Source organism: Lycorma delicatula, chromosome 7, assembly GCF_047948215.1.
Source record: "Lycorma delicatula isolate Av1 chromosome 7, ASM4794821v1, whole genome shotgun sequence".
In the NCBI taxonomy this organism is placed as follows: Eukaryota; Metazoa; Arthropoda; class Insecta; order Hemiptera; family Fulgoridae; genus Lycorma; species Lycorma delicatula.
In genome coordinates this window covers 147,229,039-147,484,166 of record NC_134461.1, presented here as the reverse complement: position 1 = coordinate 147,484,166, position 255,128 = coordinate 147,229,039, and the positions used below count along the sequence as shown (strand labels likewise).

Here is a 255,128-nt window from a genome sequence, read left to right as displayed (position 1 = left end):
ATTGTTTCATATTATATTGGCATTCAAATTCATATTGGATGTAGTAAAGACAGGGAGAGCGCAACATTAAGTGTAGAATTTGATACAAAAATGGGAATGTATGTTCACATAGGTTCATATTATATATGCTTTCAAACTCATATTGGAGGTACTAAACACAGTGAAAGGGCATATTAAGTGCAGAATTTGATGCTGATAGGTGAATGTAATTTGTCATTATTTTTATTATATACGCTTTCAAATTCATATTGGAAGTACTAAACAGAGTGAGAGTGCAATATTAATTGCAGAATCTGATACTGCTACGTGAATGTATATTGTCATTGGTTTTTATTATATAGGCTTTCAAATTCATATTGGATGTACTAAACACAGTGAGAGGGCAACGTTAAGCGCAGAATATGATACTGAAAGGGGAATGTATGTTCGCATAGGTTTATATTATATATCCTTTCAAATTCATATTAGATGAACTAAATTCAAACAATAACTGCTGAAGTTGATACTGTTACGTTTATTTATGTTGGCATTGGTTCATATATATATATATGTACAGGCTTTCCAATTTATATTGGATGAAGTTATAATTCATATTAGATTATGTAAACACAGGGAGAGGGCAATATTAAGTGCGGCAATTGATACACATAGTTGAATGTATGTTGTCATTGGTTCATATTATATTGGCATTCAAATTCATATTGGATGTAGTAAAGACAGGGAGAGCGCATCATTCAGTGTAGAATTTGATACAAAAAGGGGAATGTATGTTCGCAAAGGTTCATATTATATATGCTTTCAAATTCATATTGGATATACTAAACTCACTCAGAGCGCTACAATAAGTGCAGTTTTTGATACTGCTACGTGAATGTATGTTGGCATTGGTTTATATTATATAGGCTTTCAAATTCATATTGGATGTACTAAACACAGTGAAATGGCGATATTAAGTGCAGCATTTGATGCTGATAGGTGAATGAATTTTGGCAATGGTTCATATTATATAGGTTTTGAAATTTATATTGGATGTACTAAATTCACTCAGACGGCTACATTAAGTGCAGTATTTATTACTGCTATGTGAATGTATGTTGGCATTGTTTTATAATATATAGGCTTTCAAATTCATATTGGATGTACTAAACACAGTGAAAGGGCAATATTAATTGCAGAATTCGATACTAATAAGTGAATGTATGTGTTCATTGGTTCATAATATATAGGCTTTCAAATTCATAATGCATATAGTAAAAACAGCTTGACGACAACATTATGTAAAAACTTGATACTGATATGTGAATGTATGTTGTCATTAATTCATAATATATAGGCTTTCAAATTCATATTGAATGTACTAAACACGGTGAGAGGGCAACATTAAGTGCAGAATTTGATACTGAAAGGGGAATGTATGTTCGCATAGGTTCATATTATATATCTTTTCAAATTCATATTAGATGAAATAAATACAAACAATAAGTGATGAATTTGATACTGTTACGTGAATTTATGTTGGCATTGGTTCATATATATATATATAAATATAGGCTTTTTAATTTATATTGGATGTTGTTGTTAACACAATGAAAAGGCCAAATTAAGTCCAGAATTTCATACTGATAGGTAAATGTATGTGGCCATGGTTTCATATTCTAGAGGCATTCCAATTCATATTAGATGTACTAAACACAGTGAAAGGGCATATTAAGTGCAGAATTTGATGCTGATAGGTGAATGTATTTTGTCATTAATTTATATTATATAGGCTTTCAAATTCATATTGGAAGTACTAAACAGAGTGAGAGGGCAATATTAATTGCAGAATCTGATACTGCTACGTGAATGTATATTGTCATTGGTTTTTATTATATAGGCTTTCAAATTCATATTGGATGTACTAAACACAGTGAGAGGGCAACGTTAAGCGCAGAATATGATACTGAAAGGGGAATGTAAGTTCGCATAGGTTAATATTATATATCCTTTCAAATTCATATTAGATGAACTAAATTCAAACAATAACTGCTGAAGTTGATACTGTTACGTTTATTTATGTTGGCATTGGTTCATATATATATATATATGTACAGGCTTTCCAATTTATATTGGATGAAGGTATAATTCATATTAGATTATGTAAACACAGGGAGAGGGCAACATTAGGTGCGGCATTTGATACACATAGTTGAATGTATGTTGTCAATGGTTCATATTATATTGGCATTCAAATTCATACTGGATGTAGTATAGACAGGGAGAGCGCAACATTCAGTGTAGAATTTGATACAAAAAGGGGAATGTATGTTCGCAAAGGTTCATATTATATATGCTTTCAAATTCATATTGGATGTACTAAACACAGTGAAAGGTCATATTAGTGCAGAATTTGATGCTGATAGGTGAATGTATTTTGGCATTGGTTTATATTATATAGGCTTACAAATTCATATTGGATGTACTAAACACAGTGAAATGGCGATATTAAGTGCAGCATTTGATGCTGATAGGTGAATGTATTTTGGTAATGGTTCATATTATATAGGTTTTGAAATTTATATTGGATGTACTAAATTCACTCAGACGGCTACATTAAGTGCAGTATTTGTTACTGCTATGTGAATGTATGTTGGGATTGGTTTATATTATATAGGCTTTCAAATTAATATTGGATGTACTAAACACAGTGAAAGGGCATTATAAAGTGAATGATTTGATACTGATAGGTGAATGTATTTTGTCATTGGTTCGTAATTTTTAGGCTTTCAAAATCATATTGAATGTAGTAAACACAATGAGAGAGGAAAAATAAGTGAAGAATTTTATACTGCTATGCGAATGTATGTTGTCATTGGTTCATAATATCTAAGCTTTCAAATTCATATTGAATGTTGTAAACAGAGTGTGAGAGCAAAAAAGTGCTGAATTTGATACTCATAAGTGAATGTATGTTATCATTGTTTCATATTATATTGGCATTCAAATTCATATTGGATGTAGTAAAGACAGGGAGAGCGCAACATTAAGTGTAGAATTTGATTCAAAAATGGGAATGTATGTTCGCATAGGTTCATATTATATATGCTTTCAAATTCATATTGGATGTACTAAAAACAGTGAAAGGGCATAATAAGTGCAGAATTTGATGCTGATAGGTGAATGTATGTTGGGATTGGTTTATATTATATAGGCTTTCGAATTAATATTGGATGTACTAAACACAGTGAAAGGGCATTATAAAGTGAAAAATTTGAAACTGATAGGTGAATGTATTTTGTCATTGGTTCTTAATATTTAGGCTTTCAAATTAATATTGAATGTAGTAAACACAATGAAAGAGCAAAAATAAGTGAAGAATTTTATACTGCTATGTGAATGTATGTTGTCATTGGTTCATAATATATAGGCTTTCAAATTCATATTGAATGTTGTGAACATAGCGTGAGAGCAAAAAAAGTTCTGAATTTGATACTCATAAGTGAATGTATGTTGTCATTGTTTCATATTATATTGGCATTCAAATTCATATTGGATGTAGTAAAGACAGGGAGAGCGCAACATTAAGTGTAGAATTTGATACAAAAATAGGAATGTATGTTCACATAGGTTCATATTATATATGCTTTCAAATTCATATTGGATGTACTAAACACAGTGAAAGGGCATATTAAGTGCAGAATTTGATGCTGATAGGTGAATGTATTTTGTCATTAATTTATATTATATAGGCTTTCAAATTCATATTGGAAGTACTAAACACAGTGAGAGGACAATATTAATTGCAGAATCTGATACTGCTACGTGAATGTATATTGTCATTGGTTTTTATTATATAGGCTTTCAAATTCATATTGGATGTACTAAACACAGTGAGAGGGCAACGTTAAGCGCCGAATATGATACTGAAAGGGGAATGTATGTTCGCATAGGTTAATATTATATATCCTTTCAAATTCATATTAGATGAACTAAATTCAAACAATAACTGCTGAAGTTGATACTGTTACGTTTATTTATGTTGGCATTGGTTCATATATATATATATATGTACAGGCTTTCCAATTTATATTGGATGAAGTTATAATTCATATTAGATTATGTAAACACAGGGAGAGGGCAACATTAAGTGCGGCAATTGATACACATAGTTGAATGTATGTTGTCATTGGTTCATATTATATTGGCATTCAAATTCATATTAAATGTAGTAAAGACACGGAGAGCGCATCATTCAGTGTAGAATTTGATACAAAAAGGGGAATGTATGTTCGCAAAGGTTCATATTATATATGCTTTCAAATTCATATTGGATGTACTAAACACAGTGAAAGGTCATATTAGTGCAGAATTTGATGCTGATAGGTGAATGTATTTTGGCATTGGTAATATAATATAGGCTTTCAAATTCATATTGGATATACTAAACTCACTCAGAGCGCTACAATAAGTGCAGTATTTGATACTGCTACGTGAATGTATGTTGGCCTTGTTTTATATTATATAGGCTTTCAAATTCATATTGGATGTACTAAACACAGTGAAATGGCAATATTAAGTGCAGCATTTGATGCTGATAGATGAATGTGTTTTGGCAATGGTTCATATTATATAGGTTTTTAAAATTTATATTGGATGTACTAAATTAACTCAGACGGCTACATTAAGTGCAGTATTTGTTACTGCTATGTGAATGTATGTTGGGATTGGTTTGTATTATATAGGCTTTCAAATTAATATTGGATGTACTAAACACAGTGAAAGGGCATTATAAAGTGAATGATTTGATACTGATAGGTGAATGTATTTTGTCATTGGTTCGTAATTTTTAGGCTTTCAAATTCATATTGAATGTAGTAAACACAATGAGAGAGGAAAAATAAGTGAAGAATTTTATACTGCTATGTGAATGTATGTTGTCATTGGTTCATAATATGTAAGCTTTCAAATTCATATTGAATGTTGTAAACACAGTGTGAGAGCAAAAAAGTGCTGAATTTGATACTCATAAGTGAATGTATGTTGTCATTGGTTCATATTATAATGGCTTTATAATTCATATTAGATTATGTATACACAGGGTGAGGGCAACATTAAGTGCGGCAATTGATACACATAGTTGAATGTATGTTGTCATTGGTTCATATTATAATGGCTTTGTAATTCATATTAGATTATGTATACACAGGGTGAGGGCAACATTAAGTGCGGCAAATGATGCACATAGTTGAATGTATGTTGTCATTGGTTCATATTATATTGGCATTCAAATTCATATTAGATGTAGTAAAAACAGTGAAAAGGCATAATAAGTGCAGAATTTGATGCTGATAGGTGAATGTATTTTGGGATTGGTTCATATTATATAGGTTTTCAAATTCATATTGGATGTACTAAACACAGTGAGAGGGCAACATAAAGCGCAGAATTTGATACTGAAAGGGAAATGTATGTTCGCATAGATTAATATTATATATCCTTTAAAATTCGTATTAGATGAACTAAATTCAAACAATAAGTGCCGAATTTGATACTGTTACGTGAATTTATGTTGGCATTGTTTCATATATATATATATATATATACAGGCTTTCCAATTTATATTGGATGAAGTTGTTAACACAATGAAAAGGCCAAATTAAGTCCAGAATTTGATACAGACAGGAAAATGTATGTTGCCATTGTTTCATATTCTAGAGGCATTACAATTCATAGTGGATGTAGTAAACAGAGTCAGACGGCTTCATTAAGTGCAGTATTTGATACTGCTAGATGAATGTATGTTGGCATTGGTTCATATTATATATGCTTTCAAATTCATATTGGATGTACTAAAAACAGGGAAAAGGCATAATAAGTGCAGAATATATGCTGATAGGTGAATGTATTTTGGGATTGGTTCATATTATATAGGTTTTCAAATTCATGTTGGATGTACTAAACTCACTCAGAGAGCTACAATAAGTGCAGTATTTGATACTGCTACGTGAATGTATGTTTGCATTGGTTTATATTTGACAGGTGTTCAAATTCATATTGGATGTACTAAAAACAGTAAAAGGGCAAAATTAATTGCTGAATTTGATACTGATAGGTGAATGTATGTGTTCATTGGGTCATAATATTAGGCATCCAAATTCATAATGCATGTAAGAAAAACAGCTAGAGGACAACATTAGGTAAAAAATTTGATACTGATAAGTGAATGTATGTTGTCATTAATTCATAATATATAGGCTTTCAAATTAATATTGAATGTAGTAACACACAGTGAGAGGGTACCTTTAGGCGCAAAATTTGATAATGATAGGTAAATATATGTTGGTAATTGTTCATATTATATGGGCTTTCAATTTTGTATTCGATGAAGTAAACACAGTTAGAGGGCTACATTAAGAGCAGTATTTAATACTAATAGGTGAATGTATGTTGGCATTGGTTTATATTTGACAGGCGTTCAAATTCATATTGGATATACTAAACTCACTCAGAAAGCTATTATAAGTGCAGTATTTGATACTTCTACGTGAATGTATGTTGGCATTGGTTTATATTATATAGGCTTTCAAATTTCATATTGGAAGTACAAAACACAGTGAAAGGGCAATATTAATTGCAGAATCTGAAACTGATAAATGAATGTATGTGTTCATTGGTTCGTAATATATAGGAATTCAAAATCATAATGCATGTAGTAAAAACAGCTTGAGGACAACATTAAGTAAAAAACTTGATACTGATAGGTGAATGTATGTTGTCAATTATTCATAATATATAGGCTTTCAAATTCATATTGAATGTAGTAAACACAACGAGAGAGCAAAAATAAGTGAAGAATTTGATCTTGCTAGGTGAAAGTATGTTGGCATTGGTTCGTATTATATTAGCATTCAAATTTTTATTGGATGTAGTAAACGCAGTCAGTAGGCTACATTAGGTGCAGTATTTGATACTGCTAGGCGAATGTATGATGGAATTGGTCTATATTATACATGCTTTCACATTCATATTGGATGTACTAAACACAGCGAAATGGCAATATTAAGTGTAGAATTTGATGATGATAATGGAATGTATTTTGGCAATGGTTCATATTATATAGGTTTTGAAATTTATATTGGATGTACTAAATTCAATCAGAGGGCTACATTAAGTGCAGTATTTGTTACTGCTATGTGAATGTATGTTGGGATTGGTTTATATTATATAGGCTTTCAAATTAATATTGGATATACTAAACACAGTGAAAGCGCATTATAAAGTGAAGGATTTGATACTGATAAGTGAATGTATTTTTTCATTGGTTCGTAATATTTAGGCTTTCAAATTCATATTGAAAGTAGTAAACACAGTGTAAAGGCAAGAAGTGCTGAATTTGATAATCATAAGTGAACATATGTTGTCATTAGTTCATATAATATAGGCTTTCAAATTTATATTCGATGAAGTAAACACAGTGAGAGGGCAACATTAAGAGGGGAATTTCATACTGAAAGGGGAATGTATGTTCGCATAGGTTCATATTATATATCCTTTCAAATTTATATTAGATGAACAAAATACAAACAATAAGTGCAGTATTGGATACTGCTACTTGAATGTATATTGTCATTGGTTTATATTATATAGGCTTTCAAGTTCATATTGGATGTACTAAACACAGTGAGGGCAACATTAAGCGCAGAATTTGATACAAAAAGAGGAATATATGTTCGCATAGGTTCATATTATATATGTTTCAAATTAAGATAGGATGTACTAAACACAGTGAAAGGGCAATATTAATTGCAGAATTCGATACTAATAGGTGAATGTAAGTTCGCATAGGTTAATATTATATATCCTTTCAAATTCATATTAGATGAATTAAATTCAAACAATAAGTGCTGAATTTGATACTGTTACGTGAATTTATGTTGGCATTGGTTCATATATATATATACAGGCTTTCCAATTCATATTGGATGAAGTTATTATTCATATTAGATTATGTAAACACAGGGAGAGGGCAACATTAAGTGCGGCAATTGATACACATAGTTGAATGTATGTTGTCATTGGTTCATATTATATTGGCATTCAAATTCATATTGGATGTAGTAAAGACAGGGAGAGCGCAATATTCAGTGTAGAATTTGATACAAAAAGGGGAATGTATGTTCGCATAGGTTTATATTATATATGCTTTCAAATTCATATTGGATGTACTAAACACAGTGAAATGGCAATTTTAAGTGCCGCATTTGATGCTGATAGGTGAATGTATTTTGGCAATGGTTCATTACATTGCAACATTAAGCGCAGAATTTGATACAAATAGAGGAATATATGTTCGCATAGGTTCATATTATATATGTTTCAAATTTATATAGGATGTACTAAACTCACTCAGAGGGCTACAATAAGTGCAGTATTTGATACTGCTATGTCAATGTATGTTGGCATTGTTTTATAATATATAGGCTTTCAAATTCATATTGGATGTACTAAACACAGTGAAAGGGCAATATTAATTGCAGAATTCGATACTAATATGTGAATGTATGTGGTCATTGGTTCATAATATATAGGCTTTCAAATTCATAATGCATATAGTAAAAACAGCTTGACGACAACATTATGTAAAAACTTGATACTGATATGTGAATGTATGTTGTCATTAATTCATAATATATAGGCTTTCAAATTCATATTGAATGTACTAAACACGGTGAGAGGGCAACATTAAGTGCAGAATTTGATACTGAAAGGGGAATGTATGTTCGCATAGGTTCATATTATATATCTTTTCAAATTCATATTAGATGAAATAAATAGAAACAATAAGTGATGAATTTGATACTGTTACGTGAATTTATGTTGGCATTGGTTCATATATATATATAAATATAGGCTTTTTAATTTATATTGGATGTTGTTGTTAACACAATGAAAAGGCCAAATTAAGTCCAGAATTTCATACTGATAGGTAAATGTATGTTGCCATGGTTTCATATTCTAGAGGCATTCCAATTCATATTAGATGTACTAAACACAGTGAAAGGGCATATTAAATGCAGAATTTGATGCTGATAGGTGAATGTATTTTGTCATTAATTTATATTATATAGGCTTTCAAATTCATATTGGAAGTACTAAACAGAGTGAGAGGGCAATATTAATTGCAGAATCTGATACTGCTACGTGAATGTATATTGCCATTGGTTTTTATTATATAGGCTTTCAAATTCATATTGGATGTACTAAACACAGTGAGAGGGCAACGTTAAGCGCAGAATATGATACTGAAAGGGGAATGTATGTTCGCATAGGTTAATATTATATATCCTTTCAAATTCATATTAGATGAACTAAATTCAAACAATAACTGCTGAAGTTGATACTGTTACGTTTATTTATGTTGTCATTGGTTCATATATATATATATGTACAGGCTTTCCAATTTATATTGGATGAAGGTATAATTCATATTAGATTATGTAAACACAGTGTGAGAGCAAAAAAAGTGCTGAATTTGATACTCATAAGTGAATGTATGTTATCATTGTTTCATATTATATTGGCATTCAAATTCATATTGGATGTAGTAAAGACAGGGAGAGCGCAACATTAAGTGTAGAATTTGATTAAAAAATGGGAATGTATGTTCGCATAGGTTCATATTATATATGCTTTCAAATTCATATTGGATGTACTAAAAACAGTGAAAGGGCATAATAAGTGCAGAATTTGATGCTGATAGGTGAATGTATTTTGGGATTGGTTTATATTATATAGGTTTTCAAAATCATATTGAATGTACTAAATACAGTGAGGGCAACATTAAGAGCAGAATTTGATACATAAAGAGGAACATATGTTCGCATAGGTTCATATTATATTTGTTTCAAATTAATATAGGATGTACTAAACACAGTGCAAGGGCATATTAAGTGCAGTATTTGATGCTGATAGGTGAATGTATGTTGGGATTGGTTTATATTATATAGGCTTTCGAATTAATATTGGATGTACTAAACACAGTGAAAGGGCATTATAAAGTGAAAGATTTGAAACTGATAGGTGAATGTATTTTGTCATTGGTTCGTAATATTTAGGCTTTCAAATTAATATTGAATGTAGTAAACACAATGAAAGAGCAAAAATAAGTGAAGAATTTTATACTGCTATGTGAATGTATGTTGTCATTGGTTCATAATATATAGGCTTTCAAATTCATATTGAATGTTGTGAACATAGTGTGAGAGCAAAAAAAGTGCTGAATTTGATACTCATAAGTGAATGTATGTTGTCATTGTTTCATATTATATTGGCATTAAAATTCATATTGGATGTAGTAAAGACAGGGAGAGCGCAACATTAAGTGTAGAATTTGATACAAAAATGGGAATGTATGTTCACATAGGTTCATATTATATATGCTTTCAAATTCATATTGGATGTACTAAACACAGTGAAAGGGCATATTAAGTGCAGAATTTGATGCTGATAGGTGAATGTATTTTGTCATTAATTTATATTATATAGGCTTTCAAATTCATATTGGAAGTACTAAACACAGTGAGAGGGCAATATTAATTGCAGAATCTGATACTGCTACGTGAATGTATATTGTCATTGGTTTTTATTATATAGGCTTTCAAATTCATATTGGATGTACTAAACACAGTGAGAGGGCAACGTTAAGCGCAGAATATGATACTGAAAGGGGAATGTATGTTCGCATAGGTTAATATTATATATCCTTTCAAATTCATATTAGATGAACTAAATTCAAACAATAACTGCTGAAGTTGATACTGTTACGTTTATTTATGTTGGCATTGGTTCATATATATATATATGTACAGGCTTTCCAATTTATATTGGATGAAGTTATAATTCATATTAGATTATGTAAACACAGGGAGAGGGCAACATTAAGTGCGGCAATTGATACACATAGTTGAATGTATGTTGTCATTGGTTCATATTATATTGGCATTCAAATTCGTATTGGATGTAGTAAAGACACAGAGAGCGCATCATTCAGTGTAGAATTTGATACAAAAAGGATAATGTATGTTCGCAAAGGTTCATATTATATATGCTTTCAAATTCATATTGGATGTACTAAACACAGTGAAAGGTCATATTAGTGCAGAATTTGATGCTGATAGGTGAATGTATTTTGGCATTGGTAATATAATATAGGCTTTCAAATTCATATTGGATATACTAAACTCACTCAGAGCGCTACAATAAGTGCAGTATTTGATACTGCTACGTGAATGTATGATGGCATTGGTTTATATTATATAGGCTTTCAAATTCATATTGGATGTACTAAACACAGTGAAATGGCAATATTAAGTGCAGCATTTGATGCTGATAGGTGAATGTATTTTGGCAATGGTTCATATTATATAGGTTTTGAAATTTATATTGGATGTACTAAATTCACTCAGACGGCTACATTAAGTGCAGTATTTGTTACTGCTATGTAAATGTATGTTGGGATTGGTTTATATTATATAGGCTTTCAAATTAATATTGGATGTACTAAACACAGTGAAAGGGCATTATAAAGTGAAAGATTTGATACTGATAGGTGAATGTATTTTGTCATTGGTTCGTAATATATAGGCTTTCAAATTCATATTGAATGTTGTAAACACAGTGTGAGAGCAGAAAAAGTGCTGAATTTGATGCTCATAAGTGAATGTATGTTGTCATTGTTTCATATTATATTGGCATTCAAATTCATATTGGATGTAGTAAAGACAGGGAGAGCGCAACATTAAGTGTAGAATTTGATACAAAAATGGGAATGTATGTTCGCATAGGTTCATATTATATATGCTTTCAAATTCATATTGGATGTATTAAAAACAGTGAAAGGGTATAATAAGTGCAGAATTTGATGCTGATAGGTGAATGTATATTGGGATTGGTTCATATTATATATGTTTTCAAATTCATATTGGATGTAGTAAAGACAGGGAGAGCGAAACATTCAATGTATAAATTGATACAAAAAGGGGAATGTATGTTCGCAAAGGTTCATATTATATATGCTTTCAAATTCATATTGAATGTAGTAAACACAATGAGAGAGGAAAAATAAGTGAAGAATTTGATACTCAGAAGTGAATGTATGTTGTCATTGTTTCATATTATATTGGCATTCAAATTCATATTGGTTACAGTAAAGACAGGGAAAGCGCAACATTAAGTTTAGAATATGATACAAAAATGGGAATGTATGTTCGCATAGGTTCATATTATATATGCTTTCAAATTCATATTGGATGTACTAAAAACAGTGAAAGGGCATAATAAGTGCAGAATTTGATGCTGATAGGTGAATGTATATTGGGATTGGTTCATATTATATATGTTTTCAAATTCATATTGGATGTAGTAAACACAATGAGAGAGGAAAAAAAAGTGAAGAATTTTATACTGCTATGTGAATGTATGTTGCCATTGGTTCATAATATATAGGCTTTCAAATTCATATTGAATTTTGTAAACACAGTGTGAGAGCAAAAAAAGTGCTGAATTTGATTTCATAAGTGAATGTATGTTGTCATTGTTTCATATTATATTGGCATTCAAATTCATATTGAATGTAGTAAAGACAGGGAGAGCGCAACATTAAGTGAATGTTGCGCTCTCCCTGTTAAGCTGTTAAGGTGAATGTATTTTGGGATTGGTTCATATTATATAGGTTTTCAAATTCATATTGGATGTACTAAACACAGTGAGAGGGCAACATAAAGCGCAGAATTTGATACTGAAAGGGGAATGTATGTTCGCATAGGTTAATATTATATATCCTTTCAAATTCATACTAGATTAACTAAATTCAAACAATAAGTGCCGAATTTGATATTGTTACGTGAATTTATGTTGGCATTGGGTCATATATATATATATATACAGGCTTTCCAATTTATATTGGATGAAGTTGCTAACACAATGAAAAGGCAAAATTAAGTCAAGAATTATACAGATAGGAAAATGTATGTTGCCATTGTTTCATATTCTAGAGGCATTCCAATTCATAGTGGATGTAGTAAACACAGTCAGACGGCTTCATTAAGTGCAGTATTTGATACTGCTAGATGAATGTATGTTGGCATTGGTTTATATTTGACAGGCGTTCAAATTCATATTGGATGTACTAAACACAGTAAAAGGGCAAAATTAATTGCAGAATTTGATACTGATAGGTGAATGTATGTGTTCATTGGGTCATAATATTAGGCATCCAAAATCATAATGCATGAAAGAAAAACAGCTAGAGGACAACATTAGGTAAAAAATTTGATACTGATAAGTGAATGTTTGTTGTCATTAATTCATAATATATAGGCTTTCAAATTAATATTGAATGTAGTAACACATAGTTAGAGGGTACCTTTAGGTGCAAAATTTGATAATGATAGGTAAATATATGTTGGTAATTGTTCATATTATATAGGCTTTCAATTATATATTCGATGAAGTAAACACAGTTAGCGGGCTACATTAAGAGCAGTATTTAATACTAATAGGTGAATGTATTTTGACATAGGTTCATGTTTTATAGGCTTTGAAATTCATGATGCATGTAGTAAAAACAGCTTGAGGACAACATTAGGTAAAAAATTTGATACTGATAAGTGAATGTATGTTGTCAATTATTCACAATATATAGGCTTTCAAATTCATGTTGAAAGTAGTAAACACAGTGTAAAGGCAAAAATTGCTGAATTTGGTAATCATAAGTGAACGTATGTTGTCATTAGTTCATATAATATAGGGTTTCAAATTTATATTCGATGAAGTAAACACAGTGAGAGGGCAACAATAAGCACAGAATTTCATACTCAAAGGGGAATGTATGTTCGCATAGGTTCATATTATATATCCATTCAAATTTATATTAGATGAACAAAATACAAACAATAAGTGCAGTATTGGATACTGCTACTTGAATGTATATTGTCATTGGTTTATATTATATAGGCTTTCAAGTTCATATTGGATGTACTGAACACAGTTAGAGGGCAACATTAAGCACAAAATTTGATACTGAAAGGGGAATGTATGTTCGCATAGGTTAAAATTATATATCTTTTCAAATTCATATTAGATGAAATAAATACAAACAATAAGTGATGAATTTGATACTGTTACGTGAATTTATGTTGGCATTGGTTCATATATATATATATATAAATATAGGCTTTTTAATTTATATTGGATGTTGTTGTTAACACAATAAAAAGGCCAAATTAAGTCCAGAATTTGATACTCATAGGTAAATGTATGTTGCCATGGTTTCATATTCTAGAGGCATTCCAATTCATATTGGATGTAGTAAACACAGTCAGAGGGCTACATTAGGTGCAGTCTTTGATACTGATAGGTAAATGTATGTTTTCATTTTTTCATATTATACAGGCTTTCAAATTCAAACTGGATGTAATAAACACACTATAAGACCAAAAAAAAAGAAAAAATTAAGATTTGAATTTGATACTTATAGGTGAAATTATATTGGCATTGTTTCATATTATATAGGCTTTCAAATTCATATTGGGTGTACTAAACTCATTAAGATGCAACATTAAGTGCAGTATTTGATACTGCTAGATGAATGTATGTTGGCATTGGTTTACATTACATATGGTTTTAAATTCATTTTGGATGTAGTAAACACAATGAGAGAGCAAAAATAAGTGAAGAATTTTATACTGCTATGTGAATGTATGTTGTCATTGGTTCTTAATATATACGCTTTCAAATTCATATTGAATGTTGGAAACACAGAGTGAGAGCAAAAAAAGTGCTGAATTTGATACTCAAATGTGAATGTGTGTTGTCATTGGTTCATATTATAATGGCTTTATAATTCATATTAGATTATGTAAACACAGGGAGAGGGCAACATAAAGTGCGGCAATTGATACACATAGTTGAATGTATGTTGTCATTGGTTCATATTATAATGGCGTTCAAATTCATATTGGATGTAGTAAAGACAGGGAGAGCGCAACATTCAGTGTAGAATTTGATACAAAAAGGGGAATGTATGTTCGCATAGGTTCATATTATATATGCTTTCAAATTCATATTGGATGTATTAAAAACAGTGAAAAGGCATAATAAGTGCAGAATTTGATGCTGATAGGTGAATGTATTTTGGGATTGGTTCATATTACATAGGTTTTCAAATTCATATTGGATGTACTAAACACAGTGAGAGGGCAACATAAAGCGCAGAATTTGATACTGAAAGGGGAATGTATGTTCGCATAGGTTAATATTATATATCCTTTCAAATTCATACTAGATTAACTAAATTCAAACAATAAGTGCCGAATTTGATATTGTTACGTGAATTTATGTTGGCATTGGGTCATATATATATATATATATATATATATACAGGCTTTCCAATTTATATTGGATGAAGTTGCTAACACAATGAAAAGGCAAAATTAAGTCAAGAATTATACAGATAGGAAAATGTATGTTGCCATTGTTTCATATTCTAGAGGCATTCCAATTCATAGTGGATGTAGTAAACACAGTCAGACGGCTTCATTAAGTGCAGTATTTGATACTGCTAGATGAATGTATGTTGGCATTGGTTTATATTTGACAGGCGTTCAAATTCATATTGGATGTACTAAACACAGTAAAAGGGCAAAATTAATTGCAGAATTTGATACTGATAGGTGAATGTATGTGTTCATTGGGTCATAATATTAGGCATCCAAAATCATAATGCATGAAAGAAAAACAGCTAGAGGACAACATTAGGTAAAAAATTTGATACTGATAAGTGAATGTTTGTTGTCATTAATTCATAATATATAGGCTTTCAAATTAATATTGAATGTAGTAACACATAGTTAGAGGGTACCTTTAGGTGCAAAATTTGATAATGATAGGTAAATATATGTTGGTAATTGTTCATATTATATAGGCTTTCAATTATATATTCGATGAAGTAAACACAGTTAGCGGGCTACATTAAGAGCAGTATTTAATACTAATAGGTGAATGTATTTTGACATAGGTTCATGTTTTATAGGCTTTGAAATTCATGATGCATGTAGTAAAAACAGCTTGAGGACAACATTAGGTAAAAAATTTGATACTGATAAGTGAATGTATGTTGTCAATTATTCACAATATATAGGCTTTCAAATTCATGTTGAAAGTAGTAAACACAGTGTAAAGGCAAAAATTGCTGAATTTGGTAATCATAAGTGAACGTATGTTGTCATTAGTTCATATAATATAGGGTTTCAAATTTATATTCGATGAAGTAAACACAGTGAGAGGGCAACAATAAGCACAGAATTTCATACTCAAAGGGGAATGTATGTTCGCATAGGTTCATATTATATATCCATTCAAATTTATATTAGATGAACAAAATACAAACAATAAGTGCAGTATTGGATACTGCTACTTGAATGTATATTGTCATTGGTTTATATTATATAGGCTTTCAAGTTCATATTGGATGTACTGAACACAGTTAGAGGGCAACATTAAGCACAAAATTTGATACTGAAAGGGGAATGTATGTTCGCATAGGTTAATATTGTATATCTTTTCAAATTCATATTAGATGAAATAAATACAAACAATAAGTGATGAATTTGATACTGTTACGTGAATTTATGTTGGCATTGGTTCATATAGATATATAAATATAGGCTTTTTAATTTATATTGGCTGTTGTTGTTAACACAATGAAAAGGGCAAATTAAGTCCAGAATTTGATACTGATAGGTAAATGTATGTTGCCATGGTTTCATATTCTAGAGGCATTCCAATTCATATTGGTTGTAGTAAACACAGTCGGAGGGCTACATTAAGTGCAGTCTTTGATACTGATAGGTAAATGTATGTTTTCATTTTTTCATATTATACAGGCTTTCAAATTCAAACTGGATGTAATAAACACACTATAAGACCAACATTAAGATATGAATTTGATACTTATAGGTGAAATTATATTGGCATTGTTTCATATTATATAGGCTTTCAAATTCATATTGGGTGTACTAAACTCATTAAGATGCTACATTAAGTGCAGTATTTGATACTGCTAGATGAATGTATGTTGGCATTGGTTTACTTTACATATGGTTTTAAATTCATTTTGGATGTAGTAAACACAATGAGAGAGCAAAAATAAGTGAAGAATTTTATACTGCTCTGTGAATGTATGTTGTGATTGGTTCATAATATATACGCTTTCAAATTCATATTGAATGTTCTAAACACAGAGTGAGAGCAAAAAAAGTGCTGAATTTGATACTCAAAGGTGAATGTGTGTTGTCATTGGTTCATATTATAATGGCTTTATAATTCATATTAGATTATGTAAACACAGGGAGAGGGCAACATAAAGTGCGGCAATTGATACACATAGTTGAATGTATGTTGTCATTGGTTCATATTATATTGGCGTTCAAATTCATATTGGATGTAGTAAAGACAGGGAGAGCGCAACATTCAGTGTAGAATTTGATACAAAAAGGGGAATGTATGTTCGCATAGGTTCATATTATATATGCTTTCAAATTCATATTGTATGTACTAAAAACAGTGAAAAGGCATAATAAGTGCAGAATTTGATGCAGTTAGGTGAATGTATTTTGGGATTGCTTCATATTACATAGGTTTTCAAATTCATATTGGATGTACTAAACACAGTGAAAGGGCAATATTAATTGCAGAATCTGATACTGCTACGTGAATGTATATTGTGAATTGTTTTTATTATATAGGCTTTCAAATTCATATGAGATGTACTAAACCCAGTGAGAGGGCAACATAAAGCGCAGAATTTGATACTGAAACGGAAATGTATGTTCATATACTTTAATATTATATATATTCTTTCAAATTCATATTAGATGAACTAAATTCAAACAATAAGTGTCGAATTTGATACTGTTACGTGCATTTACGTTGGCATTGGTTCATATATATATATATATATATATACAGGCTTTCCAATTTATATTGGATGAAGTTGTTAACACAATGAAAAGGCCAAATTAAGTCCAGAATTTGATACAGATAGGGAAATGTATGTTGCCATTGTTTCATATACTAGAGGCATTCCAATTCATAGTGGATGTAGTAAACACAGTCAGACGGCTTCATTAAGTGCAGTATTTGATACTGCTAGATGAATGTATGTTGGCATTGATTTATATTTGACAGGCGTTCAAATTCATATTGGATGTACTAAACACAGTAAAAGGGCAAAATTAATTGCAGAATTTGATACTGATAGGTGAATGTATGTGTTCATTGGGTCATAATATTAGGCATCCAAATTCATAATGCATGTAAGAAAAACAGCTAGAGGACAACATTAGGTAAAAAATTTGATACTGGTAAGTGAATGTATGTTGTCATTAATTCATAATATATAGGCTTTCAACTTAATATTGAATGTAGTAACACACAGTGAGAGGGTACCTTTAGGTGCAAAAAGTGATAATGATAAGTAAATATATGTTGGTAATTGTTCATATTATATGGGCATTCAATTTTGTATTCGATGAAGTAAACACAGTTAGAGGGCTACATTAAGAGCAGTATTTAATACTAATAGGTGAATGTATTTTGACATATGTTCATGTTTTATAGGCTTTCAAATTCATAATGCATGTAGTAAAAACTGCTTGGGGACAACATTAGGTAAAAAATTTGATACTGATAAGTGAATGTATGTTGTCAATTATTCACAATATATAGGCTTTCAAATTCATGTTGAAAGTAGTAAACACAGTGTAAAGGCAAAAATTGCTGAATTTGTTAATCATAAGTGAACGTATGTTGTCATTAGTTCATATAATATAGGATTTCAAATTTATATTCGATGAAGTAAACACAGTGAGAGGGCAACAATAAGCGCAGAATTTCATACTGAAAGGGGAATGTATGTTCGCATAGGTTCATATTATATATCCTTTCAAATTATAATTAGATGAACAAAATACAAACAATAAGTGCAGTATTGGATACTGCTACTTGAATGTATATTGTCATTGGTTTATATTATATAGGCTTTCAAGTTCATATTGGATGTACTGAACACAGTAAGAGGGCAACATTAAGCACAAAATTTGATACTGAAAGGGGAATGTATGTTCGCATAGGTTAATATTGTATATCTTTTCAAATTCATATTAGATGAAATAAATACAAACAATAAGTGATGAATTTGATACTGTTACGTGAATTTATGTTGGCATTGGTTCATATATATATATATAAATATAGGCTTTTTAATTTATATTGGCTGTTGTTGTTAACACAATGAAAAGGGCAAATTAAGTCCAGAATTTGATACTGATAGGTAAATGTATGTTGCCATGGTTTCATATTCTAGAGGCATACCAATTCATATTGGTTGTAGTAAACACAGTCAGAGGGCTACATTAAGTGCAGTCTTTGATACTGATAGGTAAATGTATGTTTTCATTTTTTCATATTATACAGGCTTTCAAATTCAAACTGGATGTGATAAACACACTATAAGACCAACATTAAGATATGAATTTGATACTTATAGGTGAAATTATATTGGCATTGTTTCATATTATATAGGCTTTCAAATTCATATTGGGTGTACTAAACTCATTAAGATGCTACATTAAGTGCAGTATTTGATACTGCTAGATGAATGTATGTTGGCATTGGTTTACTTTACATATGGTTTTAAATTCATTTTGGATGTAGTAAACACAATGAGAGAGCAAAAATAAGTGAAGAATTTTATACTGCTATGTGAATGTATGTTGTGATTGGTTCATAATATATACGCTTTCAAATTCATATTGAATGTTGTAAACACAGAGTGAGAGCAAAAAAAGTGCTGAATTTGATACTCAAAGGTGAATGTGTGTTGTCATTGGTTCATATTATAATGGCTTTATAATTCATATTAGATTATGTAAACACAGGGAGAGGGCAACATAAAGTGCTGCAATTGATACACATAGTTGAATGTATGTTGTCATTGGTTCATATTATATTGGCGTTCAAATTCATATTGGATGTAGTAAAGACAGGGAGAGCGCAACATTCAGTGTAGAATTTGATACAAAAAGGGGAATGTATGTTCGCATAGGTTCATATTATATATGCTTTCAAATTCATATTGGATGTACTAAACACAGTGAAAGGGCATATTTAGTGCAGAATTTGATGCTGATAGGTGAATTTATTTTGGCATTGGTTCATAAAATATAGGAATTTAAAATCATAATGCATGTAGTAAAAACAGCTTGAGGACAACTTTAGGTAAAAAATTTGATACTGATATGTGAATGTATGTTGTCATTAATTCATAATAAATAGGCTTTCCAATTTATATTGGATGAAGTTGTTAACACAATGAAAAGGCCAAATTAAGTCCAGAATTTGGTACTGAAAGGAAAATGTATGTTGCCATTGTTTCATATTCTAGAGGCATTCCAATTCATAGTGGATGTAGTAAACACAGTCAGACGGCTTCATTAAGTGCAGTATTTGATACTGCTAGATGAATGTATGTTGGCATTGGTTTATATTTGATAGGCGTTCAAATTCATATTGGATGTACTAAACACAGTAAAAGGGCAAAATTAATTGCAGAATTTGATACTGATAGGTGAATGTATGTGGTCAATGGGTCATAATATTAGGCTTTCAAATTCATAATGCATGTAAGAAAAACAGCTAGAGGACAACATTAGGTAAAAAATTTGATACTGATAAGTTTATGTATGTTGTCATTAATTCATAATATATAGGCTTTTAAATTAATATTGAATGTAGTAACACACAGTGAGAGGGTACCTTTAGGTGCAAAATTTGATAATGATAGGTAAATATATGTTGGTAATTGTTCATATTATATGGGCTTTCAATTTTATATTCGATGAAGTAAACACAGTTAGAGGGCTACCTTAAGAGTAGTATTTAATACAAATAGTTGAATGTATGTTGACATAGGTTCATGTTATATAGGCTTTCAAATTCATATTGAATGTTGTAAACACAGTGTGAGAGCAAAAAAAGTGCTGAATTTGATAGTTGTAAGTGAATGTATGTTGTCATTGGTTCATATTATAATGGCTTTAATATTCATATTAAATGATGTAAACACAGGGAGAGTGCAACATAAAGTGAAGCAATTGATACACACAGTTGAATGTATGTTGTCATTGGTTCATATTATATTCGTATACACATTCATATTGGATGTAGTAAAAACAGGGAGAGCGCAACATTAAGTGTAGAATTTGATACAATAAGGGGAATGTATGTTCGCAAAGGTTCATATTATATATGCTTTCAAATTAATATTGGATGTACTAAACACAGTGAAAGGGCAATATTAATTGCAGAATTTGATACTGATAGGTGAATGTTAGTGTTCATTGGTTCATAATATATAGGCTTTGAAATTCATAATGCATGTAGTAAAAACAGCTTGAGGACAACATTAGGTAAAGAGCGCAACATTAAGTGTAGAATTTGATACAATAAGGGGAATGTATGTTCGCAAATGTTCATATTATATATGCTTTCAAATTAATATTGGATGTACTAAACACAGTGAAAGGGCAATATTAATTGCAGAATTTGATACTGATAGGTGAATGTTAGTGTTCATTGGTTCATAATATATAGGCTTTGAAATTCATAATGCATGTAGTAAAAACAGCTTGAGGACAACATTAGGTAAAGAGCGCAACATTAAGTGTAGAATTTGATACAATAAGGGGAATGTATGTTCGCAAATGTTCATATTATATATGCTTTCAAATTAATATTGGATGTACTAAACACAGTGAAAGGGCAATATTAATTGCAGAATTTGATACTGATAGGTGAATGTTAGTGTTCATTGGTTCATAATATATAGGCTTTGAAATTCATAATGCATGTAGTAAAAACAGCTTGAGGACAACATTAGGTAAAGAGCGCAACATTAAGTGTAGAATTTGATACAATAAGGGGAATGTATGTTCGCAAATGTTCATATTATATATGCTTTCAAATTAATATTGGATGTACTAAACACAGTGAAAGGGCAATATTAATTGCAGAATTTGATACTGATAGGTGAATGTTAGTGTTCATTGGTTCATAATATATAGGCTTTGAAATTCATAATGCATGTAGTAAAAACAGCTTGAGGACAACATTAGGTAAAGAGCGCAACATTAAGTGTAGAATTTGATACAATAAGGGGAATGTATGTTCGCAAATGTTCATATTATATATGCTTTCAAATTAATATTGGATGTACTAAACACAGTGAAAGGGCAATATTAATTGCAGAATTTGATACTGATAGGTGAATGTTAGTGTTCATTGGTTCATAATATATAGGCTTTGAAATTCATAGTGCATGTAATTAAAACAGCTTGAGGACAACATTAGGTAAAAAATTTGATACTGATAGGTGAATGTATGTTGTCATTAAATCATAATATATAGGCTTTCAAATTCATATTGAATGTAGTAAACACATTGTAAGGGCAAAAAGTGCTAAATTTGATAATCATAAGTAAATGTATGTTTTCATTAGTTCATACTATATAGTCTTTCAAATTTATAATGGATGTAATACACACTTTGAGAGGGTATCATTAGGTCTAAAATTTGATAATGATAGGTAAATGTATGTTGGTAATTGTTCATATTATATAGGCTTTCAAATTTATATTCTACGAAGTAAACACAGTGAGAGGGCAACATTAAGCGCAGAATTTGATACTGAAAGGGTAATGTATGTTCGCATAGGTTCGTATTATATATCCTTTCAAATTCATATTAGATGAACTAAATACAAACAACAAATGATGAATTTGATACTGTACGTTAATTTATGTTGGCATTGGTTCATATATATATATATATACAGGCTTTCCAATTTATATTGGATGTTGTTGTTAACACAATGAAAAGGCCAAATTAAGTCCAGAATGATACTGATAGGTAAATATATGTTGCCATTGTTTCATATTCTAGAGGCATTCCAATTCATATTGGATGTAGTAAACACAGTCAGACAGCTACATTAAGTGCAGTATTTGATACTGATAGGTAAATGTATGTTGTCATTTTTTCATATTATACAGGCTTTCAAATTCAAATTGGATGTAGTAAACACACTAAAATGCCAACATTAAGATTTGAATTTGATACTTATAGGGGAATTTATGTTGGCATTGATTCGTATTATATATATAGGCTTTCAAATTCATATTGAATACAGTAAACACAACGAGAGAGCAAAAAGAAGTGAAGAATTTGATCTTGTTAAGTGAAAGTATGTTGGCATTGGTTCGTATTATTCAAATTTTTATTGGATGCAGTAAACGCAGTCAGAAGGCTACATTAGGTGCAGTATTTGATACTGCTAGGTGAATGTATTTTTGCATTGTTTAATATTATATAGGCTTTAAAATTCTTATTGGGTGTACTAAACTCATTAAGAGGGCTACATTAAGTGCAGTACTTGATACTGCTAGGTGAATGTATGTTGGCATTGGTTTATTTTACATATGGTTTCTAATTCATATTGGATGTCGTAAACACAGTGTAAGGGCAAAAATGTGCTGAATTTCATACTCTTGAGTGATGTATGTTGTCATTGGTTTATATTATAACGGCTTTAAATGTCATATTGGATGAAGTAAACATAAAGAGAGGGCAGCATTAAGTGCAGAATTTGATACTCATATGTGAATGTATGTTGTCATTGGTTCATATTAAAATGCCAGTTCTTTCATTTAATTAACCCATTTATATCTTTAGCCTGTAACAATTTGTTTTAAATATTGTAAATCTTGCCTACTTGAATAATATGAATTCAATCATTTGACTGGTTTCATGCAGCTTTACAAGATTCTCTTACTAATGGCAATTCTTTCATTTATTTAAGCCATTTATATCTTTAGCCTGTAACAATTTGTTTTAAATATTCTAAAACTTGCCTACTTGAATAATATGAATTCAATCATTTGACTGGTTTCATGCAGCTTTACAAGATTCTCTTACTAATGCCAGTTATTTCATTTAATTAACCCATATATATCTTTAGCCTGTAACAATTTGTTTTAAATATTCTAAAACTTGCCTACTTGAATAATATGAATTCAATCATTTGACTGGTTTCATGCAGCTTTACAAGATTCTCTTTCTAGTGCCAGTTCTTTCATTTAATTAACCCATTTATATCTTTACCCTGTAACATTTTTTTTTAAATATTCTAAAACTTGCCTACTTGAATAATATGAATTCAATCATTTGACTCGTTTCATGCAGCTTTACAAGATTCTCTTTCTAGTGCCAGTTCTTTCATTTAATTAACCCATTTATATCTTTACCCTGTAACAATTTGTTTTAAATATTCTAAAACTTGCCTACTTGAATAATATGAATTCAATCATTTGACTGGTTTCATGCAGCTTTACAAGATTCTCTTTCTAGTGCCAGTTCTTTTGTTTAATTATTCCATTTATATCTTTACCCTGTAACAATTTGTTTTAAATATTCTAAAACTTGCCTACTTGAATAATATGAATTCAATCATTTGACTGGTTTAATGCAGCTCTACAAGTTTCTTCTTCGACTAAATAACGAGTCAATACAATGCTAAACTCATACCGTTCAGAATGTGTTATACATAACAACGAAATTCAAACCTACATCCAGCAACCCACTATAAACATCAAACCTTAAAGACCGCACTCAGCAAGACAGTGCCACACCTCATGGCTCTCCAAACCATGCCCTTAATAGCGCATTCACCCCTCCCCCTGTTGACAGCGGCTCCGGCACTCGATTTCAACAATCACTGCTTTTGAATTAACTGAGGCTTGTTGCCAAAACACCTATCCCTGGCCAATCAAATGTCTCGGTCGAAATCTTAGGCACCAGGGATCCTACTCCATTTAAACACCTTCAACTGATCTACGTAATGAGAGGAAACCAGCCACTATCAACCATTTTCCATGGATCTTCCAATTAACTCGGAGATCCAAAAGGGAGTTCATTCTCCCAAGTTCTCACGTTCAGCCTCATACTGGTGACAGACATGGAGGATATGGTCCACTGTGTCATTATCCCCACAATCTGGGCATAACGTTTTTATCTGTTTAGCCTCCAGGAATCAGTGTCAGGTATTACTTCAGAGGATGATATGTATGAGTGTAAATGAATTGTAGTCTTGTACATTTTCAGTTCGACCATTCCTGAGATTAACCATTCCTGTGGTTAATTGAAACCCAACCACCAAAGAACACCGGTATCCACGATCTAGTATTAAAATCCATGTACAAATAACTGACTTTACTAGGACTTGAACGCTGGAACTCTCGACTTCCAAATCAGCTGATTTTGGAAGACGCGTTAACCACTAGACCAACCCGGTGGGTTTTGGGCATAAACCTAAATCTACTAAATGTAACCTAGCCAATCTCTCACGAAAAGCACCTGTAATAGAAGAGTAATAATACTAATAATAGTAATACTACTAGTAATAGTAATACTGTAATGGAATAGTCTGCATTTTCCCTACTACATATATACATACATTTGCTGCAGTCCAATTTAATCTGTTGTCTAATTTTTTATTTAATATTTCTATAGACCTAAAATTGCAATTTTCTTTTTACTATGATTTTTTTCTTAATGTTGTAATTTATTGTTTTTTAACAATAAATTGTTGAAAAGTCTCCTGAACTCCTACATTTATAACTCAGTTCAGTCACTTTTATTGTATAGTTAAAAATTTAAGATAGGAAATATAGGAAACTTTTTTTATAGGAAATTTTGACAGTAACCATTTACCTAACTTTTAGTGTCCTTTCTGAATGATATCAGCATTAATATTAAAAGTAAAAACATAAAAAATTGAACACATTAATGACTTCAAGGACTGCATCAGCTCACGGTAAAAAAAATATGCTAAAATTTGGGTGTATAGATATGGAGCCAATTTGTTTTACAAAAATAAAAACATCAAAGGAAAATGCTATTCTTTTTTACAAACAGATATGAAAAGGTTTCTGTTAATACTATTTTTTTTTTAAATACTGATAGTTTATAAACTATAATTCAGCTCATTTTTAGTAATTTAAAAAAAAAAAACAGCTTTTTTGATAGCTATAAAAACAAACTGCTTTTACTCAAACTCAGATGTAGACTTCCCATTAGTCTTAATACATGCCCTTCATACACAGTTACATAGAAAAGAAATTTATCTCAAGTAAAAGAAAGAGAGAGAAACAGTATGAAATTTCAACCAATCATAGAATAGTAGCACTTTCTTAAATAAAATTAAATTTGGTAATGTTCTTTTATAAGAGAAAATTTTTTAAAAAGATTTTTAAAACAAAATTCATACTCCAAAAGTAACTATAATTTATTAAAATAAATATAGATTTAATTTTTTTTTTTTTAAGGTTATTTGATATTTGTCCTCTATCGTTACTTAATGGAATTTCCACCATTAACAAAACAAAACAAATAAATGGTAGTTCAACAATTAAAATGCCCATCTAGTTTTAAATTTTTTTACCAATTTATTTTATAAACAGATTTTTCACTTTTTTAAAATCTATTTAAATAACTACTCAGCAAATAAGTTGAACAATCTTCAATCTTTTACCCCTTCCAGAATAATTTTTCTAAAGATTAACATGTTCTAAGCATAATTTACTCAACTGTATTATATATGAGGTCTGTTCAGAAAATAACCGAACTTGATTTTTTTAATCTTTATTATTAATTTTACAGATTACTGGTCCTATTCCCCTTCAAAATACCCCCTTCCCTATTCATACACTTTTCCAAGCAGTCCTGGATAGCTTCATTTCAAATGGTCTTTAAGTTCGTGACAAATTTGTTTTAATGTCATCAATACTCTCAAAACAGCATCCTAACATCATCATTAGTTTAATTTCGGAAATAAGAAAAAAATCCCAAGGAGCTAGGTCTGGGAAGTAAGGAGGCTGATGGAGGACAGTCATCTGATTTTTGGCACAAATATGACGAATTGACAAAGCTGAGTGTGCGGGTGGATTGTCATGGTAAAGGAACCATGAGTTGTCTTGTCACAACTCTGATCTCTTTTTGCAGATTTTTTCACGTAACTTTGGTAAAACACCTTAAATAGTGTGTGGGGTTCACTGTTTCACCTTGAATTCAAAATGCACAATTCCATTAAAAGCGAAAAACAGAGAGAGAATCACTTTGACATTTGATCGAGACTACATGCTTTGTCGGGGCATGGAGATACTTTGCCAATCCATTGTAATGACTGAACTTTTATCTCAATGTCATAGCCATAAACCCAGCTTTAGTCTCACATTATAATCCTTTGCATGGCTTTTTCATTGTCACTGGCCTGTTCAATAAGTTGCCAACAAATGTCCACTCTATGTTCTTTCTGCTGTTCAGTCTATCAAACGAGAAACAAACTTTACTGCAACTCCATGCATGTTCAATTTTTTAGTCAAAATGTCATGGCATGACCCAACAGAGCTACTAACCTCTTCTCCAAGTACTCTGACATTCAATCAGTGATTTGCATGCACCAGATTGATTTTCTGAACACGGGTGACCATCAATTAAAGTCTAAGGCCTTCCTGGTCGAGGGTCATCTGCAATTAACTGACAACCACTTTTAAATCATGAAAATTATTTGTAACATTGTGTACGACCCAGAGCATCATCAACGTAAGCTTGTTTCAAAGTTGAAACATTACTATGAAAGTTTTCCCCAGTTTTCACACAAAATTTTACACTGTATCGTTGCTCCTGAAAATTGCACATTACAAAAGTCACTACTAACACTTAAAACATGTTGCACTCAAATAACAATAACACGAAAACTAAACAAGATATAAACAATCCAACAAGTAGTTACAAAGGAGGTTATGCAGAACACAATCCTGCCAACCATATGGCACTAAATATCTCTGTTGGTACGTAATTAATAATGTTTGGTTATTTTCTTAACAGACCCCATAATGTTAAATAAATGAATAATTTCAGCAACATTAAAAAATAATCTACATTAAGAAATAAAACATCAAGCCTTGAGGAAATGCAAACTATATCCTTTATAACCTGATGGTTTCATAATACCTTAAATGTTGATGAGTAGCAGGAGCATGGAATTTGAAAGGTGTAGTAAGGTAAAATACCAATGACCAAAGCTATGTTTAATGAACTAGAATCAATAGATCATGAAAATGATAAGGTAGATAGATCATAAAATGATAAGGAAAATGTAAGGTCTTTATACAAAAAGTTAAATTCATAAAACAATAGTATGTATTCTTTCAATATAATTTTGTTTCCTTTATTTATTTTTTCAATTTTTCTAGAGATAATCTCAATAAGATAACAATGTGTTGATTTACAGAAAATTAGCAATAGGAGAATAAAAATTAAGATATAAAAAAATAAGTTTTAGGCACTGACAATCTGGAATTGCAAAGAAAAGGATTTTTAATTTTTGGGTCTCCCTTACTCCAAGGTAAAATTAATGTTTAAAAAATAGCTCCAAAGTGGCAATACTACATTTTTTAAACATTGTTAAAAAATACTGAAAAAATAAAACAATTTTTTTTATTAAGACTATTTATTTTTATTTTTTCAAGTTTCTTTTTATCAAAGTCATTATTATTATTATCAAGTCAATTTTTATTTATTATTCAAGTCTCTTCGAAGAGACTGTTCAGGCCTTCGGTCCTCCCAGTACTTTTTCAAATGTTCCAATGTCCTTGCACTTTCTGGTATTGAAAAAGTTTTGTTGTGAGGTTTTTCTTGTGATTGTTAAGTGTTTTTGTTCTTGATTTTCTTGTTTAATTTTATCTTATCTGTGGTGTCTTCCAGTGTAAGGCTAATTTCCTTCAGACCTCTCCTATTTCTCTGATCCATCTGCATCCTGTTTTGATGTTTTTCAACTCAAGATTGTACTGTACTGACTGTTTCAGAAGTTTTGAATCTTGCATGTTCATGATGTGTCTAAAGAATCCTACTCTCCTCGTATGCATGGTATCAGCAATGAGTCTAACTCTTTGTACACAACTTTGCTGAACATGATCAATCTTTGGATCAAGATGGACATGCCCATATTTCCAGTACTTTTTGTTGATGCAGGTCAATTCTTATTTTCTGGACTCTGTCAGTCTTTGAGTGTTTGTTCAGGTGGAAGAGTTTTAATACTGTATATGAGGCTTCCGGTTTCATAACTGTGTTGTAGTCTTATTTTTGCGTTTATGGATAAACATTTTTTATTGTAAGTGTATCAGGTTAATTTTTGTGCTTTAACTACTTTGTTTGTTCTTGTCTAGATTGAGGTTTTTTTCATTTAGGTTGTTTGTTATTATTTCTCTAAGGTATTTAAATTGGGTTACTTTTTTGACTTTATTATTTATGCATTATAATATATAATTAAAAAATTGACAAGTTCAGGAATATGAATGAAATGAAGTAATGTATTCGATTTAGAATCTACCAACTTTGGATGACAATTTTTTAACATTGCTTTGATTACTTTAATATATTTTTCTTTACTAGTGCTTTTTAATCTCAAGTGATAGCATATTTCCACATTGTATTTGCCAAAAAACTCAGACAATATTATTTCTTTGAGAATATCTAGGAAACATTTATAAATATCTAAAATTAGTTGTTTCTTTACTAAATCCTTAAGATCAAGTTTAAGTAAAAAGATAAGATCAACATGCAAAGTAAGTAATTCATGTAAAAATTCAGTATATTCTTCATCAGTCTCTATAACCTCTTCTATACAACATAAAAGTTCAATTATAATTTCTACACATTTTATATTTTTTATAGTATAGAAAAGCATTTTACTTTCACAAAGATATGCCAAATATTTACGAACACACTCCATTATCTAATAGTAAAACCTTAATTTCCTCACACCCTCTTTGTAAAAATGCATGGCATAAAGCTGTACAACCATGATTATCAGTAGCATCTATATAGGCACCATTTTCAATTAATGTAGATATAATTTCTGTTTTAATACTTTTTCACCGTATAATATAGCATACATTATTGGCGTTAAACCTTTGCTATCACAAATATTTACATCAGCACCTTTCTGAATTAGAAAACTCACACAATGTGATGTTACAATTAACATCTTTTAATAAATATAATAAAAGTATATTATCATATTTGTTTATGTTCACTCCATTATCAATAAGTATTTGTATTATTTCTTTAAACATATGAGAACGAATAGCATAATTTAAAGGTGTCAATCCAATATTATCGATTACATTAACATCAGCTCCATGTTCTATGAGTTTAATAATGACATCGATATCACACTCATATTTTATAGCATAAATTAGAGGTGAATACCCTTTGTTATCAAGTGCTTTCACGTCGCCTCCATTATGTATGATACTAAAAATAATATTTTTATTCATTTTTAATTTTATTGCAAGCATTAAAAATGTTTCACCATATACATCTTTCACATTAATATTATTTCCATTTTGAATAATTTTGGCCATGAATTTATCATCACTTTTCTTTGCAACCTCTATACCGAACCAAAACTGATTGTAACTACCACTTATTTTACTAATATCAGCTCCTTTACTAATAAGTAAATTAATTACTTCTTGATCATTACAATAGATAACAGCATAATATAAACTTGTTCTGCCATATATATCCATTGCATTTACATTGGCTTCAGCATTAATCAATCTTCCGATATTCTCATTATTGTTATTTTTAATAGCATACATTAAAGGAGTAACTCCACCAGAATCACATTTATTGATGTCTGCACCTAAATTTATCAATTTATTTATTATTTCCACTTTGTAATTTTTATTTATCGCATGTAATAATGGTGTTAATCCATGTCCATCAACGGCATTAACATCTGCACCGTTATCAATAAGTGCTGATATAATTTCCTTATCTCTATTAAGCTTTAAAGCTATTATTAATGGTTTAGTACAATCATTTTCATCGGCGATAAAGTTTAAAATTTCATCATGGTATTTCATTTCATTAACATCTGCACCATTATGAATGATTTCTAAAATACAATCAGCACAACAATTATTATTCAGTGCCAAATATAGAAGACGATTACATATTTCATTCATTCTAAAAGTAGTGATTTCATTATTATAATTAAGCATATTCAAAAACTGTTTAATTCTACTTGGTTTAGATACTACTACATTAGTTAAGACAGTATCACTTAATGTGTATGGCAAGATAATGTGTATGGCTAGTCTTCTCTTTGTAAGTTCTAACCACAAATCTTCATCTGCATTTAATGGTAATTTCATTAAAGGTTCTTCCATGGCATTATTTTTGGCATTTATATTTGCACCTGAATCTATCAACAATCTAATAACTGCGATATCATCACCACTACAAAAATAACTTATTGCTAAATGTAATATTGAATTTCCTTTATGGTCACATATTTCATTAACATTTGCACCCATTTCTAATATTTATTTTATGAAATTTACATTTCTCTTACTCTTTATAGATTGTAATAATGGTGAAACATGTCTTTCATCTCTATCGTTAATAATTCCACCTCTGTCAATCAATCGTCGTCTTATCATTTTGATATCCATACCAAGCCTTATAGCAGCAGTAATAATTGATGGTAAATTATTGGTTATATCAAAAATATTTTTAACATCAAAATAATCCAATAAAATAATCAACATTTCTTTACTTTTTGTCTTATAAAATAAATAATATAATTTAAAATTTGTCATTATCCTTTTGATTTCATCCGTGTTCCTTTCCAATATTTCAACAACTTTATCGACATCATCATCAACAATTCCTTCAACAATATTATCGTAACACATCTTTATGTTATGTTTTGGAGGACCTTGAAATATCTTTAATGTTCTTTTAGACACTTTTGAAACTTCATTACTTCTATCTCAAAACTTTATTACTATCTGAAAAATGAAATAAAAAATATTTTTAATTAAAATTTATTCTATGTATGATTTAATACTAACATGTATGATTTAATACATAATACTGTGGAACATATCGATGACTTCAGTGAAATTTAGCACATTATTCAATCCTGTGCAAGGTTTCTCAATCTTTTTATCTCAGCAAGTGCTTTTTTATTGGAGGGAGTCAGGGGCTTCAAACTGGCGATGGGTGAGGTCCTTGGCGAGGTCCACTTGTCTATTAAACGGGTGGAGGAAACTGTGAAGAAACCAGTCTCCATCGCCAATGTAATTGTCGCTCCTGGTCCTAAGCTGGTTAATCCCCTGCTGTCAGACCAGACACTGGCCATCAAAATTAAGGGGGCCGCCATTAATAAAGTCCTGTATAACCTGGTCAGAGGGCTTCGACAGAGCTAACCCTAAAGAAGGTCCTGACCTTTAGTGGGAAAGGTTCCAGATTTCCCAGGTCACTAACAAAAGGGAATGGCATAATTCTGGTGGCATAATGAGCAGCAGACAGCATGGCTGCTAAAGGCTGATGTTCTCAAAAAGAACGGGTTGAAGGTTCAGTTACTGGCCGAGCAAAGACCAATTTAAGTTGATACGATAAATTTTATATTTATGATAGCCATATATGTAGTACAGATAGGGTGCGCCTATCCAATTTAGTTTAATATATGACAAATGAACAGCCGGACACAAAAAGCTACTGGTGGATTTACTAAGCGTATACCGTTCACACTACTAAGTTAGATTTAGGAACTAATAGGATATTGGTTAATTAAACTGTTTGAGGCACAGAAGCGCTTCGTGGTACGGACATCCAGTCTTATGCTTTAGGGCATTTGTTGCCCTGCTTTGTTGTCGCTGATGGTGGCATGGGAGGGGGGCAGTAGAAGGCCCACAGAAAATTGGGGTTGTTCAGGCAGTCTAGGAAGGTGATAGCTGATTAAAAAAAAGACAAAAATTGTTTTCCGGATATTTCAAACTATAATTAAATATTTACTACAATAGTTCAAAAATTAAAGGGACACCTATATTTCTAATGAAAAAAAAAAAATTAAAGCTTGAGAATATTTCAAAAACCATCAAATTAGAAAAAAAAACCAGTGAGAAGAAAAGATTTTCTTCGTATTTTATCGAACACATTGGGAAATTAAATTTTCTCAGTAAACTGTAATAAAATCATTTAAATCGTTTATCATATTTCCCGATCTAAGTAACGTATTGATACAAATAAATATGTTAATTAAAGCGTTCTGATCTAATTATATAAATAAAATTGTAATTTTTTTGAAAATCAATTTTATTAAAAATACTTCAAAATATTATTAAATATGCTTTTTAATTGCTCTCATTTAAAATGTAAGCTTAACTCAGAAATAGGATATACCATGTTTAAAAACAATAATTGAGATGCTCTCTAAAAACAATAATTATTAAGATGCTCTCTTAAAAACCGCAATTGCAATTATTATTTTTAACAGATGGCAATATCAAAAATTTTGGGGGCGCTAGGAAATGTTTGATTCTCAATGTAAAGCAGTAAGCGAAAAAGTTTGACTATCAATGCTTTGGGGCGACCGAATGAGGTGGTGGCAGGAGAAATGCCAATATACCAACTTTTATTTACCTCGGAGACCACCATTGTATGGCTTCAGAGGATGAGATGAATGATGACAAGCAATATGTGAAAATGCCATGCCCAACCAGGATTCAAACCCAGGACCTCCGGATGAATACCAACTTAAGTTTATATAAGATCACTGTAAAATAACATATACTTAGTAAAAATGAATTTCAAACTGCTGAAGTAAAATTTTCAGCATTCTGGCTTTTGGATTAACCTGTCTCGGTTCGATCCCCTTTATAATCTAACATTTTACATTTTTAATTTTCCTCGTAATATAAATGTCATCACGTATGAGGTCGTAATTTAAAAAGAATTACGGCATGTTTAGTATAATCAACTTATGAAGCATGGCCAAGTTACTCAATGCAACTAACAAACGCTGTGCGAGGCTTTATAAAAATTTTCTCTTTAACCACAAAATTCTCACAACACTCATGATAATTTAATCAGCTATTCGTGCACATCTATATAAGTGCAGTGCAACATTAAACTTCATCCACTCATACATTTGATGAGACCATACCCTGCGCAACAGTTTAATGACAATGACACATTTAATTACTGTCAAAAGAGTTTTTGAAAATGTTTTTTCAATACTGACCCAAAAATCCAGAATATAAAACTGCTTGGATTTCAATCACAAAATGTGAACAATATAGTTTTGGCAATTTATGTTATATATAATTTTATACAAAGTACATCGAAATTATGGTCTAATTCCAAAAATTTACTAATAAAAACAATGACACCATATACAAAAGTAACTAAAAACTTTTCCGTTACTGAGAAGAAATACATCCAAGATGTTTATCGTTTAAGAAAAAATATTATAAGTAATAAAATAAATAACCTCAACATAAACCATGAATATAAAAACAAATTATAAAATAAAAAATTGATATGTTTACATAGTTAATTTTAATAATTTAAATACGAATACATGAAATGATGTTAACAGAAATACATTAAATAACAGATAAAATCTATAAGAATCCTGTATACAAAATGCTGACATCAAAGTTGTTATACTTTTCTGGCATTGGTTATTTATTTCTATACATCATAGTGGAAAAATTGTAAATTTTTTTTTTAAATTCATAAGAAACTGTTTTTAAACTTAATTTGCACCCAAAATATAATGTATTATTTTTTTGGATCCATTCCAGTACTACTAATCTTAGGAAGACACAAAAAATTTGATTAAAAGAATGTCATTTTTCCAAATTTTGGGAAAGGTGAGAATTTTGGGAAAAATTAAAAAAAAAAAACATTTTATATATGCATGTACTGAGCTTAATATAAATTAGTTACGTTGGCAAAATTTTGAGAAAATTAAACCCCAACAACCCTACTCCTGCCGATTTGACCCCGAAATGTTAAAAACAAATATGCCCAGTATACATATGTCTCTATGCCAAATTTCATCAAAATCAATTTATCTATTTAAAAGTTATTAAGCTTCAAACACGCCAATGTACGTACATAGATACGTCATTGATACCTAGTTTTTTGTTTTTTTTTAAGGTCTGTAGTGATGAATCGTCAAGAAATGCAACTTTTAATGCTGACCTCTTAAAAACCCATACCCCATTTTTTGAGCGATTACCATATTTTCATTCTTGCAGCATAGCTCTTCTGGAGCTCTGATGCAAGGAAAACAAAAATTGATGTATTATATTAATATTATTTAATTAAAAACAATATTATTTATTTAAATACAAATACAATAATATTTTGGTGTTGCATTAAATGTAGAACAAAGATACAACAACATAATTCACAATTCAGCAGAAACCTACGGTTACTTGATTCAGTTGCCTTACAATTTACAACACTTACGTTTAAATTGCCAACTAAATATTTCTTCCTATAATTTTAATAATTATTAAAATATCAATGAATAAATTTTGAGAAAAAAAATTAGCCAAGATACACTATAAGTTCATGAAAACTATATTCATTTAACATGACGATTTTTGTAACTTAAGTATACTTGTTAATTTTGTGAAATTACACCACAAAATGTACTTATATAGAACTTAATAATTAAACATCTTTATAATTACTACTCAGTGGTAGTAATTCATAAAGATGAAAAAAATATAGTCAGTTAACAAGTAACCCAGGAAAGATATAATGATTACAGAATTTTTATTTATTTATTTACTACAGAAAATTTCATGTCTACCAATAAAAAATTAGCAGAAATGAAATTGTAATAAACACATGTTGGAACTATTAAATACGTTGAACCATTACAATTAAGAAGTAATCAAAGAAAATGAGAAGATATATAACAAATAACTTAATAATACTGCAGAAATTTAGACAGACAAAACAAACCTTTAATTATATGAGCCTCAACCTAAACACAGCTACATCAAGAAAGCAGTTTCTTCATCACCCAGTCCTCAGAAATCAAAACCAATAAAATAAATCTACAATACAGGCGTCACTCGTAACATAATAGAATAATTATATAATATCAATACAATAATGAAGCAAGCAATAAATTAACAATATTGTCTTTCGTACAAATATTTAGAAATACAATAAATATGTCATAATTAAGAAAAATATGTTCACATATATGATCAGAATGTTCAACACTACGACAATTATTCTTATCAGCTTCATATTTCTTAGGATCATATGATTTAATAATCCTATTTGTTATAAGTAATCTCTACAAAGCTATTAACTTACTTAAATGTCTTTTACTTAAATCTATCTTATAGTTATTTATTTTCATAATAATTATATCATAATAAATTGGAAATAGTTGTTCAATTTGTTCATCATTGTAAATACAAAAATTATCAGATTCTGATATTAGATTCATCTCATATTCAGATAATTTACAACAAAATTTAAAAAAACAATAAATTATCTACAATGTTTATAGATTGCATCTTATGTAATTAAACATTACAATCATTAATAAATTCAGTATAGTTTAATTTCACTTGAGTGTATCTATCTAACTCTTCAGAAAGAACTAAAATAAAAGTAAATGTTTTATAAATGGTCTTACTGCAGCTTGAAAAAAGCCGTAACTGTATTGCAATTGATTACACGTTAATATTCCATACTTATTTCTTGCAGTAACATCAACATTAGCATATATAATTAAAATATTAACTTTGTCTTGTGAAGAACCGAAATGAAATGGTGTATTCAGATGAGAATCTGCCAATTCAGCATAACAATGTTTTTCTAAAAACTGCATTGTACAATTTAACAATTCTTTTGTAATTTACATGTTACATAAATTTTATTCTATTGACATCATCTAAATCACTATAAAATAATTTTTCAACATAAATCTCCAGAGCTTTATTAAAAATATTGAAAATCAGTGGCTTATCTTTCTTTACCAAATCCTTATGATAAGAAAAAAAGGCAAGTTCAACATTAAAAGTATATAATTTACATAAAAACTATGTATGATCATCATCATCATTCTCATTAATATCTTCTTTACAGTATAAAAGTTCAATTACAATTACACACAATTATCACAATTACACCTGTAATATAATTTTGAGCGTAAATTAAACGGGTCTCACTTTCACCAAGATTTGCCAAATATTTACAAACACTTGCTCCAAGTGCTAATAGTAAAATAAGAATTTCCTCATTTTCATAATTTTTATGAAAAAATGCATGGTATAACGCTTTACAACCACCTTTACCAGTAGCATCTATATGCGCGCCACTTTCAATTAACATAGATATGTCTGTTTTAATACTTTTTTCACCGTATAATATAGCATACATTATTGACGTTAAAACTTTATTATCATAAATATTTACATCAGCACCTTTCTGAATCACAAAGCTCGCATGTACTTTATTATAATTAACATTTTTTAATATATACAATAAAAATGTATTATTTTAATTATGTGTGAATATAAATTAATTATAAATATCAAATTTCCATAGTAGTTTCTGTGCTAGGTGTTGAAAGCGATATAAAGTAAATAAAATAAACAAAATTTTACCTATACTATTACATAAAGAGGAAGAAGGTTTTTGTTTGTTCAGGATAAACAAAAAAACTAGTAACTAATCCTTCCATCTCACCAAGTACTGTTTTTATCATGTGGGTTAGTAAGGACTTTACATGGATCTAAATCACTCAAAGGTAAATAACCTAAGCTTCTGACTTGACGTAAAACAATATAAACTTGTCCTTCTGCAAATTTGTGTACCATTACAGCTAAACTTAAAATTAGGTATCATATGTGAATCTACATCTCCCTATCTTTTGGTTGATTGTAACGTTGTACTTCCTGGTATAATAGGTACACAACCACCTTCATCTTTCATTTTTGCAACTAGTTCTGTCATTGAATTTTATTAACACAGCTTTCGGTAACTTAAAAATTGGTCCCTTCATACGGCAGGACATTTGAATTTCTTCACAATTCCCATATTGTTGTTAACTAAACCATCAGAACTCAATGTATTATGCTGTAACATAACTCTTAAACCCTCTGTCGATTGCAGATTAAGCAACAGGCCACCACAATAACATTCCCAGGGGAGCTTTCCCGATGTTGCAGGTTATAAAAAGTGCTTTAATTAGGCACAAAAAATTATAAAATTATTTTTAAAAAAAACTCAACCGACATCAAAATGGACTAAAATGAATAAATAATATTGTTCAAATACTTAATTCCTTAGACACTTTTTTGAATCTGTGCCAAAATACATATCATACTTAAGTGATTCTTGAATGGACTTGGAGATTGCATAACGGCTTATAAAAAGATTTAATAATCACAACAAAAAGCCGCTATAAATGAATTAAAGAGAGCCCAGAAACGTATGATAAACCCACCGGGTTGGTCTAGTGGTGAACGCATCTTCCCAAATCAGCTGATTTGGAAGTCGAGAGTTCCACTGTTCAAGTCCTAGTAGAGCCAGCTATTTTTACACGGACTTGAATACTAGATCGTGGATACCTGTGTTCTTTGTTGGTAGGGTTTCAATTAACCACACATCTCAGGTATGGTCGAACTGAGAATGTACAAGACTACACTTCATTCATACATATCATGGTATCACCAAAAAAGATGATGAAGATGTTGTTGATACAATTAAAAAAGTGGGAGACGTAATTGGTTTCCAAATTACGGATGAGATGATTGATGCTTGTCACAGATTGCCAGAGAAAAATAATATGTCCGACGGAATAATTGTCAAGTTCGTCAGAAGGAGGGATAAAGAAAATTTCATGAATAAGAAACGAGATAAAAAATTTATCACTACATTAAACATGAGATTTACAACTGATACTCCTGTGTACATAAATGAGTCGCTCTGTCCACCAAGGAGACGGCTATATGCGCTCGCTCGGCAGGCAAAAAAGTTTAAAGGTTACAAGTACATCTGGCTACGAGATGGGAAAATACTTATGCGGAAGAATGAAAAAGACAAAGTTGTGCAGATTCGGAATGAAGAGGACTTAAACAAATTACCATAAGCACACTTATTTATGTTAAAATAAATTTTTATTTCTAATGATCTCTACCAATTTTAATAAATTAATGAACTGTGAATTTAAAATTATGCACCAAAACATTAGTAGTCTAAGAAAGAACTTTGATGAATTATTAGTTAATTTATCTAAATTTAAAAACATGACGGATTTAATTGTTTTATCGGAAATTTGAATAATGTCAAATTTTCTTTATCTCTGTCTGCATCTGATGCAATTATTATTGACCTAGTGCACAATGGTATTGAATATACAATACTTGCGCTATATAGGTTACATAGTAAGGATAAGAGGCACTTCATAAATGAATTTAATGATGTGCTGTCTAAAATTAATTCTAATAACTGCATAATAATCTGCGACTTTAACTTAAAGTTACTTTCCGAATCCCACTTAATAGATGAATAAAAAACTGTTTATAACTGCCATGGATTTGAATCATTAGTCAATGAACCCACACGACTTACAAGTGGAACATGCATTGATCACTTATTGTCAAGAATAGAAAATAAAAATAATTATGAAATAGTTTCAACTGTGAGTCATTTGCAGATAACAGATCATAGTATTATAGGCGTCGGGATATCGCATATTTGTAATGTGACGCATTCCAATATTATTAAAAATGATATGAATGCTATTAAAACTGATTATCATAAATTCATTTCCCTTATCGCTAAAGTAGACTGGCGTGATGTTTATATACATAACGATGCGTCAGCAGCTTTTGATATTTTCATAAGAAAATTTACTGAAATTATAAACGAATCTCAAACTTAGTCATACAGGGTAAGAAATTCAAAAAATTAAAACCATGGATAACAGATAAACTGTGTGAAATGATATCAATACGCAATTCATTATACAAAAAAACAATAGCGCACCCTAATAACGTACATTTAATTAAACATTATAAAACATATAGGAATAAACTTAAAATTAAGATTACATCGGCTAAACAAAATTACTATGATAACATGTTTGACAGATGTAAAGGAAATTCTAAGAACAAGTGGGAAGTAATTAATTCCTTAACCGGTCAAAAAAGAAATGATAAAAGTTATTGAACTAAATAATGGAAATAATAAAAATATCTTTGAACCACTTCAAGTAGCTAACATATTTAACGATTATTTCATAAATGTTGTAAGTGACTTACGTACAATTAAATGAAAGTTGTAATGATCTGGCAAATATAAAATGTGAAGTGTCATCAATGTTTGTTGAGCCTGTCCTTAATGCTGAGATTGAAAATATTATCAAAATCTCAAAAACAATAAATCCCCTGGTATCGATAGAATAAGCTCAAAAATTGTTAAATTAGCGGTAGATCATATATCACATGTCTTAACCTTTCTTGTAAATATAAGCCTCCAATCTGGAAAATTCCCGGACGCTTTAAAAAAAGCAGTAGTAATACCTGTCTTTAAAAAAGGAGATAAAAACTCTGTTACTCAATATAGACCAATATCTCTACTCTCTATCTTCTCTAAAATCTATGAGAAATGTATGAAGAACAGATTAATATCGTACCTCAATAAAACTTCTTTTTTTAATAAAAACCAATATGGATTTATGGCTGAGAGCAATACTGAAAAGGTGCTCTTAAATTTTACTACCAAAGTATTTCAGGGCATAAACGATAAGAAATGTGTGAGCGGTCTATTTTTAGACATAACAAAAGCTTTTGATTGTGCAGACCACAATGTCCTTTTACGCATTCTGTGGATGAATGGTATTAGAGGTGTTTCATTTGATTGGTTTGAGAGCTATCTGTTTTTTTTTTGTCTTCAGTCATTTGACTGGTTTGATGCAGCTCTCCAAGATTCCCTATCTAGTGCTAGTCGTTTCATTTCAGTATACCCTCTACATCCTACATCCCCAACAATTTGTTTTACATACTCCAAACGTGGCCTGCCTACACAATTTTTCCCTTCTACCTGTCCTTCCAATATTAAAGCGACTATTCCAGGATGCCTTAGTATGTGGCCTATAAGTCTGTCTCTTCTTTTAACTATATTTTTCCAAATGCTTCTTTCTTCATCTATTTGCCGCAATACCTCTTTATTTGTCACTTTATCCACCCATCTGATTTTTAACATTCTCCTATAGCACCGCATTTCAAAAGCTTCTAATCTTTTCTTCTCAGATACTCCGATTGTCCAAGTTTCACTTCCATATAAAGCGACACTCCAAACATACACTTTCAAAAATCCTTTCCTGACATTTAAATTAATTTTTGATGTAAACAAATTATATTTCTTACTGAAGGCTCATTTAGCTTGTGCTATTCGGCATTTTATATCGCTCCTGCTTCGTCCATCTTTAGTAATTTTACTTCCCAAATAACAAAATTCTTCTACCTCCATAATCTTTTCTCCTCCTATTTTCACCTGTTGATCAGAGCTATCTGATCAACAGGAAACAATGCGTGAGAATAAAAGGGTGTTTAAGTAATTTTGCTAGGGTACAATATGGGATCCCACAAGGATCCGTATGGGAGCCATACTATTCATAATATATGTAAATAGTGTCTGTTCGGCACCGCTTAAAGGTAATGTATATGCGTTTGCAGATGATACTGCCTTGTGTTATGTCCGCAACACCTGGATTGAAGTGGCTGAGGAGATGCAATCAGATTTAGACGCACTGCGGTTATGCTTATCAAATCATTATATGATCTTGAGCATTGAAAAAACTTTGTATATCAACTTTTGCTTAAAGGGGAAAATAAAATTGCCGCTTACAGTAAAATATAAATGTAAAAAACGTGTGATAAATAAATCCGACTGTTTAGAATGTAGAGATCGAACTATGTTATATTTGTAAATACTTGGGCATTGTGTTAGCGGTCTAACCTGGAAGAATCATATTGCGCTATTAAAGCAAAAACTTTTAAGCTATCTTAGGATATTTTATTTTTTAAACAAACTATTCCCAAAAATAACCACGAGAAAACTTTATTTTGCTATTGCACATAGTCGACTAGACTATGGCATCAGCTGTTGGGGAGGAACTTACGTTACAAATTTAAATTCCATAATCAAAATCCAAAAAAGATTCGTTAGAATGATAAATAAAAAAAGAAATACGGATCATTCTTTGCCAATATTTAGGGAATTGTCTATATTACCGCTACGTTATTTATATGTTTATAAAGTAATGAAAATTATCTTTATCAGAAGCGGTCATAGAAATAGTATGATAACCAAATACGAAATTAGAAGTAAAAGGAATGTATATGTCCCCAGAGCAAATAAAACGAGTTATATGAAGTTCTTTTCAAGTACTGCTCCTAGATTGTATAACATACTTCCTAATCATATAAAGACCAGTAGGAACCTAAACACTTTCTTAAAGCTACTAAGACGATGGCTTATTAATATTGAAGATGATGAAAGTATGTTCCATGTAATTACATGATTTATGATTACATATATAATTAATTATAATGGTTTATACTATTGGTCTTAACACAGTAATAGATTTTTTACATATGTAACGTAACGAGTAGCACTGGATGAAAGGTTTATTAGTAAACATAAATATTTGGCGACGATTGATCTTCTCTATACTTAACTGCAGAAAAGATAAGTTTCCACCAGAGTAAATCATGAATTGAACCAAAACTAATCCTCCTGTATAAGATAAACTGTTTACTTTTCCCCTTACTCAAACTAAAAAGATTTTTTTGAGTAATAATTTTCTTACCTGGCAACAGGTAAAAACACCCACTTCTGTCACTTTTTCAGTGAGCTGTAGCAATCTTTATTTACATCATACAGAGGGTCAAGAAAGGCTTTTTGGAAAGAGTAAAGATCGAACTTCATCTTAGTGTACTCAAAATTTATTTTGTTTCATAACTAAATTTGTAATGTTTACTTAATTTACATTTACAACATTTTGCTTTTTCAACCAACCATCATTTTCAAATAGATTACAAATCTTTTTAAAAAAAAATTTGTTACACTTCATGTAATATGGTAGTATAATTACTACTGTAAACCACACACAGATTCTAGGTCAAAACTGTTATTTATTTAAAAGTTCTTTACGGTATCAAATGGGTTTAAGGAAAGACTTGCTGTTACGATTACAAATGTAATCGTAACAGCAAGTCTTTCCTGATGACATAATTTGGTATGACTTCATAACATTTGGTGCTACATTTACAATTTGTTTTTTTGATGTCTGAAGGTAAAACATTAAATATCATTTCTTATTAAGTTTCATTAATTAAAAGAAGCTAGAGCTCATGTTTTCTTCTGGTCTATTATTAATCATAAGTATCTAAGTATAAAGAAAGGATGTAAAATATTAATCGAAAATGGATTTGCAGGTTTGTTTTTGTTACGCTACAGATCTTAGAAATCCTACTGATGCTCTTATTGGACCTTGTCCTCTTTAGAGGAAGTTCATACCTTGTTCTCTTTAGAGAAAAAGATCCACTAAAGTCAAGGTATGAATTTCCCCTACATCAAATATAACAGTATACTCCTTAGTAAAAAATTTTTACACCTTATATTACTAGCGTCTATCGGTTCACATTTGTTATACAAAGTAATGGAATCGTGATAAGGGGTGGTGATACACCAAGTTAGGTAATTTGTTTTGATTTTCATTTTTTTGGAATTTTTCGTAATTCAAGTATAAATTTTCAGCTACAGACTAAATTATTGTTTTGGGATCATTTTAGTAATTTTTGTCCTCCGAAAGATTATCTCACCTGAGAATTTCCATGCCAATGTATTTTAATAAGCATTATCACTGAATAATTAACAACACTTCTATAATTTTTTTATATTGGCGCTCAGAGCGATATTTTGTTTTTAAGGTTAATTACAAAAAAGGGTTCTGAAAATCCATATATATATTTTAAAAACAACATTTAGGTGGCCCCGGAAGAAACCCACTGAGTTGGTCATGTGGTGAACTCATCGTAAATCAGCTGATTTTGAAGTTGAAGGTTCCAAGGTTCAAATTCTAGTAAAGGCAGTTACTTTTACACGGATTTGCATACTAGATTGTGGATACCAGTGTTCTTTGGTGGTTGGGTTTCAATTAACCACACATCTCAGGAACCAACCAAAGACTGTACAAAACTACACTTCATTTACAATCATACATATCATCCATAATCATTCTCTGAAGTAATAGGTTACGGTGGTTTCAGAGGCTAAACCGAAAAAGAGAGAGTGGTCCAGGAAGAGATAAAGAAAAAATAATTAATAATAACAAAGTGCTAGTTTAGATTTAAATTTAGAAGATGACATTTCTCGGTTATGTCAAATTTAAAGAGTGTAGGTATAATTTCCGTAAGTGATACTAATATTAGTACCTTGTCTAAAAATTATTTGCCAACACTGAAGAATTTCAAATACAAAATATTACTATTAACAAATTAATTAATTTATTTTCAACTATAACATGAATACATACACACAAAAGACAAGTAATAAAAATACAATCAATTGTATAAAATATAAAGCACTTAGGTAATTAATTTAGCACGCACTGATATTTAATCATATTAATATGTAAATAAATTAATATCTTGATAAAGATATTACTATAGTTGCATATGAAAATATATTACCTACAAAGAAACGAAGTAATTATAATTAGAAACACATTAAAAAAAAATAATAACCTCTTACACACACCCCAGTTTTCTTCAGTTATTTTTTTCTCTCACATGCACACCTAAGCACACACTATTGTCACCAACCAGGTATGAATATAAATATATTAAGATCATATTAAAATTAGCAAATCTTACATTTAGATTAAATCACCACTGAATACACAGTGCTTCCACCTCATCGATTGTCAAGCACAAAATCCATTCCTTTAAGTTAAATTTAAACTGATTCATGTTACAAGTACTTCTTACATTACCAGGAAGGCAATTAAAAACTTAGGTGTTACAAAAAGAAAATTATTTTAAACAACATACAGTAAAGCCTTGGAACAGTAATATTTCATGTAAAAATCTGCCTAGTTTTATAATAGCTTTCACCCTTAGTTATCCCCACCCTGGAATTATCACTTCCATTGTCAAAGATTAGAAGCATCTTATAAAAAAAGAGATCTAATGGAACATTTTCTAAAAAAAGAAAAACAGGGAAAGAATGTTCTATTCGCACCACACATTACCTGTAAAATAAATTTCTGCAAAATTATAATCAGATGAAGATCACTGAGATAGGTTGACCCCCAGCAATCCAATCCATGATTTAATTTCGAATGAATGAGAAGCAAAGTAAATATGACGAAAAACATTTACTGGAAAAAATTTATAACATTTTTTAATGCTACAAAAATTTCTCTCTTCAAACTCTGTATATGCAAATTCTTTGATAATTTGTCATCTATCATCCACCCCAATAATTTAATAAAATTTACCTTTGATATGACTGAACTGTCACACTGAGATCAAATATGAGCACAATCAACATTATGGTATATTAATGGAGCTAATAACCTGGAAACAGACAATAAAGAAAAATTTAGATATTTGGTTTTTAATGCATTCCAGATTAGTCTGACCTGCCAAGATCCTTAGACAAATGTACTAGAGCAATATCATCTCCAAAAGAAATATAACTTATCCACAAATTATTTTAATTGCTTTTTATAGCAATTTTGAATAAACTGATTTATGAACAGATCCTGATTTATGAACTGGAATAATTTTTGCCAATTTCAGAGCAGAAGGAAATTTTTTACACAAAACAGAAGACAAAGAGGTCACTGAATATAATTTACTTAGAAAAGATCTTATCAATACCTAAATATTTACCTGGTTTTAGAGACATTAAACTCGTGTGTGTGTGTATATATATATATATATATATATATACATACATTTACTAAGCTTATAATAATTTATAGGATTTAAGTGAAGTGGGAGAATTAAACTAATTATGATAATTCTGCATCATTCTTTCATTCACGTATCAGTGCTACTGATAACCTCATTAGATATTCCACTAAAGATTCATTAAAAATGTTAATAGTGTCACCTTCTAACACAAATCAACATTACTTTTTACACTAGTTTAATAGTAGAAATACCCATACAATGATTCTCTACCGATTCTTGATAAGTAATTTCCTCAAATTTTTAAAATAAAGTTTATTATCATCTATAATCCACACAAGGTAGGAAACTATATCTCAGCTCTTTAGAAATATAATTAATAAAATAAAAATATCAGCAAAGAAAAATTTGTTGATGGTAGGGATGTAGTAACATAGAGAATCTATGATTATTATGAAAGTAGATTTACCTTGTAGGAAAATAAAAAAAAACTGCAGGAAATTTTTTGAAATATTGAGTATTCCTGGCTTACAAAACTACAGAGAAAGAGAAAATAATATAACAAAGAATATAGAATCAAAGTCGAGCACACCATCCTTAGATAAAAGGGGAGATGGTAACAGATATAACTACATTTCAAGTGAAGCCATTAACAGTTCATAGTCACACTTATAATCTTCCCAAAGCATCTCCCTCACTACAGTAGGCTTTACACCACAACTGAGTGTGTTTAGAAAGTGATATAAAAAGATTATATTTTTTTTTTATATGTACTTTAAGTTTGCTACAGGAAAATTTCCAATTTTTTCAGAAGATAAAATACAGAGAAACGTTAAAAAATGGTATAATAATATCGTTTGAAGTTTTTTTTTTTTTATGATTAAGATTTGTGATTCTAAATGAAAATAGAAAATGGCACAAACAAATCTTCAAAAAAAAGACAAAAAATTTCAGCTTTGGATATAGTTTCAATTAATTCAAAAATTCTGAGTACTGTGAGTTAGTAAACGATGCTTCAGTACAAGTAATTTATTTGAATTTACAGCAGACTTTGCCAAAATTTATATACCCATTAGCTTTTGATTTATACAAATTATTGAGCTGCAATAATCGTAGAAGGCATAAATATGGTTTCTTACCTTCATAAACAGTTTGACTTTAAAATTATTATATGAATTACATTAACCAAACAATCTGAACATTTTCTTCCTAAGTGTTCTTTGGAATTAATGCAAAAATTAAAAGAGCACCTGAGTTTTGGTCCGAAAGGAAGTACTGTTTCTAGGAGAGGTGGTACACAAAGTTTGGAAATTTTTATTTTCATTTTTTGCATTTTCCACTTATCTGAAGTATAAATTTTTAGAAAAAACCTACTTATATATTTGGGATCATATTTGGTGATACTTTTGTCCTCCAAAAGATTTTCATTATTTTCTGGCATAATTACAAGAATTATTATTGCAGCTTCAAGTAAGCAGTGACATTGAATATCAATTTCTTTTGAGTTGATAATTCGTGTTATTTTGTTTTTATGGTTAACTAAAAAAATTTTTGTGACAATCCAAATACATATTTTAAAAACATGTAGGTGATCCAGGAAGAGGTAAAAAAAAACCAAGTAAGTGTTCATATTTAACTAAGTGCTAGTTTAGACTAAGTTCAAACGGTGACATTTCTAGGTTATATCAAACTTCAAGCAATGCAAGTACAACTACAGTAATTAGTTTCTTGAAAAAAAAATTATTTGCAGAAACTGAAGTGTATAAAGTAAATGTTTGTTTTGTTTATAGAATGCGATGCATCAGAAAATGTCATGATGCTGGATAGGTTTTCTGTAAAAAATGATCTTTCAAAACCTCCCACCAAATTTAATAACCTTACTTGTGATAAAACAAAATTCTGTGCTGAAATGTGAAGGAAGAAATCATTTCAGGAGGCTGTAAAGGGAAATGGTAACTGTACAGATAGATATAGCTGTGGCATTAGATAGAACTTGGCAAAAAAGGAGCCACAAGAATTTGAATTGTGTCGTTTCATCTACTAATGTTGACACTGGAAAGGTTATAGATGTTGAAATACTGCCAGCAGTGTGAAAATTTAAAAAATTATAATGAAAAACTGGAAAAACATAAAGAAAGCAGTACTTCTAGGATGAAACTATCTGGAGTTAGCAGAGTCTATGTTTCAGAGCTATCTGGAAGTTGCCAGTGCAGTGGCCACATTTGATAATAAACTGTGAATAATAATGTTAGATATACAAAATACCTGGGTAATGGTGATAACAAAGCCTTTACTTAGGTAATCAAAAGAAAGCTGTATGTGATGATGTTCCCAATGAAAAAATGGAGTACTTTAGGTGCATACAAAAGCAAATGGGATCACGTTTGGGACAGTTGCATAAAGATAAACAAAAGGGAAATAAAAGATAAAGTTGATGATAGAAAGTTCTGGTGCTGGAAGGTTGACTATTAAGGAAAAAACTAGCTTACAGAATGATTATGGTTTTGGTATTTGATGAAAATCAGAAAATTTAGAAAATATGAGAAGACAAGTTTGCACAATATTTTTACATAAATAATTTTTACAAAAATCAAAAGACCGCAGAGTTCTTTTATGGAAATGTTTACATGGCAACACCCAAAATCCCAATGTGTCATTCAACAGTGTTATCTGAAACAGACTTCCCAAAACCATTTTCATTGGACTCGACCCATTCAAAGTAGTAGTATATGATGCTGTCATTTTAATGATGGCTGCTTAGGAAGAATAGTTGTATTAACCAGCTAGGAATTCAACCCAATCATAAAGTAAATATTTTCAAATTTAACACAAGAATAAGAAAAGGTGATATTTCATGCAGTAAAATAAAAATGTAGTATCATGAAAATAAAAAAAAGAAGATGATGAAGATGACCCCAATGACTCAGTATATGGGCCTGGCTTATTTTAAAGTACATAATTTTTATTAAGTGTTTTCCGGAGATTTTTATTTTTTTTAATACTTAGGTACGCTTTTCTCAAAAACTACTAAGAGGAAGATGATAAAATTTCTGTCACAACTTTATTAGAACATTTTAAATGTGCTGACTACTTTCTAGTTGTTCTAACAACAAAAAGTTTTTCAATATTTTTTATGGCAAAAACAAAAAATTGGGTAAATAAAAAATTTTTTTTTTTTGTCTTCAGTCATTTGACTGGTTTGATGCAGCTCTCCAAGATTCCCTATCTAGTGCTAGTCGTTTCATTTCAGTATACCTTCTACATCCTACATCCCTAACAATTTGTTTTACATATTCCAAACGTGGCCTGTCTACATAATATTTTCCTTCTACCTGTCCTTCCAATATTAAAGCGACTATTCCAGGATGCCTTAGTATTGGCCTAAAGTCTGTCTCTTCTTTTAACTATATTTTTCCAAATGCTTCTTTCTTCATCTATTTGCCGCAATACCTCTTTATTTGTCACTTTATCCACCCATCTGATTTTTAACATTCTCCTATAGCACCGCATTTCAAAAGCTTCTAATCTTTTCTTCTCAGGTACTCTGATCATCCAAGTTTCACTTCCATATAAAGCGATGCTCCAAAGATGTACTTTTAAAAATCTTTTCCTGACATTTAAATTAATTTTTGATGTAAACAAATTATATTTCTTACTGAAGGCTCGTTTAGCTTGTGCTATTCAGCATTTTATATCGCTCCTGCTTCGTCCATCTTTAGTAATTCTACTTCCCAAATAACAAAATTCTTCTACCTCCATAATCTTTTCTCCTCCTATTTTCACATTCAGCGGTCCATCTTTGTTATTTCTACTACATTTCATTACTTTTGTTTTGTTCTTGTTTATTTTCATGCGATAGTTCTTGCGTAGGACTTCATCTATGCCGTTCATTGTTTCTTCTAAATCCTTTTTACTCTCGGCTAAAATTACTATATCATCAGCAAATCGTAGCATCTTTATCTTTTCACCTTGTACTGTTACTCCGAATCTAAATTGTTCTTTAACATCATTAACTGCTAGTTCCATGTAAAGATTAAAAAGTAACGGTGATAGGGAACATCCTTGTCGGACTCCCTTTCTTATGTTCTTCAATTGTTACTGTTGCTGTTTGGTTCCTGTACATGTTAGCAATCGTTCTTCTATCTCTGTATTTGAACCCTAATTTTTTTAAAATGCTGCACACTTTATTCCAGTCTACGTTATCAAATGCCTTTTCTAGGTCTATAAATGCCAAGTATGTTGGTTTGTTTTTCTTTACTATTCCTTCTACTATTAATCTAGGCCTAAAATTGCTTCCCTTGTCCCTATACTTTTCCTGAAACCAAACTGGTCTTCTCCTAACACTTCCTCCACTCTCCTCTCAATTCTTCTGTATAGAATTCTCGTTAAGATTTTTGATGCATGACTAGTTAAACTAATTGTTCTGTATTCTTCACATTTATCTGCTTTCTTTGGTATCATTACTATAACACTTTTTTTGAAGTCTGACGGAAATTCCCCTTTTTCATAAATATTACACACCAGTTTGTATAATCTATCAATCGCTTCCTCACCTGCACTGCACAGTAATTCTACAGGTATTCCGTCTATTCCAGGAGCCTTTCTGCCATTTAAAAAATTAACAAATTTTTGCTTAAAGTATCCAAATATAATAGCCAGTGAATAGAGAGAGTTATGCTAAATAACTTGGTTTATGAATCAAAAAAACTATCTTAAATACTTTTTGAGAAAAGTGTACTTAAAAGTTTGCAAGATTACATTAGCGATATAGCCTGTACCACCTCCTCTTAAATGAATTAAAATGGTTTCAACTCTATTGTTGGTTTGATCTCAGATCAAAAATAATCGCATTTGTTGTCATTTTATGAAATTGTAAATATTGCAATAAAATCAATAAATATTTTAAATTTACGCAAATTATTAACATGATGGAAATTAATAAGTTAGGCTTTTTTTTTGAGAAAATTATTTTTTTTTGTGAATGTAAGTAGTAGTAGTAGTAGTATAAAGTGTCTTAGTAGCCTGTTTAAAACTGGAAACTGCATCTAAAGCCTGATGATTCTGTAAAACCTCTCAGGGAGTAGCAGCCTAGAAACTGAAGGTTGTAAAGAAAGAAGTAAGATAAATTCCAATGGCTGAAACCACATTTAATAAACCAATTTCTCCTATCACCAAAGTTAAATAATATTAATTCTATATATATATATATATATTATTTATATTTCATTGGATGCTGGTGGAATTTTATTATTCATAACAACAATTGACTTTTTTAATAGTTAGAGCAATTAATAAAACTAACAAAAAAAATCTTTCAGCTTTTTGGGTGGTCCTTTACTGCACTAGTCTAAAGTTAATTCAGAATCTGTCACTTTTCTCAAGTCTTCTGTTCAGAATTATTTATTTTTTTTTTGTTTATTTAAGTTAAATTGGGTATTATCCACAAAAAAAAATGTATAACAAAAATTATAGTAAGTAGTACATATTATATAAAATTTCTTCTTCTTCTCCTTTTTCCTTCTACCCCTATGAGATCCATGCCTCACTGCTATATAGAAAAACACTCCAAACAAATATCTCCATCAGTTGCTTTCTTAATTTTTTGTTTATACTGTATTATATTATAAAACTGCAATCTATATATATAAAACAACATGTGAATTATTCATAATAAACGACCAGCAAAAGCTACTGAAGATAAATTGATAAAAATTTGTAAACACATTTTTCTTATGGAGTAAGTACACACTAAAAAAGAAATTTTGAGTTTAAGGGTTAAAATGGAGCAACAATGAAATTTACTTCTTTTGAATTTTTCAGTAGCAAATTAAAAAATCTACCTGAATTTTTAGTGTGTGTAATCTTCATGTGAATATCTAAAAAACAATTTCTAGATGTTTTGAAATTCCAAGTTTAAAAAGTTAAAAAGGATTTTGAATTTTTTTTTAAATTCAGCTATTTTTTTAATTTCTTGGTAACAAATGAAGATATCAGATTTTTGGTGTGTAAATCTTATGTGAATGAAAAACCAATTTCAAAATTTTTCCAAATTTGACCCTCAAAGAGTTCAAAGATTCTTAACAATCATTGTAAATTTTCCTATTTCCGACTATACTAAACAACATATTCAGCAGTTTTGGTCTTGCAAAAACTTAACAGATAATATCTAAAAACCACTTTCTGGTTTTTTTTTATTTTGAGTTTTTAAGGGGTATGGCGGCTCAACCAACACAGCCATTGCCACTGTTAACCATATGACAAAACTGCTGCGCATCTGTTTCCAGTTACTTGACTAAAAAGCATTAAAGAAAATAAAAACAAGGTACATTCACCTCCTAATATAGCTGGTTTTCCATACAAAGGGCAGGTAAAATGTATTTTGTCCGCGGTTTGTCCGGTTTTCTACGTTACCCGCAAACACCACTACGAGGTGACCATCCCTCATTTCTGATATATATTTTTTTAGTCAAGTAAGTGGAGCCAGGTGTAGCCAATCGTGTCGAACAGTAATACGTATTTGTAAGCCCAAGTCTACTAAATATGTTGTTTAGTATGGTCGGAAATAGGAAATATTTGCAATCATTGTTAACAGCAAAAGAGGAACCACACACGATGTTGGGTATAAAATGTAAATGGGAAAAATAGATTAGCACAAGAACTGTCAGGAGGAGGAAGACTGCTGTAAACCAATTTTAGGATTGATTACTATAAGAAAAAGAAGACATTTTATATATGTACTACTATTTTACAGCGTCTCTATTATTTTTTTAAATTTTATTCATAGGATGTTATCCTGTTGCTTGAGCAGAAGACTGAAAGAGTGAGATAAGATTTTGAATTAACTTTTAGACAAGTGGCCATCCAAAGGCTAAAAGATATTTTTGTTGTTATATAAATTGCTTTAGTCATTGAAAAAGTCAGCCATCATAATGAATAATAAAACTTCAACAGCAATAAAATTGAATTCAAGGTAATTTAACTTTGGTAATCTATAGGAGGAACTGGTTTATTAAACGTGGTTTCAGCCAGTGGCATTTTACCTTACTTCTTTGTTTATAACCTTAAGTTTATAGGCCGCTACTATTTTCTGTACATAGTTATCACTCACATGTAGTCATCTACTATGAAACCAGTTTTTGCAGACTTGTTAAAGAACTCAATCGTGGTATCTAGGCAGCTAATCAGTATATGAGCTTCACTGGTTTTAAAGAAACGGGTAGTCAGTCAACCAATAGAACTCTACTGGAATCAAATATAGACAAAGTATTCGAAAGAAATTCTTTAAAATATTTATGGATAAATGAAACATATAATTCAGTATGTAGGTTGTAGTAAATATGTTGAGGTTAAAATTTAACACAAAAGCAAAGTGGAATGGGGAATAGCATCAAACCAGTCACGTGACTGATGAGTCAAATCAAAAGGTATATTTGAGATATGGTATGCGTGAAACATTTTTCTGCAAGTAAACCCAAAGAAAAATATTCAGGGGAAGTAACTCTGGTGATCTAGATCACCAGAAAAAAATCATGAAAATAATATTTTCCTCCAATAAAAAAATGAAACATTTTAATGTTTCTTGCTGCAACTAGCAGTCAAACTCATTTTCTATCATTGCTTTGAACCAAATTACAATCTACTGACTACATTTACCTTTAAGGGGAGGTTCGAAACCCACATCCCATCCTTCCCCATGTTAATATTTGACCCATTTTCTCAGTCATCTTTAAACTTATAAACTTTACATTTTTTTTACGCATAATTTTTAACTTTTTACAACGTTTAACACAGTCGTTTTCTGATTCATTATTTTTTACGTTAGAAAAATATTTTTATACAGGATGATTCAAAGAGACGGGAAATTTTGAAAGTTGTGTTGGTAGCCATGGGCGATTGGTACCACTTGATAAGTAGCGCCAGCCTCTCTAACCTAACCTGCCATTTAGTTGTCATGGATCCTTGGAGTGGTGCACAACGTGCATTTGCTATAAAAGCGTTTTACAAAAACAATGACAGTATGGAGGGAGCGCGTAGAGAATTTCATCATCATTTTAACACAGTCGTGCCGTCCCAGATGCAATTAAAACACTGATATCTAATTTTGAGGAAACCAGTTTGGCAATGAAAAAGAAACCTCCAGGCCATGAGCAAACCGTCCATACACTACAGAACGTTCAAGCTTTACAAGATGCTGTCACACAAAGTCCACATCGGTCAATCTGTCGTCTCTCAGCATCTTTACAATTGCATAGTTCAAGTGTTCGAAGAATGTTAGCGAAGAACTTGCAATACCATCCGTACAAGTTGCAGATCATCCAGGAACTGAAACCGAACGATGCAGTTGTGCGACCACGATTCTGTAATGAAACGCTTCAGAAGATAAACGATAACGAAGATTTTGTTCACGAACTGTGGATGTCAGACAAAGCACATTTCCACCATCAGTGGATTTGTTAACAAGCAAAATTTCAGATACCGGGCACAAGAAAATCCTATGCAGCTACACCAGCATCCGTTGCACAGCTAGAAAGCGACCGTGTGGTGTGCTATGTCATCTTACGGTGTTATAGGCCCTTATTTTTTTGAGGATGACAACAGTCTTGTGATTACAGTGACGTCGGCTCGTTATGTAGCCGTGCTTGAAACCTTTGTTGTGGAACAACAAAAGAGATTTCCACCAATTCTTAACACAGCCTGGTTTCAACAAGACGGAACGTCACATACTGCACGAATATCGATGGCAGCTGTACGCCGATTGTTTGGACAACATGTCATTTCATGAAACTGTGACATTAGATGGCCTTCCAGCTCGCCAGATCTCTCAGCTTGCGATTACTTTTTGTGGGGTCGCCTTAAAAGCAAAGCATTCCACAGTAGACCTGCTACAACGGAAGAACTGAAGGCAAAGACCCGAGAAGCAATTGCAGAAATTCCAGTCGAGATGTTACGTCAAACCATGAACAATTTAACGAAGAGACTTCGTGAGTGTTTACGTAGAAGAGGAGGTCACTTGGAAGATGTCATCTTTAAAAAATAAACTAAAATGTATGTATCCTAAAATGGCAACATTTGTACAATTGCATGAAATAACATTCATCTTCTAAAAAAATTTTCATTAATGTTATTTAATTTTTTTAATTTCCCGTTTCTTTGAATCACCTGTATTACACAATGTTTTTCGGTCATTGAAAAAAATTATTTTTTTTTTTTAAATTAACTTCTTTTAAAACAAACTAACAATCCTGTGTGTCTATCTGTGTACTTTACAGCCAAAAACACCTGGTAAAAATTTCAACTCAATAACCTTACTGGTTACTTATATCATTTATGTGTAAAAATATGGTTTTGAGAAATCTGCGATTAAAAAATACATTAACATAACGCAAGTTAAATTCACCTTATACATGGATGCTAACCAAACTTTTACATTCAAATGTTATATTATTTATAAAGACAGAGTTTATACTTGAAAAATTAAAGTTTACTTTCAATTAAAGAAAAATGTCCCGACTTAACAAAGAAATATTTTTGAACTAAAAAATTGTGAAAAAATTTGACAAAGTGCTACCAGTAAGAGGTTTAAAAAAACACATTTGATGTAGATGAAAATGGAAAAAATGTCAAAAAACAGATAACTGATGAGGTTACAAATTTAATTAATTCGAGGCGAATAGACATTGATACTCTTCCATTAGATGAAAATCGTACAGCCTCAGACACAACAAATCCTAACAATTGTCAAGAAAAATTATGTAAAGTGCAAACAAAAATGACCCCTGGAACAACTGGAATATTTTTAAATATTCCGGTGACAATATTTGGAAATGTCACACCTAAATAGACTGAAGATTCTTTGGAATTTTGGGAATTGCAAAAAATTTATTATTACCTGAATTATACGAGATAAATTTAAAATACTCCTGTATACCTGCAATATCAGTGCCCTCAGAAAGGGTGTTTTTTCTAAGGCTGGACAGTTAACCAATTTATGTAGGAATAGAATATCTTCAAAAAAAACCTGGACACAATATTATTTTTCATGGGATTTTAAATTGATTTATCTTTTATAACCTTTTTTTCCTGTTATTAAGTTAATAACTTTTAAATTTACAAAGAAAAATTAAGACCTCAATTTAAGTGTATTTTTGTGAATAAAAGTAATTAAAATATTAAATAGACCACAAGCTATTTAAAACATTGTTATGAATGACAATTGAAAGTGATGGAGAACATTCTTATTTTGTTTAATTTTTACTTGATTTAATCGTCTTTATTTATCAGATTTTCTGAATAAACCTTAATTAATAATTATTTTTGTAGTTAAGAATACAGCAGTGCAGATCAAATTTTTCCCTTTTTAATTAAAAAATATATCAATATATAGTTCTGGTATTTTATTTAATATATTTTGTGTAATTAATAAAAGTGATAAAGTGGAATGATTATAGTGTGGGGATCTGTTAATTCCTAAGACCTGGAATTGATAAAATAAGAGTTCACGGTGAGTATGAATTTAAATATGGATAAATGTTTTTCTTAATTAATAGTAGGAGTGGTGATATAGCATAGTGGACGATGTAGTGATGACATCAGAAAATAAATATATGTCTTGTTGCTGGAATTAGTAATTGTGTATTAAAATATTTACTTCAGCGAAGGTAAAAAGTAGTAGTTGAGATTCTCTCATCATTCATATTAGTGGTTACTATTCAGCCTATTCATCTACCAAATCCATGCAAGAGACAAATTAAAAGGTGTGAAATTCACTCATCATTCATAACATTAGTAGTATTCACCTACATTAGTAGTAGTATTCCAAGCGAGAACATCATTGGAATGATGCAGTTGGTAATTTGAGATATTTCAATAATTGAACTGTTACTACTTTTTCATTTATAAGATCCATCACTAGCCACTATATGCATTGCAGCAGGCACACAGAAGTTGATTTCAACTGCTTGTTGATGGGGTAAGGTTTGACTTTAACCAACTGTAACCAGCTCCACTGATGTGATAGCAATTAAGTATTTTTCAGTAAAGGTATATTTGTTATAAACAGAATTTAAAATATTTTTCCAAAAAATTGGGAAATTACTGCATCGGTAAACAAATTTTCCCTAAAACCATCCTGAAAGTTTGTTAATAGTTGCTTTTCAAAGATTTTTTTAAAAATCTTCTAAATACTTTAAAAAATACAGACAATAACAAAATAACCTGTTTTATTTTCAAATCCACTTTAAAATTTGATAACTGCCCACATACATTATCATAATATAACCTTTTTTAGCAGTACGAATAACATTAGCATTTTGCATAGTAGAAGTTTCTTAGTGTAAAAATAAATTTTACAATCCCTTTACTAATCCATACATTGTTCTTTTGGAGATTTTGTGAAAAAAAAACACATGTCACAATTACAATTATTCAGAAGAGGAAGTATAACAAAATATATGTATTTAGCCATCATAAAAAAAAATCCTTTTTTTGTGTATATGGACTAACACACAAACACCCATTTTGTTGTTATACCATTGTCTAGAATCAGGACTATACTAAGTCCAAAAATTATCTCCTATTTTTAAACTTATATTTCTTAAATGTTTTTAACATTACATTCATGTTTTTGATATCAAACTTTTTCATGTGATTTCTCAATTATTTCTTTTAACTTTTGAGTAGACTTAGGCTACTTCTGCACTTAAACATTTGTTGTAGAACTATCCCAAGAAAACTTAGGTTAGTTCTACACCAATAAACTTTTGAAATCTGAATTATTACACTTCCTTTTGCTTCTTGGTATACTTTATGTATTACTTTCTTCCTGCTACTATAACATTTGGTGTATTTACATTACTGCAATCTTCTATTATTTAAAAATTATAAAATATTTCTTTAAAAAACACTATAGAATTATTAATAATAAAATTATAATACTATACAACAAACTACCTCACTTTTTTAATTCTTTGACCCAAATTGGGTGGAAGAAAAAAAACACAAAAATTATAAGAAACAATTTTTATTACTAACAATACCAATACATAGCACGTAATTTTTTACTGTATTAATATGTGTTTACTAACATAACAAAAATAAAATGGAAACTTGCTTCGTAAAAACTGAAACTAAAAATACAAAAAAATTTAAAAGTTTAAAAAAAATACAGAACACAAAATATAAAACATAAAGAATTACAAAAATACATTGCACTAAATGATCAGAAGAATTTTTTAATTTCTACAGTTAGTTTTGTAATTTCTTACCAATAATTCTAATCACATAATATGTGAAACATTCACATTACAACATTAAAAAAACTTGAGGATTACAATGATATTCAATAAAAAACATTGGAAAATAAAAGCAAACATACATAGGGAAATAAAATTATAGAAACATTATTGTAAGAAGCTTTACTTCACCTTGGTTTTTAGACATCTTCCACATTGTTACAATGTTTCAAATTTTGATAGTAATGATTGTTGCCATTGGTATTATCATGATTTTGCAAACAGCTTTTAGATCCTTACATTTTTTGGTACTAATTGGTAAACAGGTTTGATGGAGGAGAACCTGCAATTTTCAATGAGCTAACCCCTCCAATTTTTTTCTTGTTTCAGACTCAATATTAATTTCCTTGAAATTGCTTTCATTATATTTATATTTAAAAAATACAGTCTTTGGGTTTTGTGACTGAATCATAAGTACTTTTATTTTCTGCCACTTTACTGTATCTCCAATCTGTTGGATATCTCAGTTCTCAGTATCCAAAAGTCATATAACTATTCCATTTCAGTTACATGATAGAGATTTTCTACACGCCATTCTTGCTTACCATTGATCTACAACATAAATGGATACATTTTTTGATACACGCTCAATATGCTACTGTGACACTGTCCCCCTCATTTTGTGTATGCCCCTTTTCAAGAAAACAATGTGCTATTTCGATGCCATGATTAACAGCCAAATACAGGAACATAATTGCAATGTTTCTGTTCAAATTTTGCGTTCGGATCTCTGGGTGGGGACAACTAAGGAAGGGGTCACCAGAAAATTACAATATAACATTCTACGAGTTGGAGTGTGGAATGTTAGAAGTCTAAAAAAGGTTGGTAGGTTAGAAAATTTAAATAGGGAAATGGATAGGACAAATGTAGATGTAGTAGGAATTAGTGAGGTGAGGTGGGAAGAGGAAAACGACTTCAGGTCATGTGATTTTACAATAATTAACTCAGCTCAAATAATGGGCAGGCAGGAGTAAGTTTTGTAATGAACAAGAAGACAGGGAAGAGAGTAGAGTATTTCAAAATGTAAAGCGATAGAATCACTGTAATAAGGATAAACTCGAAACCTTAACCAACAAGGATTGTCTATATGCCTACACGTGCCCATGATGATGATGAGGAAGAGTGTGTATACGAAGTAATTGACGAAACAATTAAAAACATAAAAGGGGATGAAAATTTAATAATAGTTGGAGATTGGAATGCAAGCATTGGAAAAGGCAAGGACGGAAAGATAGTGGGTGAATACGGGCTGGGTAAAAGGAATGAAAGAGGGGACCAACTTATAGAGTTTTGCACGAACTATACTTTAGTAATTGCCACCACCCAGTTTAAAAATCATAATAGAAGAATATACAGATGAAAAAAGCCAGGCGATACTGCAAGGTATAAGATATATTATATCTTGGTTAAACAAAGATTTAGAATTCAACTTGTTGACTGCAAAACTTACCCTGGAGCAGATATTGTTAGCAACCATAACTTAAGTGATAATGAAATGTAGATTTAAAAACCTGTCAGATGAATCGGTGGAATTTAGAGACGCTTGAGGAAGAGGAGGTAAAGAAGATTTTCAAGGAGGACATCACAAGAGGTCTGAGTAAAAAAGATAAAGTAGAAAATATAGAAGAAGAATGGAAGAATGTTGTAAAGGAAATTTTTAAATCAGCAGAAGCGAACTTAGGCGGAACAAAGAGAACTGGTAGAAAACCCTGAATTTCAGACAATATATTGCAGCTGATGGATGAATGTATAAAATACAAGAATGCTAGTGATGAAGAAAGTAAAAGGAACTATAGACAATTAAGAAATATTATAAACAGGAAATGAAAACTAGCGAAAGAAGACAGGATTAAAGAAAAGTGTTCAGAAGTGGAAAGAGAAATGAACATTGGTAAAATAGTTGGAGCATACAAGAAAGTTAAGGAAAATTTTGGGGTACATAAATTAAAATTTAATAATGTGTTAAACAAAGATGGTACACCAATTTATAAAACGAAAGGCAAAGTCGATAGGTAGGTGGAATATATTTAAGAGTTATATGGAGAAAATGAATAAGAAAATGCTGTTATAGAGGAAGAGGATGAAGTCAAAGAGGATGAAAGGGGAGAAACAATACTGAGATCTGAATTTAAGAGAGCACTAGAAGATTTGAATGGCGGAAAGGCTCCTGGAAAATAGATGGAATACCTGTAGAATTACTGCACAGTACACGTGAGGAAGCGATTGATAGATTATACAAACTGGTGTGTAATATTTATGAAAAAGGCTAAGTTCCATCAAACTTCAAAAAGAGTGTTATAGTCATGATACCAAAGAAAGCAGGAGTAGATAAATGTGAAGAATACAAAACAATTAGCTTAACTAACTATGCATCAAAAATCTTAACTAGAATTCTGTATAGTAGATTAATAGTAGAAGGAAGATTAAAGAAAACCAAACCAACATACTTGGCATTTATAGACCTAGAAAAGGCATTCGATAACATAGACTGGAATAAAATATTCAACATATTAAAAAAATTAGGTTCAAATACAGAGATAGAAGAACGATTGCTAAAATTTTCAGGAACCAAACAGCAAAAGTAATAATTGAAGAAGATAAGAAAGAAGCCATAATAAGAAAGGGAGTCTGACAAGGATGTTCCCTATCCCCCGTTACTTTTTAATCTTTATATAGAACTAGCAGTTAGTGATGTTAAAGAACAATTTAGATTCGGAGTAACAGTACAAGCTGAAAAGATAAAGATGCTACGATTTGCTAATGATATAGTAATTCTAGTCGAGAGTAAAAACAATTTAGAAGAAACAATGAACGGGATGGATGAAGTCCTACGCAAGAACTACTGCATTAAAATAAACAAGAACAAGACGAAAGTAATGAAATGTAGTAGACATAATAAAGATGGACCTCTGAATGTGAAAATAGGAAGAGAAAAGATTATAGAGGTAGAAGAATTTTGTTAATTGGGAAGTAGAATTACTAAAGATGGACGAAGCAGGAGCTATATAAAATGCTGACTAGCACAGGTGAAACAAGCCTTCAGTCAGAAATATAATTTGTTTACATCAAAAATTAATTTAAATGTCAGGAAAAGATTTTTAAAAGTACATCTTTGGAGCATCGCTTTATATGGAAGTAAACTTGGATGATTAGAGTACCTGAGAAGAAAAGATTAGAAGCTTTTGAATGTGGTGCTATAGGAGAATGTTAAAAAATCAGATGGGTGGATAAAGTGACAAATGAAGAGGTGAAATTATTAATTTCATTGGGGTATTTATATCCACATTTGTTTCATCCCTGCTTGGTGTTATTTCCAAAGATGAGATATTGAAAGTTGTATCACCACAGCACAGTGGTTGCTCATCATCATCATCATCGTTATTACAGACAATTTTATTTGAAACAAAATGAACAATGAATTAGAAAAGACAATGTAACTGGAACTCTCCATTCTCATGTCTCCAACACTTTTCATGAATACTCATAACATTTTTTTCTGTGTTTATTCTCTACAATATCAACAATATGAGCTAGTGCTCACACAAGCATACCTATGTAATGACATGTTCCGTTATGTAAAGATATTATATCAATATCTTACTTCTATTAAAGCTCACATGACAACTCAATTGATGGTTATTCAAACTGTACAAATACAGAGATGCTAGAGAAGTAAAGGCAGCCCATGCATTTTCTTTTATGCAAAGAAAATGCATATTGATATTTTTGAAAAGAGAAAAATATCATTATTGCTGAGTAGACAGCAACAAAGCTCTAAATGTAGAGGCAGATGGCAGTAGTTGGTAGTGCCCAATCAGAATGCTGAAAGAGCTAGAAATTAGACTGGATATTACCCCACCGGTTGGCTGTTATATCATAAAAGTAGTAGGCAATGATCAGTTAGTCACTTTCATGCCGTGGATAATTTACAAACTTAACTAAAAGGTGTAAATCTTTTCAAATGAATTCTATTTTGTATTATAGTTATTTATATAAATACTCTATTTAAAATTTTTTAAATGTATTCAGTTTGGAGCCAAAGGTGCTGAAAAGAGCAGGACTCACCATCAACAGAAAAATTTTGAAATTATCATTGGAACTGAGATAATGATTGAAATAAGTGAAAGAAAGTAATGTCATGGTGACTGAATTAGTTTTTACCTGAATTTGCAGTTCCATTGACGTCTACAACTTGGCATTCTGTTGCTACGTTATTTGAAGCCAAACATTGTTCAATAAGTCTTTCATCACCCATATCATAAAAAGTTACACTTTATACACCATCCCCAAAATGTTTTTTTGTAGTATAATCTGTAATAAAATCAACCATGTTAGTAACTTCTTAGAAAGCCGGTAAAATTTTATAATAATGAAGATTTTAAATGTGTTTTTCATAAGAAAGAATTTTTTTGTATGTAAGCTAAGGCCAACAACCAAAAGACGCTACTAAACACAAAAAAAAATAATTAAAACAAAACTAAATGTACATAAATATTTAAGAGCAGTGGAAGCTTTAGATGATTTAAAAATATAAAATTTAGTCACAGGCCAATTATTACAATAAAGGTAAATAACACAGTCATGACATATACAAAGAGCAGTAAATACTAACTCACTCACATCAAGCCATGCGGACAGTCTAGAAATATCATTAAAAAAATCCATTAATATTTTAAAACAGTTAAAGTAGGCTTACCCAAATATGAATTACAAGAGATTGGTGGTACTTACTTGGGGAAGTAAATTTCCAGATGGTTGAATTTTATTTTCTTTATTGAAATCATCATGCTTTTCCAATCAAAAATGTCATTATCAGTTGTTTTCTACTAATTTGCATTACCTTCTTTATCTGCTTTTAGAGCACCTGAAAATTTTATTAAACAGATCTGAAATAAAGGTACTCTAAAGCTAAACTGCTATTAAAGGTTATTAACTAATATAGAAGTTATATAGTCCACCTAATTAGCTGAAATTACCAGGCAGAAAAAAATATAACACCAATAATTTTAAAAAAAGTACAATGAACAATTCAATACAACAAAAAGAATAGAACTGGACAGTGTTGATTCAAAGTCACATATTCAAAACTGTTATCATAAAAACAAATAAATTAGGTTATGCAACAAAAAATGGTTTTTAAACTTAAATCGAAATTAAAAGGCCCCGTAGCATACGTTAAGATTAATTCAAATAATTAAAATGAAGTTTGAACCATTAAAAAACTCAATTCAGTTAAAATAGTTATAGTTACAAACCAGAAAAAGTTTATCTGTATAGGAAATAAAGAAAAGTATACAGATTCATGAATGAATTAACTAACTATTCAACAAAATTAATAAACATTTTATGAAATAAAACTTCATAAAAGAATCATAAATATTAATGCAAAACATAAAAAAAGTTAACCTACAACTTAAGCAAATAAATGCGAAAAACGTAATTTGAAATAAATATGAATACTTTTATAGTTTTTCAACATGCTCTACCATTATTCTTCATCTATTCATTTTGAATTAATTGTTGAAAACTACCAAAACAATAAAATGAAAACAAGTATTTCACTAATAAAATACGAGTGAAGATACCACTACTGATTTTAATGTTACCACTGTTATTTTATTCAATGTAGGATGGCAATTAAGATTTAGCATACAGTTTATTATATTATGTTTATTATAACCTATAATTTGATATGAAGCACTACAAAAAAAATGTAGTTTAGTGAATTGTAATTAACACTGATAGACGAAAAAACATATTTTTTAATGTTTCTCACCATCTCGAATTGAATTTTTGCGTACATTACAGATCTGTAAATAAAATTTTTCTATCATCCTTAGTTTTAAATAAAATACGGTTAAAAAAAAATTAGGTAAAATATAGTTAAAATCTCAACAATTAATAAATTTTGTTTGGCCATACCTACGTTAGAATGATTACACCGATGTTTTTTTTTTTATAAATAGCCTCAAGCATATCCCGAATTAATGTCCAACAGTAAACGATAACCGTGTTCGTCACCTACGTCGTCCGGGAAAGAATCCAGATGCGAGTAAAAGACATATTACATACTATAGCAATGTATGAAGTAAGAATATCGTGGTAATAGTCGAATTTTGATTGCCAAGAAAAGTTTTGCAAACGTCTTTAAGTGAAGCCCAAGCTGCGCTTTCTACATTATTTAACATTGAGTTAAATATATCATCCAACTATGTATATATACCAACTCTCCTATTTATGGACCAACAAATATTCCTTTAATTTTTCCTTCATTTACATCCGAGAATTTCTGCATAATGTACAAAAATCTGGGACTATCCTTCTTCATTGCTTTTCATTAGACCTAGCTTGATATGGAGTGAGGGTAAAAATATTTTTTTTTGGGTTCAACCAAGGGCTCATGAATAATATTTTTCCCATTTGGAGTTAAGTTGTATCATTTCTTCCACTCTTTGGTAAAGACCCTATTGATAAAGATTTATGCCATGCATTTTTTAAAAAAAGACTTATGATGAGGAAATTGAGTTTTTACTATTTGGTGATGGTGCAAGTATTCATAAATATTTAGGAATTCTTGTGGGAACACCTTTAATTTATGCTATAAATCATAGTACGAGTGTTGAAATTGTATTAACCTTTTATGTTATAACAAAGATATTGAGAAGAGTGAATACCATGTTTTATTTTTTCTAGAGTATTTCATTTTCATGTCATACTTACCTTTTTGCTTATCTTTGATCATAAGAATGTAGTAAAGATAGAGAAGTCACTGATTTCCAATATTTTTACTTGTATTCTGGAGATGTATATTGAAAAAAATTATTTTGTAGCAGCTCAGATATAAACGATTTGGATGATGTCCATCAAAAAATATTGATGTACATTTCAGATGAGAAGAAAACAGTTAAATTGATAAAAGCAGTTTTAGAAAATTGTTATGTAAAATTGGAAGATTCTGAGTGGAATACACTTAATCATTTCGCTGTTTATTCAGAACTTATCAATGTGTTAATTATATATGTAGGTAATGCTGATGTTACTGCAAGAAATAATAGTTGAGAACTAACATGTGAAAAAGTGTTAAAAAATAGTGCCCCTTTTTTAGTGCATATATTCCATTTATGAAACATTTACATTTAGTTCTTCCTGAAGAGTTAGATAGATACACTCAAGTAAAATTGGGTTATACTGATTTTATTAATGATTGTAATGTTGAATTAAATGAGATTCAATCTATAAATGTGGTAGATAATTTTTTTTTTTTAATTTTGTTGTAAATTATTTGAATATGAGATGAAACTAAAATCAGAATCAGATAATATTTTGTATTTACAGTAATGAGCGAATTAAACAATTATTTCCAAGTTATTATGATATCATAATGAAAATAAAGAAATGTAAGATCTATTTAAGTAAAAATCATTTAATAAACGCTTTATAGAGATTAATTAATTATTTATAGAGATTAATTTCCAATATTTTTATTTGTATTCTGGAGATGTATAATTTCAAATAGAATTATTAATTCACTTGATCCTAAGAAATATTGAAACCGGTTTAAATAATTGTTGCAACGTTCTGAAAAGTTATATGAATGTAATTTTCTTAATTGTGACATATCAGTATTTCTAAATATTTGTATGAAAAACAAATTGTTAATTTATTGCTTGTATCATTATAATTTTGATACAAAACAATTATTCCATTATGAATACAATTTGAGTAATGCCTTATATTATAGAATTATTTTTTTGGTTTTGATTCATGATTTGGTTTTGAATACTACTGTATTGATGTAAAGTCTCATACAACTAATAGTTTATCTAACTTTATGCAATATTAATAAATTATTTGTTAAATATCTTCTCGTTTTCTTTGGAATTATTAATTGTAATGGATTCAACAGTTTCAATGTATTTATATTACATTTTAATATTATAATTACATTTCTGGTAATTATTTATCAGTAGACATTAAACAGTCTGTAGTAAGTAAATAAAAAAATAATTCTTTAATCATTATATCTTTCCTCTATTACCTTTTAATGTTCCTGTGTTACTCTTTTTAACTTTTTCCTGCATTACTTTTTTTATGTTAACTCTCAATAACTACATTTTGTGATGTAATTTCTTATAGTAAGTAAATTACTCTTCATTTCTTTAATTTTTTCACTTTCTTCAGTAATGTTTATTAATTAGTAATAAATAGGACAGAAATTTAGAGATGTTGGGTATATACATATAAATTTCATTAAATATTATCTTTTATCTTTTCTCAAGACATTAATTCTTATTGCCAAAATTCAAATGTCATTAAAAGAAGTAAAATGGAGAGCGATAGTTGTTTTCATGAATATTTTTATATATTTGGATGTCCTGAATCAGTCCCTTAAGTTGGGCCTACATCTCCTTGTACATCTGGGGAACCCTTCTGGATAATGATTTTGTGATTTCATGTAGCTAGAGGGATATTTCAATTTACATACAACAGTTAAAATATTTTATTAAAATATGATTATTAATTATTATTTTTCTTTTATAACATTTTTTTAAAAAATGTACTCTTTTTGTTGCTGGGTGTAACACTTGCAACCTTCAGTTCAGAAGATACATTTAAAAATTTCATAAATTATTAGTTTAAATTTTTTTTTAAATTAGAAAGATATTTTGTATATATATATAAAATATCGGATTTCGGTGGAAAATGGGCCGATATAGAGTTTAACATAGATTCAAAACAGTCTCTTTATTAATTTTAACAAATGGTTATTGATATTTATTTATTTTATAAATATAATTTAACCAAACTTAACCTACGCTCGCTTCGCTTGCTAACCTTGACTAATTAGGAGTGTTTTGATTATTTAAATAATAAATAATTGCAATAATTACTGAATTTATTAAATAAATATTCAAAAAGTTACGGTGTTAATTAGTCAAGGTTAGCAAGCATAGGTTAAGTTTGGTTATATTTGTAAAATGGTATATTTATAAAATAAATAAACATAAATAACCATTTATTAAAATTAATACAGAGACTGTTCATTTTCCACCGAAATCCGATTGACTACTTTGTTTTTAAATAAAGCTGTAGCTGCGGTGGCGTTAATACATAAGTACCTATATTTTTTTTATGCTTTTCAGTCAAGTTACCAGAGGCAGGTTCATGTCCAGTCGTGTTGCATATGCACTAAGAATGTAAAGTACTTGTGTTGGTTGAGCCATTAAAAGACAAAGAGATCTTTTATGTAGAAAATGCAGTCTTAGTACTCCAAGCATTTTCTGAATTTATCTAACCCAACTATATGGCCATATTCAAATTGAATTTCATCAAAGAACATAATCGGTTATGCAAGTCATTAAAATTGCATCTAATTTGATATGGCGAGTTCTATGTTCTTTGCAAGTATAAAAAAAATGTGTTCATAAAAAATTTCAGCTTAATCAGTTGAGTAGTTTTTATGTGAAAGATTAACAGAACCCAATAGACACTACTAGATTTGCATACGTATATCCGATAAAAATTAATTTAGGAATACAGATTCATAAATTTTTTCACAATGTGATTTATTTACAGTTGCCTATAAATATAGATTTTTAAGTATGGTGTTCTTGTCATGCTGTACACTCGTCCAGTTTTTGAATTTAATTTTCTTTTATTCAGACATTTTTACTATTAATTACAAAAAAATAACAAATCTGCATCCCGTTCAGCATATTTATAAGTATGAACAAGAAATGATTTTCAATAGTAACATCTGAAGTGCGATATATTTTGTAGTAATTTTTTACATTTAGCATATTTACTGTAACATTAATTTGTTAACCTTATAATTTTTTTTATATTTAATATTTATGATTTATTTTATCTTATACTGACATAATATATATTATGTTGCGATCAAATTTAAGATTATATATTTATTTACTTTTAAAATTCACTCTTAAACAAAAAGCATCTTTTGTTTACTTCCCAGCAACCGTACAGTTTTTATTTACTTATGTGCATGGTATCATTGTTTTTTTTAGTTCTTGGAACTTGCTCGTAATTTTAGTGTAATTTTTTATAAAACTATATACAGAGGAATACAAAAGTAGGTATATAGAAGGTATGAAGGTTTGTCTTGGTAAAGGCAGTTACTTTTATACAGATTTGAATACTAGATCATGAGATACCAGTGTTCTTTGGTGGTTGGGTTTTATTTATCCATACATATCAGGGATGGTTGAACTGAGGCTGTACAAGACTACACTTTATTTATACTCATACATATCATCCTCTGAAGTATTACCTGAACGGTAGGTAATTCCTGGAGATTAAACAGGAAAAAGAAAAAAGGTATGAAGGTTTAATTATGAAAACAATACCTTTATGAAGTCACAGTAAGGATGACATAGAAACTGTAATTAAATCAATTAATGCAATTAAGTGCAATCTCTTAAGTATTCAAATTGCCGCCCTTCAGCATTTACACATTCCTGTAGTCTAGTTTCTACACTCAAGCAAACTTTGACACAGAAGTCGTTACTGTTATTAATTTCTTGACAATAATATCTTATAATTTCTTGAAAATAATATCACCTCAAAAGAAAAAGTCCTTTGCCGTAAGGTCTGGTGAAAGGCAATGGGGGTTATCTGTTGAGTGATAGTCATAGTTATGCCAACAAATTTTTTGAATGATGACATCACCTTGTCTTTCTCCATTTAAAAGTGTCTTGCAGAATTTTAAACTGCAATCTGGCTTATCCTCTGTTAATCCATGAAGTAATCTTGGCCGATACATTTGCAAACTTAAACATTTCATTAGATGAACTAGAGATCTATAGGAAATATTTAACTAAGCAGAAGCTTTCTTTTTGGTTTTATTTGGGCTTCGAGTAAATGCTTGAGCAAGTAACATTTCATTTTCTGGCCACTCTTTGGCATATTACTGATGGACCCAGTTTTATCAAATTTATCACACGTCTGTAAATTGATAGTCTACTAGTAGGTGTATAGAATTCTTCTGCCCATTTCTGTTGAGCTTGTTCAGTATTCTCTGTCTTCCAGTATTGTTTGATTATTCACTGATATTGGTCGTTGCTTACATTACTAGCCATGATTTAAGCAGTGATGTTTTGAAAAAAAAGAAAACAGTAACAGAACAAAAGAATAGAACAATAACAGATGTATATTAATATTATAGTGCAGTAGTTCATAATAATTGTATACCTACTTTTGCACCTCTCTGTATAACATAAATTGCCAAAACTATATTGCCCCCATTTTTTGATTTTGATTAAAATTGGTGGTTATATGTTCTGAATTGAGTAAGTATTGCAAAAACATCTTCAACGACTCTTCTGACAATAATTAAATGTTCGGTTGACACTGTCATTAAACTGTTGACAAGGGTACATTCTCATCAAATATATGAGTGGATCATCTTTAATACTGTACTGTGTATATACAGATTTGCCCGAATAGTTGATTAAATTATCACGGGTAATGTGAATGTACACCCATTCCAGTGGTGTAATACGTTGATAGTGGTAATAGTATACACTAAGTAATTGCCAGATAAATAAACTATGAATAATTTACACTTCCTTTATTTACTTTTAAAATTACATTGAATTAGTTAATACATTAAATCATCATAGTTTCATACTGAAGTTAATAAAAAATATATGTTGTAGCTAGAACAGATGTAAAATTAGTATCTGACATATTTATGGATTCTAAATCTAAGCATTGTTGAGAATAAATCCTGTTTGACAACAGGCCAAACTAATAGTGTATCATTAAGAGATAAACCATTATAGGTTTTAGCTGAACTATCGAAGACAACTCGCATTTTAGTAGTTAGATTTGTGGGCTTAAATATTGGGTGGTAAGGTAAGTAATATATGTCCGATTCATTAGTTAATAAAGCGTCAGAATTAAGTAATAAAATATGACCTAATCTTAAGTATTCTTGGATGAAGGTGTTATATTCTGATTTAAGATTAGAATTGTTGCATAATCTTCGTTCCAGATATAAGAACCTATTTTTAATGTTAATGAAGAAATCACCTATCTGGAGTTTATCAGACTTATGTGGTAATGAGGCAATAAATCTGCCTTGATTGTTCCTAGTGGTATGAAGTTGGAAGTGTGTTTCGTATGTAGAAGTTTCATTAACTGAAACATCAAAATCAAGTATAGTTGAATGATCTAAGTTATTATTGCTTGTAAAAAGGGATGTACCAGCATTCTTATGTTTAAATTTAGTAGGAAGACAACCGCTAAGAATATATCCAAACTTAGTCTCTTGAATAATAGGATATCTTGAATCTCGAATAAGTTTACGAGGTAAAATAAGATTTAAATAATATCGGGCCCCGATTAAAATATTAATATTATTTGATATTTAAAATTTGGGATCCACAAAGAATAGATTTTGAGGTAGATTAAGATGAGAAGTTTCAAATGTTAAGTAATGGAAGGTTATTAGTTATGTCGAGCAAAACAGCACAATGCACTTTGAATGAAAAGTTTTTGTATTGTGAATGCAATGTAAGTACTACACTATAATCAGATGTGACTAATGAATTATTTATACCTGAAATAGGAAAATATTTATTGAGTATATATGTGCAAAAGTTAAATTAACTGCCCGAGTCTGAGAACGACCAAAATCATAATCTACATTACATACTGCAGTAGACAAAATTAATTTTTGTTTAATTGTGTACAATAGTCATTATTACTAAATTTACCATTACTTAATTTAAAATCAGTTTTATCAGTATGAACAAATGAACAAACCCTCTTACCCTTTATATAACATTATAGATAAAACCTTATTTGATTTTATTTACTTTATTTCCACAGCACTTTCAACATCTAGCATTAAAACTGCTATGGAAAGAGTTGATCGTCTTTACATACATATAAATCGTTAGAATTTTCCTGAATTGCTACAATTGTTCAATTTTTACATACCTGGTTGTTTAATAGGTAATAATTGTTATTTTTACTTGCCCAGGAATGTAATTTAGAGCTCAGATATTAGTCTTTAATCATACTTTTATAATCAACATTGCGATTAGTTACGAGTATAATTTATATTCTATTGATTTAATTTCGACAAATATTTTGCGATGTGAATGATTTATTTTGTACTGTTAACCTGACATTATTTATTTTATTGTTATAGTTTAAATGTATCAGTGGAGTTATTCACATTTATTTGGAAAAAAATTGATTTAAGTATTTCATTCACAATTTTTAATTTTAGATCATATGCAGAATAAATTTAAATTAAAAATATTTTTAATTTCATTTTTCAGATTTAAAAATCAGATAAAATCAAATCAGTAGGAAGATGTTCTAAAGTTTTCAAAAGTATATTAAAGATGTTTCAAAGTCCTTCAAAACATAACATAAAGATGTGTTATGATAATATAGTTGAAGGAATTAATAATAATGATGTTGATAAGGTTGTTGAAGTATTGGAAAGGAATACGAATGAAATCAAAAGGGTAATGACAAATTTTAAATTATATTATTTATTTTATAAGACAAAAAGTAAAGAAATGTTGATAATTTTATTGGATTATTTTGATTTTGACATTACCAATAATTTACCATCAATTATTACTGCTGCTATAATGCATGGCATGGATATCAAAATAATACGCCGATTGATTGATAGAGGTGGAAGTATTAACGATATAGATGTAAGAGGTGTTTCGCCATTATTTCAATCTATAAAGAGTAAAAGAAATGTAAATTTTGTAAAAGAGATATTAGAAATGGGTGCTAATATTAATGAAATATGTTACGATGGTAATTCAATATTAGATGCAGCAGTTAGTAACTTTTGCAGTGGTGACGATATCGAAGTTATTAAATTGTTGATGGTAAAAGCTGCTAGGAACTTATATTGTGAATTTCCTTTAAGGACATTACCATTGAATGTAGATGAAGATTTGTGGTTAGAACTTGTAAAGGGAAGACTACATATTTCTCGATACACAATAAATACTACATTACATGATACCTTTTTAACTAATGTAGTATCTAAAACAAGTAGAATTAAACAGTTTATAGATGTACTAAATTATAATCAATTCGAAATAGATACAATGAATAAAATATGTAATCGACTTCTATATGTGGCGCTGAATAATAATTGTTGTGCTGATTGTATTACAGAAATCATTAATAATGGCGCAAACATTAATGAAATGAAATGAAATACCTTAACTTTGTAGTAAATGATAAAGCATTATTAATAGCTTTAAAGCTTAATAGAGATAAGGAAATTATATTAGCACTTCTTGATAATGGTGCAGATGTTATTGTGATTGATGAATTTGAATGGACACCATTATCATATGCGATAAAAATAAAATTATACAGTTGAAATAATCAATAAATTAATAAATTTAGGTGCAGACGTCAATAAGTGTAATTATAATGGAGTTACTCCTTTAATGTATGCTATTAAAAATAAAAATAGTAACAATATCGCTAGATTGATTAATGCAGGAGCCGATGTAAATGCAGTGGATATAAATGGCAGAACAAGTTTTTGTTATGCTGTTATCTATTGTAATGATCAAGATGTAGTTAATTTACTTATTAATAAAGGAGCTGATAGTAAAACAAGTAATGTTTTTGATCGGATTTGGTTCCGCATAGAAGTTGTGAAGAAGAGTGATGATAAATTTATGGCTAAACTTATTAGTTATACTAAACATATTAGTTATAGAAACAAGGATAAAATAATAAGAGATGTATATGGTCAAACATTTTTAATGTATGCAATAAAATTAAATATGAATAAAAACATTATTTTTAATGCCATACATAATGTAGACAATGTGAATGCAACTGATAACAAAGGAAATTCAGCTCTAATTTATGCTATAAAGTATAAATGTGATATCGATATCATTATTAAACTCATAGAACATGGAGCTGATATTAACGTAATCGGTAATAATGGATTGACACCTTTAAAACATGCTGTTCATTCTCGTATGTTTAAAGAAATGATACAAATACTTATTGATAATGGTGTGAACATAAACACACATAATGAAAATAATAATACACTTTTATTATATATATAAAAAAATGTTAATTATAATAAAGAGCATGTGAGTTTTGTGATTCAGAAAGGTGCTGATGTAAATATTTGTGATAACAAAGTTTTAACGCCAATAATGTATGCTATATTATACGGTAAAAAACATATTACATTAGAAATTATATCTACATTAATTCAAAGTGGCGCACATATAGATGCTATTGATAAAGATGGTCGTACAGCTTTATGCTATGCACTTTCTAAAAAAGGCTTTTATGATGAGGAAATTGCAGTGTTACTGTTAGATAATGAAGCTAGTGTTCATAACTATTTGGCAAATCTTTCTGAAAAAAAAAACCTTTACTTTATACTCTAGGTAGTATCGCTCATGTAAAAATTATAATTGAACTTTTACATTGTAAAGAAGATATTAATGAGAATGCTGGAGATGATACATTTTTATCTAAATTATTTTGTTATAATTTCCAACTTGCTTTTTTGCTTACCATGGATCATAAACATTTAATAAAGAAAGATAAGAAATTAATTTCCAATATTTTTACAGCATCTCCGGATATTTATTTTGAAAAAAATATTATTTTGTAGTGATTTAGATATAAATGATTTGGATGAATCCCTTCGAATGGAATTGATGTATGTTCCGATGTATGTTCCATATCAAAAAAGATTAATTAAACTTATCAAAGCAGTGTTAGAAAAATGTTATCCAAAATTTTCATATTCTGAGTTGAGTAAACTACTTAACTTTGCTTTTTTACCAGACATTATCAATGTGTTAATTATATACGGTAATGCTGATGTTACTGCAAGAAACACATATGGAGAAATAATATGTCACAACAAATTATTACAAAACACAACCTTTAATCGTAATATAATACAGTTAATAATACAGTTTGTAAAATATTTACTTTTAATTCTTCCTGAAGAGTTGGATAGATACTCTCAAGTAAAATTAGATTATACTGATTTTATTAATCATTGTAATGTTGAATTAAATAAGATGGAATCTGTAAATGTAGTAGATAATTTATCATTTTTTAAATTTTGTTGTAGATTATCAGTATATGAGATGAATCTAATATCAGAATCTGATAATTTTTGTGTTTACAATGATGAGGAAATTAAACAACTGTTTCCAATTTATTATGATATTATTATTATGAAAATAAAAAAATTACAGATTGATTTAAGTAAAAGACAGTTAATAAATACTTTAGAGAGATTAATTATAACCAACAGAATCATTAAATCATATGACCCCAAGAATAATTGTTGTAATGTTGAACATTCTGATCACTTATGCAAATGTGTTTTTCTTAATTATGACATAATATATTTTATTTCTAAATATTTGTATGACATAGATGTTGTTAATTTATTGCTTGCTTCATTATAGTTTTGATTTGAAATAATTATTCTATTACATTATGAGTGATAAAATGTTGTAATAAATAATAAAAAAACAATATATCAGTAGTACTATTCTTTCTCTTCCACGTTTCATAATTTTCTGGAGTGATGTATAAAAATAACAACAACAACTGTGAATATTACTCACTTTATGTCAATGTTACAACATGTCTTCTCGAAAGTGTGTGAATAACAGCAATGTTTTTTGTTATATTTGTGGACAATTTATATTGAAATCTCAGAGTAGGTCTATGACTTCATTAATTTAAAAAAGCTTATAAACTTTTGGTTGCTCAGTTGGAGAACAAGATGAACCATGGGCTCCACATAGTTGTTCAACTTACGCAACTGACCTTAGAGCTTGGGTTACTGGAAAAAGAAGTTCAATACCTTTTGCTGTGCCTACGGAAATGAAACCAATGATCATATTTCAGACTTACTTTTGTCTCATAGGTTGCTGATCATACATCCAATACAAAACATTTATCACATATCCCAGTATACTATCAGCTTCCCAAGACCTGTATGACATGATGAAACCTTACCTATTCTGAAAAGGCCAACAGAAGATAATCTTACAAGTGAAGGATCGGGTATTTAAAAATGGACAAAGTTAGTGAAAATGCTGAGGACAACTTGCCACCCACCTAATTTCTCAGATGGAAATGAAAGAAAGCAGAGCTTCTAGCTTCTAGACTACAGGAATGGTATCGATTGCAGGAAAATGTCAAAACATCTATTTATCACAATCGTGAAAAAACATTTACTACCTTTCATTTCTTCAAAGGTTAATATGGCCTTTTCCACAGATATTGATGGAATTTTGAAATCTGAGGTGCGAACATAAACCAGAACAATGGCGATTATTTATAGATGCTTCCAAAGTAAGTTTGAAATAAGATGAAGTTTGAATCTAGATGTTTTTGAGACTGAAGATTTTTTCCACGCAGGATGTGCTCTTTTTGAATCCTTGATATTCTTCTATTAGGACTGCTTGTTCATCGACTCTGTAATAGCGTTATGGAGGATTTTGTAGGTTACACGGAGAAGTGATATTCCTCTATAGTTGTTGGTGTCCGTTAAGATTTCCTTTCTTGAGCAGTGGGTGAATGAGCACACATCTCCAGTCATTTGGTATCTTCTCCGCCTTCCATAACTCCTTGCAGATCTGATGTATAGTTTTTACTCCATATTTTAACATTTCTGCCATGACCGTCTTCTCCTGTATATCTTACTCTACTAAAGGGCATTTGTAGGTGTGTGTGTGTCCATCCCCCCTTAGTTTAGCACTGAAATGTACCAATCACTACCGGAAAATCCCGATTCGTTGGTATCAATTTTTAGAGTTAAATATCTAATTTAACTTTTCTTATATGAATTTTCATCATTAAAAAAAAAAAAATATTTTTACACAAGAGGTAATCAATTTTGGACATCTAATAATCCCATTCTGAGATGGTGCCCGCCAGGCCTTAGCTGTGGACTCTGCAGCTAGTTAATTACTAAATTCTAATTCTTATATAACTCATTGAAATAAAATAATTAAAAAATTTCTCAACAATAAAAAAAAAATCAAATAAAAATTGATTAATTTTTATGCTACAGAATAAAAATTGATTAATTTTTATGCTACAGAAACGTTGTAATATGATAATTACATGTACAACTGCTTTTGTCACTGAAATGAATAGGTACCTCCCCTCCAATCCTGTTATTATGCCAAAAACATAATACAAACAAGTTAGTCTCACGACTCCTTGCCTAGGACATCTTGGCTCGCCCGCACGCAAGAGAGCAGGGAAGTCGAGGTGCTTCCGATGTTGGCACGAAGGACCCTGATGGTTTGAGTAGACAACGTTTTGAGGGGAAGAGTATGTGAAATGCATGCCTGGAACCTAGTACGTTAAGGCCGGGAAGGGCAGCTCTCCTGTGAGGGGCATCTCAGCTATCCAGAAGCGGAAGTCGGGTTGTTCCTATGATCCAGGGTAAACTCCCGATGGGGGGGCAGCAAGTCAGGGTAGGTCAATCTGCTACCACGACACTCCGGAGCGATCGAGGTAATGCTTTATGGCTGTATCGGGTTGCTCTGGGAGTGTTTAAAAAAAGGAAGAAAAAAAGTTAGTCTCACGAAGACGGGTGAGGATTTTTCTTTTTATTTTTTCAACTTTTTTATTTTTTTTCATTTTCATTCACATTTCTATGTATACACCAACACAGGGTCGTGAGACGGGGGAGTATTGTACAAAACCTAAATTATTTCTTATTCACTAGATACAATAAATAGCTGAACGAAAAAAAATTATTTATTCAAATAGTTTTATTTATTATTTTAAACAGTTACTCATGAAAAAAATATATTTAAAGTATGAATGCATTTACGAATAGAGTAGTGTAATGTGTATTACAAGCACCTTCCTCTCACAGCCAAGCTCGTATTTTCATCTGGTGCACTATACAAGTAACTATAGTAGTAGAATTTAAAAAAAATAGATAATTGATGAAATCTGACGAACCTGAATACCTATTATGAAGGATACGATACCTACGCTTGTAATATTCCACTAGGCTTTGTATAAATATCAAAGATCATTTTAAATAAAATTTACAAGATTTGACTGACTGATAGATTTGGATGGCATTTCTCCTGCCACCACCCCATTTGGTTGCCATAAAACATAAGACAGAATATCTGTGCCACAAATGGCTACTGGACCTGTTGTCCTAACCGAACCTACAGCCCTTAATCTTTCCGAGCAATCCTCCTAAGCTTGCACATCACAGAGACTGCGTCCACCGCTACTTGCCAAATGTGGTTGCTAAACAGCAACTTCTCATCAAACAAAACAACTAGGCACTTGTGAACTTAACTCAGCTGATTACACAGCCTCTAGATTTAATGTTGGGGTTACAACTGTACGATAATTCGTCTGCACCCTTGAGAAGCACATACTCACATAGGGACAGAAATCCTTAAATGTTGCATGTCCATCCACCCCTCTGCGGCAATTGACAAATCCGCCTGCGCTCAATCTTCTAACTGCTGCCGTGAGTTACCATGAACTAATACAAGACAGTCATCAGCGAATGCCTGGGCCATGACCCCTTCTGGGAATGTCAATCCCAGAAATCCGTCAAAGACCAGGTTCCACAGCAAGGGACTGAGAACGAGAAACCCTGCGAGCTTCCACTGGTGACGGACTATTACACAGCCAGGTGCACATCTCTAAACAGAGCCATACGGTTAGACAAACAATCATGCACTACAGCGTGCTACAAGAACATTGCGGCATTCCAACTCATAGAGGACAGAACTCAAACACAATGAAGGAAATGCTGCCTCTATGTGTATAAAAATTTCCGAAACATATTTACTCTCCAGGGTGACAACTGTCCTCGAAAGCTTCCCCCAATTCAGGCGTCACCATACGCCATATTATGCACGATCTTCGCCTGAGTTATGTCATGCGACCTGCATTGCTTGCAGGTATTTTATCTCAAATTGTTATTAAATAGTAAATAATAAATACATGTCATTTTCTTAAATTTGCAAACAACATTTTTTTATCATGGAAATTTAATAAAAAGAAAGAACTTAGTGAAGTCTTCCTTAATAATTTATAAATCTTTAGAGATGATAAATATTTCTGAAAATAAAAATTAGGTGATAAATTCCTGTATTTAAAAGCAACCATCAAATTTTTACTAAGCTAATTATTAAAAAGAATTTTTGTAATTTTAACTTAAATATTATATGTCTAATACATTAACAACGATGTTTTTTTTCACTTTACTTAATCCATTAACTTTAAGAAATAACTATTTTTATTAATCTAGTCTATGAATTGCAAGAATAAACAGAAAAAATATAATTTTTTTATCAATAATAACTGTGAAAAAAAAACCAAGAAAAACTTGGTACATACAAACAACTGCCTCTTTCATGAAGTACTGTAACAGATCAACAGCAAGAATTAGCTCGAACTGAGAATGTACAAGACTACAGTTCATTTACACTCATACATATCATCCTCATTTCATCCTCTGAAGAATTATCTAAACGGTAGTTACCGGAGGCTAAACAGGAAAAAGAAAAAAAGCAAGAATTAGCTCAAAATGTAACAGAGCAAAACTTCATACAATTACACAAAATGAAGATGTTTACTTCTCAATTGCTTTAGATGAAAGCACTAATAAAACTGACTCTGCGCAAGTTTTATGTTTTATTCGAGCGACAACTAAAGATTTTCAGTATTACAAAGAACTTCTTGCGCTGGGTACACTAACTGGAAGAACTAGCAGATTAGACATTTTTGAAAACTTAAGAGAAATATGTCACCAATTACAATTAAATGTCAGTAATTTAGCCAATGTCTGCACCGATGGCGCACTTTCCATGAGAGGTAAAAAGGAAGGATTCGTTGCTTTATTAAAACAAGAAGACTTAAACTTGAAAAAATTGATTTCATTTCATTGCATTTTGCACCAGCAAAATCCACCATTTTGCAAGAGGCTCAGGATAGAACTATTGTGATTGTCAACTATATTCGCGTAAATGCAATGTTTATCGTGAATTTCGGCAGATGTAGACTTTAGACAAGGAAACATACATACAGTATTAATCTACCGTACTACTGCAAGGTTCGCTGGCTATCAACAAGGCAGGTTTTGATAAGTTTTAATTTTACGATGAATTTTAAACTTTTATCAAGAACAAGAAGAACTGTGATTATCAGATGAAGCATTGAAACATTGCATTTTTGTCTGATATCAAGAAAGAAGCCATAATAATAAAGGGAGTCCAACAAGGATGTTCCCTATCACCATACTTTTTAAACTTTACATAGATCTAGCAGTTAATGATGTTAAAAACAGATTTAAATCCAGAGTAACAGTGCAAGGTGAAAAGATAAAGATGCTACGATTTCCTGATGATAGTAATTCTTACAGAGAGAAAAAAAAAATTGAGAAGAAACAATGAATGGCATGGATGAAGTCCTGCGCAAGAACTACTGCATGAAAACAAAAAAAATTAACATTTTTCAAAACATTGCTCTCTCCCTCATGTAAATCTGCACAACAATTCCCGGCGTGCAAATTTCAGAATGGTTAACAATGTCGTCAAAGCACATGATTTATGCACATTTTGAAAATTCATAACTTTGTTCAGAATCAAATTTTGAAGTGTTTACTGTAGCTTGTTCTTAAATAGATGTATATATATATATATATTAAGTGGAAAAATTAGATTTTTGTCCCAAGCCTGCCACCACAGATAAGCTAAAACTATCAAAAGATTTAAGTTTAAATTTTTTTAAAATAATAAAAAAAGAAAGAAAAGGTTATCAGTTCTTACTCAAGGTATGATAAGTATGGTAGCTTACGTAATAATAATAAAAAAATAAACTTGATATTTCAACCCTTCATTGCAAATTTAAACTGTAAAAGGGAATTTGTTATTATTATCTGATATCAAATTGTATTGGTCATTTTTACTTATTAGACTTATTAAGGGTTTCAATGTAAAGGACCAAAATTAAAGGGAGAATTTGATGAAAAAGAAATGTTTATGTTCCAATGTTTTATTAAAGTTTACGTTAATGTCTGCAAAGCCAAAAATGAGTACATGCTGTTAAAAACAAACATGGCCAGTCACAAGCAGGCTGGGATAAGAATAGAAAAAGACCTTTTTGATTGCCATATATTAGGCAATCAACTTACAAAAAAAAATAAAATAAAAAAAGATGAAGCAACCAAAAATAATAATATTCAATTGGTTGAATGACTTCATATGGATTGATTCATCATTCTAATTTGTCTTAACAGTATTTCTGACTGAAAATACTACTTACTTTCGCATCATCTGATACACTGATTATAATGGAAAACTAACAGAACTCATTTTTATAGTTACAATATCCTGAAACAGTAATATTTCTACAAAGTCAATAATAACAAAACTTCTTGCTTTATAAAAAAAAAAGAAGATATTGATATAACAATCTTTTTTATTGACTTAATATATTTTTTAGTAACATTTAAAAAGTACGCTTGTTTTTTTTTCTCAGTTGACTCCCTATCCTTAAAGTCTGGTCTGCATTAAGAAGCTTTGCTTCAAAAAATTATTTTTGGTATAAACTAGCAGTGAAACAACAAGCTTAAATCAATTTACATAATAATATATCTAAATTGTTATTTTACTCTATTATTATATGTTATAACAAGCTGTTTTACAATACTGAAAGGATATCAAAACTATTTATCCTTTAATGAATGAGTCACAATTTTATAAATTAATGCTGTGTTAATTTTACAACCATGAAATTGTTGTAAAGTGGTAATTTTGTTTTTTGAAGAGAAAAAAATTATAAATTACCTCATATGTTAAAAAGTAAACTTGATGCAAATGTAAAAAAAAACTCAATATATCATTAAATAACTCAGTATCTCTGAATATAATTTCCCTGATTCTTTTGGCATATTTTCTTATGATATTTGACAATATCAAAAACAAAGAAGATACTTATAAATTATAAATAATAAACAAACTTATTTTAAAGTAAATAAATATGTTTAGCAAATAAAATTTTTCATGGTTAATAATATTCTAAGAGGGGGACTGGATCAGGAGATCACAGAAGACAACTATAAATAAAGCTATAATAAATCAATACTAAAAATTGTCAAAGAAATCTTTAGTGAAATGTTTTTGGATAAGTATAATTTATATACCAAACAAAAATTATCTGTTAAATAATACACAATGTTCAGTAATTAAATAAGAAAATTCAAATACATAAAAACATTGGAACCCATACAAGAGTTGAAGGAAATCTTAAACGGAAAATAAAAGCAACCTTGCAAAAAAAACTATTAGGTTTCAGATATTAGCCTACAAAATTTAACAATTTACTTAAACTGCATTATTACCAATAATAATACCGTATCCCAGTTTAAGTATGAACAGTTACACAATTGAGGAACATTTGAACAACTTTAATCATTTAATAATTCATTAAAAAGAAAATTTTTACAATTAATTTCATTTACTGAAATGTAAAAATATATTAAAAAACCTATTTAATATAAAAATTATACATTAATTTAAGCCATTCAATTTTGGATTGATCATCAAAGATTAGTGTTATAAACAAGATTAGTGTTATAAACAAGATTTGTTTTGTAATTATAGAATAAATTATTCGGTACTTACATATTAACGCCACCGCAGCTACAGCTTTATTTAAAATTGAGTATTTATTTTTTTGAGTCTCTATTAATTAACCTATTTAGTCTCTATTTTTAACCACTATTATTGTTATTATTGCAATAATTACTGAATTTATTAAATAAATACTCAAAAAATTACGGTGTTAATTAGTCAAGGTTAGTGACCAAAGCGAGCATAGGTTAAGTTTGGTTAAATTATATTTATAAAATAAATAAATAGACTGTTTTGGATCTATGTTAAACTCTATATCAGCCTATTTTCCACCAAAATCCGGTTGACTACTTTGTTTTTAAATAAAGCTGTAGCTGTGGTGGCGTTAATACGTAAGTACCAATTACTTTTACTCCAGACAGAGAATTTACTACTTTACATTGCAATGGCAAATTGAGTTTGACATTAAATCTGTTTAATGACTAATACTTGTTTTACAAAATTATTTTATTCATATTTTTCAAAGTTATTTTGTGATAATAAATGCAATATGAATGTACAAGCTACAAGGACAAGGACACATACTCGTAGAAATGATACTGCTCTAAGTAGTTACTACAAATAACTTACACCAATGTAAATTAAGATCAGAAAGTATTACAGGGAATAAAATATGTAATAAGGAGAAGATGTACTGAACATAACATTATTAAGATACAAAAATATAAATTTCAAATGCTAACAAGCAGGCTAAAATATACAAGGCTGTTACTAAAGTTCTTCTGTGATCATGCAAAATGAATATGCATGTATGAACCATGATTCATATATGAAGAACGTCTAGGAAACAAAAGTAACTGAGGAATGGTCGACCTGAGACTACACTTAATTTACATTCATACATATCATCCTATGAAGTAATACCTTACAGTGGTTCTGGAGGCTAAACAGAAAAAAGAGGACCTGTATCCTAACCCAGCGGGTTGGTCTAGTGGTGAACTCGTCATCGCAAATCAACTGATTTTGAAGTCGAGATTTCTAAGGTTAAAATCCTAGTAAAGGCAGTTACTTTTTTACAGATTTGAACACTAGATTGTGGATACCGATGTTCTCTGGTTGTTGGGTTTCAATTAACCACATGTCCTGAGACTGTACAAGACTACACTTCATTTACATTCATACATATCATCCTCATTCATCCTATGAAATAATACCTTACGGTGGTTCCGAAGGCTAAACAGAAAATGAAATGCCCTGTATCCTGGGGCTTTATGAGTGTTTTAAAAAAATTCTACTTTAATTTTGTGATGGGTGAATGATAAGCGTGTTTAGAAAGACAACAAAATGGAGTTTATTTCAATATATTATATGAATTGCTTATTTTACCTACTTAAAAAATTATGATTTATATAGTTTTTAGAACATCATAATTTTTTAACAAAAAAGATTGTGATACTATTGTTTTTAATGTAATTTGGTGTGGTAAATTTTGAAACAGACAGGTATACACAAAGCTACTGTACATTCAGAACACCACCAAGTAGTTTCCTTTCTTCTAGCTTTCCCTGAGGTTGCCTTGTTTTTTCAGAACAGACTTTATAGACCTTTGTGAACTGTGCTTTTTTTTTCAGTTTGGGGTATTTTCTAAGGAAAATGACGACCTGTAAGTCTTTGTTTTTACTGCTGTTGGGTGTGGTTTCCTGTGCAAGAACTTCTGCCTTTTATCCTAAATCGATATAATAAATTTTTCTACATGACATTTATGTTGTGAATCCAGTATAAAATAAAGGCATTGGCTTGAGATAAATAAATGTAAAAATAATTTTTTTCAATTTCATTTGCTTACATTTGAATGGATAGTATGAAATAATCTGGTCATTACTATCCACCCCAGTTTTAATTTTATTATAATTGATAATTAGATCTGGTTTTTTGTTTTTGAAATAAAAAGCTAACATATCCCCTTTAGAGCACACATAACTTTAGTCAATGTGAATGGCTTATCCATCTATAGTGTCTTGTCATTTGACACACAGGAGATTATTTCGTCTAATTTAAACAGGCTAGTTTCTTTTTTACTACATCTATTTTTGGCAGCTCTTTCAGGCAGGACATCCAGCTTTAGTCTGTCGCTGCCACAAAAAAAAATCGAAAACAGCTGGTGACCTGTAAAACTGGTCTGTGAATATTGTATGTCCCTTGTAAAGATAATCATTAAGAATCTTTGGAAATGATCAATCATGGAATTTAATTTTACCCGTGTAAATTTCATATTAAAGTACATATGCGGTTGACGAATCACAAACAATAAATAATTTTGTACAATAAACATGAAATCTTATTCTGCCTCAAAATCCACATACCCTTCATAAACTGTCAAATTTTCTCTGAGAAAAACATGCTGGATACTCAAGAGACCAAATAGTTCAAAAAAGGGCTTGGTTCATAGTCCGTATCTTCACAAAAATAGGATTCAAATAACATTTCACAAATTAGATCCAATGTTTTGGGAACGTGAACATCAATATTTGGCCAGAAAACTATATAACAAGGCACTAAAATATACACCAATAATTATTTTTACTTACGAAAAAATTACACACAAAAAAGATAACTACAACCACTTCACTACTGTACAAACCTCAAGCACGATAACCGTTAGTTGTTAAAATCGATATTTTCAAAAATATCCGGTAGAATGCGGAATAAAGCAAACGAATAATTCCAAATGAACTAAAGAACGACCGTTGAAGGGTAACAACAAATGTACTGTATGAAATCTAACAAAATTAAATATGAATGCCCGTGGATTTCATGGGCTCCGGTCACTTTGAAAATATCGATAGCTCATGAAATCCACGGGCTTAGGAATCAAAATCAGAAAAAATTCTGACAGGACTTGAATTCGGGACAATGGCCCAGTAATTTAATTTTATTATTGGTATTTAATTAGCGACCATCACGATAGTTATGTGCAACAAGTTAACTGTTTAAATGTGATTGGCGTCATAACTTTTCATGGCAGAATTTTCACAAGCAAAGATAAACTGAATGGTATACAGTGTAACGGTCAACATTCAACTTAGTAATCGGAAGATCGCTGGTTCAATTGATAGTTGTCAAGTCATTATTCACCTTTCTTTCTTTTTCTGTTGAGCCTCCAGAATAATACCGTAAGGTATTATTTCGGAAGATGAAAGAGGATTATACTTATGATCGTAAATAAAGTTTAGTCTTGTACAGTCACAGGTCGAACATCCCTGACATATGGTTAGTAATTTTTGGCAGAATTCATGTTTTAACAGAAATATACTTACTACAAAGAGAGAACACCACATGTTAGTCTTGTATATGATTGATATCACCTTACAAAGAGCGCACAGATTCATCTTCTGAGACTGAACAGCTATTGAGGTAATTTATAGTTTTATCACAAAACTGTAACCTCTCTCCACAGAACTCTTAACCTCAAGCTTAAACCCTAACCTCTCCACAAAATGAATTATTATAACCATAACTCGCAAAACTGATTGTTAATTGACTAGAATATTATCTCAGTTCCAGCTTTGACCTTGCATGGGTCACCACTATCCAAACTTGTTAATCAGTCATTTAGAGAGATAGTGTATTTTCCTGATCCTAAGCATATCTAAAATGGTTTAATATGAAAAGAATTTAAGGTGACCAAGTTAACTGCTCAGAATTTCAATCAGATTCTTTTGAAATTGCTATTTTACGAAAATACTCTTCTGAATCCAATAGCATCCGTCAAACAAACTAATTTATGTATTATGCTTAGAAGATTCCTCTAAATTGCATATGTTCATTTATCTAGAGAGAGATTCAAAGTACTTAAGGCAAAATATTGCACAAAGCAATAAGGAGGTGCTGTTATCGTATAATTTCATTCCCCTGTTACTAATATTCCAAAACTTTGAGTTGTGGAAATATAAGTTGACAAATATCAGATGAATTTGACTCATAACAATAGCTAATCGTAAATGAGAGTCAAATTCATCTGATATTTCAGTGTAGACAAAACCCAACACACTCCAAAAAATCTTCTTGACAGTGTTCTGGGATTCCAAACACATTTATGTGTCTGACTACCTGAAAGCTGTAAATTCTGTGTGATACATTAGTATGTTGAAGCGCCTTATTAAAAGACATGAGTGGTTGTGTGCGAGTGGTGAAAGTGAACTATCATAGAACTGATAATTCTATAAAAAGATGATGCTCAGCCAAGTATGAGGTTTACAATGGCTGCTGAGATATTTGTGGTTGAAAACTTGAACAAATTCCTCATCCTCCATACTTGCTGGATTCAGCACCCTGTAATTTTCACTTCTTTCTGTAATAAAAGAGGGATATTATGATTGTTTCACCATGTATGATGAACTGAAGAACATAGCGACATCATGGCTCAAGAAAAGACCACCAGCATTCTTTATTGATTTAATGAGAAAACTTGTTTACCTTTAGGAAAAATGAGTAGATGAAAATTGTAACTAGGTAACTCTACATGGAAAAGTAAATGTACTTTTATGCCAAGCCATAGCCCCTTATTTTTCTCTTTTTTACATGTAAAAAAATATATTATTATAATTAATTAATTTCAATTATTTCATTAAATAATTGAATAAAATTTGTTAAAATGTAACACTAACTAGTAACATAGTAGTGTTAAAAATGCTACTTGACTGATAAGATGAGTCAATAATAATGAAGAAATAATAATAATAATAATGAGTCAATAATATGAAGAAATATGTGTATTGTCAACTGAAACAAAGACCTGCAAGAGATTCAAGACCTAGCACAATTCAACAAATACATTTTATGAAAAAATCTGCAACCCAATGAGATATAAAAAATGACATCTCATTGGGTTGCAGATTTTAAAACAATTTTTTTTGGAATTTAACAATTTTGACAGGATTCTTTAAGATCATCAAAACCTAGAACAGGAATTTTTGAAGAGAGACTTCCTATCCTGTCTGGAAGTTGTCAAAATAAATAATATAGATTATATATATATATAAATAATTTATTTCAAGCAATTTTAACTGTTTTAACTAACATTACTCTACACAGTTAACTTGCACAATTTTACTTTGTTTTCCCATGAAATTGAAATCTAGTGTTCTGCCTGGCAGCAAGTTTCTTATACCGCTGCTGCTCAATCAATTCCTGTCCCAAGCCTTCTCTTTTACCCCTTAGTACTTTTTTACAACAATGTTTGCTTCATCCTTCTTCCTTTCTCCTTCTGCTGACTCCTATGTTGCGGTTGTCAAGATTCTACTTCCTGTAACCACATGCACTGTCCTAAACAGATTCTTTTCTTTTGTGTACTCTTGCTCCATTAATCCTTTTGATTATTTCCTCATTCCTCACTATATCCATACATGTTACGTTTTCCATATCCACATTTCAAAAGACAATCCAGTCCCCCTTCTTTCCCTCTTATCGTCCAAACTAGACTTCTATAATTGGTGTAACATAATGACAGCTCGAATTTAAAAAAAACACTGGTTAAAGAAAATGGTATACAATAAAGTAGAAAAATGATCAAAATTGTAGTTCTGGCCTTTATAGTGAGTGGAGTCATACGTAATTTATAATTTTGTGTTTAAAAGTAGTGCATTAATTGGTTGCTTTACACTATCTGCCCTAGTTTCTTATGATTTTGTTTCACATGAAGCATCTGAAGTATAGCCAGGCACAGTCATTGTAGTTTTCTCTGAAAGTTATATTGTCCATTGTACATAATTGTGTAGTAAAAATAATTGAGCTGCTTGTGCATGGCTGATAGCCAAATATACTTCAAAATGAAGAGCAAAACCTCTTCAGTTAAAACATAGGTTATTCTTGAGAATAACTATTGTCAGTTTTCATATTAATCTTTCACTTGATAATATATACAAATTATTATATAATTCAGTTCTTAAATTTTCAAGTAAAATAAGAAAATTAGAAAATAAAAATTTAAAGTAATTGTTTTAAAAATTTCAATTAATAAAATGTTATAAAAGTTTGCAGCACCTTTCAGTGGATGTACCTGTAAATAATATCTACACATATGAAATTCAACAGTATAAAATGAGAAACTGAAAGGGATACCACAGAGGAAACTTTATGTTGCTTTTACCACATCAACCAATTGAAGTAATATTACACCTGATTAATTTGATTTACTTTTTAATGACATGTTGACACTTCCTATATGACGTGACAAAAAAAACCAACATGTCAACTATAAGATGAAATTGTTGATTTTATGTTTTAGGAAAGTGAATTGTTACAAGTGAAAGAGGAGCAACTCTGTAATGGTTATGATAATTATAATGAAGTGACAGATCCTCTTATGATTGAAGGGAGTGAGTTAATTAAATCTGAAGATCAAAATTAAAAAGAAGTGGTAAGTTTTATCGTGCAATTATTTTATAATGAAAGTGTATTTATCGGAGTAGTTATATGAAACACTTTAAATATGCACTTACTGTTGATTCTTTAATTTGACTTCATTTTAAAAAGTTGAACTTAGAAGTTGAAGCATTACACTTCTGATACTTTACCAGATTGATTGATTGAGATTGCCACATTGGCCAAAAAGATAATGCTATTTTACTACAATAATGCACCTGTACACATATCTTGGATTGTAAAAGAGCTGCAAAAATTGATTGTAAAAATCACTTCTCAGAATTAAATTTATGATAAATGTGAATTTTTTTTTATTTGTTTATCAGTGAATTAAATATTTTTACACTTGTACTGGGTAAAACATCATTTTTCATTACCTGTAACTAAAAAATAATACATTAGTGGTAGTTACTACCACTAATGTATTATTTTTTAATGTAGTAACTAACAAAATATAAAGAATAAGTATAAAGTATAAATAAAATATATTGAAAAATTATATAGTGATATTGTTAGTGGTGGTAAAACATTTATGAATTATCTTGTACAACCTGAAAGTCTACATTTGCTGAGACATTAGAAGTGAAAATCAAAATTCGTGATTTAGAAAACTGTTAACAAAACTGCTACACATTTCATACAATTAAACAAAATAGTTTGCTAATAATTGAAACAATACAAATAATTAAAATTTCAGAAGGAGAATAAATAATGGATCAAAAGTTTTATGTATCAAAAAATTACATATTTAGGTGAAATAATTACCATTGATGTATCATTCTCTATAAAAAAAGGATGGTCCGTGGGTTTGTTTCTCGTGTGTGCTCACATTTTTATTTTACCCGCTATTGGCACAGAGCAGACCAATGGCCAGGCTCTCTCTCAGCCGACTCTCCTGCTACAAGCGGTCCATTATCAATTAATTTACAGAATATTTAATTTAATTTCTTCGCATAGATTTTTAGTTTATTTGTATTTTTGTTTACTTTTATTAATAAAAGAACGGGTATTTGTTTAACGTATTGTTTATTAATGTGCGCATCCGGCCAGCACATCACATGGTCCACTGTACGCCAATAGCAGCAGCTGGACTGGCAACTAAGACAAACACAAAAGACTAAATGAACAAGATTCATCACTAAGCGAACTCCCTGTTATCAACATGGCTAGCGTTAAACATTATATTTCTCTTAAAAAAACTATTAAATTCTATACCTACTCGCTCCTTAAGCCTATTTTAAATATAAAAAACCATAATGCTCAGAAATATATTCTTTACACACATTCTTAAAATATTTTTGTAATACTTATTCTCACAAGCATGAGGAAATGAACGCATCAAGGGTCCAGGGAGCAACAGTTGGGCAAACAACCCTGTCCTGCTAGTTAGAAAAAGAAGAAAGTGGCTTATCAATTTACAATTCACAATGAAGAATTCCTATCCAAAAACACAAAATTAAGGCACTATAAAATTGTAGTTTCACTACAAGTGTTTTACAGTGCAGAAGACCTATACAGGGTCTTATGAAAAAGTAAAAAAAGAATTTAAAAATATTAATCCACCACCCAAAACTCAGACATAATATTTAAATAAAATCCATTTAATACCATGTAATACAATAAATTAAACTAAAAAGAGAATAAAATGAAAATTTAAATTTACTAAAATGGAATTATGGTTTGTGATTGTAAGGCGTATAGAGAAGTTACAATAAGAGATGTGATCAAAAAGTAATGAGAATTTTTGTTTTTTGGAAAGAATTATTATCCCCAATTTAGTTATAAATTTTATTGCAATACAAATAGGAAACTTACATGTACATCATTTTTCGACATAGTCCCCTTGCATTTCAACGCACTTGGTCCATTGCAGAAGCTTTCTGATGCCCTTATAAAAGAAAGTTTTCGGTTGAGCTGCAAGCCAGGAATGCACCGCTTCTTCAGTTTTGTCAAGAGGTAAATTGACAGCCCCTTAATGCCTCTGAGTGTGGACTAAACAAGTGGTAGTCATAAGGGGCAAGGATCAGAACTGTACGGAGGATGAGCCAGTACTTCAAAGTTGAGTTTCAGCAGTGTGGGGAACAGTATGTGGACGGACATTGTCATGCAACAACACAACACCTTTCAACAGCAGTCCTCTGTGTTTGCTTCGAATTGCAGGCTTCAGCTTGGCAGTAAGCATCTCACTGTAACGTGCACTGTATTGTTTATGTTCCAGCACTGGGCCTTGTGAATCCCAGAAATCCATAAGCATCAGTTTCCTGCAGGCAGTTGAATCTTGAACTTTTTTTGCAGGGCGAATTTGATTTTTTCCATTCCATACTCTGCCGTTTACTCTTCAGCTCATAATGATAGATCCGTGTTTTGTCACCAGTGATGATTCTGTCTAAGAAGATGTCCCCCGTTCATTAACATAGCAATCCAGATGTTTTTGGCAGATGAAAAAGCGCATTTGTTTATGCAACTGTGCGAGTTGTTTTGGGACCCATCTTGCACAGACTTTATGAAACCCAAGTCTGTTGTGGATGATTTCATAGGCAGAACAAATTCGTCTCTTCGAATTTCAGCCTCATAAACCTTCAGACTACAAAAAACAGATCACTGAAGGTTAACAGCAGGGAAGCGAAAATGGAACTAACCTAGCAGCATCAAACCTGCACAGACAAACCACGCATGCATCAACGCAACACAACAGTACTACCAACACAAACAAAAAACTAAATTGCAGATAATTTATCAACATATTCATATTAACTACATCAAGCACCGCAAAATTCATTGTAAATTGTATGAAGATGATACGCATGAAGATGATACGCATGAAGATGATAGTGCATCACAGTATCTTCCACACACACACACACACACACAAAGTTCATTTGCATAAGTTATCTTCTAAAAATCAATGTTGTTTAGCAACTAAAATTTTTTTATGCAAGATGTAGTTTTCATGCAAAAAAATTGAATTTGCTGATAGGGCGATAATTATTGATATCAATGTTACCTTTTTTAAATAACAGGCATATATAGCAAAATTTTTCAAACACTAGGAAAAGTATTTAAAGAATACTTTAACTAAGAGCTTAGTTAAAATCTGTACTAAAAAGGCAGAGCATTTCTTCACCAAAGAGGATGAAGAATATATTCTGGGTCCATCAAAGAATTATCAAGTTCTACAATATCAGCATACTCATTTTCAAAAAGCATACTCATTTTGTTAAAGTATAATTTATTACTAAGAGTACTTACATGCACTTTCTTCTGAAATAATTCTTTATAATAAGTAGTTTTATGTTGTTTACGAAAGTTTCTTATGAATGTTATCTTTTTTTTTTTTAAGTTTGTATTTTGACTGACTAATAATGACATTTATGTAATTTAAAACCATTTTTTTTTTTGCATGGAAAGTATTTTATTAAACATGTAGAAATATTTGTGCAATATTCAGATTTTCTGTCAGACATGTATATAACATATTTACGCAGTTATCTAATTTTACTTACACATAAAATATTTCTATAATTATACATTTAACTTGATGTATTTGTAGAATTTCACAATATTAAAAAATATGACGCTCAAAGCCTTGACTTCACAGAACACTTTGCCATTACAGCAAAGGATTACATCAAGAGGATGAATGAGGATGATATGGTATGTGTGTAAATGAAGTAGTCTTGTACAGTCTCAGGTAGACACATTTCTGAAATATGTGGTTAAAAGAAATCCAACCACCAAAGAACACCGGTATCAGCGATCTAATATTCAAATCCGTATAAAAGTAGAACTGCCTTTACTAGGATTTGAACCTTACAACTGATTTGCAAAAAAACATGTTTACCACTAGATCAACCCATTGGGTTAACAACTAGCGTTATCTATCATTGCAGAATACTACTGAAGAAAAAACTATATAAAACAGAATATTATGAGAGATAACCAGACAAAAAGTTTATGTTGGAAACATCAAAGACTGGTAAGGGATTAAGTGATAATTAAGACTGGTAAGGTAAATGATAATTATCACGATAAATGTCAGTAAGATTGGAAAAAACAACCAGGAAAATTACCACAAATTATTTGATTGTAAAAGATTACAATTTATAAAATAATCAGTAAGGTGAGTAACAGCATTTTTAACATTTAAATTTGGATAATATATATTTAACAAGAAAAGTTTTAGAGGTTTTTCTACATAAAACCATCCACATTGAAGTCTCCTAATTATGAAAATAATAATTTAACTGTGGCAGCACTGTCAATGTATGTGATAATTGAAACAGAGATACAATTTATTCTTATGTTGTAAATTATTCAAAGAATTATAAACATATTTACTTTGTAGCAATACTTTTTTTGTTTTATTATTACAGCAAGTAGATTTAGTACAACTGAAACAGAAAAGAGAGGGATGTTATTAATGGTGATATTGAAGAAGACCCTTTAAAAATTGAAAAGACAGGTTTAATTAAATCAGAAAGTTTAAAAGTTGAAAATGAAGGGGTAAGGGCATTAGATTTTGCATACAGTGGAACACCAATTACCCAGATGGACCTTTTCCAGGCCAAATCTGGATAATTGGAAAGGATAATTTAAGAAATGGCTATTATATATACTGTACATATTCTAATATTTAATTGGTAACACAGTAAGTAAAAAAAATGTATATGAAAAAGTATTACAGTAAAATTAAAATTAAATTTTGAATACATGTGCAATGTAAACAAAAAACAGTAACAGTATAAAAAAATTCAGAATGTAGAAATTAGCTTTATTAGTTTTTTTTTTTTTGTCTTCAGTGATTTGACTGTTTATAATATTAATATTTTCCTTCTACCTGACCCTCTAATATTAAAAACGACTATTCCAGGATGCCTTAATTTGTGGCCTATAAGTCTTGTCTCTTCTTTTAACTATATTTTTTCATATGCTTCTTTCTTCATCGATTTTCCGCAACACCTCTTCATTTGTTACTTTATCGACCCATCTGATTTTTAGCATTCTTCTATAGCACAACATTTCAAAAGCTTCTAATAAAAGCTTTCATATAAAGCGACACTCCAAAAATATACTTTCAAAAATCTTTTCCTAACATTTAAATTAATTTTTGATGTAAATAAATTATATTTCTGACTGAAATCTCATTTCACCTGTGCTATTTGGCATTTTATATCGCTCCTGCTTCATCCATCTTTAGTAATTCTACTTCCCAAATAACAAAATTTGTCTACCTCCATAATCTTTTCTCTTCCTCTTTTCACATTCAGTGGTCCATCTTCATTATTTCTACTGCAATTCATTACTTTTGTTTTGTTCTTGTTTATTTTCATGCGGTAGTTCTTGTGTAGGACTTCATCCATGCCATTCATTGTTCTATCATATATATACTATATAATCAGCAAATCGTAGCATCTTTTTCTTTTCACCTTGTACTGTTACTCCGGATCTAAATTGTTCTATAACTGCTAGTTCTATGTAAAGATTAAAAAGTAACAGGGATAGGGAACATCCTTGTCAGACTCCTATTACGGCTTCTTTATTATGTTCTTCAATTATTACTGTTGCTGTTGGTTCCTGTAAATGTTAACAATCGTTAAAATGCTGAACATTTTATTCCAGTGTACGTTATTGAATGCCTTTTCTAGATCTATAAATGCAAAGTATGTTGGTTTGTTTTTATTATCTTCCTTCTACTGAAGGAAGATTATCTGAAGCCTAAAATTGCTTCTCTTGTCCCTATACTTTTTCTGAAACCAAATTGGTGTTCTAACACTTCTTCCACTCTCCTCTCAGTTAAGCTAATTGTTCTATAATTCTTAACATTTATCTGCTCTTTCTTTCTTTGGTAACATGACTATAACATTGTTTTTGAAGTCCTATATTACTGATCCTATTTTCAGTTCAAAACATGAAACAAGCATGATTCACTTCTGTTACCAACTGATAAAAAAAAGGAAGAATCATCGATGGAAGCGAAATCTTAAACATCAGGCATCAGGCATCAGGCATCAGGCATCAGTATTCACTGGAACTCATTTGTCATTAGAAGACACTTCTATAAAGGACAATGACCAACACAGTCAGTGTGTCTTTATAACCATCTCAGCTCATATGCATAGTTTTTGTTATGTCTGTTTGGGTTTGTTAGCTACTTTAAACAAGGGTCTTATTTTGTTTTAGAGAGGTTTAAAAACAGTCAGCATTGAAATTTACCTATCAGTGGACCAAATTTACATGAGAAAGTCAAGTACTTTGCAAGACAGTTAGTTCAATTGCATCGATTTCAAAACTAGAGTTGGTTGGCTTAATAAGTTTAGATAGGCATGGAATAATTTTTAAAAATGTTCATAGTGCCAGTGTAAAAGAAGTTTGTAATACATGGATAAACAGTACGCTAAAAGAAATTATGAGTACATACAACAAATCTGACATTTTTAACGCTGATGAAACTGAACTGTTTTACAAATATTTAGACAAAACTTAACTTTTAAAGGTGATAAATTCCAAAGTGGAAATTGAAGTAAAGACCACATCACAGTTCTTTTAGGTGCAAATACGGTGGGGACAGAAAAGTTGAAACCTCTGGTAAATTGAATAATGTTTCGCTAATGTTAAATCTTATCTATTCAGTATGAAGCCAATAGAAAAGCATGGGTTTACTAGTGAAATCTTTGAAAAATGGGTCTTTGAGAAACAGAAAGATGTTCTATTTCTTGTCAACTGCCCAGCACATCCAAAATCATTGCCAATAAAATGCATAGTCTTATTATATAATAACTTTTTCCTGAGTCAAATTTTTTTATTCCTTGAATATTCAAGTTACAGCAAATATGTTTCTTGTTAAATATTGTTAAGAAATCCAGTAAAATAAAAATTGATAGAAAAAATCTATTTGAATAGTATTTAATTTTTTCAATTAATGTGCTAGTTTTTTTTTTTTTAATTCCCTAGTCCGAATTAGTAGTCCAGTTGTTGGAGATCTGGAAAATTGGCACCCCACTGGATTATCTTATTACTTGATTTGTGAATTTTGGGTTTTTAAGTTCATTTAACTTGTGTTCAGTCATAAAAAAATTGTTTTTAATTCTGTTTTTAAGTTCATTTAACTTGTGTTCAGTCATAAAAAAAAATTGTTTTCAATTCTGTTTAATTAATACCAACTTATTAAGCTGTGTGTGAATGATAAATGGTCAATATGGTTGGGTAAAAGTGCTGTTTTGAAAGTTAAGCGATGACTGAAATGTGTGTAATTTTAACCTCTTTTACATTTTAATAATCTCTGGTTGATTTGTTGTTAATTGCATTGGGTTTCATATTTGAATATTATTAGGTAAGCAATTAGGTAAAAGAGACCCAATACAGAGTAAACACATTTTTGACATAAAATTTTATTATAAAATTTAATTCTGTATTTACATTAGAAAAATTTAATATATTACTAAAGATATTTGAAGTAATTGTACTAGGAGCCACCTGACGCAAAGTGTTTTCAGTTACTTTAGTTTTTTATTGTGAATGTTCGTTTTCACTTATTGATAGTGTTGGACCTTAATTAATCCTTCAAATAACCTAAGAAAGAAATTGCAACCAGACAAATCTGGGAAACACTTACTGTCCGCTGGCAACAGTAAAAGCTGAAAGAATGTGTGCTAATGAGTTGGAGTTGTTTATGTGCAACACATTGTTTCTTCATCTCGATGGAAGAAGACTTTTTTCCTCACAATCTGTTAATAAGGTATAGAATTGTTTGAAAATTGTACAGAACACTTTTATATTGACGGTACAGTAAAAAAAAATGCCCTTCTATACAGAAACATCAGGAGTTTCATTCATTCACTAACCTTGATAAATGAAATCATGCCTCAATCTGACAAAAAATATATTGTTGGGTCTATCTGTCCATTGACAATGTTTTTGAGAAGCTGATCCACATTAAGATATTTCAATTTGTTCTCATATATTGTTGCACGATAAGGTTTCAAATATAAATTGTGAAGAATCTTAAGGCAAAATAAATGTTTTAAATTGCTTTATTGTGTCACTATTATATAAATTTTTTGGTCTGACAAATCCTTTTTCAAATATTGGCTATGACCTCTGGAGTAATTAAAGAAGGCCATTTATTTCATTGTGCAATTTGAAATGGGATTCCATAATTGAGAATGTGTTCCATTTAATGTCTTCCTAGAAAGAATTCAACAGTAATTTGCTTCCAAAATAATAACTTATTCTTACTCAAGAAACAAAACTTATTGCACTGAAGCATGAATAGTTTTACAACTGACAGCAGTAGATTAGTCATCATAACATACACAACCAATAACGGTGCTAACTGGAGTACAAGCTCTTAATTCGGTTTTTAAGTTTCTTACTGTATGTATGTAAGTATATATATTAGCACTTTTGAAATGCGCTTCATCAGTTTGTATACACAGTTCAATTGGGGGATATATCCTGTTGTTTTAGCCTATGTTGTAAGAGATTACAATGACTGCTTTCCTTAATGGAGGGCATTATGTTTTGGGTACCTTTAGCACAAACATTCTGTACATAAATAAAATTTTATGTTAAAATGTGTGGGTTTGTAGATCTGATCAAATGAATATAGAAGTAAAATATATTCACCAGTTATAAATTTGCTAAATGATTTGATAAAAATCCAGGGTGCGTACAGTGATGTTACAATAGAAACTTTAGTTGAAAATATAAGTAGTGAAAACAAGTTACCTATGCAAAAAGGAAAAAAATTGGTTTGTCAATATTGTAATAAAAGATTCAGCTGTAATTATTTAAAGAGACATATTTTAACTTTTATGCTAAAGAGAAGAAAAAAAATTGTCAAAAGTCTCTTATTCATGATGATGATATAAAACGCACCTTATTACCCATAACAAGAAAATTATGTTTAAGTTTTCTCAAGAGACATTGAATAATAAATTCCATTTAAAGAGACATCTTAATATACATACAAAAGAGAAAAATTATATTTGCAACTTTTGTCATAAGTCATGTCATAGTAAATACCAATTAAAGAGACATCTTAATTTTCATACAAAAGAGAAATTTGTAACTTTTGTCAAAACCCATTTTACATTACAGTTTAAAGATACATCTTAATAATATTCATAGAACAGAGAAAAACCTTTTTTGCAACTTTTGTCCAAAGTCTTTCAGTGAGATATATAATTTAAAATTGCATTTAAATATTCATACAAAAGAGGAAAATTATGTTTGCAACTTCTGTCAAATGTCATTTAATCACAAATACAATTTAAAGAGACATATTATTAATATTCATACAAAAGTTACAAATTATATTTGTAACTTTTATCAAAAGTCATTTTATCAAAAATACTATTTAAAAACGCATAATGTTCATTTAAAAGAGGAAAATTATGTTTGCATTTAAATATTCATACTAAACAAGAAAAATTAGATTTTTAATTTTTGAAAGACTTTTAATAGTCTTTAATTTAAAATTGCATGCTAATTAACACAGTTTGTATTAATTTATTTTGATAAATTTATTTTGATAAATTTATTTTTGTTTTATTTATTTTTATGAATGTAACTTTTATGAAAGTATAAATTGTGAGAAAATGTAAAAAATTATTAATTTTTTTACCAGACAAGGTAATTTTTACCAGAAGAGATATAAACACAGGCGAACTCATGTATGTACATACATTTGGAAATTTCTATTACTTTTTTGGTATATGAAGGGCATCTTGAAATGTCAACATATGCAAAAACAGTAATACTCAGATTTTTACAGTAAAAATTGTTAATATTGAATTAATTGTTGAAATGGAGATTGTTTTACTTGGTTCGGCAAGTAATCATTTATGTAGACATAGCATTTATTCTATTTCTTTTGTATTATTGTACAGAGTGATAATACTATTCAACATACTTTTATATTAGTATATCGATAAGCAATCAAAAGGTTTTTTGATTTAAATGTCAACTCCCATGTGTACTACATATTGTATACACTAAACTTGGGATTGTAACTAATCTGGTTGGGATTGTAACTAATCTGGTTGGATTGTATAAAATAATGTCAAGTTATAGAAGGCAGTTGAATGTTTTGATTGTTGTTAGATAACACAGACATGTAGGTGGTAAGATAAAAATGGATAATAAAATTAGTGAATGGTTAGAAATGAAGTGAACTGTGTGACATGAGTGATGAGTCAGAAGGAGAGGAATCTAATGAACAGAGTGATTTATTTGGCAGTGATGCAACAGATGAAGATCCAGATTTGCAAGTAGACTTTGAAGAAGGCAATTCTTCAGATTCTAATGATGAATTGTCATTTAAAAATGCAAAATAAAAAAAAGGTCACACAAAAGGTAAAAATAGAAAAAGCAGTACACTTACTGCTTACAATCAACATCAATTCCTAATAATCCAAATACTCTTAGGCCTAATGATTTTTCAAAAAGCCCTAGTTCAATTAAAATGGCAATGATGATGATGATGATGATGATGATGATTTTGGTCTACCTAGGGCAGCAAATAGCCCTATTCCTGAAAGTATTTTTTGGTATATGTATGTGGATGGGTTTGAACAAAAAAATCCTATAAGAAACTATTTTAGTACAAATCCTCTTTAAAAAAGGAATTTCATGTGGACTCTAGAACAGGTTTAAAAGTCTCCTAAAATTATTACACTTTTCTGATAGCTAAGAATGTCCTCCAGAGGATAGATTGTATAAAATAAACCCACTAGTTAAGTCTTTTGAATATTAGATTTCAGAAGGCTGTGGATACACCAAAGTGTATCCACAAAGTGTATCCACAAAGTGTATCGACGAGGCTGTTTCTTTTCGAGGACATTAAAATTTAAGCAGTACTTGCCAGGGAAATGACAAATGTGGATTAAAGCTTTTAAGCTGTATTTAGAAGGCATTTATGATGGTAAAGATTGTTATTTGTTCCTGCAGGGTAACAGACACCACTGCAACTCAAGTTGTCCTGAGATTAATTAATCCTCTTAAACCAAGGTTGAATTCTACGTGTAAATAACTTTACACAAGCATACATTTAGCCAGTGACCTAAAAAAAAAAAAGGTTCCCTTGTTGGGTCACTAAGAAGAAATAAACTCAACAGCAAGGAAATTGTAGAGAAGATTACAAAGGGGAGAAATGACAGTTGTACAAAAGTTATTGCTGGGAAGTGGGTGAATAAGAAAGAGGTTTTGTTTCTGACAACTGTCAGCCACAAGTGGGAAAAGAGAAAAGAGGTCATGAATTAAACTATCTACAATACGAACTGAAATCTTTTACAGATGTATCTGATCAAAAATGTGCTTACTTATAGTTCCTGCATGAGAAAATCTGTAAAAACTCACTATGCATATCACAGAAATTGCCATTTACTAAAAAGTTAATGGCGAACTGCCTAATGAAATTCAAGAAATAAAGCGATCCTATTGATGAACATACTAACAATCAAGTTGTACATAGTATAAAATATACCTAGAATCAGTTTGTATTTAGTTAGTATAAATAATTTTATCAAATTATATGTGTACCACATAGTACACACGATCCTAGTATATTTTCATCCAATTTTATTATTATGAACCACTGTACCGGAAATGAGTACACGTTCAAAAAAGCACTAAAATAATTAAAAAGAGAGGTAAAATATTATGAGAAGTAATACAGTCAATTTCTATCTGCTACTAAACTCACTGTATCACAGAAATTGCCATTAACTAAAAAGTTAATAGCGAAATGTTTAATGAAATTGAAGAAAAAGCGATCCTATTGATGAACATAGTTTGTATTTAGTTAATTATTACAGTATAAATAATTTTATCAAATTATATATGAATTATAATATTTGTGTACCACATAGTACACACGATCAAAGTATATTTTCATCCAATTTTATTATTATGAACCACATGTACCGGAAATGAGTACACGTTCAAAAAAGCACTAAAATAATTAAAGAGAGGTAAAATATTATGAGAAGAAATACAGTCAATTTCTATCTGCTACTAAACTCACTGTATATCACAGAAATTGCCATTAACTAAAAAGTTAATAGCGAAATGTGTAATGAAATTAAAGAAAAAGCGATCCTATTGATGAACATAGTTTGTATTTAGTTAATTATTACAGTATAAATAATTTTATCAAATTATATATGAATTATAATATTTGTGTACCACATAGTACACACGATCCAAGTATATTTTCATCCCATTTTATTATTATGAACCACATGTACCGGAAATGAGTACACGCTCAAAAAAAGCACTAAAATAATTAAAAACAGAGGTAAAATATTATGAGAAGATATGGCCTTGTCTGTTGGGTTAAGTCCTGTGAAAACGACCTGGGAGCTGAGCTAACAACATGTTATACGTAAATATGTTATACGTAAATATGTCATACGTAGTTCTAATCAAGAAACGTGCTTGTTCTAATTGAAAGGCTGTGGTGAATATTATAACTTGTTTAATACAAATATGTGACAAAACAAGTGAATAATAAAAAATTCTATAAATTCCAAATTATAATTAATAAAAAAATCTATTCGTTGTAACATGAATGTAATTCTCAATCAGAGTTTCACAACCAATAACTTAAATTGTCTGCTTTTATTAAAAATATTTTATAGTGATGGATCAAGTTTTGTCACATGTGCTACTTAGCTCAATGACATTACATTTTTTTTATAAATCATTAACACTGGGCATGGGATTCCTTAATCAGAGATAATGGGGTTAGGATTTTCATTTTTGTCCTTTGTTTTTTGCTGTTTACACGTATATTAGGAAACTTACTTTTTTCTAACGTACAGCTGAGATTCCTGACTAGTTTTAATGGGAATTCGTTTTCCACTTAATTACAAAAAAATTAAATCTTTAAAAAAACAGGTACCATGTTTTTAATTTCTTTGATGCACGCTTGCGCAGAGTTCAAGCAGACAAAAATAGTTATGCTTACCGTGCTCATCCATCCTTCAGGCATTCAAATTTTAAGTCATTCTAAACACCTATTAATTTATCTTCGTTCTTGTACGTTGGAATTCAGTGACCGGTAATTTCTGTAATCTTTTCTGCACTTTTATAGAAACTACAATGGAACTTGTAAAGTTTCCTTCTGGTTCCAATTCGAGAACTGTAGATAAATGGGGACTTCCACAATATCGTAACAAATCAATTATAAATATCCTCTGTGCGATAATATTATTGTTTATCGAATTTTATTCCTGTCTTTTTTTTATGATTTTATCTGTTTTACATAATTCTGGTGAAGAATTTTCAGAAATAAGTATAAGTTAAACGTACGACACATTATCTCACAAGTGAATGAATTTAAATGACTAATGATTTTAAATTATTTTAAAAGCGATAGATACTATTTTTTTTTAAATTAATATTATAATTTTTTAAAAATAGTGTCATCATAATACTAAAGTCCATGATTTCACAATTTTTTCCTTATCTTATTTAACAGAACGAACAAAACTTTAAGCTCTTGACTCTGACGTTAATAAAAAGAACATAAATAAAGGGTTTAATGCGACGTATTCAAAAAATTAATATTTTTCCATCAGTAAATGCCTAACTGAAGAATAAATCTGAAAAAATTAAACAATACCATATCGGTACATCGCATGACTCTCTCCGAAAACATTTATTTGCCAATAAAAGGCTGAACCCAATTATAATTATATAATTTTTTTTAAATTCTAATCTGTTAACTTTTTTCATCTAGACCTCATTCCACGCCTGATGGATTCAAACCCAGAACCTGCCAAAAGGAAACCGCTGTGGCTTAGAGGTCCACATAAATAACATATCTAATGATATTGTCAGAATATTAGATATAAATGTTGACATTTATTAACTGCACGTGACATTCTAAGTTGAATTAAAGGCTGTTGAAATTCTGTTTTATTTTATATTAATGAGCTGACTAAATTAAGAAAAATTTTTTAAGTACAGTAAAAAAATTAAAAATAGAAAAAATAAAAGGTCTTAATTCGTTCGTTAGAAATACAACAAACAAAAATAAAATCTATAATATCGCTGCGTCATTTCTGTTAAATATTTATTGCCTTGTATTAAAAATTTAACGTGCATCTGAAGCTTTTTTTTTTAACTGAAAGTATTATAATACTCACCCCGTTTGGGAGTCGAGCAAATCTTGACCAAAAACTCAAACTGGGAATCTTATTACCAGTTAAATGGTTACGCTCTTATGAAAAGTCACAACTTTTCTTTCTCATAAAAAAATCTGATGTGGACACCACACGACTTCCTTTTACATACACTTTTCATTAATAACTTATTGTTTATAGTAAAAATATTTTTACAAACAAAAGTTAATAATTATTAATAGATCAATAAATTTAAGTTAAAAAAAAAAATGTATGTATATGAAGTTTGATTCGAACAGACATGCACATGGTTACAAAATCGACACGTTCTCACTTAGCGATATGAAACGAAACTAATATAAAATGCTGATACGGACAGTACAAAAAGTGATGCACAATGTGATGTCCACAACAATGCAATCGTGCAACTGTCCATTTTATTAAAGAATTGGAGGATCGTATCTCACTTTCAAATGATATAAGTTTATAAAAATGATATAAGTGCAGCAAAACATGTGTACATGTAACATGTAATTTAAATGAAGTGCAGCAAAAGATGTGTACATGTAATTTAAATGAAGTGCAGCAAAAGATGTTCCTTAAGGAGACATTTTAAAAAAATGATCTCAATTTTTAAAATTTGTAAATAATCTGCGAAAAAATCTTCCCAGAGTTTCTAATTCTAAAAACAAATTTTTGTCAGAAGGATGTTTTTGCATATCAGTACGTGAGTATATTGGCCTGTGTTTGGTCCGATATCTCGGGACCTCGTGGGCAGATTATATTTAAACTCTGTAGATAGGAACTACCTTCAATTGGGAAGAATATATTAAATTTTTGCAGTAATTTGAAAAAAGGGATAAGGTATTTTGGCTGAAATAAAATTTCAAATCTTTATTGAGGGAAAATATGTCTTTTACAAAACTAAAAAAAAATATAAAATATTAAATAAGGTAAATAAAAATATTTGGGGAAGAGGAATGAATCCGCAAAAAATGGTTTTATTAAAAGAAAATATTTATATTCGTATAAAGTCTTGCCCATCAAACTCCAACGGTCTCTAGTAAAAGAAAACAATTTTTTTGAATTTTCTTTTAAATTTAAATCCATGTCCGTAAGATTTTGATCGCATTTAAAAATTAAACACCTTAGTTTTTTAATAGTCCTTGCTGTTTAGCAAGTTTTTTTTAATTTTCACCCCTTTCCCAGAAAATTACAACTTTATTTAGAATTATGGCTGTATGTTTGTATTTTTTAAACAATTTTAAGTTTCTTTATAATATCAGCATTTAGAGATTTTCTTAAAAATTAATTTTACCCGAATCCCCTTTCCCTTTGATTATGGGAGCCCCAAAAATTAAACAAATCTATTCGTATTTGAAGAACACAAAACAGTAGTCTCAAGTTCTCTCCAAGTGTAGAAAATTTTTTTTTGTATTTACTTATTTTAGAAATAGGTATTCATAAAAAGTCTGATGTAGACACCACATGATTTAATTGTACGCCTATTAAATTATATATATAATTTTATTTCATTAATAAAATATTTTTTTATTATTGAATTATTTATCGTAAAAATATGTTACAATCTGAGGTTAATAATTATTAATAAATCAATGTATTTAAATTAAAAAATAAAGTTAAAAAAAGCGAGGAGATGAAGTATGATTCGAACCGATGTGCCTTCCCCTTGTAAGATCAAAATATTTCATTAATTAAAATTTTTTTTTAGTTGTAACTCGAACCAATGAAATATATGATTGAAAATCATAAGCGGTAAATCATTAAGTCCTAAGTCCAAATTGTTAAGTCAATTTCAATCAAAAAGGGAGATTTCACAACTAGATGTTACAACAGTCCTAAACCCAAAATTTCAACATACTCCCGAACGGGGAGTCCATAATATTTAAAGTAAAAAAATTCAGATGCGTTAATTAAACTTTAAATCGAAGGATATTACACTTAACTAGGTATTTAACAAAAATGATTCAGCGACAATGTTAGTTTTTCCTTATTTCAATGAGCTCATTTAAAAAAAAAAAAAATTGAATTTCAACAAAGTTTAATGCAACATAGAATGTCACATTCAGTTAATAAATAATTATCAATCTTATCTTAAGATTTATTTCTTACAATATATTTCTGGTAATGTCACTAGAAATTTGATATTTATGTGGACATCTAGGTCATAGTGGCTTCTTTCTGGAAGGTTCTGGGTTTGAATCCTAGTTAGACATGGAATGAGTTAATGATTATTTTAAAATATACTATAACTTTTCATTTAGTGATTAATATATTATAAAACTCAGAGATTTAGATGACAAAAAGGCTGATACCCGATTACAATTATATAATGTTAAATCTCTGAGTTTTATAAAATATTAATCACTAAATGAAAAGTTATAGTATATTTTAAAATGATTTAAAAAATTGTAATCGGGTATCAGCCTTTTTGTCATCTGTGGAAATAAAATTTTTCAGGGAGACATGTGATATACAGTTACGGTAGTATCTATAAATTTTTTTGAGATTTATTCTTCAGTAGGCATTTACAGACTAAAATATTTGTTAATATTTTAGAAATTAGAAAGGAATTACAGGATGCCTTTAAAGGCATTTTGCAAATTAGGAACATAAAGGACAGTAGGAAAGGTCTTGCCGTACCGGATGACAGTCATTTCAGAATCTGTCGTTAGTAAAAGGCTGGAGGTCAAGGTCCATCAGAAATATAAAAAGAGGCCTGGAATCTGTTTAGGATGAGGCATCAACCTCACTCCCAAATGTGCATCAGAGCAAAGACAGAAGGGTATGTTTTTGGATTATTAAATTTGTAAATCTGCTTCTTGATTTTGAATTTTAATCAAAGTAATTCAGGAGAACCGAGTAAATTGAATTGTAGGACAAAACTGTCGTCGTTGCAGTCAGCACTTGTTTTGTTGGTGTGAGGATAGTAATTTTTGGCGTTTTAAGACAATCAAAAATGATTTGTGTGCGTGTATAGTCTAATTGAAATAAGATAGGTTTTTTACAAAAATTCTCTAAAATTCCCTTCGGTGTTAGGAAAGGCGCAGACCTAATATATCCCCTTTAATAAAAAAATATTATGTCTGGAAATTAATTTATGACCAAATTTGTTTTATGTACGAATAACTCAGAATAAGAATTTAATTGGCATCAATGAAATATTAATGTGTATTAATAATGTGTTATTCGTACATAATAGTACAAATTTTTTTCTTCCCTTACTGAAAAAAATAAATACCGGTGCAAAAAAAAGTTCAGTCTGTAAATTACTATTCAAAAAAATTTTATTATTTTCAACTACACTGACAATTCTGATGATGTAATTTGTTTATAAAATATTTTAATAAAGGTAAAAGCAAAAAAAAAAAATTCATTTTGAAATTAGTTCCTTCTTTTTATTTTAAATTCAAACATATATTTTAATGAGATTGTTTATTGAAGATTACTAAGTTACGTCAGGAGGGATTCATTAGATTGATTAAACAACTGTAATACCATTGACCCCAATCAGAAACACAGAAAAGTAATTAACTTTTTCAATTCTTATAACAAAGTTGTTTGGATTAGATACGTCATGAGGGAGTCGCTTGAGTCTATAACAAGTAGTAAACAACTCTATATGATTGACCAATCAGAAACACAGAATAGCAATTCTGTTTTTGAATCTATTAACGTCATACACATAGTCGAAATCATTTACCTGTGAGCATCTCGTTTGTGTGGTAACTTTGAACTACAGTCTAGAAAGGAAAACCACCAAATTTAGGACATTATTTAAAGTGAGGGAACATTTATTGTATACAACATAGATATTTTTTTTAATATATCCGTTTTAAATTAAACATTTCTTACTTAATTTACAGTTTAATGAAAATTAAAATTTAACGCGATTTTTTAAGCACATTACTACAATTTATATGATTTTTTTTAATTTAAATCTACTGTAGATAAATAATAATCTTCTATTTTACAAAATTTGTTTTAATCAAAAAAAGAGGTGGGTGATGATTTTTGGTATGGATTACATCAATATGACTAAATATAAAAATATGACTATTTTTTATAAAATTAATTACAGATGAATTTTATGTATAAATTGAAATAAATTTTATTCTGGAAAAAAGTAAAAGACGAATATTTTCAATAACTTTATAGGAATTGCCCGATTTTTATATTACATCTAGATGCATTATTTGTATAAATAGTAATTGTAATTTATATGTATTGAATACATGTTTTTTCTTGCGCTTCACTAACTTTAAATGGTCTACTGAGTACAAATACCTTAGTACAATGAATATCTAGCAGGAACTATCGATTTTTATTGTTTGATGTATCAAATACTTTATTATTGCTGAAACAGGAATATTTTTTTAGAAACTGTATTAAAAGAACTTATTTTGAATTAGGAATGTGCAGTTGTATATCATAATATATATATCACACTTATTCTTTTATAGTTAGTATACTTTTCAGATTATAATTGTGTTATCTCTGCAGTACAACAATCTGAATCTCAACAATTTTCATTATCTACATTGTTGAATTTCTTATTTCTGTAATTCTTTAGAAAATAAAAGCCAATTATCACTTAAAAATTTATTTTTGTTTCCTATATTTCTAAATTTTTCCTGGATATCAGTTGCAGTTAACTGCATCATTCATTTCTGGGTCTCTCGATTGCAATCTAATTTATATGAAGTAATTTCTTAAAAAAATGATATTTAACAACAAAATTAAATCTAAAATGTCCCTTTGATTATCTACATATAAACAAATTTAAGGATACAACACATACATCTATAAATCAATTTTTGACACCATCAAACTGTATTTGAATGTATATTAGTTTTCTGCCTTGAAACATCAAGGAACTATTACAGTATATCAGTCAGTAATCAGTTTACTTTATTTAAAAGGCCCATCACTAATACAGTTAACGTCTACGGTAATGTTAAATCTAAAAATACACTACATTAACCCGTTTATATGAGAGCAAACTATAGATATAAACCCCCTGATTTTAGTCTTCTAGGGTATATGCCCTATACACTAGGGCCACTATCAGCAGGCCACTATCTTGCCTGCTGGTTATTTTCCCAAATCTTGTAAAACTGAAATCGAGCACATTCTCTTTTATTGTATGAGATTACCTGTCACCTGCTATTAATCATTCTGCACCTCCCACCTCAAATACATAATTTTAAATGTAATTGTATTTCATATCGTTGTTGAAAAAGGACCTCTTTATGGATTACTGTATATAATATACTATATTATAATACAATTTAATTTTTTTCTATAATCCTGCAGATAAAAGATAACTTCAATATTACTTTCTATTATTTAATACCCCGTTTTCACCTGGATTGTTAATGATCATAATTTGATTCAATTTGCTATTCATCAGCAACTTGTAATTTATAAAATTTTTAAATGGAAATTTTATAAATTACAAGTTAATATCATTTACATCAAACATACTTTTCATTATCTTTGTTTCAATAATATAATTTATAGAGCTTGTTTTGTTTTAATTCCTACCAAGATCGGCCATATTATACTGTGAAAATGCATTTTAAGAGAATCTTAAAAGGGGTAATAATTAAGAGGTCTGGATAGTAATGCATGCATTGCAGAGAAGTGAATGTCTCTGCAGAGTGAGTCATGGAATGGTGGCCTCCAGGAACAAGGTTGTATGAAACCCTAGGCCCTGGAAAGCAGTGCACTGCCGATGTGGTCTGTTTTTATCGTCGGTACTCATGGGACATTAAGACCACTTTCAAAATCACATTATTTATCGTGGTTGGCAATCCACCTAATAAAAAAAAACCCCACCAATTCTGATGGAGATCAGAGTCGATCCAAAGAGGCAGTACAGAAGAAAACAACCAGTGGTGAGCAAGAACGTGACGCTTTGGAACACCAAACGATAGAAAAGACCGCCATGGAAGTACAGGTGGCGTCACAAACGGGCAATAACATCGTTCCCCGAATTGGAAAGCAAGACCGGTAAGAGTATGGGTACACCTCCACCGACCGGGGAGTCAACCCCCGCCTCTGACTCGAGCCAAGAAACGCAAAGGCAACGCCACTCCATTGAAGCAGACACCACTGACCAAGTAGACAGACAAAATGATGGAACAATAGAATAACAATAGAAACAATAACATAACAATAAATTTTGTTTGAAATAATATTGACTGGGTTTTTAAAATTACCCTTTTTTATAAATTATTTAAATTTTGTTGATTTCATTGAAAATTAATCATTTAAGAAATTAAAAACATAATTTAAAATATAGTGGCAATTTCTTGATTAAATGTAGTTTCTAAATATGGTTCACATAGTATATAATATATATTTATTTTCAAATATATATATATATTTTTTTTTTTTTTTACTTTGATAGCTTATATAAAGTAATAAATATTTCTTAATTTTTTTTTTTTGGGCACATCTACAGTTAACATTTTGTTTTTGTTAATTTGAAATATTTTAAATTTTGAATACCCCTAGTCAGCATTCAGCCACCTGCTTCAAAGGAGAATCATGCTTGCATGTTAGTTTAATTTCAAACCAGGGTCAGCTGATTTTAGAGGTGCCATAATAAATTCTCAGTTTATTTACTAATTCTTTTATTAAAAAAATTAACTTACAGCAACATTTACCTTTTTCTGTGGTAAAATCCTAAGTAGAAGGATTTTTTCTAGCTTAACAGTAATCCAAATTACTTCAAAATTTAATCATTTTTATATGTAATATATTTGCCTTGCATATTACAAAGGCATGAACTGATCTTTTACATATTTATAAAAATAAGGCATGTATCTTTTACATATTTTGAAATTGTGGGGGAAATAAGTTATTGGTGTAAATAAAATCAAGATCAAAGTGAAATTAGCATTATCTTCCTCACTACAAAAATATACAAACTATATGAGACTTTGAAATAATACAGATTACCAGATTATATTCAACATATCAACTTTTCACTTCATGCTAATCCTATATCTTCAGAGTACCAGATCGACCAATTCTTTCAGCTGCTCGATGGATTAGTCGTGGTGATAGCCAAAGCTGTGTAGCCAAATGGTAAAATATTAAGGTACTACTAATTCTTTACTACATTATATAATTTCTTGATAATACTAGTATTTATTAAGACTCCATCCATTTATGCAATGTTTAGCTTCAGTTAGAGCAACCAAGTAATGGAGCTGCTCATTCTGTGGCTTCAACCAGCCATTATCACTTACCTTGTACCAGGGGCCAGGGTCAAGGCATTAGACCTCCCTGGCTAGTCTAGTGGTTAACTCGTCATTGCAAATCAAATGATTTCAAAGTCGAGAGTTCTGAATACTAGAGTTGAATATATACTATATTTGAATACTAGATTGTGGATATCGGTGTTCTTTCATGGTAGTTTCAATTAACCACACATTTCAGGAATGGTTGACCTGAGACTGAATAAAACTGCACTTAATTTGCATTCATACATATCATCCTCTGAAGTAATCTCTGAAGTAACGGTGGATCCAGAGGCTAAACAGAAAAAAGAGAGGGTTAGGCATTAGTGATACTGCAGTTACTTTTATTTCTAAATTTTTTAAAAAATTTTAGGTAGATCGATATTAAATCTCATATGGAACACAGAAATTTTGTGTGGCAAATATAATATAATACAATATAATAAACATCAGTATAGAGAATTAACTTAATAGTGTTACATATCAAGAAATGCCAGTATCTGGTCAATGCCTAATTTGTCTCCGATAAATATTTTATTTAAAATATAAACCACCAAAACACAGTAATTAGATAAGTTAAACTTACCAAATTAATTTCCACTGACTTGTTTTTCACAGTATTCTTCATCTTCAGTCTGTATTAAATTCTATTCTTATTATATTAAAAATTCTTTTTTTAATGATTTCTCTTTTATCATAAATTATGTTATGTATTGTGAAATTTTAAATGATATTGAACATAAATGTATCTAAAAAAAAAAAAGAATATAAATCAGTTAAAAAGAATGAATTATAATTTAATAGAAACTGAACTGCAAGATCTAATTACTATGTTTAGGTGATTTATATTTCGCATAATGTTAAATTTATATAATTTACACACACACACACACACACACACACACACACACACACACACACACACACACACACACACACACACACACACACACACACACACACACACACACACACACACACACACACACAGAGAGAGAGAGAGAGAGAGAGAGAGAGAGAGAGAGAGAGAGAGAGAGAGAGAGAGAGAGAGAGAGAGAGAGAGAGAGAGAGAGAGAGAGAGAGAGAGAGAGAGAGACACAGACACAGACACACCCACCCACCCACCCACACCCACACCACACAAAATAAAGACTTATCCCACAATTTATTCATAAATATTATCTTCATTTTCAACAAATTAGATTGGAGAGGAAATGGTAATAAGCGAGTTTTTAATTTAATTATTACAATAGATAAAATGTGCAATACAATAAGTAAAGACCATTAAAAAATTAATGTAGAAAAGTGGTAACATCAATGTACTTGAGTGTCCAGAAGTTCTTAGGGAGGGGAAGACAGTTAACTAAAAAATTCCATATTTTTTTTTTAAGTTAAGAGAAAACATTTAAAAGGATTAGGAAAACTTGGGATTAACTCATCGCTTCTTGATTCTACAAATCTTTGTTTATAATATTTAAAGGCTAAGCTCTATATCATAGCTTATGAATGTAATTAAATTACATTCAGCGATTAATTTGGATAACATCAAAAGTTCCAGGTTAATTTCAAATCTTATAGAGCATTTTGAATCATTAATTCACTTTCAGGCATGATTTTTAATTGCAACTTACCTGTAAATTATGGTAGTAAATTTTGTTATCCACTAAAAATTTCTGTACCTGCATCTGCAAGTAGTTTCTGCCTTAACTTAGTTTTAAAATTATAATTTAATAAATGTCATTTGAACAGTTTAGCTTAAAAATATAATTTTAATACAACATATGAGATGAAGTGGTATTTTTTTTTTTGTCTTCAGTCATTTGACTGGTTTGATGCAGCTCTCCAAGATTCCCTATCTAGTGCTAGTCGTTTCATTTCAGTATGAAGAGGTAATAACGATTTGAAAATTAATGTAATCATCACAGTTTATTTATTGACTAGTAAAAAAAATTCTATTTTAAATCAAACTTTTTTGGCATTGTGTAATGTTGTTCAGGAGAGGTACAGTGGTGGAAAAGTTTGTTTTCAAACCATAATTTCTAAAAAAAAACAACCAAACTCGCCTTCCAGCTGCTGTAGATATAGCCTACACCATTGACAATCTGTCACTTCTGAGATTTATTGTACTTTTAAATCTCAAAATTTGTCTCAGATCATTCTGTTATCATATAGCATTACTTTGTTCTTAGTAGCATATTAAATTTTCATTTTACCTTCAAATATAGTTTGTGATAAAGAAAAGAAAAACAAAAAAGATGGGAACATAGTGGGTTGTAATTTTTAAAATATTCTTACTATAAATTTGTTATGTAAATTACAATACTATCTCGCAAGCAATAATTCCATTTTACACTTATTTTAATTTTCACTGTGGTATTCTATCTCTTTTTAGCTTAATTTATTGTTAAATTTACTACAAAATGAAGCTGTATTTCCAGTTTCATAAAATGTGACAAGTATATCAAATACCTCAAAAACCTAAAAGATACCTCAAAAACTTACTAATGAGAAATAAATTTTTAATATAATATAAAAGAACGAGTTAATATAGATACAACGGTTGATGGTAATAAATGTACTTTTATTGTGTTTTACATATACTGAATTGGTTCTTAAAGTATGTCCTGTATTACCTACCCAAATGCTACTTTAACAAAGCAAGATGTGCATTACAACGTACTTAAAATATCATAATTAAAAGAAAGTGTATACTTAAGTTGCTATGTTTATTCTTGATAGATATTGTGCAGTGTATTAACGAGACAGCTTAACAGCAGTTGTACTATTATATTGATAAGGTAATTTAATTTTTATTTCCATTAGCAAACATAACAAGACACAGCCATTTCCCAGTATTTTAAATTCTTTAAGATAAAAAAAAAATTCATTTTCAATTTTGTGCATTATTTGTAAAACATTTAACTGATAAAAAACTTAGTATCAGTATCAGTATCAGGAGAAACTTTCTTTTCAATTCATACCTCACAAATTGTGAACAAGAGTAGAAATTTTATCATTTGACAAGAAAACACATGTAAAGTTAGGTCCTCGCTTCAAGACTTAGAATGTGGAGGGCCTCAGGGAAACATTTTTACTTTGTTTATTAATCATCTACCTCAAAATCCAGAGCCGTTCATTACTACTTTTTTCACACATGATCTATCTATTACATGTATCTATTTCTAAAGATAATTAAAATGAAATTAAAAATTGCACAATTGCAGCTTTAAAAAATTTTCACTGGATAGATTGTAATAATTTAACCTAAAATATATATATAAAACAGTCACATTGTGCTTCTTGGGTAGACATAACTTTGCGGATGCATACCCAGAATTCCCATTATCCCTTATTGATAGTACTTTTGTTGTCCGCAAAGCAAAACACCTTTGGGTTTTAAAACTGATAAAAATTGAAGGTGATAAAATTGATTTTGTTTGTAACAAAATGAAGTAAAGTGTTTTACTCTGAATCATCGTAATAAAACACTAAAATTGAAATAAATATTAAATATTTATTATGCTTAAATTTTCTCGTATTAGGTGTAATAACGTTTTCTTGGGCTTCTTAAAAAAATAAGCTATTAACATTAAAAAAAACAAAAAAAAAACTGTATAATCAGTTTATTTTACTATTAATAGATTTGGTTTTACAGAAACAATATTGTTCTGTTGAATTAAAATAAAGACAAATATATTATTTATCTGCTACCAGTTCAACATGAACAGATATGAGTATGCTCAAAATAATTTTCAGTCGCTATTTCATAATTGTTAATTATTTTGTAGGAACATTTTACAATTATTGTATTTACCTTAACATCGTTTAATGTGTTTGATTAAATAATTAATATGAACTTAAATTAAAACACATCCATTACTTTTTAAAATTTTATAATTTGTTCAAAAACACATCTATTTTTGAAGTAGTAAGTTAGGTTAAATAGTTTGTTATAATATAAAAATCAACCTTACCAAAAACATATGCCTAGCGCTTTGGGTCATTTGACCATTCTCAGGAGAGATTTTTTTGTAATTTAAAACATTAAAATTAAAAACATAAATAAAAAATTATTAAATAATAACCTACCAACAGGACGTCATAAAATTAAGTAAAATGACCTTGCTAATTATTAAATAGAAAATCATCTTCAAATTTGTTATGTTCCTTTATTAATTTATTGTTAAAACAATATATATAACATTTTTCAAGATTTCTGGTTTTATAAAAATCGTTGGATAAATCTAATATTTAAATAAAATTATCCGGGCTGTAATTACATTTATTTCACAAAATGTGTTCAGCATAATTGGATATATCGTACTAGCCTTCCTTTATGCTATACATATGTTCTTTAGCTTTAATACAAAGACGTTTAGTCATAACAATATATTCTAGACGACGTTTTACACTACAGCCACCTAGTCTATCTAAGATATTTATTTATTTAATTGGATTTATTATTTTAGTAAAATCGCAATGTTTATAAAATTTATATATTTTGGAAAATTTAACTTAAAAAGTAATAGAACTTTAAATACATTTATTTTTGTTATTTTTATTTGATATAGAGATTATACCAACCGATTTGGTCTAGTGGTAAACGCGCGTCTTGAACAAATCAGCTGATCCGCGAGTTCCAACGTTCAAATCCTAGTAACGGATTTGAATATTGGATCGCCGATACCAGTGTTCTTTGGTGGTTGGATTTCAATTAACCACACATCCCAGGAATGGTCGACCTTAGACTGAACAAGTCTACACTCATACATATAATCTTAGAAGTAATACCTGACACACACATACTTATATTGCACAACAGACTTATTAAATAATTTTTTCATTCACGGAGCAATTAAACTGGATTAATATAAAAAACAAAAATTACTGAAATTTTAATAAACTTCTTAGAAGCGATTGAAATTTATTAAAAAAAAATAATAATAAATAAGCCGGAATTCGGTAATAATAATATTTTTGTTAAACATAAAAGTAATAAAACACAAAAACTTGATAGTTAATACATAAAAATTCAAGTAACATTTTCGTTAATAAATAAAAAAAAAAAACAATTTTTTTTTTTTTTTAATATAAAAAATATACCTCAAATATTTTATAAGAAATTAGTTGTCTTTTTTTTGGTGTCGACTATCACCCTCTAAACTCTCCCCCGACCTAAAATATCTTGTGAAGACCGGTACTACCAGAAAGTGGTCATTAAGGAAAACAGCAGAGCCCTCAGATATGGACAGAATACGTACATATGGGCTCTCCTCTCTCTTTACTTTTATACTCTGGAACCACCGAAAGGTATTACTTTAGAGGATGAAATAGGATGGTATGTATGTAAATGAAGTGTAGTCTTGTACAGTCTCAGGTTGACCGTTCCTGAGATGAGTGATTAATTGAAACCCAACCACCAAAGAACACCAGTATCCACGAAAGATCGTGGATACAAGATACGGATTTGAATACAAGAGTTTTCAAATCCGTATAACAGCATCTGCCTTTACTAGATTTGAACCTTAGAACTCTCGACTTCAAAATCAGCTGATTTTCGATGACGAGTTAACAACTAGACCAGCCTGGTGGGTACCACTAGAATACCTCTCTCTCTTTTTCTGTTTAGCCTCCGAACATGGTTTAACCAAACCTAACTGATGCACATGCACACCCACCACTCTAGCAGGCTGGCCACCATCCTATTCCCCAGGCCCCTTACACAAACTGATGCTCCTCACTAACTATGAAATTGCATTATGTTATTCGTGTCTAGCGCCACATGCCTCACCATGGATTCGTCATTTGACGCACACGAAGATCACGTGCTTGACATCATCAAGGGCTCACAATAAGAACACAAATCGTACTCGCTCCACTCCCTTGTGTGCAGGTAAAACCTGAAGCAGCCATGACTCAACAAGAACTGGGTAAGGAAGTGGTCTACCTCACAGCTGTTTCACACTGGTGTCAGATGACATTAGGCAGTTTATTTTTTAAATCGCTGTAAACATATTTTAGAATGTGGTAAAAATAAATAACCACTGATATAAATTTTTTTTAATGCAAGTAGATATCTATAATTTGTTTGTTCAGAAAAATGTATAAATGAGGTGAATGAAGGTTTGCAAATGTCTTGATAGAGAAAAGTTCAACAGCAAAAGTTAAAAAATAATTACTTCATACTTTTCTTAGGATTTACTTCTTAAAAATCTTGAATTTTAAAAAAGGTCAGTAGGATGTTAATGAGAAATATGGTTTAAAAGGCTAGTTGTATGAACATTTGGATGATTGAGTTTTGATTAATGAATTGAGATTTCTTCTGTAACTGTAACTATGTGGAGAGTCATGTGCATTGTTATTTGTAATGGACCAAAGTAAATCTGTGAGCTGTGAGAAACTTTGGACTGAAAACATAATGTAATTATATTGAATTTTGTTAATGTTCCCAGTAACTGGCTGCCTTAAGTCCAGATTGGATTATGGCTTTGTAAATAACTAACTTGTTCAGAGATACTCTTGAATTTCAATTTACAATCCAGTACAATTGACGAAATTTAGTATTCAGTTATTCTCATTTTTCCAAAATTGGGCCTTTTGTCAAGGTGAATACCAAAGTATTTTGTAAAATTTGATTGTGGTATCTGAATGTAATCGAGTATAATAAATTGACATTTATTCAGAGAGTGAAACTAACATGTGTACTTTTATTTTCATTAGATTTGCACAATTTCCACCATGTTGTTTAACTTTACTTGAAAGTGCTGTTACATGTGTCTGGTGATGTGTAAATACTTTTACACAGTACAAGCAAAGTACATTAGTAAAAGCTGCTATTGTATTGTTGGGAGAAAAGACTTATTGGAACTGTATGTAGAATACACTTCCTTGAGCAATACCTCTATTTATTGAAAATAGTGGAGACGATTCAGTCTGAAATTAACCTTGAAATATCTATTACTTAAAAAAGAACTGAAGATGTTAAAATACTGATAGGTAGAGGCTGATTAATTTTTAAAAGGCCATTTTAGATTAATGTGTGCCACATTAATCTATAGGCTTGGCAGATATCAAGAAAACCCGGTAGAGCAGACTTTTTTTGTTTAAAGCTTTCTGAATATTAGAAAAAAATTATGAATCTGTACAAAGGTACTATGATCTGTTTGATAGCCAAACTGGTAGTCAGATATTAGTTTGTTTTGTTGTAAAAAGGTTTTAATCTTCTATGTAGAAGATTACACGTAACATGCTAATCGAAAGTACAGGTAGCATGCTAATCGGCTGATATGTCATAAAAAATTTAGTTTTGAATTAAAAATCTTTTTAGATGGACTTAAAATTATTTAATATATATTCTTGGAATTAACCCTCACCATGACATAACAATACTTATTGTTGACACTTCCTATTTCTTTTAAGTAGCCAAGATATTTTCTGATTGTGTTTGGTCTTACACCTTATTCCAATCTGTATAAAGGGTTGAGAGCATTTTTTTTTCTTTTTTGCCATTTCTGGATTAGGATAGACAGATTACCTGCAGAATTACTGCCCACTGCAGGTGAGAAAGTGATAGACAGATTATACAAACTGGTGCATAATATTTACGAAAAAAGGGAAATTCCATCAGACTTCATAAATAGTGTAATTGTCATGATACAAAGAAAGCAGCAGTAGATAAATGTGAAAAATACAGAACAATTAGCATTTACGGGAACCAAACTGCCAATAGTAACTGCAAACAGTAATAGTCGAAGAGCATAAGTAAGAAACAGTAATAAAAAAAGTGAGTCAGACAAGGATGTTCCCTTGTTACATTTTAATCTTTACATAGAACTAGCAGTTAATAATGGTAAAGAACAGTTTAGATCCAGAGTAACAGTGCATGATGAAAATATAAAGATGCTATGATTTGCAGACAATATAGTAATTCTAGACGAGAGTAAAAAATATTTAGAAGAAACAATAAGTGGCATGTATGAATTCCTATGCAAGAACTACCGCATGAAAATAAACAAATTAAAGTAATGAAATCTAGTAGAAAGTAATATGTATTTAGTGGCAAAACAAATGTCACCATTTCCTTTGGTTTAGAATCGATAGAGACAAATAGTAGTTGAGTAGTGTGTCTCTTCAGGGAATATCCATTGCCATCAACCTGAACCATGTAGTGAAGTTTTCCAGAAAAGAATTTACTAGCAGAATTCATGGAACTTGGGATTGCAGTAGTATCAGAATTTTATTATGAATTGAAGGAATTTAGACAAATCAAATGGTGCAGACTGCTCTCTATGGCTATTATTCTTCTGAATGAAAACGCATAACTTTACACTATAGGCCACTCAAAGGCTTTAGTTGTTTGTTCAAGTTGGAGATTTTTATTGTTACTCCCATAGTTTGGACTCTGCTTGAATACCATCTCTTTATTAAGATAAAGATCTGTCTGTTAATTGGTATAATGAAACTAACAAGGGGTTCAGGGATGGATGGGTGGTGGATTTCTAAAAAAAAAAATATTTAAACATTGTTTTTTTTTTACCAGAATTCATGTACATACCGTATTTGATTGGACTTTTCATGATAGGTTTAGATTTTTACTAAAGTGAAACTTGCCAGTTTTTATCCATGTGTCCTAACATTGCATACAAACAGCTGAACAATGTTTTGTAATCAAGAATTAACTTAAACCTGATTGAAGTTTAGATGTTTATTTTAAAATATGAGGAACCGCAGCTATTTTGATAATTTTTTTTATTTCTACTTAGGAAGAAATTGTACTTTGAAAAAAAAATCATTTATACAGGGTCCGGCATATAAACCTGACGATTTTTGAGGGATAATAATTAAACTGTGTTTCGTACTATTAAAACATTTAATATATCAAATTAAAGATCAATTTTTGCAATTTATAGTGAATAACTTACATAGATTTTTTTTATTTGAATATTATGTCGTCCAAATGTTTTCCATTACTCCTTACACACTCACATAACCTCATTCTAAAATTTGCCATTGTTCACTTAATCATCACTTTAGGAACCGCTTCAATTTCTCGTTGAATGGCCTCCTTGAGTTCTGCAATTGACTGTGGTCGACTACTGAAGACTTTATGTTTGAGATACCCCCATAGAAAAAAATCACAAACAGCCAGATCAGGTGAACGTGCTGGCCAAGTAATGCCGCCAAATCGGGAAATCAAATGTCCAGAAAAGGTTTCTCGCAGAACATCCATTGCGATTCTCGCCGTATGGGCGGTGGCACCATCCTGTTGAAACCAAATTTCATGTCCTTAAAAATCATTCGGTTTTGGTCGCAGAAATTCATTCAACATGTTTACGTATCGATGAGATGTTACTGTTACTCTGCGATTTAACTCCTCAAAAAAGAATTATGCCGAACTTTGAAACCGCACACCACACAGTAAAATATTGACTGTGAAGTGGTTTTTCAAGAATTTGCCGTGGATTATGCAAAGCACAATAACGGTAATTTTGTTTATTCACAAATCCTGACAGATGAAAATGCGCCTCGTCAGTTAAAAGAATAATGGCATCCAGGTGGGCATTTTCAAGGATGACCTAGCAAGCTGCTTTGCGAGACGCCCAATCATTTGCATTAAGTTGCTGCACTAACGTCTTATATGGATGGAATTTCAGATCGGCATGAAGAATTCATCGTACACTTCGATCAGAAATGGCTAGCGCAGCAGCATGTCCCGCTACTGAACGTCGTAGAGACTGTGGAGAACAGCTAACCTTACAGCGTTAATGTTTTCAGGCGTACTCACAGTCCGTTTTCATCCTGTCGGTTTCATTTTTAAAGCAGACGATGTGTACCTAAAATTCTTCACCCACAACAATATCGTATTCCTACTAGGAACAAACGCGTGTCGATTTAAATTGAAATGTCTGTGAAATAAACGCTGTATTACAATAACCGAGTCGTTATTTTTAAAATAGGCTTCAATCACAAACGCTCGTCGTTCACCCGACCACGACATATTGGCTACTGAAATAGCATGATTAGACCTGTCGATGAACAACACTCCCGTCTTCTCATTGACAGTAGTGCCAACATAACAATTACTACAAAATTGTCAGACTTACATGCCAGGACACTGTATATGTCATTTGCCATAAACAAAAGATTGAATGCGACAAGAAAAAAGCATTTCACGACAGGTTTAATAAGGAAAGTGAATGAAGGCTGAAGTGATTATCCATTGTCTTCTATGCAGAGTAGACCAAGCCTACCAAAACGCAGGAAATCTTTCACTTCTATAAGCAACCTTCATTCTGTTCACCATTGGGACTGGTCCTGTATGAAAATCATTATTTTTAATGAAGAAGAAAGCAATTGTACCTCCTACCTCTATTGTGCTTTACATGCATCACTCAGCATTGTGATAGTGACAAATTATGTAATTCTACAACTTAAGATACAATTTCTGCTAAGTTACAGAATATGAATCACAAAACATACTTCACAGTTGGGAACAGTAACATCATGTGATTCATACACTACTCTTTTACCAGCATTAAATCGAATAAACTGAAAGAACATGTCAATATAGATTATAGATAGCTGATTGGTGACAGTGCAACTTTGCTTCTAATTTTATATTTAAATAATTTCCTCAGCTTTACCATACGATTATGTTAGATCAAGTAATTTTCAACATATCTACAACAGTATTCAAAAGAATAAATATTTAAATATAAATAATATTATTGCAACATGACTCACTTGAATTTACACTGTATTCTCAAATTAATACATCTTCTTAAGTTAGTTAATTTGTAAATGGTTTTTATATTGAATAACTTGTAAACAGCTTTTAATTATCATTAAGACCTTTGATATTTACAAATCAATGAAGGTAACAAAAATAATTAAATTTTATGAAGTTTATGACTGCCATATGAAACAACTAATCGGATGTTATTCAATAATTTGGCTCCTTAATTTTTGAACGATTATCATATGATAAGATCTTAAATTATAAGTACTGTACTCCCTCTGTATTGATGATCCTACATTTGATGAAATCTGCAAGGATATGTAAATAGTCATTTAAATACTTGCGTTAAAAAAAAAACTGGTAAAATAAATAAACCTAATTGATAATGTGCACAAATTCCCTGAGAAATGGATCGGTTGTAGAGGTCCACCTTTCTGGCCACCAAGAACACTTTATGTAACATCTTTTGATTTTTACATCTGGGGACGGATGAAAAATATCAGATATAAAGCAAAAATACATTCTCACAAGGAATTAATTTTTCATAAATGAATGAATGTACACTCAGGAATAATACAATAAACATTTGAAAAACCCTTATTTTTACTAGGAATGAAAGTAACAAATAAACATCTTAATAAATTTGTAAAAATATTTTTATAAATTTACTGGCTGTACTTTTTATGAAACATAAATATGTACATTTTTTTATGTAACATCTCTTTCCTCTCTTACAATTATTTTTTTATTAAAATATGATCGGTAGTGAGTTTGTAAAAGAGCAACCAATACTTTATAATTCACGTAAGGTTCAGAGTTCGACTCCCGGTAAGGGCTCGGTATCATCACATACTTTTTTTTTTTTTGTCTTCAGTCATTTGACTGGTTTGATGCAGCTCTCCAAGATTCCCTATCTAGTGCTAGTCGTTTCATTTCAGTATACCCTCTACATCCTACATCCCTAACAATTTGTTTTACATATTCCAAACGTGGCCTGCCTACACAATTTTTCCCTTCTACCTGTCCTTCCAAAATTAAAGCGACTATTCCAGGATGCCTTAGTATGTGGCCTATAAGTCTGTCTCTTCTTTTAACTATATTTTTCCAAATGCTTCTTTCTTCATCTATTTGCCGCAATACCTCCTCATTTGTCACTTTATCCACCCATCTGATTTTTAACATTCTCCTATAGCACCACATTTCAAAAGCTTCTAACCTTTTCTTCTCAGATACTCCGATTGTCCAAGTTTCACTTCCATATAAAGCGACACTCCAAACATACACTTTCAAAAATCTTTTCCTGACATTTAAATTAATTTTTGATGTAAACAACTTATATTTCTTACTGAAGGCTCGTTTAGCTTGTGCTATGCGGCATTTTATATCGCTCCTGCTTCGTCCATCTTTAGTAATTCTACTTCCCAAATAACAAAATTCTTCTACCTCCATAATCTTTTCTCCTCCTATTTTCACATTCAGCGGTCCATCTTTGTTATTTCTACTACATTTCATTACTTTTGTTTTGTTCTTGTTTATTTTCATGCGATAGTTCTTGCGTAGGACTTCATCTATGCCGTTCATTGTTTCTTCTAAGTCCTTTTTATTCTCGGCTAGAATTACTATATCATCAGCAAATCGTAGCATCTTTATCTTTTCACCTTGTACTGTTACTCCGAATCTAAATTGTTCTTTAACATCATTAACTGCTAGTTCCATGTAAAGATTAAAAAGTAACGGAGATAGAGAACATCCTTGTCGGACTCCCTTTCTTATTACGGCTTCTTTCTTATGTTCTTCAATTGCTACTGTTGCTGTTTGGTTCCTGTACATGTTAGCAATTGTTCTTCTATCTCTGTATTTGAACCCTAATTTTTTTTAAATGCTGAACATTTTATTCCAGTCTACGTTATCGAATGCCTTTTCTAGGTCTATAAACGCCAAGTATGTTGGTTTGTTTTTCTTTAATCTTCCTTCTACTATTAATCTGAGGCCTAAAATTGCTTCCCTTGTCCCTATACTTTTCCTGAAACCAAATTGGTCTTCTCCTAACACTTCCTCCACTCTCCTCTCAATTCTTCTGTATAGAATTCTAGTTAAGATTTTTGATGCATGACTAGTTAAACTAATTGTTCTGTATTCTTCACATTTATCTGCCCCTGATTTCTTTGGTATCATTACTATAACACTTTTTTTGAAGTCTGACGGAAATTCCCCTTTTTCATAAATATTACACACCAGTTTGTATAATCTATCAATCGCCTCCTCCCTTGCATTGCGCAGTAATTCTACAGGTATTCCGTCTATTCCAGGAGCCTTTCTGCCATTTAAATCTTTTAATGCTCTCTTAAATTCAGATCTCAGTATTGTTTCTCCCATTTCATCCTCCTCAACTTCCTCTTCTTCCTCTATAACACCATTTTCTAATTCATTTCCTCCGTATAACTCTTCAATATATTCCACCCATCTATCGACTTTACCTTTCGTATTATATATAGGTGTACCATCTTTGTTTAACACATTATTACATTTTAATTTATGTACCCCAAAATTTTCCTTAACTTTCCTGTATCATCACATACATTTTCCAAATTTAATTTATCTATTTTTAAGTTAATTAAAAAAAAATCATAAAATTGTTGAAAATATATAGTCGATCATTTTTTTTAAAGAGGAAAATGATTTTTAGGAAGATTTAATGACCTTTAGATCGATCGGTTGGTAAATTAACCGACTGATACACCGATAATCCTGGGTTCGAATCCCGGCATCATTCGGCATATCTTATCGGTCACAAAACATCTCGTTAACTACTCATAATTAAAAATTTAAACAGAAATTACTCGTAAATTATACGAAAATTAATTTTTCCTTGAAAATATTCAGAACGAGCGTTAAAATATTTTAAATTTTATTCGTAACATTTAAAAAAATATTTACCGGTAATTTTTTTAATTGATTTTCCTTTTAAAGTGTATTATAAGGCACAAAAAAATCGCTTCAGTGGGTTGACTGGATCAAACAACCTGCTAACATGTCGAAGGTTCTGGTTTGATTCCAGGAACGGGTTCAGCGATTCTTATCAGCAGTGATTTATCTAATTAATTATGTGTTTAAGAAGGAATTATGCATCACAAACATATATGGTAAACTGTTTTTCATTTTGAGACATTCCTAGCGTACTGTTAGATTTTGTAGTAAAACTATCAGAATAATAGTAATTTAAGGGGAATAGGCAGTGTCACGAAATTATCATAGGTCTTTCACTCAGGAAGACATTTTTAAATTGTGAAGGATTCTGTGAGATCGGCTCGTTAGATCTTGAGATTATCCAGGACAAACTAATTGTGTCTTCCTGGACAAACATTCTAACTTCCTGGAACGATGGCCGGTAGTTTCATGCGTCTAGGTCCAACCGTACTCGAGATACGTCCTTTTCTCAAATATTTTTTGTATTTGATGATGAAATAAAATACAGATAAGTATTTATTATCTAGTAACCGTTCAGTTAACAGTTCTGATCGCTTTTAAATTTATAACGATTTTTGAAAATAAATCGGGCATCATTACTTTCAGCGAAATCGGGAAGATATGTGATAAAAGGTTTTAAATTTTTTTTATTGTTGAGATAGCTAATGAACTTTATCTTATATATATTATACATAAGAAACGGGTAATATCTTATATTAAATGATTTCTAAAAAAGAGCGTATCTCAAAAAACGGCGCGTCTAGACGATTTTTAACGCAATTTTGAAAGGCTTGTTCGAAAGGGTACTTTCCAAGTTCCTGGAACGATAGCCAGTAGTTTCATGCGTCTAGGTCCAACCGTTCTCGAGATACCACCGCAAGCGAAATTCGCATATGTCAATTCACCTCGTGTAAATGAATGAAAGGTATTTTCATGCGACTTTTTAAATTTATAAATTTTCTCACGATCGGCATAAGTATTTTGTGTAGATATTCCCGTAGTAGATTCGTTTATAATTGTACCTACCAGTTATAAAATGGTGAGGGAGAATAAGGCTATTTTTCTTGATTATGATAGGCTGTCGGGCGTAGTTATGGATTCATCACACATGCGTACCGTTGGCTTCGAAATTTTTAGGTATATGTATTTTATTGTTTTTCTTCTTTACGGTAAAGCCTTTAGTTCAAGGAAAAATTTTAATTTTAACTTATAATTTTTCATTAATATATATATATTTTTTTTTAATTGTGGAGAATTATAATTGTTCAGTAGGAAAGGAGCGGAGCTACCAATAGAATTTTAACGAAGTTTATAAAAAAATAAAAAATTTTATCAATTTATATTTTTGTAATTACAAAGGTTTAGCTAAAACAGATTTTGAGTGAGAAAAAAATTATGTTAATATAGAAAAGTATATTTCAGTATTTATATATAATTAAAATTGTGCGCGCGTGTGTGACTAAACAAATAAATAAATTTATTAATAATAAATATTAAATTATTGATTTATTAAGAGATAGCGGATACGTTTTACGGTGGGTGAGTGCAATCAAAACATAGGACTAAACGATTTAATTTCTGGATAACCAACATCCGGTCGATCAAGAGTGTATGCGATGCGTTAAACACTTAGCACTCGACCTGCCGATACATACGCCGTTTGAATCGTGAAAATCGGACGAGCGGTTGCCGAGATGTTACGGCAACCGCTTATTGAAGATTTGAGTTGATTCTCGTTTTGGACAGAAATTTGTCACTTAAAAAAAAAAAAAAAAAAAAAATTTCTGTAACATAAAGGGATCAATTTTCAGTTACATTGTACATAATCATGGTCAAAGACTATAAACATTATAATCACAATCTCTACTGGTTTCTTATACAAATAAATATTTTTTACATCGACATCTATATATAAATTCATAATAAAAGATTTTTAAAATGTACTGATATACTGACGGTGTTAGGTTCGAGTCTCATGGTTAGACACCACCATCGGCAGTTGTTTAGCTAGGTTTCATACATTAAAAAAGTCTTGAATTCAATTTTTGACTTACAAGTATTTTTTTTCAATAATTTCAATCGAAATAATGGCCACAACCAATATAAAAAAATAAATACATCGGTGATGAAAACGTTTGTAGTGTTAAAGGGTTTAATTTTATATTTTTGGTTAGTTATAATTTTATAAAATACAGTAATATTTACGTAATATTTAATACAGTGATGCATTTACGTTCTAACTGTGTAACCTTGAACGTTTGTATGTAGAGGAAGCGAGGATTCGGTTTCCTAGCAACCGCTGGTACAGAGTTGCCAGACTTACAAACAGACGTTCCCAGATACATAGCTGTCTAACCTTGAAAGGTTGTAACAGACGAATTGAGGAAGGGAATTCGGTTTCCTAACAACCGTTGCTACATACTGATAGACAGCGGGTGAATAAAAATTGTTATGTCTTCCGCGTTTACTAAAACAAATACTCTACTGACGCGTCAAAATGCATCTATTAACAAATTTGAATCGACAGCATATCAACGGTAAATTATTTTTAATTTTTTTTATTATGAAATTAATATTTTAGCATATTCAAAATACAAAGGCTGTCTGGGATTCGGCACCTTTCAGCAACATTTTTATTTTAAAACTGATTATTTTTATAAACACAAGAGTCAACACTGTATTAATCTTTTATATTATACGTATTTTAAAGTTTATGTAATTTAACATTACATATTGTGTAGGGTGCTGATGAGATCATAAAATAATAATAATAATAATGAAAATTATTTTATATTGAAACGGTTTTTTATACTTTCTTGCACTTGAGAAACGCGAAACATATGCTTAGATTTAATACATAATTTACTACGCAAATAAGAATCACAATGTTATTATATAATTTTTTTCATAATTTACATTATACTACACACTCGCACATTTACACTCCAATAAAAATTATGAATTATTATAAAGCTAATCGTCGATTTTTATTTCTCGCCATAATATCTAAAACTTCATTAGGATTAATGAAGTGTAAATATACATCCTAAATATATTACACTCCTTTTTGAGCAGCGTAAAAATTGAGATACAACAATATTTAATGTTCTTTCTCAAAATGGATTTTACGTTCAGAAAAAATTATCTAGTAGAGGGAAATTCAAATCCCTTCTTGCTACATTAAGTCTGCGGCCTCCCTCCTGCACCCTTAATCAATAAAAATCAGAGTATTGTACTGCAAAAGCTTTGTTTTCCAAAATACTATCTGCCTTCAAAAAAAAAAAACTACAAATTATATTAGGAAAGTTCATATATTGACTAGTGAATCTTGTACTCTAAAGAGAACAAGGTCATCAATAGGAATTCTGAGATTTGTAGCAATAAAAACAAATCTACTTTCAATTAATACTTTACATCTTACGATGCTTTCTAATTTGATACTTACAATTAACTGTGACCTGAAGAATACACATATTTTAGCAGTTTTCAATAAAGCTTCATAAGTAATGATTTTCAACATCTTTTTTGATAAACAATTGTAATATAAATTGCAAAAATGATTGACTACTCGGTAAGCAGTATACTGCTTTATTTTATATTGTTGTAAATCTACTCCAAGGATAAAATTTTTATCAAAGAATTAACTAACAATAGGCAGATAATAATTGGAGTAAGAAGAGATGATTGTGCGAGATGAGTTTGATTCTATGAGATCAAATCATTGTTAAAAATTCTTTTATATTATGTATGTCACTTTGATAATGGTTTTTTTTACTTTTAAGACCATAATGGATCACTTTAGATCATTTTGGCAAGTTCTTTCTTTTCTTGCTGATTTGTTGTTTTTCAGCTTTTCTTTTTTGCCAGTAATTTCTAAGGGTTTCGGATCTTCTTGCCCTTTCTTGTTCAGAGTACACCCGGCTTATTGTTTTCTTGGGTTTTGATACGAATCTTGTTTCTTTATTTTTTAATTTCTCATAGTTTCCAGTTTGTCGGTAAACCTTGTCTGGTACGGTCCAAATATGGTTTCGCATCCATAAAGTATTTCTGGTTGGATAACTGAGTAATAATGTCTTATTTTTGTGTTTATGAACATGCATTTTTTGTTATAGATGTTTTTATTGTAGCTTGAATGAGTTTATTTATTCTTTCATCCAGTTTGGATTTTCTTGGAGGTTGTGTGTGATGTTTTCCCCCAAATATTTAAAGTTTTCTACTAGTTCTATGTCATTATTATTTATTTTTACTTTGCTTATGCATAGCAGGTCTCTCACCATAATTTTGGTTTTTTCGTATGAAATTTTTAAACCAATTTTTCCTGCAATCTTCTAGTGTTGACAGTTGGTATCTGGCCTCTTCTATATTTTGGGATAGTAGGGCTAAATCGTCCGCAAAGCCTATGCAATTTACTGAGATACCTTTTCCTATTTTAACGTTGTCTTTATTTAATTTTTTCCAATGTGCCTTTGAATTATATGGCTAAATTACATTTCAGGTAAGCCAGTTTATGATACTATATATGTGTATTTCTATTAGTAGTAATGTTGGATTAGATCTAATGCATTGTAATGATAGTATTAAAAACAGTTCTAAAGCAAAAATATTAATACCTACTTTCCAAATCAGAATGATTGGATGAATTTATGACCGATAACATATCACAAATCGGTTTTGTAATTGCTGTATTATAAATATCACCATTTAAAAAAAACGCACACAACTAATACAATAAAATAAACTAATAAATGAAACGTTTACATAAAATAATAGTCACATAAACACACCAAACTTTAGACGCAACGTAAATGACATACGTAACCTGAATATACACGTATTTTGTTTTCAAAAAATATTCAGTAGAATGCGGTAGATATCCAGTATGATGTTAGATGATAGAAGAGTGATGGTGCATGAAATCGCTAGGGCTGTGGACAACTTGACTGAATACGTGCACGATATTTTGTATCGACACTTGACAATGCTACCTGCCACATGGGTGCCATGATTGCTTACAGTTTACAAAATAAAATCGTGTGAGGTATTTCATGAGCAGCAGTTTGCAGATGTTTCAACGAAATCCACAAGACTTTAAGTGTTATTTCATCACAGTAGACAAAACATGGATACACCATATGGCATACAGGCATATACATATATGCCTGAGACCAAGGAACAACCCAAACAATGGATTGCCAGCAGGGAGTCTGCACTAAAGAAGACAAAGGCCGTTCCTTAGCCAGTAAGATCATGGTGACTGTCTTTTGGATTCACAACGATAATCCTCATCAAATATTTAGAAAAAGGTTCAATGATTATAAGCAAATACTACGCAATGTTATTAGACTATTTGAAAATCAAGCGACAAGAAAAATATCTACGACTGACCCACAAAAAGTCCTTTTTCATAACAATAATATACCTGCTTATTCCTCTGCAGTTTTAGTCACAAAATTGATAGAGTTAAGGTTTAACTTCATTCCATTCACCCCCTATTCTCCAGATTTGGCTTCTTCAGACTACTACTTGTTCCCCAACATGAAAAAATGGCTGCCAGGAAGAAGATTTTATTCAAACGAGGTGATTGCAGGAACAAATACCTATTTTGCACAGTCGGAACAATCCTGTTATTTGAAAGGAAGGAATCAATAAACTGCCAACGTCGAGTGAAATGTATGAGGGTCATTCAACAATTAAACAAACATTTTTAGTGAAGGAAACGCTTACAAAACATTTAGGACACTTACCACCAAATAAAAGTGTCCTTGCACAATAATGTACCAGCAACTCTTACTGTTACCGAGCCATATGTTAGAGCACACTGCAAGGTGCTGAAGAGACAAAAAAGGACATTTTATGAACTATGATAACCAAAGGGATAATTATCCCTGAAGAGCAAGGGAGTGTACCTAAATCTCTGACAAAATACAGCAGAGAGTTTCTTTGAAGACTGGTTTAGAAGGATGAAGAAATGTATAATAATGGTGAAAATTATTTTGAAAAATTATAACAAAACAGGAATACTGCAAAATTTTCCTATTGCCTTTTGTATAACTGATATATATAAAAGAATTAAAAATTTCTATGTTAACACAAAAATAATTCAATGGATGGATTGTCTTTAATATGGCAATTATCTTTAAATACGGCTAGGACCATTGCAATTGACTTTAGGTAAACATACCACTTCTAATTGCATGGTACGTTTCCTACATATAAAATTACTACTTTCTGTTTCCTACAATGTAACATGTAAAATCAAAATGTTCTTTTTGGATGATATATTTTCGCATGATGAGAAAACTCATTTTGTTTACATCAAGATAAATCATACTATTTTATTATAAAAACTATTGATTAATTTCTAAGCTAGAGGGATATTGTTAAATAATTATTAGGTTGTACATCAATTGGTAAACTCCTGAATAAAATATATAACATTCATCTTTGGGCTACTAAAATCATAACAAGTTTTCATAATATAAAAATCTGCTGTTGGATCTTTGCTTGGTGCCAGTAAATATATATGTGTAGACAGATTTTTATTGAATAAAATATTCTTACAATTCCTTGTTTATAATAATGAATGTACAACATATGCTTATTGAACAAAAAAGTCACTTATATAAAATTAAAAAAAAATAATAATAAAATATTCACTTATATCAAACAAGACAACACAACTATTAACATGTAAACAGCATAATATTTTGACGTGGCAGTAATCAAGAGTATGTTTCTTTGAGGATAGTAAAAAAAAATAAGTTTTTTATTTCAACATTTTATTTTAAAAAAATTAATTAAATTATATTTCAAAATGTCTATTCAATAAAAACCATCTTCTGAATTTAAAAAATTTGTCAAGATTACAATAAAAATTTCCATGAACTATTAAAAAATATATTTCCAAATAAAAAAATAATCTACAATAGATGTCTAACGGAGGGCATTTTTTTGCCTGTACCCAGTACAGGTCTAAACTTTAGACCGTAACTTGCCAAATTACAAAGCAATTAAAATTTTTTATTCAAAAGACAATTTCTATTAAGATTTCCATATAGTGTAGCTGAATAATTTGCATGATTAATAATATTTATTATGTCTTACATCAAACAGATTTAAAATTGATGACATTACACACTAATTAAAATAATAAAAAATGAATTTTAAAAACTTCCTAATAATGTTATCTTTCTTCAAACTCTATTGCTCCTACATAAGCTAACTTTTTTCATAAAATTATTTTGACATTCTAAACCAGCTTAATTTCTAATTTTGCCAATAAATTTATACTTTGGCTCAGCTTTTTAGATCAAAATGATTTCTATATTTTTGTGCTATACATCTATCAAAAGTAGCGTTTAAGAATGAAACTTAACCCAACTTATTATTTAAATGCCCAAGAAGTGTAGCTATTTTAAAAGAAAAATAATCTTTATCAGTTATGTTTTATATCAAATAGGTTTAAAATTGAATTCAGTAGATAGATGTTAACTAAAATTAAAGTTTGATTTAGAATAAAAGTTAGGTCAGATTTCAGTAAAGTTTTTATAACTTTAGCTTGAGTACTGCTGTTAATTTAAGTGTAGTTACATATTTTTTCAGCATGTTTCTTGAATAAAACAAATCAAATATTTAATTAATCCATCCATTAATTTATCCAAGATGTCCTAAAATTCTATCACCCCCTCCCAATCCCTAAGCAAACCATCAAAATTAAAACAAAATTTCTTCTTACTGAATTTTAGGTTATTGAATATTTTTTATAGTATTATAGCCCACATTGTTGCAAGAATTCCAAAAATATTGATAATTATTTTTCAACCTTATATTTATTTTTATCAATCCTCTTTCTGTATCTTTCTCCATACACTACAAATAAGTATACATACACAGGCAGGAATAGCACATAAAAGCATCTGCTGGTCTCTCTAGATAACTATAATTAACAATTTGGTAATATTTATTTATAAAGCACTATATTATAAATAGTATACTATATGCTATAAAATATATTACAAATACTGTGATATAGATGGTATTAATAATGGTAATGTAAAACTCATATTACTGTGTATTTGGTAAATCGATAATGTTACTCCAACATTAAATAACCTTTCACAGCTTTAATTATGACTGTTATAACTATTTTTGTTGTAAAATGTTAATTTTATATGCATTTCATTTTACATATGTACCCAAAGAAAAAACATACACACACTCAAAGAAAGTACATTATACTATTTATTTAAAAAAAGGTTAATTATATATTTGTGTAGATAACAGAAAAATAAATTTGAAAATTTGTCATTTCAATCAATTTCCCCTTTGACCAGTCAAAACATACTATGAATATCATGCTATTTAACATAAATTTACTGAAAATCACTCACACGAATTTTTACTAGTAAATGAAATTTAAAAAAAAAAGTTAGAAAATAGAATAAAACAAATTAATTAAAAATGCTACTTACAAAATCCAGTAACATACTCTTCTAAAAATATCTGCACTTTTCGGAAGAAACACAATTCTTCATCAAGATTTTATGGTATTCAAAATTTCAGTGAGAAACTGAACAGGAAAGATAAGAAAACTCATATATAATACACTACGTATACAAAAATATTACTCTGACGTGAACTCTTCGGTCGCTTCTATCAAAATTTAACTTCAATAGCGACTTCTACAAAGGGTGACGCTTTGATCGTTATCGCTAATCCTGTAGTCATGAATATCAACTTGTCCGAACAATCGCTACGGTCGTATAATCTATAAAATCTTCGCTTTTATTTAAATATGCAGATACAAAAATTATAACAAAAAAATGTACGGCCATCTCATTACAGATTACAGGCGTATCAAGTTTTATAACACAAGAGTACTCGCACAAGTAAAAATGGCTGTATATGCGAAAAATGTAACATTACGTTCACAATCATGGGCAACATGATGAAAAATATATAATTAAATATAACATCAACACAAATTATAATTTGGATAAAGAATTCAGTTGTTAAAAACAACGAAGTAGTAACGGACGACAACTGACGCCCACTTACTAAACATGCCCAGTAGCTTTGTATCTTAAAAATCAATGCTTCAATATAAGTATCCAAATGCTGTATATGTAAGATAAACAGAACTATTACTAAAATACGGAAGTATGACTAAAACAAGTAAGATTGTCCAGGAAACAAATTTAATTTTAAAAATACGTACGTGTATGAAAACTGAAAAGTGGTATCTTTCAATTACATATTTCATCAGATAATTAATTATATTTTATGTTTCTATGCAAACATTTAAACGTAATCGAACATATAATTATAAATATAAATTAATTTGTAATATTTTGTAAATAGTCAACGATAAAAATTATTAAAAGAAATTGCTTAATGAAAAACCAGTTTAATATTTTTTTTTACAGATCTGAAGCTTTAACAATTATAACTTCTAGTGGATAAGGGTAATGGAATAATTTTGATAATTTCACCTGTTTTCAGATTTATCATACCTGTTTTCAAATTATCACTATTTTGATAATTTCATCATCAACAGATGAAATTTCAGATTCTGAAATCTTCATGTATAGTTTATAGTTTAAAATTAATATCTATATATTATTAAAAAAAGAAATTAATTTTGAGTGCAGAGTAAATCTGTTCCCTAGTCTAAAATTGATATTGATGGTAATTTATAGATCTGATTCTTTAACTACATTTCTTTATAAACTACTGGATATTTTTTTTAAATTCCTGATGTATTCAGTTTTAATCATTTTAATGTTAACTTTTTGGATACTTATAATCTTCTGATGGATGAATTAACTATTAACTCATTGAGTTAGCAACAAAATATTTTTACCTTCCAACCAAGTAGAATTACAAATACCATAGCCATATCTATTGACAACATTTTTATAATTTTACCTAAAGATAATTTTTCAGTTTTTTGTCCAGATTTATTATGTCTTTCAGATCACCACAGTTAAATTTCAATAGCATCATTTATTAATGAAAACATACACCAAGATAATAATTAATTTTGTTCTTTTAAAAGGATAATGAGTAAAAATTCAATTATAAATTTGAAACAAATTGAGAAAGTAAAGTAAGTTTGCCACTTAATTACAAAATGATTAACCTATATTGTTACTGAATTTTGATAAAGTATTTTGAAAAAAATACTGAAAAGTAGATTTTTAAAATTTCTTGAAATGCTTAACCTGTTGCCAATATTATAAAGATATGTGCTCAAATAATTTTCATTAATACTCTCTGAAAACAATAGTGATTTTTTTTGTAGTTGTTTTTTATACTTAATACTATATTAAATATCTGAATATTATTTTCATGTGTTTATATTTTAAATAATTTATTATGTTTTTATTTTATAATTAATTATATATTTTCTGATTGAGCTCTGATCAAGGTTTCTCTTGGTCCATCCCGGCAAATAATGAAGCAGTTTCTTTTTTTTTATATGTGAAAAAGTATACTTACCATTCTAAACATAATCTTTATATAATGTTTTATTTTGCTCCAATCAGAGAAAAAGATTTATTTATAAATGATCTTCCCACATTATCTTGCTGATAAAAGTTCTTAATACGCTGATAAAAGTTTATAAGAAATCAAGTTATTAATTGGTTACTGTATAACAGAGCTGACTTGTGTACATTGAGCTAATTAATCCAAGTTGACCTCAGTTGTCTGAAATTACATTACATGATACTCTAAGGTCTCCCTCCATTTTTCATCTATTTCAATTAATCAGGAAAACAGAATATTTGTTTGATACAGAGAGTTTAGTTGTTAATCTTTTTCATAATACCTGGACTCTTGGGATATGGAATATCCCAAGAGCAATTACACACAACAATTACTGATTCACTTGATTTGTATGTCGGTGAACAAGCTGGTTCCTAAAAAATGAAATTTAATTTCTAAGATGATGAATTGTAAATTTGATGCAGAATCTGGCTTTTTTATCAACAAACACTTTTTATGGTCTGACTGCTGCCCTACCTAGTTTGAAATACAGTAGTGAGGGCAGTGTCTAGTTTTGGATTCAACTGGGCTTTTTAAGGCCAGAAAATTATGTGGAGAATAATGGTGAAATTTGGATTTTAACTTTTATATCAATTCACACTGATATTTAGAAATATTTCACTGAAGTTAAATTTTATAGTTGACTTTAAATTGTTTTATTATCTAAATAAAATTAAAACCAGATGTTTTATATATTTTAAACACTTAAAAAAACAAACATTTTAATTGTAAACAATAAATGCTTATAATCTTGTAGCAATTTATTTTACAACATATTCTTTCCAAGGTAGAGGTACCACATTTAATAGTACATAATATACATGGTAAAGAAAGAAACAACCTTGATAACTTTAATAAAAACACTTATTCTTTTCTAAAGAAAACCTACTTTCCTAAAAATTTTTTTTTTTTTAATATTTGAAGACTCCTAAAGCAAATTGATAATAATGACTTTTATATTTAGTTATCATTCCTTTCAGTAAACTACCTTCACTTTTTACCACTGTTACATTAGCTCGCTCTTGGACTTTGTATATGAGATTCATGGTACAAAACCTTTCAGTCGAATTTTAAAGCACTTTCTCTTATCCATTCGCTCTGAAATTTTGCATACAGGCTTGCTCCTGATGACAACACATATTTTAGCAACACTTTCAATCACTAAGATGCCCCTAACTTGCAAGTGGAAAAAAAGTCCCTTAAACTTATGCAACCTCGTTTATATGTATATTTTCTAAAAAAAAAAAAAAAAGAATTACTAAAAAAAGAAGAATTATCCATGTTTTTGATATTGTCGTTTGAATTGATTAAATTGAACAAAAGTATTTTTTCTATGGCTGAGGCAAAAATTTAAGTTTCATATAACCATTACATTCAATATTTATGTCTGACAATTCATAATAGTTATGAGCTAGTAAATGAAAAGTCATTAATCTTCTTTGATCATAAGTGAGAAGTGTGTATTTTCTACGCACAGATTACACACTAAGATCAATATCACCTTAAAATTGAAAAAAAGAACCTTCAAAAAGGTTAAATAAAAATCAAAAAAGTAATTTTACTGCCAACAGAACTTGAACACGTGACTGCACAAATGGTGAAAAAAAAGTTGCCCACAACACACTCTGGCTGTACAAAAAAAAAATATGTATGAAAATGTATAAATTCAAAATATGAAAGTGCCGTGTGCGAGCAGGATGTGCTGAATCTAAAAACAAATTGCTGCATGGAAATCTAGATTATGGCAAGAATCAAATGCAAAAAATACCAGTTTCTCCATCTTGCTGCAGTCAAATGAATATGAATATATACAGTAATATTTTAAGATATGTGAACTTTCAAAGCTGCCTATACTCTTGTCTGCGGTATTGGAAATTGGAGGCATGAAATCTTCAAAAGATCGCTCAAACCTATGAGCTAGTGCAGATGTAAAGTATAAACTTATGAAGACTAAAAAGTAGAAAATAAAAAATATATGAAAACCTTTTTAAAAACCACTTTTATATTAAATGTATTAAAAAGCAGAAAAAAAATATGTAAAAAAAAATGTTTAAAACACCACTCCTAAACTAAAAGCACTAAAAGGTAAAAAATAATTTTAGGATGGTGTCTCAGAATGGATTTGACAGCAAGCTTTGATGTTATATGTAAGATTATGTGAAAGTCATAGCTTCAAATTAAAAATTTGATGTTTTTGCCAATTTTTTTCATATTCATAATGAATGGATTAAAGAGTGAGATGCAAAGATTTATACTTTGACATGAGCATCCCACTCTTTAGGCCATTTATCACACATATGAGAAAATTGGCAAAAACATCAAATTTTTAATTTGAAGCTATGACTTTCACATATGAATGTTTCATTCGTTGACAGCCAATTGTTATTTAAGAACAATTAAATATATTTTAAAAGATCTAAATAAAATTAAATTAGGCTTTATATGTGTAATAAACTTCATAATAAATAGTTCTGTGGGTGTATGTTCGCGCATACAACATCCATTTGATTTTGATATTGTAGATGGGCTGTACTGTGAAATATGGAAGTTGGTTAGATATAACTTTGAATTTTAGAAATAATACTAATCATTACCTCCTTATTTACCACTCATGGTTTCCATAATCTATATCATAAAAGATGCGGTTCTGTTATTTTTCTTTTTAAGCTAGTAGTCATTAGAGACTGCATTATTATAAATTTTCCAGATCCTAACCGGGTATTCAGTCCGGAACTTTTAGTCTAGCACGTAAGCAGCTACCTCTATAATAGCGTGGAGGTTGTATAATAAAAAATTAATAATGTATTTTTTTTTAATCACTGATTTGATATTAAAAAAATATAGTAATCTTAATAACTAAATTATATATGCGCGCGCGTGCACGGTTCTGTATTGACATGTACTATATAATGAGCTTGATTACGTATATATACACTGATTATTATATGTATTTAAATAATAAGTGAAAAGCTCTTTATAACCCCTTTGTGTATGGTTGGCTGTTATAGTAATACGTCCTACGTCCATTTATAGTTTAAGTGAAAAGTTATTCTCTTTAATATTTTATGAAATTAAACAACAATAACGATGCCGATCTCCGTGGTGGAGTGGTATCGTCTCAGCCTTTCATCCGGAGGTCCTGGGTTCGAATCCCAGTCAGGCATGGCATTTTTCATACGCTCCAAAATTCCATTCTCATATGGAAAAATAACCGAAGCAGTCGATGCAATCATCTCACAAAAAAAAAAATAAATATAATTTAATATTAGACAGCGTATAATGGATGTTTGATCGTGAACCAAATTTTAGATGGATTAATTTTTTCATGATAATTTTGTTGTTTAAAAATAGCGGATGTGGAAAATGTGTGTCGATGACGGTCGGTGCCGTAGTTAGGCGAAGACAGTAGCATTATGACTAACCCACCGGGTTGGTCTAGTGGTTAACGCGCTTCCCAAATCAGGTGATTTGGAAGTCGAGAGTTACAGCGTTCAAGTCCTAGTAAAGCCAGCTATTTTTACACAGACTTGAATACTAGGTCGTGGATACCGGTGTTCTTTGGTGGTTGGGTTTCAATTAACCACACATCTCAGGTATGGTCGAACTGAGAATGTACAAGACTACACTTCATTCACACTCATACATATCTTCCTCATTCATCCTCTGAAGAATTATCTAAACGGTAGTTACCAAGGGCTAAATAAGAAAAAGAAAGTAGCATTATGACTAACAAAAAAAATAATTAGTTCAGCCAGCAGTCTTGCCTCGTACGTATTGGCGGGAAATTATCGGTAGATTACTCATACGCAGTAAAGTTAGCGGCTCGAGACGGAACACTGTCGTTTAACCAAACCTTTCTTTTTCCTGTTTAGCCTCCGGTAGTTACCGTTCAGATAATACTTCAGAGGGTGATATGTATGAGTGTAAATAAGGTGTATCTTGTATAGTGTCAGTTCGACCATTAGTGTGATGTGTGGTTAACTGAAACCCAACCACGAAAGAACACCGGTATCTATGATCTAGTATTCAAATCAGTGTAGAAATAACCGACTACTAGGACTCGAGTGCTGGTGTTTAACCAAACCTAATCGACTTAAAGTCAACCAGTCACATTTTTTTTTTTGGAGATACTTTTTATTAGTGATTAAGGTGAGTTTTATTAATTTTTTCAATATATTACAGTTTGTGAAACAATAATTTTCAGTTGTCTTATTCTTTGTTTGTAATATTCAAATTATTTATTAGATTAAAAATGTTATAACCCAATTTACACTCATTTATTTTTACAAAATAAATTAATAATTATTTACTGCATTTATCATAATAATGTAGCTAAGTAACAGCGAAATGTAGTACCGAAAAAATAAATAAAACCGAACATGTTATAGGTTTGATTATATTTTAGGTTATTTGGCCATTAATTAACCAGGGAATTGAAATGTATTATATATCAAATTTAACTGTACTGATATAGCAGAATATATTTCATGTATAAAAATAAAGAAATTTGTGAACATGGAATTTTATCATATTTCATTTTAGTTTTATTAACAAGTTTTAATCGGGTAACGACAGTGAAGCGTGCTAAGCCAGAAAAAATTCACATCGGTATCGTTATCAAAAATATACTGATTTACTGAAGCAAACGGAAAATTACTTAAACATTGTCGTTAAAATAAATATAATTTTTTTTTTATATAGAAAACTTAGAACCACCAAGGTGGAATAAATTACAGTATAGTATATTAAAAAGTGCCAAGACCCTATCGGATGCTAAAAATGAACTCTTCTTAAAACATTAAAATAAATATATTCCTGTATATACAGAATTCCCATAAAATTAATTACGTATTAAGGACCGGATAATCGACTTAACATAAGACATTAATTTCAAAGATACGGTACCTATTTCGATGTAAATATTTAACCATTATTTTGGTTAAAATAAATAAAGTATATTTTTTAACCAATTTTTTTAATTATAGAGCCTAGAATCACTGAAGATGAATATATTACTATGTAATAGATAACAAGGTGCCACGACTATCGACTAATCGGATATTAAAAATGTGCAATAAAAATAAGTTAGGTATGAAGAACCGGATAATCGACTCTTACGTAAATATTAATCTAAAAGTATATAAATTTTGATGGAAATAAAATCATTATTTTCGTTAATGTAAATTAAAAATCTTTTTAACAAATAAAGTAATCCAACGTAATTTTTTAATAGAAAGCTTGGAGTCACTGAAGAGGAATATACTTCAAACTATCACAACTATATCGGATAATCAGACGATGAAAATTAATTGTTTTCGTTAAATATGTAAAATAAAATATTATTACATATACTTAATTTTCTTAAAATTTACTACCGATAAAATTTTAAGGAAGTTTATACAAAAACGTTTAGAAGATTTTATCAGTTTTGTCAAAATAAAACTTTTTTACAAAGGTTTTGTTAAAACAGATTATGAGTGAGAAAAAATAAATTTTTATTTATATAGAATAGTATATTTCAATTATATATATATATATATATATATATATATATATAAAATTGAAATTATTTAAGATACCCGTTCCCTTCGGCTAATATACAGCGTATATGTACTCGTTCTATTCTAATAGGAGTATGCTATGTTGCCATTTAAACTAATTATTTCTTCCCCCCGCATCGCTACCGCAAGTAAATTGCCGCGTTTGTCTTATTCAATACATACGCATACGTAGAATAAATCTTCTAAGCTAAACCACTATGGATGGACAATTTATAAAAAATAATAATTTTTAATTTGTGGTAAAATTTTGATTATTTATTTTTTAAATTTAATAACGATTAATATATAATGTTTTTATTAATAATAAAAAAAATTACAATTTTCCTAAAATATTTAAATTGATGTTATATTCTACTTGACAATGCCCTTGTTCTATTAATATACTTGATATTTGTCGTAGTGTTCAAATTTTTTTAGATCATACTTAATAAATTTTTCATTTATTTTAATCTTTTAAGTTGTATAATAGTAAAATAATCACTGATCTTATACATCCGACCTCCCAGTTAACCGAACTTAACATGTTTCATTTATCCGTAAAATTTACATAAATTATTGTTTAAGTACTCGAATTATCAGAGAGATTTTCTTGCAACATAATTCAGAAATTATGTCTTCAAAGTAAATATAATCTGAAATTAATGTTTATTAAAACGTCGATTATTCGTACCTTCATACCTCAAACATTTTTTCACTTAAAAGCAATGACAAATTTAAGAGAAAAATAATTATTCCAAAACTGAAAAAATTTTGTTTGTTGAACCAAGACACAAATTTAAGCAAATGTGTATTTATAACGAAGGTATTAGTTATATAATTTTACAGCCGGTGGTATATAATGACGTAATGGGCTAGCATTTCATTTAATCACTTATATTCCTCATTTCTAGATTTGCAGCGTATGGAAACTACCAAATCATACTGAACTTTCCATTGAGGCTACCAATATTTCTGTCGTATGTGTTTTCCCTCAGTTTCATTTAGGAAATGTTATTCTGTTTTATATTTGCGCTATGCAAAGGCCTAATTTTTTCATTATATTTTATTCATTTACTAATTATTAACTCGTAACAAAAAAAGCTAATTAGCCAACCCGTAAATTTAAATAGTTATCAATTCCTTGACCGTCTGCTCACAAAAAGATCCTTCATTTTTGGGTCAGTGAAATTAAAAGAATAGATTCCTGATGTGCAAAAAATATTTAAGTTTTGAGTCTGTTTGTTGCGTAATTAAAAAATAATGGAAGGACACACAAAATATATATTTAACAAATATATTTTGTTAACAGTGACGGTGATGTTGGATCTGAAGTTCGTCTGTATTTCGTTCTTTTTTTAAACTAAATAATTCACTATCTTTCTATTAAATCGGCACAGTATTATATATTTAGCTTTGGTTATTGTAATACATATAATAAATTGGATTGGATTATTAAATTATAACTAGTATTAATTTTATTATAGTAAACAGAAAATGAAAATAATAGTCACGAGAGGATAGTACTGTCGGATAAAAAGTTCTAGGTTCGATTTCCAGTAATGCTTTGCATTATCTTACATTATTATCAAAATTCATAACATGAAAAAATAAAAAACCATTATGTAAAAAAAAAATGCGCGACTAGTATAAGACATTTGCCTGCCTTCGTGGCACGATTAGGCCTTCATCCGGAGGTCACGGGTTCGACTCCCGGTCAGGCATGGGGTTTTCCCATGCTATAAAAGTACCATTTCATTTCATCCTCGGAAGCAATACTTAAGGGTGGTCACCGAAGCTAGAACAAAAAAGAAAAAAGTGAATACTTTGTATGTTGTCAATACGAGTAAAATAAATTAATTAAAAAACACTAGTTATAAATATTCGTTAATTTAGTGTGATAAAACGTTATAAATCAAACTCCAATCATTGACGGACTGCTTGCCGACGCGGTCAACAACTTCCGTTGCTATGTGACGTACTCCTTCCCTTCACTACCTTCTGTGTCGTTTTTCAAGGTTATACGATTTACTGACTGCCGTTCCGCACACGCATTGCTTAAGCACATTTTTTCAACAAATGATTTATTATTATTGTTATTATATCATGTGTTTATTTTAAATAGATGATTCATTAATGATAGAATTTTATTTTTTTTTAATATATAATTCGCGTTATTATTTTTGTTTACCTAATGTGTCACAATATTTATCACGTAATAATACAATATTTTGGTTTGAATACGATTTCACCTACTTATTTTTATAAAATAAATCTATTACTATTTATTTCTTTATATCATATCCAAACATTTCTAATATTTTTTACTATTTCTATTAGTATCCAAATAGAATTGTGAAAGTAAGCAAATAAAAATAAAACAAATTACATACTTGGTTATATTTTAGGTTAATCCGCCAATAAATAATTAACCAGGAAAAGTGTAGGCCTCCGTGGCGCGAGTGGTAGCGTCTCGGTCTTTCATCCGGAGGTCCCGGGTTCGAATCCCGGTCAGGCATGGCATTTTCACACATGCCATCATTCATCTCATCTTCTAAAGCAATACCTAACGATCGATCAGGAAGTTAAAAAATCTAAACGTACGGTACTTTGAGGTAAGCAAGTAAAAAATTACTTTAATATAAAATTTAATATTTTATATAATTTAACAATCTTTACTCTAAAGTCATCAGTCCGAGACCGATTCATTACACACTTTCTTGACCCAAGCCGAGAATTGAACCTCGAATTTGCGATATAAGTTGATGCCACTACATTTTTTAAATTAAATTGTACATTAGACTATAAAAATTATCTTTTTTTTTTATATGTTTTATTTACAAAGATACTACTAAAGAAAAGAACAAATCCACGTCAACCAAATCCGACTATTTTCATGTAATCCGACACAATACTTCAAAGGTAGAGAGGGAGCGGTACATTTTTCCTAGTCTTACTGTTGGAGCAAATGTCAAACCTCTTTTTGCCCTTGTCTTTGATTTTTTTTCGTTCATAAAAACTGTAATTTTGTAATTCATAAAATAATTTAAGAAGAAAAAACATCATTATCAAACGTATAAAGAAACGTTTTGGTTGGAATTACTCATAACAAAAATACGCATTTTACAAGTAATTCACTGTAATTTTGAGTACTGAAAATGTATAATCTTTCATTTCTAACTCTCCAGTTTGATCTTTTCTACAAAATTGTCGATCATTTTATGAAAAAAAAATAAATAAATAACTTTTGTTATTAATTTTGTAAAAGTGCTTTTTAAGAGAGAAATAATCATTTTGGTTGGATAACTCTACAGGCCTAATTAGTATACACTCCACACAAACTGGAGACATAGTTTATAATACATGGTTTCCTGAAGAAAGAGCACGTTAATTTGTGGTATTTTTTCTTATGATTGTGATAAATGTAAACCGTCTGTGGTATTGGTGGCACTAATAAGAATTGCTTTCTCTGATAGTAATGATGCTCGGTATATACAGCCTTCCCTGTGGTGAAAGAAGTGAAAATATAATTTGTACGATTGAGCACCATTTCCATTTCAGTAATTAGTACATTGTTTGGCAAAAACGTTTACTCTTTAGCTAAGTGAAGTGTGTAACGGGAAACGGCTTCATTCCTCATTCTCGTTAGCAAATTCGGTAGATGTAAATCGATAAAGCGTTTTCGGATATGTGTTTGTATTAACTTTTTTCCTTATTTCAAGCTCTAGAATCAGTTCCCAAATTATTTCCTTTTCCTCCTGAATAATTCTGTGTGTGGGCACGCGCGCACACACATATATATATAGAGAGAGGCAGAAAGAGAGAGAGAGAGAGATATTTTACATTTTATAAAATTATTATTACCTCCTTGTAAGAAGTAAAGGAGGTATTGTGATCGCGAAAAATTTCGGTTTTCAGATTTCAACGGAAATATCCATCTTGACCATCTCTGAATCCATTTTGACTAGTTTCGGCGTGACGTCTGTATGCATCTCGCATAATTCAAAAAACGATTAGCGGTAGGATGTTGAAATTCTGGATTTAGAATTGTTGTAATATCTAGTTGTGCGCCTCCTCTTTTGACTGCAATCGACTGGACCAAAAGTGTCCAAAAAAATTGCCCAAAATCCAAAAAAATTGGATTTTTTTTTAACTGCAGTACTAAGTCCTCATTGAGAGCTTTATAGTTAAATAGCTTTTTTTATAGTTAAAAAAAATTTACAAAAATAATTTAATAATTATTAATAAATCAATATATATTTAAACTAAAAAAAGTTAAACAAAAAAAAAAAATAGATGTATATGAAGTCGGATTCGAACCGGTGTGCCTTCCCCTTGTGAGATACAAATTTTTATTAATTAAAATTTTATTTGGCTATAACTATGGAACCAATCAAAATAAATACCACTTATGATATACCCTTGAAAAGTTCTTAATGAGGGATTATTACTGCAGTTAAGAAAAAGTCCAAAATCCAAGTGTTTTGGATTTTGGGCTTTTCTGGCTTAGTCAATTGCAATCAAAAGGGTAAGTGCACAACTAGATGTTACAACACTGCTAAATCCAAAATTTCAGCATTCTACGGCTAATCGTTTTTGAGCTATGCGAGAAAATATGTACAGACGTCACGTCGAAACTAGTAAAAACAGATATTCAGGTATGATCAAAATGGATATTTCTGTTGAAATCTGAAAATCGGAGTTTTTCACGATTATACTTCGTTCAACGAAGTAAAAAAAAAAAAATATGTACTTTCAGATGACTGCCATTTTTCTGTAGGCGTTTAGTAACTCTCTTATATAATTTAATTAAATTAATTAATTAGTTATAATTAAATATTATTAAATGAAATCTGTATTTCAACTTTTGGATTGGATGGGGGTATTGGTTAATTGAACCACTGAGTTTTCAATATCCCAAAAAAAAGAAAATTAAATTAAAAATTTCATTCAAAAATTAAAAAAAAAATCAGCTATTTTAATTAATTTCTTTTTTCAGATAATAATCTTCCCTGTACTTTAAAAAAAAATGTATGTATATTTTCTTTTTTAACAAAATTATGTAGTGTTTTAACGAAAATTTTTATTTTAAAATAAATGATTTAAAAACAATCCTTATTAATCATTTTACTTGTAGAAAAAAGATAACAAAAAATTAATAAATGTTTATATTAGCATATATATCTTAAAATGAATGTTATACATTACACATTGAACGATTTGATATATATATATATATATGTAAAACATTTTTTTGTTTCGTCATTTTTTTTATTTTTACTACTTATAAATGGTACAAAAATAAATTTAAAGAAAGTTTTATACAAATGTTATCTATTCAGATATATTCATTGTAGTGTATATTTCTGTGTTTTTTAAATATATTATGAGTTTCAGTGGAGGTAGTCATGCATGCGTGAATAATGAAACTGTCTTTTCTTGGTGAACTATTTTAGATCATACTATTTTCAGGTTTTTTATATCTTAGTCAACATTTTACGTTCTTTTCTTTTTTTTTTTAGTACGGATCCAATGTTAAGGAAATGTCTACTGTTTAAAACCATTACTTTCACTGTTATGTATTGTAACATTACATCAGGTACGTAAACAAATTCATGCTTACATCTGTGTGTGGGTTTCAGAAAAGGGGGTAAATATTAAGACAATTATTTACATGTTAATTCACCTGTAATTTTATAGTTTACTACAACAGATAAGCGTATAAAGTACAATCATTGTGAGCTATTTTAAATCGTACTATTGTATTTTAATTATTTAAATTTAAATTTATTTTTTAAATATTAAATTAATTTAATAATAATAATTATTATTGTTATAATTTAATTATTAATTTAATATTTAAATTTATTTTTTAATTTAATTATTTTATTAAATTAATTATTTAAATTTATTTAAATCATACTATTTCCAAATTTTTTTAATCTTTTTCAACATTTTACAGAATTCCTTGTGTTTTTTAGTATAAATTTAAAGTGAAAGAAATACTTACTGTTTAAAAGCTTTACTGTGATTGTTTTATGTTACTGTAGCATTACATCAAGTACACAAATCTGTACGTGTGAACACATACATTCATGTTTACACCTGTGTGTGTTACAGAAAGGGTAATAAACATATTAAAACACTCAATACATGTTAATTCACCTGCGATTTCATTTTTTACTGTAGCAGATAAAACATTTGAAATATAATCATTTAAAAATTTATGTCTAAAGTAAGTTTTATATAATTTATGTAACGTAATAGAATAATTTTATCGTTTATTTTAATTACAATTTGTTTTATATTATATAAATAGTCTGAACCCTACCTAAATTAATTAAATTCATATTACTTTTGTAATGATAAAACGAAACCAAATTTTTTAATAACATAATTTTAATAACTTATTTCAAAATAAGGTCAAAATCTGTTATAAGCCCACAACGCTTTGTTGTTAGTTAGTTCATAGATGGCACCACTGAAATGCTATATTGAAATAAAATGAATAAAAAAATTATAAATGTTATCTAACCAAACTTAACCTATGCCTGCTTCACTCGCTGGTCAAGGTTAGCTAGCAATGCGAGCGTAAGTTTAGTTAGATTATATTTATTTTTTTATTTCAATATAGCTTTCATTGGCGCCATCCAAGAAGTAACTGCAGAAGCGTTGTGGGCATATAACGGATTTTGACACAAAATAATTTCAGTTGTCTTTATGATCAACTTGGGCGGCAATTTGTTATAATTTTTAATAACTCTAGAATCTAAATCAGCTGGAGCTGGTTTTCATTCCCAATGAGGATCTGGAATCTTTTCATATATCTCATGCTTTTTATAAAAATATTTTATGTTTACCATTAAGAGAAGTTATAATAACAAAAAAATAAAATATTCAATGTAAAATCATTATTTTATTTTATTTAAATCAGGTCAGAAATACAGATAAGATATATACATAAATGGTTACATATAATATTTATTCTGCAGAGATTCACATAAGATCGATATGGAACCTGAAAGAAAAAAACAATGAAAACTCTACATACAATTCAAGTATCTTAAATATCAAAGACTTAAAATAATAATTAATCAAATCACAAATTGAATTTATCAAAATATAATTTTCTAGTTCAATACATAGTTGAATGAGATAATTATCTACTATCAATTTACAAAACAAAACTATTCTTCAGTACTTAATTTATTCTGAAACAATTCTCTAATATTTTTTTAAAATTTGTCTCAATATCAGTTTTATTTGATTTAGAAATTCATTGAAATATATAACAGACTTATAAAAATATGGTTTTCTTTTTGTTTTTTCAGTAGAAACTTAAGGTAACTGAAATAAGGTTTAACTGGTCTTAAGGATTAAATACGGATAAATAAGTCTTTCAATTAAATGATGTAAACCTAAAGGTTTACATCATTTAATTGAAAGACTTTGTAGATATAAGTTGGACAAATGACTAAAATGAAGATATAAAGATTCAAGTGGGTATTTTTGTTTAAGATTCAATAGAATAATCCTAGTGGTAGTATTCATTTCAGTTATGTTGATATGTATATTATATAAGATCTTTAAAAGTGATTTGTTTGCACTTCTCCATGCAATTATCATGTATGTCAAAGTAATATAAAATATCCATACATAACCCTAAATAAACTATCTCTATTAATTATCTTTATTAGCCTATATAATATATAATTTTGTATTTTGTCCTTTGTAATAAACTTGGTATTTAAAATCTCATTTTAGATATTGTCAAATAACAAATTGAAATTAGTTATTTGAACAATCCTATCTCAAAACGCTTGCTAAATACTTTGTGTTTTCAAACCTTTCAACAGTTTCATTATTTAGCTTTAATTCAAAATCGACAAGTAAAAGATCAAGATGGCTGGAAAAAATTTTCCAAACTGTATTTATCTTCATTTTAAAGAAAGAATATTTCAATCTAATCAAATTTTTATATCGTTTAAGAGATGTTGTAACTTATATTTTATTCCAGTTATTAGGTAAGCATAATGCTGCTGTGTCATCTGCATAGGAAATAATTATGGAATCATCATCTGAATTAACACTGAAAATGTCATTTATATAAATAATAAAGTGGTCCTAACACAGTACTGTGATAAACTACTACAATGTTCATTGTAATAGGCTCACTTTCAGTATTTTTTATATTTACTACCTATTGCCTATTTTTAAAAAATAATCCTTTATCAATTCTAGAATAACATCTCCTATTCCAATTTTATTAAGTTTTTCTAGTTTAAGGCCTTAGCCAAATCAATAAACACAGCAGCAAAGACTTCTTACCATTTAAATTTTCTTATCGGGGTAGTCAACTGAATTTTTGTTTTAGTTTTTGAGACTTTTTTGCTGATCTGGTCTGAAAATGAATTAGTATATACATGGAAATGCTACAAAAAATCATACTCATATTTGACTTACAACCCCTAAAATTGAGGGTGGGGGTAAATAATTGCCATTTATGAGAAACACTATCTCAGATACAATTTAACCTAGAAACCTAATTCTTTAACCAAAATAGACAGTTTGTTGTGTGACATGTAGAGACAGTTTTTGTTTCCCAGTTTTCACTGTCAGAAAAAATTATTTTGTGAAAATTGACAAAAATGATAAAGTTTCGTTGATATTTTTTTATTTTGTATTTAATTTCAATTGAATTATTTTAAGATAACCTCCCTACACATAACAGATCAAGAATTTACGTGCAATTTTAAAAAAAAGTCATCAAAATAACATGTACAAGTTTTCTTAACGTTTCTAACATTTTGAAATCCTGAAAAAAGATATTTCGGAAAATGTAAAAATCATTTAGCAAATAATTACTGATAAATTCACATCCAACTTCATGAATCAATTTAAGTTCTCCCCTATAATTATATGAGAAGGGTCAGCATTTGGTTCATTATCTTTAATCTCAGGGTAATTAAATATGGGCTACCAGGGCAATTAAATTTTTTGCCCAACGTTTTTCGTTCATAATTTTCATCCTCCTACATTTTGATTTTATGAAGCATGTTATTTTGTTGGCCCTATAATATGATTCAATTTATATACTAATAAACTAAAAATTATAACAAATGTAAACAAAAAAAGAAAGGCGAATGTCTGTATAAGTGTTCAAAATTAAGAAAGCGTTAACATAGAAGTCAATGTATAGGGTAGGAGTAGATCGGTATGCATTGTGTTTGTGTGTGGGTGTAAGTAATTGTGTGCGTATTAGGAAAAACAATAAATATAAGCCATAACTATCGATGTGAGCTAAGCCTTTTATTAAAAAAAAAAAAACAACAAAAAACAGTGGTTGGATTGAACGGCTCGCTGAAAAATAAGATACGTTACAAGCTATATTATTTTAAATGATTGATTTTGTCATGTGTATATATATATATATATATATATATATATATATATATATATATTGGCTCTCGTTTCGCTGTGGTTGGTGATTAAACATAAAAAATGTGTTTTGGAGCTTACAGATAATTTTCAGTTTTTAAACTCGGTTAAATAACTGAGTTTAAATAACAGTTTAAACTGTTATTTAATATAATATATTAAGTTAATGAAAATATATTATAAACAAGCAGTGATTACTTTGCCGAATGTTAATTAATAAACATTAATGCTGATGATGTAATAAGTTTTGCATCATGTGTGAATAAAAGGTAAAAAAACGATAGAAATTGGTGTAGGGCGATACCCTCTAACACAAGCTAGCAAAAGAAAAATCGCTATGAATCGAATCGAATTGAAACAGAAAGATTTGGTTTCCTACCGCCTATTTCATTATTGAGTATCGTAAACATCGGTTCCTCACGCCATCCGATTCTCGATTCTTTCGTTAAGTATAAAGAATCGCCCGCGTTCGAATCCCGGTCAGGCATGACATTTTCACACGCTACAAAAATTGTCATTCATCTTATCCTCTGAAGTAATAACTAACGGTGGTTCCGGAGGTTAAAAAAAAAGTACAAAGAATCGAAGAAACGACTTGTTCGCGACTCTTCCCATCACTGCTACGTATGATGAAGGCATAGTAATAGCCGACCGTGTGAACTTTTTTGGGTTGTTATTCCATAGTCAAGTGTAATTTAAATAATATCAATGAAATTTGTTTGATATGCTTTTTAATTAGTGTGAACTGTTTGTATTCATAATTATTTTAGTTTATTGCCAGATATTTGCTGAAAAGTGTTTACTTCGTGAGACCCACCGTGCAGAACGTACGTGATTTTTTAGTAGAGGTTATGTTTGGTTACAATACTAGCTGGTTGCGTGCGTTTATATTTACATTTACAGCGCGTTTTCTGCTGTCATTATGAGATGTATTCATAATTTTATATTTTTCAATTTTATTTATTTCATATATATTGAACAAGTTTCGTTATAAAATCTTAAAAATGTCCAATAAATTTCTGTCTGATGAAGACAATATTGCCATGGTAAACATACCTTTGGCATTACCATTAGATACTGATGACTAATTTGAAGATAATATGATATCCAATACACATATTACCATATTGTCAGATTTAACCCCACTTCTTGCGTATATACCGCCAATGTCAGAAACAGAACTTTTAGCCTCGGTATCTGAAACTAGCTTGGAAAGATGAGATGGTATGATAAGAAAGAATGCAAAACAATTAGTTATACAATAAACACATGGAAGGAGTTGACTTATTGGACGGCATGATTAGTAGGTATAGGAATATTTTAATTTTAAGAAGCAAAAAATGGTATTTTAGGTTGTTTTATCAGATAATAGACTCAGTATTTGTGAATTCCTGGTTGCTGTATAAAAGAAATTGTTCAGAAGGACATGAAAAAGGTAAGAAGGACTATTGTTAGGTAAGCTAACAATAGTTTTGCACAGAAATTGGGGTACTTACCAATCACTCCATCAAGAGGTCGGCCATGAAATGAAGTTAAAAAACAGATACAGCTAAATAAACCCACCGGGTTGGTCTAGTGGTTAACGCGTCTTCCCAAATCAGCTGATTTGGAAGTCGAGAGTTATAGCGTTCAAGTCCTAGTAAAGCCAGATATTTTTACATGGATTTGAATACTAGATCGTGGATACCGGTGTTCTTTGGTGGTTGGGTTTCAATTAACCACACATCTCAGGAATGGTCGAACTGAGAATGTACAAGACTAACACTTCATTTACACTCATACATATCATCCTCATTCATCCTCCGAAGAATTATCTAAATGGTAGTTACTGGAGGCTAAACAGGAAAAAGAAAGAAAAAAAGATACAGCTAAATAAGAAAAAAGGTACAGGAACTGTAGCATGACCAGGAGATGTGAGCCTGGATCAAACATCACACTGGCCCCTTTTTTTGTGATGCACATCAGTGTTGCAAGTAGCCAGAATGTGGTGCAAACAAATTTTCTAACTTTATTAACTGAGATGTCCACTTGTTTTTTCACAATAAAAAAAAAACTCTAAATAAAATAAATTTTAATTTATATAAAATATTTACAATTTTTTGACTACTATTAATAATTTTAAGAGGTAATACAGCATTTTATTAGTAAGCATTTGTGTTAATATATGTGATAAATTATGTAAATGAATAAAAAAATCAACTTTACCAGTACATATGATATACCAATAAAAATTATCACCTGATGCACATGTCCCATGTGAGACCCAAACCGATTTTTACCCTGGAAGTAAAGCAAGGTGAGGAAAAGTTTTTTAAACAAATTCTCTATTGTTTAGGATGTATTCTGCTAATATATTTTTTCCATCACAAAGAAAAAAGTTATGCAGGGAAGGGTTAAATTAACAACTCATTTTTAAAGTTGGAAGTTGTAAACTAGCAACTAATTACAGACCAATCTCCTTGTATCTAATTTCACTCAAATTTTTGAAAAACTATTGAATAACAATTTTTACGTTCTTGGATAAATACAGTAGTATAATTTCTAATTTGCAATTTGGTTTCAGTAGAAGTGTAGGAAATAAAGATGCAATTGTAAAAATTGTACAATATGTTAATAAAGATTTAGATGAGAAGTCTGTAGATACTGTGTTTATTGATCTTGGGTAAGTCCTTTTTACGGTCAATCTTTTTACTTTTAAACTTTTACTTGAAAAACTTAATAAAATTGGAATAAGAGGAGTTACTCTAGAATTGATAAAGGTTTACTTTAAAATAGGCAAACTATATGGAATTAAACTGTATGGAATTATTGTGAAAAAAATATTATGAAAAATTAAAAATGTTTTTTTAAATTTTTGAACAAAGAAATTTTTATTCATTTTTTTTTGGAAAATGTTTGAAAACGCAGTCATTCAGTTCACCAACACCCCCTTACAATTCAAAAGTTTAATATAAAATATTAAAAATAGCTGAAAGCATGATAAATTATGTAACAAAGTTACTAAGCGTCTACAGAAAAATGGTAGTAATCTGGATGGAAGTTATTTTCTTTTTAGATAGAATTTTTACAAAATTTAAAAGCATTTTTGTATAAAATTTGTTCATTTGTTTAAAAATTAAAAAAAAATGAAGGCATTTTACATTATTACAGAATTTATATAATTGTTTGATTTACTGAAGTTCAACATATTAACTGTTAGTATATAATAAATAAATAAATAAATAAAATTATATGTATATGAAGTCTGATTCAAACTGATGTACCTTCCCCTTGTAAGACCCAAATATTTCATTAATTGAAATTCTATTTGGCTATAACTCAGGAATCAATGAAAATAAGTTCCACTTTCATATTGTTGAAAAGCTTTCAATAAAAGCTTATTACTGCAGTTAAAAGTCCAAAATCCAATTTATTTTTGGATTTTGGGCTTTTTTGGACACTTTTGATCCAATCTGATTGCAATCAAAAGGGGAGGTGCGCAGTTAGCTGTTACAGCAAAATCCAAAATTTTAACATCCAGCTAATTGTTTTTGAGTTATGCTAGATATGTTCGTACAGACATCACGCCAAAACTAGTCAAAATGAATTCAGGGCTGGTCAAAATGGGTGTTTCTGTTGAAATCTGAAAACCAAAATCTTTCACAATCACAATACCTCCTTTACTAACAATTTTATAAATAATTTTAATTTTAGTAATAATTTTTAACTGTACAAATAATTTTACATTGTAATTAGATATGTATTTTAATGTATGTATTTAATGTTATTTGTTACTCTTTTATATAAAACTTTAGGAAATTAATATTTGAAAGTAAAAAATAAAATTTTTGAATTCTCATATTTCAAATTGAACCTAAGCATAAGACTTCAAATCTTCAAATTAAACCTTGAGGTAAGCATTCTGTTTTTTTTAGATTGACCCTTGAGATAGGACTTATAGTTATTTAAATTGAACCTTGGCATGAAATGGGGACCCACCACCCCACACCCCATACCCCACCACACTTGATCACAACCCTCCGCTATCACGTCTTTTAGGAATTTATGCATTCATGCATAAAAACAATATATAACTTGTGTTTTCGCTGAATTCTGTCGCTAATATGGTTAAGGAACACTATTTAATTATCTCGGAAGGCAAAGTTTATACGAAAACAGCACAAGCCTCACTGAGCGCAGTAGAATTTGCACACTATAGGTGATGATTTTGGTTATGTTTTACATTGAGTTCTTTTCATGTAAAAGCAACTGAATAATAATAGTAATATTGATGGTAATATAATAACAATAGCTATTTTGAAGAAGTAGTGCACCTAGGTAGGGAATAATATAATGTGGTTTTATAATAATAATATAAATATTTGTATTCATTTCTTTCTGAATTTTTATCTTGAAAATTTTGTTTGAATTCAAATGAAGCAAGCCAAAAATGAAGTTTTGGAAGGTACAGTTTGTAAAAAGGAGCAAAAAACACAAAAATAAAATAATGCATGTGTCGTGCTACATACGCACAGTCATTGAACTCATCTGATAATGGAAGTAAAATGGTAAAGAACCAGATTTTATATGATGTTTATATTTTGTGGTATTTTATGTGATATTTTTAACATTATTTTAGTTCACCTCCAAAGTACTCCAGTATTTTTAATACACCATTCAAAGATTTTTTCACTGCTGATAAACTAACGGGAATTATAATGTTAAATACAGAATTAAGTATAGAACATTTTTATTTTCTTGGCTGTAGAATATGTTGTTATAACAGCTATATCTGTAATGTGTATATAGATCATTAAAAAAAATCAAAAGATTTGTAGTTTGCTCTGAATATTTGACTAGCACTGGAGTAAAACTGTTAGAGCACCTTCTCTACAGTCCTGATCTCGCTCCATGTGACTTAATGTTGTTCCATCAGGTGAAGATCAGACTGAAAGGAGAGGATGTTTATGAATGATGATGATCTCTTAAGGGATGATGAGTGTGTTCAGATCATCAATAAAACATGTTTATGGATACTATTTTGAAAAATAATAAAAAAATATTCATATTGCAAAACTTTTATAGTGCCCTTTGTATATAGAAAAAGCTGCATAAGATCTATATTGCCCTCATTAAAATTAATTTTCCTAACCTTTCCTTTTAGATTAATTTTTATATTCATTAACATTTTATAAATATATTAAAATGTATAATTAGAGGTGTATTAATTTCAGGAAAAAATATACAATGCAAACTGGAGAATATAGTAATTTAATAAAAAATAATTTAAAACTAATGGGATTTGATCTTTTTAACAAAATAAAAATAAAAGGAAAATTGTTACTATTCATATGTATTTATTTTACAATAAATAATGTAATAAAAATGATTAAAGATTGGGATAATTTTCACGTAAGGTTTTTAATATTAGGTGATTTAAATGTTAACTTAGCATTTTCAGGTATATTTTCAGAATATGCGTTAAAATCAAATAACATGCAAACAGTGTTATCTATTATGGAACATGATTTTTTTGATAACTTTACTAAGAATAATAATAATGTGACAGACAAATTATCTCAAGATAAAAAGTGTATCATGGAAAAGTGTATATTAAATGAAAAACAATGTTCAAAAAATGTTTCAATTGCATTAAAAATTTGTATTATAAATATAATTGTTATAAAATTAATAATTCGTTATTTATTATTGATATATAAAAACAATTATAACACGTTAAATGATTTACCTCTTATAACTGAATACATTTATCCATTTAATTATATATCAATAGAAATGTATTTATTTATATTGACAATACAGTTTATATGTATTCTAACATTACATCCATTAGGAATTTGTGTTTTTACATCAGGTGTTATAAGTATGAATAAAATCGGTACTGAAATTAAATTACTGATAGTATCATTTAAAGAACTTGATAATAAATTTAAATCTATTAATTATTTTGATAATAGTAAAAATAATGAATTGAAAAGATATACAGAAAACTTGATTTGTCATCACCTATATATTATAAGGTATGTCGACTGTTGATTGATATTTTTTTTTGTGCAACACACATTAGTGCTATTATTGCAACTCATATGCTATTTTGTATATATATATATATATGTATACTAGGATCCCTGTAGCGTCTTCACTTGCACTGTATGGTTACTTGTGTTTACTGTCTGTCAGGGGACGTTTAGCGGTCAGGATTGCTCCCTGTGTTCATTAAACTCATGCTTGTGAGAATAATAATGATAAATAAAAAGTAAAGCCTGCTCAATTTATAAAAACTATCAGTGTATTATAATTTCTTCAGAGCAACAGTTTGATCAGTACAGTACCCACTAATTGGTTTTTAGATTTCCCTGCGCGGCTTTGCTCACGAAATATATAATAAAAATTACAAACATAAATTACAATCACAATATTACCAAAATTACTGTACAAGATACATTTATTTATACAGTTCTTTGAGGGATTTCAATGGAAAACCCTCTCTGCATGCCCTTTTTTGTATTCAGATTTTCTTATGGTTCCACTAAAAGTTTTTTTAGATATATGTCTGAAAAGTTTTTGCAAGTCAAGTCAATATCTTGTTTAATATAGTTAGAAATGCGATAAAATTTACAATTATTTTTCAAAATTGTTTTGCTTTATTTCACCCTGTTCATAGTCAAATTTCAAAAATCTAGAAATGGTTTTTAGATATTCATATTTCTTTGTTCCTCTCTTTAACCCTTTAAACTCAGGAATTTTTAAAAACTCCTTTCTTAATTGTATTTACTGTAAGAAGAACATGTGTACAAATTTTCATTAATTTATCTTCAGTAGTTTTTGCTGGGCATTGACTATGAATCAGTTATGAAATGTTTTTTTATGTATGTATAATATATATATATATATATATATATATATATATATAAAAGGTGGCAAAGTATTACATGACTTTTCCGGCTATTAATAATAAAAATTAAAAGGTAAAGCTAAAAAACAAAAAGTAGTATATATATTTTTTTTGAGGTGGAGAAAAAATTTTAAGAAAAATGTTTCTAAAAGTATTCATATGTAGGTGAAGCTTAATAAATTTGTTTTTGTAAAGTTTTTTCTAAATCCAACACCCTCTTCAATAAAGGTTAAATTAAGAACATAAAATGTAAACATTTTCAAAAAGCTTTTCTCTCTTTAAACAAAGAATTTAGTTTAAACAAATTGTAGACATTTCTCGATAGCTATATATCAAGTATATACTTCAAAAAAGTCTTGAAAAATATTTTAACTGTTGGGAGAGAGTGAAATAACAAAAATATTTCAATATTTCACATATTTAAATTTTAAGAGATAGGGATTGATATTTTGAAAAAAAGATTTTTTATTATTTTTACATGCATTGTAACAAATTTGGTTAAGTTTTCTGTAATACCACTTAAGAAAAAAGAAATTGATTTTTTGTGATATGAGTTTTGAAAAGAAATTAATATGATCACTGCCCTATGTATGGAATACTTGAAAAGAATTTTTCTGTTAAATCCTCAGATATAAGATCAAAAGCAGTGCGACTTACATACATACATTTTTTAGTCTAGATGAACTAACTGGACCTTAAAATATAAAGATTTGTTATAAAACCTGATACACATTTTTGACATGATCATCATACTTTCACCCTTAAGTTGGCTAGAATATATGGCTTAATATGGCTATAGTCGTTGGTAAAGTAATATAAATACAGATAATAAATAAAATAAAGTAATATATTTGTGTGCTTATATATATATATATATATATATACACACACACACACAATAATTATTATGGATATATATATATATATATATATATATATATATATTATATATAATTGTGTATATATATAATTTCTCAATAATTAAACACAGCAATATAAAATTAAAAAAATACTCTACCTTAAAACACTTTATTTTTCTTTATGATTCCAGCATATCCCCAAGTCCCAACTTAGGGAGCAACTCAAAAAAATTTAAATAAAAAGAATAAGGTTATAGCATATTATGCAAACTTTTGACATAAAAATATATTGAACTATGTCAATACTAAGAAAAAAAAAATTAAACCATTTAATGTTCCCCCAGTAAGCCCCTATAGCCTGCTTAAGTATTTGTTTAAAATTAACAAGTTTCTCAAACGATCTATTTTTCATTATTAGACCACTATTTGGGGTGTGATCTAGTCTGTTTAGTGAAAAATATTAAATAGCCACCATTCTTGTATCATGAAGTTTTTTACGTCAAAGGTTTTTTTTAGTGATGTATTACAACCCTTTAAAAATTTTTGAATGCTGTCTTACATGGAGGGGCCAGCTAACATGGTTTGTAATGTGGTAGATTCAACATGAAAAATAGTAGTAATTAGAGGTATGGGCATTTGCTAAATTTCATTATACTACGGTTAATGATTGAAAAGTTATTTGAGAGTTTCCATACTTTATTAACATACTGTTTACACAAAGTATATCAGACATTATACAAGAGTTGTTCAGAAAGTTGTCGACCTGACACAGAGGTGGCGCATGAATGACCAAGTGGTTATGATATTTGTGAAATGTGATTCTTTAGATGGAGTGCTACAAAGTTTCAGATGTGTAAATTTAGTTGCTTGATTGTGACAAAACAAACAAATTTTGACATTTTCAAAAAAAAAGCATAAAATTGAAGTTCAAGTTGTTATAAAATATTTTGCTTTAAAAGATAACCCCGATAGACATTCAGAAAGGGTAGATTCCACTTTAAAGTTTTCTTTCTCTTAGTTTTCAATGGTAAAAATGCAGGTTGCAATTTTAAACATCTATTCAACATGTTGAAATGCTCTTGACACCCAAAAACCATCATGACCAACAAAATCATCACATAAATCCACAATGGCATATTAAATGGTCATTGACTGAAGGTACGCAAACTTGTGATATTGCAAACATCTTTATAGACCGTGTCTAACACATTTTACACAATGTTTTGGGTATGAAAAAAATCTGCTCAATATTTGTGGTCATTAGCAGTCAATCAGAAAACACATTTAGTTAAATATTTATCAAGGGTGTCTAGATTTATTTAAATGCACTTCTGTTTTTTAGTGGTTTTACATTTTCTAACAATAGATGAAACATAGATTCAAATGTCAGAGACTAATCAGCGGGTGGGGACAGGTGAAGTGCTCCAAAGTTAGACCAGTCGAACATTCAGACTAAACATCCACTTCTCGACACAAAAAAAGACTACTCTTTCTCTAAGATAACATGCCTGCACACATGTCTTGGGTTATTGTTGTAGTACTCCATGATCTACACTTCAAAATGCTTCTATATGCACTGTTTTGCTTACTATTTTCCCAGCAATTACCTCTTCCCAAACTTGAAGAAATGGCTGTTTGGATGAAGACTCGCTTCAAATGATGAGGTCAAAGCAGAGATAACAGTTTATTGATTTGGACAAGTTGCACTATAGTGATTGTATAGAAAAGTAGGAAAGTCATTGGTATAAATGTACTGAATTCCAAAACACTATGTTGAAAAATTAAAAAAAAAATTCTGAAAAATCTTGTTTTCTTTGTCAGGACAAGAACTCTATCTTATGCATTCCATATTTTAAGAGTAAAAATAAAGTAATATTTGTATTATTTACTTTGATAAGTAATACTGGTTTTTATTTTTCAGAAGAGTAAATGAGCTCAACAAGTCTTTACAGATTATAGCTAGCATTGTAAATCAAGGAGCATGTTCAATAGTATGTGTAAATTTATATTATTTTATTGAGGTAAGTAAAATTTATGATAGTTAAATATATTTTTTATATAAGTACTAGATTGATAAAAGGAAAGTGTAATGTTTTCTTTTAGGTTCAAAATAGTTTTACTTAATATTTATAAAAGAATTAAGAATTCTTTGAAAAACAGTAATAAACAAAAATTTGCGTGCTTTTTTTGATAAATTGAAAGAAAGAAATGAAGTTTAATAAAAAGAAAAGTTAACATCGGTTCTTTTTTGTAGATAAGTACAGTAAGAGGTAATATCAGATTAAGTTGGATTCAAATTGGTGTAGTGAAACCATTTTGTTTATTAAAGGATTGAAATGATGAACAAAAACTTGAATGTGGAAGTTACCAGAAGAATTTGATTAACAAGTGATGTTTTCCAGGTTATAATGAATTATTACTGAATGGAATTATCCTAAACAAGTATAATAAGATATTAGATAAGAAACACACAATATTTAATAAAAAGTTACTAAAATGGACAATATTTGTTATAGATTACAAAAAATTGTAGCTTACAAGTATATTAAATCTTTTGAAGTAGATTCTTTAATTCACACATCTCTCCACTCCTAAAATATTACCTTGAAAATTATTTTTATCTTTCATATAAGTAAAAATAATCTGAGCATTAAATCTGATAAATACAGTTAGGTGAATTTTTAGTAATAGTCAAGTATTTCTGTGTAACTCAGACTGAGTATGCTGGGCATAGTGATGCAATTTCCTATTGCCTGAGTCTGTCATTGTGCACAATTCCTTTAAATAGTGAAAACTTTAATCGGTATGTTTAAAATGGTTTTTCTTATCGGGTTGAACTCATCACAGACATGCCATCATAATTAATAAATATAGTCATTACCTTCATCTTGCTGTGAAGTTGCAAAGTTTTTTAAGCTCAAGAGCGCTCTCTTTAACCTCTTTGAATTTTTGACACTTAAAAAAAATACATGGATGTGATATAAGGTCTCATTAAAAATTTACTAACATTAGTACGTTTTTATTGTGGTGTTTTCCAAAATATTTGATAGAATTTTATGCGCTTAAATTATTTTTTAATTTTTGCTTGTAAAAATGATTATGATACATAATGATACAGTAGTGAGGTCAGAAGTATTGTATGCAATAAAATGTCTTTTTGTGAACGGCATTGGATTTATTTGAAGGATAAAGAATGAGGAGAAGAGAATGCAAAGAACAATTCCAGGACCCTATGTGAATTAAAGGGGACAGGTACAGATAGGGACTATAGAACTGTGTAGAATTGAAGGAATGGATAAATAGAAAATTCAGTGGGAAAAAGAAGAGTTGGCTACTTCAAACACTTACACCAAATGGATGGAAGAAAGCCAACTAAAACTATTTTCTACTTTAACGTAATATAAAAGCTAGTGGATGGAGGAACAATTAAGGATATTGAAGAGATGGACATTGAGAAACAAACAGTACTTGACAGAGGAAGGGACAGAGGAACAAATATTTTGAGGTTTTCAGATTACTAGCAGAAGAGGAGTAGAGTGGGCTACTCAGTGGTGAGAAGGGAAGCAGGAAGAGTTAGAATGAATAATTATTGGGGGTATGTAAGATCGGAAAGAAGAGTGAAAAGAGAAAAACTAAATAAAGATTGTTATACGTTTTCAATAAATTGCTTGTCCATAAAAAACTGAAGAGAACCAAATAAAAAAATATTTACACTTTTGCTGAGGCAAGTCTATGACTAGTTCTCCCAGAACTTCAAATTTTAATATTATATATGCTTCTTGCCCTTGACTGATTTATTTACTATAGAATTAATCATGATTTATGTTTTTTATTAGACCCTCAAAGAAATTTTATTTATAAGGAGCATATGCGCAATAAATAAAGGTAAAGTAAAAGTACAGGCTAATAAAATTAAATTCTTGAAAATCCTTTGGTGCTGGGCACCAAAAGTATAGTTAAAAAAAGAAATACAAATTATAAAAGATGAGAAATGAAATTGTTAGATGAATTACTCAGTGTTGGAATGCTGAATAAATGAATTGAAAATGATAGACTAGATTTGGGTTGATATATACATTTTCTCATGTCCGTGGTTTGACAGGAGTAACACACTGTAAAATTCTTATAAATACCATATTTACTCTTGTAATTCACACACCTAAATTCTCTTTAAATATTCAAAAGTAAAATATTCAGTCAAATAAATATTATTTTCTTATTGAATTTTACATTTTAGTTTCATTATAAACCTATATAAAATCGTCTTCTACTTTTAGGTAAAAAGTGTCACTTGAAAAAGCGTATGAATTACGCAAGTAAATATAATTTATTTATTCTTAATTAAGTTATATTGTCCATAATATGTCAATTATAAATAGGAAAATACAATTTCAATTTTACTGTACACCTTACATTAGCTAATACAAATTAATACAAAATTAACACAAAAATATACCAAATAAAATAACAATCACAAAATTAACAGTTCAATGTATGCAAGAATTATTTACTTTTAATGTTTACAAAAGGAAACTAGCTTACATTTTCATAAATGAATAATGTCACTTTGTCTCCTTTTGATACAAACTCGCTGAACAACTTCTCGTGCTTAACTATTGTCCAAAAATGGGATACTTGTGATGCAATTTTCATTAATTTATTACTATACAATCGCTCCTAATGCCCTTTCATACTGTTTTCTCATTTATTGCACGCTAAACTGAAAAACTGAAACTTACTGATCCTCAGTAGTATTTATATTCCCGTGCCTAGGGTTAACCTGTAATAACAGTAGCCGTCCAAGTGTTGATTTCTATGGTCAGCATCTTCTATAAGTTTTCTCTAAAAATAATTTCTTTGTGGTTTCTTATGGAATAGATGTCTGGTCAAATTGAAAGAAGGTATCAGGAAAAGAAAAGAACAGTTGATAATATTTTAAAATGGGTTATGAAAAACCTAAAGCTAGTGGAAGTTGTTTTTGAACTCGGTCACACAAATCTGCAATCATTGTTACTGACAGAAACTAATCGTTTCAGATATAATCAAAAAGAATGGGCTGAAAAACATAGTTTCAATTTTTTTTTCTTAGGTACTGTAAAAAGAATTGTCTGTGTTTTTATACTGATTTTTTTTATTTTTAATGGATCTTTTTTATATGAACTTGAATTGCATAATTCTCTCACAAAAATTTCTAAAATTACAGTTGATGATATGAAGTAATTTAAAATAGAATTTTTTTTTTTATTTTGTAGAAACTGTAAATTACAAAGTTGCAATTAACATTAGTGAATTTGTAATTTGTATGCATGAGATGATTGGCAGATGTTTACTCTGTGTTTCTGTGGAGGACTATTAAAATGTTGAGAGGCTTGAACAACAAAACACTTCTTTTTTTTTGCTTTGTTCTTCTTCATGACGGTCGGTGAAGTTATTGAATTTAAAACTTTTTCAATGACACACCAAACAAAAATTGTGCAAATAAAATGTTTTAAAAAAAATTTAATACACGTAATAGTGTGAAAACAGCAATACCGATCGCAGAATAATTACAAAAATGACTGAGAATATTTTGAAGCAAGTTTAAAGAAAAAAGCATTTCATAGATATACAAATCGGTTCAGTATGTTATTATAAAAGTTTAATTTTCAAGTAGAGTCTGTATTTGTCAATCATCTCATAGATGTAAATCACAAATCCATCATTTAGAATGACCTGATGTTTTATAGATACACATAAGAGCCAAATCCAAACATATTCATATTATAAAACACATGTGTATTACACGAGACTGATACTAGACTCGTGCTTATTAATATGTATTACAATTAATATTTGACCGCATTCCCATTTGTATTCTGATGGTATCTTATTTTCCACTGGTCAAAGGTATGGTGCAGGTCAGTGTATATCAGCTGTCTAAATACATTGTGTTCCTTTAAATACAGGTTTCACTTAAAGGAAAAGAAAAAATCACATGGAGCCAAAAATCTGGCAAATATGGAGTATATTCCAGCATAATAATGCGTTTGTTGACTAAAAATTGCCTCACAGGAAGTGCTATTTGAGCAGATTCATTATCCTAATGAAGAATGAAACTACCTTTCCTCGGTTCAAGATTTTTTCCTATTTCCCTCAGTTTTATTTACTTCTTTATGTTAATGATGCTTCATTGTTGTACCTTTTGGATCCCATTCTTTCAAAATTACATCCCTTGCATCAAAGAACGCAATGAGCGTGGGTTTTGATTTTGGATTTATTTTGATACACAAGTCATGATTTTTTTTTTTAAAATCAAACTGCTGCAGCATGTCATTTAAAATTTTCTTACAGCATTCTTTTTGCTATGGAATGAGAATCCTAGGAAACATGTCGGCACAAACGTTTATCGTGTTGAGATTTTCATACAAAATTTTCCACACTAATGTTCATGGTTTCAGCTGCCATTCAGACACTTGAGTCCACTCGACTCAACTGTGAGACACTTGAATCCAAATAAACATTTGAAAACTTTCCATCAAAGTTTTGTGTAATTTTACTAAAATTTTAAAATTGACTGACACATTGCTCAATTTTTAAACTTACGATTACACAAAATATGTGTACCTCTAATTTAAACAAATAATGACATACTAAATGTATAGATATAATTAAAACCCAAACTAATAGCTGACTCCAGGATGAAAACAGCTGCAACAGTACCTGAAGTGATCTTAGAGAGCAGTTGAAAATATGATGACATGAATTTTCAAAATATATTTGCCATATGAATTAAATTTGCCATATGATTTGTTGTTTAAAATGGTAATAGTTTTAAATAATTTTTATCAACTAGCTTTGACAGAAACGTAATCTTTAAAAATATTCTGTTATTAGATGTTTGGGACTTAATTTGAATCCTTCCAGAAGATTTTAATCTTAAAAACTAGGAAATACTGTGAAGAGTTTTTGTATTTTTGTTTATGCATGAATATTATATGAAGTGTATTAAATGAATTTATTTTATATACAGGTTACTGATGGTGTATTAAAATTAAAATCAATATCTACGATATTTGTGGTATTATCTTTATTATTTTTATATACAAGTAAGGGACAAGATATAATAAATGAGGTAAAGTTGATAAATTGTTGATAAATAACAAAAATTCAAGTGCCATACATAATTTTACAAACTTTTTTATTTTGAAATAATATTTTAATTTCTTGCCTGTGTTGTTTTTAGTCGTCAAATGCCTATGAACTGTATATCCATAGGTCGCTGGTTCAAATTCGGCCCAGAGGACCAAAAGAAATGGTTTGAATAATTGTGTCTAAGTGCACCTTCCATTATTCAGAACTTACGCCGCTGGATCATAAATATATTTAAATAAAGTCCTTGTTAGTCTTATCAATATATATTTTATTTATATTTAATTAACACATTTAGATAGATTTTCACTTATTAAAATATTATTAGTAAATTACCTCACGTTGTTAAGTTTAAAATGGTGTACATGTACAATATTAATGTTTAAAGAGTGTTATAATTAATGTGTTTATATTTAGTTTCACATTTTCCTGTTTGATTTAGACTAATAGTACTATTGTAGGGCGTAAACATTTTTGTACTAATTAGATGAGTCAATTATATTAATATGTTACTTCAATTATGTACTGGAAGAATTTCATTCAGGAGTGTTGAATAATATGCCTGATTTTTTGCTTTTTTTAATCAGTTTATTTTGCTTGATATCTTTTGACTGGGTTAACTGATTTTAATGAAATTTAAATAATTTCTCACTATGGGTCATTACTGCCATTTAATTTTGGTTACGTTCATTCTAGTTGGTGAAGAGATATATTTACTACAGGTCCTGTGTCTCCGTATCATAATTTAATTTTGCACTTAATTTTCCTTCTAAGACGCAGTCTATTGAGGACAAAGCATTTGGTAGCCAGAGCTGCACGCACAACTTTCCCAGCTTTGCCGAGAAAATTATGCATTTCTTTGATGGATTTTTTTATTTTTTTAATTACATTTCTTATTCTTGAAAAGTCTTAAGTTTACTAATATTGTATGTATATTAAGAGTACTACAACCACAATGGTTTTGGTGATCTGACATAAATCTATAAGTCACCCTTGAAAATGATGCAGAGATTTTCAAGAATAATAAGCATCCCATCAGAGTCTACTAAAAAAATCTAAAGATTGAAATGGTTTCCTATTGCCTTCTTCACTCACAAAAATGTATGGTTCAATGTATGGATCAAGTTAACATGCCAAAACATTGAAATGATGATGACATTCAGCTCCACATGTGACTTCATTCTAGACTACAGGTTTATCAAAATATTATTAAACAAACAATAAGATTAAGAAAACAATACTTATTGATGTCATTTATATCTCCTTGATTTACATTATTGATATATAGGAAAATAACAAACAATTTGACCAACTGTTGTTTCTCAGAAAAAAAGAACTATTATTTTGCTTCTGTAAAAACTGTTTTTTCTGTTCAATAGTAATGCTGCATAAAAAAAACCTGTTGAGTCACCAAACAGAGCTGTCAGTTCACTCTAACATACCAGTTGTATAATATTAAGTGATATTATACAACTGGTATGTGAGATTAATATTTCACATGATTGATCTGTCTATTGCAGCTGTATGGATTTAATATCAGAGGGAGTAGGCAGCTTTAAACACATACCAAATCTGAAGTTCTGGACTACCTTCAGTTTAGAGAGAACATTGAAGAATATTTAATTCATATAGCTACGTATTTGGACAACAGAAAGGAACAAACTGACATGGAACCAAACAGAAACACCACAGGGCCTCACTCAGTTCCTTATCCTGCTGAAGCGCTTTGGACAAGAAGTAATGATTACATGCCAGAAACAGATGATGATTACCTACGCAACAAGAAACAGATGTCAATTACCAGGATGTGGCTCTGACATGGCAAGAATCAGTTGTCCTTCATGCAAAGTATTTTTTGCCTCCAAGAGAAAAGAAATTGTTTTCAATTGTACCATATACTGTAATAAATTTCTTGTTTCAATATTTGTAATTTTTTATTATGTTAATTTTTAATATTTTTTACTCATCTTTTCTGAATAAATGTATTTTATAGAAATAAGACAAATCTGTAAATAAGAGAATTAAATCTGTAATAAGACAATTGTCTTATTTCCCGTGAGATTTCCTAAAAATAATGTATTCTCTCTTGTAAATAGCCAACAAATAAAATAAAATTCATTGAAGTTTTTATGCCATTGAGATTTGATGTCACCTACAGGAAACATTGGTTTTTTTTCAGAATATGGGTACCACAAGATTTTTTTGGCTTTTTACCTATTAAAGAATGATAAATGTATTATAGATTTGCAATGATTAGGTAAAGAATAATCAAAAGATTTTTCAGGACTTAGGAGGTTAAAAAAGAAAAGTAAAATGCAATTTATTAAAATATTAGTATTTTAATATTTTTTAATTGTGTTATTGAAAATTACCTTTGTATTTGTTAGAAATAAATACTTGAACTTGATTGGAGAGATATCTTTTCTCATTTGCATCAACATGCTTCAGTAGAGTGAACTTATGTTGTAAGATAATTTTTTATGGTATATTATTTTCTTATTTATTTTGTTTATTTCAAAATAATTTCTGTTATAGAATTTTGGAGCACATAATTTAATATTTCAAAACAAAAACAGATAAATTAATTTTGTTCAGACAATCTAGAACTGTTTTGATTATTGTATTGTACAGATTAATAATTTATGACTGGATTACATCAGGCATATATCTCAAACTAAGAAAGATATTTTTGTGCTTATTTTATTTAAAATGTAATCTATGTGATATAGAAAGAATATGTTTCTAATCGTTTTAATATAAGTAAAAAGTAAATTTTTCTGAATTTATTAATAAGATTTAATTTTTCAGGGAGAAAATTTACGAATGATGTTGTGGAGTTGTTCATGGACAGCCAAGCCTGCTTGGTTTAAAAAATTTTTACTTATAATTATGATATCTGCTAATAAGCCATTAATTGTTAAACCATTTGGTTTGTATAATCTAAATCTTCAAAATTATTCAAAGGTATGAATAAGAAAATTCAAGCAAGCCAGCAAAGCATTGCATAATTTTCCTAGCTTTGCTGTTGATAGATTTTTATTTCAAATACACCTTTGGGTTTTAAATTTGCATAATAAAGTATTATGCAATATTTAGAATAAAATTACAAAAAAAGGTCAAAATGTTGAGTAAAAAAAAATTTATGTCCAATTTGATCCCTGTTGATCAAATGATATTTATATCTTAAAAATTATGCGTTATTAAAAGTACAGTATTCACCAAAATATACAGTACTTGAGCTGTTATTCTGTATTATTTTTATTATGCAACCTGAATACGGTACGGAAATCCACCTATGTCTGTAAACAATTGCTGAAGCGATCTATTGTTGTTGTTCATTTTCGAGGATATTCGTCGAAGACTTCGTTTAGCCGACTCCAAAACCTGATCGAGGACACATCCATAATTCTCATTTGTGGACACAGTTACCAGACTTCCCTTCTGTTGACACAATACACTACCAGTACAACGAAATTTCATAATGTTAGACAACATAACTATGTTGCTTGGTGCCGCCTTATTAAATTGTTTCCGATATAGTTCCACCACTAACTTCAAACTCGGCCTGCCTTGATTGTCATCTCTGTATGAGTGAAAATAATACTCCACAATGAAAACTTTTTCCTCTGTCGTGAGACCAATTTTCAACTCTTACCTTACAGCACAATGTTTTTTGCACTACTAACAACACATAATGGTCATGCAACAACATGTGAATGTACGGACATGCGTATGAGAATGCGTGAAATCCAGTACTGTATATTTTGGCACGTACCGTATAATTGAGAAAAAAATCAAAATTATAAAAATTTGGAATTTAAGTACCATTCTATCTCCTTGTTTTTTGTAACTTAAAAGTTTATAAATGAAGCCAAAGCTGGGATATATCTATATCTGTAAAACTATTTGCTCTCACTGACCGACTCAATCACTCATCAATGCACAGCTCGTACCGCTGGACCTGGGAACTTGAAATTTAGGGGTGTAAGCACCCACTAAGAAAGGAGTTTTCAAAATTCATCCCAAAGAAGGCAAAAGAAGTTATGTATCCCCTACAGACAGGATTAATTCTCTCTAGGTTATCATGTTAACAGAAATATACTGAAGTAAAATGATTAATTTCTTTTTCTTTAATAAATATCATTTGCTTTAAATTTAAAATCATCTGATTAAATTCCACACAAAATAAAAATGGTTGTTGTGATTGAAGGGAACATGATTCCTTATGAATTTGGTTGCATTTACGGTGATGCTAACAATAAATTCATACTTAAGTGATTTATGCATGGCTTCTAATCAGTAGTAAAGTATTAATTACTTGACTCCCAATGTCTCTCCAGAATATTTTAATTATTATTAAATATTATTATTGAAATTAGCTTAAATTAGTACATTTAGCAAACTTATTATATGGGTTTTTATAGTTTATTTTGGGTGTTGATGTTGGATTGTCAAAAATAAAAAAAAATATAACTTCAAGAAAGAGAAATAACCTTTATTATTTTTCAAACTTTTTAAAAATGAGAGTATCTTGGTTCTCCAAACGAATGAAGTACATGATCTTTGATTAGCTAATGACCAAGAGCACTACACCCAGTCTTAGTTGTTGTAGCTTCATCTACAGCAGGAGGATATCACAGTTTCTACGTCCAGAATGAGGGTATTGTTGGAGGAAAGAAAGCTTTTCAGGTTTTCTGATAAATAAATTGTTATTTATCATTATTACTTTCACAACCATGAGGATAACAAAATCAGCAGGGTTCCTGAAGCCCCCAGGTTAGATTGGAAAGGCGAGTGACTACCCTGACTGGCTAGTATGTGTGTGTGTGTGTAGTATATATATATATATATATATATAAAACCAAAATTTATGCCAAATCTTAACTTTATTGGTCACTTGGTTTTTAAGGTATGATACAAAAACTGTTTAGAAATAATGTTAAATATCCCCACCCCTAAATCTCAACGAAACATTTGGAATTTTAGATAAATTAATAGGTACTTTCATTGTATTAGTCAGTTTTTATCACCACTGTATAAAAAGTAAAAAATTCAAATTATTTAAAACTATCCCTCCCTTTTTAAAATTTTTTTCCAAAATTTAATACCATCAATGCCCCATATACAAAGAAGCCATTGCAAAGAACATACCTATGTTTCAGCCATTTGCAGCACTTTTTTAGACTTTTTTTGTAGATATTTCCACAAGGAAGTAAGCTCATCTAATACTAATTTCAGAGCGATATTGCTGCTTGTTTTTTGCCCATGTTTCAGCCATTTGCAAAGAATTTTTGTTGAGCTAGTCTAAAGATATTAATATAAATACAGACAACAAGCATGCATAAGTATGCATACAGATCTTCTGAAAAATTCTGTAACATTTTTGTATTTTTGAATTAATCCCAGGTCTTGAAAAATCACATTTGCAAAAGCCCGATATCTAAATGATTTTAACCTTAAGATGTTCTATTTTTCTTGTTCTTGTTTGATTGGCTTATTTATTTTAATCATTTGAATTATTTCTTCCAGATATATTAAATTTATTGATTTTTCCATACTTTGTATTTATGGACTTCAGGAATCTTTGAGTTGGTCATGTTTTTAGAGTTTATTGCAATTTAAAAAATATATTTTTGAAATTGTTAGTATTTGTACTTGTCAGTACGGATAAGTCTCTACCGAGCCCTAGATAAAATTTAAATTTGGGACTCCATTTATGTAAGTTGCAAACAGTTACAAAGAAAACCTCTAGAGTATTTGGGGAAATTCCCTTTTTGACATCAGACGTAAAATAAGACAAATACTTGTCTTACTTGTCTGTTAGTTAATCCATCCAAAGTTCCCTTTTATTGTTTTCAGAGCTGCATGCATAAAAATTAGTTGTAGTCAAAAAAAATTATTCAAAAATCAATTTGTGTAACATTTTTTATTGTTATTTATTATTGTATCAATTTTACAATTTATTCATATACGAATACATATTTAAACAAAGACAATTAGGTAACTTGTTTTATTTTAGGTTTACATTTTTTTAAACATTTTCTCTTCTGTCTTTCAGAGAAATTAATTCTTGTAAGCTACATTTGTGTTTACTGCTTGACCATTGGCTAAATCTAATTTAATTCTCATAAGGTCACTCAAGTGACAAATGTTCATTGTTGATTCTACGAGGTGCGACAATAAAGTAATGAGACTGATGTGGAAAAAAATGTTGCTTACCGTTTTAGTCATGTTTAGTGTTTCTCCTTCAAAGTAGTTCTCCTCTGATTGCACACACTTATACCAGTGCTTCTGTCATTGATGGTAACATTTCTGGAACTCATCTTCTGTAATATCCTCCAAGACTCTCGTCACAGCTTTTTGGACAACTTGTGTTGTTTGAAAATGGTGTCCCTTGACCGCCATTTTGACTCTTGGAAATAGAAAAAAGTCGCACGGAGCGATATCTGGTGAATAAGGTGGCTGTGGTAGTACTGAAATTTGTTTTGAGGTTAAAAATTGCTGTACTGACAGAGCAATATGGGATGGTACATTATCGTGATGCAGAATCCAATTATCAGCAATGTTGGCACGGACACGAAGAACTCGTTTACGAAGTCTTTCTAAAATTTCTTTGTAGAAATATCGGTTAACTGTTTGTCCAGGAGGCACCCGCTCTTTATGAACAATTCCCTTGGAATCGAAGAAGCACACAAGCATGCATTTCACTTTTGACTTTGACATGCGAGCTTTTTTTGGTCTGGGTGATTCCTTTGAGCACCATTGCGAACTTTGGCGTTTTGTCTCTGTATCGTATTGAAAAAACCAACCTTCATCACCAGTGATAACACGGCTCAAAAAATCCGGATTGATTTCCGTTTGCTCTAACAGGTTGGCTGCCACATTTTTCCGTGTTTCTCGCTGTTGTGTGAGATTTTTGGGGACCATTTTTGCATAAATCTTTCTCATACCAAGATTTTCAGTTAATATTAGACGAACCGTTTCTCAGTCGATGTTGAGTTCTTCTGCAATCATTTTCACGGATAATCTTCGATCAGATAGTACGATTTCACGCACCCTGGTCAAGTTGACATCTGTCTGTGAGGTTGATGGTCGTCCACTGCGGTCTTCACCTTCAACATTCGTTCTGCCTTCACTAAAAATTTTATGCCACCGAAAAACTTGAGCCCTTGACATAACCTCCTTTCCAAAAGCCTTCTGAAGCTTAACATAAGTTGTCGTCGCGTTTTTACCCGATTTAACGCAAAAAGAAATGGCATACCGTTGCGCAATATTTTGCGGTTTCATTTCTGTGACGATAGACAAACACGTGTTCACTTATTACAGCACAACTCACGACTGAGCTGTTGCATCAATGTGCCGCTTGGACTAGAAATAGCTTATAGACCAAGGTCAAAGATGGTGTGCCTACGCAAGCTGCAGGGTTGCCACATCTTGCAAAGAAAAAGTCTCATTACTTTTTGTCGCACCTCGTATGTATTTTGTTTTTATGGAATTTATAACAGAATATCCACATTCACAGTCTGCACTGGATGGTTGTAATGTTCCCATAATGTTACATAGAAAGGAAAGGTTAGAGAATTCAAGGTTAATTTAGACAAAGGTTTATATATCGCTAAAAGTCTTGAACATTCCTAGTTTAGTTTTCTCTATAATTGTAAATTTTAATTCTGAATATTCATTTCATATTTTATCTATATCAGGCATTTTATTTGCCACAAATTCTGAATATTTTTTTTGAAAGCAGTGTTATATTTTGCTTTCCAAAATCAAAATTGTTTCCGAATTTATAATAATTTCATTATCGAATGCTTGCCAATCTTTTAATTCTTCATCTGGAAATCTGCTTTCTAACTGTAAACATACACATTTAGTAAATCGAATTATGGCTGATGTATCAATATAATTTTGACATTCCGGTAATATTTCTCTTACAGTATCACTCCAAAAGATTTCGTGTCCCAATTACTGAGTTTTTATTTTATTAATTTTTACATACCGATGAGCATCTATAAAATGACTTTTTTTGTAGATATTTTCACAAGGAAGTAAGCTCATCTAATACATATTTCAGAGCAATATTGCTGATGTTCTGAATAAGTCAGAATTTTTTCACAATATTTACAATCTGGTTCATCGCATTCTGCTGTATGACTTTTACAATACTTAATTAATATATTGTAATTTTTTATTGTAGCACCAACTGCGGAATACCTAGATAACCGTATAACTTCATTTAATGGTTTAAGTAATATAACATCATGCTTTGAAACTTGAGCTAATTCTAATCGTTTTGACACTTGCTAAATCGGTGAAATTTTGTGTACACAGTTTTCATCAAATTTTTTATATCCTGCGTAATAGATACATTTTTCCATGCATCATCTAATCTTAAATCTTCCCCGTGTAATACACAGTGTTTTTCATTTAAATGTGATGTTTTTCTTTTGAGAATTGCTGCTACCCCATTTTTCTTCCTGAGTATTTAGCACTAGCTCCATCGCTTATGAACATTACAATTTTTTGAATATCCAAATTATTTTCATATTAAAATTGTTTATTTTTTTCCACAATCGACATACCATCGGAATTTTTCAGTTTCACTATAACTCCAAATCAGTTTTGTATACAATCTCATTATCAACGTGATATTTAAAATACAAAATTAGCACTTTAAGTACAGAAATATAAGCGCTTTCATCTACAATAAGAGTATGAAAACTAGATTTTCTCGCTTTATTAAATACATTTTTTATAAGCGTAGAGCTTATGCATTCAACAAATTCATACACATAATCTTTGCTCCTAAAATTTTAATAAATTTTTCCATGTGTTAGTGTATGTCGAGAATGGAATTTATCGATGCATTTATTGGTATTGCCAATATCATGTTTTCAATTAGAATCTTCACCAAATCTGATTTTGTACTTTGTTTTTTTTTTTATTTTTAAATTGACATTCTTCAGAAGTTTCCATTAGGATTTTTTAAATACTACCTTTTTCAAACATTCAATTTATCTACTGCTTTTTGATTAAATGCGGTTTCAAATAGTCTAATTTCTATGAATCCCCTCTTTCTCTCATACTAAATTCTCCTGGAGATTTTGCGTCCGCATTAAGACTATGTGTAGAACATTTCCAGTTTCTTCATATTGAAAAATTTCATTTAATTTTATGGCTTTTTTTTATCTTAAGAAGGTTTTTATCTAAAACAATAAACAAAAAACCACACAAATGTAAAGGGCCGAAAAATAGCATGTCTGAGAACAACACTCGGAGCCCCGTTAGCCAGGTGCATGTATTGTACGTAAGTACAGCTGTTGCCGCCCTGGACGTTGAACGTAGATGTTGTGTTCCGGACGTGGGGATTATCTACCTCAGGGGCATTATTATTATTTTTTTTTTTTTAGTTTTACGGGCATCGACTGCTAAGGTCATTAGCCCTCGTCACATTCTTAAAAAGAGATTAGTATCACCATCAGGATCGTCATATGTAAGGGTGTAAAGGGCCCTTACATTTTATTTAAAAGCACAAACTACACAAAACATTTAGGCGTCATATGGGGTGTAAAGGGCCCCAATCTTAAAAATTTGATAAAATATCACACAGAACATAAATGTAACATATTTGTCTTTACAATACCATTATCTCCTTCTACCTGTCTCTCTTATTTATTTATTTTAGCACCCTCGGGGCGACCACAAGCGCCATTAAACAGCATATCAGTCGCCTCAGGATGCCGTGGCAGTTGACTCCCCCCTATAAGCAGTCCCGTAGGACGTAACCCATCAGGGTCCTTCCAGCGTCATAAGAGCAATCTGACCTCTTGTTCAGGACGGCCAAACAGCCCCTCGGCGGGGAGGCTGCTCTTCCCGGTTCCGACCTACTGGGCTACAGACATGCATTGCGCTTACCCATAGTCTCGCGCCCACAGTCCACCCTTGAGGATCCCCCATGCCATCATTGGACACACCCCGACTCCCTGCTCTTGCATGCAGGCGAGCCAGGGCGGCCTTGGGGGGGGATACCTCCCATCACTATACGTGCCACGCTTCGAGACTCCTTATATTTATAAAACTACCCCTAAAGTCCACTGGCGTGTAAATATGCAACTATTTTTCTTTCATTTCCATTATCTAAATCAGCAGTAATATCATTTCTTAGCAGGAACCTCTTTCTGAGGTCCTCATATATGGTACAACACTCTTCTATTAGATGCTTAATTGTGTTTTATTACAAACATTGAACATTGCTCTCTCTTCGCCGGTTAACAAATATGAATTTGTTAATCGCGTGTGACCGATTCTAAGTCTGGTTACAGCTACTTGTCCTCGGAGAGTCAACTTCACGTCGCTTTTCCATTTATATGGAGAAGTTTTGACTGAGTTTAATTTTGTATTTAAACTCCTCCAATCAGTATTCCACTTGTTTCTTATGTTAGTTAGACAGTTTTTAACATCTGCTCACAGACTGTTGCCTTTCTGGCAGCTTCGTCTGCTCTTTCATTACCTGTAACACCAGCATGCCCTGGAATCCATACAAATACGCATCGCTGTCCTCGTTGATTTAGAACGTACAAAATAGACAGCATGTTTGCAATTAGGACATCCTGAATGTTCTTGTTCCGAATTGCAACAAGTGCACTTAAAGATCGGAACATATTAGTACTCTCTCTTCGCAATAGTGTTCTGTGAAGCGAAGAGCTTGCTGTATGGCAGTAAGTTCTGCCGTATAGACGCTGGCCATATTTGGCAGTTTCCAAAAGTGGGCTTCTCCATTTACATATATGGAGCATCCAACACTATGTTCGGTTTTAGAACCGTCAGTATAAATTCTAATATGTTCTTCGTAGTTACTGACGGTTGCTAAAAATTCCAGTTGGATGATCACTGCTGGCTTCTTTTTTATTTCTCGCTGAGAGAGATCCAACCTTGTATTTGCCGCTGGCAAGAGCCATGGCGGTATTTCTCACGTGGAAATTGCTAGTGTCTCTGGAATAGCAATTTCGTGTTTTCTTCTTAATTCGTGGTACCTAATTCCGGCTGGTCTGGAATAGGTAGCACGATGTTCTTATAATGCAGCCATACGATGATTTTTAAAAAGTTTGTTATTTATATGGACAGGAAAAGCCCATATGTTTGCTGCATATCTTAACAAGAGTATTTCTCTTCTATAATGTAGTGGCATTATTCCGGCTTCGGATATTAGACTAGTCGCCGGACTTGTACGGAAAGCGCCTGTTGTATATCTTATTCCGCTATTATGAATTACGTCTAACTTTCTTAAATGCGACTTCCTAGCGGATGAATATACAATACATCCGTAGTCTAGTTCCGATTGAACCAATGCCTTATACAATCTCAATAATATCCCTTTATCTGAGCCCCAATTAATGCTCGATAAACATTTTATAATGTTTAGGCCTTTTTTGCATCTATCACTCAAGACCTGTAAATGTAATTCCCACATAAGGGATTTATCCAATACTAGTCCTAAAAATCTCACATTGTCCTTATATTGTATTGGATTATTGCCAATTGTCAACGTAGGACTTTGGTGAGGAATTCTCTTCCTACAGAAGTGTACACAACACGTTTTTTCTGGTGAAAATTGGAATCCATTATTCCTCGCAACTTCGTTTAGATTGTCAATCGCCTGTTGTAATTTGTATTTCACCATAACTGTCTTATTGCTGGCATACACAATTGCCAAATCATCAACGTAGACGCTTTTGCTGATTTCTACTGGAATGGCTAATATCTATTTATTAATGGTGATTGTAAACAAGGTACCGCTCAGCGGCGAACCTTGTGGTATGCCATTTTCCAACATTCTTTCAGATGAATATTCATTGTTGACACGTCCTTGGAAAGTACAGTCGTTCATATAGTTGCTGAGTAAAACTGACAGATTGCCACGAATGCCCATTAATGTATCTGGAGCATTATTCCATGTCGCCAGGTCATATCGAAAGCCTTCTGAAGATCAAAGAAGACTCCGACACAATGTTTCCTTGTAATAAAGCTATTGTGTATAATGTTCTCTAAGTTGATCATTTGATCGGTGGTAGAATGGTATTGCCGAAAACCTGCTTGATATGGTGATATTAGGTTTTCTTTTTCTAAAATCCAAACGAGTCGATTATTAATCATTTTTTCAAGTATTTTTCCCATAGCACACGTCAAAGAAATAGGACGATAGCTATTGGGATCTGTTAAATTTTTGTTTTTCTTTAGTACTGGAACAACATGTGCTCTTTTCCACTGCTGCGGGTACATTCCATTCCGCCATATTTGATTATACATTTCTAATAATCTGCGTTTTGCAGTGGTATTCAGCTGCCTGATAATATTATAATGGATTTCATCCGGACCAGCAGTTGTGTTGCCTGCTTTCATGAATTCTTCCATTTTAAATGGTACACTATATGAGTAATTATACTCAGTTCTGAAATTTAGTAGACCTTCAAGTTCTTCTTTTTTCGTCCGAAAATCTTCTTTGTAGTTAGCCGTTTTGCTGGCCTTCTCGAAGTGATTATCCAACTCTGCAATTTCGTTTGGGGTGTCCTTAATGTTATCTTCATCTTGAAGTTTTTACGCCCACAAATCGCCTTCACTTTCCTCCAAACATCTGATGCAGTAGTAGTTCTGTCAATGGATGACACGTATTGCTGCCAGGATCGTTTCTTCGAATCTTATCATGAGACGTTTTGCATACGCCCTGTATTTTTTAAAGGCAATAAGATTATCTGTGGTAGGACGTTTCTTAAAGGCGTTATACGCTCTTTTCTTTCTTTTAAAAGTTTAACTAATTTCATCGTTCCACCATGGAACGGGTTTCTTCGTAAGTTTCCCAGATGTTTTGGGAATATATCTCGATGCCGAGTGAAGTATCACATTTGTTATAGCAACGACATCGTCTCTGATAACTCCAGTTGTTTCAGGGAGTTTCGTCTTAGCCGTGAAGCTCGTCCAATCTGCCTTAGCAAACAACTATCTTTTAGAGATGGGGTATATTTTTCTTGTAACATCAGTTACAATTTGCACCGGGAAGTGATCACTTCCATGCAAATCGTCTAAAACATGGAATGTGTACCTCGGTGCTATCGATCCGCTTATGTGAGCAAGATCTATACAGGACGTCGATCAATCTCTGGCATTGAAAAAGGTTCCTGACCCATCGTTTAAAAGAATAAGTTCGGAATTCATCAGAAACCTTCCCAGTTCTCTTCCGCGGGGATCTAATCGATCCGACCCCCAAAGAGAATTATGAGCATTAAAATCACCCACCAGTAAAACAGGTGGGGGAAGCTCAGAAATTAATCGCGCCATGTCATCCTCCTTCCAATCAAAATGCGGCAAGTATATGCTGCAGACAGTAATCTGAAGCGGACGCTTCATTCTAATGGCAATCGCTTGTAGGTTTGTATTTAGATCAACCGCTTCGGCGGTAGCTCTAGCCGATATTAAGATGGCTACTCCACCTCTAACTCTTAGATTTGGCGGTTGATCTCGCCGAAATATCCTCTTAATTTAACATTTTCATTTCGGTAGAAATGTGTTTCTTGCAAACATATACAAATCGGGTCTACATCATGTACCAAGCATTTGAGCTAATGGATGTTTGAAAAACATCCATTGATGGTCCATTGTGCAATCGACTCGCTGATTTTAAATTAAATTATGGTCTTGGTTTGCCTTTCAGCCAGCCTTTTTTTCCTTTTCTTCTCCATACTGCGAACAGCTTCGTGTTCGCGGAGAACGTCGCCACCCGTATAGCTTCCGGTCTCCGAATCGGAGACCACCGAAGCCGTCAACGACGACGGACATGGATCGGCGCCGATTTAGAGGCGGAAACCTGACCGACCCCCGACACAGGGATCGCGCCAGTCACCGCCTCTGGGAGGTGGGGATATTTGCCCCCCCCTGTGTGATTTTTTGTGGCCTCTGTGGTTTAGAGGCCACCACCGTTGCAGGAGGCTTGGAAGCCTCCATAACGGACTGCGAAGCAATCACTTTCTTCTGATCATCTAGAATCTCTCTAAGACGGACTTGGACTTCTGGTTTACCGTCCGTTTTCTTCTGAACAGGAGCAACTTTATGTTTCAAAGATGTATCTTCAGGAGGCTGTACAACTATCTTTGTCTTAACAGCTTCTTTACTGTTGAAAGGCTTTATTCTGTTTGTTAATGATTACATTCTCATCAACAACAACTGGAGCAGGAGCAGGAACAGCAACCGCAGCCTGAGCGTAGGTGGTTGTTGCGGGCATTTACAATCTTCTTTGCTTCGAAGTAGCTGACCTTTTGCAGGGGTTTTACTTCCTGCACAGCCACCTCGTCTTTGCAGACAGGACAATTCCTGGATCTATAAGAATGCTGTCCTTTGCAATTAATACAAGTAGGAGGCTCCTTACACGGCTCTCCTTCATGTACTTCATCACCGCACACGCATATTTGCGGTCTCTCACACGTAACAGCGGTGTGGCCAAAGCGTTGGCATTAAAGCATCTCATTGGCTGCGGGACAAATACCCGCACGTCCAATCGATGAATTCCCGCTCTTATCTTCTCCGGCAAAGTTGGCCAGTTAAAAGTGAGAACATGAGAGGCCGAGGTAGGACTTCGCCATTCCTTTTCATGTTCAACCTCTGGCACTCTAGTACTCCCTGCGGTGCTAACTCTTCGACAATTTCCTGCCCAATCAGTTTAGAAGATCCCGACAGACCACAACAACCCTTGAAATGTTGAGCGTGCCGTGGGGATCGACGCGTACAACAAAATCTCCTATCTTTTGGAGCCCTAGGATCTTCTGAGAATGAGCATCATTCACAATCTCCACATGAAGTCCAGTAAAGGTTTTTCTTATGTCCTTAACAGGGCCTCCAGCGCATTTAGTTATTTCCCGAGCAATGAGAAAGGGACTCATCCTCGAGAAATTACCACCCTCCTTTATAATGACCCGATATTTAGGTTTTGGGACATTACTATTCTTGAAAAAAGCTTTTTGTAAGCTTTTTCTAGCCTCATCTTCAATTTTCTTTGATTCCGCACTCTTTCTCAGTTTTGCCTCGGGCGAAACGGCCGGTTCTAAACGAGGGTGTTTACGTGAACCCTCTGCCATGTTTTGTTTTTGATCAGTTTGCATGACCATTGATCCTTTCTGTAGTAAGGATCATTACTACAGCCGCCGGGCTACACCCCCACTCCAGAGCTACCAACTTTGGAGGTCCGTTCCGGTACTCCGGTGGAACCGTCATATATCTTGGCAGAGAGCGGATGCGCAGTCTCTGCACTGACACACCGAGGTTTTCAGAGCTCCCATGCGCCGAAAAACATGGGCACCTTAACTACATGCTTGCCATCGCGGGGGGCATGTGGACAGCAAAAGGCCTCTGTTACATCTGCAAATAACTTCTACCGTGACCGCCACATCGCCAGCTCTAATGGTGGTATCGATCCATGTCCTTAATCGTTAAAAAATGTCGTACCTGCAGGTGGCCGCGAAATCCAGTCCTTAAACTCGGCCTGTAGATGTAATTCGGCCGAACAATAGCATGCCCGAGAACAACACTTGAAACCCCGTTAGCCAGGTGCATGTGTTGTATGTGAGTACAGCTGCTGCCGCTCTGGACGTGGAACGTAGATGTGTTCCGGGCGTGGGGATAATCTACCTCAGGGCATTATTATTATTATTATTATTGCTATTACTATTTTAAAAATAAACAAACAAAAATAAGTACCATATTTTCCCACCAGACCTTTGTAGTGAGACATAAAAACCAAATTTACAGTAACAACCGCACTACAGTTGTACACTTTTTTGATTAATTTGTAACAGACTCATATATGCAAGGCAAGTAAACATTACAAGATACGCTCATGGTAATAGCTAGATGTAATTATATATATATAATAGCAAGATATGCTCATTAAAAGATCACCTATTTTTGAATATTTTTCTCTATCGTCATTTACTTATATCACATGTGCAGTGTTGTTCACAGTGCTGTTTGGTCAAGTTGTGGTGTACATAGTCTTTTTTGATAATCTATGTGCACAGTAAAGTATTCTTTGGTTACTTAATACGAGTTAATTATGTATTCTTTGTTGTGACATCATTCATGTACAGCATATGCACTTTGTACCTGATGTTTTTATTATTCCAGTAGAATGTTTTTATTATGAATAGTAATTACAACCTCCCATAAGAAAGGCATGGTGTATGCTGCTCTGTAGTCTGAACTAACCACGTCACTGAGTATGCCTTGCATATTTACAATAGCTAATTGTAGATGCACAGAGAATAAATTTCTCTTGCAATTTATTGCAATACCTCTGAAATCATTGCATGGGCGTGCACCCGTGCAGCTTAGAGGGAACTATGAATCTAGCCCTGGTAGATGTACCTAAGTTGAAGGATTTTCATATATCTTTCTCCTAATCTAATTAAAAAGGTATATATATATATTAAAATAATTCTGAGATTTTAGACCCTTAATTCGGTTTCCTTACATCAGGGAATACATAATTCTATTGGAAAATATACAACAAACAGCTAGAAAAATTCATTAAACACTAAAAAAAGATCTTTCTTGTCAGAATGCTGGTGGGAAGATTTTTTAAATAGTTCAATAATTTAATAAAAATGGCAACATTAACATAATGCTCTTTCTGAATTAATTAAAAGTATTGTGTTCAGTTACATTTTTTGGTACGGTTTGAGGTGGATATTGTTAGTGGCCATTCTTTTTAGAAAAGATTGCGCATTTATAAATTAAAAAAAAAAATTAAAATTAAAAATGTTAGCTTATCTATGGACACATGGATAAATTAAAATTTTCAATTTTATAAATATCATCAACAATGATTTAACAATGATTATTTAAACAATGCATTGTTTAAATGCAAACAGCCCCATTTTTGTATCTGGAAGACTTGTTCTGATCTTGTAAGAAGGTCCAAGATATGTTTATATGTAGTGTTTATATTTAGATGGTTACAGTCCATTTAGGGAGTAATTTTTGTAACTAAAATACCTTTTAAATTGTAGTCTTCATATATAGATACAGAGTTGTGTTAACCATGTAGAGCAGGTTTAACAATTGTTGGTCCCCATCTTAAAAATAGAAGTTAACTGATTACCCATCCTTCATATGGATAAAAAAGTATTTTGCATAAAATGTTATCCAACAAACACTATGAGGATGTGAAGACACCATGAGGAAATATAATTAATTTTGTTTTTATTACAGGTAGTTAACTCTGCATTCTCATTTTATAATTTGATGAAATCACTTAAAAAGAACTGATATAAAAAATGCGTTAACAATTTATCAGATCACATGTTTATATCTTATTAAATGTTTACATAATTCTTCAACATTGCTATTAAAGATTTTTCAAATGATTTTTAATGAAATTTTAAAATATGTAGGTATGAGATTTACAATATATGAATGTTAGATAATATATAGTAGTAAAATCTTACATTAGTAGTAGTACATCTTTAAAATAGATTGAAAACCAGTAGAATTGAAAATTATCTACACATCTAATCTCTCTCCCTTAAAAGAATTAAGGTTTTTCACATGTATGTCACTCAATATAACAAAATATCTGGGATGATATACCTATTAATCACACTTGTAGACAATAATTCTATGTAAAATACAAAACAAAACTATGCACATATGTAGAGATAAAAAATATACATTTTTGACATATGTTAACTAATATTCATACAAAATTTCAATATTTTTAAGAAAGATTGAACAGCAACAGACCAAGATATTGGTCTGTTGCTATCTACTTAAGTAAATTACACACACACACACACACACACACAATAAATAAATCTTCATTCTTATCAGTATATAAGATACATTATAAAAAATAATATCAGAAACAGGTAAATATTAAACAGGTAAACTTCAGTGGTTAAAAAAAGTAACTACCCTGCATTTACTTGGATATATAAAAAAAAACCGTGGTGTAACATTGATCGAAGCAGCATCATAAAACACTAAATTTATTATAAAATAAACTATTATAAAAAAACTAGTTATCGTAGTTCATTTTTCTTTATTTTGCAGAATTCGTCTGGTCTTCAATCTGTATGATTAACTCTTCAATTTTTCTAAGTTCATATCTCTTGCATACAATACAATTTTCGTATGCTTGTAGCACTTGATGCAATGCTTTGTCAAACACCTTTTTTATTTTTTCTGATGGTTCTGACCACTAAAATGATGGACGATTCATTAAAATTAAATTTCTATGCAACATATACTACCGTTTCATTTTTTCTGAACAGCCTAAATTTTTTTTTTTTTTTTAGCAGTGTTAAACCTTTTTACATTTTTTATTTTATATGGTATCTCACATTTTAAAATAAGAGAACAATATCTGGAATTACAGCCTTCTTAACTGATGATTATAACTGAATAAATAGAGCAACAAGAAGTTTGAGTTTGCGTCAGCATCATGTATGTTGCTGGTCAGGAGTCAAAATATTATACATATAGGTGCCTACATGATTCATTATCAAGATGTCAAACGTTGCCTAGTCATGACAAACAAAACACATAACTGCTTTAATATTAATGTAATAAATGGTATAACAGGGACAAAATTCTTCTTTTTTTTTGCTAATAACATCAAAAAAACAATCAACTTTTGCACTGCATATAATGAACTGTATACATCGTCGTACCATGTATAAGCAAATTTTTTCTGTGTAATAAGTAGTTGTGACACTATTACTTGCCTGCATACAACCAAAACCACAGCTTACTATAGTTAAATAAATTCTTCAAAACTTTTTATCATAATTAAATGATTTTCGTAATTTATTAAATATAGTATAAACACATGCAAATCATTTGCATGTGCTCAGTTACAGAAAACCATTCTTTTGTTTTCTAAATTAAAGGTGGATATTGTTATTTATTTATTATAAGAATAAAAAAAATATATATATACATCTTTGAGAAAGTTGTTTTATTTTGTTTATAAGATTATATTTTTGTTTAGTAACAACTGTAAAGATTTAAAATACATTTTTTAAAGTTTATTAACAATAAGAAATAAATAAATATGTGAAATAATATTAGGGCCAGCCCATAGATATTTTTTATCCAAGGCAAAACATCATTTTGGCACTCCTTCTCTATGGAACTTATAAACTTAAAAAAAAGATATCTATACAGAAAACAAAAAACTTTGACAAACATTGTTTGTCTTGCACATGCAGCCACTATATTAAACCAACGCAGTTAAAAATTTGCATTTTATTAGTCATTTGATCTCTCCATAAATTTATTTATTTAAAAATGTTAATGCATCAAATTATTTTTACATTTTTATTTCCAAAAATTGTATGTATTCTTTTTTTTTAAATTGTATATATAAATGTTGTAAAATAAAAAATTGTATATCGTTATTAAAATTGTTGTATTTCCTTATATTTCCTAATTATTCAGGATAATATATATATATATATATTTAATCTCAGGATAATTATAAAAGCCTTTTTAAAACCAGTATTTTTGCTTTTTATAAATTCATTTTAATTTCATTCATTCATTCATTGTGTTCTGCCGTTAGGGCAGTTCTTGTCACAATCAGTCTCTTTACCTTTTCATATTTTCCGTTTTCTGTAATTCCATTCAGCATTTGAAACCTTTTTTTCTTCCTCTTCCATTTTTTCTATTTACCAAACATCATCCATCGTTGAACATTTTCTTCTTGTACAATGCCTCGGCCAATCCCTAGGCAACTGTCAATAACATTTAATATTCTGCTTTTTTTTATTCTTTCTAATTCCTTATTTTTTACACAATCTTGTCACCTGATAATAATCATTCTACACTACACCCGCATTCAAATGCCTCAATTCGCCTTCTGTCCAAGTTTCACAGGTCCATATAGCACGACACTCCAAATATAACATCTTTCTGAAATTCCAGCTTAATTTCCCATATAACTCTTAGCAGGCCTAAAGCATCTCTAGTTTCAACTTCCCTTCTAAAGCCATATGCTCTCCCCCAATATCTTCCTTCTGTTTTCTTCACAATTTTTTGTATTTATTTTCTTTGTAATTAGTACCATTATTGTTTCAAGGAATTCCCGAGCCACTTCCTTTTATTTTGTTACCCTTTTGACGTTCATTACCTTTGATTTTGTCTTCAACTTCCACATCTATTTCTCATAGCTTTTCTTTTATCATGTGCAAATCTCCAATGTACTCTCTCCATCTCAGTTTCATTTGTTTCCTCTCCATTACTATTTTTCCATTCTTTCCCTTTATTTGATAAATTTTATTCCCTCTCTTACCTCAGAAAACCATTTCTGAAGCTTCTTTATACATCTTATCACCCTTCCTTTTTCAGGTTTTCCATCACAGTACATCTTTCCTAGAGCCATCTTATTTTAGCTTTCTCGGTTGTTCATCTTAATTCGTTATTTAGTAGGTAACTAACTACCTTTACTAGGATTTGAACCTTAGAACTCTCAACTTCAAATTGCTATGATGAGTTCACCACTAGACCAACCCGATGGGCTATTTTATTTGTATCATTCTAATCCTACATTTGAAGACACCCTCCATGTGATGGTTTCAGTTGCCATGCCACCCCTTCTGCACCTAGCCCTTGTGGGTTTTACCGGAGGTCATCTTCAATACCTCGGAAATGACATCTTTCAGTCAAGCCTAAGCCAGGATGCCACCAATGCAAATGCCACAAGCAATATTTCAGCAATATTTTGCTCATCATTTTCCTTATTATATTTTTCTTAATTAAAATTCATTTTGAGAAAGAATTTGAATGTTTGTCCATCTCAATTTTTGCACTCCCAAAAAGGAGTATTTTATTTAGGATGTATGTATGTTTTTTCCACTGTAGCAGCTCAGCAGTTGAACCGATTAGACGTATGACTCCAAATTAAAATCCTTATTTTACTGGAAGTGGCATAGGCTATGTATATATGTATGTTTCAAAAAGTTTGAAAAAAGAAACTATACTATATACAAAATTGTCTTCCACACACTCTTTAATTAACCTATATTATAGATAATTTTTTTTTGACAATCTTATTTAATATTTTAAACACTGCAAATAATTGAGAGCAAGTTTATCTTTGGAATAAATATTTTTTATTCTCCTTTGACTTACCCTACCCTTGGAGCCGGATTCGCAATTAAGCATAAGCTCAGCCAACAGGTGTCATCGCCTCAAACTATTTCGGAAGGGCACAAGGCCTCGCCCAAGCACCTGGAACTCAGTATTTCTTGCTTGCCGTGCCTCAGATGAGGGACGGCATTCCCATTGTGGTTCTAATGAAGAACCACAATGGGATCCCCCGCTGGGACTACGGTCTTACTTCCTCCAACACTACTGCAAGAGAGTCCCCCGTGAGCTTAGTGGCCACAATCCTCACTATGGAGATGCCATATAGCATCTCCATAGTTGAGCAAGCTGTTTGACAAGTGGCGCTGTCTTGTTGCAACCAGCAGTTACACTCTTACTCTTGTAGTAAGAGTGTAACTCTTACTAACTTGAATTTGTTGCTAGGCAGCAGCATCCACAGTTTTAAAACAATGGTCCTATTCACCACCTTGACACCACTCTCCTTACACCTGTTTTTTATGGCTAGGGCAGATACAGAGAAATTGTGCAGATTTCAGTTCTCCAGTCCCTGACAACCAACATACCCACCATGGTGAAACCTTGCTTCATCTGTGAAAACACTTGTTCTAAAATGCAAATGTTGCCTCTAATTAAGTTGTTGAACCATTGACATAGTGAACCCTTTTAGCATAATCAGCATTAGTTAGCTCATGGAAAACCTGTATTTAATACAGATAACATTTTAGCATTCTCCTCACTGCATTGTAGGCTGAACCTAGTGAAATTTTCTTTTCCTGGCTTAGTCTCTGCAAAGATGTATGAGGGGATCTTGTAACTGCTGTTTTAATGTCCTGTACAACATGCGTAGTTGAATTGATCTGTGTCTGGTCTACAACGAATCTATTTCACAAAATTTTTTAAATAACTTCGGAATAATACTTTTCATTGGTGTTTTCTTTCCAGATTTTTTCCTAAACTCTCACCGACACATACATCTAAATAGGTAACAGTTATGAACAACCTTTTTTTTGAACCAAGTTTTTGAACAACCTTGTTCAAAAGCCAATGCTCACAGACTGGCAATACCAAAATATGCAGGCAATAAAAACTCTCCTCCCCACTCCAGTTCCAGTCATACCAACATCATCCACATTACTTTAATTATCTCGCATCAGTATATGCATTTTAACAAAAAAAGTATGCATTTAGTATAAACTACTGAATGATGGGGCCTCTTAAGTAGAGCACTCAATTACCTTCTGCAACGTCCAATTAATTTTTTTTTTATTAATGACCCTTCAGCTTAAAATTAATCATGAGTAAGAAAATCATCTCTGAGTCAAACTTTGTAAACACAAGAGTACACTACAATTATTATGCTGTTGCAGATGAAAACAGGTTTTGTTTCCTTGTCATCAATATTTCTCCTCATTTTAGTATGAAAAGAAATAGTGTTACAATAGAAATTAATTGAGGCTTTCAGAGACAAAATCTTGGACCAAAACGCTATGCTGAAACCAACAAAAAGCAAACAATGAACTTGTTCTCGGGCTTACTCCTAACCTGCCTTGTAGTTTGTTTTTGAGAGATTCAAATACGGCCTGGCTCATTGCTTCATAAGTCAAGGCTGCTGGATTATTTCAAAGAACTTTGATGTGGATTTCACAAGTGGTCATAAAGATGTATTTAACACAGATTTTGAGTGTATTATGTTCATAATTCCATGATTCATGAGTCACTCATCATTGCTCTGCTTTACACATTTTCTGTAGGCTCAGAAGTTGTTTGATTGTGCATTATTATGTAAAACAATATTAATTTTGGCTAAGTACTCATATCTCTGTAAGTTCATACAAAATGAATTTAAAGTAAATATTCATTAATCAACCACCAAATAGAATTATTGAAACAATCACCAAACAAGGAATATATTTGATTCTTAATCATCTTCAACCCTGAATTTTAATGCATATTTTATCATCGGTTCAACAAAGGATATTAAGAGGTGTAATAATATGGATAAATATCTTTTATTTTATTTACAAATAAGTAAATTATATGTTACAAACAAATGTAAATAATTAAACTTTTAATTATTCTTCCTTTTAGGAAAAATTCTGTGCCCTTGTTTTTTTCTATTACATCTTTAGAAGCATTTTATGGTCTACATTGCATGCTGTAATGTGTTCTCATTTTTTTTTCAACTAATATTTTGATTAGTACTGTAAATAATATTATAATGGTTCATTGAATATACTGCTTCGCTGTGAATAACTGTTTTATGTTTTCTTATTCTTAAGAAATGAGTATTTGTGTATGTGTGATTGTTTTGATTGAATTATAAGATTTTAAAACATCTAATAGCTTAATTATTTCTTTATGTATTTAAGGTTACTGGGAAAACAGATGAGTTACTGATGCCTACCAGTCCTTGATAACCACCGAGGACTTAATCAGAAAAGATCATCCGCTCAAAGATTTCCAACCTGGCCCTTCTTGAGAGCTGTTATTGGTTGCATTGTTCATGACCATTTAGGGTTCAGAAAGGTTTCTGCACGTTCGGTACCACACATCTTAACAGAACATCATAAAAAATCCAAATGGGATCTGCCTTGGAATTTTTAATGTGCTACACAGAAAAAGGTAATGAGTTCCTTAATTCAATTGTTACCACTGATAAAACATGGATTTCATGTTACATGCCAGAAATAAAACAGCACACCACTCCAAGGATCCATGACAATTAAATGGCAGGTTAGGTTAGAGAGGCTGGCGCCACTTATCAAGTGGTACCAATCACCCACGGCTACCATCAGAACTTTCAAAATTTCCCGTTTCTTTGAATCACCTGTAGAATGTTAAATTATTCAGAAGTTAATATTAAAATAAACAAGGACAACCAAATTGAAACCAGTATATAGAAAACCTACATCTAATAATATAACAATTCAGATCACCCTTGGTCTCATAAAATTAACACAGAAACTAATATGATTAATAGAGCAATCAAATACAAACATAATAACAAGTTAAATAATGAAATAAACATCATAAAACAAAGCGGTTGAAAATAAATATGATACTACTTTAATTAATAATATTTATAAATAACAACTATCAGAACACAATAACAAAATAACTACATTACAACCAATACAAAGCAAGACACAAAAGAGTGAAAAAATATACATAAAGTATTTTATACACTAATTTGATGAAAATATTAATTAAACTTACAATAAAAATATATTTAAACCAACATAAAAACCTAATAACTACATAATAAAATATTTAAAAAACAAAACTAATAATAATAATAATAATATTATAAACAATCTATTTAGAATTTATAAAATTAAATTAATGATTGTGATATTTATACAGGAAAAACAAGTAGATTTCTTGAACATTATAGAAATTACAAAAATTAATAAATTAGGTTTATCTAATATGGCAGATCATGTAATAAACAATAAACATCCTATTTCTGTTACTAACCAAATTAATAAAAATGACGTTTAGAAATCAACTCCTCGACTGTAAAGCATATCCTGGAGCAGACATTGCTGGCGACCATAATTTAGTGATAATGAAATGTAGATTGGGGTTTAAAAACCTGAAGAAAAGATGTCAGATGAATTGGTGGAATTTAGAGAAGCTTTAGGAACAGGAGGTAAAGATTTTTGAGAAGGACATCACAAGAAGTCTGATTAAAAATGATAAGGTAGAAAATATAGAAAAAGAAAGGGAAAATGTCGAAAAGGAAATTCTTTAGTTAGCAGAAGTGAACAAAGAGAATTGGTAGGAAACCTTGGATATTGAAGGATATGTTGCAGCTGATGGATGAACATGGAAAAAGTATAAGAATGCTAGTGATGAAGAAGGTAAAAGGAACTATCAACAATTAAGAAATACTGAAATACTATTAATGGGAAGTGCAATAGCGAAAGAAGAGTGGATTAAAGAAAAGTGTTCAGAAGTGGAAAGAGAAATGATAATTGGTAAAATAGACAGACCATGCAGGAAATTACATAAATTAAAGTCTAATAATGATAGATATTAAGTCATAATAAAAGATAGTAAATGATTTATAATATGAAAGAAAAGGTTGATAGGTGAAAGAAAAGAAAAGGTGTAATAAATTGAAGAGTTTTATGGAGGAAATGAATTAGAAACTGATGTTGTAGAGCAAGATGTCGAAGAGGATGAAAAGGGAGATACAATATTGAGATTTAATAGGTCATTAAAAGATTTGAATGACAGAAAGGCTCCTGGGATAGACAGGACCACCTGAAGAATTATTGCGCAGTACAGGTAAGGAAGCGATAGATAGATTATACAAACTCTTGTGTAATATTTATGAAGAAGGGGAAGTTCCATCAGAGTGTTATTGTCATGATATGAAAGAAAGCAGGAGCAGATAAATATGAAGAATACAAAACAATTAAGTTAACTACAAACACATAAAAAATCTTAAAATTAAAAACATTGCGTGCGCACAAGACAAAGATAAATTACAGTTAATCTGTCAGCCCTTTTTAAAACATATCTTGTTCTCTATATAACTGTTTTTTTAATGTCTGCATCTGAGGTGATTTTAATGTTTTACTGCATTGGCATTACAGTATAAAAGCAGAAAGTAATTTCACAAGGAAGTGCTTACATAAAGTTAATGAAATAAAAAGCTAACAAAACTAGTAAATAATGAACGATTAATGTTAATATTCTAAGTAGACATTCCGTTTTATATAGAATGTACACAAACACCACACAAATAAAAAATTAATAGCCACAAGACTAAAAAAAAATGCAATGGTAAAGTTATTGTCTTAACACCACAGAATAAACAAATTTTGCACATTCTATAATTAAATAAATCAAATACTTAATTTTGCCAAAACAATGAAATGTTCATAAGCTTAAATTGTACAAAGTTACACAAATCTGTGTGACTACATATTACTAGCAAGCATAAAAGAAACATGAGTGTACAAATAAAATCAAGTCAACAGTCTTAACTGATTTCCAAAAGCCAACAATTTTTTTTTGCCACCCTCCAAAAACAATAATTTACTTACTAAAATACAAACAAATAAAAACAATAAATGAAATTTAATTTTATATATTTTATTAAAAAGGAGTGAAAAAGGAGTCATCACTACTGAAATCCCATATACAATTCTAATGGCATGTAAAGGAAAATGATTTACAAAATTGTTCTTCAGTAAGCTAGTTAATGGTGTCAATTTTTAAATTGACACCATTAAAGGTTACCCTTTGTTATTACATCAGATGTAGAATATGAAAACAAACTCATAAAAACATAATACTTAAGAAAATACAAACAAAATTAATCCATTCAACAAAGTTCTACACGGGGCAAATGAGATCTAGCTTCAAGCAATGATAAAAAGAGTTAATTAATTGGCAACTACCTCACAGAAATAAATTACAAAATACTCGTGCACATACACTAAAAGTAGCATGTATTACCACTACACTTTTTTTTGTTAAAAATTACTAATGGTTCAATGTAAAATTACATTTCTCTTCTAGAAGATCTTTTGAGGTTAAATTATGAAGCTCTTTCTTTCATCAGTAGTGTCATTAGCATCTTCATTGATGAATAATTAGTATGTACTGCATAATTAGTTTAACAAGATCTGAAAGAACAAGTTCCACAGTAATTTGAAAGCAATTCATCAACAATTGGTAACATTAAAAAAAGGTGTTTCAATGTACAAACTATATCCTAAATATAAGGGAGAAATTTAAGAAAACAATTAGCTAATTATGAAAGTGAAAAAAACATTTTGATATAAAAAAAAAAAAATAGTGAAAGTTGAATTTATTAATAGTTTTGAGCTAAAAATATTTAGTTATAGTGCAAAGCAACTGCTATGAACTTTTTGTTTTCATGGTAGACAACCAATCAATTGTTAACACTAATAAAAGACATTTGTTTGCTCACTGTTTCAAACTGTGAAAACAGTGTTTATAAAATAAAAAAAAACAATCACAAGACGAGTGGTACCACAAGGCAATTTCACTTTACTATCCGTTAACATTTAATCAGAAAAAATGTATTTTCTGAAAAATTACTTTCTAAGATATGAGTAATTAACATCTAATTAGTAATTTTCATTAACTAAAAGTCAATCTTGAGTTTGTCAAATAGAAACTGAATAACTTTGAGCAAAAATGGAAGATGTAAAATTTAAATGATAGTTATTTCAGCCAATTTTTGTAATATAGCATAAACTTATTACTTCTGTAATTTTGAAAAAGCAATATTTGCAATACAAAATATTTTATATTAATATTGCAATACAAAAACTTGTTTTGTTTTTTTCTAAAAATCTGTATTAAGGGATAGTGACCCTTAGGATGGATCACTTATCCTACTTTTGTAAGAGTGTTCCTTCATCACTAGAGGGTCTATTAGCACTGAAGGTTACACCACATCCAAAATGAAGAACAAATACAACTTAAACTACACAGAAAATGCATTATACTTAAACTGATATACTTAACACCTCTAACCAGTTCACAAATACAGTGGAACACCGATTATCCACGTTGACATTTGCAAGGCCAAATCCATATAATGAGTACCACACTTGGACAAAAATATAATTATAAGTGTCATGTTTTCTTCGTCATCTTTTCTAGTTTTACAACCGTAGTCACTATCATCCCTCTCCCCATGAGTTACTATCACATCAAAATCTTCACTACTATAGTTTTCTAAAAATTTTTTTAATTCAAACTCTGACATTACTTTTTTTTACGTTTAATCACAGCTCTTCGATTGTGAAGATCCTGGTATTTCATCAACTGGCATAATTTTAAAAAATCTGAAAACCAAGCAGAAACTTACATTGTTAATGTAAAGAATGTGAATGAAAGTCCGACTGCTACAACAACGTAGAACATAATGACTGCAGCTAATGCACACATGGTGTACATGAGCTGGGAATGAACAATAAGCTGTCACTTATGCGTTATTGACACCAAATGTGTTAAGTACCAACTGAAGATGTGGGTCCAATGAAAATTTATTTTTGGAATTAATATGTTAAATTAATAATTAAAACTTATCTATTTACTGTGTTTTGGTGATTACATTTCATTTAATATGTAGTATATATACACAACTGTTTTGAATTTAATAAAATTTACTTTACTTTATCCAAGTTGTTTACAGAATATTTAATTCTTTCTTTTGATCCTTTTTTCAGGGGTTGTCCAAAATATAAGGATATTTCTTCCTTCTAATTTTCTAAAATCCCATTTCTTAGAAATCAGATTTTAAATTTATTTAGTACGACAATTTCTAACCTCCTATTCAAAAAGAAAATTAAGAGCTATATATCTTAATATGACTATGCCAATTACGTCCCTATAACAGATTTCTGACTTCAAAACTAACTTAACTTAAACTAATTAAAAATAAAACGTTTATGTTTTAATTATATTAAGTCCAATTATGCAAACATCTACATATAACAGAGATGGAATATAACTTTGTCAAATCAAGCAGAATGCTGTTAAATTTGATTTATTCAGTTAAATATTGGGCCTATAAAAAACAAGAACTTGTATAAGCTCATCAAGGCCATATGATTCCTTTTACATCTGTCAAATATTTATATTTAATACCTGCAGAAAAACCATATTTTGTCAAATTAATTACAAAATATTTACTTCTCTATAATATGTAAATATTCTGTTACTAACAAGCCTAGTAATTCTGGGTAACACCCAACTATTAGAATAGTACCAAACTTAATATTCTGCTGAGCAACATTTTTAGATACAAGGTAATTTTTCAATAAAAGTACAATTAAGATATAGAAACATCTGAATTAGGATTGTTTCATTACACCTTAGGTAGTTCAAATAATATTTATTTAAAACTAATAAAGTATAAAACTAATGTTTAATAAAAGTAAACAGTAAAATAACCTGTTGAGGGCCTTTTCAATTTGCTCCATAATCTTCAAGACAAAGTTCTTCCAGTGATTTGGACTCATTCCTTCATGCAAGTAATTCAATGGTGCCTAGTCCTTATGTTTGTTTAACACAGTATCTCTACAAGTTACTGGTGTGAATTTAACAGTGGTTCCACCACCAGCTGTTGAGCCAAATGCATCTAAAAATAGAAAGTTTAAATTTCAATGTAATATTACTCTAAAAAACTTCAATCTTTAATATGAAATAATTTTTTTAAACGATTAAAATAATTTTTAAAAATCCTTTCGCTCAAATGGTTCATTTGTACCAATAAAAAAAAAAAATGTCACAAAATAAGCTACAATACAGCAACATTAGAATAATCAGGTTCAAAGGCAACTAGCTATCATACTTTATTGAAATATACTAGAGCAATGTTAAATGGATATGCCAATAATTGGAACTAGCAGTTAACAAAATTGTTAGGAACTACCTTCGATATACACATATAAATTGATGATTATAAAGTGAGTTACATTTATTGAAATGTAAAATTTCAGCAGTGCAATATATATGTAAAAGGAGTTGATTTCTTTGAAACACAAAATTAAGGACCCCATAAGTATATAAAAAAAATCTAATTTAGCAAAAGGTTTCTATTTATTGCAATTGGTAGTTTTTATATGTTTTTCTTTTTTTGATGAGACAGGTAAATGTGCGGTTATTGAAATGTGTATTTTGTGAAATAGCCAAAAGATTCATTTTTGGCTATTTAAACTTTACCAAAGATTTAAAAATCTTAAAACTTAAATGAAACATCATTTAAAAATCTCATATAAAAATGAGATTCAGAACATGATAAATCTCAATTTTTACAAATTTTTGACGTTTTTACGACCTTTGCACACCCAATATTAAGGCTGTAAATCGTAAAAATTTACTGCTCAAACTCTATTGAGTACAGAATTTTTAAAAAAATTGAAGAATGTTCTCCTTAAAAATGTCTATAGAGATGCACTTTTGGTTCCATAAGTTGCAGATTGATAAGGAGTAATAGCTAAAAAAAAAAAAAAAATTACTACCATAAATTCATTGCGCGGTGAAATGCTAATATTTATTTTCTTAAAATATTTCAGTAAAATACTTATACTCTCACAAACATGAGGATACGAATGTGTTGAGGGTCTAGGAGGCACAGCCTCCTGACCGCGGATAGTTTTTCATAACCTTTTCGCTCATAACAGGACTGTCGCGCAGTTCTTTATTAAAGCTAATGTATTCAACATTGTTGATAAACAAAAGATTCATGTCGAGTTTTCCCTTAAATCACAGAACATGATTTTAGGTAGATTCTAATATACTAAGAAATTTCTCAAATAATGACAATCTTCACAAATTGTACCATGAATTTATTTGATATTATTTGCTTTCGTTGACAGAAGCAATTTAACCATACAAAGGCACTGCATATGCTTCAGCAAGGATTTAAATCATTTCTGTAAAAATTTTGCAATTTAAAGCAGAACTTATTCATTACAAAACATAGATTTATTATAAAAATAAGTTAAATTATACGGCAATAACGCTGTAGGAATATTTATAAAATTATCAATACTAGCTGATATTAAACCCATGCAGTTTACAAACTGTGCGAGTTGTTTTAAAATATTCTTGGCTAGATCCAACATGAATACGAATGATCTCTTTATAACAGTTTCCTCTAGCGAGCAATCAACAAAGATATACTGATTTTCTAAATGTTAAAAAAACAGTTTAATTAACAGTTAAAAAAACTTAATTTTTATGTTACTGAGCAGAGTATTGTTTAAACATATTTTATTTAAAATAGAAGCATCTGTTGGCAATGTTTCAGTAGCAGCTGCAGTAACTTATTTTCCATAAGCAACCAGAAACCAGCTTATTTGTAAAAAATTAAGCTCAAAATACTATGAATTACCAGAAGATGAGCCAAACAAACCAGTGCTTGGTGTGGCAGTTGTCTGTCCAAAAAGGGATGAAGTTTGTGCATTTGATACTTCAGCTTGTGGTTGTCCAAAAACACTAGTGGTATCAGTCTGGCCAGGGAAACCACTAAAAGTTGGTTTAGATTGACCGAATGCTGATGATACACTTGAACCAAATATACTAATACCAGTCCCAGCTGCATTTTGTTGATTGCCAAACAAGCTAGTAGTTCCAGTTGCTGGAAATGCACCTAAAAATATACATTTTAATAATGAAGATAGAAAAAGAATCACATGGTTAAGTGTTGATTAAATCAACTTACCAATCAGTGCAATCAATCCACTTTTCAAATGTGTTTTTCTAAATTTTTATTGTGCCTTAAAACCATGAATACTATCATAGCAGTGTAGCATTTTTTCTAGTCAATTATTTTATTTTTTAGAGTATATAATAAACATGTAAATTAGTTAAATTATCTTTTTGAAGTCATCTTTAAAATTCTTAGATATTTTATTTAATATTATGAATTACTTTTGTTTTAAAACAATAAATAACTAAAGTTTCCCTATTAAACTAAATCAGCAATTATTGTCTTATAATTGTATGTATAGGTTGGATCATCTATCCAATCTGTCAAACAGTCACTAAATATCTGAAGTTGAAGATGTAAAGATTTTAATTTAAGAACTAACTACACATCTTTGGATTTACAAAATCATGACAGAGTGGTATATGAGACATACTTGTAATGTGATTTAATTAATCAGCTTAACATATTTTTAGCGAATAACTAGTTTTATTTAAATGGATTTTAAAATATACACACTTGTGTTGTACGAGATCCCACTTTGTGACAGTTGTGATGTGTCATACTACACAGTAAATTGTTGTGAAAGTAACAATTTTGTGTCTCAAAATTGTTACTCATGCTAGGTATGTTTAATAAGTCTGTCCAAAGTTGGGAAAGGTGCTAACAGTACCTTGATGTGATTTTTAGTTTTCCACATCTCCATTACGAGCACACTCAAAGTTTCAGTGAGATACACTCATACATCTATTGTTGCCTACTTCACTCAACAAAGTATGAGATTTATGATAAATATTTTCTGAATGGCAAACCTATACAGGAGACTAAATCCAAAAAGCTGGATAAATATGGTTAGTTTCATAACAGTTGAAACTGATACATCGCTACAATCTGAAACTAAATATAACAAAACCGTGGATTGCACTCAAGGATACTTGCTCCAGAAAAAGGAGAAAACCATTCTACCAACAGAAAAGTTGATGGTCACTGTCTTTCTGGATGCTCATGGCCAAATCATCTTCATTGACTATTTGCTCATCTTCAGTGATCACCTGGAGAAAGTTAAAATGATAATTTGACAATATTAGTCATCTTTTCTAGATAGTCTAAATGATGAAATTATGCATCAGCTTACTCTTCTCCAATTATAAGAGCAAAATTGTCACATGATTTTGCTTTGGAGAATACTGAAGGATGCAGAAGCAATATGGGAAAACAAAAAACAGGATTTAAAAAAAAATGGCATAAAAGAATAAAAATGTTTAAATATCATGCTCACTTCAATTTAATAGATTTTCAATTTCAAAGTTTATATTTCATAATTGAAGAGAAATGATAAAATGTTTATATAGAATCTTGGAAAAGCTGAAATCTTATAAAATCAGTCTATGAAAAACAATCATGGAAGGAGAGACAAATACAATGAGCTCACAATTTAAATATAATTTTTTTTTTTTTAATAAACTAAATAAGTTTTTGTTTTTTAAGCAAAAACTTATTTAAATATAAGTTTTTGTCATGTGCAAACACGTATATACTTTTCTCATCTTGATTCACTCCAAATTGCAGTATTGTATTATATGAGGACATAATACATGATGTATATACTTTAAGGAAAGCATATACAGCAACTGATTCAGTCATTTTCTTGCAGGAAACCAGGCTACTTTCTTAATTTCTTATGGATTGTCACCTGTACATTTTTAGTATAATAAGATGTATAATAATTTTTTTTATAAAACTAGTGAACTGTGAACTGTGAACCAAGGATTCTCAAAAAGACATAAAACAAAAATTCAAACAATCATTCCTTTACAGCGGACCACATTTTTTAAATAAAATTCCAGGATGAATTAAAGTACTTAATAATTATCAAAATTCTGAAGGAATCGAAGCAAATGGCTTTGCAATACAGAAGAGAGCTTTTGACACAAATGATTTTAAAGATAAGTGTAATTATGTGAAAAAGATTAGTTCACAATTATAATTACAATTATAATACAAAAAAGACTATAATTAATACACCATGTATTATGTAAAATAATTAAATTTTCCTTTATAAAAACTAACTAATCCAATTCTTTTCTACTTTTATTTATGCTATGTTTTTTGATGATCATACCAAATTATGGTTGCGTAGTCTGTGGCTGTCCAAAAGCAGGTGCAGGATCTGTATTTCCAAACTACTTGTCTGAGGTTGGGTCGTCTGACCAAATAAAGAAGAACTAGTTGAACCAAATGCTGGAGCTGTGAATAAACTTGCTGGTTTGCCAAATGTACTAGTCTGTCCAAAAGGTGTTCTGGTAGATGCAGCTCCAAATCCACTTCCTATAAAAAAAAAATAATCAAAAGTTCATACACTATTCTCAATTATAAATATAATTTATAATTACTGATTACTTTCTGTAATCAGTAAAGTTTTGTTTTAATTTTCAGAATCAATGTAAGTAAACTTTTTTTTATAAACCAAGTTATTTGTTATAGGATGATTGTATTTTTCTTTTTTAAATGAAACCTTTTTATTAACCTCTTTTTACTCTACTGATTATTGGTACACAGTACAGAGCTACTGGTAAAAACAGACAATTTCTTGATATTTTCAAGTGCCTTATATAACTTTTTTAAATTTGAAAAAAATTTTTTTTAATATATATTTAGTTTAAAAATATTAAATGCAGAACGTGCTTCAGAAATTACAAATTTCATAGCTTTGCTTGAAATTGAAATGCAAATTTTGCTAAGATGGTTCTTATTATAACACCATTATGCCACACTGCCAATTTGACTGTGGAGTAACATGAATTTTTTGATGACCATGTATTTTCTGTGGTCTAAGGTCTCTGGGCTTTCTTGCCACTAGATTTTTATTTATGTAGGCATCTTACAACCCACACCACTTCACACTTATAATCTGCTTAGATCATATTGTGACCACCTTGTACTGTTACTCCGAATCTAAATTGTTCTTTTAACATCATTAACTGCTAGTTCCATGTAAAGATTAAAAAGTAACGGAGATAGGGAACATCCTTGTCGGACTCCCTTTCTTATTACGGCTTCTTTCTTATGTTCTTCAATTGTTATTGTTGCTGTTTGGTTCCTGTACATGTTAGCAATTGTTCTTCTAACTCTGTATTTGAACCCTAATTTTTTTAAAATGCTGAACATTTTATTCCAGTCTACGTTATCGAATGCCTTTTCTAGGTCTATAAACGCCAAGTATGTTGGTTTGTTTTTCTTTAATCTTCCTTCTACTATTAATCTGAGGCCTAACATTGCTTCCCTTGTCCCTATACTTTTCCTGAAACCAAATTCGTCTTCTCCTAACACTTTTTCCACTCTCCTCTAAATTCTTCTGTACAGAATTCTAGTTAAGATTTTTGATGCATGACTAGTTAAACTAATTGTTCTGTATTCTTCACATTTATCTGCCCCTGCTTTCTTTGGTATCATGACTATAACACTTTTTTTGAAGTCTGACGGAAATTCCCCTTTTTCATAAATATTACACACCAGTTTGTATAATCTATCAATCGCTTCCTCACCTGCACTGCGCAGTAATTCTACAGGTACTCCGTCTATTCCAGGAGCCTTTCTGCCATTTAAATCTTTTAATGCTCTCTTAAATTCAGATCTCAGTATTGTTTCTCCCATTTCGTCCTCCTCAACTTCTTCTTCTTCCTCTATATCACCATTTTCTAATTTATTTCCTCCGTATAACTCTTCAATATATTCCACCCATCTATCGACTTTACCTTTCGTATTATATATTGGTGTACCTTCTTTGTTTAACACATTATTAGATTTTAATTTATGCACCCCAAAATTTTCCTTAACTTTCCTCTATGCTCAGTCTATTTTACCAATGTTCATTTCTCTTTCCACTTCTGAACACTTTTCTTTAAACCACTCTTCTTTTGCCAGTTTGCACTTCCTGTTTATAGCATTTCTTAATTGCCGATAGTTCCTTTTACTTTCTTCATCACTAGCATTCTTATATTTTCTACGTTCATCCATCAGCTGCAATATATCATCTGAAACCCAAGGTTTTCTACCAGTTCTCTTTATTCCGCCTAAGTTTGCTTCCGCTGATTTAAGAATTTCCTTTTTAACATTCTCCCATTCTTCTTCTACATTTTCTACCTTATCTTTTTTACTCAGACCTCTTGCGATGTCCTCCTCAAAAATCTTCTTTACCTACTCTTCCTCAAGCTTCTCTAAATTCCACCGATTCATCGGACACCTTTTCTTCAGGTTTTTAAACCCCAATCTACATTTCATTATCACCAAATTATGGTCGCTATCAATGTCTGCTCCAGGGTAAGTTTTGCAGTCAACGAGTTGATTTCTAAATCTTTGTTTAACCATGATATAATCTATCTGATACCTTGCAGTATCGCCTGGCTTTTTCCAAGTGTATATTCTTCTATTATGATTTTTAAATTGGGTGTTGGCAATTACTAAATTATGCTTTGTGCAAAACTCTATAAGTCGGCCCCCTCTTTCATTCCTTTTGCCCAGCCCGTATTCACCTACTATATTTCCTTCCTTGCCTTCTCCAATGCTTGCATTCCAATCTCCAACTATTATTAAATTTTCATCTCCTTTTGCATGTTTAATTGCTTCATCAATCTCTTCATATACACACTCTACCTCATCATCATCATGGGCGCTTGTAGGCATATAGACGTTAACAATCGTTGGTTTAGGTTTTGATTTTATCCTTATTACAATGATTCTATCGCTATGCGTTTTGAAATATTCCACTCTCCTTCCTATCTTTTTGTTCATCACGAAACCTACTCCTGCCTGCCCATTATTTGACGCTTTAAAACTTAATTCATATATTAAAACTACATCTTATAATGGGCTTTATATAATAGAGTATCAACTTTTATAAACAATGGAGAAGAAACTTATTGGCAGCTGAAGAAATTGAAAATTAATAAATGTGAAGTGAGAGTGTGGCATAGAAACTGAAGAAATAAGAACTGGCGGAACAAAAGTAACAGCAAATGTTGAAGTCATTAAGAGAATTAAAATGCGAAAGTAGCTAGCTGATTATCATGACATCTGCTGGAAATGATTAAAACTGAAGGACAGATAGATGTATACTGAAAAAAAATTATACTGGAAAAAGTTATTAAACAGATATGTAATGTTTATTTTGCAAGCAGGAAAAAATTCTCTCCAAGTTTAACAATCAAGAAAGTGGAAGTTTACAATGCCACAATTATCTTTAAAGGAATAAATTTCAATTTGGACTTTCTTTAGAGGCCAACAACGGACTTTGTCTCAAAGTCCAGCAATGTTGTCCCCAGGCACCCCACCCTGCTGCTGCGACTCGTTTTTTGTGTCTTCCCCATAATGAAGGCACCCACAAAGGGGGCCATGGCCACTGGGTCTTGATCTATCTTTTATTGCTTAGAAGGTCAGGGGTCCTACTGGTTCATCACCAGTAGTTTTTTGTGTCTTGCCTCTAATGAAGACACCCACAAGGGGGCCATGACCACTGGGTCTCGACTTTTTATTGCTTAGGACATGGGGTCCTACTGGTCAATCACCACCGCCTATCCTGGCAAGCCTGGATGAACAGATTCCATGAAGGATTGTCCATCCCTCATTCTTCAGCACCCCAGTATTTTTTTCTTCAATGTACCCATAATTAAGTTTGCTATTACACCAAACTGCCTCTTATCCTTTAAAATTTTAAGAATGACGATCTCAATTGTAAAAACTGAATTTTTTTCATTAATCTTAATGAAAAAAAAAATGTATAGGGCACCCTGCTTGATCTCACCCTCAGGGAGTTACCTTACATCTTGAAACAAAGGTGGCAAAGGATCACTATGATGATTAATTATAATAATTAATCATCTTATTAAACACATTATTAGACATTGGTTGTTTAAAAATAGATACATATATAAATACAAACCTGAGTTTACTGTCTCATCACTCAAAGAATTTGGAGAACAACTCGAGTAAATTGCTGGCTGCAAATTCGCTTGAGGTGGAGTAGAACTGTCACCATCATTGTTTAAACCATAAATTATTTTACTAAGTATAATATTAAATTCAAAAATTATAATTTTTTTAAAATTTAATTTTAATATTTAATAAAATTCAGTAATTATTGCATTTTTCTTTCTCCCTTCCTCCTAGGTTTAGATTTTAGGAGTTGAGCATCTATGCGGCCCAGGTATGTTGTCCCCAGCCACCCCACCCTGCAGCTGGGACTCGTTTTTTGTGTCTTGCCTCTAATGAAGGCACCCGCAAGGGGGCCATGGCCACTGGGTCTCGATCTATCTTTTATTGCTTAGGAGGTTAGGGGTCCTACTGGTTCATCACCACCGCCCATCCAGGCGAGCCTGGACGAACAGATTCCATGAAGGATTGTCCATCCCTCATTCTTGTACCCATAATAAAGTTTTTTATTACACCAAATTGCCTCTTATCCTTTAAAATTTTAAGAATGACGATCTCAAGCATAGTGTCCCACATCCATCAGTTCATGCTGACATTGCTTTTGAGTTCAGCTAGACTGGACCAATGGAATTTTTATATGATTGCAACTCTTATGCCCATTCTTCTTTGTAGTCACTTTACGGCAAACTTCAAGCTATTTTCATATAATCAAGAGTATAATAATAACCACAGTGGCAGCAGGTCGTATCAGCAATGTTTCATGTGCAAAATTCAAATTCCCCAAACTTTTGTGTAGCACCTTTTTTTTCATTCATCTTAATGAAAAAAAATATATATAGGGCACTTTGCTTGATCTCACCCCCTCAGGGAGGTGGATTTACCTTATAAACAAAAGTGGCAAAGGATCAATTAATTAAGGTGGCAAAGATGTTTAATTATTATAACACATTATTAAACATTGGTTGTTTAAAAATAGATTTATATAAATAAAAACCTGAGTTTACTGTTTGTCATAAATTATTAATGTGGCATTAAATATAGTGGCATTGTCTCCAACCACTAAGGCAGAGCAGCCAGGTCCAGCTATGCTGTCCTCAGCCACCCTACCCTGGAGCTGGGACTCGTTTTTTGTGTCTAACCAAATAAAGGCACCCACAAGGTGGCCATGGCCACTGGGTCTTGCGCTTTTATTGCTTAGGTCAGGGGTTCTACTGGTTCATCATCACCGCCCATCGTGGCAAGCCTGGACGAACAGATTCCATGAAGGATTGTCCATCCCTTGTTCTTCAGCACCCCAGTTTTTTTTTCTTTAATGTACCCATAATGAAGTTTGCTATTACACCAAATTGCCTCTTATCCTTTAAAATTTTAAGAATGATGATCTCAGTCATAGTGTCCAACAACCATCAGTTCATACTGACATTCCTTTTGAACCAATGAAATTTTTATATGACTGCAACTCTTATGGCCATTCTTCTTTGTAGTCACTTTAACAGTCATTTTACGGCCAACTTCAAGCTATTTTCATATCATGAGTATAATCATAACTTCAGTGGCAGCAATGTTTCACGTGCAAAATTCAAATTCCCCAAACTTTTGGGTAGCACCTCGTATACGTAAAATTCAGTTTTTAAAGTGAATTTTTTTTCATTAATCTTAATGAAAAAAAAATATATATATAGGGCACTTTGCTTGATCTCACCCCCTCAGGGAGTTGGAGTTACCTTACAAACAAAGGTGGCAAAGGATCACTAAGATGATTATTGACACATTATTAAACATTGGTTGTTTAAAAATAGATACATATATATAAATACAAACCTGAGTTTACTGTTTGTCATAAATTATTAATGTGGCATTAAATATGGTGACATTGTCTCCAACCACTAATGCAGAGCAGCCAGGTCCAGCTATGTTGTCCCCAGCCACCCTTTCCTGCAGTTGGGACTTGTTTTTTGTGTCTTGCCTCTAATGAAGGCACCCGCAAGGGGGCCATGGCCACTGGGTCTCGATCTATCTTTTATTGCTTAGGAGGTTAGGGGTCCTACTGGTTCATCACCACCGCCCATCCAGGCGAGCCTGGACGAACAGATTCCATGAAGGATTGTCCATCCCTCATTCTTGTACCCATAATAAAGTTTTTTATTACACCAAACTGCCTCTTATCCTTTAAAATTTTAAGAATGACGATCTCAAGCATAGTGTCCCACATCCATCAGTTCATGCTGACATTGCTTTTGAGCCAATGAAATTTTTATATGACTACAACTCTTATGGCCATTCTTCTTTGTAGTCACTTTAACAGTCATTTTACGGCCAACTTCAAGCTATTTTCATATCATGAGTATAATCATAACCACAGTGGCAGCAGATCGTACCAGCAATGTTTCACGTGCAAAATTCAAATTCCCCAAACTTTTGGGTAGCACCTCGTATACGTAAAATTAAGTTTTTAAAGTGAATTTTTTTTCATTAATCTTAATGAAAAAAAAATATATATAGGGCACTTTGCTTGATCTCACCCCCTCAGGCAGTTGGAGTTACCTTACAAACAAAGGTGGCAAAGGATCACTAAGATGATTATTAACACATTATTAAACATTGGTTGTTTAAAAATAGATACATATATATAAATACAAACCTGAGTTTACTGTTTGTCATAAATTATTAATGTGGCGTTAAATATGGTGACATTGTCTCCAACCACTAAGGCAGAGCAGCCAGGTCCAGCTATGTTGTCCCCAGCCACCCTACCCTGCAGCTGGGACTTGTTTTTTGTGTCTTGCCTCTAATGAAGACACCCACAAGTGGGCCATGACCACTGGGTCTCGATCTTTTATTGCTTGGGTCATGGGGTCCAACTGGTTCATCACCACCGCCCATCCTGGCAAGCCTGGATGAACAGATTCCATGAAGGATTGTCCATCCCTCATTCTTCAGCACCCCAGTATTTTTTTCTTCAATGTACCCATAATTAAGTTTGCTATTACACCAAACTGCCTCTTATCCTTTAAAATTTTAAGAATGACGATATCAATTGTAAAAAGTGAATTTTTTTCATTAATCTTAATGAAAAAAAAAATATATATAGGGCACTTTGCTAGATCTCACCCTCAGGGAGAGATCTTACATCTTGAAACAAAGGTGGCAAAGGATCACAAAGATGATTAATTATAATAATTCATCATCTTATTAAACACATTATTAAACATTGGTTGTTTAAAAATAAATACATATATAAATACAAACCTGAGTTTACTGTCTCATCACTCAAAGAAGGTGGAGAACCACTCGAGTAAATTGCTGGCTGCAAATTCGCTTGAGGTGGAGTAGAACTGTCACCATCATTGTTTAAACCATAAATTATTACGAAGTATAAAAAATAAATTAAAAAATTATAATTTTTTTAAAATTTAATTTTAATATTTAATAAAATTCAGTAATTATTGCATTTTTCTCCCTTCCTCCTAGCTTTAGATTTCTTCAGGAAATCCTGACAAAGTATTCGAGAGATTTTGGATAAATAATTAAATATTAAAAAGTATAAATCCACCTTACCAACAATTAATTTTGAACTTCAAGATCTTTCGTCAGGAGATTTTAAATCTTTATTATGATAATTTACTACTGGTAAGATGGATTTATACTTTAATAAAATTTAGTTTATTAATGTATCAGCAGTAAACATGTTGAGATAGTGCGTTAAATATCCTAGATGGTCAGAGATTACCACCAAGATTACCAGTTGTTCAATTGCAATGGTGACTAAACGCGGTTTTCTGGTTGAAAATGTAAACTTTACTGATTATTATAAAGTAAACTATAATTTACTGTCACCAAATGCTTCCACAAGCATGGGATTCTGCATCAGCTACTCACTGACAAATGTTGGACCACCGATTCACAAAGAGTTGTGCCACAGCAGGTAGTACCAGCAATGTGACATGGTTCATGGATCAAGGCAGGTGAGAAATTCTGTAGAAGGCCTCGCTTCTTTGACAAGTTAATTTTCAAATTCAGTATATTATGTCTCTGATAAGTTCCAATTCTATCGACACCGAATCTCCAGCTGCTTCTTCACTGAAGGATGCAGAAGCAATATGGGAGAACAAAAAATAGCATTTTAAAAAAAATGGCATATAAGAATAAAAATGTATTGGTCTGCAGCACTTCCGTGGCTGCATAACTTATTACAATAACTTTAATTCGTTTTTCTTTGCATGCAAGTACATTTGTAAACTATGCCTATTTTGGTCTTTTTATTTTTGTCCTGTTTTTATGACATAATTTCATGAATTAAGTTTCTTATCGTTTCTATCGGATCGACCCCTCTGCTAACTGTTCAAGAGGGAGTGGGGGCAGTCTGTTGGCTGTGCAGTGCTGTTACTAAACCGTATTCTGTAAACTTATAACATGCGACACTTATAACTTACCTTGCTTTATTCTCACAGTTTATGACTGCCATATGAAGCAACTAAATGGATGTAATTGAATGATTTGGCTCCTTAATGCAAAGATATATAAATAGTCATTCAAATACTTGCATTAAAAATAATGCAAATTAAGTGTAATTTTGTTCAGTCTCATGTCAACCATTCCTGAAATGTGTGTCTATAAATATAGACACACATTTCTATATAGTCTATAAATTAAGGATATGTATGAGTGTAAATGAAGAATAGTCCTGTATATTCTCGGTTCGACCATTCCTGAGATGTGTGGTTAATTAAAACCCAATCACCAAAGAACACAGATATCCACGATCTAGTATTCAAATCCTTGTAAAAATAAGTGGATTTTTACTAGGACTTGAACGCTGGAACTCTCGACTTACAAATCAGCTGATTAGGGAAGACGCGTTCACCACTAGATCAACCCGGTGGGTCACATCTAGCCTCTAAATAGACTAACCTTCTCTAGTTATACACTAGTTGCAGCGCCGGTAGAGTCCATCAAACGGTCTGAATAAATCACATTAGGGGATCGCCTTCAACTGCTCGGTGCAAGCCCTTTGGATGACCGGAATGTCGTCGAAAAAGCGGCTGTTCAGCTTCAACATTAGTTTCGGCAACAAAAAATAGTCTGTTGAACCAAGTCGGGTGGGATAAGACGGTGATTTGATTTGCAGCGTAACAACGTGTTAAAACTATTGTCATGTGTACAAAGGCATTGTCGTGCAAGAGTCCAACTGCCCGGATCGCGGTACTCGGGCCGGATTCGACGTTTCATTACTTCCAAACAGAATTTAGAAGTCACAGTGTGACCAGTTGGGACAGTTTAACCAGTTGCGCGTGCACTTTCACAACGTTTTCGTCAGCGGCGTCCCGCTTCGTTCGACTCTCTAACGTCTTTAAACCGCTCCCACCAGGTGTATGTTGTAGTAAGAGATGCGGCTTCATCACCGAATGCTTGCTGTATCACAGAATAAGTTTCAACTAAAAATTTTTAAAGTCAAACATAAAATTTTATCGCGCTTCTCTGTTCCATGTTCCTAGCACACACAAGGTCTCATGAGCACACGTACGCGATCGAATATAACTCGAGACTGGAGTGTCAAAACGTGATGTTTTCAGACATACTGTGTATATATATATATATATATATATATATATATATATATATTCACAGTATATGTATGATATATATATATATATATATACATATACACACACATATTTTATAGAAGTAATAAATGGAAATGTTAGAAAAAAATGTTTTTTATGAGGCTGTCCGAAGAGTAATACATTTGAGTGTTATGTTAAAATTTCGAAAATATTATAGGGGAAGATATTCATAAAAAACAACATTTTAGAAATAGAACTATATATAAAAAATATATTTTATTTTAAAATTAATATTATACATAATAAACAATTAATTATACATGCAATTGTAATTTGTGTGTAATTATACATTACCACCTTCGAAAAAAATAATACTTCAAGTTTCCTATTGTTTTTCTTTTTCTAATCGTTCTTTTTTCAATTTTTCAATCATCGCTAGAGTTTCCTTTTGTTGATTTTCAGCACGTTTCTTCTTGAATGTCAATTTATTTTCAAACTTTCTTTTCCTAGTCAGCATTTTCAGTTGATTTTGTATGGCCGCTCGTACTTTGAACTTGAAAAAAAAATTCATTCGGTAAATCGATTAATTATTTCAGAGTATTAATTACAGGTCTAAATGTTTAGATGCTTTTAAACTAAATTCACACTTTTTACAGGGGTTAAATGTGACGACAGTCGTTTGTATTACAACAGTAATTTTATAGTGTTTTGTAAATACGGTTTATTTTTTTAATTAATGTTTATTCATTTAATTATACTCTGTGAAGAATCAATCGATGATGATTGTTTAACTATTGAAATGACCGGTTACGTTCAAATCTTCACATTCACTTATAAAATATACTATCATTTCTTAAACAAACTTTCTCAAAACAAGTTTACCTAGTTTACAATTAAGAGATTAATAATAATAAAATTATATATAAGTTAGTCGTCAGAAAAAAAATTAATCGCTTATAAATTTAACCTCAGCCAATAAAAACATTTAATTATTCTTTTTTTTCCCATAAAACAAAACTGGTCTCGCAAATAATATCTGAATAATAGCAAAGAATGTTGAAAAACACACTCGTTTAATAGTTAATTTAATAAAATTTATAAACAAAAATAGTCGATGCGATTTTTTTTAACATAAAACTGAAAAATATCATGTGTCAAAATCCTCTCTACCAAAAAAGTCAAATACATGCAGCGAATAAAATATCCCAGAAAGGGGTTTTATCATTATTGATAATAATCTAATGCACAATCTAATTTATTTAATTTTAATTCAATTTAAAATTTCATTTAATCTGTAAAACATACATAAGGTAGTAAAAATTGCAGTATTAAAACACAACATAGTAAACCGCTAACATTTAAAGCAAAAAGACAATAAGAACATGTTACTAAATCAATCACAATGTAATTATTTATTGTGATTATAACCCAGAAAAATTGCAGTAATTATGCATAACATTACTGTAATCTCACTTAACATTCCTAATAAAAAATCCTTAACCTTTCTAAAAGAATTGTAATAAAACAGTGTTCAAAATGATACTTTGTTTTAATCTTTAAAGAGATGCTCAACATGTAAACCATTTCCTTCAGGAATGCCTTAACATGTTTGAAAATTCATCCTGAAGCACCAAACAAAATTTCATTTACAAATTCAATTGTGTTATTTTTCAGTTTATTAAGTGTACCAGATACCTTTATTGCTCCCCAAAAATAAAAATCCATAGATAAAAGCAACTTGGTGGCCAAGTGTGCTTTTTAATAAGGCTATCTCCAAAAACTTTACATAGCAAATTTAGTGTAACGCTGACGGTGTACAACGTACTTGGAAAATATGTTCCAGCAATTTCTTTCTAATTTAGTTGGCCGAAGGTGGAATAAATGATTTCATTACAATAATGTTTTAAGTTTAGTGTTACAAGAAAATTGAATAAACTGGAGTTAATAAAATTAAATTAAACAGCCTTTTTGTTATTTAATGGTCGTTCCAAGATTTCATGAGGATTATTCACAGACCATACCTTATTGTTGACACGGTCGGATAAATGAAACAGAAATTGAGCGTTTGGGTTGGTGGACTTCCGGGCAGCCCAGTAGCTGAAGGATCACAGGTCGTTCGGGGTCTACCTTCACAGGATTGGCAGGAAGCAGACCGAGTGCTGTTGATAGTGCGGTAATATCGAAACGGGGTGGCACACCTTTTTTGAGTGCCCCCAGGTGGCAAGAGGAAAGGCCTTGAGGCGGCTTGGATTTGCCAGAGAGTTATGCGGCTGATGCTCTCGTCCGGTGGGGGATGGAGCACTTCCATTACTTGGTTTAGAAATGTGCTTCAACAGAAGGAGTTAGAAAACAAAGAGGAGGATAGCAGGGATGTCGGGTGAGGACAGTGTCGGACACTAGTTTTCAAGAGCACCTCGGCATCATCATAATCAGTGGCCCCTATGGGATGCGTCCTTTGCTGTCTGAGGCCGGTATCGCTGAGCAGGCTCATGTAGAGGCGCTGACAAAAAAAATAATAAACAAAGAGGGCACTGTACATAAGGTAAATAAATGTCTTGTACAAGAGAGGTCTGCGTATTTTATAAGAGATGTATATAAGAGGTGTTTAGGGTAGGTAGTTGTAAATGAGATGTTTTTTTTTTTATTTGAATGTGAGGTGTGCCAGTGAATGCACATGGTGCTGAGGTACTGTTTTAATGCCAATTCCAACACTACATCATGAGGGAGTGGTTTTTTAGTGGGTACCACCGCAATAGGCGGTGAACCCCACACACCCAGTATGTACAGCCTGCTGGGCATTTGGTTTATGCAAATTTTCCTACTTCTGTTGAAAAAAAAATATATATAGTTCTTGGTTGGTATTTGAAGACATCAGCTTTAAGGTAGTTCCAAAGGAAAAAGTAATGTGGAGCGAGATATGGTGTTCGTGGAATCCATCCAGTATCTCCACATAACAGGATTAAGTACCCTGGTATCATTTTTGTATCACTTTTTCAGTATCATTTTTTTTAAAACATCCATTGATTTTCTCGTAGTATGAGCTAGCACCATCCTGTTGAAACATACATGCATTTGGATTTTCAAGTTCTCAGATGGTCCCAGAAAGATTGGGAGCATAAAACAACATCGATTGGCAGTTATTACAAACGCTACATCTATGTCCTATAACAGCACACCAAACAGTAACATGTTGAATGTGGAGGGACCTTTCATGAAGGTGATGAGAATTTCTTTTGTGCAAAATCAAAAATTCTGCTCATTAATGTAGCTAGACAAATTAAAATTAGCTTTGTCACTTATCAAATGGCATTTTCTGAAAAAAATTGAAGAATACCTTCATATGTGTGGGTTTTTCCAGATGCATTTGCTAAGTTCTTGTACGATCATCATTTTGTATGTTAGAAACTTCAGGTCACATATAAAATACTACAGAACAATCTGACAAATACAAAGCAGAAGCATGTTTACAGGCTGAATGTCTGGGAGACTGCAAAACTAATTCTCTCACAACTTTGACATTTTCTCACAAATTTGACAATCAAGAGATTGGCCCTACCAGATGGTTTTCTTTTTATGGCTTAACCAGTGCCTCTGAAATTAACCCACAAAAATATTGTTCTATGTCAGGAATTGGAGGATTTTGACCAAGTGTGAAGCATGTACATAAAGTTATTTGTGTTGTGATAATAGAATCGTTTTACTTTATAAATGTTTTAACAACCAATTTATGATGCTCACTCTTCAAATTCATAATGGCAACTAAAACACCAAGGCACACACTACTTATAATGAACACTAAGAACCTTTTAATACAATGATGCCCATGTAATGGCAAAGCAAAATGTGGGAGGTTATTTTGCTGCTCCTGGTAATACCTTTCGCCATTACTGTAAATTATACTGCAGTTGACTTATAGATTATATGTTTGTTTCGAAACATGGTACCATCATGGATAAAAAAATTAAAACATATCCTACTTTAACTGCTGAAACAATTGAAATTACAAAAATGATTAAAAATGGCTTTTTATAGTTTTTTAACTATTTTTTTTTAATGTTACAGTTTTCAGTAAGAAATTATTTATGATTTAAAATTAAACATGATACTTTAAAAATGTGAAAAAAAAAACTATTATTGTTTCAAAACCCTCACTAGTTTTTTGTGCTATTTTTAAAATAATTAAAAATTTTAATGCAAAGTTTCTCCAACAATCTGGATTTTTGTGTCTGAAATTTCTTGAGTTACATAAACAGTGCTTGAGATGAACCCAAGTATGTGTACATATGTGTAAAATTGAAAACCCTTCTTTCTTTTTGAACACAGCTTAACATAGAAACTTTTTTTGAGATTAGAAAATCTAATTTTCAGTAATTTTAAAAACCTACCAAGAAAGATTTCTAACAGTGAATGAGCATACATAAATGTAAAAACACAACATAAAAAATATATATCATTTAATTAAAGAATAAATTTAAGAATATTATACTAGCAACAAAAATATAAATTTCCATTTATAAATTAAGACAATAAAAAAAAAAAAAACAGAAACAATGTACATACCATTATGAAAAATAGAAAAATAAAAAATATGTATAAATATATAAAATATAGGTTATATATTATTTAATAAAAAACAGATTATGAATTACACATTGTAAAATTAGTACAGCACAAAAATAAACAATTATGAAAAAAATATTGCATTTATTTTATACAACCTTTGGTTTCAACATTTTCAATAATATTTTAATAAAACAATTCATGAGGTAGGTATACATTATAAAACTAACTTTACACAGTAACTATACTACATTATTTTTTAGATAAGAGGGCTAACATTAAAATATCAAGGGGGACATACAAAAATACTTTCTAACCGTGCTCTAACAAATTTTCTCATAAACAGTTCATCTAAAAAAGTTAATAATTTCTTTTTAACAATACCACAAAGTACTAGGGATAATTTTTACAATCTTTAATTTTACACATGAAAAAATTCTACGTTTAAAGCTATTATAATACAATAAAAACCTTTATAACAAAAGGGTCTCATTAGCAATGAAAGTTACTCCATTAAGCAGAATATTCTATAACTGGATGTATATATAACAGGCCTTCACTTTACCAGGTACTGGGTGATAAAAGCGTTCTTATTCAAGTAAATTATTACTGTGAATTATATATCAGCACGATCATTAATGTAAATTTGTGCAATTCACAGTATAATGATTGTATAATTAGGTTATTGCTTATAAATTGTATTTTAAAAGTATTTACAATTTGCTCTCTTGGTAAATACTTTGTGCAGTAAAATAAATAATTTAACTGATGCTCAAATTCATAAAATAATCCCTAAAAGTCTGTATTTGGCAGTCTCAAGAAATTTCCTATTATTTCAAACCACGGAATAAATTTTTAATTATCTATTTCATAAAACTAATTTATTTCTTTTCTCTATATTCCCACATAGTTACATGCACCAAAAAAGATATAGTAGAGAAAAACAGATGGGGGGAAGGGGTTAACTTAAATCCAGTGAGGTGGAATGACCTAATAAGCAAAAGTGAAAAAGAGGAGATTGAGAAGATTCTTCCTGTCAAAGAATAAGGAAGATTAGGAAGGAGGCTTATTTGATGGCACAGAATGATGCTAAACTAGAAAAATCAAAAATGTTTTAAAAAGGTGGAACAAAATTTTTACACTAAACACACACAAGTTTGGGACTCAACCTGTGAAAAAAGAAAGTGCAAAAATTGTTGGGCTATACATATTGATTGTGTGTAAATTGTACTGAGGATAATAGAAAAAATAATAATAAGGGGAAAATAAATTAGAAGACAGGCACCATTTACACTGTTAAAACAGTCAAGATCGTATGTACACAGTTAGTGTTCAACAGAGACAGCAAAGTAAAAAAAGCAGATAAACGACACTTCTTGAACTCAACAACTACATTTTACAGTTCCTAAACAGTTTTTTTTTATATTTGTATACAAGCAAAAATGTAATAAAAGATTGTATAAGTTGTTTGTGAAAGAGATAAGGATGAATAATATGTTCAGAATGGATAAGTATATAAAAGAGGGAGATAAATTCTAAGTCTTTTTGTAATTTTTATGAATTGTATCAAGTGATGAAAAAGGGAAAAAATTAAAGTTGAATGTTACACTTTTAAGCTGGTGTTTATTCAATCTTTAGTATATATTGATGAAACTGTGTTAGTTAATGAGATGCCATATAACGTGAACCAGGCTATTTAAGTGAAAAAGAGTAGATTAATGAAGGAAGGAAAAGAGAAGGATGATCTTGTAATATGATGGTAAGGGGGTAATGGTAATATAGGAACACATGTATACCTTTGACATTTGAATACCTGAGTGACATTTCTAAAAGTGGCAGGATAAAGAAAGAAATAATTATTACTGTTTATGTAGTGTATAGATAAAAAGGAAGTAAGCAAGAAAACTAATTATGAGTATTCACTGCCGTGTACATACCATTACTGCTTTACAGTTCTATGAGTATACGTTTAACCTGCTACGGTACATGTACAGGATGCTGAGACCTGTAGAGCCAGTAATGTTTGGAATGGTATGATGGTAGAGGAGCCGCTTGTGAACTGCCTGAAAAATTTATCTATTAGGGGGCTGCCACAATAAGCCTAATGATCAATGTCCTACTGGGTAAAGGAGGTAAAGGTGGGCCTCTCAGACTCTTCAAGGGCATAAAAAGTGATGAAATTCCTCTGGATGAAAACAAAGCAGACAGATATTTTTATAAAAATAATTTTCCTAGATGTAGCTACTCTAATAGTAATCAAAAGTTGAATACAGTTATATTTTCATTTTCTTGTACTTTACTGATAAGAAGAAGCTCACAGAAGAAGACTTCCAGTACTGTTTCAAACAATGGAAAATTCACACGGAGCATTGTAGGGATAGAGGAGGGGTGTATATTGATGGAGATAATAACTAAATATGTATAAATTTAAAATAAAATATTTTTCAGCATTAGTCTTGTTATTTAACAGCCACACTTTTTTTTTGAGCCGATGAAATTTAATCGCAGTTATTTGATTATGTTTTGGTAAACGATTGTGTATATAAACAAAGAAATTATCATCCAGACTAAAACAAGATGAAAGTTCCAGAAAGAGTTATGAAGAACTTACATTCTTCATCGAAATGCTTATTGAAAGTCAATAATGAGATACTACATATAACAAAATTAAGGAGCTTAGTCATTAGAATATAAGAGTAAAATTTTAATCAAAAGTCATCAGTTAAATTTTGTCACATTTATATACAGATGAATCACGAAGTTCTCCTTGGATTTTCATAACTTATTCTGCTCGTGAATATAATGGAAAAAGCTAATATAAACATGCATCCTAAAATGCTTTGTTGTGAGTTGCGGGTAGTGAATGATTTCGCACAGCTACCAGTAAAATGACCTGTTATAAAAATTTTAATTAAGGGACACAATTAGTGATTTACAGTTTTTGACTGGGAAAATCAAATAAAATAGGTCTGTGGTAGTTTTTGAGAAATCTCTGATGAAAACCAACAAATTGGGGTAAAAAACCTTGCTTTTTATGTTTGATGTAAAATAAATAAATTTGTTAAATGGATAATAAACACATCACAATTTTAAACAAAAGTTGTAGAAAATTTAATTCTGAATAAAATCATGTAAGAAAGTTGAATAAAACAAACGTTAGAAAAATTTGAATTTTATTTATAAACAGTAGCTAACTACATTTGTCAGAGAAGTACTTATTCAATGCGATCGAAAACCAAATTATTTTTTGGTGATGTGAAAAAATACAATAAATTATTTAAAAGACAGCAATAAAATAACAACAGCTGATCAACAATGCGCAATACTGTATTTGAATCATTCTGTAAGGTGCAATAAATATAACGAGTACTGTGAACTGTGCTGTTGTTAGCGAAGGTTTTCTGTGAATTTTTGTTTGAATGTGATCGGTTTACCACTGAAGTAATGCTGTACTTATTTGCAGCAGAGGAATATGCTGATATAATATTCATTTTGGGTGTGTGTAATGGTAATATTACATCTGCTGCAATAGAATATGAAATATGTTTCCCCAAATGCCAGGATTCCAGATCTCAAAACAATTAGCACTACTTTTTGCAATCTTCGGAAAACAGGTTCACTACCTAGTATTTGTACCAGCTACAAACGATCTGTCCATCACAACTCTGTTACTGATGAAATTATCAATGCACAGTTCAGTGCAGTCCAGGTGTCAGTACATGATGTCTTTCTAAGCGGATCGGAATTACACATTCGATGATTTGAAGGACACTTGAACAAAATAAGTTTATTCAAGGTGGAAGGCAATTTTCAACATCGATTTAGAGTCAATGTATGGGTGCGGCTTTCTTCACAATCAGCTGTTTGCACTGTTCATATTACCCGGCCGCTTAAATGCTCCAGGTCTACTTGCACTTTCTTTAAGAAGAATTGCCGTAGCTACTTAAAGTTGTTTCTCTAGCGTTAAGAGCAAAGTATACATCCAGCATGATGGCGTGCCTCCCCACTTCTCTTGTGCCGTTTCTACTAACTTAAATCATCAACTCCCTGGGAAATGAATCGGTCATGGAAGTCCACATTCCTGGCCACCAAGATCGCCTTATCCAATACCTATAGATTTTTGCGTCTGGGGATGGATAAAAAAAAAATATTGAATACAAAACAAAAATACATTCTCGTGAGGAATTAATTGTCTGTATTATGGATGCAGCTGAGTAACTTAAGGACAGACCTGAAAAACTGAAAAGAGCAACAAAAGCAATACAGAAGCATGCCACGGAATTTGCTGAATATGATGGGATCATTTTTGAACATTTTTTATACACTAATATGTGTATAACCATTTTGTTTAGATTAAATTTTCTATAAGTCTTTTTAAAGTTTTATGTAGCAAAGTTTACTGTATGTCAAACTTAAAAAGCAGGGGTTTTTTACTCCAATTTATTAGTTTTCATCCAGATTTCTGAAAAACTATAGCAGATACAGTTCTGGGACCTATTTTATTCGATTTTTCAGGTGAAAAACCTTAAAAAATCACTAATTTTGTCCCTTAATTAATGTCCCTTAATAAAATTTCAGTGTGACCGCATTTCACCGGGATAGCTGCAATCCGAGCGATATCTTTCACTAGCTTTAACTCGCAAATGATGAAATTTAGAACATATGAATTTTTTCCATTATTTTCACAAGTAGAATATGTTAATAAAGACCCAGGAGAAGTTCATGTTCCACTCTGATAACATGCAGATAACAAAATATTTGACATTATCTTAAGTAGTGAAAAAATGTTTAACAAAATCCACAATTCTACAGTTGGTTTAACAAAACGCAAAAACATAATTCCACTAAGATATCATATTCAAAAATTACTCGTAAGTTAACAGTCTATTATATGTTTTTCGGGTCATGGATTGTTTATCTAACCTTATCTCATTTTTTTCAGATTATCAATTTTTTTTTAAATTTGAACAGAAGTACACATAAAAATTACTTATATACAATGAACTACAGCATCAGTTAAATAATCACTATTTCTTAATGTATAATAATTAACAGTTTAAAGCTAATATGACAAACAAAAACACAGTTATAAATTTACACGCTTACAGATAATTAAAAATAAATCCATGCTTACATCATAAAATAAATAATAAAAATATTATGTGGCGCAATAAATAAATCTTAAACATAACAATATAAGTATAATAATGTAAAATTTATATATCTATATAAAATAAGAATTAATATAAGTACTACAAAATGCTAATGTTATAACAAATAATTTTAATTCTGCAACAAAGCTGCGTAGTAGTAAATGTAAAAATTAAATTTTTATCTAATCAGAGAATAGCAATTAATTTATTCTACGATAAAATTCATAAAATATTGTTGGACCAATCTTACAACAAAAATGGCAAAATTTTATATGACATAATGAGAATATCTAAGTTTAAAAATTTAAGTATGACCCCAAATAATACTTCCTATACTGCACAAATCTTTACCTTGCTTGTAATTGTAACAACAAAATATTTTCTATGAAATGGAAAGTCAATTTAAATTTCCTTAAACTATCACCCAATTCTCCTCCAACCATAAAACTGAGTAGTTATCAGAAGTTCTTCCCACTTACCTAGTGGCATTAAGATTAGTTAAGTTGACAACAGAGGCATATGAAGAAGGATATATAGTCTGTAGAAGAGACAAAGATTGCAATATAAAAATGTTTGATAAGATGTAGGATGTAAATATGCCAAAATTAAAAAATTAGAACATAAAAAAAGAAAATGAGTATACTATTACAATGATAAAATTACCAACGTTGAAAATAAAATACCAATAAGAAAAGTAACAAAAAAAAAAGAAAGAAAAAGGCTTTAAGATAACTGACAATATAGATTGTAATTTTCACTTAATCTAACACGTTATGCTAGATGTTTTAAATTATTAATTAATTTTATTACTTAAACATGTGCGCACGCTCACACACATTTATTTGTGACTTCTTAAGAGTTAGATGGATAAGAGGTTCATTTGATTAAAAATATTACGGATCAAGCTTAATCATTATCTGATTAATACATTGATGCATTCAATTAAAAATATCCAGTTAACCTAACTGGTGTAACTTTGTATACTTGTTCCGAAAATACATGCTTTTTTGGCTTTTAATATATCCTTTTTTTTATTTCTCTCCCAAACTAAATAAAATTTTTTGAAATATATTCTAAAATATAATGCTTATCTCTAATATGAAATTTGAATAATAACTGGTGTCTTAGAATGAATAATTGATTTTCTTTCCTTATTCTACAAATAAAATAAAAGATTGGCCCATAATAAAATTCCTAAGATATTTATTTATTTTATCCGGCAATAAAGTGATTCATTTAATAAAATCTGTGTACATTAAATACTTAACACATAATACACAATTATAATATTTTTCATATCTTATTACAAAATAAATAAAAGAATGAACACTATACAATTATATAATAATTAACATTATTTTAATACAATGTATAATAGCATAAGTGATAACAAATTTTATAGTAAATATAAGTAGTATTTTACTTATTGCTTGTTCTTTTCATTAAAAATACAGTTAAATAACTGAAGTATGAGGAAATCTCTTGAATTACATACATTCAATTTTAAAAATATAACGTTAAAAGTTTTCTATTGTAAATTAAACCATACATTTTTTTAAATAAAAATAATAAAAGTAAAATAACAAAAAAAAGTAAAAACAATGCAGGACACCGAAACTTGTTAATGAAGTTAGTTTCACACCACCTGATTTATCAGAGTTGAAGAATATTTTGTTTTCTAATACGGAATATAAGAGAAAGTGAATGACAAATATATTTGAATATATTTTGACTATTAGAAAGCAATTTTATATCAAAGTATAAATAACATAAAACTGTAAGCAGCATTAAAGTAATGTTAAGATTAGATTACTCCACAAAATAGTATTTTACGTTTTACAACTGGACAGTGTAATATGTTCAAAAAACAATAATATTATCCAACTTTTTTATTGGTACAGAAATAATGTTTTTTCATTATTATACGTTTAAGACTGTCTAATTACTTTCTCATAGACTATACTAAGACTTTTACAATCAGATGCAATCTTTGAGATTGATATATATTACATGAGCAGCTTATACCAGGTGATCATTTAAAAAGTTACCACATTTATTATTCAATAACTATCAGTCCCATCGTATTTTTGTTTGCAGGCATGTACACCATTCTCAGTGGGGAACCTTTTTAAAATTATTTTCAAAGGGATGGAACCAACCCTCTCTGCTACACTTAACCTTATTATTTAATCAATCAGTTTATCTGGTAATACATTTTTCAACATGTTACCAGCAAAGAAGTAGGTACCTTATTTGGTTTTTCATATGTTTAACTGATGTTATAATGCTGTGTTTAATGGTACTTTTTTCAATGTTGGAGAAACGTAAAATCCATATTTTTAACAGTAACACTGTATCCCAACATAACCTAAAAAAAAACATACTTTTAATCAATACCAGTGAACCAATTTTTATTTTATTTGTACCAAATTACTTTTAATTTAAAGGTCTCTCCAATGATGTGTCACAAGCTATACTGTCTCATTTTAAAAAAAAATAAGTTTTCAACCCTTGAAAATTTATAACACATTTAAGGATGAAAGTTTTTTGCAAACTTAAAAAATAATTTTCAGTTTTAATCCACAGATTATGATTATTTCAAATGATTTAAGAAGAAATATCACATAATTTTATAGTTATTTGTTGGACTGAAATTTAAAAAGGTACTATCCCAAATGGTTTTTCGCACCTACCGAGCAAAGGGATGGGCAGATTTTAATTTTATTTTCACCAAAATTCATTTTTTTTTTTTTGAGTTGTCAATTAATGAAATTAAATGTTATCATTGCTATTTAAGATTTTTGAGTTGTAGTAGGTGTAGCAGAGAGGATGGGTTTCATCCCTTTGAAAATAATTTTAAAAAGGTTCCCCCTGAGAATGGTGTACATGCCTGCAAATAAAAATATGATGGGACTGATAGCTATTGAATAAGATATGTGGTAACTTTTCAAGTGATCACCCGGTATACTCGCACGAGTGATAAATAATGTTTGTGTTCATCTATAATTCTTTTATCTGGATTTATAATTTCACTTATAATTTTTTTTTTATAGCATCCTCCCTAGCAGTAATTTTAACTCTCCCTATTCAATAATCATTTGTACAGGATCTGTACTATGGTATTAATAGTCCTCAACTTTGGTTGTTAGAATAATCTTAATTAAGATGTTACCTTGGTTATAATATATATTGCCATTGACAATAGTAAGATCTTGTTGGTAAGAATAGTTAAAAGTAAATATCCTACTCTATCAATTATATTTTATATATTTTTTCTAAACTTTTACAGTCTTTAAAAAACCATCAAACATTACAAATGATTTTCGGTCAAAAACAAGTTCTGATCCCGACTTGGTATTTTCATACGCTATACGAAACAATTTAGATAAAAAAAATACAAAAAATATCATGGAGATGAAAAATGTAGTTTGGCTTTATGGATAAGATACAGGCTTAACCTTAAACTTGAATTTCTAACTCAACCCTATACACTAACTGGTCTAATGCAAAGATGTTTCATGTATTTAACTCATGATGTCAGTCAATAAGTTAAAAATACACTGGCTGGGCAAGTTGTTGCTAACATAAGTTATATTTATCTTGAATGGTTCTACATTTGCACTTTAGTGGATTCAATCATATCTATGTACCAAATTCACATATACAACGAAATATAATTAAAAAAAAGAAAGAAAAAATAAGTTAATTCAAAATAATTTAAATAAAGTTAATAAATATATCAAAATTTATTAACTAGTAGACTTAATAAAATTTCACGATATTAAGGCATGCAAAATTTTTTTAATACTTTCTTTACATCTTTTGTGATACATTTTTAACAAGGTTTAAATTTGAAGCAACGTTTAAAGAACGTTATACAGCTGAAAATCAACACAAACTAAAACAAAAAAAAATTTGTTATATGCTGTACAAATTTTTTTATAGATCTTATGCACCTTCATGTAAGTCAAAGATTACCATAATTTTAAAACAGTATCATGAGAATAATTTAAGCTGTATCTTTTAAAACATTTTGATTTCATATTAAATAAACTAATTATATAACCAAAAACAAGTTATCGGTAACTATATTTCTTCATTAATGTCACTTGAACAACCAAATAACAGAAACTTAAGATATTAATCTTCTAAATAGATCTAGACTGAAGAACAAGAATAAGTTTTAATATCTAGGAAAATTATAAAATAAAACTTTCACTAGCTAATGCCAATTATTGTATCAAATTTTATATATACATAAATAATATTCAAAATTATATTACTATTGCATTTTAAAATTAATAAAAAATATTATAACTATAAATGATTAATAAATAACATTACCTGAAAACTGATTAATTTACTTAATAAATATGAACATAATTTTATAATCTAACTTTATGCTTGTCAGTTTTGCAATTAAAAACTAAAGATGAACTAGAAGAGTGGTATCCAGAAGTACCACGAGAAAAAGTACTATATTGGTAATCCAAAGATTTCAAAGCAAGAACATCCAAATTAGGTACACAAATTTTTGAATGATTCATAATAATATTACCCCATAGCGAAGGAATGTTGTCATCTGAGTAAAAATATGAACCCCAAAAATCTGATTTTAATATATTTTTAGATGGATGTTGCAATAATTCTGCCCCAAGCTCCTCACAAACAGCTATGGTATCACAACAAGTGTATTCTGATGGTGTGAATACATCCTGAATATGATTATCACCGATATAAACACACTTAGGTTTACTTTTACCAGTAGCCTTTGATAACAAGAGATATAATCCCTGCCAATTACCCTGACTATAAATTTCACCGAGTTGTATCTCATCATTAGTAACTGAATCAATTTCAGTAAAACCATCGAGTTTTACAAATGGTCTACCACCTAAAAAGAAACCAGGTTTCCTTGAAAAACAGACGACAAAATCAAAATAATCACGCCAATTATCACCAATGCAATAAGATGCAGTATGGGAAGCAAAATCAATATTAGAGCCAGTGATTAAAAATACAACTTTGTGCTTTTTTAATTCTTTTAACCAATTTATAACAGCAGGCCTACATTTATTGTAATACAAATCTGGATTTTTCTTTACAGAAGGAAAATATCCACCTGCATTTTGCATAAAGTTATACCTATTATACATATCAACTAAACCCTTCAAAACATCTTTCCATATATTATAAAAATCAACATCATCACCCAACTTATCCTGCACACTATCAATACACCGAGATAATGCTAAAGCAGCCGGCATATCAAAATAATCAGAAAAAGTCCTCATTTTTCTTGATAAAGGCCCATTCCATGTCACAATTGGATTGCGTGCAAACTCTGTCGTCACAAACCACTTTCTATCACTTCCATAAATTTTTTTAATATCATCATCATTTAATATTTTAGAACCATGACTAGCTCTAAAAATAAATCCATCACCGGTTAATCTTAATAAATTGCCTCTATGAGTATCTACAATAAGACCTCTTTGAATAAAATCAATATCATTAGATTGTAATGGTTTAAATAAATACTTTTCATCATAACCTCTTTCATTTACCAAGAACTTCGCCAATGTGTCATACTCAAGTCTTCCAGCAGAACTTATATTGTATTCGCAAATGGTGTTATCTAAATCAAAACCCACACAATCATAATCACTTAATCTGAAATACGAATCTCTTGAGTAAAATCGCTTGAAATACATTCTAGTCAGCTCCTCTCGATTCACTCCATTAATTTCCTTGCTGTAATTTAGGTTATGTGAATTTCTGTAGAAACTGAAATTACGTACGTTAAAACTATCACTTAAACCAAATCCCAAAACTTTGCGAATAACAATTAAATTTACATGATAACGTAACGTAATATCTTGAAAAATGGCACAGTTCTTGAATTGAAAATTAATTTTTTTTAACGAGAAATTCATTGAAATTAGTAAATTACTTCGGTTAAAACAAAACAATCAATAAATATTTAATTTACGTGAACGTACACATACATATCAATAACAACTAAGTAACCCTATAACCTACTTGAGCAGCTAAATAAAAATAAATATACCGCATGAACTCGCAATGTACCAGCTGATAACTTTCATAACAAACAGGGAACAGGCTAGGAAACATGATAATCTAAAACAGCAAAACCTCTCGAGTTTCACAGAAAAATAACAATTTTCATACAATACTACTATTTACAAGGCATATATACGTTAAGCAATTACATTCCAAAGTTCACTGTTTACGCACAATTTAAACGCGGTTATAATCTTATGTCATATCTGTTATTGGTCATTAGTTAAGTAAAAATTCGGTTCAATTGATATTTCCCTAAAATTTATTGGGAAATTAAATCTGTTGCCATAATATAATTACATGTTATTATTTTATTTAAAAATGATTTATTTTGGGGTGATCTTTTGTAAATATTAGTTCTTACCGTTAAAATAAGAAATTTCACACGCAAGTCCTGACAATTTAAAAAAAAATATATTCGTGGTCGTGTGCAAATGTGTAAGTTTTATGTATGTGTGTGTATATATATATATAATGAAATATATGTGCCTTAGATAAACAGAAATATGCATATTATATCCTCACAAAATTTCTAATCACTAGAGGGTTCAGGAGATATTTGACAGTCATATGAATAGTATTTTGATTCTACTAGTTACTGTTGTATGGTGAACCTCTTTGTAACCAGTAGTGATTATTCTTCTCCTTTACCCAGCCTCTCAACTTTCCAGCACTGTACTTAGGCCTATGCCCATTTTTCCATACATCTGTCTTTACTTACCATTTTTATTTAATGCCAATTTCTCTCTCTGATACTTCTCAGTTAGATAAATCATGTACTAATTATCCTTTTTACCCAGATTGTAATGCTCTCTTATTTCACTGAATTACTTCATAAACCGTGAAGGTGATTAGTCCAACGATATAGACCTGTGCTATTATGGTAGAAAACATCAATGATTGATGTTATTAGGATAAGAACTCATTCACAATTTGTAAAATTTAAATTAACTACATCAGATATTTTGTATCAAATTACTATCTGGAACCCTTGAAGTTACAGTCAACCCATTACAATCCAATCTAAGATTAACAGTAATAATGGAAAAATGCTGAGTGATGTATTTCCCACATTCCGAACTATTACAGATTACTAAAATTTCTGGCATTTTAATTTTTGTATCTGGAAGCAATTCACTTTTCTTTATTAGAGTTCATCACTCAATTAATTGGAAATATAGAGATTTTACTGTGAGTGATTGAATTCCTTCTAATCTTCCTTCTCTTGTAAGTTTTATTATTCAAAATTTGCCAGTGAAATAATATTTATAAAATACCTAATGGCCACTTTCAGCTTCCTGGAGGATTTTGAAGTAGGAAAATTAATACGAGTTGGTATTCAGTTCAATGGCAATTTTTATCTTTTGAGCAAAAATAGAATAAATGAAAATGATTAATGCCATTAAAAAGGAATGTTGCTGTAAAAATGTAGTGAAATTATGATGATACATAGCAACAAAAGCTTTGCTAAAGCAAAAATTACTAAATTTTATTACTAGATTCTTTTTATTTCTTGTTACATCAAAACGACAATGATGTCAACAGGCTCTTATTTATAAAATTTACCACTTCTTATTAAACAATTTTCTGACATCAATTCTGAGTAGTTCTTGGAAGGAATATTAAAACAGAATTGCTACAGCAGTTATCTGTTCTTTTATACTGATACATTTACATTTAAAAAAATTATATGTTATAAACAATTAATTAAAAAATACATAGTTTTCCTTTACCTGTCTTCCTGTAACAATCTGCATATTGTAACTTAATATAATACCATTGTAACTTATCTGAGTACATTAATTAAATCAAAACCTACAGGATTCCTATGATAGAAGACATGTCTCTTAATATGAATCCAAAACATTGACTGTTAGGTTCTAGCTCTTGGAGCCATAGGGATTCACATAAACAGCTATATAATATTAACAATGTCATTCGATTATTACATTTACATTGAGATTTAAAAAAAGATCACCTTGAGTAAACAGCTTGTGCAAGTTCATCAGAAATAGGCTAATAAAGTTTTATGAAAATTCTCTGTGAAATAATTATTTTGTCAATCACCAGTCAGAAAATAATGTGATTCCCAGGATTATATATTTAATAATACATCAGGCAAGGTGATCAAGAAGGATTTCTTTGATGTTAGAGTTACTGCAGTGGGTCAAACACCCACTGTTAACCTGGTAACCAAATAAAATTTTATTTTCACTTCATAAATAATTACTCATTTTCTATCGTCACTCAAGCACCACCAATAATTATAGTTTCATGATAATGATTAAGAACAGACTTCTTACAACAATTATTCCAATTAATGATATGTTATAATTCAAGCCTAGCTCAAGTTCAAATTTTTTATTATTCACAGCTTAAAAGCAAATGATTAAATGAAATTAACATAGCTGATTACAATAATCTGGAACTATCTAACCATGAATTTAAGATATTCAGCATAAACAATTTGACTGACAAGTTAAAGACATTGCCAACATTCTCTAATCTCATGACTGAAAGATTCATATTATGTCTGGGATGAAACGATTAATTTTCCACCCATACTGAATTGTTAGAAAAATCTTTTGGTAAAATTTTTTCATAACATCAATTATATTGTGCTAAATAGCACAATATAATTCTGATATCCCTTAGTAAGGGATATCAGTCAAATTTGCTAAGTAAAAAATTATAAGTAACAATTTAAACTAATGCAGAATTAAGTTGATTTAAAGCAGTGATGAAAGGTTAGATTAACATTTGCAAGGAACAATAAAAATTTATATTTATTTGACTAATATTATTCACTGGTAATTTAATATAACCTAAATATTTTAAATTCATTTCATTTGAAACTTGGCATACCAATAAGCAACCATACCACAAATAAATAAATTGCTGAAAATCAAATTGAAGAATATCTTTAAATAACCTACAAAACAAGAAAGTTATTTCTCTTTGTAAACAGCTTGTGTTATAAGACAAAATAATTTAATAAATAAATAAAAAATGACTTCAAAAAATATAGTACTAAAAATTATAAATAATTATATTTTTATTTATTAACTAAAGTAAAAGTATTTACAACAAATAACTATTTTTGAAGTCAGTGCTAGCTGTAATTATATATTATATAATTAAAATATAGGTGGGTCTAATATACACACTGCTCAAATGAGACAGCGATATTTAAAGGAAGGTTGCCAAGAAAGATGATCAATCATTTAAGGAAAAATAGAGAAAGAAATGCCATGAGTATTTCTGTAGAGACTTCTCAACAACAAGAATGTAGACAATTACTAATGAGAGCGTACAACAGTCGGTTCTTACAAAATGAAAGTCTAAAGAGTTATGCTCATCGTGTCAGTTTAATGCACAAGCATTTGTCAAATGAAATGCAAGAGCAATGTTCTCACCACCTTGATATATGAGGAAGGAGAATTACCGGAAGCTGTAGTCATAAAATTTGATGACGAGGCTATTGGTCTTAGAATGAAAGATGTTGATGGTTGCGTAGCCATTTCATCAGTTTGTACATTCCAAGTGACAAAGGGATACAGAGATGTTGAGCACATAATGCTACCTCTAATATTAAGCTGGACTGTACTGTTCACAAATTGCAGGGTACAACTCTTGACGGGCAGTGATACACCTCGGCTAGAAAAATTTTGCCAAGGGGCAGATTTATGTCGCTCTTAGTCAGTTAAACCTTTAGAGGAAATCACCTTGTCTGATTTGGATCTAAATAAGTTATTAAATAGACCACATGATGAGAAAGTTCTGATGGAAATGATGAGGTTGTGTAATGTATCCAATTTATGGATTTTATTATTGCGAGTACACATTTGGACAAGCTTTGCGAGTACCCGGTTAAAAAAAAACCGTTTATAATATCTGCATAATATTATTTATTGCAAAATTATAATATTTAACTTGCTTCATACTGGGTGACGGCTGTTAGAAGCTTGTTGTATGACTATTTATTTAATATTACAAAATTACAATTTATTATACTGCATAATATAAATATTTATATTATTATTTTGGAATTAGGGATAATATACTTTTTCAACATTTTATATAAATATTAAATGTAGTTTTAATATTTATATGGAGTTTACGGGAAAGTAGCCAAGAAAAAAATAAAAAAAAGGAATGGTGATTGTTTAAAGAAGAAAAATAGAGAAAGAAATGCCATGAATATTTCCACAAAGAGCAACATTGTATTGGGGCGAGCAGTCAATGAGTGGTTAGGGGTATTGAACTGATCATCCTTTTTTGTTATTTTTCCTAAAATTATGATCAGATTTGGTTAAAATTTATTTGGGACCACTGTGAAAGTGTACTCTTTCGATTAAAAAAAAAAAATACAGTGGAATTGAGAACTTCCTCCTTTTTTGAAGTAGGTTAAAAATTAAACATCAATGAACTTTGATTTTTGATTACATGATAGATCGATTTTATACTTTTTTGGGGTTAGAAATGTCACTTTAATATCAATACAACAAAAATATATGTTAATAGACCTGGACAACAGTTGGCATTTTGAGGCTATCATTGTAGAACTGATAAATTTGTAGCAAGCACAGAACATCACAGCTATTCAGCAGAATACTTTACGTATAACACCATTAACTGTTTTTAAATGACTAAAAGATGGTAGTACCCAAGCATTATGCAATAGCATTTGTAAAAAAACTATTCAGAGTTAATAGAATGCACTGTAAAAACGTGCACTATGGCAGCATTATTTTCTTATATTCAGAAAACCATTCATAGTAGCTCCTTTTTACCTTCTGACCACTGCTTATCATTCCATGTATAATTTGACAAAATTTCAAATTAGTAGTCCTTTATTTAACATCTCTTTCTCAATTTTTAAAATGGACAGACAAATATATAACTGCAGGATATCTTTAATGAATACCGAATAAAAGTATTCTCCATACAGCTTCTGCCAAGTTTACATAAGTTAAGATTTTGTCACTTTTATCCAAAACTTTAATTACACTTTATTTGACTTTGACTGTCATTAAATATATCTGCAAATACATTAATAAAGGCTCTAACCAAGCAAGTTTTAAAGTCTTGGATAAAAAGTAAAAAAAAATAAGAAAATATCCGCAAATTTTTTTTTTTGCCATGTGACTCTGTTACAGTTGTAAATGCAATTTTTGCTGGGGGTGATGGAAATGTCATAAGAAAGTTAAAGTCTAAAATTTGAACCAAATGAAACCCTAAACTGCTAGTTTGATATTCACTGTAAATATCAATAAGAGGGATTTAACTGGATGGATCTCTGTTCAAAACTAAAAGTGTAACTAATAATATTGTGTACACGAGTACAAATATGGCTGACATATCAAGAGTTACAAACAATATTTGTAAATTGAGATACAGAATTTTAATGATTCTAAATTGGTTTGCACTAAGATCGTTTTATGCTGCCATATACCTCAACTATTTTTATTGCATAATGATAGAAAATGCAAATGCAGTCAGTCACCTACAGTTTCATTATAAATTATTTGTAAATCATCCGTATCATAAACTGATTAGTACAGTTCAGGTCTTTGAAATAGCAGACCAATTTGAGGAAAAATGCAAACTGTGATTCAATAACATTTAGAAACTGATTTTAAGTAGAATCATCAAGGGTAATGAATTACTTCTGCATATACCAGGTAAAAAAATACCTGAGTATTCATGAGTACATTATTTAATTAGATTTAACTGGGTCCATTATTTGCAAAATCATTAATTCAAGATAGAAATGAACAACCAATTGCAGAAATCTTAATCATAGTAGTATTATAATGAGAAATCAAATTTCTATTAGTTTAAATTTATTTAGAGATAGAATTATCAAAAATTGTATGTACACAAAAAATAGAATTGCAAGAAGGAAATTAAAAATAAATCTGTCAAGTACAGTAAGGAATAAAGACAAAAAAGAAAAAAGTTGTAATGCCTGCTTAGATTAGAAGTTAAAAATGATTAAAAAGCTGAACAGTTAATTCAGATGAATATATATATTTTTAAATATATAGTAGTGAAAAATACTGTTAGACAAACACAAATCACAAATAACATAACTGTAAGGCTATGTCAGACCAGTCCTGCATCACTGACCTGTAGTCAACCAATAGTCAACTTTAGTATACTCTATACTATCCGCTTATACATAGTACACTGAATATCATGTGATACAGACTCATTTAGTGTGAGAGTAGAACAGTATAATAGTAAGTAAAGCAGGTTAAGCAATTTAAGCAGTCTGTCTGCATAAGAATCAAATTAACTTTAAGAATTTCCTTTAATCAAAATTATTTTTAATAAAAAGAAATTAGGAGATCCTCTTGAAAATAATCTTTAAAATGATGTAATTCACTTGTTAGAATTTAGTTCTTAAAAAAATTCATATGTATTCTTTCAAATTTATATAATATTATAGATATTGTACAGTTTTAATGGGTTGCTTACAGCCTGTTCTGCCAATCAAAACAGTAACTGTAATAAAATAAATAGTAACAAATTCTAGACCAAGCTATTGATTTTTGCTATAAACAAAGCCAGTTATTCTGAATAGAGAGATTTTACAAAAAAAGGGAGGGAAAGAAAAGTACAAACTCAAAGAACAATTTCCCCAGATACTGATATCATCCTAACAGGAACCTTAAAAAATGTAGGCAATCTTTATGAATTCTGGTAAATTCACTTAAAGCAAAACTACATGAACATGATAAGGAACTGTTATAATGAACACTGTGAAAAAAAAATTGTGGGCATTTGAAATGTAATCATTATGGAAATTGAAGATTAAATGTATATTCATTTAATGAAAAAAGAAATAATGGGGATAATGAACGAGAATAGAAGCACAATCAGAACTATAAAGCTAATAAATTGATCAAAACATGTCATCAGAGGAGAATTGATTAAGTAGTGAAAGAAGTATCAGTAGAAGCAGAGAAATAAATCAAAAAAGATAAAAAATTATAATGATCTAAAAGGAAATGGGTACTATCAAATAAATATTATTAGAGGTTTCGTAGGGAACAGATGAGAATGGGATGAACTTGGTGTGAGGGACCTCCCACAGGGCAGATAACTGTACAATGATACAAGAATATAACTAATTTACAAATGTATCAGATAAATGCAACATGTTTTACTAACAGGGGTACATCAATTAAATGCTTGCTTTTAATTTAAAATGTTTCACAAAATTGTATTAGCTCTTGTGTAAGTTTTGAAGCAAACAAAATATGCAAACACTTTTTTAAAATAAACATCACTTCTACATAGTCTTTTTCTTTAGTTTAGTGTTTTTGAAAAATGTGTCTACAATTTTGTGAGGAAGTAAGAAAGATTGCCTATGTTTTTATATCAATAATTTTATGATCATATTGTTTGATACTATGGGTGGAAGTTTAGACATGAGCTGTTTGATGTTGTGAGGTTTAGGGCACTCATTTAATGTTATAGTAAGAGGTTAATGTTGTCTTGAGCATCACATTTTATTTACATATTAAGTAATACTTGGATCCTATTTGAACCCAGACAATGGAAAATACTTTTTTCTAATTTAAAAATAAATCAATAGATTCCAGTGCTATTCAGAAGTAAATGCAACACATTGTTTTAACTCTTGTTTCATTATTATTGTGAATTCATTCATTCAGTATGTTTTGCCGTTCGGGCAGGTATTGTATGGCCATTCTCCACTTTATTCTATCTTGCACCAATCTCTTTGACTTTTCATATTTTCCATAATCCCATTCAGCATTTGAAACTTTTTTCCTTTAACTTTTTTTTTTCCTTTTACCAAACCCTTCATTGCATCCACCATTAAACATTTTCTTCTCACACAATGTCTCAGACAGCTACTTTTCCTGTTGTCAATTATATTTAACATTCTCCAAGTTTCTTTTATTCTTTCTAATACCTTACTATTCGTACACTATCTTGTCGGTAATCATTCTACGTCACAACTACATCTAAAATGTCCCAATTCACCTTCTGTCCACCTTCCTTAGTGTTCACGTTTCAGCTCCATATAGCATGACACTCCAAATATAACATCTTGCCATTCTCTTTCTTAAATGGCAGTTCAATTTTCCACACAACAGTTTTCTTCCCTATTAAAGGCTTCCTTACTTCTAGCTATCCTCGTTTTAACCTCAGTGTTACAAGATCAATCAGTTATAATGCTGCCCAAGTATTCAAATTTTTCCACCTCTAATACTTCTTCTTCTACTCTGACCTCAATCATCTCCACTTTACCATCTATTACCAAGCATTTTGTTTTCTTTTTAATTATTCTCATTCCTTGATTTTCACAGGATTCATTTAAGCCATTACACAATTCAATTAGTTTTGTTTCCCTATCGCTACCATCACCACCATATCATCAACAAATTGTATACATTCCACTTTTCTTCCTCCAACTGCCACTCCTCTTTTGCCATTAAAACCCTTTAATTATCTCTTATATATATTTTATATATTGAATAGAGTAGGCGACATGTAGCATCCTTGACTAACCCCTTCTCTTTCAGTCTCTACCCTTTCTGTTGTCTCATTTCCTACTTTAATTTTTATTCTTTGGTTACAGTAGGGCTCTTTTATCAGGTGTCTCTCTTTCTCTCCAGTCAACTCTTTTATTTTTCAAAATTAACATTAATTTATCCCATCATACTCTGTCAAAGGCCTTCCTCAGGTTAACAAATGCAATATAATACACCTTCTCTCTCTTTTCCATGTATCTTTTCTTTTATCACTCTTAGCAAACTTACAGCATCCCTAGTTCCAACTCTCCTTCTAAAGTTATACTGCTCTTTACCAATATCTTCCTCCATTTTTTTGTAAAGCCTCTAGTTTAAAACTTATAGCAATTACCTTTGCCGCATGAGATATGCTAATAGTCCAGTGTCCTTCTAACTTTTTTGTATTTCTTTTCTTTGCAACTGGTACCATTACTGTTTCAAGGAAGTCATAAGCATTATGGTGAAAATTGATTATTTTTCTTGAGAAATGTAAATAGTTAAACTTGCTTTTTTTAGGAATAGTAATATTTTGAAAGTAATAAATCAAATTAAAAATACAAAAATGAATTAAAAAGAAATCATTTCTTTAGGGTATTATTATTAATTCAACATCAAACCTTTTAAACAGATTGAATCAAATTGAATAAATATAACATTTTCAGTATTGTTTTGTTTTCATCTATAAAACAAAACAGATTGTGAGAACAATAGTACTCATCAATGATTGGTACTATTGTTCTCACAATCTTATTGCTGGTGGGTTTTTTTGAATAAGGCAGTAAGAAAAAGTAATGTGTGCATTGCTTTTAAATTGCAGTCAAAGAGTGTGTTAGACCTGAGTTGTATCTGTTCATTTACATTTGGTGTGTTTTTATATATCTGATAATGTTCAAATGTATTAAGATGTCCTTTTTTGTGTACAAGTAGAATAGCAAGGTTACAGCTAATGTTAACAGATTGTATTTGCATCTCTGGTATGACTGATAAATGTTGATAATGATGCTAAGGACTTTTAAGGTTTCATTGTATCCTTGTTTGAAGCTGTGCCCTATTTGACTTTCTTAAAATATTGTACAGTATTAAAAAGATGAAGAATATGTTCCAGAAGTTGGAACATGAAACTGTTTTTTTTTTCACGTTCTCAAACTGACATTGTAATTTTTAATTTGGGAGCAATTTTCATTAGGCTTTTGTGAATGTATTATCTAAATTTGTTAAATTTACTCAAAGAAAATGTTCAAAGAATTTTAACACAATGTGGTCATCAGGACACTAAACTATTACATATAGTGTAATAATTACACTATGTAACAGCTTGAAAAGCCTTTCATAACAACCCAAACATCTCATAGACACAAATCCAATAATAATCACAATGACAACCTTAATATGTTACACAAACATCTCATAGATACAAATCCAATAATAATGACAATGACAAACTTAATTTGTTACACAAACTCAAAAAAAACAACATTTTATACATTTCAACATTATGACATATATAAACATATAAAAAGAAACAGCTAAACTGAGTAGACTCAATTCTAATCCAATATACTTTTTAATAACATTCTAAATACATATCTGCCTAAACATGATGGATGTTATTGCACTAGCAATAACATTATCCTGTATTTCATAAAAGTTATATTCTTTAGTTTGATTCCACTTCACCCGTAAATAACTTTCGTTATTCACTAACAAGTACAAAAATAGGAAAAAATTTTAAAAGCTGCCAGATTCCCCTGCTTGGATCCTGACTCTTGTATTAAAAATAATTTACCATGCGCACCCAAATATGTTAATTAAATCCAAATTACTTGCTTAACAGATTAGAAAATAGATATATAAGGTTAGATGAAGAAATAGAGATAGCTAAATTATCAAAACTCTCACAAAAATATGTGTATAATTCAGTAACCAACCATTCCTTCAACCTATCACTGATTACTTTACCAATTATTAGGCAGTTAATAGGGCAAATCTTAATTTTTTTTTCCATTGTACATGACATGAATGTCGTAATAAAAAATTTTCAAAAAAGGAATTGTAAGTTTTTGTAGAAAAATTTCAATTATTAAATGAAATTAGACAGAAGAATGATTGAGGAGTAAATAAGACTATGGAAAGATTTTTTAAATGTAATTAAGAATTAAATAATTAAGTTTTCAAAATCATTAATAAAAATATAATGTTGTACCAAGTATACTTGCAAAATCACTACTTGCTAATACAAAATAAAAATATCCCTTTTGGCATGCTGAAAGATGGAGGTGGAGTTCACCAGTGCTAAGTAAAGGGATAAAAAAAGATTTCCACCTTAAAGTTAAGAAAAACTCAAATTTACTCAATACGACAATGGTTGCATGTGAAAAAAGTTTCAAATGTTTAGCATACGACAATACAATTCCAGCAAAATTTTGGTCATCCCTTGCCATAAGGGTTGGTCATATCAAAAATTGTTTCAGAAAAAAGTTTTAGGTAATGTTTAGAGGACTAACGACCACTTTAAACTGATTCAATACTGTGTCTAGTAAAGGAAGTATGATTTTTTTTTATCTTCAAACCCCATTTTTTCCACGGCCTGGGCCAATGGTTGGTGATATCAAATAACTTTATTTACATAAGATTTAGGCCCTTACCCAAAGAATAGTAGGAACTTAAAACAAATTCGATATTTTACTTAATAAGAAAGTTATAGCTATATTTTGTTTTTTCGGAGAAGCTCATTTCCACCTCCGTGGTCTGATTTTGCACATTAATGAAGAGATTTTGGGTTGCTATATTTTATATATCAATTTGAAACTGATGGCAAAATTATGGCAGTTATATCATATAAGAAAGTGAACTATACATACATACATATATATATATTATATATAAACTTTTGAACTGATGGTGGTTTTGGGGTCTGGGGGATATGAGATACGAAGATAGGTCAAAATTTTCTGGAAGTCAAATCATGGTACCTGTTACAATAAGTAGCTTTCTTATGAAATCTAAAAACCTAAAAATAAAATAAAAAATAAAGCTTTACTGTGAGGAAAAAATTTAATAAAACAAAAATTTGTCAGATTAAAATTTACGTAAATTAATGAATTATTTAATAATAAATTTTATTTAGTATGTCTAGTTTTCCATACTGTATTTTGCAAAAACCTTTTCAGTAATATTAATACATATTAATAACGTTTGCTAGTTTTAATTAATAATTAAGCATAAAACATTTATTACATTTAACCTAAGATATCAAATTTTTACTTTCCTGGCTATAGCGATATATGTTGCTAGAGGTATAACAACAAAGTATATAGATTTATAAAAATAAACCCTAAAAAAAATTTACATTTTTTTTACGTTTTGTGTCTGAAGGTGACATTTAACAAAAAAAATAGATTTAAATAAATTATAATTAATACTGAAAAAACATTTTATTCCAATGCTCCAGTGTACAAAAAAAATCTATTTTTGTCAGATGGGCATTTTTGAATACGTTCCAGTATTATGTTGGCTTGTATGTGGTTTTATAAATCTTGACCTCATTTCCTCAAACTTTATACAGGTTCTATCTTCATGGGGTAGTGGGGGTAAGGTGTATTACATTTTTCCAAAACTGGAAAAATGGGTGGGGTTTTAACATCCCTTTTTATTTGAAATAAAATTTCACATTTTACTGGGAAAATTTAGAAAAACGGTTTATTTACAAAAGTTCACAAATTACCAAATACTTTTATTTAATATTCATCCCCTCCACAAAAAAATTACTTTATACATTTTTCTCTTTTTAGGCATATCTTTGCTTCAGAAAAAGAGCTAATGGGAGCTTTTTGAATCTATATTTTCTAGTTCAATATGGCTTCAAACCAATATAAAATGTTTTGTTCATCCCACTCCAACACAGTCTGTGGTAACAAACAATATTTTTATTTTTTTTTTAATTTACTTGACTGGGTAGGAAAGTTATGCAATTCATTGCCAGCTTTTTAGCAATACAGGATATTGTATAACAACGGTTATATTTACCAAAAAAATTTACAAACCAATCAGAAAATGGTCTCATGAGAGAAGTTATTCAGTTGAGTTCATGTGTTAATGGTTAACAAAATCATAAGTATTCAACTGGTACTCAACATTGCTGGACTTAAAAAGCAGATACTAGCTTCCACCAACAGTTGTATTCTACCATAACTAAAGCAATGAACAGCTTCTTTTGGATAACAATTATCAAATTGTACATAATCATAATACAAGACAACACTTTAAAAGTAAAGGATATAAAACTTAGAATTTATGACAGATATGAAATTACTTTGAACTGCATTAATCAAGAATATTCATTAATCTCTGAAGCAGTTAATTTAAGAATCTAAATAATACATATTTTATAATAATAATTTTAATAGAGATTCTAATTGAGAATAATAGCGTATAATAAATGTATAATTTTTCCCTTTTTCACTCACCCTTTCTGGAATGTGAACATATCGTACAATTCTAGATGGAACAAAGAACTGGTCAAAAGAAAAGCTTCGTCCCCTTGCATCAGTAAATATAGCATCAGACATTGTAATGTTCATGTACCTGAAAATATATAAGAATAATAATATTTAACAGCCCTGAAAGGTAGTAAACTATTTTCAATTTGATGCAATCCCTCTGAGAGTCAACCATCCCTTTCATCTATCCTCCCTTTTTACATGGAAAGGTATTGTGTTGGCCATCAGACCTGGTTCCATCTGTTATCATGCTGGCACCTAGCAGCTGATAGAACAGGTGCTTTCTACTGCCGTACAATGGGGCGGTAATGCTGCATGTAAGATTGCTTGGAGATTCTGTTTTCCTTGTAGGGATTGCACAAAAATTGAGCTAGTGTATGAAAGCATGTATCATTTAAAAGCCAGGCTTCTATTCAACTAAAATGTAAATGTGCATAATACATTCTAAAATAAGAATGTAGTCATAAAAATTTGTATGAGTAATGCGTAATACAAGAATAAATAAATGTTTGATCATCTCCTTCCTTTATACCCAACCTTTTCATTAGTCTTTATTTTGGGGAGGTATCAACAGCTATCCTGGATCCATCTGTCAAACAGAATCTTCTTTTTGGAACACTATCAGTTCCAGTTTTTTTTTAGTGACTGTTACGAGTATAAAACATCTGATGTGCAAGATACACTACTCAGTGTTTCTTTCTCTGATAATAATTACATTCACTATATGCCCAGTTTCTGCGATGAAGAGTGAAGGTATCTCTTGTAGCGCTGAATACCACCTGCATTTCAGTGGGCTTGACATGCTGAAATGCAATAGAATGTTTGTTGGCTCTGTGAAGAGGATAACAAAAACCACTTTACTCCTACTTTCCATAGTAAGCCAGGCATGAGATGCTTGTTATTCTTAAAGGCTATGTAATTTTTGGGAGTGATTTGTAACTCATTTCAGGTCACCTACAATCATTATAATCATACCACTTTACATATATTCATATATACATTCACACACACATATTCTTATAATAAATGTGCAAGAAACAGAATGGAATCTTTTCAGATTCCCTTCAATAATTTTATTGTGAATATCCACTAATAAACTAGTAATTAAATCAAAGTGAAATATGTTTTACTGAATATTTTATTTAACAAAACATAATTTTTCATAATACACCAGATATATAACAGAAATTACTCATTCTACAGAGTGATGCATTTAAAACCAACCCAAGAAACTGCTTGATCTGGTGGCTAGTTAATTTAATACACTGCAACAGATTAAAATTATTTTCTTGATACATACGCTAACAAGGTATGTTTAAATTTTATTGGGACTGTATTAGTATATATTATTTTTAATAGTGAAATACTGTAGCCTAATAATTATTACCAATGTGAAAAATCAATTTCCCACTTATTACTAATCACATCCAGTTCTTACTCATGTTTCAGTATTAGCATAAATATATACCTACCTAGCTTTCATCACATCTATCCATGCTGCTAGTGTTTTTGTTTGTATTATTCACAGGCTAGCTTTTTACTTATCTTTGAATAAAATGTGTTGTATTCAGTAGAATGTTGTATGGCTTTGAGTTTTATCTTACTGTTATGCTGTTTACTGATCCCACTTAGGAAAAAAGAAAAAGAAAAACCCTGTTTCTGGTTCACTGGCAAAGTTTAAAATATATTTAATGAAAAAATGTTTTTTCATTACTAACGGCTTCTGTAAACTTCAAAGAAACAAAGAACTTGTACTGTTTGTTCATGGCTTGTTTATGTTATTTTGATACAGAAAATTAAGGATCATGATAATAATAACTGTAAAACATTTTATGATTGTCCCTGGGTAACATTAAACAAGGAATATTGGATCCTTTTTTCTTTTACTCTTCAGATGAAGCATTTTTACATTTAATGGAATATGTAAATTCACAAAATACATGATGCTGAACTACTGAAAATTCCATTGAATTTTTAATGCAACCTCTTCATGAACATAAAATTGGTGTAAGATATGTAAATATCGGAACAAGAATCTTTAGACCAATATTCTTTGAAAACATTGTGAATACTGATGTGAAGTTACATATCTTTTATGAATTTGCTCTCCAACTAACCCCTTATAAACCCATGTACATTTATTTTCAACAAGAATAGACTGACACTAAAAACTTAAAATATTTACTTAAAATATTCCTGAGATTTATCACCTTGTTGTTTTGGGCTTGCTGAAAGGAATGGTGTTCAAAAATAACCTCCATAATTTTGAAGAGTTAAAGTACGTTATATAATGCAAGACTGCCAGCATCTAAAAGTGACTAATTAAGTTTCCTAAACATGATATAATATGCAGAAATATGTACCACTGCTGAGATTTTAAATGCAATCTTTAACATTGTAAGTGTAGAAAATTCATTAATATAGTGTGTCTTTAATGATCTTATTTTACTAAACTACAGTTTCATACCTTTTTCTTTTTCCTGTTTAGCCTCCGGTAACTACCGTTTAGATAATTCTTCAGAGGATGAATGAGGATGATATGTATGAGTGTAAATGAAATGTAGTCTTGTACATTCTCAGTTCGACCATTCCTGAGATGTGTGGTTAATTGAAACCCAACCACCAAAGAACACCGGTATCCACGATCTAGTATTCAAATCCGTGTAAAAATAACTGGCTTTACTAGGACTTGAACGCTGTAACTCTCGACTTCCAAATCAGCTGATTTGGGAAGACGCATTAACAACTAGACCAACCCTGTGGGTTACAGTTTCATACCTGTTCAAGCTTATCATAACGTAATTAAAATAGAATTGTCAACAAGAAACAGTTTTAATTATTTTTATTTTAAATTGTAAAATAAAATATTATTAATAAAACATTATGATACAAAATAATAAAATAAATCCAATTATTAACTTTAACCAATCAAAAATATTTAAATATAAACCTTATATTCAAAACATGCACATATTTGCTAAATTAAACAAGCTGCCAAATCAAGTACAGTAAAATCTTGTGCCCATTTTAAAAAGAATGCACCACTCTGTACAAAAAGCCAATAGTATACGATAGAGTTTAAAATAATTATCACTGTTATTTTTAAATTATTATAAGACTTGAAACCAAATTATGAACGTATAATGTGGTGGACTGGTAGCACTCTGACTTTCTCCCTCAAGGTTCTGGCTTCAAATCTTAGATTTGAATTTTTTCACAAATTACAAAATTCATTTCTTATCATGAATAAAAGGTGAATTAAAGAGAGTATTAAAAGAGGAATGGTTTTAGGGCAGGGTGTTCAGGTCTGGATAATATTTTTACTTTGAGATAGATGACTAAGAAAAGAAGAAAGAGGAACTTGATAGCGTACATGCTTTTTATTGATTTAGAGAAGGCCTATTTACAATATCCTGCTGTATAAATTATTTGAAGTTCTTGGAAATATAAACTTAAATGAAGTGTACTTCAGAGGAAAATATAATTTGTATAAAAATTATGAATGTTCACTGAAAATGAGGAATGATATTACAAGAAGTTTTATGTGACCAGTTTGAAGCAAGGTTGCTATTTGTCATCCACACTGTATAAAATATACCTTCAAGAAGCGTTAAAGATATAGTGAAGAAAGTGCAGAGGGATGGGAATAGATACGCGAAGTGATTGCCTGTATACACTGTTCTTTGCGGATGATCAGGTGGTGTCGGCTAATAATGCTGAGGATATCTTGTACAAGATAAGGAAATTAAGAGAGAATACCTTAAATTGGGCATAGAAATTAATTTAAGAGAAGAGGGATACATTGTAGTAGGTGAGAGGGAGAGGAAGAGGATTTAGTTGCAGAAGCAGAGGGGGTGCAAAACTGTGACAAGATTAAGTACCTGGGAACACTTAAGGATGTGAGGTTGTTATCAGAGGTAGGATTGGTTAGGGAAGAGTGGCGATTTGGAAACTGAGTAGCTTGCTCTGATCATCAAAGGTAACAGTCAGAACTAAACAAATGATGTATAATGAGATAGTTGAACCTATTATGACTTCTGGCTCAGAGTGTTGGTAGATGAACAAAAGGAATAAGGAGCATTTGGAGGCTTTGGAAATTTTCTGCAGAGCATGTAGACTTTCAAAATTGGAATGAATAAGAAATGAGGTAATTAAAGACAGGTAATTAAAAAAACTGAAGAAAAACAATAAGTTTGATATGGACATATCCAACAGATGGGAGAGAAGCGGCAAAAAAGGGTGTTAGATTATTGTTACTGTCCTGTCACAAGAAGGAAAAAGTAAGACTCAGAACGGCATGCAGAGGACAATAGAAGAGAGAGGAATGGTGGAGGGTGACTGGGTGGACAGGAACGAAAGATCAACATGGATGATGCAAAGCAATCTGTAAGAAAGTAGTTAAAATTTAATTTTTCACATTTTTTATTGTTTTACACTGAAATAAATTTATTTAATGAAAAATTTTTTTAAACAAAACCACTTTTATGTTCATTTTCGGTTAGTGGTGCTGCTGTTATTGATTCAGGCATCAGTTTTAGAGTACAAGTTTTAAAACGTAAATTGAAAATAAATTTAGTTATCAATTTAGTAATCAATTACTAATTGATTATTTTAGTCAATTGGCAATCAGTTTTGTGAGTTATACTATGTTAAACCTGTTCAAATGCTAATCCGTTCTGTGGAGAAAGGTTAGAGTTAAGGTTAAGTTAGAGTTCTGTGGAGAGATATGGGTTAAGGTTAGAGTTCTGTAAAGAGAGGTTAGGGTTAACATAATTTTAGAGTATGGCAATAATAAACCTCACAAGATACTAGGCCGTATTTATATTTAAATGGAAAATAGTTACTAAAGAGAGAAACTGTATCACGTGTTCCATGCTATTCGTTTTTTGTATGACGGAGAATCATCTTACAAAGAGTTCTGTCAGTCATCTTCAATGGCTGACTCCAAGTCTGAATCATGGTTGTTAAGGTACAACAAGGTATGATTATTTATGGTTTATTTTGTATTTCTGTCACTTAATTTATGCTGCTCTTTCACTTTTGCTGTCATTAACATAATCATGTCAGTAAGAAAAAATCTAATATTTTAATTTTTAAAACGTGAATATATTTTTCAGGTAAACCTCTACTGTTCAACCAATGATCATGTATTCAAACATGACTACAGTTTTCAGCTACCAGCTAGCAACCAAATAGAGCAAGTGTAAATATGGATGCATTGTATATGTGTGATGTAATGGTGAAATATATTTAGAATAAATGGTTTATTCATTTAATTATAACAAAAGGTACTCTGTTGGTTACAATTCCCTATGATGATAGATACTATTTTATAGTCTACGAAAATATAATATAAAACAACCAATGCACAATGAACTGACCAATTACTGGTTAAAACTACGGCTTAAAGTACTGCTTATTGCAGTTTAAAAACAAAAAAAACATTGTGAAAATTAAAATCTTACAAGAGGAAATAGCAAATTTTTACTAGCAAAAAACAAGAAAATACAAATAGTTTCACATGCTATTAGTTATTCCATTTCTAAATTAAAAATTAAAAACATTTCAAATGGTGTTCACAAGTGAGATTTATACAAAATTTTAAAGAACTACTTAATTGTTTATAATATTGTATTCAAATTATAAACAACTCTTTAGTTGTTTATAACTATTATAAGTATACAGCCAATACTAGGATAGTGGGTTTTTTAAGAATATTAAATGTAGTCCAGATTCAGTGAGGCGATCAGAATACCAAACACTCTTACAAAGAAACCAACAAATGTTTCTATATTAGTTTTTGCATATTCATTACTGGATAGTTTCAGATATATGATTGGTCCTTTTAATTGATCTTTTATCTATCCATAGTTGGATTTTATCTAAAAATTCCTCTCGCCTGTCCTTTAAAAATTAAAGGGTCTTTCTCTTTCTCAAACAATATTTTTTTCTATCCTTTTCATGAAATCATCTTGATACAAACTGAAAAGGATGGACATTGCATTTGTGTTTTAACAAATCATAAGTATAATAAGTGAATATACAACTGACTGACAATTAATGAATTTTGGTTTTACATAACAAACAGAGTTAATTCTCAATGAAACTTGTCAAAGAATATAATGTTAAACAAAGCAATTCATGAGTTACCTTGTTAAACCTAAAAAAAATTATTAAAAACATTTAAAAATGCAAAAAATTTATAATGGTCATAATATTAAAGAATTTTCGTAACAAGACTACAAGAGCAAAAATATTTAGTGAACATTTTAACTACAGTAATATCTTGGAAAGGAGAAACTATTACAAAAGAAATTAACGTGAATTGCTTGCCATCACATAACCTATATTATGGTTCACTCAATACATACCCATCTACTTCCTCCAGTTTTCCCGAAACATACGATTCATTCCTTAAGTCGACTATTGTGTAATGACCTGTGATAGCTTGTACTAAACATACCAGTCCATTAATAGAATGAAATTTCTCAGTAGTACTCAAACTTTGCGCCATTTTGACATATGCTTCTACACATACAACAGCAACACACGACAACAGCCTGTATCGATACAAATACCCCTAAACATCTTGTAGACTGAAAATACAAGTATTTTAAAGCGCTTTGCAGTTCAACTTCTGAAACTTAAAAATATGTATCTAGGTAATAAATGCATTGTTCTATTAGAGGCAAAAAATGTGCAAATTCTCATCTTGGGTTTGTTAGAACTTTACACAGTAAATACTTTTTCTGAACAATGACAAACTCTCGCCGGGATCGAATCCGAGACCAACTGATATCGTAATTTATAAACTAACCATTATGTTATTTGCCGAAGCAGTGTTTCCATTGTATTTATAATCTATTTAATAATTATTCCCGCAAAGTGAGACTGAATAACAACCCATTGTAGGAAATCAACAATTAAAAGAAACTGAATTAAAAAAAAAAACACGCAATTTAAGATACATAACGTCTTTTGAGATTTCGTGCATTTCAACTAAAGATTGAGTTTTAAACTTAGCAGCAAAGCTGGTAAAACTAAATCCAGATGATTTGAGTATATTATAAAGTTTGTTGAGTGTACGATTTTTTTTAGTATGATTCTCACACATCGCCTCGATAATGCATTATTTATCTTATAATTCGCTGGATTGTTTAAAACAAACTGAAGCAAAATGTTTTTAAATGTTTATCTCAATTTTACAAGTGGCTGAAGGATTTACAAAAGTCTTAATCTAATTATACTTTAATGGGAAGGTAGCATTTAAGTTGTATTCATAACTAGAAATTCCTGCCATCATAGTTTAATATTTTTTTAAAAACTTAAATGGCTACAATTAAAAATAATACAAATCTGAGGACATATATTTTCCCCCGATAAGTAGAAACAGGATATATATTCAGGATATATTCTACTGATAACTGGAAAAAAAGTTAGCATAAGTTTTGTTGTAGCTTGTTTACTCTACCTATTACTATGACTTACATATAAATACTAACAACAACTGTCAGACACTTTCTCTAAGAGTGATGATACATATTCCTCTTAGTCAGTCTCTGTGATGAACAGAATGAATTTTACTTACTTGGCTTAATACTACCTTCACTTAACAGGCTCACTATTATGATGAATAATTGTCTACTATTCTCAGCAAAGAAGAACCCACTTTACTCCTAATCCTTACCTACAATTCTGATTTTTGTTATTCTTGAAAACTATGCCATTTTCAGGACATTTTCTAAAATTGTTCAGTTATGACAATTAACAGACAGAATGCTTATCCTTGAAAGTTGTTAACCAAATGATTGGGAGGACTTAACAAGTTTTGCAATTTCTACCTTTTGCTTCAAAAATACCGTTAAATAAACAAAATGTTTATTATATTCATAAACGGCATGAATATGAAATTATGCACAAATTAAACTGTGTAATTCAGATTAAAAGATTCACAAAATGTTTAGCTTTAGAACATTTAAATTTAAGATAAAAGTTGTAAAAACATTTAAGTCTAGCTTACACTCCAAAAAAGGCTTCTTCAAGAATCATATAAATTTGTGAGTTTTCTGTAACTTATACCTGGAGAGATTGGGGTATATTTTTAGGAATTTTGGGAAATGCTTGAAAGGTAGGAGAGAAAAGTTTGTTTGATTTAAAACAGTTTTTGTTTTTCAGTGATAATATGTTTGAATTTGTTGACTTATTTATCATGTAAAACATATAAGATGCAAACAAAAACATGTAATATGTTTTTGTGGAAAAATCAGAAAAGGGAAGAAATCTAAAAAGGTAAATGGGAAGAAGGGGAAAATGGAAAAAGAAAAAGGGGGAAATGGGGAAAAGGAAATAAATGAAAATGGTAAAAGAGAAAAATTAAAGGGGAAAGATGAGGAGGAAATATAAAGAAGGGGAAGAGAAATGGGAAAAGGGGGGAAAAGGGAAATGTGGGAAAGAGAAAGTGAATATGGGTAAAAATGAAAATGGGAAAGGGAAAATTGGGAAGAGGAAAAGGGGGAAAGGAAAGAGAAAGGGAGAAAGGGTAAAAGGAACAAAGGGAAAGGTAAAAATTTGTGAAGTTCCATGATGTTCATTTTGTTAAGGTTTTATCAACCCTTCAATTGTGTTCATTTAATCTATACTCAAATCTAGCAATAGCGAAGTATTGCTGGGTCTGCTAGTCTTAAATAAAAGTGTACTATAGTCAACTTAAATAATATTCTAAATTTATCAGATCCAGGCTAAAAGAATTACTACTTGTAAGTGGACACACTCACACACATGTATGGATTCTGCATAAAGTATCCCAGGACAGGTCTAGATCACCTGTAACTACCTTAATTGTTGTGAAAATTCACTATTTTCAAGAAAGTTTCATTTTGATAATATCAAAATTACATGATAAAATGTGGTCAGAAAATTGTGAAAAGGTAATCTTGGACAACTATCAAGCCATTGCAATGAAAAATATTATTATAAAATTATGGATAATAATGAAAAAGCTAGCAGTAAAATAAAAATTTCAAAGATTTTCATTACACTACAATGTAAATGTGTCTCTCTCTCTCTCTCTCTGACAGAGAGAGACAGAGTCTGTATTCTTGAAACTTTCTGTCTGTGTCTGACTCTCTGTGTCTGTCTGTCTGTCCCTGTGTCTCTATCTCTGTCTGTGTGTATCTGCCTCTATGTCTCTGTATGTGTCTATGTGTCTCTGTTTCTGTGTGTCTATCTGCGTGTATGCGTGTCTGTGTATCTGTCTGTGTCTCTGTGTATGTCTCTGTCGGCGTCGGTCGTTTGTGGCATACATTGTGTTTCAGTTGTCGTTTGTGGCATACATTGTGTATGTCACACGACAACTGAGCCTCGAACAGTTTAGCGACCAGTATTCTAACATACTCCTAGAGCTTACCTAAGAGCGTGAGCGGACTAAGCGCGGTGCCATACACAATCAGCTTACGTGTCCCAACCGCTTACTTGTCATATATTTACTAAAATGGGTAGGCGCACCCGTCAACTACTAAAAAAATATATGACATATATAATAAAATTTATTTCATCTAGGCAGCAATTCACTGCCACGCCTAGGTCCCTGAATGCCAGCAAGTATCTGTCCACCATTTTATAACGCTTGGAGCCAATAATTTACTGATGGTCAGCCAGACTCAGGGTTAGCTTCCCGCGGTAATGCGGTAAGACTCTTTCTCTTAAGCAAACTACGAATGCCGGTTGAACAAAGCAACCGCATGTAGGAACTCCCACACGGTCCGACAATGCGGCTGTCGCCACTTTGACTCGCCGCTTGTGAGTGGCCAATTTTCCCTTCACCTCTAAGTTCCAGGGTGGTCCGGTCTCTGGCCTCCCCAAGAGCAGGGCAGTCAAACACATTAGGTGTTCATTTGACTGGACGTCCCCGCGACGTACAGCTCATCAGCTGCCAGGCGGAACCGAAACAGATATTGGTTCAAGTTAGCATGTTTGGTGAGCGCCCGGGCGGGCATTGCCCTTAAAACCGAGCTCGAGGCATATCATACCCCCCCAAATCCTGTATAAACTTATATAAGGATCTTCTCTTAGCCATGGTGTTCATTCCAGCTGCCATGATTCCATCGCGAGGCTCTGCAGCTTCTTCCGTAGGCGAAAGATGAGCAACTGAAATCGATTTGAAAAAATGGTAAGATGAGCATGCGCAGATGTACTGAACATAAAATAAAGTGGATTTGTGTTTGCAAAATATTTGAGAAAATTAATCCCCCAAACCTCCTCGCTGGAGATATTGACTATAAAATTTTACCGACAAAATTGACCTGTATACACGAATTTCTGTACAAAATTTCATCAAAGGTGGTTTATTATTAAGTCCAGTCAACTACGTATTTCTATTTCAAATCAAAAAAACACTTTGGAAAACTTATGGCTTTTATATTCAAAAGAAAATTGATAAAGAATTGCTCGGTAAGATCTGAAAGTCAACAAATTAGATGAAATCTATAGAAATTAATGAAATTACACAATAAATATACAATCCTTTTAAGATTTCTAAACAACAAACGTTTCACGATACGTTGTGTCACTTTATTTTTCAAATTCACCTTTATTTTCATGGGTATCGTAAAATAACATGGGTAAAAAATTAATAATTTACGTATGAAATTTTTAATGGCTGCAGCCAATGTGAGAAGAATTAAACGTACCAGCATTCACTTGTTTTTAACAATACTGAAATTTGGTGATCATTTATTTAGGGTATGCCCTAAACAGTCACAAAAAGTGCGAAAAATAAGCTAAAATAACCCAAACACAACTCTTATCCACCCAAAGAAATGCCGATAAAATAACACCCGATCACAATATTCATTTATGCTTCCTCCAGAAGATTGCACTTATGTTTCTCCGCCTACATAGATTACTTTAGTAACTAAACAATCAGATTACGTTATTTTCCTAATCCATTACCTGAACGAAAACGGCTGCCGAATCAAAAAGACACTAGTTGCCACCAATCACAAATGTAAAAGGAACTGACCCATCATTATGTGATAAATTCCAACCAATCATGATACTTTTTTTAATCAATCGTAAGGCGTGAATAAAACTTATCAATGGGAATAAATAAATTTTGACTGATAAAATAGGTACCGCTCTGAATTCTGTTAACACCGTATTTTACACCGTCACATAAAGTATATATTTTATCAGACAAAAAGACTGAAACGATTGACTTAAAGGTGGTACTTAAAAATGGAACGCAAGGATTCTCCAAACGCTTGTAATATAAAATAACTCATTTTTTACGCATTTAAAAAGAATATTAAATAAAAGGAGGAAAAGTAAATGAGATTTAGTGAAATTAGTTTTTAAAGTATTTTTTATTCCCAAAATATTTTATTTATTAAAATAAAATTTGTTTGCCTCTTTTTAATTATTGTAATTTTAACTTCGTAATGATAAACTAAACCGGTTTTCTATAAACTTTTTAAAATATTATTAATTATTAGAATCGCTTACAAAAAAATGTACATATTGTTTAACCAGAATATTACAAATTTTATTAAAAAAATAAAATATTATTAATACAAATGGCGTTATATACCAGTGCATACTAATTTCTTCAATTTCATTAGTTACTTATTTTCTTTAAAAACTATTTAATTATAATCTTGAATCTGGCACGGGGGCCCTCCATCCCATGTCACTTAATCCCAATCCTATTGTTTGTCGCCGAATGGCTTCGACAGCACGTGGCACTTATTAACCTTATGGTGGCCTTGAAAAGGGTCGTTTTTGTCGTCGACAGCTGGTTGTACTTGCTAACCTTACGGTAGCCCTGAGAAGGGCTGTTGTCGTCGAATGGCTTCGACGATTCGTAATTCATAACCTTGTGGTGGCCCTGAAAAGAGCCGTTTTTTGCGTTAGCTCTGAGAAGAGCTGTTGGTTCTAGAAGCTGGTCTCCGGTGAAGTCGGGGAGTTGCGGCTCGTCCATTGAAGTCCGACCGGGCTTTCCCTCAGCGGCAGTTGGGTTCCCACTACAGTGTGGCAATGGTGGCCCCCAGAGCCCCGCAAGGTCGGATCGGCGTCGGTCGTCCTTCGCCAAGGCGGTTCTTCCCAAGCGATCCCACGCTAGGCCGGTTACTGCTGTCCAGTCCGCCGGCCAGGGTGATTGAAGGCCACCGAGTTAGAGCTGGAGCGGGAAGGTAGCGTCCGCGTCAAGCGATTCCCTCGGCGGGCCGGCCAGGTCTGCTGCTCCGGCGGGATGTTGGCATCTGCCGGGAGGTCCCACGTTGAGCCGGTTAGGGAACTTCTGTCTTCTTCCATCTTCTTCTTGGTCTTCTCCTGGTGATGGTCGACGATGAATTGAAAATTGACTTTCTTGCATGCTCTTTTATTGGATCCTGAGACTATGGTGGGAGAACTGTGCGGTGGGAGTGATGTTTGTATCAGCGCGTCCGTATATTGTGGCCAACTCGCATAGTTGCTACCGTTATCGCCCGCCGACATTAAATTAGGCATATATATGCTAAAACGTTATGGTTCGACCATGTGTTACCACATTCAGTGAAGCTTTAGTCAAATTTTGTATATATAGTCAGTTCAGAAATGCTGAATATAATATTCGATGTGATGTAACATAAAAAATTACAGGCAGTACATGCAATTTTCCTGAAACCAAATTGGTCTTCTCCTAACACTCTCTCTTCCACTCTCCTCTCAATTCTTCTGTACAGAATTCTAATTAAGATTTTTTATGCACGACTAGTTAAACTGATTGTTCTGTATTTTTCACATTTATCTGCTCCTGCTTTCTTTGGTATCATGATAATAACACTCTTTTTGAAGTCTGATGGAACTTCCCCTTTTTCGTAAATAGTACACACCAGTTTGTGTAATCTATCTATCTCTTCCTCATCTGTACTGCACAGTAATTTGCAGGTATCCCGTCTATCCCAGGAGCCTTTCTGCCAATCACATCTTTTAATGAATGCTCTCTTAAATTCCGATCTCAATATTGTTTCTCCCTTTTCATCCTCTTCTGCCTCTATAACACCAGTTTCTAATCCATTTCCTCTGTATAACTCTTCAATATATTCCACCCACCTATTGACCTTTTCTTTCATATTATTAATCTTGTACCATCTTGTACCATTAATATTGTACCATCTTTGTTTAACATATTATTAGATTTTAATTTATGTACTATAAAATTCTCCTTAACTTTCCTGTATGTTCCGTCTATTTTACCAATGATCATTTATCTTTCCACTTCTGAACACTTTTCTTTAATCCACTCTTCTTTTGATAATTTGCACTTCCAGTTTATAGTATTTCTAAATTGTCGATAGTTCCTTTTACCTTCTTCATCACTAGCATTCTTATACTTTCTATGTTCATCCATCAGCTGTAATATATCATTTGATATCAAAGGTTTTCTATCAGCTCTTTGTTCCATCTAAGTTCGCTCTGGCTGATTTAAGAATTTCCTTTTTAACATTCTCCCATTCTTCTTCTATATTTTGTACCTTACCTTTTTTACTCAGACCTCTTGCGATGTCCTTCTCAAAAATCTTCTTTACCTCTTCTTCCTCAAGCTTCTCTAAATTAGACCTATTCATCTGACACCTTTTCTTCAGGTGTTTAAACCTCAATTTATGTTTCATTAATACTAAATTATGGTTGCTATCAATGTCTTCTCCAGGATAAGCTTTGCAGTTAATGAATTGATTCTAAATCTCTGCTTAACAATGATGTAATTTATCTGATACCTTGCAGTATCACCTGGCTTTTTCCATGTATATATTCTTCTATTATGATTTTTAAATCGGGTGTTGGCAACAAAGTCGGTCCCCTCTTTCATTACTTTTGCCCAGCCCGTATTCACCCACAATATTTCCTTCCTTGCCTTTTCCAATGCTTACATTCCAATCTCCAACTATTATTAAATTTTCATCCCCTTTTATGTGTTTAACTGCTTCATCAATCTCTTCATATACACACTCTACCTCATCATCATCATGGGCGCTTGTAGGCATATAGATGTTAACAACTGTTGTCAGCTTAGGTTTTGATTTTATCCTTATTACAATGATTCTATCGCTATGCATTTTGAAATACTCTACTCTGTTCCCTATCTTCTTGTTCATTACAAAACCTACTCCTGCCTGTCCTTTATTTAAAGCTGAGTTATTCTAAAGTCTCCTGACCAAAAATCGTTTTCCTCTTCCCACTGAACCTTGCTAATTCCTACTACATCTACATATAACCTATCCATTTCCATTTTTAAATTTTCTAACCTACCAGCCTTTTTTGGACTTCTAACATTCCTCACTTATTTTTTAATTTTCTGGTGATCCCTTCCTTAGTAGTCCCCACCTGGAGATCCAAATAGGGGACTAGGTTACCTCTGGAATAATTTACCAAGGAAGGCGCCCCTCTATCTTTTTTACATGAAAATGCAGAAAGTTACATTTTCTTGGAAAAACAGCAGCTGTAGTTTTCCATTGCTTTCAGCTGCACAGTACTAAGAAGATGTTGATATGTCTGTTTAAGTCCTCTTAACCTACGGCTTTAAGAACTACTGAAAGAGTTGCTGCCCTCTTTTAGGAATCATTCCTTATTCTGGCTCTCAACAGATACTTGTCCGATATGATTACACCTTTGGTCCAGTTACTCAAGCCCCCTCACCATCGAAAAGATCTTGTGATTCATAGAGGGAGAAATATTCTTCAATGTCTGTAATTAAACTGGAAAGTAACATATACAAAGTTTATAACTATTATATAATTATATTTAATATATTAAGTGCTTATGTTTACGCCGTTTGCGTAAAGTCGTTTTATTCCAATGAATTCAAAGCTAGGGTTGGGTCATGTTGTTATTACAGGCATGGTAAATTTATTACTATGTTTTGCTTTGGGCTTGTCATTTGTATCTGTTTATTTATATTTGTTTTGGTTTATTCTCAACCAATTTCAATATTGTCATAGTTCCTAGAAGTCTATTTCTCTTTGTCGGCCCTGATGTCATTTCTTCAACTTGCGTATTCAGAATTTATTTTATCAGCCTTACGTAATTCTTTAGTGGTCTGCTTGCTTGTAAATTATTTTTGTTATGTCTTCGTTCTCAAATTCCACACGTTTTCTCTAATCATTCTCATACTAACACTAAGACACTACTCTTGTTGCCAACACACACTCTCTTAGGTCTGCCTAGCTGTGGATTCCCCCTCCTTTCACTCACGCCATCTTTTCGGCAGAGTAGATCAGACCTTCACCATGTCAAGTCGCCTATGACTTTTCGCTCTCCAACTTTGTGCTAATATCTTCATCGCATACACATTGCGGTATTTCTCTGTCGAAATTATCTCTAGTTCTACCCGTCAGTGGTTCGTTTATTTCACCGATCTCTGTTTTGTTTTTGCCTCGTTTCTTTGTCAAGTTTAATCTTCAAATTCTGTATATTACTTCTATGCTGAAAGTGCTTCAATTGCTACAAACTGCCATTTCTATCGACGCCGAATCTTCTCGAGCTTCTGATTACATTTTTCATCGATGCAGAATCTCTCCAAACTCGTTGCTACATTTTTGAGACGCCTCGTCTTGCTCAACCTCTAAATCATGTCTCACCCCTGCATTCCTGATATACCACTGCAGGCTACGCCCAGGATTACTGTATGTATTCATTTACCTTCATTCACGAGTTCGTCTCTTGCTAATATTTGTGTGCTACAGACAAGTTCAATTTTCATTATTTATTACGTTTAACAGTTATTTTATCATTAAAATTTGTGGAACATTCAGTTCATCTTACTTTAAGCCTTTCAATTTCATTTTCAAGTTTAGTTTAAAAAACCATTTATTCACTTGAGTGCAATCATGATAGGTGACTTACCTATTTTACGTGCTTATTATTGCAATTTGTTATGGTAATTAACTCCATAATTTAATCTTGTAACTTGTTGATCGCGAGATTAATTTTTTTCTACGCATGAACTGTGTTCATAATACTTCTCGTAAATTAACCTAAAGCAAATTACTCCTGATGTGCCGTTATGTTTTAGGACTTCTTTGTAATTGTATATTTTCAAGAAAGCTTACTAGTAAAGGAACTCTATTTACATGTTTATTTATTTTAATTTGATTATTGTAATTAACTCTTTTTGTACTAGAATATTATTGTGGCATTTTTTCTATACTAAACTAGAATTACATTTTTATATTATTTAATGCTAAGTTTGTTGTTTATAAATCAGGAAAGGCCAGTGCCAATTAAGATTTACTGTAATTTATTTTTCTAAGTTAATGACATTTGTTCATTGCTAATTTTTCAATATTACAGCATTTGTCAGTAATGCAATAGTTTTCCAGTTTTACTATGTTTATTGATGTTTTGTATTTTTTAAGTATATTTTTTGTAAATCTCATTTAATATTATTATTACTGATATTTCTTATGTAAAATTAAGTTATGTTTTTTTCCTAATTTCATTTAATTTAAGGTTATGTTCAGTTGTTTTACATAATTAAAGTCCAATTTCTTTTGGCAAATACGAGCTGTTTGTTTTTTGTTAACTTTACCCAACAGCTTAATTTACAGTATCTTATTTTTAAATTATTTTTTACACTGCATTAAGTTAATTTAAAATGTTTAAGTATTTCTAAAGCCATTTCACTCATCTGAAAAGTAACAAAGATAGTGTAGATAATAATAATAAAATAGCGTAAATAATGACATGTAACAGCAGTACTAGACATGGAGAACAAGGTATGATTATGATGAAAAATTGGCAGGTATTTTTATAAAACTCTTAGGCTTTATCACTGACGCAAATATATTATTACTATATATTGAAAGTAGTAAACAAGGTTAGGTTATTGCAATAACAGAAAGCATGTATATTGTACACATGTCCCTAAAATATTTCTTCATGCATTATGATAAAATCCCAGCATATGGCATTTTTTTATTTATTATTTATAATGAGTCACCACTTTTTAATTTTTTTTCATGTCAGCATTTTTTTTAAATTTCATGATGTCACTGAACACATGATCAGAAAGTGAGGTACAAAGTTCAGGTCTGGCCAGAAAAGACATTTCTACATTACTACAATAATGAACACTATAATAATTATACAAACACATTTTATTATTAAAATTAATAAAAAATATAAATATAAAATTCATTTACATAATTTTTTTAATTATTATAAATAATAAGTATTTTAAAAAACCATATAACAAATAAAATATTAAAACATAAATACCCATATATTTAATTATTAAAATATTAAAACAGAAATGCAGTTTTATAAAAGATACATAAAAATAAGGTACATAGATAAGATGCATATTGTTTACTAAGGTTAACTAGTAAATGGTACAAGAGATAAAAAATGCATTTCTTCATGCTGATAATAAAAATGAGAATACAGTTTTGTATTATGAATTTTTCAAAATATAAATATATAAAAATAAAGAGCATGCATTTTTATTGAATAAATTAATTGTTATTATAGAAACTATATGTAAAAAAAAAAAAACAATATCATACTATTTATCTAAACCATTATTATATTTAAACTCTTATAATGGTTCTAATACATGTAAAAGTAACATAATTTATGATTACATTAATTTAAAATATAAATACATATATTTCATAAATACCAGATACATTACTACAATAATGAAAACTATAATAATTATATGAACACATTTTATTATTAAAATTAATAAAAAATATAAATATAAAATTCATTTACATGATTTTTTTAACTATTATAAATAATAAGTATTTAAAAAAACCATATAACAAATAAAATATTAAAATGTAAATACCCATATATTTAATTATTAAAATATTAAAACAGAAATGCAGTTTTATATAAGGTACATAGATAAGATGCATATTGTTTACTAAGGTTAACTAGTAAATAAATCAAGAGATAAAAAATGCATTTCTTCATGCTGATAATAAAAATGAAAATACAGTTTTGTATTATGAATTTTTCAAAATATAAATATATAAAAATAAAGTGCATGCATTTTTATTGAATAAATTAATTGTTATTATATAGCAACTATATGTAAAAAAATATATATATCATATTATTTATCTAAACAATTATCATATTTAAACTCTTATAATGGTTCTAATACATGTAAAAGAAAAACGTAATTTATGATTACATTAATTTAAAATCTAAATAAAAATAATTCATAAATACCATATGGGAAAACAGAATAATAAAAAAAATATTAAAGTAATTAAGGATGTAATTTATTTCCTGTACATGTAAACATGTAACTAAATATTATTTATATTAAAGTTAAAAAAGCACTTAACCACTCCTATAGGTCTGAAAGAATAAAGCAGACTGAAATATACAAATTTAAGTAGTACATCAGTAACAATTAACTCTTGAATTAAAAAAAGCCAAAATTCTGGGAAAATTCCATTAAAAATTATGAATGTTAAGAAAAGTTAAAATATAATATACTATACTAGTTATATAGTATCCTATGTAGTATACTATGTTAAAAGTTAAAGTATAGTAAGAAAAGTTAAAATACAAGCTAAGAAATTTTATTTCTAAATTTTCAAATTGCTAATGATTGACTCATCATTAACAAAACATTAATGCATACGAGGTCTGTGAATAAAGTAAAGAGACTGATTCAGAAAAACTTTTTATTCACATTCCAATTATACATGGACTCTATCACCTTTGAAACAGTTCAAATGGTTCAACAGTTCAGATGGCTTCCCTTAGGAAGCCATCCAATGCTTCAAATGGTTTTCCTACTCCTCATAGCAGTGCTGGAACTCAGAAACCAGAATATTCTTCAGATGATCAGTTACATCTTTTTAAATGTGTTCTACTGTTCCAAAATGGTGTCCTTTGAGGTGTTTTTTTAAAGTCAGGAACAGGAAAACATCACAGGAACTCAAGTCAGGTGAGAATAAGGTAGTTGAGGAACTACAGGAGTGTTTTTCTTTACCAAAAACTCATTAATTGAGAGTGCAATGTGACAAGGTGCATTGTTATGATGCAGCATCATGAATCATCAAATCAAAACCACGCTAATTTGTTTCTTTGATAGTAATAGCATTGTCCATAAGGAGTTTTTGCCTACAGGACAGACTGTATGAATATGTTTATCGAGAAATTCTTGAAAGACTGCGGATTAATGGTATTGAGTAGTGGTTTTGAAGCTGAAGCTAGTCAGGAATGATCCTGAGTTCTAACAATAACAAGGAAGTTAAAGTACTGTTTAATATGAGTTCAGTAAACAGTATAATACAAAAAATGTAGTAGGAGTTAAAAGATACTCAGTATCAGAGACAAACACTTTTGTTCATCAAGAATAGATTACTATTAAAACAATAACTGTTTATATTAATTACAATTGTTTAATTTGTAGTTTTGGACATGGATATGAATATTGCAGAATTAAGTGAATCTTCATATCAGAGATTGCCATTTCATAAAATTGAAAAGAAGTAAAAGTCACTTCTACTCAGTAGTGGTATTAAAATAAATTTAAAAAAAATTGCTTTTGGAAGAGATGTGATAGAAT

At 30.4% G+C, this 255,128-nt stretch overlaps 6 protein-coding genes and 1 long non-coding RNA gene across 37 annotated transcripts; 3 read left to right on the top strand and 4 right to left on the bottom strand.

Moving 5' to 3' along the window:
• Window positions 1–28,380: 28,380 nt before the first annotated feature.
• Window positions 28,381–132,529, bottom strand: LOC142328050 (uncharacterized). 11 transcript variants are annotated; one of them, XM_075371506.1, is made up of 7 exons: window positions 84,516–84,566; window positions 78,692–78,842; window positions 63,005–63,137; window positions 62,435–62,584; window positions 45,566–45,644; window positions 35,995–36,061; window positions 28,381–32,015 (listed from the first exon to the last, which is right to left on the bottom strand). In XM_075371506.1, the coding sequence occupies exon 7, from the start codon at window positions 31,536–31,538 to the stop codon at window positions 30,147–30,149; it is 1,392 nt and encodes a 463-aa protein (XP_075227621.1). In that variant the 5' UTR covers window positions 31,539–32,015; window positions 35,995–36,061; window positions 45,566–45,644; window positions 62,435–62,584; window positions 63,005–63,137; window positions 78,692–78,842; window positions 84,516–84,566; the 3' UTR covers window positions 28,381–30,146. The 11 variants fall into 11 exon arrangements, 9 of the variants coding, with proteins under 9 accessions (XP_075227621.1, XP_075227619.1, XP_075227625.1 ...); XM_075371504.1 differs by lacking the exon at window positions 84,516–84,566 and adding an exon at window positions 84,291–84,509; XM_075371510.1 differs by lacking the exons at window positions 78,692–78,842; window positions 84,516–84,566 and adding an exon at window positions 131,930–132,529.
• LOC142327587 (uncharacterized) lies at window positions 71,622–74,824 on the top strand. Its single transcript, XM_075370764.1, has 2 exons — window positions 71,622–71,778; window positions 74,412–74,824. The coding sequence occupies exons 1-2, from the start codon at window positions 71,723–71,725 to the stop codon at window positions 74,752–74,754; spliced, it is 399 nt and encodes a 132-aa protein (XP_075226879.1). The 5' UTR covers window positions 71,622–71,722; the 3' UTR covers window positions 74,755–74,824.
• On the top strand, window positions 72,073–73,710 carry LOC142327831 (uncharacterized). Its single transcript, XM_075371169.1, has 2 exons — window positions 72,073–73,240; window positions 73,427–73,710. The coding sequence occupies exons 1-2, from the start codon at window positions 72,736–72,738 to the stop codon at window positions 73,708–73,710; spliced, it is 789 nt and encodes a 262-aa protein (XP_075227284.1). The 5' UTR covers window positions 72,073–72,735.
• LOC142328051 (odorant receptor 43a-like) lies at window positions 125,833–192,184 on the top strand. Of its 21 annotated transcripts, none has more exons than XM_075371513.1 (7): window positions 125,833–125,995; window positions 158,658–158,757; window positions 163,746–163,847; window positions 166,673–166,828; window positions 181,118–181,295; window positions 187,384–187,636; window positions 191,797–192,184. In XM_075371513.1, the coding sequence occupies exons 1-5, from the start codon at window positions 125,910–125,912 to the stop codon at window positions 181,172–181,174; spliced, it is 501 nt and encodes a 166-aa protein (XP_075227628.1). In that variant the 5' UTR covers window positions 125,833–125,909; the 3' UTR covers window positions 181,175–181,295; window positions 187,384–187,636; window positions 191,797–192,184. The 21 variants fall into 21 exon arrangements, 5 of the variants coding, with proteins under 5 accessions (XP_075227628.1, XP_075227627.1, XP_075227631.1 ...); XM_075371512.1 differs by having other exon boundaries at window positions 181,118–181,299; XR_012757161.1 differs by lacking the exons at window positions 163,746–163,847; window positions 166,673–166,828; window positions 181,118–181,295 and adding exons at window positions 141,952–142,158; window positions 145,066–145,142; window positions 152,776–152,873 and having other exon boundaries at window positions 125,857–125,995.
• Window positions 188,376–194,977, bottom strand: LOC142328053 (uncharacterized). Its single transcript, XR_012757176.1, has 3 exons — window positions 194,907–194,977; window positions 192,962–193,148; window positions 188,376–190,656 (listed from the first exon to the last, which is right to left on the bottom strand). It is a non-coding gene; the product is annotated as an uncharacterized LOC142328053 (long non-coding RNA).
• Window positions 194,978–206,955: 11,978 nt separating this feature from the next.
• Lsm10 (U7 small nuclear RNA associated Lsm10) lies at window positions 206,956–242,154 on the bottom strand. Its single transcript, XM_075370250.1, has 3 exons — window positions 241,930–242,154; window positions 235,526–235,643; window positions 206,956–207,266 (listed from the first exon to the last, which is right to left on the bottom strand). Exons 1-3 carry the CDS (start codon window positions 242,070–242,072, stop codon window positions 207,099–207,101), a joined length of 429 nt encoding a protein of 142 aa, XP_075226365.1. The 5' UTR covers window positions 242,073–242,154; the 3' UTR covers window positions 206,956–207,098.
• On the bottom strand, window positions 220,660–222,461 carry Nt5a (5' nucleotidase A). Its single transcript, XM_075370251.1, has one exon. It carries the CDS (start codon window positions 222,138–222,140, stop codon window positions 220,812–220,814), a length of 1,329 nt encoding a protein of 442 aa, XP_075226366.1. The 5' UTR covers window positions 222,141–222,461; the 3' UTR covers window positions 220,660–220,811.
• Window positions 242,155–255,128: the final 12,974 nt, after the last annotated feature.

Excerpts from the sequence above, each read along its gene's own strand:
- LOC142327831 (XM_075371169.1), top strand. The coding sequence starts at position 72,736 with ATGTATGCTATTAAAAATAAAAATAGTAACAATATCGCTAGATTGATT. Across the intron at positions 73,241-73,426 it reads AGCTGATATTAACGTAATCG|GTGCTGATGTAAATATTTGT; the intron begins GTAATAATGGAT and ends TGATTCAGAAAG.
- LOC142327587 (XM_075370764.1), top strand. The coding sequence starts at position 71,723 with ATGATGTTGATAAGGTTGTTGAAGTATTGGAAAGGAATACGAATGAAA. Across the intron at positions 71,779-74,411 it reads ATACGAATGAAATCAAAAGG|ATTATCAGTATATGAGATGA; the intron begins GTAATGACAAAT and ends ATTTTGTTGTAG.
- Nt5a (XM_075370251.1), bottom strand. The coding sequence starts at position 222,140 with ATGTATTTCAAGCGATTTTACTCAAGAGATTCGTATTTCAGATTAAGT.
- LOC142328050 (XM_075371510.1), bottom strand. The coding sequence starts at position 31,538 with ATGGGTGCAAATGTTAATGAAATATGTGACCATAAAGGAAATTCAATA.
- LOC142328051 (XM_075371513.1), top strand. The coding sequence starts at position 125,910 with ATGTCTTCCGCGTTTACTAAAACAAATACTCTACTGACGCGTCAAAAT. Across the intron at positions 125,996-158,657 it reads GAATCGACAGCATATCAACG|AAGAGTAAATGAGCTCAACA; the intron begins GTAAATTATTTT and ends TTTATTTTTCAG. Across the intron at positions 166,829-181,117 it reads ATCTTCAAAATTATTCAAAG|GTAGTTAACTCTGCATTCTC; the intron begins GTATGAATAAGA and ends TTTTTATTACAG.
- Lsm10 (XM_075370250.1), bottom strand. The coding sequence starts at position 242,072 with ATGGCGCAAAGTTTGAGTACTACTGAGAAATTTCATTCTATTAATGGA. Across the intron at positions 235,644-241,929 it reads AAACTGGAGGAAGTAGATGG|GTACATGAACATTACAATGT; the intron begins GTATGTATTGAG and ends ATATATTTTCAG. Across the intron at positions 207,267-235,525 it reads ATGTTCACATTCCAGAAAGG|TTCAAAGTACGAGCGGCCAT; the intron begins GTGAGTGAAAAA and ends TTTTTTTTCAAG.